Here is a 278,039-nt window from a genome sequence, read left to right as displayed (position 1 = left end):
GAAAATCCAGATAAGCAAAAAGAAAAATAATTACCCCCAGTATCATCAGACAGAATTGCTATTACAAATTTAGTTTCCATTTCTCAAGCTGTTGCCTGTGCCTGTATTAACAGAAGTGGGAGAGGATACTTTTACCATGTGAAGAAGGGTTTTAACCTCCCCGCTCCTTTCCTCTCTCTCCCTTGCCCCAGATTTATCATCTAAGAAGTAGCAGTATACTATACTTGTCCACACAGAACCAAGTGGATAGAATTACAGAACATGCCCCCATCCTTGAGAAATTCATGCGCTCACAGAGGCTGATAGGTAGCAGTTATCATTTATTTTTGGAAACCAGTTTCCTTAGATGTTTATGTCCACACAGATCAAGTTGACATCTTAAAATATTGGATTGGCCACCTCCCAGCTCTTCAAGGGAGGGATCAAGTGTGCGGAGCCTGCTGCAGTGCTATGTTTTAGGTGTCTAATCCCTTCCCCTCTGGAAGCGTCTCTCAGTCCCCCAGTCAGAAGAGGAGGACTCTGCATTCTTGTAACCCTGTCTGTGTCACTTAAGTGGCCTCGTTTTGTTATTTTTGATATCCACCTTCCCAACTACACATGGGCCCTTCAAGGTCACACTTAGAATCATAGAATCATATATTGTTTAAAGGGGCCTTGGGTGGGGAGTAGGGGAGGATGAACTGGGAGATTGGGATTGGCATATATACTCTTCTATATATAAAACAGATAACTGATGAGAACCTACTGGATAGCATGGGCAACTCTTCTCAATGTTCTGTGGCCACCTCAATGGGAAGGAAATCTAAAAAATGGATGTGTGTGTGTGTATAACTGAATCACTTTGTTGTAGAGCAGAAACTAACACAATATTGTAAAGCAACTATACTCCAATAAAAATGTTTTAAAAGGGGGGTGGGGCCTGGGTAGGTTCAGCTCACACACAAGGAGACTAAGGCTCAGAGAGGTTGGATAACCCACCCAAGTCCACATAGCTTTTTAGTGAACTAGAACCTAGTTCTCTTAAAAGTACTTTTAGGGACTTCCCTGGGAGTCCATTGGTTAAGTCTTCATCTTCTGATGCAGTGGGTGCAGGTTTTATCCCTGGCCTGGAGCTAAGATTCCATGGGCCTCCTAAAAAACATAAAATGAAGCAATTTTGTAACAAGTTCAACAAAGACCTAAAAGATGTTCCACATCAAATAAGTACTTTTTTAAGTCCAATGGTGTTAGACATGTTGCCAGAAGCCTGCAAGCTGTGAAAATCATTCAGTTTTGTGGATTTTTTAATGGTCAAAAAAATTCAACCTCAGTACATTTTTGATCGTCCGGGTCTATTCATTATACTTGAGGAGCCTCTCAATTCCATTGTTCTGTGTTTGCTGATCATGTTCTGTGTTCTGTATTTTTAGTTAAAAAAATAAATATTCTGTCTTGGCCTCTCATTTTTGATTTGCTGTTTTGTGCTGAAAGGAACCATGCACAGAGTTTTGGCATTTCTTGGTTACATTCTGGGAGTCGGGCTGCTTTTGGCCCCAAGGGTGCTGGAGGTGGGGTTGGTGCGATCTAATCACTAAGAACTGGAAGCAGGAATTGGGTCTCACCCAATTGGGTCCAGGAATTGGGTGGGCCTCATGTGCTTCTGAGCGCCCACAATTTGAACTCTCTCGGTAAAGCCTGTAGGGAGATGGGACCGCAAATTCATGCTCCCTGCAACAGCGACATCTGGCGGCCATGGGGTAATTTGAGAGGCTGATCTGTGGGTTCTGACCGGATGCCCTGATTGTATTTATTAATAGTAAAGCAATTGCTTGTCACTGTGGAAGCCACTGCCCTTTCCCGGGGAACCCCGTTTCCTCCCATGACACGCCCACCTCTAACCACCCCCACACCCAGGAAGCAGCAGCTTCCTGCCTCCTGGGGGCCCTCTCCCCCCAGCCCCACTGGCTGCCTGGGTGCGAAGCAGTGGACTTGGGCCATCTGGCAAGGGTCAGCCACCAGCGGCCAAGGTAGGCCAGGCCTGGCCTGCATTCTGGTGCTTGAAGGCCAGTGATTCACTGCCCGCTTGGGCATTAGGTGGCTGCGGTATTTTTAGTGTCCCACTCTGGAAAGCGTCAGTAGTTCTCTAGCCCGAAGTTCTGTGTAGAAAGGGTTCCGTGATCATGATCAAAAGCTGTATACTCTAATCCTGCATGCCTTGCTTTTGTTGTTGTTCAGTCGCTCAGTCGTGTCCGACTCTTTGCGACCCCATGAACTGCAGCACTCCAGGCTTCCCTGTCCTTCACCATCTCCCGGAGCTTGCTCAAGCTCATGTCCATTGAGTCGGTGATGCCATCCAACCATCTCATCCTCTGTCTTCCCCTTCTCCTCCTGCCCTCAATCTTTCCCAGCACCAGGGTCTTTTCTAATGAGTCAGCTCTTCACGTCAGATGGCCAAAGTATTGGAGCTTCGGCATCAGTCCTTCCAGTGAATATTCAGGACTGATCTCCTTTAGGATGGACTGGTTTGATCTCCGTGCAGTCCAAGGGACTCTCAAGAGTCTTCTCCAACACCACAGTTCTTGCTTTAGAGCCTGGCTATTCCCATATTATCATATTAAGGGCTTTGAGATGTCCTGCAATGGAGAAACCTGTGTAATTCCATTAAACCTAGCACCTCCCAAGCTTGTTGGACCACGGAACCCTCTTTTCAGGCCAACAGCCCTTCACAACCTTCATAACCGGTGGTTCACAGATCCCAGCTTGGGGAGCGCTGGCCCACATGCCACAGCCACGTCGTGAGAGCTGTCAGCTGCCTTGACTCGTGGCTGCATCCGCACCCCAGATGGCATCTTCTTGGATGCCAGTTGCTCCCGAAAGTGAACCTGAGCTCATCGTGAGTCAGCCCCGCCTGGACCATTGCCCCAGTCCTAATCCCGCTCCGCCCTGGCTCTCCACCACCTCCCAGCTCTCCTGGTAGCTGAACCACTGGGAGGCAGCAGGGGGGAGAGGAGCCCCCCATGCCTCCACATCTGTTGCAATCCTCTTCCTCATGCCCCCCTCCCTGCCCTCACCCCAGATCAGCACCCAGAGGGTGCTGCTTGCTTTGAGGCCAGGAGCCCCTTAGACAGCAATCTTCTTGCTTTTTCTTGCTTTCTGCCTTTCGAGTCCTCATCCTGTGTTCCCCAGCATCTGCTCGGAATGCCCTGGGCCTGCGAAAGAAAGTGAAAGTGTTAGTCACTCAGTCACATCTGACTCTTTGTGACCCCACGGACTGTAGCCCCCCAGGCTCCTCTGTCCATGGGGATTTTCCAAGCAAGAATACTGGAGTCTGTAGCCATTCCCTTCAGGGGATCTTCCCCACCCAGGGATCAAACCTGGGTCTCCCGCATTGCGGGCAGATTCTTTACTATTTGAGACAACAGGGAAGCCCCTGGGCCTGGGAGGAGCCTTTTATTAAGTGAATCAGTCTCACAATTCTGACTTGGAAGACTTCAGCCCTGGCTACCCTGGCTGGCATTCTGAGAATGTATTGCCCTTTTTTTTTTTTTTCCATTAAATCCAAGCAAGATGTAAACCACAGCCTTTGAATCTGTGAACTGTTTCTTCATCCCTGGTTTCCCTCCTCTTCATATCCCCAGACCCCCACGTTTTTGGTTGAGTCCCTCCCACTTGGCAGCCCCATTCCAAGCAGAGCTGGTTCTGCAGGAAGAGCGAAGGTGGTTTTGTTACAAGACTGGGTGCGATTAAATCCCAGGGGTCCTGCCAGCTGAGGTGCATTCCCCCTCTGTTGCATGCTGTCTTCCTCCTCTCTGCTTTGATCAAGATTGTATAGGAATCTCTGTTTTAAGTCCGTTCCAGGATCTCTGGCTTCCAGAACCCATTGCCTGCTCTCCATTCTTAACTAAAGCCTGCTCTCAGCATAACATCTAATCCATATATTCACATTAAGTTAGAATCAACTGAACACCCACAAGATGGAAGAGAGTTTTATGGCCAGGGACTCCTCCTGGGAGCACGTGAAATCAGAAAACCAAGGAATCTTAAGAATTCCAAAAAGCAGTTTCACACAAAACTGAGAAGTAGCCATTATCACTGCATCTTCCCCCTCAACATCCAGATGCCCCTGGCGTGACCACGTTTATGTCAGACTGTCCTCTGTAAAAATATCAAAGCACACGCCAAGTTTGTAGGACATTTGTCATCCACCACCCCTGTCTGAGGTTAGTTCTTTTCTTAGCTCGTAAATGATTCAAGACTCAAGCTGTTTTTATGATTTGACCTTGGGATACCACCCTTGAGCATTATTTTATAAACCAGTGAAATCACAGTATAAAACTATAGATACGTGGTTTCCAACATTTAGTGCCTGTATTAGGGGGAAAAACACACAATAATCTTCTTAGTGGCATGCAGTGGTAAGCATTTGTCTTCGGAGCCCTGTGGGTGACCCAGAACTGGCTGATCCCAGCTGGCCTCAGCTGGCCATCTCTGCTTGGGCGGCAGTGGTTTCAGGTCTCTGGACTGCTTAGTAGCTTTTTGTTTGTTTTAAAATTATTTTATCTTTGCCTGTGCTGGGTCTTTGTTGCCATGCTCAGGCTTTTTTCCAATTGCAGTGAGCAGGGGGTACTCTCTAGCTGTGGAGCGAGGGTTTCTCATCGCGGTGGCGTCTCCTGATGCAGAGCATAGGCTCTAGGGTACAGGCTTAGGAGTTGTGGTTCATGGGCTTAGTTGCCCCTTGTCACGTGGGATCTTCCCACAGCGGGGATCAAATCCACGTCCCCTGCATTGGCAGGCGAACTCTTAACCACCAGGGAAGTCCTTGGCGGTTTTGCTATCCATGCCGCTCATCCTCTCCTCCTCAGACAGCAGGCTAACTGAAGCTTGTTCTTCCGATGGCAGAGTCAGCAGAGGGAAGCCCCCGCATGCAAACACTGTTCAAACCCTGCTTGTGTCTATCTGCTGACAGCCCATTAGCCAAAGAAAGTCACATGGCCAACCCCAGTGTTGACAGAAGGACACTCCATCCACGATGAAGCCATAGCAAATGTGTGAATGGAGAAAGGAGTGAAGAATCGGGGCCAATAATACCACCATGCTCACCTGTGGCACACAAGAAAACAATAAAGTGTTTCTTCAGCCAGTTGCTGCTAGCAGCATTGCAAAGGTGCTTCAAGGAGCCCAGCCAGTCCTGGGAAACTTCTGAAGGTTAAACAGCTCACAGGCTCCCTGTGGCCAGAGAACCAGGTGACCACCCTGCTCAATCCAAGTCAGCTTCTGGTGGGAGAGGGCAGCCTGGGAGGCCAGGTGAGAAGGGAGAAGTCAGCGGAGGTGTAGAGAACAGAGCAGTCAACCAAAGAACTCTTCCACAGCTCAAGATGCAAACCTCTATGCTCTGAGGCATTGATGCCAAGGAAAGCAGAGGGCAGAGCCTCTGGGCCAGCCAGGTGAAGGCCAGCGCTAGCCAAAATCTGGACAGGAAGGAATACCAAGTAGGCAAGGTTGAGACTCTGACTCAAGCCCTTCAGTTATTTGGGTTTAGATGCTTAAATTAAGTGGCTGACTTTATTTTTTTGGGCTCCAAAATCACTGCAGATGGTGATTGCAGCCATGAAATTAAAAGATGCTTACTCCTTGGAAGGAACATTATGACCAACCTAGACAGCATATTAAACAGCAGAGACATTACTTTGTCAATAAAGGTCTGTCTAGTCAAGGCTATGGTTTTTCCAGTAGTCATGTATGGATGTGAGAGTTGGACTATAAGGAAAGCTGAGTGCCGAAGAAGTGAAGCTTTTGAACTGTGGTGTTGGAGAAGACTCTTGAGAGTCCCTTGGACTGCAAAGAGATCCAACCAGTCCATCCTAAAGATCAGTCCTGGGTGTTCATTGGAAGGACTGATGTTGAAGCTGAAACTCCAATACTTTGGCCACCTGATGTGAAGAGCTGCCTCATTTGAAAAGACCCTGATGCTGGGAAAGATTGAGGACAGGAGGAGAAGGGGACGACAGAGGATGAGATGGTTGGATGGCATCACTGACTCTATGTACATGAGTTTGGGTAAACTCTGGGAGTTGATGGACAGGGAGCCCTGGCGTGATGCGGTTCATGGGGTCGCAAAGACTCGGACACGACTGAGCGACTGAACTGAACTGAACTGAAGCAAAGTTATCTGTGATATTCTGGTTGCTCTTGCCTTATTTATTATTAATCTATTGCTGATTCATGTCAATGTATGACAAAACCCACTGAAAAAATAAATAAATAAATTAATTAATTAAAAAATGTAATTTTTATTTTTATAAAAATCATACAGGTGTCTAGTGTAAGAAGTGAAATAAAACCCAGAGGCCTATAATGGAAAACAGCAGTCTCCTGCTTGGGGCTTCCCTAGTGGCTCAGACGGTAAAGAATCTGCCTGCAGTGCAGGAGACCGGGGTTTGATCCCTGGGTTGGGAAGATCCCCTGGAGGAGGGCATGGCAACCCACTCCAGTGTTCTTGCCTGGGGAATCCCATGGACAGAGGAGCCTGGCGGGCTGCAGTCCATGGGGTTGCAGAGAGTCGCACATGGCTGAGCCACTAACACACACACAGTCTCCACCCCCACCATGTCGTAATTACCTCTCCCCAGAAGCGACTGTCTTAGCTGTGTCTTGTCATATTTTCTCTATGTTTTTCCCCAAATTTATGTTGCTGTTCCTTGATTTTTCAACCTTACACAGCATCTGTTTTCCTACCTTGGAAGAGAAGAATTTAACCCTCTCACACTCTCCCCCAGGCTCCACGCACACACATATTTCCCTTCCTCCATCCTCCCAGCAGAGATGTTTTGGTTAAATGAATATTTTACTACTTATATTATTATGACTTAAGTAAAAACTTTTCACAACTGAGCCATTTAGTATACTATGATTATATTTCCTTTTGGTGCAGCTTTTGTTTCCTCAAGAGGTTTTTTTTTTTTTTTTTTTTTTTTTGGTCTGTTTGCTTGGTTTTCTCTTGATAAATGCTTGTCAATAATACAGCCCTAGACTGTCAGAACTGCGGATTTCACTGATGCAATCGAATAGATAACAGTAAACCACTGGGTTTTTTGGTAGGTTTATCTGCAACATCCTTCTGGGAACCACGCGTTCTCTTGTTTGCTTCTATACGAATTGCTCTGGAGGCCGTCACGGAGCTGTTCTCCAAACTCCTCTGCTGCCCTCTGGTGGTGAATCTCACCAGGCCTGCATCCCTGATCATTTCAGATTATTCTCTTGAAGGAGCGTGACGACCAGTAGCCTTTTTAATAAAAGATGCACGTGTTCCGTTTATCTGAAAATGACATTCTGTCCTCATAAATGATTGATAGCTTGATTGTATGTAAAATTATAGGCGAAAATAATTTTCCCTCAGCATGTTTTCTTTTAACTTTCCATTTTGAAATAATTTTTGACTTACAGAAAGTTGCATAAACATTACAGAATTATATTTAATGCCTTTACCCAGCCCTAATGCTAACGTCTTACATAGCCGGGATACACGGAGAAGTGTACATCAAAAAAAAAAAAAAAGAAGCAACTAAGCAATTAACTTCAGTACGCTATGTTAACACAGTGGCAGACTTTGGATCTCGCCAGTTTTTCCAATCATGTTTTATTTTCCAGGATCCAATCTAGGACCTCACATTATACTGAGTTGCTGAATCTTCTTAGGCTCCTCCATCTGAACCGGTCCTCAGTCTGTCTTTCATGGTCTTAACAATTTTGAAGAATACTGGTCGATTATTTTGTAGAATGTCCCTCGATTTGGATTTTTCTGATGTTTTTCATGATTCGGTTGAGCTTATGGACTTTGGGGTGAGAATACCACTGAGCCGATGTGCCCCTCTGCCCGCCTCGTATCAGGGCTCCGTGTTGATGCCATACTCACGACTCAGGATGTCCATCTGCATCACTTGGCTGGGTAGTTCATGCTAGGCTTCTCACTCTCATTACTATTTTTCCTTTTATAACTAGTAAAAATACTGGTAGACATACTCTAAGATAATGAAGATTTTGTTTATCCTCAGACTTTCACTTATCAAATTTTAGCATCCATTGGTGAATCTTGCCTATAAATAGTTATTAATAGAATGTACTTAATAGTAATTTTCTATTTGCCTCATTTCTTTTACAGTCATTAGTGAAATTCTTTTGTAAGATGAAGTTGTTCCTTCTCCTCCATGTATTTAGTCATTCATTTAGTTATTTGTATCAGCACGCACTCATCGATATTTCTTTTATCCTAGGGGTTATCGTACAATTTCATTGTTCAAATTGCCCTCTGAATATTGAAGGCTTTGTTCCATTATCCTTTAGATTTCAGTATTGCTATTAAGTTTAATGCTATTCTGGTTCTTGACCTTTAATATGTGACCTGTCTTTTTTAGGATGTTCTGAAATTGAAGGGTATTGTGCTCATGTTTATAACATGCATTTGTATTGGGCAACTCCATAGACTTTTTCAAGCTGGAAACTCATGTGTTCTGAAAAATGTTCTTGTTTTATTTTTTTATCTAATACTTCACCCCCTCTAATTTTTCATTCTTTCTGATTTTTCTGGGATACCATTATCCTGATGCTAAACTTTAGACTAATCTTCTAGTTTTCTTATGTTTTAATTCCCAATTTTTCCTCCTTTATCTTTTTGTTCTGCCTTTTAGGAGATTTTGCTTCTATTCTGTCTTCCAACTTTGTGCTGGATTTCAGTGTAGATTTCCAAGAGCGCTTTCTTGGTTTCTAAATTTTTTTTTTTTTATAGCCATGTTGCTTCATGGATGTGAGATCTTCTCTTATTTCTAAGGAGATTTATCATTTGAGGGAAGTTTTCTTTTGCTTCCTGCAATGACCTCTTTCTCCTCTTTCCTCTGAGTTGTTTTTTCCTTTTTGTCTCTCATATTGGAGACTTTTTCTCTCTCATATTGGAGACTTTTTCTCAGATGTCCTGTCGTCCTTTATTACCTGTTCCTATTTGAGTAAGGCATCATCATTTCTTCACACTGGAGCGATCCATCACTCACTGCCTTCAGCAAGAGATGGAGCTTTGCTTCCCTACTAGTGAGATAATCAAACGTTGTCACCTGATGGCATGCAACATGAAGTAGAGAATGTCACCTCCCTGTCTCACCAAAAACATCTGATCTGAATCTAATTGCACCTTTAGACCTGATTTCCACTTGACAGCATTTACAAGTGATACGGGGACCAGTTAAATGACACACGACCCAGTCAGACACATCAGCTCTTAGATACTTCTTCAATGAATGGCCTGGTCCCTTCAAAATATCAACATCGTGGGGCAAACAAAAGGAAGGAGGACTGTTCTAGGAAGGACAATAAAGAGACATAATAACCAGATGCAATGACATTCTAGGGACAGTGTGGGAAATTTGAATATGGATTGAATATTGGAATGTATTTGGGAACTATTTGAAATTTCCTCAGGTGTGATAATGCATGTGGCTTAGAGCTGATGAGATCCTTATTCTTTGAATATAGAGATACTGAAATTGTAGAGGTGAAATATAATGTCTGCAGTCAAATGGTTCAGAAAAATACTATATGTACACACCTATACCTAAAGATAAAGCAAATATGCTAAGGTGTAGCAATTGTAGCGCTTAAGAGGTAGACATGTAGGTGTTCATTATAGTGGGTTTCTTTTCAGCTTTTCTGTATGTTTACATTTTCCATAATAAAAAATGTAGGTGGAGGAAAGAGGAAGATACCAGAAAGCTTCTAGAAGCTCGTGTGAGTCCTGGCTCATGGGCAGGCAGGGCTCATCCCCTGGTGAGCCAGCTGGTTCATCCGGGGACCTTCAGATGTCATGGTTGTGTCTTCTCTCCAGCCAGCCAGTTCCTAGAGAGGGGCTCCCAGTTCCCACCTCCCTGTGTAAACCTCGCTGCCAGCCCCTGGGAGCTGGAAGCGGGAGGGTCCAGGCAGCCTCACATCAGTTCACATACTTTCAAGGAATTTTTTTAATAGATATCTCATCTTCAACTGGGTAACACCTCCAGAGAATAAACTGAAAGCATCCAGTTGTCCAGACTGAATAAAATAGCAAAGGAATCTGAGGATATGTCTCTTCATACTGACTTTCCACAAATTATTGTTGCTCCATGAGAGCCCAAGTCCTGAGATGTCCTGGGGTTTGTGTCAGAAGGACTTGCTTGTGTGAGGCTGTGTAGACCAAGATTTCTGGCCACACTTCTGCAGAGATTCAAATTCTGCTGTGTGACCTGGGACAAGTTGTTTAACCTCTCTGTGCCTCATCCTCTAGATCAGGTTAGAAACTCACACTGTTGGGGGATTATGTAGGTTAATACACTTTCAACACTTAGACCAGTGCCCAGCACAGACAGAGTCCTTTGACTGAACATACACACACACACATACATACATACATCCCAACCCCCAGCAACTTATATTTCCACTTTCTTTGGTCTGTGAGTCACATTCTATCTTCTGTAATAGTGCTGTCTCAAGCCTGCCAGATTCCCTCCTGCTTTCTTTGTCCCTGTGGGCTTTGGTGGTGTTTTTTTTTTAATCCCTTTATTGTCCCTCCTGTCAGGTATGGGGAGACGGTAGAGTCACGTGTCTATGTGCATTTCACAACGTGGAACCACAAGTCTCAACTGCTTGCTTGCTTTCTCTGTCTCTCCTGAAGCAGCCCCCCCAGGTAGTACATTCGTCATAATCTGGCCTGAGCTCACAGAGTGTAGCAGGCAGAGCCGGGGGAGCAAATGCCAGGCTTCTTACTCAGGTGTGGATCCAGCTCCTAAAGTTCTAAAGAAAACGCTGAGAAATGCCTCGGGATGAACCTGCTGATTGCATGTCCCATGAGCTCCTTTCTGAAATCCCCTGAGTCACCAACACTTTCTGAGGGGAAGGAAGGGTGTGTGATGGGTCCACCCCAAAGCTTGTGTAAAAACCTCGTGACCCGTGGCTGTGACAGAACCTAACAGCCAGCCGGCTTCTCCGCCCCACTGCCCAGAGCTCTTGATTCCTGGGGATCACCTGATCGACCCGGAGAACTCAATCTTGTCTTCAAAGTGGTAGAAGGGGGCACCTCTGCCCATGACTTCCTTGAAGAGTTTGGAATGCTGGTTTAATAGAATTTCTCCCCAGGCAGAATAGTTGTTGTTAAGTCACTAAGTCGTATCCAACTCTTTGCAACCCCATGGACTGCAGCACGCCAGGCTTCCCTGTCCTTCACGTCTCCCGGAGTTTGCTCAGACTCATGTCCATTGAGTTGGTGATGTTATCTAACCATCTCATCCTCTGTCGCCCCCTTCTGCCTTCAATCTTTCCCAGACTCAGGGACTTTTCAAATGAGTTGGCTTTTCTCATCAGGTGGCCAAAGGATTAGGCCCACAGAATTTTGATCTTTTTCTGCTTGGATCATGACATTGTCCTTTTACACACAGAAGCCCCGCTCAAAGTGTACGATGTGCTAAGTTGCTTCAGTGTCTGACTGTTTGTGGCCCTCTAGACTGTAGCCCACCAGGCTCCTCTGTCCTTGGGATTCTCCCGGCAAGAACACTGGAGTGGGTTGCCATGCCCTCCTCTGGGGGATCTTCCTCCCGCTCACTCAGAGACTCTCCCATCTTGGCTCAGCCTCTGCAGCAAGAGGCGTGGCCTAAACAGGCTCATCATTCCTGCTGTCTGACTTGCATCTGTCTGTCTGCAGGGCGGGGGCTTCTGTGTGGGGCCCCACTGGTCTTGAGTTGCATCAGGTGGACTCTGAAGGAAGATGGGTCTTTATCGAGGCAACTGCACTACATGAGGAGAAGGCAATGGCAACCCACTCCAGGGTTCTTGCCTGGAGAATCCCAGGGACGGGGGAGCCTGGTGGGCTGCCGTCTATGCGGTCGCGCAGAGTCGGACACGAATGAAGCGACTTAGCAGCAGCAGCAGCAGCACTGCATGACCTGAGGTTGCAGCTGGGACGCTGTGGGTGGTGGAGGATGAGAAGGAAGGCAAGGTCCCGGCTCACCCATGTGCTTGGGAGGGGGGCCTGGCCCACTTCAGAGGACACAGCTGTCCCCAGCCCCAGAGGGAGGAGGCAAGTGAGGAGATCCGTGAGGATGGACAGACGCAACCTGAAACTCAGCAGAACCAAACCAAAACCCAACTCCCGTGGTTTGTAACTTTCACTGAAGGATCGCTTCTGTCCAAGAGGGGAGGGAGAAACATCAGAATCTGAGTCGGAGGGGCTCCCCTGACGCCTCACTGGTAAAGAATCCGCCTGCCAGTGCAGGAGACACGGGCTCAATCCCTAGTCTGGGACGATCCCACCTGTCTTGGAGCAACGAAGCCACAACCGTTGAGCCTGTGCTCTAGAGCCCATGTTCCATAACTAGAGAAGCCCGTGCACCGCAACTAGAGGGTGACCCCCACTCACACAACTGGAGAGAAGCCTGCGCAGCAAGGAAGTCCCAGCACAGCCATAAATAAATAAATAAAATAAAAATCAGTGAGTCAGAGAGGGAGAAACTCAACCCATATTCAAGGGGGTAATCAGCTCTCCAACATGAAATAAACCTCACTGTATACAGTGTTTGCCAAAAGAAAAAATTCATTTATATATAAGAAGGCAATAGACATGTGCTTTTCAGCCACATCAGCTCCTGCACCTCCTTACTCCTGCTCATGGGTTAATGGAAGGCAGATGGATCTGAAAGGTGTGGGTGATTTGAAACACACAAAATACCTCTCCCATAATGAGAAGACCTTTTAAACAACAAAATAAAACAGAAGGCACAATTTGTTTTTTCCTAAGGTCCCCTGTGTTGTAGCTCTGTGATGTAAGTACATGTATATGTCCATATGTGTATCTGAGCAGAGGAGCAGGAGGGAAGCCCCTCTGTCTGCCCCCTCCATGTCCCTGGTGGGCTCTGGCGTGACTCAGGAGGGAAGGCAGGGGCTGAGGCCATCCTACTGGCCACAGACTGCCCCACCTTCCAGTTGCCAGCGGCCAGGAGAGTAGAATCCCCAGTCCTACCAGCCAGCGTTGACCTGTTGCCACTCTTGCTTCCAGTGGGCAAGGCCAGCTACCCTGTGGTCTTCAGGGAAGGTTCTAAAAGAAGATGGGGTTCCACCCTCCCTCCAGAGCCGCTGTGGTTGGAATGGAAGCAGGGGGAAAGATGGGAGACCTGGAGAGGGCAAAGCCAGCCACCACCTGTGTGCCCTAGGCCATCCTGGTCTCCTCTCAGCCTTTCCTGGGACCCTGGCGACACGGCAGATGGACCCTTTTCCACTATGGAGTCATAGTTCAGTTCAGTCGCTCAGTTGTGTCTGACTCTTTGTGACCCCATGAACTGCAGCACGCCAGGCCTCCCTGTCCATCACCAACTCCCAGAGTTTACTCAGACTCATGTCCACTGAGTCAGTGATACCATCCAACCATTCTCATCCTCTGTTGTCCCCTTTTCCTCCTGCCTTCAATCTTTCCCAGCATCATGGTCTTTTCAAATGAGTCAATTCTTCACATTAGGTGGCCAAAGTATTAGAGTTTCAGCTTCAGCATCAGTCCTTCCAATGAATATTCAAGACTGATCTCCTTTAGGATGGACTGGTTGGATCTCCTTGCAGTCCAAGGGACTCTCAAGAGTCTTCTGCAACACTGCAGTTCAAAAGCATCAATTCTTTGGGGCTCAGCTTTCTTTATAGTCCAACTCTCACATCCATACGTGACTACTGGAAAAACCATAGCTTGGACTAGACGGACCTTTGTTGACAAAGTAACATCTCTGCTTTTTAATATGCTGTCTAGGTTGGTCATAACTTTTCTCCCAAGGAGCAAGGGTCTTTTAATTTCACGGTTGTAGTCACCATCTGCAGTGATTTTTGGAGCCCCTAAAAATAAAGTCTGTCACTATTTCCAATACTTACGGAGTCATAAGTATTCGGGTAACTTATATTCAGAAATAATGTTTTAATATAGACTATCATTGAACATTAAAAAAAAAAAGGGAAATCCAAGTGGCAGAAATGAAGGGGGAAACCTATAGCCAAAGCAGTTTAGTGAAGCCTGGAGTCCAGGAGCATCTTAGAGAAGCCAAACCTAGATTCTAGGGACCAGTCTGTGGTCATAGCATCTGCATGGGGATGGGAGATGTGGCCTCACTCTTGTTTGGAGGGGAGAAAATTTTGCTCTGAGCTCAACAGAAGAGCAAGAGCATTAAAGTGGCACCCCTCTCTTAAAAGGGGATTGGAAAAGTCTGCTCACCAGCTCAGCCAGGCGTGTGGAAGCAAATGGTCTATCTTGGGATATGAATGCAAAGAAAAACAGTCGCCTGTCAGAAACTGCATCTCCAGGGAGGGCCTGGGCTGTGAATGAGTGGAGAGTTCAGATTGCTACTGCCTGGGCGGTCTGTGAGCCCCAAGGAGAGAAACTAACATAATATCTGGTCTCAAACAATCGAAAGCCCCAGCATCTAGTAGACAGCTAATGGGAAACCCCTCTGTGTAGAAATCCTGTCACAACCCAGAGCACAAGGCAGTCACACAGGAAAAGCACACCCTGCTGAAGATGAGCTCACAATAAAAACAGGACAAATCACGTGCGGAGATGAGCTTCCATGAACAGAAACCAGCAGATACCTCCAGGGGGTCCCAGGTGCCCGAGGGTCTGCAGATAATGACAAAGTGTGAACAGAGCTATAAACACATTCAGACCCAGCAGAGCCCAGCGGTTCTGACCCCTTCACAACCTGCTCCTCCCGTGTCCACCTTCTCAGTTCATTACAATCCCACCTGCTACATAGGCTCAAAACCTTGAGTGTCTTCAAGTTCTTCTGCTCTCAGCCTTTTCTCTTAGAAATGGCTCTCAGTGTTCTTGTCTTCTTCTCCCCTCCTCTGTGACTACGATGGGCATCCACTGGGGTTCCCTGCCTCTCTATTCCCACTGTTCCCGCTTCTCTTTATTTCACCCCTACACTGCCACTAAATTAGCCTCTTAAATGGAAGCCAGACAGTTTCACTTCTCTGAGACCAACTCCTGATTATGAAAGTCTAAGCCTTCTCATGTGTGCGTGTTAGTCACTCAGTCATGTCTGACTCTTGGTGACTCCCTGGACTGTAGCCCATCAGGTTCCTTTCTCCAGGCAAGAATGCTGGAGTGGGTTGCCATTTCCTTCTCCAGGGGATTTTCCCAACTCAGAGATGGAACCTGGCTCTCCCACATTGCAGGTAGATTCTTTACCATCTGAACCACCAGGGAAGGCTTCTCAACTTGGATCTAAAATTTCTCTCCATTTAAAAAAAAAATGTAGCATTTATTCATTTATTTGGCTATGCCAGGTCATAGTTTCAGCATGTGGGATCTAGTTCCCTGACCAGGGATTGAACCTGGGCCCACTGCATTGGAAGCATGGAGTCTTAGCCACCGGACCAGCAGGAAAGTCCCTCCTTTCGGTTTTGTTTCCTGTTATAATACATACCACCTCTCACCCCCAACCTCCTGTTTCAGTTTTTTTTCTTTTCGGGTTTTTTTTTTTTTTTTTTTTTGGCTTATTTGTCCTTCCTACACTGTCCCTCATGCCTCCAGACAATCTCTTTCCTCTGATGAGACTGCTCCCCCATCTCATCTGCCAATCAAATGTCAACCTTGGCTTAAACCTCCTAGAAGCACAATGTCATGGAAGAATGCAGGCATCATCAAGGGCTAGAACATTTGGTTCAAATTCCAGAAGTGTCACTTAAGAGCCATGCCTCAAGCAAGTCACAACCTCTCCGAGCCTCAGTGTCTAATTCTGTAAAATGGGAAGGATACCTACTTGGCAGAATTGGGAGACTTAGAGGTCATCTCTTGTAAGGGACTGAGCACAGAACCGGGCCCAGTACATGCACAGTAAACAGTAAGCTCCCATCCTCACCTTCATGGGAATCATGTCCTCTGCTTCCCCACCCAGAGCGCCCTGAGCCTGGAGGCCTTGTTCCCTTTGTCTTTGCATCTTTGTACTTTCCTGTGTCCAACACAGGAAGTCTTGAAACACATCAACTGGCAAGAGGCGGAGAAAACCAGGCACATCTAAGCTGATGTTAGAAGGGGAGACTTTGGGTAGCGGGGCCTCTCAGACATCAGAGGGGTGTCGAGGGCCAGTTGCTATGTGTCACCCCACAGAGGGCAGAGCCACCATCAGGAGCTCTTAGGAGGCTGACAGAAGCCCAAGAGGGAAAGAATATCCAACATTTAGAGCTGTTTAATACGAGAGCAGGTACCAAATGGAAGCAGCTTGCTATTAAAAAACTCAGATTATAGGAAGTATTCCTGGGTTGGATGAAGGATAAGACCAGATTGGTGCTTCTTACCTTAGGGAGTCACAGGTGCCTTTGAAAATCTAATGAAAGTTTCTCATCTTTTTGCAAATAATTTCAGGAGCTTCATGGCTCCTAGGTAAAAATCACCTGAAAACCCTCCTTGGATGCTATGTTCAACTTCCTCTTTCACTGTAAATAGTGAGAGGTACATTGCTGCTATACACATCTTCAGAATTCACGCCTCCCATCTGGAGGCCCCGCTTCGTATCTAAAACTCACTGCCCTTTGCCACAAATTCCATGCTCGACATATACAAGAGAAGAAAGAGAAGGAAAACAGAAAACAATGAAGGGTTCTGGAAAAAGACCAGCACAGGATAACAAAAAGTTGGAGAAGGGCTGTGCATTCGTGCATTCATGCTTAGTTGCATCAGTCATGTCTGACTCTTTGCGACCCTAGGGACTGTAGCCCATTGGGCTCCTCTGTCCATGGGATTCTCCAGGAAAGAATACTGGAGTGGGTTGTCACGCCCTCCTCCAGAGAATAACTAGTCAGGGTCAGAGAAGGTGATTGATTTTGGCAAGCTCCCAGCCTCTGTCCGGGGCTGAGTGCCCAGCCAACTTCTAACCCGAGATCCTTTGGAAGCAGACTTGACCCTGCTGGCCCTGATTGCTTGCTCTCAGAGGGTGGTGGCACTTGGGATGATTTAGGGGGCTACTAAGAACAATCATTCATAAGATCGTGAACATGTCCAAGTCTGATATTCTGATCTGATTTTGAAAGCTCTTTCCCTCTGTGAATTTAGGTGTTAATTATTCTGCAGCCACTTGTTCTGTTATTAGTTTCTCAGTTCACACGTGGTAATGATGAGTTACTAAACGAATTATGTTGAGGTTTTTTTTTTCTTTGTTGTTGTTTAGTTGGTAAGTCATGTCCGATTCTCTTGAGAGCCCATGGACTGTAGCCCACCAGGCTCCTCTGCCCACAGGATTCTCCAGGCAAGAATACTGGAGTGGGTTGCCACTCCCTTCTCCAAGGGATCTTCATGACCCAGGGATCGAACCCACGTCTCCTGCATTGCAGGCAGATTCTTTGCTGCTGAACCACCTGGAATACTTAGAGTATCATTATTCCAAGAGTAGCTGATTTGCAACATAAACACCAGTGACAATAAGTCCAAAGACTTAAATATTGTGTCTGAGCCTAGGAGGGTTCCTTGTTTGATAAACAGAACTTGTGGTTCCCTCCAGGATTAGCTGGTGTTCCAGTCTGTAAGAGCAGAGAAGACAGGCTGCTCTGCCCGGATCAAGGCTCTCAGGTCTCCCGACGGCCACCCCCTGCACCCACCTGGAGACTCGGGGGTCTGCGGTAGCTCAGGAGACGCCTCAGGGTCCCCAGGGCCTCAGGCAGCCCCTCGCCGGTGAGGGCACTGCAGGCCCGCAGCTCCCAGCAGAGCCCCGGAAACCTCCGCAGGCCCAGCCTGTCTCGGATCTTGGGCAGCGGCAGGGTGTGGGGTGCGTCCTGCTTGTTGGCCAGCACCAGGAGGGGGACGCCGTCCAGGTGGGGGTCCTCCAGGACCTCCGTGAGCTCAGCCACCGCCTCGGGCAAGCGGGCCTCGTCTGTGCCGTCCAGCACGAACACGAGGACGGCCGTGCCCTCCAGGTAGTCCTTCCAGCTGGCCCTGAGCGGGCTCTGCCCCCCGACATCCCAGAGGGTGAGGCGCACCTGCCCGGGGGCCTCGAGAGGCTCCACGTTGAAACCCACGGTGGGCAGGGTCTCCACCAGCTGGTGGCCCTTCAGTTTGTACAGGAGCGTGGTCTTGCCGGCTGAGTCCAGGCCCATCATCACCACCTGGGCTTCCGCCTTGTGACTTCGGGAGCTCACAGACCCCATGGCGGCCACCGGCAGACCCTAGGGGAGAAAGGGTCGGAAGGAACACAAATCCATGTGGGCCACGGGAGAAGGGCCTCTACACCCAAGGTGATGTCCACAGTGTCATCTTTCAAACCCAGGTCTGGGCTTTGAAAGGGCAGGGAAGCAGGGCTGTGTGAGTCAGCATCAGCTGACCTATCTCTGGGGGTCGGGGTGGGGGGTGCCTGGTGCAGAGAAGAGACCAGGGTCTCCCCCTGAAGACATGGAATGTCAGCTCCCATTCCTTGGTAGTTAAGGCAAGGAGGCAGAACCCACTTCCATTAGACAAACCTGGTTGAGTGGAAGTGACTGAAGGGTGTCTTCGATTCTTGCTGATCCGAGGCTCTGAGCCTCTGGTGTCCACCTGGAAGCCTAAACCCCAAGGGGAAGTTATCCCGGGGTCAGTGCCCTGGGAGAAGTGGGCAGGGGGCTGGTGGTGCCTTCTGCAGCCTTAGGAACCACCCCGCCCCCAGGACCAAGCTGCCGCCCTGTTAACCGTGCCTATTTATAAATCCTGCTGGCTGCAGACAAAGGAACCGCTCAGGGCAAAGTGGTTTCCTCCAGTGGCTTTCCGAGGTAAATCACCTCCAGAACACGACACACGTTTTTGAAGAGTCTCAAGTGTTAAGACCAAGACTTGTCCCCGCCTTAAGTCCCAGGAAACCTTGGCTGGAACAGGGGAAGGGGCGTCTCAGGCCCAGGAGCAGATTTCAGCTGCCCGGTGGAGGAAAATGAGACGCCCTCTGCTCAAGCCTCAGGCCAGGGGTAGAAGCGTAAAAATGACAATTACCTCAGAGTTACTAGGCTGCGGCCCAAAGCTGCCCCTCTGGGTGGTCCTCCCGGGCCAGCGACTTTCAGTCCAGAGACGCTAGTATAGTGCGAGAGGATGGGGCCGCTTCCCCTTTTTCTGCTTCCTTCCCCGGGGGGGGCCGGGGCGGGGCCGGCTCTGAGCCCCTCCCCTGGCGCCGGGGCTCCTGGAGCAGGGCCCCTGGCCCGGGCGGTGCCGCCAGGATGCCCGCCGCCCTTCAGCTCTGCACTCGGGCCCGCCCGACGCAGCTCCGGGTCTCTGCCGCTCAGGCTCCGTAGGCAGGAGGGCGGGCGCCCGGCTCGGACCCGGGTCGTGTTCAGCTGCTTCTCTCCTGCTCTTCCTCTCAGGATCTCAGATCCCTTCCATGCAGAAAGCTGAGAACTGGACCTTTTCTTTCAGCTCATGCCTCCCTGTGTTTCTGGTGCCTGGAGATTCTTTCGTTTGCTTGGAACCATATGTGCTAAAGAACTGCCTAAGTAGGATTAAAACAGTCTTAAAAAATAGGTCTAAAGTGTTGAAAGCAAACCTATATATATATAATATATATTTAAATATATAAAATTATATATAATTATTATAGACATATAATTTTATGGTTTATCTTATATGTGAAAGTGTTTAGTCACTTAGTTGTGTCTGACTCTTTCCAACCCCATGGACTGTAGCCCACCAGGCTCCTCTGTCCATGGAATTCTCCAGGCAAGAATCCTGGAGTGGGTTGCCATTCCCTTCACCAGGTTTAACCCAGGGGTTAAACCCGAGTCTCCAGCATTGGGGGCAGATTCTGTAACATCTGGGCCACCATAAATATATGCATATTTATAAAAATGAGTTTGAGCAAGCTCCAGGAGTTGGTGACGGACAGGGAAGCCTGGCATGCTGCAGTCTATAGGGTCGCAAAGAGTCAGACATGACTCAGTGACTGAACTACTTCTACTATATTAAAATTAGAAGTTTAAAATTTTATTAAAAAATTATAAAGCTGTGTTAATGTAGTTAAAATTAAGGACGATTAAGCAGCTTTCTTAATTTTTTTTTTTCCTGAACAGTGTCACTATGTTTTTCCCAGTAGAAATGATGCCCCCAGAAAATAGAATTTTCAAAACATTGGCCAGTCAGAAGCCCTTGCTTCTGTAGCAGATCCTGATTTGGATCTGGAGCGTCAGTGATTTGGCTCTCATAATGGGTGACAACTCTGCTTTCCGGCACATTCTTTCATTAAAATGTCAGGAACTGGGGGTTGTGATACTCTCTTTTTTTTTTTTTAATTCATTTATTTTTATTAGTTGAAGGCTAATTATTTCACAACATTGCAGTGGGTTTTGTCATACATTGACATGAATCAGCCATGGTCTCTCATCTTATCAATGAAGAAATAGGCTCAGACGGGATAAATAATTCGCTCATGATCTTGCTGAGGTTTATAATTCATCTCTTTCATCACATCGTGTTACTCACCAAGGAAGTGCTTTGTAAATGGTAAGCATCTTATTGTGATTACTGGTATCATCAGGCTGCTATATTTAATAGGAGGAAGCAACTGGGAAAAGTCAGAAACCTAGGCAGCACTGTGTTGTTGAGGGTACTGTTGTTTTGTTCTTTTGTGAGTCTGTGGTTGTGGCTACTGTGGTCCTGCATGGGCTGTGTGTGTGTGGTAAGAGGTACCACACCTTCCTTTTATCAGAAAGGAAATATTCCCCCAAAGCCTCCCAGTCAGTTCTCTCTAATATCTCGTTGTCCGAGAGAATGAAATGACTTGGTTTGGCCAGGCAGGGTTCACCTCTGAACATACTGCCTCCATTTCTCAGTAGCTGAATAAAGTTGCACTATTCTAAGCAAGAAGGAAGTGAGAACCGTGTTCGGTGGGCAGCAGCGTCTACGGTATTTCCCAGCATTCCCTGGTAGAAGGTTGTCTCCTTATAGCACATGCTTTCTTCCAAGATTGTCTTTAACGAGAATTAACAGTGTGTGTGTGTGTATGTGTGCGCGCACACGCACACACACACAATGCTGTGGGCATGCCCCCCCAAGTGCTCATTCTTGGTTGCTTAAGTAGCTCGGTAGTCAAGTCCAAAGATAAGAAATCAGAGGAAATGCTGCAGTAATTCTTGCTTGCTGTTTAGCAAATGCGAGAGAGCAGAAGAGTGAGCCTGGAATCATGAGGCACCTTCATAGAGTAGGAAGAAGGCAGGTTGACGAACTAGAGATCTGAATTCGAGCCCCAGATCTGCTGCTTCTTATCTGTGTTGCCTTGGGTCAGTTATTTAATCTTTCTGAACCTCAGTTTTCAAATCTGTAAAGCAAAAAGGTAGGACTAGGTCATTTCTGAATTTCATTCTGCTTCAATATTCTGTAAATATAATGCGATTTTTATAACTTTTTATTTTACATTGCTGTGTAGGTGGTTAACAATGTTGTGATATTTTCAGGTGGAGAGCAAAGGAACTCAGTCAGATATATGCATGTAACCATTCTCCCCCAGATTCCTCTGCCATCCCAGCTGCCACACAACAGGTTCAATGCAACACTTTATTGAGCAGCTGTGATCAGTGCTCTGTATAGTCTATCAGGTTTGTTTGGGTTTTTTTTTTTTTTTTTGGCTGCACTGCTCAGCATGTGGAATCTTGGTTTCTTGACCAGGGCTCGAATCTGGGCCCTTGGGAGTGAAAGCATCCTAACCACTGGACCATCAGAGAATTCCCCAATTAAAAAAATAAATCTTTCAAAATGCATCTGCATGCTTTATAAATGGGAGAGGTCAACATTACTCATGCTTATGGAGACTAGCATATCATATAATAGAATTAGATATAGAGTATAATACTGTAGACTCTTTAATGTCTGTATTTAGCATTACACATTGTACTTTAAGTTATCACTTTGGCTGACTTGTGTTTTACATTTAGAGTACAGCTCATCTTCCAGACCTTTTCCATGTTTCTAGTTTCCATTTTACTGAAAACACCATCTCTCCACCATGGTGGAGCTGGGGGAAATTTTTGTGCCTATGTCTCTTTGCTCTCTTTCTCTGGCTCTGAACAGAAATAGTATCTTGGCAATGGATCTTTGTCACTTAAAAAACACACAGGAAAAGGAAACAGCAGTGGGTGATCTGCTTTTTGAAACTGTGAGAAAGATCTGAAGAATGTTAGCTTCTCACTCAAACTCCTTCAGCTTCTGCTTTTACAATATTTGCAGGAAGTTTCCTGACACTACAGGGGGAAAAGACACAGTGGCCAGAGGCTGTCTTGGGAAAAACTCAGGAAGGCTAATGTGGAAGCCAAGAGAGGCGTGTGTGATGAGCTTGAGCCGTGGTCCAAACAGGAACTGATGACAGGGAGGTTTTGCTACTTTTCTTCCAAGGTTGTTTTAATATGCAAAGTAGGTCGTTGGCAGGAGCTGCTATTCAATCAGCCACATTTCCTGAACTGGAGAGTGTATTTTTAGTTGGCAGGAAAAAAATCACTTGATTAGGAAGGAGTGTGGAAGGTCACTTCTCAGAAACTCCAATCAGCACTTGAGACTTTTCTCCATTTCCCAGATGACTTCCTGTCACTCTGGGCAGCAAGCAGCAAAGTGTTTACTTTGATTTTCTTCTTTTTATTAAAAAGTATTATATAAGTGATGATGAATATATTTTTCTGTATGAGAGCCAAACAATATAAAAGTCTACGAGGTGAAGTTCCTAAGTTCAACCCCCAAATCACTACTCCCCTTCTCACAGATCATTAGAATCCACTGTTCAAGGTACATTTTTGCAGTTATCTTTCTATGATATGCTTATGTATTTTGGAGCACACGTCTATTTTATTATTTATTTTTCTTTGGTTTGGTCTTTTTTAAAATGTAATTGTGATGTCTGTAACTTATTTATTTCATCTAACAGTGTTTCTGTGATTTCTCCATGTTGGTACATGTATCTAATTATATACTAGTTAGTCCATATACCTAGTTGTCTACCTAATTTTCTTCTGTAATTATTTTAAATAAGAATTTATTAAATACTGTGAAGTTTGTAAGAAGTATAATACTAAAATGCAGGAGAAATTATGTGACTCTGAGATTTGCTTGTCAAAGGAGAAGAAGTAGCTTGGAATATAAATATAACAAGATTGGCCATAAATTGAAAATTGTTGAAGCTAGGTAGATCGGGGGTATACTGTATTAGTCTTTGCATTTTGCATACATTTGAACTTTTCCATAGTAAAATATAAAAAAGAATAGAAGAGGTATAAATTATATATAAAATGATGTAAGAGATATAAAACCTCTGATTCTGCCATAGCTCAGAAGCTTCTGGGACCTTGTCACGTCTCACAGTTTTTTCCTGCAAGAATTTGAAAGTTGCCCTCGCTGGAAGCCTTATTACCTGGACAGATGCAAATTGCCATTGCCTTACCCTCATTGTGCTTTGTATGTGCAACCCTGAACACACACAGCATAGTCACTCATATACGTACTCACACCTCAAAGGAAACATCTTCCTAAACTGAGGTTTTTTAAAACAGAGTTATCACTGATTAAGTCCCTCGCCTGTATCATACGTGATATCTATATTAGTTTATGAAACAAATGCAGACCTCACTAAGAAGGAACATAGATGAGGGCTCCCAGGGAAAGATGAGCTATGGCGTTTCTGAACCTGACTTGAGCTCCCTTGGGAGTTTTGTAAGAGCCCCTTCTGGAGCAACTAGTGGGCACAGCCCTTCTTAGGAAGCATACGGCTCACTGTGGTTGGGGTAGCTGGCAGGCCTTGCGTGTGGGCCAGTACTGGTTATCCGTGGTCACTCGGAATGGACGCTCTATAGTTTTCATTCTCAGGAGCTGGTGAATCAGAATGCCTCTTGGCATGTGTCCTCAGGGGGTGTCCTCAGCTGATCCTGGCTGCAGGGCAGGGAGAGAAGAGGGGAGAGACTTCATCAGCATGCATTCAAGGCCTAGCAGATCCAGATGCAAATCTGAGCCAGGGTGGCCTGGGAGCGTTTTCCTCCAGGTAAAGAGAGTGTGATGATTGCAGAGAGCTTGATGGGAGCAGCCCTCTCTGAGCCTCTTAAGTAACGCCACCTCGGTTGAAATGGGTCGCTCTCCACATGGTCCGCACATCCTCTGTGAGATCCCCTTGACCTCACTCCAGTGTTGATCTCTGCTTTGGATTCTAGGTTTTCCCCTTTATTGGGTCACTCTGTTGTCTTGATGGAGCACGTTTTCTTGGATGCATGGGGGGTACCATTTTATGAGAACTTGAATCTCTGGAACTGTCTTTATTTTACTCTAGCAACCCATTTGACTGTGTGTCAATAGGTATGAAAGTCTAGGATGGAGTTATTTCCTCTTAGGACTTTGTATTTTCGGGTTTTTTTTTTTTTGGCCACATTGTATGGCATGTGGAATCTTAGTTCCCTGATCAGGGATCAGACCTATGCCCCTTGCATTGGAAGCACAGAGTCTTAACCACTGGACCACCAGGACAGTCCCTTACACCTTTACCTTTTCACTCTACTTCCCGAAAGGTTCCTTCAACATTATCTTTTAACCCTTCTGTTACATTTTTTGGTTTCATCTATGATTTTTAAAAATATTTTCAAGGGCTCATTTTTTGTTCTCTGAATTTTTAAAAATAGCGCGCTTATTTTGCATCATCTCTCTGAGTTTCCATGGAACCAAGCAGAATGACAACAGGAGACCCTGAATCAGAACACAAATGTGGTAACAACCAGAGGGGTCATGTTCTTATTTTTTGAGTTGGGGTCTGATTCCTTCAAGGCAGCATGTAATCTGTTTCCTAGCAGGGACCCTGCTTCTCCCTGGATCCTTTTTGCCACTTTGGAGCAGAATGCGGTCTTGTCAGTGTGCACAATAATTACATGGGGACCAAGGGAAGGAGCACAGAACACTCACCCACGTAGCCCATATGGTGGGCTATTAGAAAAGTCTCAATAATTATAAAAGAATTGGGGGCTTCCCTGGTGGTCCAGTGGTTAGGACTCTGCACTTTCACTGCTGAGGGCCTGGGTTCAGTCCCCACTCTGGGAACTAAGATCCCACAAGTTGTGCCTTGCGGCTGAGAAAAAGATGATAAAAGAATTGAAATCACCCTGAGTATACTCCTTAGTGTGACCACAGGGGAATTAAGGTAGCATTCCAGGTGGTTAGTGGTAAAGAATCCACCAGCCATCGTTCAGTCCCTGGGTCGGGAAGATCCCCTGGAGAAGGAAATGGTAACCCACCCCGGCATTCTTGCCTGGGAAACCCTGTGGACAGAGGAGCCTGTCGGGGCTACAGTCCATGGGGTCACAGAAGAGTTGGACACAACACAGCGATTGAACAGCAATAAGAAAGTAATGGGCCGATAGTAGAAAAGCGCCTCCCTGCATTTTTGGAAATTAAATAACACACTTCTGGGACTTCCCTGGGAGTGCAGTGGATAGGAATCTGCCTGCCACTGCAGGAGACATGAGTCTGATCCCAGATCTAGAAAGTTCCCACCTGCCGAGGAGTAACTAAGCCCCAGCACCACAACTTCTGGGACTGTGCTTGTGAGCCTGCAAGCCGCAGCTACAGAAGGTCACGAGCCCCAGAGCTTGTGCTCAGCAACAAGAGAAGCCACCGCAATGAGAAGCCCATGCACCACAACGAAGAGTAGCCCCTGCTTGCTGCAACTAGAGAAAAGCCCGCGCAGCAATGAAGACCCAGCGCAGCCAAAAATAAATAAATGCATTTTTTAATGGAAAATAAATAAGTAACATACTTCTAAAAAAAACCATGGACCACCTCAGAAATTGTAAAAGAAATTAGAAAATATTTTGAGCCAAATGAAATACAATATATTAGGATTTGTGGGTTACAGCAAAAGCCTTAGAAAACTCTTACACTTAAATGCTTATATTAGAGAAGAAAGAAAGATGTACAAATCAGTGATCTGTGTGCAGATCTCGAGAGAAAAAAGAAAAGCAAGCTAAATACAAAATAAGTAGGAGGAATAATAAAATAAGAATGGAAATCAATTAAATGGAAAAAACAGAAAATTGAGAAAGTTGAAAAGATTAATAAAGTCAATAAAGTCAATTGCTGATAAGGCTGATGAAGAAAAAACAAAATTATGAGGAATGAAAAAAGAGACATCACTGTAGATTTCAGACATGAAGAGGACTGATGAAAATTTTTTTATTTATTTTTAATTGAAGGATAATTGCTTTACAATGTTGCATTGGTTTCTGCCATACATCAACATGAATCGGCCATAGGTATAGATATGCCCCTTCCCTCTTGAACCTCCCTCCCACCCCATCCCACCCCTCTAGGTTGTTACAGAGCCCTGGATTGAGTTCCCCGAGTCATAGAGCAAATTCCCACTGGCTATCTATTTACACGTGGTACTGTGCATGTTTCCATGCTTCTTTCTCCTCTCGTCTCACTCTCTCCTTCCCTGATGTGTGTCCACAAGTCTGGGTTGTCTATGTCTGCGTCTCCATTGCTGCCCTGCAAATGGGTTCATCTTTCTGGATTCCATATATCTGTGTTAATATATATTTGTCTTTCTCTTCTGACTTACTTCATCCTGTATGATAGGCTCTTGGTGCATCCACCTCATTAGAACTGACTCATATGCTTTGATGAGGAGAATATTATGGAAAACCTTATGCCAATAAAATCAACAACTTAGATGAGTTGAATAAATACTATTTAATGAATAAGCTATTTTTTTTTTTCCTGGCTAACTTAAATATCACCTCTATTGTATTCTAATTCATGTATTGACATGTAAGCGTGGATTTCAATATTTCTGCCTTCTGTATTCCATTCCATCATTTGATTTGTTCCAAGAGCCAGAGTTCCAGGGAACAAGTAGGCAGCTGCATCACCCTTTCTAACCCAGCCTGAGAAGTCACAGCAGGCCACTTATGCTTTTTATTGGTTACAAGCAGATCATAAGCCTATCCAATTTCCAAGTGAGGATTCACAAACTCCATCTGTCCATGGGAGAGGTACAGAAACATTTGTGGCTTTTTTTTTTTAATCCATGCTATCTTTAGTGGTAATACATCTAATGTGTTCCTTCAGTATAATATTTTCTGTCAGTTTTGCACAAATATCCTTTTAGTAAAAAATTGAGGACCTCTCAGATTAGATTATGGTCAGATATACACATGGAAATGGATATCATTTGTTTTTCTCATAGAGAAGTAAGCATAATTCACAGAGAATAGGTTTTGTAATAATCTTGTTTATTCATTTTTGGCTGTGCTGGGTCTTTCTCTAGTTGTGGCACGTGGGGGTTCCTCGCCAGCTCCAGTGCTCAGGCTCCTCATTTCAGTGGCTTCTGCTGCGGAGCACGTGCTCTAGGGACACAGGTTTCAGAAGTTGCAGCTCGTGGGCTCAGTAGTTGTCGCTCGCTGGCTCTAGGGCGTGCAGGCTTCAGTATATGTGATGCACGGGCTTAGTTGCTCCAAGGCATGTGGGATCTTCCCAGACCAGGGATCAATCCCTGCATTGGCAGCCCAATTCGTACCCACTATACCACCAAGAAAGTCCTAAACAACTTTGGATATAATTTTTTAGATATCTCTTTTATTTTGATAAATGCAGGGAGGGGGCAGGGAAATGTCTGCCTGGCGAGTTACAACATATAAAGCTCATATATTGCTAAAACTCTAGGAAATGGTGAACTCTGTCTAAATTCTGACACTCATTCTTCCTAGGGATAAAACATAAAATATTCAGAGAGTCTTTAGAAATCCCCATTGCCTGATCGGGAATTCTGTCTTCTAATCTGGCTCATCGATTCACTTCTGAGTTGTTGTTTTTGTTCCCTTGCTAAATTGTGTCTGACTCTTTGTGACCCCGTGGACTGTAGCACGCCTGGCTTCCCTGTCCTTCATCATCTCCCACAGTTTGCTCAAACCCAAGTCCATTGAGTTGGTGATGCCATCCAACCATCTCATCCTGTTGTCTCCTTCTCCTCCTGCCTTCAATCTTTCCCAGCATCAGGGTCTTTTCAAGTGAGTTGGCTTTTTGCCTCACGTGGAGCAGACTGAGATAAATCTTCCTAGTTGTTAAATTTGTTTGTTTGTGAACACCAAAGTAAGTAATCCTCTTGTGAGAATGCCTAGGCCACATTTTAAAACTTGGTCACCCCTGTAGCAGGATCAGAAATATTGCAGTGGTTTTTAGAATTGGATGAAGAAATTAAAAATTACTTAAACCTATAGCATGGACAGAGCTGAGTGTGCATTTCTTATCAAAAGCATCATCAAATCTAGGTTGGTTAAATAAACTAGAAGCAAACACAGTAAATGGGAATAAGCATTTAACAAATGTTGAGTTTTGGCACACACCACACGGTGGCAGGCTTACTCTGTGTTGTTTCCTGTTCATGAAGCAAATCTCAATGTTTGGATTTAACTCCAGGAAACCTCATCTTCTAGGAAGTTAACTTTTAGAAAGAATGGCATAAGTTACTGGTTTGTCAAGACTATGTTTTCTTATAAAATGTTCTTTACAACCTTCAACAGGACATTCTGCCTCGAGATCTCAGCTTCTTCATCACTAAAAGTATGGGTTTGGATTACTTACAGTTCTAAAGTCATCCTTTTATTTTTTTTAAGTCTTCATTGGATTTATTACACTATTGCTTCTGTTTAATGTTTTTTTTGGGGGGGGAGGGGTTTGGCCACTAGGCGTGTAGAATCTTAGTTCCCTGACCAGGGATCTGACCTGCACCCCCTTGGAAGGCTAAGTCTTAACTGCAGGACCACTAGGGAAGTTCTAATCAATTGCCTTTTAAACAAATTTAGATACCTTTTTTATTTTGATAAATGCAGGGAGAGGGCAGGGGAATGTCTGCCCTTTTATAACCTCTCTTAGAACTAAAAGAAAACCTAAACACTCTTAATTTCATCCATATTGCAGTTAACTTGATAAGGAATATGGCTTTTCAGTTAGATTGCCTAGATTTGAATTTGAGTTTGTCATTTATACCGTTCATGGGGTTCTCAAGGCAAGAATACTGAAATAGTTTGCCATTCTGGAAACAGTGACAGACTTTCTTTTCTTGGGCTCCAAAATCACTGCAGACAGTGACTATAGCAATGAAATTAAAAGATGCTTGCTCCTTGGAAGAAAAGCTATGACTATCCTAGACAGCATATTAAAAAGCAGAGACATTACTTTGCCAATGAAGGTCCATCTAGTCAAAGCTACGGTTGTTCCAGTAGTCATGTATGGATGTCAGAGTTGGACCATAAAGAAAGCTGAGCGCCAAAGAATTGATACTTTTGAACTGTGGTGTTGAGAAGACTCTTGAGAGTCCTTTGGACTGCAAGGAGATCAAACCTGTCAATCCTAAAGGAAATCAGCCCTGAATATTCATTGGAAGGACTGATGCTGAAGCTGAAACTTCAATACTTTGGCCACCTGATTGGAAGAACTGACTCATTGGTAAAGACCCTGATGCTGGGAAAGAATGAAGGTGGGAGGAGAAGGAAGAGGATGAGATGGTTGGATGGCATCACCGACTTGATGGATTAAATGGGGGGAAATGTATGGATGGCAGAGACTGGGCAAACTGTTCATTAAATCATTCTTCTTCTTCCTGGGTAACCAGCTAAGCCACATTTCACATCATCACCTGCAGTTAATTGTGGTCGTATGACCGCATTCTGGCTAGTGGCTAGTAGAATGTAAGAGGAAGAGGTTCCTGCTACTTCTAGGCTCAGCTCACAAAAACCTCCCATTGTGATCTTCACTATTCTTTCAACTTCTGCAATTTCCCTGGAAACTACTTCTTAAAGATGGCAGAGCCATCACCTCTAGGAAAGGGAAGGGAGCTTGGTCCTGAAACTCGGCATGGAGGAGCGCTTCATGCCTATTACCAACACTCATTATGGACTTTACGTGAGTGAGAAATAAACCTTGATTTTGTTAAGCCACTGATATTTATCTAATATGGCAGCTGTCATTAACTAAAATAGCACTTAAAGCACTATCACAATACCTGCTTAATTAACATTAGATATTATTAGTATCATGACTCTTAATAATATAGACCAAGTGGACTCAGGGGAGGAAGGGGAAGGTTCTTCTGGAAAATGTCTTTTCTTGACTCCAACACTTTGTGATATTTTAATGCTTTTGCTCATGCCTATTCCCAGTTTTCTCTAATGAAATGACATCTATCTTGAAGTCCAGATCAAATTTCACACATTCAGTCACAGACTTCCAAGACATCCTGGTTGGAAATGATCCTAGTTACACTGAACTGTAACATTTATACAATCCAAGCCTCTTCACCTTTGCTGTCTGCCAGCACATGAGATCTCACCCATGACAAGGTCATGAGGAGAAGGCCTGACAAGCAAGGCAGATCAGGACTTCAGGAATTTCAAAAAGCTGCCCCGGCACTCACCTTAAAGATGATCTCTGTCTTTCTGATGCTTGCTATATTAGACTACTCCCTAATTTCTGTGACACAGGTAGAAGGCCTTCCCCGATCTCTCTCCAAACAGAATCAACTTAGAACTTTAATCAGCATGTCTCCCGGATGGCGGTATCCTATAAGATTATCCAGGATGAAAGGAGTGTTTCAATTTAGACCCCTTTGCTGGCATTCTAGCCTGCTTGGCAAATGTGTACTAATGTACATGACTGCTCACAACACCTTAATCATGAACAGCATAAAGAACCTGATCTCACTAAAGGCCCTAATAGGCACAGAGCCCTTTAATAGGGTGAGGAAGCCCTAATTAGAGAACACAATAATATTATTTTAAAAGTGGTTAGAATTGTTCATTTTAACCAGGAATGCTAAACAGGGGCTGCCTCACCGGAGCTGCAGAGTCTTTGTGTTGTAAACCTTTTAGATAAATTCAGCTAATAACTTCTGCAAAAGGACTAACCTTTGTGTTCATTAAAGAATAGATTACAGGAAAACAGCTTTGCATTCACCTAGGTCATAAAATGTCAATAGGCCCCGAGGCCAGAAGATAATGTATAAGACACTCACAAAGAAGTTACTGGAAACACCCTGGTTTCCTGAGGGACAAGCTGATGTAATGTTAAACTTTCTTCCCCTTAAAAATGTACTAACTTAGAATATAAAAGCGACAGTAAGAAATAAAGATTTGTCAGACTCTACTACACCCCTCCCAGTCTGGTCTCTGTCTCTGTCTCTGTCTCTGTCTCTGTCTCTGTCTCTGTCTCTCTCTCTCTCTCTCTCTCTCTCTCTCTCGCTGACGCCGTTCATCCTGAGGGTACCCCTGGATCTTATTGAGGCTGGACCCCAGCAGCTGTCTTCTACAGTAGGATGGCATTACCGACTCAATGGACGTGAGTTTGAGTAAACTCTGGGAGTTGGCCATGGACAGGGAGGCCTGGCATACTGCAGTCCATGAGGTCGCAAAGAGTCAGAAACGACTGAGCAACTGAACTGGACTGAACAGTAGGTTTGGCATTCCTGGCGGCCCAGTCAGTAAAGAATCCACCTGCCAATGCTGGAAATATGGGTTTGATCCTTGGGTCAGGAAGATCCCTGGGGAAGGAAATGGCAACCCACTCCAGTGTTCTTGCCTGGGAAATCCCATGGACAGAGAAGCCTGGTGGGCTACAATCCACGGGATCACACAAAGTCAGACACGGTTTACTGACTGAACCTCCACCACCACAGTAGAGTTTATTTTCAGGTGGGTTTATATAGCTTGCTTCTCCCTAATTAGACTATAAACTACCTGGTAAGAGAGACTGTTTTTCTGCGGGGAGCGGCCTGAACCAAAAGGCTGGCTCTGGGAGCTGCCTTGATCCTCAAGGGTCTGTTCGCAGACATAGCTCTCTGTCCCGCCACCCCTCTCTGGAATTTATTATCCAAGTTAAATCTTAACAGAACATTAGCAAGCCTTGAATGCACACATGACGCAGATGGATAACCTTTCACGACCACCCTTAAGATAAACGGGATGCCTTTCTTATCCCTTGACGTTATCAGAGAGTTCTGGTGATTGTTATCTCAAAGTGATGTATATGGAAAAATATTTTAAATATTTTCTCTTCTGAAGATTCTCTTCTTGGTTTAGTATAAAAGTAACCCTGAGAAATAAAGAATCATCGCTGACTGCAGCGATCCTCTCGACCCCATCTGTTCTGTGTCTTTTTTTCTTAGCCTAAAGGAATGCGTCGTGTTGCTCGCTGAAATCTTCCGGCTGGCCCGGCATTTTTCCTCTTTTTTTTTTTTATTTTGTATTGCCACCAGAAAAGAGTATTGTGCAAATAGTTATTGATACTTGACTCTTTGGTTAAAAAAAAAAAAAAAAAGCCCCAAATAGTATATGAGATTCCCTCCAGCATTTTTTTTTTTCCTTTTGGCCACTGTGCAGCATGTGGGATCTTAGTTCCTGGACCAGGGATGGAACCTGTGCCCCCTGCATTGGGAGCACGGAGTCTTAACCACTGGACCACTAGGGAAGTACCCCTCCCCAACATTTTAGTATATATCTTTCATGGAGTTTTATAAGAATGGAGAACAACAACTGAGCACTCACTCATCGCTGGGGGACAGTAGTGGCAGATGTGGGTATTTTATGGTCAGTGGTTTTGGTTAGAGGAAATTTATAAAGAATACATTGGTGCCTGATTTTCCATTTTGAAACAAGGATGATTTTATATATACTACCAGTTAAACTTATTTTGTTTTTTTTGTGTGAGGGAGTTTGCTCATTTTTTCTTTTTTTCATATTTGCTTAAGATGTTTTCCTTAAAAATTTTAAAAGTTATAGATGAATTTAACATTGTATATGCATCATAAGGAACTTAGAATATTTAACTCTGAATTTGCCTTTCATCTTCAATTTGATTGCTATTTAATATCCTAGTTTCACCCTGTCTTATCCTCTAAAAATGAGTAATTTTTTACAAGTATTGTTTACTTAGATTTACCAATGTAATCTACTAATTTCTTTGCTCATTATTGATTCTTGTATTCAAATCCTTCCTCCTCAGTTTATTTTTTCTTCTTTTTGCAAGGGTCTGTGAGTGGAAAATTTGCTTAGTCTTAATTTGAAAATGTCTGTAGTTTTTTTATCTTTATTATCTCCCTCCTCACTGTCAATTATCCCCTCTGAATGTTTAGGTGACTTACCCAATGGAAGGACTCAGATTCTCAAAACTCATGAGTTCCAGTTACTGTTTATCACAGCCTTCTCAGGCTGTACCTACTGCTCTTGTCCATTTGTCATCAAAATTGCCCAGGACCGCACTAAGAGAAGTTCAAGTTGATTATCTGGGTGCCCCAACACAGGCTTCCCTGACTCCACTGGGCTTCCCTGGTGGCTCAGACGGTTAAGACTCCGCCTGCAACGTGGGACACCTGGGTTCGATCTCTGGGTTGGGAAGATCCTCTGGAGAAGGGAATGGCAACCCACTCCAGTATTCTTGCCTGGAGAATTCCATGGACAGGGAAGCCTGGCAGGCTACAGTCCATGAGTCATGAAGAGTCGGACACGACTGAGCGACTAAGAACTGCACAGAGTATTGTGTAACAGCAGAACACTAGCTTCATTTCTTCTTGGTGATAAGTCAGTTACCCTCGCCAGGACCTTACTGTTGCCTACTGGTCCCTGACACAGGGCCCAAAGCACCTGAGCGATGGTGTAGCTTAAAGACCAATGAAGGCTCTTGCTGTGTTCCCTGGTAGAAATGTTCCCCCTCTGGGAACCAAGACCTTCAAGCCTGTGGTTACAGTTGAAAGCAGAAATTCCCCACATGGGTCACCAGAATCGATGGTAAATAGGGACACTCCCACTTCCACACGTTGGATCTCATTTCCAGGTTTCCTACTGAGGATAACAGCACCATATAATGGTGATTGATTTAGAGCATTTTGCATCCTGGAGGGTGTACCACCCTGTCCTCATAGGGTATTGTCTCCAAAATGGCAATTCAGCCAAGCTTTTGACCGGGTGTTCTATTGTTTACCAGGCCAGTTGTTTCTGGGTGCTATACAATGGGATAGGTCCAATGGATTCCATACCCCCCACTGGTCCGCCTCCTTGGCTAAAAAGTGGTTCCTGGATTGGATTTCATATTTAAGAAGCTCTTTCATCTGACCAGGGACAAGGAAGCAATTCTAAACAGAGTGTGTTGGATCACTTGTACACGCAAAGGTGATCTTGAGTGGCAGTGGTGTTGACACCACGAGAGCAGCAGTCTCATGGCTGGTCCGGGAGCGAAGCAGGTTTTATCTTTTTATGCCACCTGTTCAGCAAAGCATCTGCTTCAGCGCAAGGGAAGATATGAATCAGCAGAGCCATCTCCTTCGGCCAGGGCTAAGGTGCTTGTTTGTTTATTTAACATGTTTGCATGAGGAGCACAGGAAATTCATCTGGTTCCTGTGGTGAGGGCGAAAGGGAATGAGAATTAAAATTCTTTTCCAGGTCTCCATTACCACTTCTCTCAAGCTTTTCTTCCCATTTTATGCCATGTTTTTTCATCCCAACTGTAAGAGCAGAAATTATCCCCAAGGTAGTTTGATCAATAAGGACTGAGGTTGTAGAGCTTGTTGTCACTGATCACATTCACCTGCTTGGTTAAGCTCATTGAAGAATCTCCCTCTAGATAAATTCTACATTTTATTACATTTGCATAATCCTAGAAATGATATCATCTCAAGTCTCAAAAACAATGATATTGTTTTTGAGAATGCCAGACAGATTTCCTGACTGTGTATTACATAAACAGGTAAGCAATCTTATTTAGTGACCTAAATGTTTCCTAGTTAACCATTATAAGAGTTGGTGGTTCTCTGGTTTATTTCTCTGAATCTTGACTAACCATGAGAAGAGAGAGGGGCAGAGAAGAAAAGGCGGAGATAATCTGAGTGCTCCCAGCTGTTTTCATTCTCTCAGGAGAAATAATATTCAAGTGTTTAAGAAAGTAAGTGAAATCCCTTTTAATTTTGCTTGCTGAATATCAAGAACTTCCCAGTGACCTGTGAAAGACATGCGTCCGCCTAGGGAACCTTTAGAAGGCTTCCTTGGCCAAGAAAATTGTGTAAGAGGTGCATTCAGTCAAGCATTAGACAGCCCAGCTGAAGGAAGTGGGGCTGGTTTGGCTGACCCATGCCTGACCCAAATGATACTCGGAGTAGAAGAGCACAGTGGAGGGGAAGGGAGTAAACAAAAGATGAGGTTCGGAGTTTCCATTTACTGAGAGATTAACTTCTGAAACAAAATTCTGAAGCCTCCGAGAGTGCTTAGAATGGCTCTCCTATGTCCCATCCCACCTTAAACCTTACATTAACTATATTTCATTAGTTTATTGACAGACACTTCTTATCAGCATAGTCCTATATTAGCATGAACACCAGGATGGGGTATTCCCCCTGCCCTCACCTCTGGAGATAAAAAGCCCAGTTTCTTCCTTAAAAAACTGCTAGTAAATGGAGTTCTTTTGCCCTGCAGGCAAATTTAGAGGGCCCTAAGATAATCTCCTTTGGAACAAGTAATTTTGCTGTTTTTAGGTAACAGTTACAGAGAGCTTTTGGAGCTGGAAAAAAGTGCAACAGTGCCCAGGCCGATTTTAGGTGAAAAGACTGTAATTTGTCTGATAGAAACTTACTCAATCCAATAAATAGTCCTAATAAATATCTGATTCTTTCAAGTACTTTAACGTTAACCTAATTAGGTGTCCTTTGTTCCAGGTGTAAACAAGGTCATCGAGTCAGCTATGCAGGGTGACTCACTTTTCCTAAATAAATAACACTTTCAGGCCTCTCTGTCTTTGAACACATTGCTCTCTCTTCTGGAAGGGCTTTCCTTCCCTTCTTCATCTAACTACTTCTTGTCCACCTGAATTTGGTCGAACTTTTTTCTTAACCCCCACTGTCTAATTCTTGGTGCCTCATTTGTGTTCATTTAGCATTCCGTATCACACTTTCATCTTGGGCTGGAATAATCAAACTACACCTTCCTTGAAATCCACAAGCGTGTCTTACTAAACTTTTCATTCTCCAAGATTCTGCAAGCACAGCAACTTGCCCATGATAAGTAGTGAGTGCTCAGGAAATATTGATGACTCAAACCCCAAACTCCCATTTTTTTCTCAAACACGTTTTACAGGAGAAACTGACTTCAGTGTCTTTGAGAAAAGTAGACCTCTTTTAGAACATTCACTGAGTGGCTGCTACCTTGGGGTCAAGCCACTTCATTCATTGTAGATTGAGGGTCTTTATATAAACCTTCACTCAGGAGTACTGAGGATCTACCACACTGATCATCACTCCGTGGATACTGAGGGCATCACAATAAGCCCAGAAGTCTTGTTTTAAAAGAGTTTATAATCTAGGAAACAAGACAGGGATAGATAATTTACTTCTTACCGGGAATTGAATGAACCCTTTTTGAGCAACGTGAGATTTATGTATCAGAATAGGTACACTGTCCTGGAAACTACAGCTGACACCGCTTCATGAACTTCAGTTGCTGTTTCATCAGGTGGGGAATGCAGGGTAGGAAGACAAGAGTAGGTTTTGACCTGGATTTTGAAAGATGAGTAGGAGACTGATATGTACTGATATGGGGTGTTAAAGATAACAAGAACTCCACAGTGGTTAAGGCAGTAAAAACAAGAGTTTATTCAGCAACTATTGCAATAGGGGAAAACTAACCTCACTATAGAACTGGACTCAGTTCCCTTGTGGCAATAGCTTGTGATCAAAATCTGTTTTTACTTCTTTAACTACTGTTGGGCTCTGGTTTTCTTTATGGGAGGCGAGGGCATTCAGGATATCTCAGACTGAGGCCAAAGAATGAACAAACATAAAGAGGAGTAAAGCAACTTGGGGAAAAAAGTAAGTAATCCAAAGAAACTTGAGCAGTCAAGGGAAGCAGGAATTCTCTGCAGCCAGAGCATGGAGTAGTGTTGAGTTAGCCCTGAAAGATGAGGAAAAGTAGGTGTCTTTTAGTAGATTAGCTGAGCTGTTTGGTGATGCTTAAAAAATGGCGTGTTTTCCTATTTAAACACGAAAAGTAAGTTTGAACAAAATTGCTTGGAAAGTTACGTTACACCAAGAAGCTGGGACTTTATATTGTGAAGCCAGAGAGTTTCCCGAGAGCTGCTCAGTACTTTATAAAGGTGACTGCAGTCTCCATGCTTTCCCAGGTGGCTCAGTGGTCAAGAATCCGCCTGCCAATGTAGGAGATGCGAGTTTCGGATACCTGGGTGGGGAAGATCCCCTGGAGAAGCAAATGGCAACCCACTCCAGTATTCTTGCCTGGAAAATCCCACGGAAGTGGCGGGGCTGGGGGTGGGGGCTACAGTCCATGGGGTCACAAAGAGTCGGACAGTCTGGACTATTGAGCATGCACGTGCACGCACACACCACACACGTGGTTGCGACGGATGACAGGCTGGATGGAGCAGCAGGTCGCATACCCACTCCCGGCCTGTTTATTATTATTATTTTTTCATTTATAACAAATAAATAAAGGGTCATTTGCCGTCTTAGGTCCCTTCCTATCCTGACAGCCTGCATCCGAGGTACCACTGCCTTCCTTCCATTACCGGGGCCCTGTACCTCCCTCCCTGCTTCCTTCTGATCTTGGTGCAGGGGCCACTTTCTCTATTCCTGGGCCTCAGGTGCTTGTCCACCGGTAGATTAAATGAGAGATGCTGGGGGGTTCGGGGGAGAGACATCTCTGGAGTACGAGTCCTTCCTGTAAGGCCTTTTGCCCCTGGCAGCAGCCCCTAAGTAATGCCCCCGTGGGCGGGCGCGCTTCGGGGCCGGGAGAAGGGTTTCCAGCCGAATGTGTCCTTCCTAGGCCCCATTCGGGTGGCTGGACGACCCCCTCCCCACGGCCAATCATCCAGAGCGAAGGCGGCGGGAGCAGAAAGGCAGGACAAAGCCGCTGCGAGTGCCGGCAGTCACCGAGCGCGACCGGGCCTCTCCGCAGAGCCTGGGGGCTGGCCTCGGACGGCCACTCGGCTTCTCGGGGAGCCCCGCGCCCGCTGGCCCGGGGCCGGGAGCCTCGGGGCTCCCAGCCCGCCCGGAGCGCGGATCTGCCCGGGGCCGACGGGCGGCGGGCCGCGGCGTCACGTGAGGCGGCCCGGGCCGCGTGACCCGGCGGCCCGGCCCCGGGCGCCCCTCCAGCTCCGCCCCTTCGCCCGCCACTCGCCGGAGGTTCTCGGGCCCCGACGCCTCCGAGGTCCCGGCGGCTCGGCCTGGTGGGACGGCGCGCGGCCGCGGCTGGCCTCCCAGGTACCCCGGCGGGGCGGGGAGGCTGGGCGCGGGCCGGAGCGCACGGAGGCCCCTTCCCCTCGCTCCGCCTTCCCCGTGGGCCCGGCCGGCGCGCCCCGTTCCTCCTGCGCGCTCCCCGGGCCCGGGTCCCCAGGCCCCCGGTCCACCGGCGCTGCAGCCAGGCGGGTGATGGGCGGCCGGCTCCGCACCGTTAGCGCCTCTGCTGGCGTTTCATCCGAGGAGGAGGAGGAGGAGGAGGAGGGACGGGGTGGGGGAGAAGCACTGGAAAGTTTTCCCGGCTCCCTGTCTTTTGGGAGCTGCGGAGACGAGGTTTTGCTCGGAGCTGAAGTCTGGCACTGCTCTGGGCGCTTGTCTGGGCGAGAGGAGACCTCCCCGCCGACTCTCCCGGTCCTCCCTCGGCCCTTGCCAAGATCTTCGCATCTGCTCCTAAGCCTCAGTAGGTCGCCATACTCTGCACCGTCTCCTTTTCCCCCGCAACACGGAGTCCAGCAAAGGGGTTGGTTTTATTTATAGGGACTTTGGTCCAGGAATGCGATGAACCGAGTGAAAAGACATTTCTCTAGTCCTGCCTCGGTTAAGCTGTCTGCTCTCTTTAAGATGACCGTCTAGGCACGCTCTATTCTGTTCTTCTAAGTGACTTTTTATGTTTATTTGCACGTGAGACACTCCGAAATCATCTGCTGCAGAACTCTGCATCTGGGGATTACAGTTTTATAAAGCAGTTTCATAACACTTAAGAAAACCCAGATTCATAGTCCTATTTGGTTTTGGCTTATTCTTTTTGGAGGGAGGATTATAGCTTTTGGGGGCAAAAATTGAGTTTCTGAAGCTGGTGTGTGTTGTGGGTTAGAACATGAAAGTATCGAGGTATATAATGCCGAAAGGAATGGGGAAAATGATTTGAACCTGACAACAGTGTGTGGTGTGCTTTAAATTTTAGCAAGTATCTATTTGTAGTGAGCACTCGTGAATTTCACCTCTTTGGACTGCCTTCGGGGTTGAATAGGTATATTTAGAGTCTATTAATATGGCAGTTAATCTGTGGAATGGATATCTTTTAATCCATTGTGCAAATACCAGTTCATTTATTAATACTTCTAGACTAGTCCTTTTTTCCTACCTTCCGGCGTTTCTGTTGAAGAGGAAGGGTATTCATCTTTAAAGAGATTTCTGCAGTGATTTTTATGTGATCCAAACGATCAAGTTCTGAGAACTTCAGAAAGCAGGTAGCTCTAAAAATCAGTGCTATCAAGTTTGCGGCTTAAAAAAAAATTCCTTAAAATTGTTTAAAGAGTTGCCTCTGTGTTCTATGTCCAACAAAAGCTTGACTTCATCTTAATAACCAACAGCTCAAGCTGGGAAGCCCAAGACCGTGTTCTCCTTTATCTGAAAGTCAGAGTGGGGGAAATGAAACAGAAGGGAACTGAAACACCTTTTTTATCATTATTACGCTGTTCCTTCTGTGTGTACTGCATTAAACAGTAAGACAGGCATGGAAAACAAGGTTTGGACCCTCAAGGAAATGTCGAGTGCAGGCAGACATTAAAGAAGAATGTACATCACCTGTAATTTGTATCATCTAAAGAGAACAAGTTAATATTTGGGGTGTAAGTCCTTTTAAAAAAAAAACAAACTTTTTTTGAAGTATAGTTGCTTTACAATGTGGTGTTAGTTTCTACCATACAGCAGTGCATCAGCTGTATGTCTACATATATCCCCTTATAAGTTCGTTTTACAAAACAGGTATACTGGATTGCTCTGTTCAGATAGTGAGATTTCATATTGTAAAAGGTACTGTGATACTCAAATTTAGTCCATTCCTGAGCCTAGAAGAGCCTTGAGTATCGAAGTACTTAGCCAAATCTATTTGATTCTTGAGTTTGGGTGGAAAGAGTTAAAATAGCTGGGGAGACCTCTCTTTATATATATATTTAGTATAGAAATGTTTTTAAGATCATACCAATGCATACATGATATATTGTAAGTTGTGAAATGACTTCAGAAAATGATGAATCCCATCTAGGGAAGATTATACTCAGACCATTTCTGAAGTCTGATGGTCTGTCTCCATCCCACAGTCCCAGAAGAGAAGATTCCATGGCTTTTGTGAGCTTAGCGTCACAAGGGGGGGAAAAAGAATATTTTTGCCCAAATATTTTTTTTGATGCTTGAGAAAAAGTTTGAGTTTTGGAAATAGACAAAGTCCATACCCTCTCTAGTGCTTCAATCCTGAACTCAAGTGGTATCTTTAAAACATTCAGTAATGCTGTCTACAGCTGTGGAAGAGTGTTCTAGAGGTGACTGCCAGCAATTTCTCCCATCCCTCCACTCCTCCCCTCTCCACATCCTGCCGCTCCTCCCCTCAAGAAATGGAGTCTGTTTTTGCTCCCTCTGAACCTAGGCTTTCCATGTCACTTGCTTTGACCAGTAAATGTGGTGGAAGTGCTGTGTGTCAGTTCTGGACATAGTCCTTAAGAGCCTGGCAGCTTGAGCATTTACTCTCTTGGGGGCCAACAGCTGGTATTGAGGCTTGAGCTAGACTAGGTGGAGAAAGACCACCGAGAGAGTTTATGTGATCAAGGCCTGGCCGGTTTCAACCCTGGTTAAGCGCCCAGTGCCTGCGATCCCAGCTGAGCCCACTTAAAACACAGAATTGAGTGAAATAACAAATTGCTGTTGTTTTAAGCCACCGAGTTTTGGGATGGCACGTTACTCAGCAACAGATAACTGAAACAGCATAGCACCTTGTACCATACCCTGGGTATGAATCTGGTTCACGTGTAAGGCCGTCCCAAGATGGGATCCATGAGCACAAGATTGTGGTCAACATAGGCAGTGACATGCTTTAAAGATAAGTCTCTCAATTAATTACATCTTTATTTCTTACTACATAGGGATGCACTAATTGAATTAAGTACAGTTTAATGAAGACTACGGCTATGTCTGGGCTTCCCTGGTTGCTCAGCTGGTAAAGAATCTGCCTGCAGTGCAGGAGACCCGGTTCAATTCCTGGGTTGGGAAGACCCCCTGGGGAAGGAATAGGCTACCCACTCCAAGATTCTTGCCTGGAGAATTCCTATGGACAGAGGAGCCCGGTGGTCTGCAGTCCATGGGGTCGAAAAGAGTCGGATACGACTGAGCCACTAAGCCCAGCATGGCTGCTATATCTTGTACTCTGCTAGATGATGGTTAAGTCAAAAGACAGTTTCTTTTACATAATTGGTTATTATTTGTATATGTGATTGTTGTTATCAGTCTTAAGTTAACACTTGGAGATGGCAGTGTCTGACATGTTTTAGAGGAATTGCCCATTGTTGAGATGTTGGATGTGTGGTGTTCCTTGAAGCTTGCCACTTGATGAAGGTAACGTCATCATGATTGTAGTCCTAAGTACAGGTGTAAGATCTGCCGCAGTGAACGCAGTCTGGGAAGTGCTTTGCTTTCAAGGGTCAAGGAGAGTGAATTGTATGCAAGCTGTCATTTCTAATGAATATGATATAGGACTTCAAAAAACCACTGATGGATTTTTCAGGGGCAGTTCTTACTGCCTTTAAAAAAGATTATTTATTTATTTGGCTCTGCAGTTCTTAGTCTTGGCATACAGGATCTTAGTTGTGGCACGTGGACTCTGTTAATAGTCCCCTGACCAGGGATGGAACCTCAGCCCTCTGCACTGGGATTGGGAAGTCTTAGACACTGGACCTCCAGGGAAGTCCCTTATTGTCTTTAAATGAAAAAAAAATCATCTGAGCAGCTTTTCATTCCAATTCTGGCTCAGTTAAAAACAAAAACACAAAAATCCAAAAAACCCCTCTTTTCTGGAGAAGAAAATCTCATTGGAGATCAGATGAGTGCTTTTAGAGACTTATAGTCTCCACCTCTGCCGGGCCAGCCGGAAGATTTCAGCGAGCAACACGACGCATTCCTTTAGGCTAAGAAAAAAAGACACAGAACAGATGGGGTCGAGAGGATCGCTGCAGTCAGCGATGATTCTTTATTTCTCAGGGTTACATTTATACTAAACCAAGAAGAGAATCTTCAGAAGAGAAAATATTTAAAATATTTTTCCATATACATCACTTTGAGATAACAATCACCAGAACTCTCTGACAACGTCAAGGGATAAGAAAGGCATCCCGTTTATCTGAAGGGTGGTCGTGAAAGGCTATCCATCTGCGTCATGTGTGCATTCAAGGCTTGCTAATGTTCTGTTAAGATTTAACTTGGATAATAAATTCCAGAGAGGGGTGGCGGGACAGAGAGCTATGTCTGCGAACAGACCCTTGAGGATCAAGGCAGCTCCCAGAGCCAGCCTTTTGGTTCAGGCTGCTCCCCGCACACCTCCTGCTGGACTCTTTTTAAGTTTCTTTTCTTTTTTTTTTTTAACATCTTTATAGGTTTCCCTGATCAGTGTTCTTTCCCATCCTCCGTGGTGGCTACTTCAGACTTTTCCACCCCCACCCTTTTTTTTTTTTTTAAGATTTTTTTATATATACCTTTTTTTTTTTTTTTAAGATTTTTTTTTATATAGACCTTTTTTTTTTTTTTTTTAAGTCTTTATTGAATTTGTTACAATATTGATTCTGTTTTATGCTTTGGTTTTTTGGCCATGAGGCATGTGGGATCTTAGGTCCCCAACCAGGGATCAAACCTGCATCCCCTGCATTGGAAGGTGAGGTCTTCAGCACTGGAGCTCCAGGGAAGTCCTACCCTTATTTTTTATTGGTTCGCTCCATCTTCTGTTGCTACCTCCCCTCTTAATCTCAACAGAAAGCCTTCCCTCTTCATTCATAGGGAGAATTGATGAAAGAAAATGCGCTCAGATGCAAATCAAACCCACAGTGAGATACCACCTCAGACCCACTAGGGTGATTATAATGACAAAGACAGACAATAAGATGGAGAAACTGAAACAGCATACATTGCTGGTGGAACTGAAAAAATGCAGACTCTCAGTAGGTGAGAGAGAACAATAAAGAAGGGAATTACCTCCAACCTTTTAAACTCCTTTTCGTGAGATCTGTCCTTCACCGTGAGATCTGTCCTTCACCGTTCACGTGCTCTCAAACCGTTGGAACCTGGCCTTAGCCACCCATGGCCTCCCTGAGGCTCCTTCTTACAGTTGCCAGTAATTTTTGGTAAATCCAACAGACCTTTCTCAGTCCTCACCTTGTCTGGCCTCAGCAGCACTCGCCCCAGACGCTGCCTCCCTTGTGTCCCTAGGCTCCTGCGACAGTCTCCTGGTTTTCGTCCTGCTCGGCCTCTTCCTCCCGCCTCTGTCGTGAACAGCTTGTCCCTTTGCTGTTGGAGTTCCTTTGAGTTCTGTCCAAGACCCTCTTCTCTTCTTAGTCCACACGCTTTTTCCTGAGTGATCTCGTGCCAGATTTCCAAGTCTCCAATCCAGATCTCTTTCTTTTAAAAATTATTATTATTATTTTTTAAGTAGAGTTGATTTGCAGTATTAGTTTCAGGCATACAGCAAAGTGATTTGATTATACATATGTGTACATATCTATACAGATCTCTTTCTTGATCTTCAGATTTATAAATCTGTCTGTTCTATATACCCACTTTGGTATCCCACAGGTAGCTGAAATGCCCAGAGTAGAATTCCTCATCTCCCCCTGAAACTTGCTGTGTTCTCTCCCATCGTGAGTGGTTGTTAAGGATCCCTCGTTGCCTGAGCCGAGCATCTAAGTGTGAGCCTTGGCTCTGCCTTTCCCTTATGTAGCTTCCTCCTCCCATTCAGTCAGTTACAGAATGCTTTTGAATCTGTCTCTGGGTGGTTTTCTCCACTTCTGTTTCCCTGGCATAGACTTCCATTCTTTCTTCCCTGGTTACTGCAGCCACCTTAGGCCCTGGGTGTATCTCCTCCATCATCCCCATCTAGTCTCTGCATTCTGTCAAAGTTTCCTTCACAAACACACATCTGATCATGCCACTTCTGTGCCTAAGTTCCTTTGGTGGTTACTTGTTGCTCTTTGGATAGACTAAGCTTTTTGTCCACGTGAAAAGACACTGATGCCTGGAAAGATTGAGAGCAGGAGGAGAAAGGGATGACAGAGGATGAGATGGTTGGATGGCATCACTGACTCGATGGGTATGAGTTCAAGCAAGCTCTGGGAGATGGTGAAGGACAGGGAAGCCTGGCCTGCTGCAGTCCATGGGGTCTCAAAGAGTCGGACACGCCTGAGTGACTGAATAGCAACAGGTTTTTTGCAGCAAGTGTGGCCACGCTGTGGTTAGCATCTATTTCTGTGCCTGGAAACCGACCCCTCCCCACCCCGATTCCATGAAGTTCTGCTGGGGGTGAGAGTGTTGGCTCTGTGTCTTGTTTACCTAGAAGACATCCAGTAAACACTTACAGAGTGAATATAGCATGCTTCTGCCCATCCATTGCTGGAATTGTAGTTTGGCTTTAGGCCATCACAGGGCACAGGGATACTCTTCATGCAGTGGAGGGTAGTAGGTGAAATCATTTTAGAGATGTCCCCAGAGGAGAGGTTCATGATACTAGAAATAGATTTGAACTTGAGCCCATCCATTTCTTTAACTATTCACTTGTCTATTTTTATGCGGCCTATTTTGCTAAATCTGCGTGCTTGATGCCACAAAGAACAGAAGCGTAGAAAAAAATTATTTGTAGTCATGGAGATTTCTTTTCTGGTTTCCTTTTGAAAATAAAAGAGACTTCCCTGGTGGCTCAGACGGTAAAAGCGTCTGCTTGCAATGCAGGAGACCCTGGGTTGGGAAGATCTCCTGGAGAAGGAAATGGCAACTCACTCCAGTACTCTCGCCTGGAAAATCCCATAGACAGAGGAGCCTGGTAGGCTACAGTCCATGGGGTTGCAAAGAGTTGGACACGACTGAGCGACTTCATGTTCACTTTCTCTTTGAAAATAAAAGTATGTCATAAAAGCAGGATAGCTTCACAACCCTGAACTTTATCCTCTTTTGTTGCTGATGCTGTGTCTACTTGGCTGGTTTGCTTTGCTAACCTGAGCATGTGGCTTCTGTAAAATGATTTCTTCACTTAACAATGAATGGGCTGTCAGATTCTCAGGTGTCCTAGAATTGCCTCAAGCTTCTGTGCAGTGACATGAATGCAGCCTCTTGGAGGATGAGGCTTAAGAATCACTTCCTGAGGCCGTTATTGCACATTGAACTTTAAGTCAGGTAACCTGTTGGTGGGTGAGAAGTAACAGTTGTCTTCTTCAATGAGTAATGGGCTTGAATGAAGCTGATGAGGCCAAAGGGAATGGCAGTAAGAAAGAGAGCAATCATGCGGCCTTCCAATGAAGGGAGGAGGACCTTGTCACCTGCACAGAGGCGTCTTGATGAGGGATGGCAGAAACTCCTTTGGAGAACACTTCATTCTTGGGGTCCCATAGTCTTTGTGGAATTTGTCAAATATTCGGGGCATTCTTTCTTACTCTTTCATTCTTGCGTGAGTGAGAGTCACTCAGTTGTGTCCGACTCTTTGAGACCCCATGGACTGTAACCCACCAGGCTCCTCTGTCCATGGGCTTTCCCAGCCAAGGATACTGGAGTAGGTTGCCATTTCTGTCTCCAATTTTCATTCTTGCCATCCAGTAATGCTGCAGAAAAGAGAAGTGAATGACAGTTGTTCAGCTGTCTGAGTATCAGTGTCTCAGCCAGTCTCTGAAACTTTGCTTCTTTGCAAGACTTATATCAGAGAATAGATGAAATAGTTTTCAAGTGTATTTTTTAAAGGGTGAAGTAGTAAAAAGAATACCAATTTATTATTTTATAATTGTTTTTAATTTCTTATTAATTTGACTTGAATTTTTTAGCCAGTGCCCTTTCTTTCCCAGGATCAAGGCGCCTGGGAAAGGTAATTATTAATGTTTCTTATGTGTTTTATCTTGTTGTATAAGGGTTCTGTGTGCAAGCAAATTTGTGAAAATCTGGGTTAAATGATTTTATGTAACTTTTTTTTCCCACAGTAGTAAAAGATATTTATCAGTTTTCATCAATTAATAGCCAGACAAAAAAATAAAAGGTAATTACAGTTGCAAGCCATGATGGAAACATGATTAACCTAACAGTATAAAATAATTACGTAACAAAAGTGTTTTTTTTATTTAAAAGATTTTTGGGCTCATTCTCTGGAGGCTTGTCTGGACCTGGGAAATACATTTGGTGTCAAGAGCAGTGTTGTAGCATCTGCTGTGTCTCAAAAAGCTCATCAGAATAAGTGTGGAAGAAAATAGGAAGAGTAACGTGTGGCTCTTCTCTAACTTCAGAGTTTTTTGAATTGCTTGTGTTGTAGCATAGATAGAAGACACAACAAGTTATAAAATTGTGCTTCAGAAAAGTTTATCCCAAGCCCTAGAATTCCTCTGTTTGAAAGTCTTCCTAGAATTGAAATATAATGTACTCAAAAATGGGGAAAGATAGCCACGCCCTAAGTCTTTTGTGTTCAAATGGGAACTTACACTAGTGACAAAAGGAGGCTATAAAAAAAACACTTGTTCCTGCAGGAAACCTGGATGAGCTTCACTGAGGAAATGCTTTCATTTTGTCAGATGCTGGAGAGAATTTGACTTCTGGAACTTCATATAACCCGTTTCTGGGATATAAAAAAACACAAGTTTTTTATATAGTTGTAACTGTTGCGCACATAATTTTTTTCCATTTACAGGTATCACCTGGCCTGTGTGTTGGCATGTTTGTCTCGTTGCTTACTTAGTTATTCCACTTGTATTTGCGTTTTAGTTTTCCACTTACTGGGATTGACTTTCCGTTAGTCCTAAAGTTTCTCAGAGGCAGGGGTCATGATTGTATTGCTTTATGATTTTCCCCAGCATTATTGGTATGTGGGGTCAGAAGAATGAATATATATTATCATTTTGTTGACATCATCAAATGGTAGTGCTTTCTTGTAAGACATCGTCAACTTTATCAATAGCTCATTAACTATAAATAAAACCCTATTTTAAGATGGCCTAGCAACTAAACCGATAATTAAAATCATCACCCATCCAGTTTATGAAAATAGAGAAACCTGTACTAGGGATCTTCAGTTTACATAAGTGCTCTAAAGTTTTTTCAATTAAAAAAATCATTTTTCACATTTGCCATGACTGTTTCTGGATGTCGTCTAAACCTGGCTATGGCTGGTATGCTGAGGAACACATAGGCCATTTTAAATGGATTGTTCCAACACTCAGAGTCCTTCCTGTTTCCTGTGAGGATATCAGCTTCCGTGATAAAGAGTGATACAATCTCACTTCATGCCCCGAGGATGACACTAGCCAGAGGAGTCAGTCTTGGAGCTAACCCGTTCTGCTGGGTGTCTCACTCTGTTATAATCTCTTTTCCTTAGCAAGCTTTCGGATGAGCAGAAGACGGGTTGGGGGCAGGCGGGTGGTGAAGTCCCATTGGCGACATCAGTCTCTTCTGGGTCGAATTCTGGGATTGAGGTCTTTGTGGACGCCAAGGGCTGGCTTACAAGGCAACCCTAGATTTCTGGTATCATTTAGTATTGAGACCATTATTTCATCAGAAACTTTCAGTATGAAAGTTTTCCTGTATTATTTTCCTCCATTTCCTGTTTTTTAAAAAAATTCTAAACATTTTCAAATATATTTTTGCTAGATCAGTAAAACAGTGCCTTCCCCACACCCTCCCTTATAACTCTGTTCTTAGGGGAAAGGAAAGCAGACATGCTCTTAGAGGGATCAGAAGATTGACTGCTGCGTACTCCTCAGTCTCCAGGTCTAATGCAGGTTTCTATAATTGGAAGGTATGTGTCTGTCCTCCTGATTGAATTTGCTTTCAGAGCATACAATGAAACCACCTTCTCTTGCCCATGCCACCAACTCTTGAGGGACAGTGCCGGTCGCTAGGAAAAGCCAGCCCAGGGAATGATACAGATCTGTGGTCCTAGTGCATACAGAGTCAGTCTGTGGCAACACAGGGTGTATATGCTCTTTTTAGGATGTATTTTCTAGTGGTGGAGATAATACAGAGATCTGAGTGGGTTGGCATATTATCCTTTGAAAGTGTGAAAGTGAAAGTCGCTCAGTTGTGTCCGATTCTTTGCAACCCCAGGGACTATATAGTCCTTGGAATTCTCCAGGCCAGAATACTGGAGTGGGCAGTCTTTCCCTTCTCCAGGGGATCTTCCCAACCCAGGGATCAAACCCAGGTCTTCCACATTGCAGGCAGATTCTTTACCAGCTGAACCATAAAGGAAGCACTTGAGAGGGTTAAACTCTTTCTAATCTCTGTTTCCATTTGTCTTTTATGTTCTTTGATGCTTATTTTATATCCATATAGCCAAAAAAATTGATTCACCTATTAATGTACAATGAATGATACTTCATTCTGAACATATCAGTGCTATTTATGAGAAAGTATTTCCTAAATAAAATAATTCCTAAAAATAATGTTGTAAAAAAAAATCTCTATCTTGTTGAACTTCACAAGTAACTGTTTAGCATAATGGGCATGCTAATTACAACTCATTTTTTATGATTATCAATCAAGTCCTGGAAGGATCTGTTCATCATAGCAATTAGTTTGGTCTAGTTTGAATTGCTGTATGTACTGGAAAGTTCTAAGAAGGTTGTATTTCTTTTATGAGTAGAAATATTCCATTCAGAATTTCCCTAATCTGAGCTTGCCTTCCCAAGACAGAATTATGACTATACTTTTCCTAAATTATTTTTTAGTTCTGAAACTCTTCTACATTTAACTTTTAAAAATACATGCTTGAGTTTATTAATACAGGCTTGATAGAAGCCCATGGGACCTTTCTTTGATTTTTAAAAATTGTGGTTAAAATATGCATAACATTAAGTTTACCATTTTAAAACCATTTCTGAGTACACAGTTTAATGACTTTAAGTCCATGCACATGGTTATGCCAGTGTCAGCACTCTCAATCCCCAGAATTTTCTCATCATCTCTACTGAAATTCTGTATCCTATTTACTAACGCCCCATACCTACCTCCCCCAGGCCCTGGCAACCTCTTTCTACTTTCTGTCTCTGTGAATTTGAGAACTCTAGGTATCTCATCTGAGTGGACACATACAGTATTTATTCTTTTGTGTCTAGCATATTTTACTTAGCATAATGTCTTAAGGGTTCATCCTTACTGTGTGTTAGTATTTCATTTCAAGGTTGCATAACATTCTATTGTATCCATGTTTATTCATTCCAGTGGATGCGTATTTTGTCTGTCAGTTCATCTGTTGATAGACATTTGAATGTTCCATCTTTGGACTGTTGTGAATAATGTTGCTTTGAACATTAGTGTACAGCTGCCTGAGACCCTGCTTTCAAATCTTTGGGGTATACACTAGAAGTGGGGTTGCTAGATCATATGATAATTCTGTGTTTGATATTTTGAGGAACTTCCATAATGTTTTCCATGTTGGCTGTTCAGTTCAGTCGCTCATTTGTGTCCGACTCTTTGCGACCCCATGGACAGCAGCACGCCAGGCCTCCCTGTCCATCACCAACTCCCGGAGCCTACTCAAACTCACGTTGGCTGTACCATTTCACATTCACACCTTTTACACTTAAGTTTATATTAAAAATTCATTTTACATATTTGCCAGAAACATTCTGTTCCCCTAGGTAGTGAACTGAAGGTATGAATACCTCTTAAAACTTGTAACAGATTAGGAGGATAAACATAGTTAAGATAACTAAACTTTTATTTTTGTTTAAAATACTTGTTTATTTTTCGGCTTCCCTGGTAGCTCAGGTGGTAAAATACTTGTTTATTTTTGATCACAAAATATGTATTACAGAAATTTGCAATATAGTTAAGCAAAAAAAAAAAAATCCCCTCTATCTTTCCAGATGAGTACATTATACATGATACTTAAAAAATTGTATTCTTTTTCTGTATACGTTATACTTAAAATTGTATTCACATAGTACATATTGTTTTATTACATACCTAAATCTTCCAGAGTCCTTTTGGTTTTTGTGGGTTTCTTGGTTTGTTTTTGTTTTTCTCTTGGAAGTAAGCACATAGTTTAGCTTTTTGTTAGCATCTTCCCTTGCTATGCACACTAACGTAGGATGGAAGAGCATTAGACTATCAGCCTTAAGGTACCTGGTTGTCATTGTTGTTGTTCAGTCGCTAAGTTGTGTCCAACTCTTTTGAGACCTCATGGACTGCAGCACGCCAGGCTCTTCCACTGCCCCAGAGTTTGCTCAGATTCATATCCATTGAGTCAGTGGTGCTATCTAACCATCTCATCCTGTCATCCCCTTCTCCTTTTGTCTTCAATCTTTTCCAGCATCCCGGTCTTTTCCAATGAGTCAGTTCTTCGTGCACCAGGTGGGCAAATTATTGGCACTTCAGCATCAGTCCTTCCAATGAATATTCAGGGTTGATTTCCTTTAGGATTGGCTGGTTTGCTCTCCTTGCAGTCCAAGGGACTCAAGAGTCTTCTCCAGCACCACAGTTAGAAAGCGTAAATTCTTCAGTGCTCAGCCTTCTTTATAGTCCAACTCTCACATCTGTACATGATTACTGGAAAAACGATAGCTTTGACTAGATGGACCTTTGTCAGCAAAGTAATATTTCTGCTTTTTAATATGCTGTCTAGGTTTGTCATAGACAAGGAGGAGGTAATGGCAACCCACTCCAATATTCTTGCCTGGAGAATCCCATGGACAGTATGAAAAGGCAAAAAAGACAGCCTGGTTAATCAATGCTGAAGGTACATACCTATCCAGGGTGGCTTAGGTTGAGTAGACCTAGTGAACCTAATAGGTGCGAAGATTCTTCCCTATTAGTTACACATCTTCAGTGCATTCATTGGTAGAATAACTTCACAAGTTGCTATTTGAAGCATTTAATTTGTTTTCGAAAACTCCAGAGTGATGATTTAAATGAAACATAGTTAAACTATGTTTATGTTCATCTACAGTGAAATCCATACAGTTAGATGAAAACCATTCATACCTCTACTTCACATTTAGGCACAGTTAGTAGGTGTCATGGGACATCAGCATTGTCCTAACTAATTCCACTCTTCCTGTGATGGGTCCTTGTATTTCCCAGTCATTGGAAGTCACAGGGTTCTTCAGTCTGATAAGTGCATGTGTGCTAAGTTGCTTTATTCGTGTCTGACTCTTTGTGACCCTATGGACTGTAGCCCATCAGGTTCCTCTGTCCATGGGATTCTCTAGGCAAGAATACTGGAGTGGTTTGCCTTGCCCTCCTTCAGGGGATCTTCTGACCCAGGGATCGAACCCGTGTCTCTTAGTCTCCCACATTGGCAGGCAGGTTCTTTACCACTGGCACCACTGGGTATGTCTGATACAAATCTCATAAAAGGTTAAGTGGTTAATTTTTTAGTGATTCTGCCTGCTTTGGCTTGGATTAGCACTTTATAATTTTGTGATAGAGGGTGGAATGTTAAGTCTTTGAAGTTGATAGAATTAGGATTCTTAGTATGATTTTCTTGATAACCAGCAAAGATACCACTGCCCCCAGGAAGAAGAGTAATTAAAAGCCTCACCGCAGTAACCTAAATAATGATGATGGTGGTCGTTAATCAGAACATCCTGGTGGTGTTTACATTTGCGTTGTGCTGCCTTAGTAGAGACACACCAGGAGCCGAAGCTCAGGACTGGTTTGTGTCATGGGCAGCACAGGACAATCCCAGGTTTTGACAGCTCCACGGAGCTCTTGGAGAGGCTTGTTTCGGTTCTGAAGATGCCCTGTTCATGTTATCAGTGGGCCAGCTTGAGTCCAGCCTAATGAAGACCCCTCCGGGCCTTCGTCCACAACCCAAGGGTATACTCTGTGTCACGTGCTCTTGTGAGCGCTCTGAGGATGAAGGGCACATGTAGTCTTCAGGGCCTGCCTTCTCAGTGGATTTTGGGAGAATGAAGTCACCAATGACATTCCCAAGGTTTAACCAGGTAAACCCAGACAGAGGTGTTTTGGGGAATTGGGGAACGGATTTTTTTTTTTCATTCTTGTGGAGGTAAATTTCTTTTATATTTGAGGCATTTTGAAAACATGCTGGTGTACATGTCTGAGACAGGGTAAAGTCAGAAGGAACTCCCGTGTTGGGAGCAGTTCAGCCTTTGAAGGACTGATGTTCTCTGTAAGAAGAATCTCAGGAGTGGGGGTTGAATCCTGACTGCCCCTGACTGCCCCGTGACCTTTGGAAGTCATTTCACCTTTGAACCTCTTTCATTACCTGGTAAGTGTGGATTATGGTCTCTTCCTTGTGAGGATATTGTGAAGATTAAATGAAATAATGTCTGTGAAGCTACCTAGCACAGAGCAGGTTCTCGATCCTTATTAGTTTCTGACTTCCTGTTCTTGTTGGTTTCATTACCAGGAGTAAATTGCTTGCTTGGCTAGTGTCACAGCCTTTGTTTTCTCGTGTGTTCAGAAATCCCTGGAGCTTCTTCTTTGCATCTTGAACTGTAGATTTTTGCAGAGCAGCTTTTTGGAAAACCCAGGCTCAGAAAGGTTATCAACATCCCATGGATTGATTACAAGTAATCCATCAACAAGTAAACCTGGGACTAAAACCCAGGCCTTAGGACTCCAGTCCTTTCCACCAGGCCAGGGTTATTGGTCGTGCTTTCTGCTTTTCTGAGGAGTGTGGGCATGGGAGATATATGCTTTGACTTTTTTATTGGTTCTCAAGTTACCAGCATTTGGAGCAGTATCTCATAAAGCTTCAAGTAATTTAGCATGCATAAACTCAGTTCGTATAATGAGCTATCATTATGCACGTTAGCTTGATTTTCTTTTTTTTTTTAAGCAGATTACCAAACCCTTAGGGCAGAGCTGCCTGTGAACTGATTAATGACTTCAGAATAATTGCACTGCTGTCAGGAAATTGTATGACTTTGAATGGTAATATCCTTTTGTGTTATAATTTTAAAGGTGGTGAATCATATTTTTGGCTGATATAATTATCCCCCCCCCCCATTTAAAATGTAATTACCATAAAGTATTAAATTTTGACGCAGTTTGATATAGGCTTTGATTTAGTTCATATTCTAGGAGAATGGTGTCTGGACTTTCTTGGAATTTATGTACCTGCTTGTCGATATCCACGCTGTTTCATTTCTTGTGTTTTTTTCTCCCCTTGTTTTGTAAGAGGCACAAGGCCGACCATTCGGGGGGCATCTTTTCTATTACTTCTAAAAGCCTCTAAGACTGTCTTCTTAGCATGCAAAGAACACTTCTAAATCAAGGACTAAGAAAAGAATGACAGTCCAGTAGAAAAAATAGTGACTTTATGTAATAGGATGACACCTGGTCTCTTAATCACATGAGTCCGAGAGTTGAAGGGTGCACACGCTGGCCCCAGGTGGCATGACTTCAGGTCCCGAATCTTCCACTTACTAGTTTGAGCGGACTCTTAAAATCCCTTTGTCTCCATTTCCTTGTCTGTCCAGTGAGGATTAAATGAATTAGTAAGTGTAAAATAACTTGGGACAGTATTTGGCACACAGTACTCAAGAAGTGTTAGCTGTTGCTATGATTGTGACTATTTAAAAAAAAACTATCCCAACCTCACTCATCCTAAAAGAAATTCAAGTTTAAACAAAGCTGAGACACGTGAAAATACTCCGTGAGAAGGGTGCAGGTGGAGGGCAGTGCCGCACGTGGGTGATTCTTTTATATTAAAATATTGGCACTGCTTTCAGTCAGCTCAGTTCGTCGCTCAGTCGTGTCCGACTCTTTGCGACCCATGAACTGCAGCACGCCAGGCCTCCCTGTCCATCACCAACTCCTGGAGTCCACCCAAGCCCATGTCCATCGAGTCGATGATGCCATCCAACCATATCATCCTCTATCATCCCTTTCTCCCCCTACCCTCAATCTTTCCCAGCATCAGGGTCTTTTCCAATGAGTGAGCTTTTCGCATGAGGTGGCCAAAATCCTGGAGTTTCAGCTTCAACCTCAGTCCTTCCAGTGAACACCCAGGACTGATCTCCTTTCGGATGGACTGGTTGGATCTCCTTGCAGTCCAAGGGACTCTCAAGAGTCTTCTCCAACACCATAGTTCAAAAGCATCAATTCTTTGGCACTCAGCTTTCTTTATGATCCAACTCTCACATCTATACATGACTATTGGAAAAACCATAGCCTTGACTAGACGGACCTTTGTTGGCAAAGTAATTGTCTTGGCTTTTTAATATGCTGTCTAGGTACTGCTTTAGCAGAGGAGAATTTAAAATAGCTGTTAAAGGTAAAAGAGCTATTAGATTTTGACCCTGCTGTTCCACTTTTAGGGATTCATCTTAGAAACATGTATTAAAAAGACATGTATGTTTGCGAGCAGTAGTTTCGGTGTTGTTCATGTTAGCAACAGACTGGTAGTGACTGATCTGTTCTGGCGGGAGACATTTAAATTGTTAAATGCGTATAATGAAATGTGCTGTGGAGCCACCAAAGAGAGATGATGTACATGTGTTAATGATTCCAAAGATGTACTATTACGGGGAAGTGGAAGCTTTCACACCCACACCCCCACACCCGCCAGGTAAGTCTGCACTGTCTCTGGAAGGAATTAGAATCAACTGTGGTAGCAGTTGCCTTTGAAGAGAGGGTCAGGGAGGGGTGGTAGGGAGACTGACTTTCCTGTATTCTTTTGTATCATCTGAAACAGAAAAATGTTAACACGCCTAAGTGTTAGTTTTTCCCCTCCCTGAAGTTCTTTATGTGCTCCCGCCAGCACACACACACACACAGATGTGTGTGTGCATGTACATATACCGTCACGCACACTTTTCAGAACAAATGTTAGTCCAGGTGTCCGACTGTGCGGTGACAAGAACCAGCCTGTGCTGGTGGTGGTTAATACTTACTGAATATGCACTGTGATCCTTGGGGCGTTGCAAGCATCTTACCCTTCTCATCCAAGCAGGTGCTGATGAGAAAAACCTCCCTGGGTGGTGGAAACTGAGGCCCTGGCTAAGTAAGCCCAAGACCAGGGCTCTCCTATAGTTGCTGGAAGAGGTGCTGGGGCCAAAAAGACCTTGACATGTGTGCCAGTTTTTAGAGATCTGAGAAGAGTGAGTTGAAAGGACCACCAAGAGTTCTGTGCCTTGTTAGGAAACCCTGGATGTGTCTATCAACTCTTTGATTCTATTTCAGTTTCCATAGGTGAGAGCCAGACTGGAAACTCACGTGGCTTGATAGATTTTTGTGCTTTATGCAACCCCCTGGAATTTCTAGAAATACTTTTGAACCCTCAGGGAATTGGAGCTATGACCAAGGTTCTTTGTGTGAAACTTCTTGAACAGATCAAATGTAGAGTTTTACGGAAATTGGTACATATCTCTGCCTTGTATAGGATGCTCTTTAAGCTGATTGCTACTTGCCTGAAGGCTGTAGTTATCAACTCTGACACCATGATGGGGGTGAATTGGCTTATCCTTGTGTGTGTAGCATTTCTCAGTGTGAAATGCAGTGTGGTCTGTATATATGTAGAAAAGATAGTCATATAAATTACGCATTGAATATGGTACTTTCTTTTATGGTTTCATCCAGTAAATCTTAGGCTACTGCTTCTTAATATTTTTGCCACTCCAGGCTGTTGAGGGATGTTCCATTTCTATCAGTAAACAGTGGCTCATTGGGGCAGTGATTTTTCTACAAGGGACCCAGGGGTCTTTTAGGGTATCCTGGGGGCAGTAGTGGAGAGTGGGAGGGTAGAGATAAATGATTCTGATTTTTATAACACACACACACACACACACACACACACACACACACGCACTCACACTCTCGTAGTAGATGAGAATTAACTCTCTTAGACAAAAGAATATTGTAACCTTTAACTTTATCTCATTACCCTGGAGGCAGAAATACCTGATGAAACCTTGATTTCACTAGCTGGCGTGTCTTCTCTCCATTTATGCGCTGTCAGATTGTACACAAAACATGTTCGTGACTGATGAGCCCTGACTTGTAAGCAGGCAAGACAGACAGCCAGTTCTAGCCGGTGGTTCTTCTCGTTACAGGAAAAGGCACAGCTTCGAAGGTGGAGGAAGGATTGGACACGGTGCTGGGGAACGTGGGCCATCCATTGAACCGAAAGTAGGTGGTTTATTCTGAAATCAGCTTCTGTTTCCTCTTTATCAACGTGGTCTTTTTCTGTTTCAGCGAGTGGCTGTTTAATCTCTTCTGGAACCCTCTGGTTTGTTACAGCAGAGATGTCGGCTCCTTTGTAGGAATTACTTGAAGCCAGAGTCATGGTGGACGTGGGCAAGTGGCCCATCTTCACCCTGCTGTCGCCTCAGGAGATCGCGTCCATCCGGAAAGCTTGTGTCTTCGGCACCTCAGCCAATGAAGCGCTCTACGTCACTGACAGCGATGAGGTGGGCCTCTCCCAAACCCCAGAGCTTCCTTCCAGGGCTTTCCGGGAGGTGGGGTCTGCCATGCGCAGACTGAGAAAAAAGGAGGGCAGAGAGAGAACCTGAAATCCAAAAAGACGGTGTGTCTTTGATGTAATTTGTCTTTTCCTTCAGTTTCTTGATTTAATACCCCTCATCCCTGCTGCCCTTCGAGTTTCATTGCTTGTTGTTGCTCAGGAGCTTGGTCGTGTCTGGGTGACCCCCTGGACTGCCGCACGCCAGGCTTCCCTGTCCTTCACCATCTCCCGGAGTTTGCTCACACTCATCTCTGTTGAGTTAGTGATGCCAACCAACCACCGAATTTCACGGTACAGCCAGATATTATAAAACTTAAGTAGGCAGCAGAGGTTGAATTTTAACAGCTGTATCAGCCCCTACCTATCTGCTGAGCAGTCAAGCTGAGCTGAAGCGCATCTTGTGTTCAGGGTGGAGAAGGGACCCTTTGTGTAGCTGTAGGCCAATTGACTCAGACAGAACTGTTTGTCTCCCAGGTCTTTGTATTTGGACTGAACTACAGTAACTGTTTAGGAACTGGAGATAACCAGAGTACACTTGTACCCAAAAAGCTGGAAGCCTTATGTGGAAAGAAGATTAAGAGTCTTAGTTATGGGAGTGGACCCCATGTTCTTCTCAGCACTGAAGGTAAAGTGGCAACAAGTTCAGCTTCTTCTGTTTGTGGGAAATCGAGTGATTAATTCTAAGCTAAAAGGAGGTAGAGCTGTGCCACATACTGAGTTTCAAATGATTTGTTTCTTATTTCTGAGTGGAAGTACATAAAGCTGGTGAAAGTTACTAAACACTTCAGGCTGTGCTTGGAACAGCTGTCAGATGACTTTCATTTTAATCAAACTTCTGAGGTTTTAGACGGCTTCTGTCAAGTTGTGGAAGATGAACCGCAGCAGACGAAGTGGCCCTTCAGCCCAGTTTTCAGTGAGCTTTGTTGTAGCATGGCAATGTCCAGGTTTTACTTGGTACATTTTTAAAAACACAGGTGATACTGGTTTTGCTTTGCCAGTGTCATTTCTGAATCTTGAATTCAAGAAGTCTCAGTTCATTTCCTGGCATTCATGTGGCCATCTTATAGAAAAACGGTGGGGTAGATTCTTCCTGCCTCCCCGAGACCCCCAGAGAGGCCTCTGCGTTCTTCCCAGGCTGCAGATCTGCACCGTGGGCCCCCGGAACTCCCCGAGTCTGTCATACACAACCCGGCTTCTTCCCTTCACGCTTTAGGCACATGAGTTCTTGCTCTCTAGCTTCTTGTTGGGTAAACTGTAGTGTGCGCGTGGGAGCGTTTGCGTCTCTGCCTTTCTGACTCTAGCCTGGGGAATCATGGCTTCCTTGGATGTAACCACCAGTCTTAGTATTGAGCTTTTTAGTTGCCTTTGACCCCAACTGGAATCCAGCTGGGTTCTCGGCATCTTCCTCAGGCTGTGAGGTCCAGATGTGAGCATGACTGTCTAGTGAGAGTGTAACCAGCATGGAGCATAATGAGGTGATTATTCCGCCTCTGAGTTGTGTGATCCTGCCTTCTGGCATCACATGGGCCCTTTCAAGCAGCTGCTTCTTTGCTGGCTGGCTCAGCTTGTCATCCATTGTGACCTAATGGTTTAATGTTTTCCTGATGCATTAATTTTTTAATGCAGCAATTGACTTCCTACCGTACAATTCTGAAGCGTTTTTTTTTTTTTCAAGAGCAAACATATTAAAACATGTACATGACCTTGGGAGACTATTAACTTTTGGAATTATTTTTGGAGTTCAGATCCTGCAGTTTTAAATATCTTGAATGTTATAATTAAGATATACCTAAGCAGAAAGCACAAAAATAAGTAACTGATTTTCTTGTGGGAGTAGTCTTCTTTTTGTGTTTAATTCAGTTTTGATTGTTCTAATACATTTTACATAACATATATATGATACGTGATATATAGCATGTTTAATGTATGTATAATATATACATTTGTGTGTATTTTGTATCTATTTCAAGTAGTCGTATAGTTCAAAAACAATTTAACACTTTAAACCATCAGTGTATGACTTTTAGTAAAATCCAGCACTAAGTTTCATCTATCCTTACTCTTAAAAACCACTCCTTTTTAACTCCTTCAGGTGTTTTTTTCTGACTTTTATTTATTTTTTTCCTGACTTTTAATCTCATGTTTTTAAATTAATATGCTTATGCTGTTGGTTTTGAATTTTAATTTTAGACCTTATCCATTCATTGACTTTATGTAACAGCAGATAGAATCAGCACTCTTTCTAATTAGCCTGATTGGCCTTCCTTCTCGGAGAAGGCAATGGCAACCCAGTCCAATACCCTTGACTGGAAAATCCCATGGATGGAGGATCCTAGTAGGCTGCAGTCCATGGGGTCGCAAAGAGTCAGACACGACTGAGTGACTTCACTTTAACTTTTCACTTTTTACTCTCATGCATTGGAGAAGGAAATGGCAGCCCACTCCAGTGTTCTTGCCTGGAGAAACCCAGCGATGGCGGACCCTGGAGGGCTGCCGTCTATAGGGTCGCACAGAGTCGGACACAACTGAAGCGACTTAGCAGCAGCAGCAGCCTTCCCTCTGCTTCTCCTGTCAGTATAGTGATGTCACCACGTCACCATGTTCAGTTTTCACATTCCTAGGACTCGAAAAGTGTTATTCATAGCTGAGCCATTCTCCTTTCTTACACAGCTGTTTGCTTTCCTGGTCTTACTTTTCTCCCCATCTGTCACTAACATGAGCCTGAACTCCGCTGGATCGCAGTGTTGCTTCTGGGCACCTCTGAGCCCATCAGGCCGCTCCAGATCACCCTGTCTCCCGGCTCTTGCCTGGACTGGTCACTCTAAGCTGTTGCACACCTGTTGTCCTAGATCTTCATTTCACCATCATCCTCCGAAGTCACTTCACCTTTGTCCTTTCTGAATCGCCTACGTTTTGTGTCCCGTGTCTTCCTCCTTGGATTATAGCCTCATGTGGGTGAGACACATTTTCTAGTAGCTTCCCAAGAAAGGGATATGAGAGAAGTCTTTGAGACACCATCTTAAAATGCCTTAATCTTCCCCAGGCAATTGATCCGTGACTTGTCTGCACAAAAAAGACAAAACAACAAAAAACAGCATTTCCGTTCCAATCCTTTAATAGTATTTTGAGCATTTGCCTCTACTACCTGGTAGGCAGAGCTCAGTCCAGAGTAAAGGGTCTCTTCCTGGTCGGACCCATTTATAGCCCCCGAGGCCACTGGCGTTGTTCCAGCGTAATCTAATCCCCTTGCCAGCTCTATTTGGGGGCATTTTCCCCATAGCCCTGCAGTCCTTCTTGTTGACAGAATGGTTCCTGTGCCTGCATTTTGTGCCTCTCAGGTGCAAGAGGAAGATGCCTAGATTCAGTGCATCTCTGCAGCCCCCCACACCCACTCATTTCATGGCCCCGGGAGGCCACCCCAAGAGAGTGCACCAGACGGTCACTTGGTGGTTCCCATCACCTTGTGATGGGCATCGACACGTCCTACTTTGATGCGCCTCTTTAATTCCCAGAGTGATCGCATAGGGCCGTGCCCATGTGGGTGTCCCGTTTCCAGTCCAGTTTCCATTGCCTGTCCACCTGACCACACAGCCAGGCCATTGGCTGTAGCCGGTGAGTTGGTAAAGACCTAACCACAGGGGCTTTTCCGATCGCTTAGTTCTTGCGTCACTGCTGGGAAGACAGCCTGCAGTTCAGCCACTGAGCTGATTGTTCTTGCCTCCTGCAGCCAGTCTTGCCATCCACTGGTTTTAATGTGGCCACTTTCCAAACGGGAGCGTGCCCATTTGCCATGGAACTGCGTCTGTAAGGCCAGCAGCTCTTGGTTGCTCGGTTAGAGCTTCACAGGGCACGTCCATAAGGCAGTGGGTTCTAGCAGCTTCTCAGCTAGCTCCAGAGTTGGTCCTCGATGAACAGAGGCTGCCTGCTTCATGATACAGCAGGCACCTCCCCACCTTACCCCAGCAGCATGCCCCCGGGTAAAACATTTCTGTTTTATTATGAAACCCTCTGGGCACTGCCTTCCTTACTAGAGTGCTTCTCCAACACCACCCAAGATGTTGTGGGTATCTCAGGTTTCATGATTATTTTATGTCTTTCAGTCATTGAGGGGATCTCAGTTACCGCCCAGGCTACTGATTTCCTCTCAAATGGTGAGCGCCAGGCAGCAGCATCTGGGAAATTTCTGGTCTGAAATCCCAGTGATCACTGCCGGGAGGTGCTGCAGGTTGGCTGTAAGCTCCTGGTGCAGAGTGCAGGTGGCGGATACTCTCACGGTCATGTCTGAGTCAGTGCCTTCCCACCCTTCAGCAGTGGGAGAGCTGCCACCCTCTGCTAACTCAGACATACCTGCTCTCATGCGAGACCCCACTCAGATCCAGCTGTCTTTCGGGTAATCTTACAGATGGGGCTTCCCTGGTGGCTTAGTGGTGAAGAATCCACCTGCCAAGCAGGAGATGCAGGCTCAGTCCCTGGGTCAGGAAGATCCCGTGGAGAAGGGAACGGCAACCCACTCCAATATTCTTGCCTTGGAAATCCCATGGACAGAGGAGCCTGAAGGGCTACAGTCCATGCGGTTGCAAAGCATCGTACACGACCGAAGTGATTTAAAAAAGCCTGCTGTTAGTCCCCAGAAACCATCTGCCTTTCCTGCAGGCCACTGGGCAAGCTTCAATCGTTCAGCGAGTTCATTGGTCCCAGCGCCCCAGCTTGAATTACAGTGATGAACTCTTCTTATCCACGGGATGTTCTCTCTTTAAACACCTGTTTGGGCTCAGGCATTCTAGGGGTTCCCATCCAGCGCCCAGTTAAAACTGGCCTGAGGGTGGATTTCCACGCCTCATGTTTTAGGTAGGGGAAGCAGTGCCCAGTCAGAACTAATATCCATCCAATAGTACCCCTTTGTCTTTCTCCATTTTCATAATTCCTTTCATGTTCTCGGTAAGATCCATATGACGAAGTTGAGATAGCATATTGGATAAGGCTTCTCAAACTATTTGATTTTGTATTCAGAGGTGAATACCCCAGGTATCATAAAGCCAGTCCCACATGGTTTGCATCTCAGCTGCTTCATCTGGGATGTTCCATTTGCCATTAATAGGGGGAGTTGGGAATTTGGTCTTCTCAGGATAAACACACTACCGTGGCTTTTATCCAGTCCACCAGCCTGGCAGTCTCCTTAGGAATAACCTTCTGGGTCATGCACAGCCATGTGTGATGGCTCAGTGGAGAGCGGTGGGTCCTGCCTCAATGCACACCTGCTCTTCCAGCCTGCAGCCTTGAAAACCACAGACACACCCCTCATGTCAGTTACGCGCACAGCCCGTGTCAGTAAAGGTTCCTCAGGAAGCCGGTGACATCAGCCCTCAGAATGAGCCAGTTCCTGCACACCATACCCTCTGCTTTTGGTTGTTTCTTGGTTTCCCCTTCCACGTTAACTATTTTCTCAGCAGACTCAGAGGTATTAGAGGTACTTTCCGTTGCTCCTGCATAATTTTCTCAGCAGCTTTGAGGCAAATGGCTGAAGTACAGATTGACGCAAATCTGAGCTTGAATCAACATCAAGGGCCCCACCCAGCACTTACTTTTATTTTCATTTCAAATGTTATATATGAAATAAGCAGGAAATTGTTCATTTAGCGTGCTTATTTTGCATTTCCTTATGTATCTGTTGAGCCAGTTCCTTAGGAGTTGGCTCTACTCCCATTTCTAAATTGCATTGGTAACTTTGACCTTTGGTATCTGATCACAGCGCGGCTGCAGTTTCGTACCAGGGTGACTAGGTAGCTATCCGGGAGTCAAAGTTTCCTCATTCTTTGTTCTTTAATCTCTTTGTCTTCAAAAAACAAATGTCTGTGAGCGATTTGCAGACTGTTTTGCAAATCCCATTCCTGACATCAACTAAATAGAGAGTTCTTGGTTGCAGTGTGTGTGTGTGTGTGTGTGTGTGAGAGAGAGAGAGAGAGAGAGAGAGAGACAGAAAGTGTTAGGTAATTCCTAGACCCAATCTGTGTGTGTGTGTGTGTGTGTGTGTGTGTGTAGGCACTCCCACACCAAGAAGTAATGCTTGGATATTATCAGAGTGTCCAGGAATTGCACACAATTCTGATGCTATCTACTCAGAGATAGAATCAGATCGCACAGGTAAGAGGCTCAGTCCCATGACACCACCCTCCACTGAAGATGCTGGTCTCCAGCCCAGGCTGTTACCTGTGCTTCTGATTAACCGGCTACAAATCCCAGGTTCTCTCCACCTCTCCTTGGGCTTTGTGGGTTTTTGTTTTTGTTTCTTTTCACCGTTCCATGTGGCATGTGGGATCTTAGTCCCCGACCCAGGGATCAAACTCAGACCCCCTGCAGTGGAATCCTAACCACTACAGATTCCTAACCACTGGACCACCAGGGAGCTTGTGCTTTGGATTGGATTAATTTGCTGGAATGACTCAAGGAACTCCAGAAAATTGATTTACTCATTAGATGACTGATTATTATAAAAGGATATGAATCAACAGTCTGAATAAAGGAGCCTTCATCCTTGTAAGGCTTGGTGCCCTACACAGTGGCATGTGTAAGTGTTCTTGTTCTCCGATATGAAAACACTCTGAAAAGGCCAGAAAACTGTCCCCTGAGGTTCTTATGGAGGCTTCCTTATGTAGTCATGACGGCTAAGCCATTGTCATTGGCAGTTGATTCAGCCTCCAGCCTTCTCCCCTCCAACCCACTTACCTTGTGGTTGGTTCTCCTGGCAATAGAGATGCCAGGAGATAATGTTCTTATTATCAAAAGATGCCCTCATCATTGTCAGCTGTAAGGAGATTCCTCCGGTTTTGGGAGCTGTGAGCCAGGGACTGTGGATGATGACCATATATACAAGAGCAATGTATTTTTGTAATCTGGATGACCAAATATATATTTCTTACAAATCACAACGTCACTAAAAGAAGTAAAGGTTGGAACACGAGTTGTACAGAGCCTGGGAGGAAAGTTCCGGGTCAGCTGTCTCTTCTCTGAGCTGATTGTGTGTGTATGGCCCCCCTTGTGTAGATGGAGTCGTGTATGCCTGGGGCCACAATGGCTACAGCCAGCTTGGGAATGGGACAACCAACCAAGGCCTGGCACCCATCCAGGTCTGCACCAACCTCTTGATCAAGCAAGTGGTTGAAGTAGCTTGTGGCTCGCATCATTCAATGGCTCTGGCAGCTGATGGAGAGGTAAGTGCCCTGCTCTTATGCTTTGTTTTTACTTTTATTTATCTATTTTTTATTTTTTGAGGGGGGCCATTCCTCAAGGTATGGAAGATCTTAGTTCCCTGACTGGGGATCAAACTCATGCTCCCTATAATGGAGGTGGGAAGTCTCAACCACTGGAGTGGAAGGGAAGTCCCTCGCTTATTTCCCTGTAGCTCAAACGTTAAAGAATCTGCCTGCAATGCAGGAGACCTGGGTTCAACCCCTGGATTGGGAAGATCCTCTGGAGAAGGAAATGGCAACCCATTCCAGTATCCTTGCCTGGAGAATCCATAGACAGAGGAGCCTGATGAGCTACAGTCCATGGGGCTGCAGAAAGTTGGACACGACTGAGCAACTAATACACACAAAAGACACATAAAAGTTACCATCTTAACCATTTTTAAGTGCTCAGTTCAGTGACATTAAGTACATTCACGTTGTTTTGCAACCATCACCACCATCCATCCACAGCACAGTTCATCTTGCAGAACTGACCTCTGTGCCCATTAAACATTAACTCTCTTCTTTCTTTTAGTCCCAGCCCCTGGCAACTCCCATTCTGCTTTCTAAGAATTTGACCCCTCTAGGTACTTCCTGTGAGTGAAATCACAGACTACTTGTCCACTGTGACCACCTTATTTCACTTAATGTCCTCAAGGTTCATCCATGTGGCAGCACGTGGCGGATTTTCATCCCTTTTTAAGACTGACAGTGTTTCATTGTTTATCTGTTTTGTTTATCCATTTGTCTGTTGATGAACATTTGGATCATTTCTACCTTTGGCCATGTGAAAGTGCCTTCCCTTTTTTTTTTTTTTAAAAAAAAAGACCATATTTGTACTTGACTTGAATATGGTGTGAACATAGCTGCCCTGGGTGCATAGCTAAAACCACTGTGAGAACAAGCTCCTTCTCTAACACAGCCTGCGTTGTGTGATCTGGAGCACTCTTTTGAAGAGAGTAGACTGAATTCTTAAGGCAGTTGAGTCTCTTGGTTTTGCTTGGATTACAAATTAGATGTGTATGACAGTGTTCTGTACGGTCGTTTTTTTAATGACCTCTACCCACCCCCACAGGTCTATTCTTGTTTTTCAGTAAATGTAGTGATGTCATAGCATCACTACCAACATTGCAGTAGGTTCTGTACAGCCTGACTTCCTGCCCTCCCCCACCAAGTTCCATGCATATCTTAAATGTTACTCATCCCGTTGGTTCTATCTTCTAGTCTTCTGTGCCATTTCGTCCCCTTCCATCACCTTAGGTCGGGCTTTGCCATCTTCTGGACCGTTGCCATGGTCTCTTCTGTTTCATAGCTTTTATCCTTTTTTTAAATATTTATTTAGTTATTTGGCTGTGCCGGATCTTGGTTGCAGCATGTGAGAACTTTAGCTGTGGGATGTGGGATCTGGTTCCCTGACCAGGGATCAAACTCAGGCCCCCTGCACTGGGAGCGCAGAGTCTTCGCCACTGGCCCACCAGCGCAGTCCCTATCCCATAGCTTTTACGTTGGTCTAAACTGTGCAGTATAACTTCTCTGCCCACTGTGTCTTCCGAAATAAAAGTCAGATCCTGTTGGTCCCTGTTTAGTCCTTCAGAGGCGTTAGAGTGATTTCACTCAGTGGGGCAGGTTACAGCTGAGGAAACCAGAGCAGCTGTGAGATAAAGGTTTCGTGGCTGGAATGTGCTGGAGCCAGGCCTCGCACAGAGCCCTGGTGCACGGAATCCACTGTTCCCAGTCTGTTTCTTGGTCCGTGGAACCCCAGTCCCCATTTTTTAAAAACAAAAGGCAACTGCATTGGAAGAGAACTTGGGCTATTTGAAAAGAAGTGCAGAAGAATGACAGTTGAAATTAGAACTTGCTAATTGTGCAGGCTGCATTCCTGGTTTATTGTAACCTTAAGCATATGCTACTCCGGGTAATTGGTAAATATAAATATTTACACTAGCTGTTCCTGTGAATCCACTTAACAAGAAGTAATTACTTTCAGGGTTATTTCTTTTTGTGCCTGTGAAATGAACCTATACCATATATACTTTTTTTTTTCCCCCATATATACTTTTTAAGACATCAGCCGTGAGTTTCAAGACAGTACATGGGCAGCCTCAGACATGTGATCTTAGGTAGAAAATGCTGACAGAGGAAAGAGAACAGAGACTCGTGGAAGCCAGAACTCAGGATGTGTGAGGACCACTTGCCACAGGCCAGTGAGAGGAGTGAGAGGGGTCCTCACAGATCTTCCTAGTGATGGAGGAAATTCTCTCTTCTGCTGTCAGCATCTGCCCTTGGCTGACTCTTCTCTCTGGCCACACTCTTGTTTGACAAGCTCAGTTAATAATTAACTTGAAGGTATTTTCATTTTGTTTTTCATCTTTAGCTTAGAGATCCATTTGTGTCTCTCTCCATTGGAAATATGGTTTTCAGGCTATGGCTGATCACAGGCCAGAAGTAAACAGGATGTAGCTGAGGAGGGGAGCTGCTTGGAGATGACAGCAAATGAGGACTCAGAAAACATTATCGAGAACAACTCAACATTCTAAAGCAGTAGTCCTACAGTTAAAAATAATAAAAAAAAAAAAAAAGAATTTCTTAACAACCCCATGTCATTCCTGTAGGGACAAGCATCTCCTTAATACTTATGAGCCTGACTGTGTTAGGAAGTGGAACTGTGATTAACAATTATATTGATGGTGGGCTTGTGTCATCAGGAAGGGTATATAGTATCTCCCACTGGTGATTAATGAGATAGAGGAAAGTAAGTATTGTTTTGAAGGACTTTCATGGGGAAAAAAAAAAGACGATACCCAAAGAGTTAGGCTGATTTTTTTCATATCACTGATGCTTACGTGGCACATCCTCATTTCCTTTGGATGCCAGATTTAAAAACCATAAGGAACTACTAACATTATAGTGGCTGTATAGCAGGGTGGAGAGCACCGCTAGACTGCCTGGGTTCATATTAGCAGTAAGTCAGATTTACTAGCTGTGGAATATCAAGCAAGTCCCTTAACCCCTCTGTGTTCCCATTTACATGTATAAAATGGGGATGATAATAGTATTAATACCTGCCCCAGGGTCACCCTACAGGCTGACTCTGAGGATTAGATGGGTTCCTGTGTGTGAAGCACTTAGGACCATTAGCACGCTGTAAGGACTCATTCAGTGGGTTTATTTTTGTTTAATGATGATTATTATGTGTGAGAATTTTGACCCTTACTCTTCTTTCTTTCTCTTTTTCTCTTTCGGTTGTGTAGGTATTTGCTTGGGGCTATAACAACTGTGGCCAGGTGGGGTCAGGGTCCACCGCAAATCAACCAACTCCTCGGAAAGTGACAAACTGTTTGCATATTAAGAGGGTAGTTGGCATCGCCTGTGGTCAGACCTCATCCATGGCTGTTCTGGACAATGGTGAGGTGAGTGGTCTCTGTACCGACCTTTCTCCTGTCCTTTTCTTTATGAGGTTTGGGCTTAGATCATGGAAGGAAGAGTGCTCTGATTTGATAGCTCCATGGATAGTTAACTGATAGAGGTGTAATCACAGGCTGTTTGCTCCTCATTATGAATTTTTTTTTTTTTTCTCATTATGAATTTTTAAGTTCTAGGGTTTATCTGCAAGTAGAAGTTCGAATGTGTTTTTGCCAGATCCACATAGCCCGATGCTTACAGGCATTTGTTTGTGATTTAATGTAGTAGATGAAAGAATTTAATGTTACCTCTTTCTTCTTATGAAAGAGGACTCTTTTTTTTTAAGTGAAAGCTGGTTTATTTAGAGAGATACACATTCTATAGACAGCATACAGCGTGTCTCAGAAGATGAGACCAGCCCTTAGAGAAACACTCCAAAGACAGAGTGTGGGCCATCTCAGAAGGTGAGAGGCCCTGTGTGCTCTTTAAAGTTAGCTGATGGTGTTTATAAGCACTGATGCTAATGGGCATGAAGGCTCTGTGTTTGCCTATATCTGCAATGCTTGCCCCCAGGAAGAAGCCACTTGCAAATGCAGAATTTTTCATCCCGATGGTTATTAGCTACTCTTAAAAAAAACCCACCTTTCAGTAATCCTCGACCATGGTCACCTTTGAGTTGATGGTTATTTCTGTACAATTATTCTGGTTGCAGCTTCTACTTAAATGGACCTGTTACCACTTGTACATGTCCCAGTGCACAAACATTACTTCAAGATACTTCTTTGAATGTGAATGCATGGCATCCTGCATCGGGGTGTCAAGGTGCTGTAGAGTTTACTGAATACTCAGCTCTATTAACTGACTTTCTGAATCAAGCCTGATACTATGCTGGATGACTTCTGAATTCCTTGGGATAGTCATCTAACATCCTTCATCCCAGTATTTTCCACATCTTTATCTTATTTTTTTTTTTTTTGTAACACTTTATTTTTAAAAGTAAATTTAATTTAAAAATTATTATTATGTGATTATTTCAACAAAGGAAAACAAATAAGACACGTGAAATAAAAAGTGAATACCTTTCCCTCAGTTTTTTAATGGTTTGATGTATATCCTTTTGGACCTTTCTGTATAAATAGTTATATACGGGTGAGTATAATTACCTACTGCTTTTCTCTGCCAGTCTGTACCTTTTCTGCTTAACAACATAGATGTTTTACCTGAATCTATTGGCAGACCATTTATAGTTGCTTCCAATATAACAGTTGCTTAATTTTCTTTATGGATGTGCGTTTTCCAAGACTCATATCCAGAACTCTTCTGATGGGCATTTCACCTTTTTTTTTTTTTCATATTTGGCTATTAAAAACACTGTTGCGCTGATTTTCTCTGTTACTGTTTGTTGTGTGTATATCTTTGTATACACATACAAGTATTTCTATAGAATAATTTTCCAGAAATAGGGTTTCTGGGTCAGGGAATATATCATTAAATTTTTTGATAGCTCTTGCCAAATTTCTCCCCAGAAGGTTCAAACCTGTTAGACTTCTGACACTGAAGTCTTTTAACCATCTCTTGCTAGCACCCTGAACTCCTTGTCCCCTTTACCCCTTGTCACACAGACGTGGAAGGCCCTCACCCACGCCCGTTTGCCCTGCGTTGCCCTTGGGTGTGTTGTCACCCACACCTGGTGTTTCTGATCTGAGCCAGGCCTTCTGTCTGTTCCTGGCCAGTACTTCACCCTGTCCCATGCTGGCTGTTCTCAGCCTTCAACACTCGCTGTCAGACCTGTGCCCAGCTCTGCTTCTTTGCGTGATGACCCATCTTGCTGCCGGTGTCTGAGGGGTCCCCACATTCTCCTGTGTCTCCCCCTCTCACCTCTTTCCTCTGTCCCCTCTCTTGTGGTCCTGCCGTCACTGCCTTCACTGGACCCCCATCAGAGCTCCCCTATCTGCCAATGGAGATGAGTTTTTATGTATTTGAGGTCTTCCTGCCTCTGGTCTTGCTCACCACAGTCATCCTTCATGTTGCTGCCTGCAAGATCGCTCCAGAATACAACTTTAATCATGTTAATCTCTGCTTTGGAATATTTCAGTGGCAGATCCATGGATGCATTTCACGTTCCTTGGTCTGTGTTTGGGCACTTCATCCCTTGGCCCTTACTTTTCCTTCTGGTCTTTTCCCTACCACCACCCAAGGTGGGTCCAGCCAGCCCACCTGCTTGTCTCCTGAACCTGCCTCTCCCTGGGATACCTTCATCCCCATCTACCCTTCAGCCAGATCTGAGCATCTACCGTGCTCAGATTTCTGCTCTCTGAAAATATCTTTCCTTAACTTTCTTCCTATGGCTAAGTCCTTTCTCCTCTCTGCCTGTAGTGCCTTGATTATATCTCTACCCCAGCACTTGCCGTCTGGCTGCAGAAAAATTGTGTATGTCCATCTCCCCTGTTCAACTGCTTCCAAAGACTTAATTCCTAGTACTTTTCAAAAAATCCTGAAATACAGTAGGTGATTAATAGTTGTTAATGAGCCTCAGGTTCCTCTTGTAGCAAGCAAGAATTAATGACTCACCCAAGGCTATCCAGCTAGTAAGCTCTGGAGTAGAAGCTGCGGATTCTGTCATCCCCAAGCCTGAAACATCTTCTGTTTGGAGATCAGTTGTGGGACCTCATTCAGTAGAATATGAGTGTTGGAAATGAAAGAAATCTCTCATTTGTTTAGACGGATTTCATTTTTATCTCTTTCCTCTTACCAGCAGTCTTAAAACTCTCGTCTCCCCCTTTCTCTAAGGTGTATGGTTGGGGCTACAACGGCAACGGTCAGCTCGGCTTGGGAAACAACGGCAATCAGCTGACCCCTGTGAGAGTGGCGGCTCTGCACAGCGTGTGTGTGAACCAGGTATGTGTGGTGGGCTCCTAGCCGCTGCTCCCCGGCTACCTTCCCTGCTCTGACTTGGAATATCTGTGGGAATTTAGTTCCCGGACCAGGGATTGAACTTGTTCCTCCTGAATAGAAGCACGGAGTCCTAATCATTGGACCAATAGGGAAGTCCCAGAGATTTACTCTTTAATAAGACTTTTTGAACAGTACCCCGTGCCTTCATCTGCCACATTTAATATTATATCCTCCCTAAATTCCCATGATGAGAAGCAAGACCATGGTCCTGGCACATTGGTCTTGATAATTCGAAAAGCTACTGGGAAAAATCCAGTAGTCTCAGGTACAGGCTTTTCTAATGCTTTTTTAATGTTCCAGAGAATGTCAGTCCACACCTGATGATGAATTGGCATTCTGCAGGAGCTGGCTGTAATCTTTAAGTAGATGTTTCCCCTGCCCTTCCTGTTCTCCTGTTGATGGTAACCATGTAAATTTACTTGCAGATTGTCTGCGGCTATGCACATACTCTAGCACTAACCGATGAGGGCTTGCTCTATGCCTGGGGAGCTAACACGTATGGGCAGCTGGGAACTGGCAATAAACATAACCTGCTAAGCCCAGCACTCGTCATGGTGGAGAAAGAGAGGTAACTTGGCGGTACTATGTCTCGGGATTGTGTGTGCATGGGGACTTGGGCCTGTGTGCGCTGGAGCACTGGTGTTTGGCTTTGTAGCTCTTTCATTCATTAACATTCTCATTGTGAACAAAAGTGCTGTTTTACCAGTCAGAGTGAACATGAAGTTGACATGATTCTCATGCAGCTTTCTCAGATGACCACCCGAAATAACCACTGATAGGCATTCATGCATTTTGGTGTATTGCTTGTGGACTTCCTAGTAGGGTCTGTCACCATGTTGAAATGTAAAGCATATTATTTTCCCTTTGAGCCAACTAAACTTTTAAATTAATAAAATCTGCCCTTGAAAGGCCATTATCTGTTTAAATATTGGTTAGATTTAATGTGTGTTACTAGAATAGATGCTTAATGTTTTGAGCCATATTGTGAGGTCTTGCGCACTAAGCTTTAGGATGTTGACTTCTAATTCTGGGATGCCACCTAGGAAGCATGCAGAGAAATGTAATAAGTTTGGCTTGATGTCCGTTTGCATTGGGATAGTCAGAGTCCATGACCCCTGGACCACTGCTTAATCAGCCTAATGAGCCTTCTGAGTCCCGACTGGGGGTAAGAGAGAAAGTCGTATTTGTAGGGAAATGGTTTATTGAATACAGTATTTTTTGCTACTGGTTAAGCCCCCAGAACTGCCAGGACATTTTTTTCAGTGGCTGCTTTACTCATTTACGTTGGTTGCTAGTCGGTTTTCCCAGGTTTTCCTCAACAGTATTTATTACCCGTCCTAACCCAGAATGAGCTTCGGGTGAGAAGGGGGCCACCCAGGGTGAGCGTAACCCGGAGCTGTTGTTCCAGTCTGTGGGTTTTGTCCATATGACCTGGATCTTGGGCTCTTTGAGGTGTTCGGAGCGCAGAGCTTTTATTTGCCGTGTGTGGTGCGCTTGGGCCTCTGTGAAGGAAACGTAACGTGCGTTTTTCTTAAAACTCTCCAGGGTGATAGAGATCGCGGCCTGCCACTCGGCGCACACGTCGGCCGCCAAGACGCAGGGCGGCCACGTGTACATGTGGGGCCAGTGCCGCGGGCAGTCGGTGACCCTGCCGCACCTCACGCACTTCGCCTCCACCGACGACGTGTTCGCCTGCTTCGCCACGCCCGCCGTCACGTGGCGCCTGCTGTCCGCGGGTGAGCGCGCCCGCGGCCCGGCAGCCGAGCCGCGGCCCCGGGCGGCCCAGCAAGCCTCGTCCTCCTCGGGCTCTAATACGCCTCCCCGAACTGGATCTGCGTGATACTGCTTATTAAAATGCTCTGGAATATTATATGAGTTTATTATTTCCTCCCCTTCGGTGTTTTCGGTGTGAGGTGAAATTCACATACAAAAATGAACCATTTTTAAAGTATACAATTCAGAGGCATTTACTGCCTTCACCATGTTGTGCAGCCAGCATTTACATCAAGCTCTAAAGCATTTCATCACCTTAGAAGAAAACCCTATACCCATTACACAGTCACTCCCCATTCTTTCTTTCCCCCAACCTCTGGCAACTACCCATTTGTTTTGTTTTGTTTCTATGGATTTACCGGTTCTAGATGTTTCCCTTAAGTGGAATCTTACCATGTACAGCCTTTTCTGTCTGACTTCTTTTACCCAGTGCTTTTGAGACCCATCCAGGTTGCAACATAATACATATCAGTACTTCTTTTTATGACTCTGAGTGGTGTTGTATTGTATATATAGACCACAGTTTGTTTGTCATCTATCTGTTGATGGACATTTGGATGGTTTCCACTTTTTGGCTATTGTGAATACTGTTGTTATGAACATTCATGTACAGATATTTGAGTGTGTACAAATATTGTTAAGTGCTTTTGTTATACTAAATTTATTATATAATTTACTATGAACCAAAAGTGAACTTAAAAAAATGAAGAACTTGTTAACTTTGTGGAGTTAATTCCCCTTTTTTTCCTCCTTTTTTCCTTTCAACCAATCTCACAATTTTTTTTTCCCTTGGAGGAGAGTTAAGGAGAGGTATTGTGAAGGATAGGGGGACTTCCCTGGTAGTTAAGACTCTGCTTCCACTGCAGGGGGCCCGGGTTCGATCCCTAGTCAGGGAACTAAGATCCCACCTGCCGCACAGTGTGGCCTAAAAAAGAATAAAAGGATAGTGGAATTCAGGGTGATCTTTGGTTACGTCATCTGTCCCTTTTCTGAATACTGCCTTCCTTCATGGGCCTGTTGATGAAAATGTGAAGCTGTCATCAAGCTGAGTAGCCATTAGCAAGATAATCTTAGTCTCTTTTATTTCTTGTTTGTACCTTTTAGCCAGTGTATTTCTTCTAAATTGTTCTTTTGTTTATAGTGCAGAGGGGATAAAGTGAGTCACGATACCCTGTGCTTGAAAATTAATACAGCTGTGACAGCATGGGGTTTGGGTTGCTCAGTAGTTGACGCTGAAGGTCTTGTAATCCACGGCCAGCTCAGGCTGGGGCTGTGCCATCAACAGGTGACCAGTCTCTGTGGTCATGGGGGCAAGAGTATGTTTAGGAAAAGTAAAGCTGCTGCTCAACTTAAAGAAAAGGAACCTTCCCAGGTTCTTTAACTGTAGTTCAGTGATTGTTTGCAGTGAATGTTATGATTAGAGAAAATTTAGTTCATAGGACGGGTCTCCTTGGCTGCACTCACACATATGTATAGACCTGTACACATCTTCAGAGTCATATACCTGCCTAACCTGAACCTGTTTGGCCCCTGAAAGGCTTCCCTCGGGTTCTTGCATCTTAAAATCCTCATCTTGAAAAGACATTCTTTTCAGACCAAATGTCCTACCATTTTCTACTATTAAGTTTGGAAAAAGTACAGTCACTAAGTATATCTCCCAGGTGACCTCTTTTCCTGTCCACCCTCTAAACGTCAGAAGTGTTTGTTGCCTCGCAGTTTCTGATCTCAGCAGAGTGCTGGGAAGAAAGTCAGAGGATGAATGGGTACCTCTGAAGAACAATTTCTTCTCTGGAGGGTGGTACTATACTTGTTGCCAGAAACCAAGGACGAGATGCAGGAGCTGAGGCACTGAGAAGAAGCTGTGTTTTGGGTGGGGAGGCTGGGTAACAATCTAGACTCTTGCACTCTTTCCCATCTTAGTTATTTCTCGTCTTTTCATTCACTGGGGATTCAGATTACAGGGTCAGGTTTTTGAGAGAATATCCACCTTTCCTCCACAGACAAGAGAGCTCTGCATTGTCAGGGTCGGAGGGGAGGCTGTAGGTTAGAGTAACAGGGCTTAGGCAAATGGTATTTCCTTAGGAGAGTCTGATAGTAAAGCTCACGGAAAGCTCGTTGTTAGGTTTCAGCCTAGCTTTTAGCAGTTGTCCCTCTGTAAGAGTTGCCCTGGTAACAGCAGCTGCTGCGAGTCTTGAGGGAAGTCCTCATGTTGGCGGACTTGGAAATGGGTCTCCTGCATCAATAGTACCTTCATTCAGTGCCAGTGAGGGTCTCTGGAATTTTTAAGTTTCCCCGTTAGCCACCGTCTTCCTCTTTTCCTTTATTCTCACATGTAAAGCACAAGAAAGTGTTGCATGAGTTTAAAAATTAATGCAGCACAAATAATAATCCTTACACACTATGCTTTTCCTTACACGCCTTTGCTTTTCTTCATGATAACACAGTTCTACTTATAGGTAAGAATTATATGTCCTTGCACCTTTTTATCAGGCAGTGTGACCACGGTTTTGTAAAGCTACTCCTGTTAAGTACACGTTCCTACTAAGTAAATTTGCTGTGTTTTAGATAGTGTGTAAGGATTATTATTTGTGCTGCATTCATTTTTAAGGTTAAGAAGGATGTTTAGATGCCAGATACGGAGGGGAAAGGGTCACCCTGGGAAAGAACACCACTCTAGCGTGACCACTCAAGTGAGGAGTGTGTTTCTTAGGACTCTTGAATTGAATTTACCAACTCCTTGAAACTACCCTAAAAGCAGAGCAAAGGTGTCCAAAGTGCTTCAGTAGAGGAAAACTGATCAATTCTCAGCCTTAGATGAACACTGCTCAAACTTTCGAGAGAAGAGTTTGTGTAAAATGACAATCTATAACTTTTTCTTTTCAAAAAGATTTTTTTTTATGTGGACCATGTTTTTAAAGTCTTGATTGAATTTGTTACAACAGTGTTTCAGTTTTATGTTTTGGTTTTTTTGGATTTTAGCTTCCCGCCTAGGGATCAGACCCACACCCTCTGAGCTAGAAGATGAAGTCCTAACTACACACCCTCTGAGCTAGAAGGTGAAGTCCTAACTACTGGACTACCAGGGAAGTTCCCAGAATACACATTTTTAATGTCTAGCTTAGCATGGAAGACTGGTTTTTGGCCTTTCCAAATATGCATTTTTTAAAATTAATTTATTTTTTATTGAAGGATAATTGCTTTACAGAATCCAAATACGCATTTTTTCCTTATAGTTTATACACTTGGCGACATTTAGGTATCACCCGCTTTTGAGAATCACCTTCTCATCTCGAGGAATCAAAAACCACCTCAAGTGTCTGTAGTACCTTCATTCAGTGATGACGAGGGTCCCTGGAGTTTTTTTGTCTCCCTGTTAGCCCGTGAAATTTAATTTAATTTCTGTGATGTTGATTTTAATACTGGAAAGTTGATTTGTCGAATAAGGTGTGAACTCTTCTAAAAAAAATCTAATGGAATTATCCGTCATGCTAGTCACTATCTTTCTGAAGTCTTTCAAAACTTGAGCACCTGTGTTAATGTGCTTGCTTCCTTCAGAGCATGAAGACTTTCTAACAGTCGCAGAGTCACTGAAGAAAGAATTTGACAGTCCAGAAACTGCTGATCTAAAGTTTCGAATTGATGGGAAATACATCCATGTCCATAAAGCTGTTTTGAAAATCAGGTATTTTCTCATGAGTTTAGAGTCATCAGTAACCTTACTCTTTGCAGTCTCCATTTCTTTGTTATTCCACACAATGGAGACTAATAAGGACTAATCTTGGGAGTAGAGTGAAACAGCACACTTGATAATTTTGCACGTAGTATCAGTCCACTCATTATTGAAAAGTGTATGTTTGTATGTGTGTATGTGTGTGCATGCGCACTCATGTGCCTTTTAGAAAAAACATAATGTGGAAGTATTTTTCTGTATTGTTTGTTAAATGAATTAGCTCGTACATAATTATTTCCATCAAAAAAATTGTATACAGGTTTAAGAAAATACAAAGGCCCATCAGTGAAAAGTGTATATGTCTTCTTTTAATTAAAACTTCCAGAGAAGGCAATGGCACCCCACTCCAGTACTCTTGCCTGGAAAATCCCATGGATGGAGGAGCCTGTGGGCTGCAGTCCATGGGGTCGCTAAGAGTCGGACACGACTGAGCGGCTTCACTTTCACTTTTCACTTTCATGCATTGGAGAAGGAAACGGCAACGCACTCCAGTGTTCTTGCCTGGAGAATCCCAGGGACGGGGGAGCCTGGTGGGCTGCCGTCTATGGGGTCGCACAGAGTCAGAGACGACTGAATCGACTTAGCAGCAGCAGCAGCAATTAAAACTTCATTTTCCACAAGCAGAAAACTTAGGAATACTGGACTTTCTGGTCCTGAGAGACATCTAATTCCCAGTTGAAGAAATGTTCTCTAAATATGATCTTTGTATAAATGTGAGGGAACTTTGTATTTATTCATAACTGGATGATTGCTCACTGAGCCTGCCATTCGAGAGAGAGGCACGTAAAATCTGACCATTAAGAGTTAAGCTGTCCATTTACAAGTCTTTTTTCAAAATTTAGTTTAACATTTATTTACAAAATAACATGTTTTTAGGGAATTAAAATGCTATGTCATTCATTACTTTAAGGGAGTAAGTGTCTACACCAAAATAGTCATTGAAAGGTGAATGGGAATTGTTTCTGTCTGAAGACCTGTGGTCAGCCCATCAGTCCCTTTCCTGCGTAGTGTTCTGACCGAGTTCATCTATTAACCCTTGCCTAGGCAACTGTAACTTTTTCCCTCTCAGATGAGGTAATTTCCTTTGTAAGTGGAGCCATTCTTTCAGTATTCTGAATGGATATTGAAAATATTTTTGTGTTTTTCTACTGTAACTCATTTTAAAAAGGATTTGAAAAGATGATTTTTAAAAAAAAATTATGAAGTATGTTATACTTTAAGAAAATCAAATATTCAGAAATCAGTTCCTCATTTAGTATATCTGTATGTGTAAATATAATACAAAAAGCTATTTAGTTTTTCTTCAAATATGTGACTATCCTAGTGAGTGTGCTTTACAAATAAATTGGTAACAGGCTTGGGAGGAGAAGAAGGGGAGCAGATGAAAGAAAAGGAACAAAGTTGGGATGGTGGCTGTTTTGAGGATGAGTCAGAAAAGAAGGAAAGTTGTCATGTACGGTAACGGAATAAAAATCCTTTTGAACATAATCCAGTTAACTTTTAAAACCATTTTAAGAATGTGCTGATTACAAAAATGTACTGATGACATAAAAAAATTGAATCATTTGAGTGATATTAATATATATCAAAAGTTTGAACAGTCGTTTTTGAGTTTCTTTTCAATTTCATTGTTTGAAATGCCCTTCTGTATAACATCTTTTAAACAAAACAGGTGAGCAAAAACCTTAATCTGAATGAGGTCTGTCAGATGCAAACAGTGGTACTTGTTGAAGTGCTGGTTACTTTGAGGCTATGTATAATTCTTATTGTTTAATAGACAATACCTTAAAAAATGAAAGGGAGTATACGTAAACGTGAATATAAAAACCCTTGCATGTGGAATATGTTTTGGTTCTTGTACGTGGGATGAATGTACTACTCAAATAGAGTAAACATACCTGTAATACTTGTTTATCCCTGCTTCCGTCAACTTAAGTAGGTAAGTTTTGCTGTTCTGTTTCAGGTGTGAGCACTTTCGATCCATGTTCCAGTCTTACTGGAATGAGGACATGAAGGAGGTGATAGAAATAGACCAGTTCTCCTACCCCGTGTACCGTGCCTTTCTCCAGTACCTCTACACAGACACAGTGGATCTGCCTCCTGAGGACGCTATAGGTACCAGCCATGTTGGGACTGGCCAAGACACAGGGTCAAAAATATTGAGCTCACATTGTGAGTCCGCTGGTAAAGAATCGGCCAGCAATGCGGGAGACCTGGGTTCGATCCCTGGGTTGGGAAGATCCTCTGGAGAAGGGAAAGGCTACCCTCTTGGGTATTCTGGCCTGGAGAATTTCATGGACTGTATAGTTCATGGGGTCGCAAAGAGTTGGACCCAACTGAGCGACTTTCCCATACTCTTATAGTTCAGTTCAGTTAGTTGCTCACTCATGTCCGACTCTTTGTGATCCCATGGACTGCAGCACACCAGGCCTCCCTGTCCATCACCAACTCCCAGAGTTTACTCAAACTCAGGTCCATTGAGTCGGTGATGCCATCCAACCATCTCATCCTCTGTCGTCCCCTTCTTCTCCCACCTTCAATCTTTCCCAGCATCAAGGTCTTTTCCATTGAGTCAGTTCTTCACGTTAGGTGGCCAAAGTATTGGAGCTTCAGATTAAGCATCAGTCCTTCCAGTGAATATTCAGGACTGATTTCCTTTAGGATGGACCGGTTGGAACTCCTTGCAGTCCAAGGACTCTCAAGAGTCTCCTCCAACACCACAGTTCAAAAGCATCAGTTCTTCGGCGCTCAGCTTTCTCTATAGTCCAACTCCCACATCCATACATGACCACTGGAAAAGCCATAGCTTTGACTAGACGGACCTTTGTTGACAAAGTAATGTCTCTGCTTTTTAATATGCTGTCTAAGTTGGTCATAACTTTTCTTCCAAGGAGCAAATGTCTTTTAATTTCATGGCTGCAGCCACCATCTGCAGTGATTTTGGAGCCCCCCAAAATAGTCAGTCACTGTTTCCATTGTTTCCCCATCTATTTGCCGTGAAGTGATGGGACCAGAGGTCCTGATGTTAGTTTTCTGATAGTATTGAAGGATAAAAGGTTTCAGGTTTATTGGTTTTTTACGTGGTTTTTAGGAACAGTTTAAATGCCTTTAGAAATAGTATTGTATTTGGGTGAGAGATAAACTTCCAATTTGGGGTTAGTAGATGCAAACTGTTACATACAGATTGGATAAGCAACAAGGTCCTACTGTATAGCACAGGGAACCATATTCGATGTCCTGGGATAAACCATAATGGAAAAGAATGTAAAAGAGAATATGTTGTTCAGTCGCCAAGTCGTGTCAGACTGTTCACAACCCCATGGACTGCAGCATGCCAGTCCTTCCCTGGCCCTCACAGAGAATATATATTTGTCTCATGATATGCTCCGGGAGATGGTAAAGGACAGGGAAGCCTGGCATGCTGCAGTCCATGAGGTCATGAAGAGTCAGACACAACTGAGCAACTGAACAACAACATGATAGAATATATAAGTGTATAACTCAGTCACTTTGCTATACAGCAAAAATTAACACAACACTGTAAATCAACTATACTTTAATTAAAAATTTTAGAAAAGTATTATATAGATATCAGGGTTAATAATTATGGACACAGTTTATGACTGTGATCTTATTTTACTCTTTTAATCCTGAAGTATAAGTTGCTGATGAATTGAGCATATCATTTTGGAAACACAGTTAGGGGAAAAATTGATTTTTTCATCTTCCTTTGTACTATAGAAGAAACCTTATAAAGGGGGTATAGGAAAGGTGTGCTTGGGAAGTGGGGAAAGGACAAACTAAAAAATAGAATTTATTTAATAAGATTCAGAGTACTGTTCCCTAAGAAGCTCCTGCTGACTTATCTCTACAACTGTCTTCACCAAAATGAAATATATATGTTTATAGATGATTGGAAACTATTTTCATATCCATTAAGCATCCCATACTTTACTTTTAGGTCTTTTGGACTTGGCGACATCTTACTGTGAAAACAGACTGAAGAAACTTTGTCAGCATATCATCAAGCGAGGAATCACCGTGGAGAATGCCTTCTCACTGTTCTCCGCTGCGGTCAGATACGACGCAGAGGTAATGTGAACCAGCATGCAGAAACACACACCGCCCATAACTCCCTGTGGGCACCTTTCTCCCTTTTTTTCTCATGGGACAAGGAGCATGATGAGTGACTTCTCTTCTGTTTAGGGAATCATTGAATGGACTGACCCCTAAAAAAAATTAAATCTGGCTTGCTTTAGTCTCTGTTCATGTTTTCAAAAATGGTTGTTTCTCCTGTTTCTGCCTAAGATAGGAAACTGGAGTCCCAGCAGCTTCACTGCAGGTTGGAATATAAAGAGCCACATCTATTGGGACTCGCAGACGGCATATGATACTTTCAAGTATTTCTCCAGGCGACTTAATATATTTTTTCTCAGGACCCACTGTGCTTTAGCTCCATCTTTGCCCTGTCGTAAGCCAGGGCTGCCCTGTGATTTATACCTGTGTTTGCTCTGAAGTTCTGTCATCATGTAATTGTCACGCACGGGTATTCATGGATGAAGAGCCTGCTCTGGACTCCTTTTTGTTCGGTTGTTTTTTATACTGGATTGATTATGGATCTCTAGAGAGTCCCTGAGTGAATGGGCTGTTGGGAGCCTGAAGTTCTGTGTTTATGTGCATTTTCTGGAAGTGAAGAGCCACGGTACCATCAGAATGTAAGCTCCCTCTGGGCAGGAACTGTGTGCCTGTGCCCAGCACATGGGTGACCAGAGTTTGTTGAAGTGAGTGAAGGTGGTACCATGGGAAGGATGCATTAAGGATAACTAGGGAACTAAAGGCTGGTATGGTTGGCCTTACGTCTTCATAGAGAATAAAAGTCAAAGAGCAATAGCTTTGACGTTTGAGGTGTCTAACTAAGGTTTGCACCCAAAATGACACGGTTAGTCTTTCATTTTATCATCATGTGACCAGGGAGATCACCTGGTGTCAGAGAATTTACCAGACGCCTGCAAAGATCTGCAGCCGCTGCCTTGGACATGTGTTGGAGGACAGACTGCATCTTTGCCACATTTGGGGATCAAAATGGACCATTATGTCTTGCATTTTCAAAATGCATCCTGTTTTTATTTCAGAGTATATTATGATTATAAATATTTGATAAGGTCAGATATAGCTGATTTTCTCTGCAGTCTTTTCAACAGATGGGATGATGATCAAAGTAAATCATTTCTAATAGGAAATGGATGTCTAGTTTTTTCCTACCCTTTCTTTGTCATTGTGAACATCTCTATTCGCAATGCTGTTTCTTCAGATTTTATTTCCTCCCAGTGATATAATTTTAAATTGGTCCATGACTTTTCATCTGGCGATTAACTTTGAACCTTCTGTGTCTCTCCATACTCCTCCTCAGTGCTGATGAGGTCTGTGTTCTTGGGATAAGGATCTTGCTGACCAAAACCAGTCAGGACCACCTGTGCGGTGCTGAGTCATTTCAGTCGTGTCTGACTGTGTGTGACCCCATGGACTGTAGCCCCAGGCTCCCCTCTCCATGGGATTCTCCAGGCAAGAATACTGGAGTGGGCTGCCGTGCCCTCCTCCAGGGGGTCTTCCCCACCCAAGGGTCAAACCCACGTATCTTTGGTCTGAGCTGCACTGGCAGGCAGCTCTTTACCACTAGCGCCACCTGGGAGCCGTGACCACTGGGGCAGCAGCTCGACTCTAGTTGCTGGAAAGTTTTCTCACCTTCAGCTAAACTCTACCCCAGAAGGTTTACGGAAGATGCCTTATTCCTACCCAGGCCAGGTCATTTCCTTCACTAGCTTTCACTTTTCTGATATCAAGTACATCAAAAGCTGTCCCTTGTTTGAGACCACAAATGTGCTTTACCAGAGTCTGTCCCAGTGCAGGCGTATAGTTGGCATTCAGAAATACATGCTGAGTTAAATGAACAAGTGAACGTATTTGAAACATGTCACCATAAAGTTCTACTTTTAAAAAAATTGTTAAACAGTAACTCATAATCCTGTAAATTTTATGTATTCAATGTAGAGAAATTAGAAAATAGAAGGCAAAAACCATTCTTTTTAGGTTGTATTATTTTTGATTCTGTTGGGAGTTATATAATTGACTAAATGTACCTTTATGTTTTATTTCCTTAATACTGTAGAATGTAGAAAGTAAATAAACTAAAGCTTTGGAATATAAAAATAAAGCCCACTTGATATATCTGTTAGTTGATGGGAAGCTGCTGCTAAGGCAGATTGGAAATCAGCTGCAAAATCTGTTATTTTCAGCCATTCACCTTAGGGACCCTGCATGACTTTTCTTTCATTCTGTGAAAATGCTAGGAGGGTGGAGACTCCCTGCCTCTCATATTTCTCTTTTTTCTATAAAAATTACTGTGGTTCCTCCATGCTTCCTTTTGATAAGAGAATTTTGAAGCAAATGTACATACATTAAAAGAACAAAAATGTATTGACTCAATAGTTGTGAAGATTTTTGAAAGTAAGCTAATTGTTGTGGAACCCTTATATTATAGATTCATTGTCAAACTTTCTGCACGTTTTTAAAAAGTAAAGAAGGACTTAGAGAAAGAACACTTAAATATTTCTGTAGTACAGACCTGAATAAGTGTTGATATCAGGGGATAAAATGTGAATAAAACATTGTCTCATGATAGTCTTGATCATGTTATAGGTATAAGCGTTTTGAAATGCTTCTATTTATAGTTTCTTTTCAGGAAATTTTTGTTTTCTGTGTCTGGTTGAACATTAGAAGAAACAGTTGGGGAGGGTTTTTTTTTGTTTAATCAGAGTAGAGAATTTTCCAGAAAATACTACTTTCTGAGCAGCTATGTCTTAAAATTTTGCTTTTGGTGGGTAGAAATAAATATGAGCCAAGAATCTAATTACAGAATTGATTTTGGGATATGAAATTTTGAAAACTTAGTGCTAATAACAGATGGTCAGCATTTACTTTTTTTCTTAGGGGGTTGATTAAACATTTTTTGTGATCAGTAGACTACAGAATATTTTTTGAGTGTATGTTCAGTCACTCAGTCATATCCTACTCTTTGTGACCTTATGGACTGCAGCTTGCCAGCCTTCCCTGTCCTTCACTATCTCTCAAGAGTTTGCTCAAACTTGTGTACATGAGTCGGTGATGCCATCCAACCCTCTCATCCTCTGTCACCCCCTTCTCCTCCTGCCTTCAGTCTTTCCCAGCATCAGGGTCTTCTCCAATGAGTTGGCTCTTCGCATCAGGTGCCCACAGTATTGGAGCTTCAACTTCAGCATCAGTCCTTCCAGTGAATATTCAGAGTTGATTTCCTTTAGGATTGACTGGTTTGATCTCCTTGCTGTCCAAGAGACTCTCAAGAGTCTTCTCCAACACCACAGTTCAAAAGCATCAATTCTTCGGCTATCAGCCTTCTTTATGGTCCAGCTCTCACATTCATACATGACTACTGGAAAACCATAGCTTTGACTCTACGGACCTTTGTCAGCAAAGTGATGTCTTTGCTTTTTAAAAAATTTTCCAATATGGTGAGACACTGAAATACTTTCTAAAAAAGAAAATCAAAGCCCACTTTGATATGGAATGTTTTTGTACTTGATGTACAGTTGATCCTTGAACAGTGCAGGGGTTAAAGGTGTATAATTTACAGTCAACCCTCCATATCTGTGGTTTGTCCAAATCCCTGGAGTCAGTCAGCCTCGGATCCTGTAGTACAGTTAGTATGTGCTGTTGAAAAATATCACCCTGGGAAAAAAAAAAAAAAAAAGAAAAATATCACCCTGGCTGAGTAGTCCTTCTGCAAAATGTCTTAGCACTCAAGTGTTTTAGCCTTGGGCTTTTAAGACTGGATAAGAACTCCGTTGAAAGCTGCAACATCATTTTAAAATTTGGGTTTTAAGACTGTCAATCTTTGTTTTTTTTTACTAAAGAAAACCTGTGGAAAGAAAAACCAAGTTATTTTCAAAGTGTGTACAGTGATTGGAATAATGAGATATTTAAAGATTGAGAATGAATTTATAAATGTAGAATAGCAATATTGTATTTTGATCTTCCTTCCTAATTACAACAAATCTGCTATTTGATCTGCTTCAGAATCACTTTATAATAATTCCACCACAGAATGTCATAAACATGGACTTTGCTTTCTGAAACACCAAGAATATCATATTATGAGATCCCTTGAATTTACACCCATGCCCACTTTCATATTTCATAGCCTTGAGAAGGCGCTTAGAAACTTTTTTTTACCTCCTGGCCAAATACTCCTCATCCTTCTTAGAATTTTTTTTTTTTTTAAGTCCAGCAGTCCTATTATAGTTGACTTATTAGCTGGGTTAAGAGTTGCACTTTTTTCCTAGGTAATTGAAGATCTGATCATTTGCATATTGAGCTGAACAAATCATGTGGGTTCTTATGCTATTTAAGAATACTCAGAAGGGCATTTTTCTAATTCACATACCAACATCAGCAGCACATGGGCTCAGGTTGCTGATTGAATCTGCTTGACTGTGCAGCTCTCTGGTTCATGGAAGTGAACGTGCAGATTTTAATTCCTCTCTTCAAGTGTGTTCAGTGCTTCCTTTTCCGAAGACCTGCCTTAACCACAGTTTAATTAGTTATTTAGACAACTCAGATTTAGATTACTTTCAGTATTCTTTAGTTGGCCTTTCAGTGTTTGAAACTATTAAACATCTGTTGAATACGGTTGACCCTTGATCAACATGGGTTTGAACTGCACGGGTCCACTTATCCATGGATATTTTTCAATGGTAAATACTACAGTACTGTTAGATCCATGGTTGGCTGAATCTGCAAATATGGAGGGCCAACTATAAATTATACTTGGGTTAATTATACTTGGGTTGATCCCCCATGTCGTTCAAGGATCAACTGTACTGAGAAATCTTACCAAACTAAATGGAGGGGAAGACAAAGCAATTTGATAAAACTATTTTCATAGAGTTGTGAACTGACAATTTAGAAGCCCCATTTGTATACCTGGGGCTTCCCTGGTGGCTCAGACGGTAAAGAATGCCTGCAATGTGGGAGACCCAGGTTTGATCCCTGGGTCGGGAAGATCCCCTGGAGAAGGGATTGGCTACCCACTCCAGTATTCTGGCCTGGAGAATTCCATGGACAGAGGAACCTGGTGGGCTACAGTCCATGGGGTTGCAAAGAGTTAGATATGACTGAGCAACTAACACTTTTCACTTTGTATACCTGTACTATATAAAAAAGTTCTTGAAAGTTTATACCCCAGGTAATCTATACAATTAATAAACTGAATAAACTCACTTTTTCATTATACTACAAAGATCTTTAATTCCAAATTAGCAGATACAGAAGTGGCAAGGTGTTTTTTTTTTTTTTTTTTTGCACTTTTATTTTGTATGGGATTATAGCAGAAGTGGGTGGCATAGGATGAGATGGTTAGATAGCATCACCGACTCAGTGGATGTGAATTTGAGCAAACTCCAGGAGACATGAAGAACAGAATAGCTAGCGTGCTGCAGTCCATGGGGTTGCAGAGAGTTGGACACAACTTAGTGACTGAACAGCAACAACAAATAGCTGATTAACAAGCAATGTTGTGATAGTCTCAGGGGAACAGTGCAGGGACTCAGCCATCATACATATGTATGTATCCATTCTCCCCCAAACTCCCCTCCCATCCAGGCTGAGAAGTGGTATGGTTTTGCAGTGTCAGAATTTAATTTCGCCTTTGAATTTGAAATTACATAATTAAAATTTAAATACCTAAAGATCTGTATCTGATACGTGACATGGTTTGAAGAACTTTTTATGTTTTGACTGGGTCCTTCTTCCTCAGTTATATGTAGATAAACTAGTTACATATTTTTGATGAATTAAAATGTGACTTTCATCTTTCTATGGACTATAATTTAGTCCCTAGAGCTGTTTATTAACCATTGAGTTATAATACCAGGAGTAGTGCTTTTTCCTGAATAACAATGTGAGAGAGAATGTTTTATGTTGTAGGGCATTCAGCTGTCCATTTAGCTCATCAGGAATCTCTTACTTTAAAACAAAACAAAACGAAACAAAGCCATGGCTCCAGAGACTGTGCTAACAATCTAAATGCATTTTCAATTATCTGGGAATAGAACTCTGGCAGCAGCTGGCTGAGAGACTTCAGATGTGGTTTCTCTCTTCCTGGTTGTATGACTGGAGGGGGTGCTTCTTTCAGCAAGGGACAGAGAGACTCCTAGAACAAGGAAGCATTTGTTTGCAGGGGTCTGAAAGGGGCATTTCTGTGTGCGAAGCGGCCCTTCCCCCGCTGCCTGATATTCTCATTTGGTGGGAGCTGGGATGCATGAAGCCAAGACCCTACAGTTTAACTGTTGTCGGGATCCTGGTCTGGTAGAACTCTGAATATTGACCTTTAGCATTGCCGGCCAGGTTATAGAAACCGAGCTGGTAGACTTCACCTTTGTGTACATTCCAGGTTACCTAACTGATTTAATAAATGTTTGTTCCAACATTTGAAGGAACAAAGGTCACAGTAGCATTTTGCTGGGGATGAAAGCATGTATCTTAGCACAGGCAAAAATAGGTTCTTAAACTGTTGGTTTGCCACTTGTGTATGAGACTTAGCCTGTGAATGTTGGTAGCTGGTGACTATTCTCCTCTGATTGACTATCTGAGAGATTAATGTGGTGGAAATTATACTGGATTACTCCTTGTGGTTTAAAAATGAAGACATTTTTATATAGGAGAGCATGAAAGTGATTTTAAGGTCTTTGGAATGTTTATTTAAAATTTTTAAAAATTGTTTTCTAGAATTTTTATTTTTAATGTGTCACTTTAGGTTGACCATTTCTCTTCATCACTTTTCTGTTTCTTAAAGTCTTTTCTTCCCTTGAATCAAATGACCCACATCTTAATGCTTTTTTCTGATGCCTGAATGTAGTAAAACATATGATATGGACTTAAGTTGCTTTTAGCTTTTTGAAACCATGTCTTTGAGTGACTGGATTATGTGATAATTGTGAAGAAACTGCCCCCCACCCCCCACCCCCCACATCCCACAGCTCTGTGTGAGTGTTTTGAAGAGTCAGACCTGAGTAAGGGAACCATTGCTTTTACTGTGTGATGAAAAAATAGTTTGTATTTTTTCTGCCTTGTACCTGTGGTCACGTGTTTGCCTAGTTTGAGGTTTCTGGCCTCAGATCTCTTCTAGGGGAGGGTGAGAGCTTTGGGGTGAGGGATCTGGAGAGAAGTAATTCAATCAAAGTTAATTAAAAAAAGGCCTCTTCTTTGTTTTTATTTTTGTTGTGTGTGTCCAGGATTTAGAAGAATTCTGCTTTAAGTTTTGCATCAATCATTTGACAGAAGTCACACAGACTGCAGCATTTTGGCAAATGGATGGCCCTCTGCTAAAGGAATTCATTGCTAAAGCCAGTAAATGTGGAGCCTTTAAGAACTGAAGCCCAAGACTGCTGGGTTTTGTGTGAGTGCTCTGGGGCTGGTGAAGGCGTGTCGTTTGTGCTCTATGGGGGATGTAATTCTGCAGGTAAAAAAAAAAACAAAAACCCATCACATATCTTGCTCACACGGGGACACAGTTCTCTGTGTAGGGATGTGTGAAGAGTGCACGGCTCTTCCTGAACCCATCTTAAACTATTTCCAGATGTGTGTATTTTAAATGTGACCGTAACATTTGGCTGGGACATTGTAAAGGGGTGAAAGTTTTGCTGGTTGGTTGATTTTTTGTTTTTGTTTGTTTTTGATTAGAGGAACTTCTAAAGTTGGAAAGCGGACATTTGTGGCAACTCTCCTGACTCAGTATCAGCAGCCCTTTTGATCCCAGGAGTTAGGATAGTGCACGAATTGTGACAGGTGTAGAGGGCCCCCCACACCCCCCAGAATGAAAGGTGCTGACTTGGGACTTGGCTGAAGAGCTGCGTTAGTTGCTAGGTCTGTAGCTTCACTTTGAAGGGATAGTTAAGATTGTTTGAGGTTTTGTTTGTGTTTTTGCATCATTGGATGACTTTTTTTAACTTCAAAATGATATTCAGTTTAATATAAACCTATTGAAATGATAATTACGCAAAGATGAATTTCTTGGTTAGTCAGGGTTTCTCTTAAGACTTAAGTACATTAAAGAGTAGTAATGTAGAACTATCTATGAAAAATTAATAATGGAAGAAACTTCACTTGGGTGAAGGTGAATTTTTTATAAATCAGAGTCTCCACTTCTATCTAACAGTGTTTTATTAGGGTTAAATTTGAGAAGCCAAATTTCAGTGCTCCCACCTTTTCCCCTATAAATGCTAATCATGTAAGAGGATAATAGTGATATGTTCAGCATTCTTTTGCTTCCTAAATCATGGTTGCTGAATCATCAGATTTGCTATGTCTGACTCAAATAAGTAGTTCTTAAACCCAAGTTTCTTACAGGACTTAACAGAGTTTGTTTTTATTGGTTTTTATCTGTGCCAAATACCATCATACGTTTTGCTTATTTGAAATTTCACCAGCTTTCACATTTGACTTTCCTTTTGGTTGTGTTAGGTATAATATTTAGCACAACTTAACTTTGAAGAAGGATCTAAATTATAGGGTGGGTGGTCTGGTTATGAAATGGGGCTTTGGGAGTAAGAGTGTTCAATGTGTGTCTTTTAAGCTTGCTTCATGTGTGTCTGTTGAGCTTGCTTTGAGAACAAGGCTTTGTTCTTCTCTCTGGCCAGCAGACTCATTTCTCTCTGTGGAAGCTCCCATGGTGAACTGTTTCCTGTTTGGAAGGTCTCCCATCTGAATTGAGACTAGATACATTTTCAGACTCAAAGGAACAAGAGGGTGGAGAGATGCTGAAGCTACTGTTTTTAGCAAAGTTTCTTTGTGTGTGTTGGCTGGGAAGGGCCCAAAGATGGAAATTCATTGATGGGGGCAATGAACACAAGCCCAGAAATCCCAGCCCCCTTTTCTTGACCGTGTTGCAAGCGATTGGAGCCCAGTGAGTTACTACATTAGGATTATTACTGCAGTATGATAGAATTTTCTTACTAGGTTGAGAAATGTACATTAATTTATTAGCTATGATGGGTAGTATTTGTAACAATCACTGTCATAGGCTTATGATCCGGGCAAAACAAGAACTTCAGTGTGTTTACTATTGCTCTTACTTGAAAAAAAAAAAAAACACTTTAACAAAAGCACAAATTAATGTAGTATATCCGTTTCTGTAGATAGTTCATTCATTCAACAAATATTTGCTGAGTTCCTAATAGGTGAAGAACCACTTCTCAGATTACTATTTGTATGAGTATGTATTCAGTGAAGAGAACAGGAAAAAGTCCTTCAGAAAGTACTTGTGTGTATGTGTTTTTTTTTTTTTTAAATATGCTCTCTTATTTTTCTACCTGGTTTTGTTAATCACAGCAGGAGACGAAAACTATTCTGAGTTGTTTTCTTCATCTGACATAATTATGAAAGCTGAAGTATTCGTATTTCTTAAAATAGCCCTAAAATGTACTCTTGAACTTCTTACTGGAACAACATTTGATACTCTAGTTATACAAGTTGTATTTATGCAGTGTTTAGAATGACATGTTAATAAATAAAGCAATCTGTTAAAATGGGCATCTAGAGTTATCTTTTCCCTCTCAAAAATCAGTAACATGCAGCCTTAAAAAGGAAAGAAATCCTGACACATGTTGCCACTTGGATGAACTTTGAGGGTGTTACGCTCAGTGAAATAAGCCAGTCACAAAATGACAAGCCCTGTATGATCCCACTTACATGAGATCCCTCGAGCAGTCAAGGTAGATGGTTGTTGCCAGGGGCTGGGGGAAAGGGTCCGAGGGGTTATTATGTAATAGGTTCAGAGTTTCCATTTTGTAAGATAAAAAACGTCCTGTGCACAGATGGTACCCAACAATGTGAATGGACTTAATGCTACTGAACTTAACCATGGTTAATATGGTAATGTGTATTTTGCAATAAAAAAAAAAAGCAGTACTCTGATTCTTGGATATTAGGCTAAAAGGTACCACCATGAACATTTCCCTGGTGGCTCAAAGGGTAAAGTGTCTGCCTGCAGTGCAGGAGACCCAGGTTCTATCTCTGGGTCAGAAGATCCCTTGGAGAAGGAAATGGCAACCCACTCCAGTATTCTTGTCTGGAAAATCCCCATGGACGGAGGAACCTGGTCGGGCTACAGTCCACGGGGTCGCAAAGAGTCAGACACAACTGAGCGACTTTCACATTCACTTCACCATGAGCTTGCTGTTTCTCAGCTATCCCCCAACCCCAGAAAATAGACTCTAGTTTTATTCCTGCTGAAAGACACTACAGTTGAGCCATCACAGCAGAAGAATATTAATATATCCGGATCCTTTGGGGGACTAATAAATGAGGGGTGAGACATAGTCCCTGTCCTCAAGGAATGTAAAAATTGTTAGGAGAGAGGAGTGAGGTTTAGGAGTAAACACCGTAACAACATTTGTAAACAGCTTTTCGTAAGTCATTGAGAAGAAACCCAATCGGGTTAGTATGAGAAGTAGCCGTTCTGAAGGCCCTGTTTCTGCAGCAGGGGGGACACAACAAAGTGTCCTTTTAGCTCATTTCCAAAACAGGTGAGTGGCCCAAGCAACGGCTTAGAGGTGGGGGCTAACACGCCTCCCATAACTTTACTGTAAGCAAGCTTGTTTGGTCAGAGTGGAGAAAATAACCCAGGGCTCCTCAGGCAGCAGTGTTGGCAAGGGGAGGGCGTGTGGACACGTGTGGTGTGTGTGTGTGTGTGATGTGGATGAAAACAGTTATTTCCCACGATGCCAGGCACTGTGCCCTGTGCTTCACAAATATTTTGTTTTTGTTTTCTGGCTGTGCCGAGTCTTCGTTGCTGCTCGTGGGCTTTCTCTAGTTGCGGCGAGTGGGAGCTGTTATTCTTGGTTGCAGTTGCATGGACTTCTCATCGCGGTGGCGTCTCGTTACAGAGCATGGGTTCCAGGCGTGCAGGCTCAGTAGTTGCAACACACTGGCTTAGTCCGGTTTGTGGAACCTTCCCTGGCCAGGGATCAAACCTGTGTCCCCTGAACTGGCAGGCAGGCAGATTCTTATCCGCTGTATTACCAGAGAAGGCCCCTGTGTTTTCTTTTTTAATGCCTACATTTTTGTACCATAAAGTAGGCAGAATTAGGCTCAGATTAAATAATTTTTTCAGCAGTAAGTGACTCTGCGAAAGTACAAACCCAGGTTCTGTTTTCACTTGTCCAACATTTGCCACCTGATGGCTGCCTAATTCTTGTGGCTCTGTTGTGCTGAGTTACCACTGTGAATGACCAGTGAAATCTGAAAGGAAGGTGGAGGCCAGAGGATTTTTTAGAAATAAACATCATGACTTGAGAACTGTTAACTCAGATAAGCTTTGCTATAGGATGTAACATCAGGGAGGCAAGCTGAAGTTACAGCATCATCTAGACTGGGGGAAATCTTTCTTCAGCAGGTCTAAGATGGAGTCTTGGCTTTTTTATTGAGGTACAGTTGATTTATAATATTAGTTTCAGGTATACAACATATTGATTCAACATTCTTATAGCTTATACTCCATTTATAGTTATTATAAAATCTTGGCTATATTGTGGTACAGTGTATCCTAATAGCTTATTCATTATAAATGTAATAGTTTGTAGCTCTTAATCCCCTAACCCTGTGTTGCCTCCAGCCCCTTCCCTCACCCCACTGGTCACCTCTAGTTTGTTCTCTGTACTTGTGAGTCTGTTTCTTTTCTGTTATATTCACTAGTTTGTTTTAATTTTTAGGTTCCACATGTAAGTGAAAACATACAGTATCTGTCTTTTTCTCTTATTTCACGTAGCATGATACCCTCCAAGTCCATCCATGTTGTTGCAAATGTGAGAATTTCATTCTTTTTGATGGCTGACTAGTTCACACACACACAACCCCCGCCCCCTGCCACACCCACATCTTCTTCATCCATTCATCTTTTGATGGACACTTAGGTTTCTTCCATATCGTGGCTATTGTAAATAATGCTGCTATGAATATTGGGGGATCAAACCCAGGCCATGGCAGTGAAAGCACCAAATCCTAACCACTGGATCACTAGGGAACTCCCCTATTTATGGTCTTTTTGAGGATAGCCATCCCGACAGGTGTGAGGTGATACCTCATGATACTTTTTGCATTTCCCGGAGGATTTAGCAGTGTTGAGCATCTTTCCGTGTGCCTGTTGGCCTATCTCTATGTCCTTTGTAAGGAAGTGTCCCTTTTGGTCTTCTATTTTTTAATCAAGTTGGGTTTTTTTTTTTTTTTTTTTGATGTTGAATTATATGAGCCATTTACATGTTTTGGATATTAACCCTTTATCACTCATATCATTTGCAAATATTTTCTCCCATTCAGTAGGTTGTCTTTTTGTTCTGTAGATGGTTAATGTGTCATTTAAGATCAGTGTTTCCTTACAGATTTTCTGTCTGGATAATCTGTCCATTGATGTAATTGGGCTGTTAAAGTTCTCCACTATTATTGCATTGCTGTCAATTTTTCCTTTTATGTCTGTTAATATTTGCTTTATAAATTTATGTGGTCCCATGTTGGATATCTATATATTTCAATTGTTATATCTTCTTTGACCCCTTGATTGTTATGTAATGTCCTTCTTTACCTCTTTAACAATCTTTGTTTTAACGTTTTTTTTATTTTTTTTTTTTTAAAGTTTTATTCATTTATTTGGCTGCACCAGGTCTTAGTTGCAGCATGTGGGATCTAGTTCCCTAACCAGGGATCGAACCTGGGCCCCCTGCATTGGGAGCTCAGAATCTTAACCACTGGGCCAGCAGGGAAGTCCCCAATCTTTGTTTTAAAATCTATTTTGTCTGGTACAGTATTGTTTTCTTTTGATTTCCACTTGCATGGAATGCCTCTCCTTTTAACTTTGTCTGCATGTGTCTTTAGATCTGAAGTGACTCTCTTGTAGGAAGCATGTTTTTGTATCCATTCAGCCAGTCTCTGTCTTTTGATGAGAGCATTTAATCCATTTACATTTGTAATTATTGATATGTCTGCAGTTATTGCCATTCTGCAGTTATTGCCATTCATTAATTGTTTCGTAGTTCTGTTTGTAGACTGTTTTTGTATTTCTTTTTGTTTTTTTTTTCCTTCTTTTGTTCTCTTTCCCTTGTGATTTGATGACTATTTTAGTTTATGTTTGCATTCCTTTCTCTGTTACAGTTTTTTTTTTGTTTTTGGTTACCATGAGGTTTTTGTATAGCAGTCTGTGTATATATATATGTGATTATTTTATAGTGTTGATCTCTTAATTTCAGATGCATTTTAGTAGCACTACAATCATACGCTCCTTCCCTCATGATGACTGTTTGTGACATATATTTTAAATCTGTTTGTCGTCTATCCCTTAACTTCTTTTTGTAGGCATAAATGATTTTACTCTTACTTCTGTCTTTTCTGGAGAAGGGAATGGCAACCCACTCCAGTATTCTTGCCTGGAGAATCCCACGGACAGAGGAGCCTGGCGGGCTACAGTCCGTGTGATCACAAAGAGTCAGACAGGACTGAGCAACTAAGCACTAACGCTTTCACTTTTTGTCTTTTATCCTTCCTACTAACTTTGTTCATGAATGATTTACTGTCTTTGCTGTATGTTTGCCTTTACCAGTGAGTTTTTCCCTTTTATAATTTTTATGTTTCTAGTTGTGTGGCCTTTTCTTTTCCAGTGAAAAGTTTCCTCTAACATTTGTCATAAAGTTGGTTTGGTGGCACTGAACATTTTTAGCTTTTGCTAGTCTGTGAAACTTTTGATTTTCATCAGATCTGAACGAGAGCCATGTCAGGTGGAGTAGTCTTGGTTGTAGCTTTTTCCCTCTCATCACTTTAAATACTGTCATGCTCCTCCCTTCTGGTCTGCAGAGTTTCTGCTGAAAAGTCAGCTGATATTCTTATGGGAGTTTCCTTCTAAGTAACTTGTTGCTTTTTTATATTCTCTGTTTATTTTGTTTTTGCCATTGTAATTACAATATGTCTTGGTGTGGTCCTCTTTGGGTTGATCCTATTTGGGACTCTGCTTCCTGGACTTGGGTGACTGTTTTCTTTCCCAGGTTAGGCAAGTCTTTAGCTTCTGTGTCTTCAGATGTATCCTCAGGCCCTCCCTCTCTCCTCCTTCTGGATTCTCTATAATATGAATGTTAGCGTGATTGTTACTGTCTCAGTGATCTCTTCAACCGCCCTCTTTCTCTTCTTTTCTGTTCAGTGTCAGTGATGCCTACCACTCTGTCTTCCAGCTCATGGACCTGTCCATCTGTATCATTTTAGTCTGTCCTTGATTCCTTCTAGTGTGTTTTTCATTTCAGTTATTGTATTCTTCACCTGTTTGGTGTTTCTTTATGTTTCCTAACTCTTTTTTAAGAACTTCTAATTTCTCACTCTGTTCATTCATTCTTATTCTCAGTTGTTTAGTCATCTTTATGACTTCCCTGGTGGCTCAGATGGTAAAGCGTCTGCCTCCAATGTGGGAGACCCAGGTTCGATCCCTGGGTCGGGAAGATCCTCTGGAGAAGGAAATGGCAACCCACTCCAGTACTCTCTCCTGGAAAATCCCATGGACGGAGTAGCACGGTAGGCTACAGTCTATGGGGTCGCAAACAGTCGGACCTGACTGAGCAACTTCAAGTGTAAGTCATCTTTATGATCATGACTTGGAACTCTGCCTTTGCTTAGCTCTAGGATTGTATCTTTCATCTGGGATGAAGTGTTTCTCTGTTGCCTCATTTTATTTAACTTGCTGTGTTTATTTCTTTGTATTGGGGAGGTTGGTAATGTTTCCTGACTTTGGAGAAGTGGCCTTTAGTAGGAGGTGTCTTCTGTGTCCCAGCAGTGCACCCCTCCCTCTTCACCAGAGCTGTATGCTCTAGGGGTGCCCATCTGTGTGGGCTGTGTGGGTCTTTCTGCTGTGGCAGGCTGACCGCTGTGGGCAGTTTGGAAGGTGTGGCTGGCCTCTTGGTCTGATGGGTTGCCAGGCCCTGCCTTGTACAGAGGCAGCTGACCACTGGTTGGCAAGTGGATCACTAGGCTGTGAAACCCTGCGAGGCTTGCCCTGGTGCTGGTGCATTGGAACCAGGAATTGGGTCCAGGAGATTCTGGAGCTGGTTCCTGCCCCCTGGTGGCTGAAGCCAGGTCCTGGGGTCTCGCTTCAGGGCCCTGGGGTCCCAGAACTGGTGTCATACCCCTGGTGGGTATGGTCAATTCCTCATACAGCTGGCTACAGGGTCTGGGGTATTTTTTTTTTTTTTTTAAGCTGTGCTGGATCTTAGTTGCGGCATGAAGGATCTTAGTTGTGGCATGCGAACTCTTAATTGCACCATGCAGACTCTACTTCTCTGACCAGGGATTGAATCCAGGCCCCCTGTATTGGGAGTGCGGAGTCTTAGCCACTGGACCATCTTGGAAGTCCTGGGTCAAGGGTGTCTTGAAATTGGGTTTATCCCCTGGTGGGCTGGGCTTGGGCCCAGCTGGTCCCAGGACTGGTACTGGCCTGCCTGGGGGCGGGCTGTGGTTGTCCTGAGGCGGGTGAGGCTGGTCCCCAGGCTGGAGCAGGCTCACTGGTGAGTGGACTGGGGCTCCAGAGAGTCTGGGGCTGATGTCTGCCCACTGGTGGACAGAGCCGGGTCCCAGGACAGTCAGGTCTACTGTCTCTGCACTGGGGCCTGGCCCTCTGGCGGGCAGGGCTGTGTCCAGGGGTGGCTCTGGGCTCGGGGGTCTTAAGGCGGCAGGTCTGCTGGTGCGTGGGGCTCTGTCCCCACCCGAGTTGTTCTGCCTGAGGTATACCAGCTGCTGCTGCTGTTTAGTCACTAAGTTGTGTCCAACTCTTGCAACTCCATGGACTTATAGCCTGCCAGGCTCTTCTGTCCATGGAATTCTCCAGGCAAGAATACTGCCATGCCCTCCTCCAGGGGATCCTCTCAACCCAGGGATTGAACCCACATCTCCTGCATTGGCAGGTGGATTCTTCACCACTACGACACCTGGGAAGCCCAAGGTCTCCCAGTACTGGTACCTATAGGCTAATGAGCAGGGACACAGTTCATCCTGAGGCTAAAGCTAGAGGGAGGATTCCAGAATAGTGTTTGCCACTGGTCTACCACCGGTGTCCACGTGGTAGAGTGAGCTCCCAGAAACGGGCGGTCTCTATGTTCCCAGGTGAGCTCCAGGTGCCTCCCAGCTCTCGGGGAGACGCTACATGATCAGCAGGTAGGTCTGTCCCAGGCTCTTTTCAAATTAATGCTTGCGCCCTGGAGCATGAGTTTCTGTGTGCACCCTTTAAGAGTGAAGTCTCTATTTCCTCCTGCCCTCTGGGACTCCCAAAGGTAAGCCCCACTGACCTTCAAAGCCAAATGTTCTGGAGGCCATTCTTCCTGGCACAAGACCCTTCGGTTTGGGGACACTGATGTGAGGCTCAGACCCATTGTTCCTTGGGGAGAAACCTCTCTGCAGTTTTAATTCTATCTGTGGGTCACTCACCCCCAAATATGGGTCTTGACTATATTGTGTTTTTGCACCACCACACGTCTGGTTATGCTTCTTTCTTTTTATCTTTAGTTGTAGAAAAGACTGTGAGGTACCTTTGGTCTCTTTGATCCCCAGTAGGGTTGTGTGTGTGTGTTCCCTCCGTCGGTCTCTTTGATCCACAGTAGGGTTGTGTGTGTGTGTGTGTGTGTTCCCTCCGTCGGTCTCTTTGATCCACAGTAGGGTTGTGTGTGTGTGTGTGCATGCATGTGTTCAGTCTCTTTGATCCACAGTAGGGTTGTGTGTGTGTGTGTTCGTGTGTTCATGTGTTCAGTCTCTTTGATCCATAGTACTTCTGTGTGTGTTGTGTGCATGGGCACACATGCTCAGTCATGTCCCATTCTTTGTGACCCCATGGACTGTACCCTCCAGGATCCCTCTGTCCATGGAATTTCCCAGGCAAGAATAGTGGAGTAGATTGCCATTTCCTTCTCCAGGGGTTCTTCCCAGTCCAGGGATCGAACCCACATCTCTTGTTTCTCCAGCACTGGCAGGCAGATTCTTTACCACTGTACCACCTGGGAAGCAAGTTGTAACTTTGGTATGCCTGTGAGATGAGGTGATTTTTTGGCTTCTGTAGTTTGTCCTCAGATGATTCTGATGTGTAGCCAAATTTGAAAACCAGAGATTTTGCCCCCAGTTATTAGTGACTTGGGCTGGGGTTGCCATTACAGCAGGGATGGACATGGTCTTCATTTACACCATATTCTTCAACAGATAATTTTTGAGTGTATTATGTGCCAGATACTGTGTTGGGGACTCAGATCAAACTCATGCTGAAATGTAGCACTACTGTGGATCAGATAGTGTGGTAAAAAGGTAGAAACATGAAAGTGAAGTTTTCAGAGGTCAGACATGAATAGGACCTAACATCTGAACTGTATATTGTTAGGTTGAGAAAAACCTCCAAAGGGGCCAGTTTTAAACGTTTATTTTGACGATACTGTACCCATGTGGTGACTGGATGAATAGAAATTTCAAAAGCAGAGAGGTTTGGTAATGTATAATACTAAAATTTATTATATCAAAGAGGCATTATGGGCTGGAACTAGTCTCAAAAGATAAAAACAGTTTATGCATTTAACGTTTACTGAGCATGCTAGCTGCTAGAAACGTGACAGGGAGAAAAACACAGGAGAGGGAGTTTCTGCCCACAGGCTGCTTATACTCCAGTGGTTTGATGTGCAACACAGTGGCTTACGCCGAGAAGAGACGTGAGGAAGGACGATCTCAGTGAAGACCACACAGCAGAACGTGCAAAGGCCCTGGGGCGGGAGCACCTGGCGTCCACTTAGCTCACTGGAGTGGGGGAGGGGAAGAGGCCACTAAAGGATTTTTAAGAGCCATGGGAAGCATGGTCTAATTTACTCAAGTAGACTCTGAGGAATACTTTACTAGTGGGAGAGAGGTAGAAGTGAAATGATGGGAAGGGAGGCAGTAACCAGGCATCAGATGCCCATCAGCAAGAACAGGTGAGAGCGGGCAAGGAGCAGAGCACCCCAGGGGCCTGGTGCTGAAGGTGTGTGGCTTTCGCAGGCCAGTCTCCAGCTTTCACCCTGCTTGCCACTGCTCGATTCCTGGCTCAGGAAATGGTCCTTCTTAGGAAGACAGAGAGGAATCTGAAGTGGAACTTGACTGAAGCCCAGAGCACAAGCTTTGTTTTAAGTCCTGAAGTAGCTCAATCTCTTCCTTCAGCTGCCGTCGCCTCTCTTCAGATTCATGAATTTGATTCTCTACTGCTGTTAGAAGGAAGTTATTTCAGGTTATTCAGTAGTTCTATACATAATGTACTATTTCTAGCTTTTTTAGAAAGTGCTTAGGACACAGCACTGTGCCCCAAATGAAAAGGATCCAGGGTCTTGTGAGCTTTCATGCCTTTGCTTCCTCTTCTAGTTCAGGATCGAATTCTAGTATCACACTTAAGGTGGGTCCATAAATCTTTAAAATTTTGTATACAGTTAGAAAAGGTAGCTTCTGTGTATCTTTGAGGACTTGAAAGCAGCGACTGTATAACCTTCATGCTGCACATTATCCATTTATTGGGAGAGGATGTGGTTACGCTACCAAGGGTAAGGCAAATCTTTCAGACAAATGCATCCTAGTTTTAATGTTACATAAAAGCTTCTGGCTTTATTTAGAAATAGGAGTGCTTTTATTGTGGCAACTTAGAAGCTACTTTAGTTAGGCTTTATGAATTTATAATATTACTCAACGGCAATGTCATTTTTAAAACACCTGAAAATGGGAGAATATTAAAATATATACATACATAATCTTAGAGTATCTGTATATCTGTAGTTAACTTTCTGGAACATTGGAAGGGCTGAATTAAGCACGAGAGTTATCACTTGGGAGTATCAGAAGTTAAATCTTCTAAGTTGGTTCTCATGCAATTCCAAATAGTGTCTCCTTCTAACAGTGTCTCTTCCTGGTGCTCACACCCCACAAACAATATACTGTAATGTATTCCCAACTGACTCACCTAGGTACTGACATGTTCCATACATGTCACTTTTATATGAAAGAAAAATACACACACATGAAAGTCAAAATACAAAATAAAGTGGGTGCTTTAAAAAAAAAAAGGTACTCCCATTAGAAGTATGCAGACACTCTCAAGAGACTGGTAAAAAAAAAAAAAACACAAACTATTGTTGGTAAATTAAAAACAACATTTTCCTGCCGATTATAAATGTAACACAAAATTCAAACAGAAATGTGTATTATGAAAACAAAAATGAGAAAGGCTTGTGCATACTGAGAGAAGAATATGAACTAATATTTTCTTTACAGGGAAAGTATTTTCTTAATACATTTGCCAGAAAGACAAATACATCTCCGGAAAAGAACAGAGTGTAGGCCACGGTTTGTTTTCAACTTCAGGGGGAGCCCTTTGCCCCAAACCCTGTGCCCTCCGCTCCTGCCTGGGATGTGCAGGGCACAGCCTGGCCAGCTGTGTGTGGCAGCCTTGGTGGAGAAGTCAGTAAGACCCATCAGTGTGGAAACTTAGCCTCTTTCAAAGGCATCTGAAACAGTGGTGAAAGGACCACTGCTTAATGTTTTATAGAAAAATTATGTCTCTGTTTCCAGCAGGTTTTCTTTTTCAAAAATTTCTTGGCAGTTCTTTTTTGATGATGAACTTTAGAATCAATGACAACTTTCCCTCTCCCCCATTAGATCTGAAGATTAATGTCGGCAGAATTGAAATTTATGCACATCACACCAAGTGAGAGGGAGACAGTGGCATCGTGATTTATCACAGCCTCACCCATTCCTGCTGATGTTCAAACATGGTGCCCAAATACTTCAATTTTGCAGTCAATTTTTTTGTTGTTTCTACTTTTTTAAATGAGTTTTTTTCTGATTAGAAAATTATTTGTCTGTATTAAATGTGGAAAATACAATGAGCACTAAGACAAAAGAAGTTACTATAATCCAGCTGCTTACAGATAACTGCTGTTTCCATCATGTGCAGTATTTCTGTGTGCACGTGTGTCTCTATGTATATATGTGTTCGTTCTTCTGGGTGTGAGGGCTCATGTTTGTAATGGGCTTTTTAATTGAATGAAACTGAATTGAACATTCTTCTAAAATAGGACTTTCACCACCTGACTAGTGTTTATCATTTCAATATGGAAGTATTTATGGACTTTGCTGCTTAGTTATAACTCACATACCTGCTTGAAAGTTTACAAGCGTGTCTTCAAACAATCTACAGTCAAAAAGTGAAGTCCCGATTTCTTCATAGTCTAGAGGGAGAAAAACATTTTCGGTTTTATATAGGCAGAAACACCTCACAAAGTAACCCCTAATAAGGAGCCGCACACAGCGGGCACCCCCTGTAGCCTGCAGTAGCAGCAGCCTCCCCAGGGAACTTGCTGGAAATGCAACTTCCTAGCATCTTTACTGGATCAAAAAGGTCCCTGGCCCCTCCCGCAAAGGGGCCACTGTGTTAACAAGCCCCTCAGGTGGTCCTGAGGGGCATGCTCAAGTTCACATGTGCTCGATCCAGAGACAAGAATAAACAAAAAAAAGAATGTAATGAGTGATCGTTGGCAAATGTTTGCTTAGAACTTCACTTTTTGGTTTTGTCCAATAGAAAAAAAATCCCTTTCAAATAATCATATATTTTACATTGTTTCATAAAATACAGACTGTCAGGCTTTTCCTTTTAAGACAGCTATGCTGCTGACCTCCTGTGCCATCAAAAATCCAGGCTAAACTTTATAGCCAGCCCCCCAAATATGCGGTTCCTCGATCTGTGGTTTTGCATCCACAGACTGGGTAGTATTTTATTGTGTAGTATTTACTGAAAAAATTCCAGGTATAAGTGGGCCTGTAAAGTACAAACCTGTTATTTAAGTTTCAGCTTTATTTATAATAAAGCTTTTAAACTCCTAACACAGCTTATAAGAAGGGTACGTGACTATATACCTGCGTATACAGATGGAACTTAAGCTGCCAAAAGAGCTGTTTCTGAAAGGCATCTTTTTAAACAACAATCAACAAAAATGTTAAAATCTCTTTCTTCTATGTTTTATAGTTAAAAAAAAAAAAGGCAACTAGCTTTTTAATGAACAGAATCTGAGTCAAATCAAAACTAAGTTAATGAATGCCATTCGCAGATCTTAGTAGTAAACATGCTCAGTTGGGGGGCGGGGGCAGGTGTGTGAGTGAATCTAGTTCTGAGCTCTTGCTGGTCACTCAATTATGAACCTCTGGGAAAAAAACATTAAAACTTCCAGGGCATCAGGCTATTTTTTTTTTCCTTTTACTACATTAATGAGTTTGTGAACTACTTACATCCTGTTGACATATAGAGAGAGATCTGGATCCATAAACTTTATTAAAGAATGAGACAAAGAAAGAAAAGAAAAACAGCATAGAAAGAAAATGTGTACTTTAGGGTGGTGTTTGTTTTGTTCACGATGTAGGTCTGTGAGACATCTCTACATGTAGAAATTTTGTTATTTCAGTACCTGATTCTGCAGTGGTCTCATCCATGAGTCTTTCCTGAATCAAATGAAGTTTGTCTAATATTTCTTCAAATAAAGCGTCAAGAAGCCCTGCTTCTTTACATTTCTTGAGAAAAGCAGCTTTCACAATTGCATCTAAGAATAAGAAAAGAATTTTAGAAGGACATGGTACGTCTCAGGGCAGCCATCCTACATACACTCACTTCTTCAGGCTTTCCCTAATGGTGGATGAGCATTATTAGATAATACACACACAGCACTTTTGGGCTTCCCTGGTAGCTCAACTGGTAAAGAATCCGCCTGCAATGTGAGAGACCTGGGTTCGATCCCTGGGTTGGGAAAATCCCCTGCAGAAGGGCATGGCAGCTCACTCCAGTATTCTCGCCTGGAGAATCCCATGGACAGAGGAGCCTGGAGGGCTACAGTCCATGGGGTTACAAAGAGAGACACGACTGAGTGCCTAAGCACAGCGCCTTTATCTTTTCTATTAATTTCACCATACCTCTTTTTTTTCCAAGCTGAAACAATGAAATGTTATAAAAAGGGAAAACAACTTCTCTGCTTAGAATAACGATGTAAATAGAATTTTCTAAAATTTAGCTTCAAATTTTTGAGATAACAGTCTCCCTCATTTTTTTTCTGTCACAATTGACTGTTTATCATTATGGAACATCTATTTCCTTAACTGGACACTGGAGTGGGCAGCCTTTCCCTTCTCCAGGAGATCAAGAACTGTATCCTTTCCTAATACTGAAGAGCAGTGGACCATCCCACCCTGTGACCTTGATCTGTTGAGATTTTGATGGAGTGGATAGTCATGACAGAAGATTTCTACTCTCACAGTTCACTACCACAAGTCCAGAAGAATAAAGTGGGATACCAACTCTACAATCCATGGTAATAAGTACGGTGAGTCATATTTGTTACTGACAAAACTTAGAGCGAACCTGTGTGTCTGCCGCCCTTTTCCTTCTTCAGTGCCATTCTCTGAGGTGGCTAGGAGAGAAGAATCAAGATTACCTTACACTGATTTTTTACTGTTGACATTTAATACAGTAAGTCCTCTACATATGAACAAGTTCCAGTCCGAGAGCGCGTTCCTAAGTCCAGTTTGTTTGTGATTCCAACAGTTAGCCCAGGTGCCCAACTAACACTATCAGCTATGCAGCACTGTAATGGGGGTATAGTGCTTTTCACAAAAATAATACATAACACACCAGAAAACACCTTTAGTGTTACAGTACAGGACCTTGGAAAGTACAGTGGTACAGTATAACAGCCGGCTCTGAGTGAAAGGCAGGAAGAGCTAGTGACGGGAGGAGGGAGAGGAGGTGGGAGATGGTCTAGAGCTGAAGGGTCGGCAGCAGCAGGAGACGGAGGGCAAGCTGCAGCTTCACTCACGCCTGAGGCTGATGGCACAGGTCCTGGTTCCTTGCCGGATTCAATTCTATCTACCCTCTTGAAGAAGCGATCCAGTGTTGTCTGGATAGGAGCTCTCTTTCTCTCATCACAGGTGACGGGGCAGCACGGGACTGCGTTCTGAACGGCTGCGGCAGCCTTCGTGAGCCGTTCTGAGTTCGGGTCCTGTGCTTGAAATAAAGATACTGCGCTACTGCAGTCTCCGCAGGGCTGTAAGGCGCACAACGAACCACCGCCTGTAGGGGGCGCACACAGGCGCCTGTGCGCCGGGCAAGCAAACCAACCTATGTGCCTGGACGTGCCAACACACGTTCGCATCTCTGAAAGGTTGCAACTTGAAGGTTCATATGTAGGGGACTTACTGTATTGCATAAAATGAAAAATTTTGTCAAATTCAGTGGTATGCCTATGTTGAAAGTCATGTCTGTAGGCATAAACATCAAATGTATTTTTGTGTCGTCTAACAAAACCTTAAGAGATGGAACAAGCCCCTCTTGTATAAAGGGTGAGAGGCGAAGGCTGCTGGCTCATATTAATTTAGCTTATATGAACTACTGCAAATCCCCAAAACATTTTCATATGCTTTACACATAACAGGAATCCAGAAAATTATGAGTCACGTATTAGGGCAAATATGGATCCTGTAGATGGGAAATACTTGGCTAGGTAAGGATGTTCCACTGTACCTGAGCCTGTTTTTGGACCATAAATACCACGTGGGCTCAGATCCTCTCACTGATTTGGTACCAGGGCATGTACAGGAGCCAGGGGATGGTCACCTCCTGGAGGTTATGTGCTTGGACACCCAAGACACATCCAACTTCTCTTTCATATTCATCTTATCGTCTATCATTGTGTCACCGAAAATTCAGAATGGTTTAAAAAAAAGACTGTATGGAGAAAATTAAAGCTGTAATAAAATGAAGTCAAATTACCTGTACATGATTGCCTGTTGAGAGACATTTCCTCTTTCCTCTTTTTCTTTTCACTCCTGAAAAGTGGGCTGAAAAATACAAATTATGTAGACACTGGAATTCGTAAAGGAAAAGACTAATGCTTGACTGCATAAAGTGCACAAAGTCAAACTTAGATGTGTCAGACTTAAGACTAAATGTTTCCGAAACAAATGACAAAAGGCCAAATTTTAAAATATAAAAAGACCGTATAAATCAATATGAAAAAGGCAGCTTAGGTAGAAAAATGGGCAAATGGGGAGCTCTGGAGAAGAGGGTTCATTAAACAGAAAAACAAATTGGGTCACAGGACAACAGATGTACCTGATCAAAAGATAGGGAAATACACTCAATTTCACCCAAAGTAAAGATATGCAGAGGAAAACAATTTTTCACTGGTCAGATTAAGATGAAGATTTGCAAGGATTTGGGTCATTGTGTACTGCTGGTGTGGCCTCTAGAAGATAACTAGCCAACAGTTAACCCAGAGTTTCACTGTCCATACGCTTTGACCCAGCTATCTACTTAGAGGAAGTCAAATAGTACTGTTACATACAGGCACAAGGCTGAGTGTAGAAGAATGTTAACTATAGTATTTAACGTGACAGAAAAAGCTGAAACAACTGGTTCGGCTACACAGCTGAGGAAGATACAGTGGAAGACTATGTAGGCTTTTTTAAAAAATGAGGTAAGATCTACTTACAGCCACTGACAGGGAAGAATCTCTAAGATACGCTAAGTGAAAAAAGCGAAGTACAGTAGATATGGTGGATACAGTAGATATGTTTGTATACACAGAACACTTTTGGAAGAATTAAAAAAAAAAATGGCTTCATCCAGGGAAAGGGTTCATTACAAACGGTTTTACAATTTGCTTTTTGAAACATATTATGGTCATCTTCTCCTGTCAATAAACATTGATTGACAGCAATATTTTTTATGGTAAATCTGATAAGTTGAAAGGCTGAAAATGGCTGAAGAATGAGGGTAACTCTTTGGTTTAAAAAGCACTGTTTAACACTGCACAATGCAGCTGGCAGGACAGGGAACTAAGCCTTTACCCGAGAGGGCTGACTCCCATGCACAGAGAGCATTCCAGATCAAGTGTTGGCAAGACGGCCATCCCAACAGTACACAAAGGCTACATAACTCTGGGCAGCCAGGACCCAACTGTCCTCAGAACAGAAATGCTAATCATGCATTCTTAGGAAAATTGCATTCAGGGAATATACAGCACTTTGTCAGTTTTATCTACTGAAAATTGATAACTCATTTTAGAAGAATAGTCGCAAAAGTCACAGCTTTTTACCAAGTCTTGGTTTGGTCTGCTCACTGTAGTGGGAATGGAAGACCCCAGACAAAGGCTTCACCGACGGCAGATCTAGTCACAAAGAGAAATCCGGTCCATTATGTCTGCGCACCGCACAGGGACCAACAACTTAATGTTAAAAGTATTTAACATTTTAACTCAAAAACTTGTATTTTAACTTACCGAGGCCAGTAAATCAGATTATTCCATGTCTTAACTAAATGTTTACCTTTTTTAAATCCACCAACACTGAATTTTAGATACTTACCATTTTGAGGGTCAGCATGTTGTTGGCAAAACACTCTGAAAACATGGAATTTTAGAGAGTCAGATATTTTGATTTACACTTTTCATGTATTATGCCTATTGCTTTGTAACTTAAAAGGGAACTAACCTGTTTTTCATGAGGGCTTAACCCTAAATATTTATTTTAAAAACAAAATTGCTGGGCTTCCCTGGTGACTCGGTGGTAAAGAATCTGCCTGCCAATCCAGGAGACACAGGTTCGGTTCCTGATCCGAGAAGATCCCACATGGCCTTGGAACAACTAAGCCTGTGTGCGCCACAACTATTAAGCCTGTGCCGTAGAGCCTGGGACCCGCAGTTCCTGAGCCCATGTGCCCCAACTGCGGAAGCCTGCTTGCTCTACAGCCTGTGCTCTGCAACAAGAGAAGCCAGCACAGTGAGGAGCCCCCGCTCGCCACAACTGGAGAAAAGCCCTTGCAGCAACGACGACGCACACGCCCAAAAATAAATAAATGAAATTATTAAAAACAAAACTGCTGGGATTTCCCTGGGTGTCGAGTGGTTAGGACTCTGTGCTCCCAATGCAGGAGGTGAGGGTTTGATCCCTCCCTGGTCAGGAAATTTAGATTCCGCATGCTACACAGCACGGCCAAGGAAAAAAACCCCAAAACAAACAAAAAATTGCTGCTCAAGCCTGTGTACGTATTGACGCACATCAAGTGCAGATGGAGCCCATACCAGCGTCCCCAGTGTCCTTGAACCACGTGGACGGTCAACGTGTTCTCTGTAGGGGTGAGTGCTGATGACATGTTTTAAACAATATGTTTATTACACAGGGGTCAGTGGGATTTTACTGTATAAAGATCCCTAGCAATCCAATGGCTAAGACACAAATTTTCGTCTGACTATACAAAGTTCTGCTGCTTTTCCACAATAAGCACAAAACTGGACTTCCCTGGTGGTCCAGTGTTTAAGAACCCACCTGCCATTGCAGGGGACACGGGTTTAATTCCTGGTCCTGGAAGATCCCACGTGCCGCAGGACATCTAAGCCAGCGCGTCACAACTACTGACCCTGTGCTCCCCCAGCCCACGGGCTCCAACTGCTGAGCCCACGCGCCCAGAGCCCACGCTCTGCAACAAGAGGAGTCACTGTGAGAAGCCCGTGCACCGCAATGAAGAGCGGCCCCTGCTCTCCACAAGCAGAGGAAAGCCTACGCAGCAGCAAAGACCAGGCATAGCCAAAAAGAAACAAGAAACTGCAACCGCAAATTGAATGCATTAATCTGCGGGGCGAGCAGTTTCCTGACCACTGGCATCGCCCCTAGATGTTCCATTTGAGCTGCACAAGCCTGGAACTGATCAGCCACAGAAGAGAAAGAAGAAGTGGTGTAGCTGCAGCAGAGGAGTGCTCTGAGTGAAGGAGCGGCTCTGGCCCCGTTTTTCTCTGCAGCCTCTGTTCCTCCTCAGGCCCCAGATCTTTGTCCTTGAGGTGCTGACCCCTGGATGCAGGGTCCCCCGTGCTTAGAATGTATGGATTCTTCCTGTCTTATACCAGTGCCTGCCCCCTCCATACAGTTCTCCCAGCAAACCACCCCTCATCCCCAATCAATATTAATCTCCTCATCCTTTGGATTCTGGTATCTCTGAGCACTTTTGTTTGCCAGGTATACTTAATTTTTTATGGAAAATTTCAAACAGAGAAGTGGAGGAGATGTGATGAACTCCCATGCCCCCACCCATTTTCAACAATTATCAACTGAAGGCCAAGCCAGCTTCATGTAAGTCCCCTCCTGCTCCCATCCTGCCACAGGCTGATAGTTCTGACCTTCTGGTCCTCCCATGAGGTGATGTGATATAAAGAAGAACAAGACATGGACTAAACCCAACACCTAACAAGGGGTCTTGTGTGTGACGGGCACTCTGAATGTTTCAATTCAATGAAAAAAAAATCAGTGAAAGTTCACCTGATACTTGATAATGTTAGTCGCTCAGTCATGTCCGACTCTTTGCGACCCCATGGACCATAGCCCGCCAGGCTCCTCTGTCCATGGAATTCTCCAGGCAAGAATACTGGAGCAGGTAGCCATTCCATTCTCCAGGGGATCTTCCCGACCCAGGGATCGAACCTGGGTCTCCTGCACTGCAGGTGATTCTTTACAGTCTGAGCCACCAGGGACGCCCAATACTTGATAAAAAACTATGACAAAAAATGATTATTTTATGGAGTCTCTCTTCAGTGGTTCTAATGTATGATCAGTATTTTTTCAGACTTTAAGGTATAGCAGGAACTTCTTTCTGTTTGACCTTGTAGCTCTGCTAATAATAGTCTTTCCCAGTGGGTGTTTCAGGTCTGTGGAGAAGTCATAATAAAACAAGCTCTTTGGGAAGGTAAGTAAAAAAAGTGAAATAGAATATTACAACCATGGGTTTCTCCGTAAATCAAATATAAAAAGAATATAAAATTAACATATTCATACATTTCCTGTCTAGTCTCAAGCAAGAAAATACCTATGGAACTTGTAAAATCAGATGTTAAGTTATTTTTTAAATTATTTTAAACTTCTTGGAATGTTAGTTTTGCCCACATTTTAGCATATGTGGCCCCTAAGCTTAAAGAGGATGTAGTGGCAAAGAGCAAAGACTCTGGAGCCCTTTAGTCCAGCTCTGCCACTTAACAAAAGTGTGGCCTGGGTACAAATTACTGTCCCTCAGGGCCTCAGTTTCCTCATAATAGTATGGGAGTAACAGTATCTACCTTACTGGGCTACTATATGAGCTTTAAATGAATTAACCTTTGCAAAGTACTTTGAAGTATTCCTGGCATAGAGTAAGTGGTTTTAATAAAGTAATAAAATAGTGTTGGAAGACTCTGATAAAATTGGGGGGGGGAAGTCTACCCTCCATAAGGAATTTTAAAATATCATTTAGGAATGTAACAGATTTTATAAAAATCGTATTAAAAGTAACCCTCTGGGAGGGATAAATTAGGAGTTTGGGATTAGCATACATATACTAGTATATATGAAACATAACCAGCAAGGACCTACTGTGTAGCACAGGGAACTCTGCTCAGTATCATGTAACAAACTGTAAGGGAAAAGAGTCTGAGAAAGTCTGAGCTGAACCACTTTGCTGTATACTTGAAACTAATACAACACTGTAAATCAACTATACTCCAGTTATAAAATAATAATCCTCTCAACACTAATCCTATTATTCAGATACTATGACTGAAAAAAATGTATATATTTCACTGAACTTTCAAATGTCCAGGACTTCCTTGGTGGTCCAGTGATAAAGAATTCACCTGCCAATGCAAGGGACACAGGCTCGATCCCTGGTCTGGGAAGAGTCCACATGCTGAGGGGCAACTAAACCTGTGCGCCACAACCACTGAGCCTGTGCTCCAGGGCCCGAGCTCTGCAACAAGAGGCCAGCACAAGGAGAAGCCCTCTCAGCAACTCGAGAGTGGCCCCCCATCGTCACAACGAGAGAAAGCCCGTGCACAGCGACGAAGACCCGGCATAGTGAAAAAACATAAATAAAATGTCCGGTTCGATCAGAATCTATTCACATGCCCCAAAGAAGTCGCAAGTGTCTGCCTGGCTTGTCCACGCTAGACCATCAGTCTCTGTTTTACTCCATCTCATAACATTAAAAAGGTCAAAACTGTTAAGACCATTGTATAACTTTCTTCACCTTTATATAACATATTCTAGACTGCATCTATGTATGAAAGAGTTCAAAAGTGACCTGAATCAATTAACACCTGTCTTACTGATTTCCTCTGACTAAATTGTATAATGACTTAACTGACATCTTTCATCAGAAGGAAGATCAAATTTCTCCGGGTAAAACAAATACACTTGTAGTAGACTTGAAATATGCCTCACTGTGTAAAAATTAACATGATAGAATTATTGAAAGACAAGGAGCAGGATTTCAAAGTCAAGACAAGTTTTTCTTCAAGGACCTGATGACTGATCACTGTACTTGCTGCCTAGTTTATAATTTTCAGAGGCTATTTATAGTGAAGAAGGTGGTGACATTTGTGGGAAAATGCATTCATTTGGAGACAAGATGGGTATAGCGGGGACCTGACTAAGAAGTCAGGCTCCTTTCCTGTTTGCAGAAAAAAGCGAGTGTGAACTGGTTCCCACCTGTTAGGTGACTAGCGCCCCTATGACAAGCAGCATTTTCTACCAGGAAAGAAACGACGCAGGGAGAGTAAAACTCCGGACAAAACCAACCCTGCTTCTTTTATTCCTATGACAATTGTTGCTGTTTAGTCGCTAAGTTGTGTCCAACTCTTTGTGATTTCATGGTCTGTAGCCCACCAGGCCCTCTTGTCCATGGGATTCTTTCTCCAGGCAAGAATACTGGAGTGGTCGCCATGCCCTCCTTCAGGGGATCTTTCTGACCCAGAGACTGAACCCACATTCATGCACTGGCAGGCAGGTTCTTTACCACTGAGCCACCTGGGAAACCAGGGATGGTCTTTTGAAGTCAGGTTCCTGACTGGGCATCTCCCAAACCACATTCCTACTTGGAAACAATTTGTATAAAACTAGCTTTAAAAAATCTTCTCTTAATCTAACCATTCCATATTCCAATCCACCCCTCCTGCAAATGTGGCTTTAAAACAGTTTCATTAAATACTTATAAATTCCTTTATGTCCATCAGCTTGCAGAACTGCGTGGTCATTCTTGGCACAGAAAAAGTGGTAATTCTTGGAACAGGATTTTAAGTCACATCCCACGGTGGCTCCTTTTTTCCCACAATACGTGCATTTCTACAGAAGAGGAGATTTACTGAGTAAGCACCCGCTTTTTCAGAGTTTTTGTTAAAAATTAAAAGGCAAGAGGTCATCAAGTGCTATTTTTAAGCTGGCTTCCCTCATGTCCTCAGTTACAAACACTGGGTCCTGACATCTGCTGCTCGTTTTGGAATTTCAGCACAATCTCAACTGACTGGAATGTTTTTTAATGATCTGATTAAAAGCAGAAAACTCTTGTTTCCAACTCCTGTCCCCTCTCTTTAAGAGATTTCTAAAAAGCAGGGCTGGCAACACTGCCTGGCTCTAGGCAGCGGTTCTGGGGGTGACACTGAGCGTGTGACCAAGGCCGGCTCCGGGGGCGCCCTGACAGCTGCGTGATCTCGAGCAGGCCCCTTCCCCTCTCCTAGACCTGCATTCTCCCCTGGGATAACAGCACATGTCTTACAGACGCTTGACTGAGGAGACGTGAAGAAAGGAACGGAAACCTCTTTGGCATCTATGCAGAAAGGCCAAAAATGTAAAAAAACAAATATAAAAAGGCTTCTGAAGAGTAAGTTTTTCCCTTACTTCAATTCATTTGATATCTTGCTTCTCTGTATTAGTCTATTGGCCTGATAGGAAGGTGGGGTAGAGATGGCTAGGAGGACAGAAACCTAACCGTTTGGGGGAATCCGAGCCATGACCAAGGCTGGTTTATATCACACTCCGGCTGCATGAAGTGCAGGCTCAAGGTAACCACCTAGCAAAACAGGAGAAAGCTCACACAGTATCGCAAGAGCAGCACAAACAACTCTCTAAATAAACAAAATGCAAATATGGGAGAGCAGTTAGACTGTGCGGAAGGCAGGATGTGAAGTCAGAGCACAAAGAATGACCAGTTAATGCTGGGGGGGGGCATCTAACTAGATGCATAGAAAAGAAGTAAGGGTAAGATCCCTACCTCACAATGTATTTCCCAATAAATTTCATGTGGAATAAGGCTTTATATAAAAAATAGGTTATCTTTAAAAGCCTACAGAAATCTGGAAAATATGAGAAAGAAGAAAAAAGTATAGTACTGAGGTGAGGAAGGCTGTCTAAGCAAGGCAGGAAACTCAGAAGCCACAAAGAAAAAGACTGTTCTGACTACATAAGAAAATGTAAGCTCCACCTTTAAGGTGATAAGATACCATAAAAAGAAAAAAGGAAGACTTGTTTGCTGCATAGTTGATAAAGGGTTAAGACTCTACTAACCCACAGAAAAACGGGAAGAGGCAAATCACACCAAAAATACAAACAGCTAATAAACATCAAATTAGAAGATGCTTGCTCCTTGGAAGGAAAGCTATGACAAACCTAGACAGCATATTAAAAAGTAGAGACATCACTTTGCCAACAAAGGTCCATATAGTCAAAACCATGGTTTTTCCAGTAGTCATGTATGGATGTGACAGTTGGACCATAAAGAAGGCTGAGTGCTGAAGAACTGATGATTCTGAACTGTGGTGTTGGAGAAGACTCTCGAGAGTCCCTTGGACTGCAAGGAGATCCAACAAGTCCATCCTAAAGGAAATCAACCCTGAATATTCATTGGAAGGACTGATGCTGAAGCTCCAATACTTTGGCCACCTGATGTGAAGAACTGACTCATTGGAAAAGACCCTGGTGCTGGGAAAGATTGGGGCAGGAGGAGAAGGGGGCGACAGAGGATGAGATGGTTGGATGGCATCACCAACTTAATGGACATGAATCTGAGCAAACTCCAGGAGACAGTGGAGGACAGAGGAGGCTGGTGTGCAATTCATGGGGTCACAGAGTCAGACATGTCTTAGCAACTGAACAACAGCAAACACTGACTCACTGAAGGACCTCAGAGTAGCTGCTGACCTGGCAGACTCTCTTCTAGGACGGGGGAACCCGCACTGGACAAGGTACCTGCCATTATGAGGTAAACTCTGTGGTGGAGACGGACAATGATCAAATAAAGCCAACTTTAAAAACAATGACATATGCTTTGCAGAGAATTAAGGCCAAGTGACAGAGTGTCTCTGGTTCCCTACTTCAGATTGGGTAGTCAGTGATATACAAGGCCTCCCTAAGGGGGTGACAGAGGAGCTTAGATTTTAATAAGGGTGCCCAGTCTACATCAAAGCAGAGGTAAGGACATCGTCAGCAGAAGGCCTTGTGTTCTTGAGACAGGAATGAGCTTCTGTACTGGCCAGCTTACAAGAAGGACAAGAGGGACAGGTAGTTTTGCTGGAAGAGAGGGGAGGTAAGGGGGAGAGTCTGAGCTAAGATCCAGGGGGCTTGGACATATGGGCCTTATGAACCACAGTGATGAGCTGGGGTTTTATCTTCGTGCAAGGGGAGCATAAACTGACACGTAAGGACACTGTTCTGGCAGCTGTGTGGAGAATGGGCTGCGAAGGGTGGGCGGAAGAGAAAAGCGGGACAGGTATCCAGTGTTCAGCAACCGTCCAAGAGAGTGGGGCCAGACCTCACCCTGGTGGATGGGTAGTGGTGAGAGAGAAGAAGAGGGTGCAAGATCTATAGCGTGACGCTGATGGGCTTGATGCTGGGCTGGGGCTGTGGAGCAGATGATGGCGGACAGGTGATGTGCTGTTTGCAGAGGAGAAGCGGACAGGTGTGGATGGACCTTGTGCAGGTATGTGCAGGGGATGGAACTATTTTTTTCTGGGCCAGTTTTTTTTTTTTTTTTTTTTTCTGGGCCAGTTTTAACAGGAGATGCGATCAGAAATCCAGGTAAGTATGTCAGGCTGGTCTTCAGGGCTGGAGATAAAAGAGTCCAGGGATAAGAGTGATCCTGAAGCCACAGGAACTGGATGAGGTCATGGGGGAAGGATGTTCAGATTGATGAAGGAGCCCAGGACAGGGCCTCAGGCATTCCCAACCACAGAGGGTGAGCAGAGGAGGAGAAACAGCCCAGGCCCTTGGGAAGAAGCAGCCTGAAAGGTAAGAGACATCCCAGCAGAGTGTGTCTGGGACGTGAGAAGGAAGTGCTGCAAGATGCAGGGCAGGGACCACTGTGTGAGGGTCCTGCCGGAAGGTCACCTAAGTCAGACAAGTGACCCGCAACTGACCAGCTCTTGGTGTATGAGGGAGGATATTTTTTTAAAAGATGACATGATCAGTTGATCATGTTTATATGCTGATGGGAATTATCAAGTAGAAAGAGGGGATACTGATATGAAGGGGCAGGGGAGGAAAATGCAAGAGCCTGGTCCTTGGGGAGGGGGCGGGGAGCAGCGGCTCCAAAGCCCAGGTGCAAGGTTAGCTGTGACAGGCTGGAGGTCTAGGGACAGGCGGGTGGAGTATTCAGGAGGAGTTCCTGTCTAATCGCTTCCACCTTCTTGGTAAGAATCAGGCAAAGCAACGTACACCACCAGGAGGGAACCCTAACTTCAGAGATGGCCTCTGGGTGTTTCTGACGTGTCAGTGTTGTTCATCAGTCGTAACAAATGTCCCCTCTCAAGGGGGGCGGTGTTGATAAAGGGTGGGGGGGATATGGGAACCCTCTGTACTGTCCCCTCAGGTTTTTTTGTGAACCTAAAACTGCTCTAAAAAACAAAGTCTCATCAAAAAGAAAAACAGAACCGGGACTTCCCTGGTGGTCTGGTGGCTAAAGCTCCAAGCTCCCAGTGCGGGGGGCCCTAGTTTGATCTCTGGCCGGGAAACTAGATCCCACATGCTCTAACAGTTCGCATGGTGCAACTAAGACCCGGTGCAGCCAAATAAATAAATAAGTAATAAATATTAAAAAAACACACACACACCAAAACCAACAGCCAGAGTCATCATCTTGGGAATGAGAAGTTGGGGTGGGGCAAGACTTCAAAGACAGATGAGAGGACATGAACCAGTTCGTGCGGAGGGTGAAGTGCTGACGGTCTGTTTGAGATTTACGGCTGTGCATCTGAGATCAGCGAGAACGTCTGTGGGTTTTCTCGGGTTAACGGCTCAGCTGCCAGCGCTACCGAGCTCCTGCAGACACCATACAGACGTGCTTGCCCAGGGAGGGGGTCTGCTCTGTGAGCACAGAGGGTGTCCAGGGGCGGGGAGGGCTGCAGGGGGGTGACGGCTGCGCTGGACCACGGCCAGAGACCACTGAAGAGCCGCTGCAGCTGGGCGCGCCGGGAGGCCAGGACGGTGACTAGGGAGGGGAGGTGGTCAGCCTCTCCAGGGGTCAGGGAAACGCAGTGGAGAACTTGGTGAGACTGGCAAAAATCAACAAGGTCTGTGATTCTCATTTGTGTCTAGGGCTGGGAGAAGCGTGCTTTCATCCACTGAGAACAGACGTATAAAGTGGTGCAAGTCTTCCTGGGGGTCATTTTGTCAGCACGTTTCAAAGATTTTAAAGGAATTTCTAGGACTGTGCCATACAGTACCCCGCACACCAGCACGTAAGGGTAATGCACAAAGACGTTTACTGCGGCTTTGCTGTTCCAGTGAAAACCAGAGTCAACTCATTATCTAAGGGCAAGGGAATGGCCTCACACCTTCTATTACATCCTATATAATTCCGTGAGGTCAGTAAAGAGAATGCCAGGGAGTCCTATGCTTGTGGTTCTATGGACACACCGCATCTTCTTTCCGGCCTTCCATAAGCTTTCGCACACCCTGTCCCCTCTCTCTGGAGCTCCCCGTCTTCATTTTCGCCCCCACCCCCAGCGCCGAAGGCTTCCTGAGCCCCAGCTGGGCTGAGCTGCCTGCTCACTGAGCGCCCAGAGCAGGCACATCTCAGAGTGCAGCGGGTGCTGCGGACACTGCCCCGTCTATGCGGACACTGCACAAGGACTAAAACAGTGTTTGCTCTGGATCACTAACCCGACTGTGGGCGGTGGTGGTGCTGAGCGTGTCAGCGCTGATGCTGCTGTCCTGCTGACTAAGCTGTGGAGGGTGCTGTCAGGGGGAGTCTCCTGTAGCAGCCCTGGAGGGTAACTACCCAGGGTGCTTCCTTCCCAGGGAGCTGGCCCAGCTCCAAGGGTAGCTCCTGATTATGTACGGTCGCCTCTAGGAATTGGTGCAGAAAGAGAAGTGTGGCCTAACTCAGCTTTCAGGAGGAAGAACTTTTTATAGACAGGAAGACAAAAGCCTGATGCTTCAGCAGCTGCCTGTGGCCACCCTAGGATCACAAAGGAACCAGCTGATGCTGTGGACAGCAGGGTGGAAAGGATGATGGGCCCTTGATGACATCATTGAGCCCCTGAATCAACCAACTCTGAAGCCAGTTTTTCCTCTGGCTAAGTGAGAAAATGAGCATTCTTTTTTTTTTTTTAAAGCCAGTCTCAACTGGAGTTCCTTCTACTTTTAGCCAAAGCATTCTGATTCGTTATCAATTGATACTTTAATGATGAAACACATCGTACCTTATTTAAAAATATTAATATATTCAATTGAATCTAAGTTTCCAGTACAGGTCCTACTTCTTTCAGCTCTCCAAGATACATCTCTATTCCTGGTTTATTAATCAAATAGACTTTCTTTTGAAGGCATCCCCAAGGGTCTGTTCAACTTTCTAAGAAAATCCTTCATACTTACCAACTTCCTTCCTCTCTTGATTTCTTTCTTTACTGATTCCACATCAAAATTTCTATCATTATTACATGAATCATGGTCCTCACATTCCACAAGTGCGGAGGAATACAGCTGCAGATTGGGAAAAGAAAAACAATCCAGATTATATACAAAGAAATGTTGAGAGCTACAAGTCAGAAAATGGTACCAAAAAAGTATTCATCAGGAATGGAAGATGACAACCTTTTGGGGTGTGTGAGCAGACCTCAAGCCACCCAGCTTTTCTTCGGGAACAGTCCTGATCCCCGGGCATGTTTCACACTGCCTAACCCTGACCCTCAGTGGCTTGGTCAAGGACCAGATCCCAAGCTGGGCCAATCAAAGTTCCTATTCTAGGAAAGTTAAATAGGCTCTGAGGCACACGGTCAGAGAAGAGAAAGTCAGTCTACAGAGAGAGGGAAAACAAAAAATGAGGGCTACACAGGACATCCCAGGTTCCTAAGGGCTTCTCAGCTCCTGTTCCTTGGCCCCGCCTCTGGACCTGCCTTCAGGAGCCACAGAATGGCCCTGCAACTCATTACAAAGCCTCTTGTGTATTCAGGTTGGCTTGAGTTTCTAAGAGCTTCTTGAGACCAAAAGAATCCAAACTACTTCCTAATTAAAGACCAACATTACAGTATACTTAAATTATAAAGGGCATGAAAAACATAAGAGAAAAAAATTCTGACCCTGACATAGGCAAAGATTTCTAATAAAAGCAAAAACTATAAAAAAGTTCTCAAGTTGGTTGGGACTTCCCTGGTGGTCCAGTGGTTAAGAATCTGCTTTCCAATGCAGAGGACATGAGTTCAATCCATGGTCAGGGAACTAAGATACCACATGCCATGGAGCAACTAAGCCCATGCGCTGCAAAAAAAAGACTCCACATGTTGTAACCAAGACTCAACACAGCCAAATAAATAGATAAATATTTTAAAAAGTTATCAAGTTGGAATTCATCAAAATTAAAAGTTTTTGTTCTTTGAAAGACATCGCTAAGAAAACAGAAAGGCAAGCCAGAAATTGGGAGAAAATATTTGTAATTCATATACCTGACAAAAAACTTATATCGAGAATAGAGGAAAAACTGTTGCCACTCAATAAGACAATACAATTAAAAATGGGCAAAAAATCTGGATAGACACTTCAGAGAAGAGTTACAAATGGAAAGATGCTCAAAATCGGTAACCCACAGACACAGCCACAATGAGATACCAATACACACTCACCAGATTGGCTAGAATTAAAAAGACTGAAAAATAACCAAGTGTCAATGCAGGTACGGAGCAAAGGAAATGCTTACACATTGTTGGTAGAAGTGTAAAATAATGCAGTCACCTTTAAAGTTAAACATACACTTACTTTATGACCCAGCATTCCTCTTCTAGGTATTCACCCAAGAAATAAAAGCATAAGTCCACATTTAAAGAAGGCAAGAATATACAATGGAGAAAAGATAGTCTCTTCAATAAGGAGTGATGGGAAAATTGGACAGCAACATGTTAAAAAATGAAATTTGAACATCTCATCATACACAAAAATAAATTCAAAATGGATTAAAGACCTAAGTGTAAGATGGGGCACGATAAACTCCTAGAAGAAAACACAGGCAGGACACTCTTTGACAAAAAGCAATATTCTTTTCTATCTCCAAATGCAAGGAAAATATAAGGAAAAATAAACAAACGGGACCTAATTAAACCTAAAAGCTTTTGCATCAACAAACCATCAATAAGACAGAAAGACAACCTATTAACCTATTGAGTGGGAGAAAATATTTGCATACGATATGACCAGTAAGGGGTTAATATACAAAGAGCTCATAAAACTGAAGATCAAAAAACAACCTGATTAAAAGATGGGCAGAAGATCTGAATGGACCTTTTTCCAAAGAAGACATGCAGATGGCCAAAGGCACATGAAAAGATGCTCAGTATCACTGATCATCAGAGAAGGGCAAATGAAAAACTGGAAGAGATATCACCTCACACCTGTCAGAATGGCTGTCATCAAGAAGACTGCACACAAATGTTGGTGAGGATGTTGAGAAAAGGGAACCCTATACACGGACAGTGGGAATGTAAGTTGGTGCAGCTGCTATGGAAAACAATATGGAGGTTCCTCAAAAAAAAAAAAACAAAAAAAAACTAAAAATAGAACTATCATATGATCCAGCAATTCCACTCCTGGGTATGCATCCAAAGAATATGAAAACACTAATTCAAAAAGATACATGTACCATAATGTTCATAGCAATATTATTTACAATAGCCAAAGTATGGAAGCAGACTAAGTGCCCATCAACAGATGAATGGATAATAAAGATGTGTGGTGTGTGATTCTTTGTGACCCCACGGACTGTAGCCCACCAGGCTTCTCTGTCCGTGGAATTCTCCAAGCAAGAATACTGGAGTGGGTAGCCACTTCAGAAGATCCCTTCTCCAGGGGATCTTCTAGATCTATGGATCAAACTCGAGTCTCTCACACTGCAGGCAGATTCTTTACCATCTGAGCCACCAGGGAAGCTCATATCTATATCTATATCTACACACACACACACACACACACACACACACACACACACATATATTATTGTGTATACACACACACACACAAAAACACACAATGGAATACTAATCAGTCATAAAAAAGAATGAAATTTTGCCATTTGCAACAACATGGATGGATGTGGAGGGTATTATGCTTAGTGAAATAAGTCAAAGACAGACAGTACATGTCATCACTTATATGTGGAATCTAAAAAAAAAATAAACTAGTGATATAATACATAAAAAGCATGTCTACATATTCAGATGCTCACAGCAGAGTTATCTTACAATTCCCAGGTGGCGCTGGTGGTAAAGGACCCAGCTGCTAACGAAGGAGTCACAAGAGAAGCAGGTACGGTCCCTGGGTCAGGAAGATCCCCTGAGGAGGGCATGGCAACTGACTCCAGGATTCTTGCCTGGAGAATCCCATGGACAGAGGAGCCTGGTGTCTACTGTCCATAGGGTAACAGGGAGTCAGATGGTAAAGAATCTGCTTCTAATGCAGGAGCGATCTGGGTTGGGAAGATCCCCCGAGGAGGGCATGGCAACCCACTCCAGGATTCTTGCCTGGAGAATCCCATGGACAGAGGAGCCTGGCGGGCTACAGTCCATAGGGTAACAGGGAGTCAGATGGTAAAGAATCTGCTTCTAATGCAGGAGCGATCTGGGTTGGGAAGATCCCCCGAGGAGGGCATGGCAACCCACTCCAGGATTCTTGCCTGGAGAACCTGATGGACAGAGGAGCCTGGCGGGCTACAGTCCATAGGGTCGCAAAGAGTCGGACACTACTGAGTGACTTAGCGGAGCATGCAGCACAGCCCCACAATGAAAATAATGCATGTGTCTATCAACAGAGAAATGAATAAACAAATTATGATAGAGCCATACAATGGAATACTATGCAGAAATAAAAAGGAACAAAATACAGATATGAGAAACACCATGGAAGAATCTCCAAAGACTGTTAATGAGCAAAAGATGCCAGACACAAAGCATACATATTGCTTCCCTTCATAGGAGATGAGAAAGACAGGCTCAACCTAGAGGCGCTGGGGTTGGGGGGGAAGTGGTTACAAGGAGGCATGAGAGAACCTTCTGTGGTAACAGTAATGTTCTACGTCTTGATGGTGGCAGCGGTTACATTGGCAAATACGTGAATTAATACTCTGAACCGTACACTTAAAATGAGTGCTTTTTAATGTAAATTATACCAACAAAGTTAACTAAAAATAGAAAATTAACATCAAGAGTATATTAGAATAAACATCACAATCAAATAGTATTATTCTCAGAATGGGTTAACAGCAGAAAATAAACAAGCACATATCTTATAGTAACAAGTTAAAAGGAGAAAACTTGAGACATGAAAACCAAACATATCAGAATCTTCTGCTATAAAGAAGGACACTTGAACCTGAAACCTGAATGGTCTGAGGATCAGGTGATAGTAATATATTAATGCTAAATCCCTGATTTTGATGGTTACATTGTGATTATGTAAATATCCTTGTTTTTAGAAAAGACGCACTAAGTGTCCAGGAAGATAGTACATTGTGCCTCAATTTAATTTCCAATGGTTCTGTCAATGAAAATAATCAATAAACAATCTATAATAAGAATGGATTTGAGCCAAATGAAGGCCTAGCCCAGAAGTCCACTTCCCAGATTACTCTAAGAAACTGCTCTGCAGAAGCACTGTTTCTAGTACAGTTTTATCCCTTGTCAGAACAAAGAACATTAAACAAGTCAGCGTTACATTTCTTCAAAATCATTTTTAAAAAAAAGAAGAAGAAAAAGAACAGACCAGCATGTACACAGTGAGTCAGTATGACCTCGGTACTGGGAATGGAGGTTTATCACCAAAGGAGGACCAGCATTGGCATGCCAGGAAGAGAGGCATGTAATCTTTGTTTTTAACATGGACATTCTTTACTTCTGGTCAGTGTGCCCTTTTCTCTAACAAATAAAGCAGATGTACAATGTATATTTGATAGGCCACAGAAAGACTATTTTAGTTAGCATAAAATTCAATTTAACTCATGTATAAGCCAGAATGACCTTCCTGTATCTCAATATGTGAATATTTCTTTGATCAGTTCGAACAAAAAAGATTCTTTGTACTGTATGTGCAACTTTTCTATAAGTTCGAGATTTAAGAAAGTCAAAGTGTGTATATAAAAAAAGAAAACATCTAGCATTGTGCATGGCCAGAGAAAGAGAGGGAAAGAACCCAGAAGATCATTACAATAGATGCAGACAAAAGCACTGCATAATATTCAATACTTTAACTTGTAGAAAACTAGAAATAAAAGGGAGCTAATTTTCATAAATTGAAAGTATTAAAAACCTAAATACAAATTTAATGATAAAATCCAGAAGCATCCCAGTAATATAAGAACAATCAAAGCTCACTAAAATGCTTCTAATCACCAGTATAACACAAGGTTCTAGAAAAATGTGGTAAAATAAGAAAAAGAAATTAAGAGGCCAAAAAATTTAAAGGAAAAAAAAGTCTTCATTTATAGATGAGGACTGTCCAAATAAAATATCCAAGTAAATCTGACTTTTAGATGCAAGAATTTGGCAAGATTTTTAGATGAGTTAAAAAAAAAATCAATAGTGTTTGTGTATATCAATTATGTTGTTGTCTAGTTGCTAAGTCACATCCGACGCTTTTGTAACCCTGTGGACTATAGCCTCCTCTGTTCATGGGATTCTTCAAGCAAGAATATACTGGAGTGGGCTGTCATTTCCTCTTCAGGAGATCTTTCTGATCCCCAGATTGAACCTTCGTCTCCTGTATTGGCATGTGGGTTCTTTACCACTGAGCCACCTGGGAAGCCTGTATACCAATAATAGTCCATTTTAAAAATGTATTAACAAAAACAAAAACCAACACAGGAATAGACCAAACCCAAAGATCTAGACTTGCTATAGACAAAAATTGTTGGACATTTTTGAAATTCATAAAAGACCTGGCTAATTGGAGAGACACCCCTGTTAATGGAAAGACATATTGTAAGGGTGTCTATTTTTTCCCAAATTTATCTATAAATTTCGTGGAATTCCAGTTAAAATTCCAATAGAAATTTCTGTGAAACCTGATAAGCTGATCTCAAAATTCAAAGTGCAAAAAAACAGCCAAGGCTTATCGTAAAATCACAGTAGTTAAGAGCACTGTACCAACCCAGGGATACACAAGTGACCAATGGAACAGAATGGACAGTCAGAAAGATATCTGTGCCCATATGACAATACTGTTAAGAGCAACAGGTAAGGATGAAGGTTTAAGAACTAGACATCTAGGTGAGAGTCCTGGCTCAGTCACTTACAGCCCTGTGACCTTGGGCAAGTCACTTAATTTCTCTGTGCCTCAGTTGCTCCACCTTTGAAAGTGAAGTTGCTCAGTCATGTCCAACTCTTTGTGACCCCATGGACTGTAGCCTACCACACTCCTCTGTCCATGGGATTTTCCAGGCAAGAGTACTGGAGCGGGCTGCCATTTCCTTAGTTTGGGCCTAATTACAAAACCTCCGTCTTAGGGTACTTGTGAGGATGAATAAAGTTAAATACAGGTTAAGCTCCCAGAGTATTACCTTACACACAGTGGACACCAAATAATAACAACAATAGTTACCATTATTATCACTACAAATCAGTAAGGAAAGGATAGTTTGTTTTTTTAAAAACAGTGCAGGAAAGTGAAAGTGTTAGTTGCCCAAATGTGTCTGACTCTTTGCAATCCCATGGACTGTAGCCTGCCAGGCTCCTCTGTCCATGGAATTCTCCAGGCCAGAATACCGGAATGGGTAGCCGTTACCTTCTCCAGGGGATCTTCCCAACCCAGGGATCAAACCTAGGTCTCCTGCACTGCAGGCAAGATAGAGCTGGGGGAAGTAGTTAATCACATTAAAAAAAAAAAAAAAAAAGTGAGAGAGTCAATTCCTAGGTAGGTTGATAAGAAGTCCGGGGTACTCTAGGAGGAGACAGGGGTCTGGAGTTCTCAAAGAGGAGAAAAGGACAGACGTTTTTTTCTACACTGCTTTGTCTTAGTCAATATAACAATGAATCTTGCTCAAAGATACGTTTCTCCTTAACAAGAACCTTCTGAGTAACCTTGTTATCTTAAGATGTATGTTGTGAGAGTGGGCCTGGCAGTGAGTGGGGTACTCTCCACCCCGCTTCTGATGTCTGTGTCAGCTTTCTCTGTTCCTTTTTCTCTTTAATAAAACTCTGTTACACAGAAGTTCTTGAGTGATCAAGCCTGGCTCCTGGTCCCAAAGCTAAATCATCATCTTTAGATATCACGAATCCGACATCATTCACCATAAGCTGTCAAAAGTAGATCCCTGCTTTATATGGTAATCCAGATAAATTCAGTTGCATCAAAAATATCACTTCCCTTAATTATTTCAATCTTTCCTTTAGCTTTCTAATATGTTGTTGTTTAGTAGCTAAGTTATATCCAACTCATTTGTGACCCCATAGACTGTAGCCCAACAGGCTCCTCAGTTCAGGGTTGCCATTTCCTTCTCCAGGGGATCCTCTCAACTAGGGATCAAATCCACATCTCCTGCATTGTCAGATGGATTCTTAACCACTGAGCCACCTGGGAAGCCCATAGCTTTCTAATTCACCTCAGTCCTAAATGAGCTGTTCCTAAATCCAAAGGCATTCTTATTATCAACAATAAATTGATTAGCATAATTTTAAAAAGAAGCTAAATGAAAACAACACAATTTTTAAACTTTTTGGGAAACAGAACCTTAATATGGAAAAGAAATTCTTAGGGTGAAAATCCTACAAACTATAAAGAAAAATGATGAATATTAATTACATTACAAGCTTCCATGCAACAGGCAGCACCATAAATAAACTCAAAAGCCAAATATACGATAAAGCATTGAATGTATTTTTATGTAAATAAACATATATAAGTGAAATTAAGATCTCAAAAAAAAAAAAAAAATCTCAAAAATAAAATGTAGTCTCTGAACAGAAGTCATAGAATCGACAAACAGAACTGCAAAAAGAAAGCAAAACAGAACCACACAGAAGCACAGCAAGGGAGGTGCAAACCCACTAAGTCATCCAGGAACTGCAAATACAAACAAGAGACTATCCCACACTATCTGAAAGGAAAACATTAAATTTCATAGTATCATGACAGACAAACCATAGACCCAAGGAGGAACTGTGAAGAGAAAGAAAAGAAAAGCTACAGGTTGGGAGAAAATACATAAAATATATCTGTCAAAGGACTTCTATCCAAGATATAAAGAGCTCTTAAAACTTAACAACAATAACGAGCTAATGAAAAACTGGACAAAAGATCTGAACAGACAACACCAAAGAAGATATACAGATGGCAAATAAATACATGAAAAGATGTTCAAAATCTCATGTCATCAGGCCATTACTGATTAAAATACAAACAACATGAACTCTCACTCATTTCGGGTGGGAATATAAAATGGTACAGCCACCGTGGAGGACAGTTTGGCAATTTTCTACATAGTTACGCACACTTTTACCAGACCAAAATAAATAAATAAATCACACAGAATTAAGTGTTGACAAAGAAGTAAGGGAAGTCAGACTTGGCGCAATCCCTTTGGAGAGCAGTTTGGCACATTTCGTAAGGTGCAGAATCCTCCCTTCCCGTGCCCAGCAGTTCTGCTTTTTGCTAAGTGCCCCAGATCAGAGGAAAGCTCCTATGAATTAGGAGACCTATCCAAGGATATTCACAGCAGCTGGTCAGTCACACAAAAAACTGGAAAACCTCAAATGATCATTCACTTTAACAGTGATTATAGGGACTTCCCTGGGGGTCCAGTGACTAAGAATCTGCCTGCCAATGCAGGGGACTCGGGCTCGATCCCTGATCCGGGAAGATCCCACATGTCTTGCAACTAAGCCCGTGCACAACTGCTGAGCCTTGCGCCCTCCGGAGCCTCTGCTTCGCAACAAGAGAAGCCCCAGGACTGAGAAGCCCACGAACCACCAACTAGACAGTAGCCCCTGCTTGCTGCAAGTAGAGAAAGCCCAGGTGCAGCAACGAGGAATCAGCACAGTCAAAAGATAAATAAATACTAAAGAGAGAAAAACAAAATCATTTTAAAAAGATAGTAATTATAGTCATAAAATGGAATACTGTAACATTTAAAATTAAAGAGTAGAGCTACTATCAACAAGGATAAGTCTCAATAATCCACAGAATTTGATAGAAATTCTGTAAAGTCCAAGAACATGTAAAACAACACATATTACTGTTTAGAAATACTTAAATATGTGGTGGAAGCATAAAATTAAAAACACAAGATAATAATAAGTACCAAATTTGTGTTGGTGAAGGAATGCCGCAAATGGGACAGAGAAGGGAGAGTCCTTAACTATCTATGCTGTTTTCCCTTAAAAAAAAAAAAAAAAAAAGCTGAAGTGAGTATCATACATCATTTTATAAATCTGGGGTAGACATTTTATAAATGTCTATGGGTATCTGTTATATTTGAAATATTTAATTAAAATATCTTTAAAGAAGCTTCTTCACCATAATTTCTTGTTTGATCAGTTATAAATAAAACCAAAAGTAATCAAAAAGTATTACTACCTGAAACTTTAGAAAGAGAAAAATACGCTCCCCAAATCCCCACTTAAAAGTCCAAACCATGGGCAGTCAATGTGTTGTTCTGTGTTGTATTCGAAGTACATTTATCTATTTTGGGATGTCCTTCCCTGAAAGGACTCATGTGTGTTCAAACTTACCAAACAGTTTTCATGAGCAGCTATATTCTCTGACTGTGCAAAGTACAGGACACTACACTCGAGGTCTTTGGGGCAGAGCGCGCATATCCTTTTTTGCAACCTTTCTGCAACCTGGAAGACACCTACAAAGTAACATCCCTCATGAGAAATGGAAAAGTGGAATTTCTTGGTCTGTAACTCCTCCACCCATCTTAAAGGAGAGGGCTGGGCATTTGTTTTTAGAAGAGAGTCTCAGCTCCCAGGGAGAAAAAATTCAGGACCCAAGTAGAAATGCACCTTTGCAATTTTTGAAATTTTACATTTGCATTAAATGTCTTAATGAAAAAAAAAAAGAAAATATTTTATTTAAAATGTCCAGGGACTTTCTAAAAAAAAAAATAAGGTAAATAAATAAATAAAATTAAACATGAGGAACAATGGGCTTCCCAGATGGCACTAGTGGTAAAGAACCCGCCTGCCAATGCAGGAGACGTAAGAGACACGGTTTGACCCCTGGATTGGAAAGATTCCCATGGAGGAGGGAATGACAACCCACTTCAGTCTTCCTGCCTGCAAAATCCCGTAGACAGAGGAGCCTGGTGAGCTAACAGTCCACAGGGTCACAAACAGTCAGACATGACTGAAGAGATTGAGCACACACAGACATGAGGAAAACCTTTGCCTAACAAACCTAAGTAGGAATTTAAATACAAGGTTCTCACAACACTGCCCTGCCCACAGTAAGCTCTCAGTTACAGTCACTGACATTATAAATCAACTGTATTCCACAAATAATGCTCTGATTAACTATCTATAAAAAAGAATTTAGATCCTTATACTATACTATATTCAAAAATAAATTGAATTAAAGAAGTAAATGAAAAAAAAAAGAAGTAAATGAACAATGTACTTAAATGTGATGTAATCTAGCATTATAATAAATTAGGAGAGAAAGACACATGACAGTAGGAAGCAGATTTTTTTTTTTTTAAAGAGAAGAATGAAGAAAGGAAAGAACAGAGAAGGACAGCCAGGAAGAACAGGGAAGAGTCAGAGACAGAAAAAAGCCAGCTGTTCCCAACATCCCACTTGGATGCACCAGTGGGAGACAACCTTTACTCTCTAATCTATTAGTTTGCTGTTAATTTGGCCACAAGCATCAATGTAATATTTCCTTGCCCTTTCCAATGCTCATCCTCTTTATTCATCTGGTTTTCCATAGCAGAAAGCATTTTCAATTTTACCTTCAAATTTTAGTTCTGAAACAAAACTTCATTTAACGGTGAAAGGGTTTGATTTAGATGAGGTTAAACTGCTTAATGGAGAAGGAAATGGCAACCCACTCCAGTATTCTTGACTGGAAAATCCCATGGATGGAGGAGCCTGGTGGGCTCCATGGGGTCACAAAGACTCGGACACGACTGAGTGGCTTCACTTTCACAAACTGCTTAAGCTCTTCTTAAAAGTCTTTTTGGTTACTCCCAAGTGTAAGATCTCTTAGCACCTCTCTTAAATTAGATTTTGCATCTCACACTGTCCAAAAACCTCACTTTGGAGCTAGTATTTGTTTCACGTTCAGATGAGTTTCTTCTTTAATTATCTTCTGTTTCCTGGATTGGAGTCCTGCTTAGTGGGGCTACAAATGAGTGATCCTCCTGCTCCTACCAACCAAGAAAACGGGAGTGGGGGAGACTGAAAAAATGCCTCATATGAAATGGAATGGGCGAACTGCTGCCTTTCATTCCTCTCAAACTAGCACCAAATTGGGAGTGCCTCTTTATACAAGAGTCACTGTGTTGAGGGCTCTAGACCAGCGCTGTCTGTAGAAACACCATGTGAGCCACAGGTGCAGATGAAGAATTTCTAGAAGCCTCATTTAAAAAAAGCAAAGGAGGGACTTCCCTGGTGGTCCAGTGGTTAACACTCTGTGCTCTCCATGCCGGGCGCATGGGTTTGATCCCATCCGGGATCTAAGATTCCACATGCTGCACGGCAGGCCCCCTCAAAAGGAAGTTGGTGAAATTAATTTTAATAGGCTTTATTCCATCAAATATATCCAAAATACTACCCTTTCAACAATTTAATCAATAAAACAATTAATTCATCCTTTGTACTGAGTTTTGAAGTCCAGTGTGTTTAGGGCTTATTGCACAGCTCAACTGGACAATCCATATTTTCGGTGCTCAAGAGGCATAGGTAGACGGTGGCTACCATATGGAAGATATGGTACAGATGGAAGAAGGTACAACAGAGGATATGAAAGAAACATGAGGCAGAACTGTTCCCTGCAAGAAGTTTACAAGGTAAACAAGGAGACGAAGTAGCAACTAGGAAAGTAAAATAACAGAATACATGGCAGAGTAATGTAACTGCTGAGTAGGAAATAAAATACTTGCTATGGTCAGACAAGGAAGTGCTCCTTGTGGGATGGGGTACTGTCAAGGACACGGATTTGAGCTGGTACAACCTGGAGATGGACAGGGGAGTCAAGGCGGGAGGGACGTTGCAGACAGAAGCACAGATGGAGGAAGAGGCCAAGAGATCTGACTGGGAGACAGCCGATCAGCGGGACTGAAGAGGAGAGTTCGTGCAAAGGAAGCTGGAAAAGAATCTGAGGAACAGATGGTGAAAGGCTGCCAGGAAGGATTTTTGAGGAGGGGAATAACATGATCAAAGAGTTGTTTTAGGTTCCATTTCAGTACGAGAGAAATACGGTGCACCTGGACAGAAGGCTGGATGTCATAATGCTGTCTGTTCTATCTCAAATGAGGGCAGACAAAAACATGCTGCCTGCCATCAAGCCGTCAGCCACTGCAGCAACCCCCACCCCCCAATAACGGTGTGCCCTCAGGGGAATTCAGGATGGTGAAAACAGAATACTTGCTCTAAATACTTACGATGCATTTCTAAGGAATAATTTCCATGAGCCCAGATTCTTGCATCTTCCCATACTTAGAAAAGCTCTAAAATCATTAACTTGAGATTTTGTTATTAGCAGTAGTCTTCTGATGTTCAACCACATGTTTTTTTTCAGCAAAAACTATATATCCTGACTCCTCCCTCACCTCTTCAAAGCAGTTCCTCAGAGTTTGGCTCCAAGGCTACAGTCCTGAGTAAGGTCCCAACATGAAACAAAACTTGCAATTTTTAGGTTGTGTTTTTCTTTGGTTGGCATAAGTTTTAGATTTAATGCCATTTCAAATTAAATCTCAAGAAGGTTATTTTAAAGAAGTTGAAAAATATATTATTTGGAAGAATAAATGATTATGGGTAGTGAACAAAACTTAGGAAAAAATGAGAGTGTCTGATCTTAAAACATTTTATAAAGGTACAGCTGGGACAGAAAGTTAGATGACTGAGTCAAAAAGGAATACAAAGTGCAAAGGAAATGAATCATCATCTCTAATTATGAATATAGGGTATCACAAGGTGGCATTTGCATTTCTTCTCTGGCACTGACATCCTTAGCCCATTTTTCTACTGGGTTAATTCACTATTTCCTTCCGATTTCCTGATTTATCCAGGCTCACCATCGCACACAGGAATGACCCCCAGTAGACATGTCTGTACTATGTGACTCTTTCCCTACGCACAGCTGACAGTCCTAAAGGACCTACCTGCCCGTCCCAGATATACAGAATTCAGAATAGAAGATTTTAGTTCAGACTGGGCTGGTTTCTTGAAGAAGGAGATGTAAAAACCTGAGAAGCTGTGAGGGTGGCCATCTTCTATCCCATTAGCAGGAAAACTGGACCAAAGAAAGAGAAGAACAAAGCAGACATGCTGAGTGTGGTCAAGCTTTACGAAGACTTTTCAGGCCCTGGTTCCTGGCTCTTTCTGGAAAACGCAACAGCATCCATGCTCCTGGGATGAGTCTGGTCTCCCTGCTTTCCACTTAATAAGCATCCCCTTTGCTTAAATGCTATCAGGCTGATTTTGCACTCTTGGTAGCCAACAGGTCCTAATTAACAGGTCCTAATGGAACTGATGCTGGGAGGGATTAGGGGCAGGAGGAGAAGGGGACGACAGAGGATGAGATGGCTGGATGGCATCACCGACTCGATGGACATGAGTTTGAGTAAACCGGGAGTTGGTGATGGACAGGGAGGCCTGGCATGTTGCAGTTCACGGGGTCGCAAAGAGTCAGACACGACTGAGCGACTGAACTGAACTGAATGGTACTACCATGACCTGATCTCTGTGTGTAGGCACATGTGCATCGGAGAGTGAGTTCTGGCAGCGGTGTGGAAAAGTGGACTGCCTTGCCCTCACTGTCTTTTATCTTGTCCATTCTGATAATCTCATCTCCCTCCTCCTGCTTTCCCTTGTCACGCCTCCACTTCCTTCTTCACATTGCTGCCAGAGTGAGCTATCTAAAATGTCCACTGTCCGTGTCTCTCTCCTGCTAAAAACCCTTCTCTATCACCTGAAGAATAGAAGCCAAGCTCTTTACATGCAGACTGACTGGTTTCTTCAATACGTGATGAGTATCTATTATGTATCCTTTTAGGCACTAGAAATAAAGCAGGGAATAAGATGTGAATTTCAACACTCATGAAACTTACATCCTAGTAGTAGAGACAGACCCTCAAACATATATTATTTTCAGGTAGTAGTAAGTGCTATGAAGAAAAACCGAGCAAGGGAAGGAGGGTGAGTTTGATGAGGGTCGGGGGAGGGCTCTTCCAAACAGGGTGGGCAGGCAAGGCTGTCTGTGGAGGTTACCTCTGAGCAGAGATTTGAATATGGTAGGGGTTTAGAGGACTCACAAGGCAGTGAGGGGTGGCAGTCATCAAGATGGGTAGGGACTGGATCAGGTCAGGACATGGGGTACACAGTAGCCACAGTAAGATTATTCTGAAAGCAATGAGACTACTAGAGGGCTTTGAGTAGGAGAATCACATTTGCTTTTTGTTTTATAAGGCCCTTTTGGCTACTGTACAGTCTTGTCTGTATGAGAGGCTAGAGTGGAAGTCAGGAAACTCACAGTCTAGGCCTGAGATGATAGTGGCTTGGATGGTAGTGATAGAAGTGGCAAGAAGAGGTCAGGCTCGAGATAAATTTTGGAGACAGGACTGACTGGTCTGACTAACACGTGAGATGGGAGGTAAGGAGGAAAGAGCGGCACCGAGTATGACACTAGGGTTTTGGTCTGAGCACCTGGGTGAATGGAATGGGGAAGGCTGCTAGTGGTTAAGCAGCTTTGGAGAATGTGGGTGTGTGCAGGCAAACAGGAGTTTGAGATGGTTCCAGGCATTGATTAAATTGGTTATAGGAGTCTGGAGTTTGGGGAAAGGGTCGGGAAGCAACCTCATCTCCAGTAACTTACCTTGCATTCTGTATGATCACTAGTGCTCATGTTAAGTCGCTCGGCTGTGTCCAACTCTTTGCGACCTCATGGACTGTATGTAGCCCACCAAGCTCCTCTGTCTATGGGATTCTCCAGGCAAGAATACTGGAGTGGGTAGCCATTCCCTTTTCCAGGGGATCTTCCCAACCACGGATCAAACACAAGTCTCCTGCATTGCTGAAAGAGTCTTTACCATTTGAGCCACAAGGGAAGCCCCCTAGCTAAATGTTCGCGGGCTAAAGTGAGACAGTCAGCATGTTGCTTCCCTTGTGGCTGCCATTTGATGTTTTGTGGCCAGCGCCTTTATTCGAGTCTTCATCTCTGGACTGCCCTTTCAACCTGGGTGACTGAATCTTGCCTTTTAAAACGAAGACAGGGTGTCCCTGAACACCAGGCTGAGCTGAAGGAGCCCTTCATTTGCGCCTCTGTGGTTCTCAGCAGCTCACACACGAGTTGCCTATTTGATTCTCTAGGGCAGGGTCTGCCCAGCTCATCTCTGCATTCTGGCACCTGGTCATGAGCCTGCACCGGGAAGAAGGCCTACACGGGTTAGAAGATCCACACCTGCTGAACGGCAAGAAAGGTGCCCCCTCAAGAGGCTGCTGTCTCGCTTAAAGACAGGGCCACAGACTTGAACTACCAAATGGAAAGGAGGGCTTGGTTCCAAAACGTTTCATTCTCTGTGGAAAGTTTCCAAACTGCTTCCTTAAACCCAGCCAGCCCGCCCCCACCCCCCTCCCCGCCCGGCTTCTCCAGTGGCTCAGCGGTTAAAGAAAAAACAAATCCGCCTGCCAGTGCAGGAGACCGGGGTTCGATCCCTGGGTCCAGAAGCTCCCCTGGAGGAGGGCATGGCTATCCACTCCAGTATTCCTGCTGGGGAATCCCTTAGACAGAGGAGCCTGGCGGGCTACAATCCATGGGGTCACAAAGAGTCGAACGCGATTTAGCGACTAAACAACTGATCCTGAGACCCAACTGACCAGTTCTCTTCAAAAGGGGTCCACCTCCAGCCTAGCTCCCCTCTCCCCGGGGCACTTCTCCGACCGCATTGTTTTAGAAGCGGGTGGAGCCGCGCTGGGAAAGGAAACCCACAGGCGTTTCTTTCGCTTTCCCCAGCTGGCTGCAATCCTAGCGCTTTAGGACCGCAGCAATGGGCTGTCCCATCTGCAGTGGGGGAGGCAAGGCACACGGTAAACTGGGGCAAACTCGCCCCTCCGAGAGGCCCCGGGTAGTGGTCTGGGCGCGGGGCCGCTGGCGCTGGACGCCCCGGGGCCGCGGAGCAAAGACTTCAGCGCAGTATCGGAGGCGGGGCCGGCGACCCCCGTGAGGCGGCGACCGGAGAGCGGCCCTGGGCCCCCACCGAGCCCCACCCGACCGCCCCCGGCGCGGTACTCACCGGTCGGGAGCGGGACTGTGTCCCGCCCGGCCTGGGCCTCGTACCAGCTGGCGCCGCGAGTCGACTCGGGCGCGGAAGGCCCCGCCGGGTCCATGTCTGCGCGCTGCGTCCCCGCCGCCGGAAGTCCGCTTTGGCGAAATCTAGATGATGGATTTCCCCTGCCGGGAAGCCTACGGAAGCTTTGCAGACGGCTTCTCAAACGGGAGCTCGGGGCTTCTGAATTCGAACCGCTTTAAAAAAAAAATGAATCACGCCAGGCGCTCCCCACCCTGTGCCCACTTATCCAGGGTCGGAGGAAAGGTGGCCGAAGCCCCCCTGGACTCAGCTAGATAAGTAATGGGTCTCCCTGAGGGATTACCCGTTATTTTCAAAAGCCTGAAAAGCCGATATCACGTGGGCTTCCCTGCTGGCCCAGTGATTGAGACTCCACACTTCCATTGCAGGGGGCCCGGATTCAGTCCTGGTTGTGTTGTAGCCACGCGCTCCAGGAAACAAACTCACTCAGAAGGACAATGCAGATAGTGGAGTGCAGTTTATTATACCGGTGGGCCCAAGGCAGAGTCTCCTCTTGGCCAAGGATCCCAACCAGTTTTTGTGAAAACCTTATATACCCTAAGCGTACGTGTCCAAACTTCAATTTCCCCAAAATCCCCTGAAACTAGTCTGAACAAAGATAAAAAAATACAATCACAGTTAACCATAGGCGATGGCGAGCCCTGGGGCTCTTCCTTCTGGGGGCCCGGTTTTCCAGTTGGTATGTCGTTTCCATAGATGGTGGGCACATACCTCAAAGTCCACAGTCCGGCCCAGGATGGAGTCCTGCTTTCAAGATAGAGCCTGTTCTGTTTCCTCCTTGACTCCCTGCTCTTGATGCTCTTAACTCATAGTATGAGCATCATTCATATTGCACCCTGGCTCTCTGACCGCCAGTTTGGCAGAACGACACCAACCTTTGGGTTACATAGCTTATAATACATTGTAAAATGCAAGGTCTCAGAACAGAACTATCAAGGCAACTGTAACAATGGTAAATTAATTTTTCCACCAATCACCCTTCACCCAAGATAGTACCGAAGTCTAGCATTTGACATTGTTTTTACCTGTTTTTTTAATGACATCTAAAGCAGCTGATACATTGTCAGATAAATCAGGAATATATACACAACATTTAACCTTAATTATAGCATAGGTCCCTCTTTGAACAGCTGTGAGCATGTCCAAAACCATTTTAATTAGAATTACCACTTTTGTTACTTTTATGAAACTGGTGTTTACATAATATGTAACCCCATGACCTGAGTCTATTGACTGTAGGTCTGGCTTACACCAAGAGAGCAGGGAGAGATTATGATTGTGTCCCAGAAAAGAGCAGAGTGGTTTAAAATCTTGGCAGAGTGGTGACAGCTACCAGGGAAGTCCATCCATCACAGACAGAGGCATAGCCCCACACACCCAACAGTTGGAGGTATTATGAAATTGGCATAGGACTGTGTACGTTGATAAGACCAAGCAGCAGGAGTTGATTATGCGGCTTCATCTTCAAGGGGCTCGTCCAGGATCTTATTTTTTTTCTTTTTAAGGATGGTCTTAGTCTCTCGAGGGTCAGCAGGGTCCCTCTGTGCAGTCTACTCAGCGTTTTCTGGGTCTGCGTGGTATGTTATCTTCACCCTCGTATGATGGATCCAAGGGGCAATACCTGCAACTTTTAACTGCAGTAGGGGTAGTTAGAATAACAGTATAAGGGCCCTTCTACCGAGGGGCTAGTAAATCATGTTTCTAATCTTTGACCCATACTTGGTCACCAAGCATAAACTCATGAATCTGTTTCCCAAGGGGGAACGGCACCCTTTCTTGTACAAACTTAGTCATCCGATTTATTACCTTACCCAGTTCCATCTGCTGCGAAATCCTATCCCCCTTTACCTGAGGTAAATTTGTTGACACCTGTTTTATTATGGGAAGGGGCCTCCCATACACAAGTTCGTATGGAGAATAGCGTTGGGACTGTGGGGTCATCCTGAGTCTGAGCAGAGCCGTTGGAAGCAAGTCCACACAGGAGCAGTCAGTCTCTATGATCTACTCGGAGAGTCTCTTTAAGTGTCGGGTTGGTTCATTCTACCATTTCTGAACTCTGGGTATATGCAGTGTGTAGTTTACTAAATCAGCTACAAAAGCTGTGCCATTGTCTCATCTAACGCTGGTAGGAAATACAAATCTGGAAACTATTTTTCTAAGTAGGCACCAGGCTATTTTTGATGTTCTTTCAGCCCAGGTAGGAAAAGCTTCTACCCATCCCGAGAACGTACATACCATGACCAGCAGGTAACGGTAGTGTCACTGAGGTTTCATTTCAGTGAAATCCACTCCTAGGTGTTCAAAGGGCAGCGTGCCTTTTAGCTGAATACCCGAAGGTTTTAGTCTGTGCCGAGAGGCAGCATTAACCTGTGAGCAGGCAGCATGGCCTAGGTGGGTCGCTTGGTGTGTTTGGCTTACCAGAGTGTGTGCCAGCTCCTCCAGTACCAACAATTTGCCACTTGGCAATTTTTACCATTTTTGTTTTTTTTAGTCTTAATGGCCCCTTCCGCTTTGGCTAACCTGACAGCCGTTGTCCTTGTTTTATCAGGCTAGTGCCATCAGTATATAGGACCCAATTAGGGTCTGGAACCTTGTGTCCTTCTTAAAACAAACCCCAGATACCTTACCTCCTCTTTGTAGATCTGTGTCTTCTTCTTCAACACCCGGTAACCTGCTTCCATCAGCAGCTGCAGCAGTGCTTTTGTCTCTTTCCAGCATTTTTGCTTGGTCTCTGCAGCCAGCAGCAGGTCATCCCCATATTGTAGGAGCCAACATCCATACTCTTCTGGAGGGAATGAGTCCAGGTCAGAAGTCAAGGCTTCCCCACAGATGGCTGGGGAGTTCTTCTTTTTTTTTTTTTTTTTTAATTTTTTTGGCTGGGGAGTTCTTAAACCCTTGTGGGGGGTTCGGGTGAGCTGTTGTTTGGTGCCCCCGACTGGGTCTTCCCATTCAAAGGCAAAGATGGACTGTGACGCTGGGGCAAGGCGTATGCAGAAGGCGGCATCCTTGAGATCTAGGCAAGTATCAAGTTTAGTCCTCGGTGGGAGGAGGCTAAGTAAGGTATAGGGGTTTGGAATAGTGGGGTGTAAAGTCACAGTAGCCTGGTTGACTAGCCTGAGATCTTGTACAGGCCTATAGTACTGTCCTTCCTTTTTGACTGGCAGGATTGGCGTATTCCAAGCTGACTGGCACTCTACCAGAATGTCCGCTTATTTTAATCTATTGATGTAGGGTAGTATGCGGCCCAGGGCCTCTATCGGTAGCGGGTACTAGCGGGTACTGGCGCTTTCGAACCGGGATGGTGCCTGGTTTGAGTTCTATTATCACTGGGGCTTGATGTTTAGTCAGCCTGGAGGGAGGGGGGTTGTCTTCCGCCTAGACCTCAGGGAATGAGTTAGCTCTCTCTCATGCTCTTCCGGCCCACCCAGTTCTTCTTTTGGAGGCTCATGCAACTTCCACTCATCTTGGGGGTGGTATTGAGAGAGAGAGCAAATAAATCATAGTGCCCATCCAGAAGGTTGGCCTCTCCTCAGGGGAGAAAGTCACTTGTGCTCCTAGTTTGGAGAGCAAGTCTCTTCCCAACAGGGGTACTGGGCACTCAGGAATGTAGAGGAATTCACGAATCACTTGGTGCCCCCCGCCCCCCCTCCATCTGACATTTTCTGGGCTGGCAAAACGATTTAATCATCTCTTCTCCTGATACAGCGGTAGTCTTTTTGGACAGTAGTGCCACAGGTTTTGTTACTACCGACATTTCTGCTCCTCTATCCACCATGAAGTCAATGTTTTGGTCCCCCACTTTTAAGGTTACCATGGGCTCTCGGGGACCTGATATCTCTGAGCCCCGGCAGCCCTATTTAATTTCCAAGTCAGCAAGCCCCACAACTGCGGGAGCTTCCTCTTCCTTCCTTGCCTTAGGGCATTCATTCTTCCAGTGGCCAAAAGCTCGGCACCGGGCACACTGGTTTGGCTGTAACGGGGCCCGGGGCCTCCGTTGGGACCGCTTGAAGGACTGTCCTGTCCCCGGGGCAGAGGAGGTTTTCCAGAGGGCCCAAGATAGACTTTCCCAGAGCAGCAGCTTGCACTGTAAGTCTCTTGCCTGCTCTCTTTCGTTCCCTCCAGCTCTCTGGCAGAGCGCAGTCTCTGTTTAATTCCAACGTCTCCCTCCCACTCTTGTCAGTACTCACCGGGAGAGGCGGGTATAGCTTGGGCGGTTTGGCTGGAGCCAGATCCTGGAAGTGTTGGCCAGAGGCTTCTGCCACCGGGATCGGAGCCCGCCGAGGTGGCGGCTCTACGACCTCCGGGAGAGCTGGTGGAGGAGCAGCAGCTGCTGCAGGAACTTCATCTGGCCCTGAATCGGGCATCACGGCGGCCTCAGGTCCTGGTGGAGCACTGGGCCGGCAGGCGTATCGTCATCCAGTATGGGGGAGGGGCAGGTCATCCTCGTCCAAATCCTGCCTCACCCCAGAGGGAGAAGGGGGATTGGCGTGTCTTCACCTGCCGGTCGGCACGGCACAGCCGAACCAGAACACCACGTGGTCCAAGACTGTTTTTTCCTTAAAGTCCATTCTGTCTTGGTGGGCTTGATCAGGTGCGGATGAAAACACAGATGGGTTAAATATCCCAGGTCGCAGGCCGTCTCTGGAAAAGCCAATTCATACTCACTTATATATATCCCCCTCCTTCTAGCATAACAATTTCAAGGGGGTCAAGAATTTCACAGCAGACGGGACACCTCCTGGGGGAGGGCATAATACGAACATACAAGGACGTTTTCTATCCTAAAAATCCCCTGGCAACCGCTGGTAATAATTTTCCCTGAGATGGCGTGGACACACCTCCTAAACGACCTTCACAAATTTCCTTCCTAAGTGCTAGCACGCTCGTCGGCCTGTGTACCAAGCAATCGCCGCCGGCCTATTCCAGGCTCCTGTGGGTCCCCGCTCCTTCTAGTCCCTCCCAGGGGGGTGATCAGGCCCCCTCTTCCACCCTGCCAGGTGGGTTCCTCCTCACCTGAGCGCTCAGTTCCCCTGCTGCTGTCCACTACCTGCAGACGTGAAAGGTCTGGGCGTTGAGAAGCAGAATCCTTCCAGAAGGCGAGGTGCCTTCCCCCCTCTAGAAGATTCAAGTCACAAGGCCTCGGAGTAGTCCCAAGTGGGACTTTGTCTCCTCAAAGTGAGGAGTTTCCCGGCCAATGCACCAAATGTTGTAGCCACGCCTTTTGGGAAACAAACTCACTCAGGACAATGCAGATAGTGGAGTGTAGTTTATTACACTGGCGGGCCCAAGGCACAGTCTCCTCTTAGTCAAGGACCTCGACCAGTTTTTGTGAAAACCTTATATACCCTAGGCGTACGTGTCCTAACCCATTTCCTGAAAATCCTGTGAAACTAGTCTGAACAAAGGAAAAAGAAAGATACAATCAAAGTTAACCCCTGATTCATAAGCCTTAAGCCTAGGTAGCTAACAGTGGACAATTATCAATTGGCTTGTGGTCATACCCCAATAAGCATAATAGAATGTATGATTCTATTCGGTTACACAGATAATAGGGTATTCTTTTAGGAATGGAGAGCCCTGGGGCGCTTCCATCCAGGGGGCCTGGTTTTCCAGTTGGTACGTCGTTTCCATAGATACTGTGCATATAGCTCAAAGTCCACAGTCCAGCCCAAGATGGAGTCCTGTATTCAAGATAGATTCTGTTCTGTTTCCTCCTTCACTTGGGGAACTGAAACCCCACATGCCATGCGGCACAATCAAAATTAATAACACTCCACGCCCCCCCCCCCCCCCCAAGTATTAACTGAGTGCAATGCCAGTTTCCAGTGGTAAGCCTTTATTTAGCACCCATAGGGTACACAGCACCATACAAGATGAGGTTTCTGGCACAGGGAACAAATACACAAAGGAACACAGACGCGGGTAATTAAGTCGCAGTTACAAAATAAGTTGTTCTGTAAAAAACAAACATGTAATAGCTGGTGGTTTGCTGAGGCAATCAAAGGAAAAAACTTCTGGAAGTCTTGCTTTTTGAGCAGGTTTTGAAGAGAGGAAAGGAGGCAAATTGGGGATAGAAGAGAAACAGGGCTAAAAAGGGTAACTTAGTCTTGACCAACACACATGAATTACAGAAGCAGGTGTGTGGAGCAGCAAGACGAGAGAAAAGGGCAGGCTCTGGCAGCAGATTTTTGCCTTCAAGCAGTAAGACTGACTCCTTGCCAGGCCAAAAGGAAAGGCCTAAAGAGACCAAACAAAAGATTGAACAGTTCAGCTGGGCCAAGTGAAGCAGGTGAAGGGCCCCTTATCCCGCTGTCAGGTCATAATCTCAGCTTTTCAGTGTTTCACTCTCAAGGAGGAGCAGACTGCCAAGGCCGCTAACTGAGGAAAGCCTAAGTCCTGAAAGACAAAGACCAAAGGAAACATACAAAGAAAACAGAAACCTTGTAGGTCACAGAATATTCAGGAAGAAAATACAGACACAAATGCCTGTGTGTGATGTACTATATAAATAGTATTTTCCAACCATGAACCATGAAGATACTGCAACCATGAACCAAAAATAGGATACTATTGAAGAAAAACAAAATGTTCAAAGAGAGCTCTAGAAATAAAAAAAAATGAGACCCCCCCCCAAAAAAAATAAAGAAACCAAAAAACCCACCACAACAGACAAATTGGAAGATTAAACTGAGGAAATCTCCCAGAAAGTAGAGCAAGAAGACAAAGCTGGAAATTAACACAGAAGATAAGAAAATCAGAGAACCAATCCTGGAGGTCTTATGTCTGGGTAACAGGAATTCTAGAAAGAGAGAACAGATAAGGTATCATTAAAGAAACACTTCAAGAACAGTTCCCTGAACTGAAGAACAAAGTTTTCAGACTGAAAGATCCCACCAAGCACCTAGTATGAGGTATAATAATAGACCTTTACTGGGAATAGAACACTGGGTCAAAGAGATCGCTATAAGGTTCAAGAGAGAGAAAGACTGGTCATGAATATAAAAGATAAAGATTGGCCTCTGACTTCCAATAGTCACTCTGAAGGCCAGAGGTGAGAACATTTTCAGATTTCAAAGCAGCAACACTGGAATGTAGCAGGTATATTCAAAATTGGGTATGAAAACTACTCACGAACTCTCTGCCCTGCCAAAACAGCAATCAAGTGTAAGGGCAAAAGAACATGTTCAAACATATAGTCTCATTTACCTCTCATTTTTTCCCTTTCAAAAGGTACTGGAGGATGGTGCTTCACCCATAAAGCGAAAGTCACTCAGTTGTGTCCAACTCTTTGTGACCCCATGCCCATATGTGGCAGTAAATCAATGAAAGGAGAAATAAGGGGATTTAACTAGAAATAAACCTGACATTGGAAAGACAAAGGGAATCTCTAAGATGCTGATGGGAAATGACAACTGGGAACCAGTACAGATGAAGAAGATCAAGATGTCAGATCTCTGTACAAATTTCCCACATTTTTCAAGTGTCTTCATTTTATTTCAGTGCGTTGCCTAAAATTCCTGCATGTTTACTGTGAATAAATGAACTTCTCGGCTTTCCCCATTTGTCTATGGCTGTCGGGTTACAATTTCTTGCTCCCTTTCCTAGCTCTTTGGTTTCCCACTCTCTAAACCACCTTCAAGTTAAATTTTTATTTAGTTCAATATTTTTAAGAAATTAAATCCAGTACAAATTTAGATTCTTGTTTGAAAGGTGCTGCTGCTGCTGCTAAGTCACATCAGTCGTGTCTGACTCTGTGCGACCCCACAAATGGCAGCCCACCCAGGCTCCTGTGTCCCTGGGATTCTCCAGGCAAGAACACTGGAGTGGGTTGCCATTTCCTTCTCCAATGCATGCATGCATGCTAAGTTGCTTCAGTCGCGTCCGACTCTGTGAGACCCCATGGACAGCAGCCCACCAGGCTCCCCTGTCCACAGGATTCTCCAGGCAAGAATACTGGAGTGGGTTGCCATTTCCTTCTCCATTGTCTGAAAGGTAACCAAAGGTAATTAAACCCAGAAGCAAGCTGAGAAAAAAGAAAAAAACAAACCCTAAAAAAAACAGAACTACTTCAATTACTCCTTTTTGAGCTAGTATTCCCATGCTGGCTCCAAGGGCGGGGAGAATTTCCTGACAGCCAAATGTACATCTTAGTTACAGATAAAGTTAGTTTTAACTCTGGGAGACTTTCACCCCCTTTCCACTAGATGATCATGGTCAGGAAACCTACAGCAGAGTAAATCTTTCCCTTTTTCTCTAGGAAAATAATTTGCACATCATGCCCAGGGAAGTCCAACGGTCTGTTTCAGACTTTTTTTTTTTGTTTCAGACTTTTTCAACAGAATTGTTGTAAGTGAAATTCTTACCCAACACCATCTCTTCTGGCAATAAATAAGCCATGTCTGACTATTCTCTTAAGTTTCCTTTTCTTACGGTTCTACTCTGTCTAGAACAAAAATATTTCAGCTCCTCCAAGTTTCTACTCCCTCTTTTCCTGTGTTTGTATAGAAGGAGTGAAGAGAATCTGTGGAAAAGAAGTTTCATTTCAAAAAATGTGCCAAAACTTTCCCCTGGGAGAGTTTCTCTTCTTTCTCATTCAAGTGGACTTACAGGACACTATTTCATAGAGCTTCTCCAATTAACTTAAAATACTTGGAAGTAATATGCACAATATTAATATTCTTCAGGCTCTGACACAATGGTAAATTATTTGCCAGGAATTAAACATAAATAAATTTTGTAGGTAAAGAGGTGAAATTTGGCCCTGTGGGCCCTGAAAGTCAAAGATAATAATTACAAAAACAGTAAGAAGTGCTGAAATCAATTGTGACACTTGTTCTTCTGAATATATAATTTACAAATAAGTTACAAATTATATAGTGGTATTTCATATAAAATATACACATTCATTCTACTCATGTATAGTTGAACAGCAGTAAGAATAAAGAGATAGACTATGCATATGAAAATGTCCTTATTTTGTTCCAAGCATTTCTAAGTAATGCAAATAAACACTCCCAATAAGGGTAAACTGAGAGGAATTCTCTTGACAGATCGTAATGTAAATTAATTCCACTGACCAGTGGGGTTTCTTTTGCATGGCCCTAGTTTCAGCTTGATCAGCTGATTTCATGAGCAGGCATTAACTAGATTTATAATATTTTTTTTCTACACTTATTAACCCCACATTGGCAGAGGATTTCTTTCTCAGGCATAGTCCCAGCTTCATAACCATAATCCCATGTTAGTTCTGTTCTTGCTTTCACATACCTAGAAAGTAGAAATTTTAAAAATAATCATAAATTATCCTGAATGAACCAAATTTTACTATAATCAATTTTCATATTAACATCATTAACCCTCCTCAACAATATGGTTTTCTCTCTCCAACATCCACTACTTAGGAATGCTCTTTTATTAAGGATAATCATTTGAGTTTTATTTCACATCTATTAAAATCCCAAATAAGAAGAAACTTGTCAATATCCACAAGGTTCGAGGAAGTGTGTTTTTAAAAAGAGTGGGCCCCAGCAATGCGCTGAGGCCTGGGGAGGTAATCGAGGGTAGTTTTGACTTAAAAGATGTAGCATTCTGCATCATTTATTCTCTGAACTGAACTGGCTGAGACCTGCAATTCTTAGCCTTTTTGGACATTAATTCTAAGAGGAAATAAGAATTAAAATTTCAACTATTTAAAATTTTATCACCTCTAAACATTTTGGGATGACTGAGTACCCTAGGGTACCAGAGAGTTGGGGCTATAGCATATATCTTTTTTTAATATTTTTGTACTGTTATTTTTAAAGTCACAATTTCAAAATTAATCATATTAAAAAATTTTTCAAACCTGTTGGTGAAGAACGCCACCAAGGGAAAATTTCTGTCATGTGTTTCTACAAAAACATTCTGTACCAAAAGATTTGGGCAACAACTATGCTGTTAACAAAAATAGACAAACACGTAAGTTAGACATAGCATAAAGTCTGATACATTGTTCTTTGAAGCATTAGAATACCATTCTGTTTCCAACACATCTTACTTATTTTTATTTCTTTTTTTTTCCTGACTAGTATGTAAAATATCACAGCTCATTACAATTTTGTTGATGGTAGGAATTCATTCAGAAAGCCCTGTTTTGACATTCTTACATCTTGCCAGTAGAAATGAAAAATAGTAAAAACTCCTATTTATCATTATTATAAATGCATTTATCTTTTGATTCACCAATCCAGTATCTGGGAGTGTATTCGACAGATATATGTGCATATGTATCCACGTAAGATTATTTACTGAACATTGTTTTCAACAGTAGAGGACTGGAAGCAGTCCAAATGTCTATCTAAAGAGGATTATTTAAACTTCGGGACAGCCACACATTGAAACCATATGCACCTATAAACAAAAAAAAAAAATGAGGAGCTCTGTGTACTCATACAGAAAGATCTCCAGAGTATATTGTTAACTTAAAACACAAGGTGTAGGGCACTGAATGTAACATGCTATCTTTTAGGTAAGGGGTAGGAATAAGAACACATCCTTACACTTACTTGTATTTGCATAAAGAAACACTATAAGAATATATCAAAAAAGTAATAAAAAATGATTTTACTATAGAGGGTGGATTGGGGGCAGGGTGAACAGGGGCAGCATACATTATTTTTAAAACAAAACAAAAAGTTTAATATGAAGAATATGTTATGACCTAAATTTTACATCATAGTCAAACATATCCTTTGGAAAGGGTATCTATGTAGGTAATTGATTTCTCTGCTGAACACACCATTATTTATTGTTTTTCCAAGGCTTCTAACATGGTGATAACTATTTCCTATCACCACCAATCCAGTGTTATTTTGCTGCACATGAGCTGTTATTGCTACACAGTCATCTATCACCAGATTCATAAAGGGATTGAATCCCAGCAATATTCCTCAGACACATTTACCACTGTTAGATTTCAATGATAACTTCCTATCATCCATACATTTTTTTTCAGTTTGAGCCTGGTGAGCTTTACTCAGGGTACCTACTTGGCAGGGTCAGAGCTGCCGTGAAACAATTGTTTGTAGGTATTCTCTAAGGTGTTCTATTTTATTTAAGTTTTTAAATCATGAGACTGGATTATCTATGTAGAAAATTAAATTTAAAAAGACAGAAAAGCCTTGTTTTTCTCCTCCTACAAACAAGGGGGGATCCAGATAGTGAGACCAACCATAACATTCCAGTGCAGCCACTATTCAACGTAACTGACTGGAAAGAAAGCCACGACAGTCCTTTGCTAGGGATCATTCTTTACTGATCTCCTGGCTCTCCTGGCATGTTTAGTAGCTTCCAGCATGTTTGGCAATCGTGTAGAAGTAGTGAAAGTGCAGGAGACCCAGATTCGATCCCTGGGTCAGGAAGATCCCATGGAGACGGGAACAGCAACCCACTCCAGTATTCAGAGAGGATTCTCTTGTTAACCAAGTATCCTTCTAACTAGGAGAGAGAAAAAGAAAAAGGCCAAACAGATTTCTCTAGAAAGAAAAAAAAGCTCTTTGGTTTCAAAGATTTTCTGACTTGAGAGTACTTTTTCCTCTGATGGCACATGAATTACATGTAAAATGATCAGTAAACATCAATTTCAAACCATTCAAATGTCACATTTTGAAGAGGTGTTGAGGGAATTCCCTGGTGGCTCAGTTCTTAGGACTCTACTTTCACTGCAGAGGGCACAGGTTTGATCCTTGGTCAGTGAACTAAGATCCTGTGAGCCAAGTAGTACAGCCACAAATAAATAAATAAATAGGTCTTCAGTTTAGCAAAGGAAATACATAAAAGAATCTTGGGCTATGCATGCTTCCCATTATTTTAAGGGAAAAGTCAAAGCTGCCCATCCCACTAACTGAACCCCCCAGAGAGGAAGAAGAGCTCTGATACAGAGCAAAGAGGAAAATTAAGGCCATATCCAGAGATCAGTGAACCTGAATGGACCTTTCCAAAGGATGTGTGGAGGCTATCATAAAGTTCCCGTCCTGCTTCCACGACTCCTCATCACCCTCCTGGGTAGGATAAGTCAGAACAAAGTAGAGCCCAGAGAGTAGGAGGAATGCAGGTGGCTTCTGCATGGTCCGGCTGGCCAAAGACAGGACAGTCTATATACACTGGGACTAGTGGTAAAGGTATTTTTCTTTTTTCCCCTGTAAAATTTCTGGGACTATACATTCTTTGAAAAGCATGTATGATGGTAGGAGGCAGGAGAGACGAGACTGGCAGTCTGATGGGAAAAGCTAGCTCCAATTCCACCCTACACAGTAGTTATGGCCAATAATACACAGTATCCCGCTCATCATGAAGATGCCAGGAGTCTTAAGTGTCAATGAACCTTGTGAAGTGAAAGTCGCTCAGTCTTGTCTGACTCTTTGTGACCCCAGGGACTACACAGTCCATGAAATTCTCCAGGCCAGAATACTGGAGTGGGCAGCCTTTCCCTTCTCCAGGGGATCTTCCTCACCCAGGGATCGAACCCAGGTCTCCGGCATTGCAGGTGGATTCTTTACCAGCTGAGCCACAAGGGAAGCCCAAGAATGCTGAAGTGGGTAGCCTATCCCTTCTCCAGCGGATCTTCTTGACCCAGGAATAGAACCGGGGTTTCCTGCACTGCAGGCAGATTCTTTTCCAACTGAGCTATCAGGGAAGCCCAATGAACCTTAAATCAGAGAAATCATAAATATTCCTCTATATAAATGAAAATAAGTCTCATTACATATATCCCAAACATACACAGAAACAGCAAATGACTAGGGCTTAGGAATAAAAAAAGAGTAAGATAGTAAAATGCAATATTCTGATAAACGCACTGGTTTTCTGTACTAACCCACTGCCGCTGCTGCTGCTAAGTCGCTTCAGTCGTGTCCGACTCTGTGCGACCCCATAGACGGCAGCCCTCCAGGCTCCCCCACCCCTGGGATTCTCCAGGCAAGAACACTGGAGTGGGTTGCCATTTCCTTCTCCAATGCATGAAAGTGAAAAGTGGAAGTGAAGTCGCTCAGTTGTGTCCAACTCTTAGCGACCCCATGGACTGCAGCCTACCAGGCTCCTCCATCCATGGGATTTTCCAGGCAAGAGTACCAGAGTGGGTTGCCATTGCCTTCTCCAGTACTAAGCCACTAAATCACTAAAAATTTAGTGAGAGTAAGTAAAACGTAAGCGCTCCCAACTAATTTTTTTAATAGAGGTATTTCTGAATAAGACCTTCTATTATATGCGACACAAAAGAAAAACTTATTCTATGTGCCCCATTGTTTTTTCAAAGGAATGCATCTTAAAAGCCTTTCAGTAAATATATATGATTTTCTTATCATTTCTTATAGTTTCTTTAAGCAAATGTTTACTGTGTGCTAGATACCGTTTAAGCATTTTATATATAATACATTTAATCTTCACAGCATTCTAGACAGTTATTAACTCCGTATTATTGAAGTGGGAAATACAGCATGGAGGGGTCAAGTGAGATGTCCAAGGTCATATAAGTAGAGGACTGGCATTCTAATCCAGGTAGTGTGGCTTTGGAATCTGTCAGTCATATTTTCCTCATGATTTTGTGAAGAAGCCTAGGAAAAAAATGTGTTTAGATATAGGAATCTCAGTCCATATACTCACATTAAGGAAGCGGCCCACATTTCCTTCTTTTGTGGCATCCAATAAAAACACATTCCCTTTATTGAACTTCTCTAGAGAATCAGATGAAGCATCCTTGGTTTCATTTGGTAACTCTTTACCACAAAACACCTGCTGGTTTTGACATGCTGGAGATTTTTCCTCCTGGGGCTTTTGTATTTGAACCTCATTCTGGTGACATGTGCCCCCTGGCGGAGTTTCTTCTCTACACTTGGTTATATCTATCACATCGTTGTCTTCAGAATCTTCAACTTGGTTTGAGCTTGAGTCCTCTAATAAACATTTTGGAAGGAATTGTCAGGGAATATAATTGGCTGAGCAACACTGCTGAGAGTAACAAAACTAATTAATTGCAAGTTAATTATTGCTAATCCGTACAATGTATTAAGGTACACAGTACTTCAGTTTTACAAATGAAAACTCTGAGCTTCTGAAGGCTTACTCAACTAACTAGCAATAATAATGAAAAGTGGGGTAAGAAACACAGAAATATCTGATTCTGAAGTCTACCTTCTTTCTATTACCTAACAATGCCTTTTTATGAATCTGTATACATGTTGCTGTAACTATACTTAAGCTCTACTTATAAATTGACTTCTCTTCAACTTTGGACTCTACATTTAAATATATTCTAAACAGCTGTAACAGAGAGGGTTTAGGGAGCATTTTAGGCCTTTATGATACCAATGAAAGGCTGGGGAGACCCTGATAAGAGTCACCTACTCTAAGGCCCAGTAGCAATAACTACCGCTATGGATTTTGTATATGTTTTTGCTAGATGATCATTCAGTTATTACACTTTTACAAACAACACTACTTTAGAAGATGAACTGCTTATTTTTCTTATCCAATAATGAAAATAATTTTCCAAAATATTCAAAAGTATGAATGCAAATCAAATGGAATACCTAAAATTATTGTTAAAAAGTCATTTGTGCCACCTAATTCAGTGGCAGAAAGAAATTATACTTTTCTAAAATTAATGTTTTTGATGTAATCATCACTGTTTCTGGCTGCTTCTTCCTATCATGGGTTACTTGCAGTAATATTAATAGTACATATTAATAATATTAATTAATTACTTAATATTATTATTAATAATAATATTAACCAATAATATTAACAGTACATTTTGTAGTGCCTGCTATATGTACTGTAGTGGTCAATGAAAACAACAAAAGAACCAAGAGCAATAGTATTCAGATGACTTCCATGCATTAAATGGTGATATATCAGAATGTTGTCCTCAAATACACATCTTTGACATAAGAACTATTTTGAGCTAAGGGCAATTTGAGCTAAGCAGTAATACAGGAAAATCTCTCAGTCCTCTCCCCTCTCTGTCTAAAAACAGGATATAAATTTACAAAGGTGTCCTTCTTTCTATTAATACTAGGAATGTGGGGAGTTGCGGGTGCATATGCCAAGGAAGCCCAAAGAGAGAAAAGGCCACGGTCAGTCAGTTCTTCACAAAGGGTCATGTCTCAGCAACATCTCTTCACTGAGGGATATACTGAAATGCAAATAAACTAAAGTCCAGTTTTGTTAGGTTTTAATATTAAATTGGGCTTCCCTTGTGGCTCAGCTGGTAAAGAATCCGCCTGCAGTGCGGGAGACCTGAGTTCGATCCCTGGGTTGGGAAGATCCCTGGAGAAGGGAAAGGCTACCCACTCCAGTATTCTTGCCTGAAGAATTCCATGGACTGTATAGTCTATACCATGGCAAGACTGGTAACACTGAAAGATGAGCACTCAGGGTAGCAATATTTTCACTTTTTACTAAGCATCCTCTGGGGCAGCACTGGCTGGAATACTGCAGGAGAATGTCATGTCTTAATTTTTAAAGGAGCCTAAACAAAGAGTTAGGAGATGGCTGTGCTGGGCAGGGCTTCCAAAGCCAGAGATGGACTGTGAGTGGTCCACACTATTCTCCTGCCCAGCATCAGGTCACGGTTGGCATCTAGACCAGGGGTCAGCAAACTTCTTCTGTATGGGGCCAAACAGTAAACACTGTGGGCTACACCATATCTCTGTTGTGAGTATTCAGCTCTGCTACTATAGTGTGAAAGTAGAGACAATATGTAAATGAAAGAGTGTGGCTATCTTCCAATACAATTTATTTAGCAACACTGAAATTACAATTTCCTATAAGTTTTGAGTGTCACAAAGTATTACTTATCTTCTCATCTCTTCTTAGTTATTTTAAAAGGTAAAAATTATCTTAGCTTACAGGGCATACATAAACCGGTGGTGGGCTGGATGTGGCCCACAGATCACGGTTTATCGACCTCTGATCTAGACATATAGAAAGCCTTGTGGTTAATGCAGCATTTTTGTAACAGTGTCTGAAAAAATGAGCTACAAGTATTGAGCAAGAGAGACAAAAAGGCAGAAGAGGCAGGCAACCACAGAATGAAACAAAGCCTACTTCTCGTTTCCTTGGCTTTAGAGTTCAGATGTACTTGAGCTGGATTAAGTCTCCCATTATCTTCTGAGGCGACAGACTCTGAGGAAGTAAATCCCTTAAAAGAAAACAAGGAAGATGTCTTTACTTTCCAGGTTAGGAAAAAGAATTTAAGTTAGCAGTAAGGCCTCTTTCATCAAGTATCAATCTCCATAGACTGCAGCAATTAGATTAGTTTTCAAAGACTCAAAGCTGATAGCCCGAGCAATCTCTGACACGATGGAGCCCTTTTAGCTGTGTTCTACTCCCAGGCACTTTAGTGGGGCACAGCTATGAAAATTATAAGGACTGTCTAGACATCCTTGAGGCATTATAAATTCAAAATAAAATACAAATACCGACAGATATGTCGGTATCCCTCAATTCTGATACCAGATGATAAATTTGGCTACCACTATAAGATGTGCAAAGATTAAAAACATTCTTTGGCTAGTTACTTGAAAGAAAAGGTTAAAGAAGCTGCCTAATCTCCATGAGTTGAGGACACTGCAATCACTTTACATGGTAATGATAACTTTCAAAAAGGGGTATTAGGTTTAGCACAATCCTTGGCACGCAACACATCTGACCATTACTATTCTTACCCATGTACTTCAATGGTCAACATGTGTTGAGCACTCAGCTGGGTGTCAAGCATTGTGCTACATTAAGTTTCTAACGTTATCTCATTTAACCCTTTTAATTCTGAGACAGATACTATTATTCTAATTTTACAGAAAAAGAAATGCAGACAGAAGATGTTAACCAGCTAGTTAAGGTGCAGTGTTGGAGGGCAAACCAGCTCTATGTGATCTGGCCAATCTTCGCATAATAATGTGGAATTAAGGAGTTATCTTCTGTATGTTACTAGGCAGAGGGCAAATATTTGTGTACCACCTACATTAGAATTTTTATTTTTCACCAACAAGCCATGAACTACCATTTTGTCTGCCTGTTCTATTTCTTGCATCATTCTCTTAAGTTACAGCCTCTGACTAGTTATTCTTCTCAGGACAGACTGAAAAGTGTATCTTCAGAGGCTTTCATGTAAAGTGCTGCTTTCTGGATGATTCTCTCATTAGACTGCTTCTGTTCTTTCTCCTACATCTCACAACCATATCTCCTCAACCTAAATTACTCCATCCTTCTTTCTTACGTAATACTATCACTTTAGCTTCTTCCATGAATTCTTACACTCTATAGCTCTCAGTCTCAGTAGATACACTGTCAGATCATGATCAACATTCTCCTTCTATATCTAAGTTGGGAACATGCCAACTGTTACTTAGGATACAAAGTCAGTAAAAATCATAGTCCTAACACTTCAACAGCACCACATTACAAAATAATAAAAGAAATCGTACACATTATTAGGTAACACAAACAATCTGAATTAAGTAGTAGTTAACGTTCTCAGAAGGGCACCATATATGTTTTGCACTTTTTACCATATTTTTCCCATTGTGTTGAATAATGACCGTCTTGGTTTTAGGACTTCTAATGACTGAATGATACCGAATTCTTGAAATGCTGTTATATTTCATCCCTCTGAAAAGGAAAACAAAGTTATTCTGTAAATCACTAAAAATGCTCTCTACTGTGCCCTGATATATAGACAGCATTACTGTTATGTAAATATTCATTAGAAATTAATCTAAGTTATAAGACCTATGCCTACTCTTCACTAGAATAATCATATTTTAAAGTTAATCATTCTGGAAGTATATTTAAAAAATGAAGAAAATCTAAGAAAACCTTTGCAAATAAAATGGTGATAGAAAATAAAAAGAACTGCCAAAGTCATGACATCCATAAACAATCTGATTAAAGTCAAAGTTTTTAAAGATGAAGTTTCACAGATGGAAACTGAGGAAATACAGTATGTTGGTTAGATTTTTAAATTTAAATGCCCTAGATTTCCCAGTGTTAAACTTACAACTATGAAGCAAATTGATATATAGGAGATACAGAAGTTGGAGTAGAAAGTAAGAAAGAAGAAAAAGAAAGAACTACTCTTAATTGGTAGTAAACAGTATAGCTCAATCTTGACTGGGTTCCTACGATCTCACTCACATAACAGGCTCTTTGGTATTACTATGGAGCTTAGGTGGATACTCCTGAGTCTCCATACTTCCAGGACGCGCTTCCAGTTCTATTGGGATAACTTCAATCTCACAATCTGCAACTTCTATTTTCCTCTTTTTGGAAAACATATTTTTCATAATATTCTCTTCTTTTCCATTTTCATCAATAGCATCAGGTTTCTCAGTGTTAGATCTGCTTAGTAATCTTCCTAAAAGAAAAAAGTAAAAGAGCTAAATATGACAAAAAGTAATATAATTACTAAGCAACAAAAGGGCATCTCTTTTGCTCTATTAGAACTGTGTATGGTGTACCTCATTTCTATAATGAAGATAAACATTAATTCATCCCAGAATACTATTGTGAGAAATAATAAAAATAAAAGACCAAGAAGAGGTTTCATATCTTCCAGTATATGAAAAAACATAGGAACAAGTATTTGTCTGTTGTGAAATAACACAGAAGACAAGAGATTGAGCTACAATAATATAAAACAAAAATACAGATCAGAAAGCACTCCAGGAAATTAGAGAGGTGAACTCTAGTCTTACAATTATAGCCTTTGTATCTAGTTATGAATGCTTTATCATTTAAAAACTTTATTTATAAAGTGATGTATTTAAATCTGTGGTGATATGTGCTTGTTCTCACCTTAAGCCTTAATGTAATCAAAAGGTTAGTCTGAAGTTTATGCATTTTCTTTCAAGGAACTTAAAATTACAGTTAACAAGTCAAAATTAACAGCTAGATTAGAGAGATACACTTAGGTGCATTTTCTAGCAATGTAGGTAAAGTCAGTAATACTTCCTGGACACCATCTGGCATTTTATGGTAAGCTAACTTTTATCAAAGAGTTACTCTGAGAAATATGAGAGACAAATGTCCAGGCAAGTTGTGCAATATTTGTGTCTGTAAGTGGGATGTGCCAGGGATCCAGCTGTGACTGTTCTGAACTCAGGATTCTTGCCCTCACTGAAGTGAACCTGGAATTCCAGATGAGGAGGACTGCTCTGGTCCCTGCTGCCTGGGGTCCCACATTTCCTTCAGCCTGCCTTGAGAGCCACATTTCACCAACCTTTCTCACTTCATGGTACACACAGAAAGTGAGGACTTTTGCCTGACACTCTGGGGTAAAAGGAAGAGACTACTAGAGATGGACGTGTCTGGCCTGTGGGCTATGACCTGAAAGAATCAGTAATTGCATGACCGTAACACACTGGGGGGAGGCTTTGCTCAGAACATGGGCAACTCTCTATAGAATCCCTGAAACGGAGTGAACTGCCTTGACTGAATCATCACCTAAAGGTATTCATTATAACATTAACTTGTTAAGTTCTAATAGCTCAAGATGTTGATGAAGACAGTCTTTGACCAATAATCTTTATCTTAGTAAATCAGTCATTTTTCTATTTAAAAGTTTTCTTACTTTATCCTGAAGCATCTGCAGCCACAGAGACCAAAAAACAAATCTCACTCAGTAACCCAAGTTTTATCCTTTACCCTTTCTTTTCTGGAACACCTGGTACCTCCTAACGCATGTCATCCCTTCAGTGCTCAATTTCCCAGTCACTTGTCATCCTCTGATACCCCTCCTATATTGTCGCTCTTGCCCTTGCTATAAGATCTCAGTGGCCCTGACTAGTAAAATGAAGATTCAGAAATATAGATATTACCACAGCGTAATGTGAAAGTAAACCTTTGCTTTACCTGAATAAATGCAAACAAACGTCCCTCTGTCAATGTCATCTAGACAGCGCACTCCCCATCCCTTCTTCTCAGTTTTGAACACTTGTAGCCTTACTTGAGGTCCATGCTGGACAACTCGGTTTTGACATATTCGTCGATCACACTTGCATAATAGGCTGCATTCATAAATGCTTGTCAATAAAATATACAAGAGAAAAGTCAATTAGACATCTTAAATTAAAAGCAAAAGCACTTTCTATTGCTACCTCACTAATAATTACTGAGGGAAAGAGACTAAGTGTGAAGGCTCCCAGGGCTAGACTGCCTAGTTCCCATCACAGCTCCAGCGCTCACTAGCTGCGTGACCATGGATTTAATCTCTTTGTGCTTCAATTTTCCATTTTTAAAATGGGGATTATATGGTACCACCATATAATATGGATTATATGGCATAGGGTGGTTTTGTGAAGATTAAATGAATTGGGTAAGTCAGACAGAGAAAGACAAATATCATATGATATTGTTTATATGTGGAATCTAAGAAAATGGTATTAATGAACTTGTTTACAAAGCAGAAATAGAATCAGAGATGCAGAAAACAAACTTCGGGTTACCAAAGGGGAAAGTTGTGGGGGGGATAACTCGGGAGATGGGGGTTGACATATACTCACTACTGTACATAAAACAGACAACTAATAAGGACTTACTGTACAGCACGGGAACTCTACTCAATACTCTATAATGACCTATATGGGAATAGTCTAAAAACAAGTGGATAGATGTATAACTGAATCACACTGCTGCATAGCCACAACTAACACAACATGGAAATCAACTACGTTTCAATAAAATTTAATTTTAAATAAAGATTAAATAAGTCAGTATTTACAAGGTGCTTGAGACAATGCCTGGCACAGAATAAGGGTTCAGTTCAGTTCCGTTCAGTCGCTCAGTCGTGTCCAACTCTTTGCGACCCCATGAACGGCAACATGCCAGGCCTCCCTTGTCCATCACCAACCCCTGGAGTCTACCCAAACCCATGTCCACTGAGTCGGTGATGCCATCCAACCATCTCACCCCTCTGTCGTCCCCTTCTCCTCCTGCCCTCAATCTTTCCCAGCATCAGGGTCTTTTCAAATGAGTCAGCTCTTCACATCAGGTGGCCAAAGTATTGGAGTTTCAGCTTCAGCATGAGTCCTTCCAATGAACACCAGGACTGATCTTTAGGATGGACTGGTTGGATCTCCTTGCAGTCCATGGGACTCTCAAGAGTCTTCTTCAACACCACAGTTCAAAAGCACCAATTCTTCGGCACTCAGCTTTCTTTACAGTCCAACTCTCACATCCATACATGACCACTGGAAAAATCATAGCCTCGACTAGATGGACCTTTGTTGGCAAAGTTATGTCTCTGCTTTTTAACATGCTGTCTAGGTTGGTCATAACTTTCCTTCCAAGGAGTAAGCATCTTTTAATTTCCTGGCTAAAATCACCATCTGCAGTGATTTTGGAGCCCAGAAAAATAGTCAGCCACTGTTTCCCCATCTATTTGCCATGAAGTGATGGGACCAGATGCCATGATCTTAGTTTTCTGAATGTTGAGTTTTAAGCCAACTTTTTCACTGTTCTCTTTCACTTTCATCAAGAGGCTCTTCAGTTCCTCTTCACTTTCTGCCATAATGTGGGGTCATCTGCATATCTGAGGTTATTGATATTTCTCCCGGCAATCTTGATTCCAGCTTGTGCTTCCCCCAGCCCAGCGTTTCTCATGATGTACTCTGCATATAAGTTAAATAAGCAGGGTGACAATATACACCCTTGACATACTCTTTTTCCTATTTGGAACCAGTTTGTTGTTCCATGTCCAGTTCGAACTGTTGCTTCCTGACCTGCATACAGATTTCTCAAGAGGCAGGTCAGGTGGTCTGGTATTCCCATCTCTTGAAGAATTTTCCACAGTTTCTTGTGATCCACACAGTCAAAGGCTTTGGCATAGTCAATAAAGCAGAAATAGATGTTTTTCTGGAACTCTCTTGCTTTTTTGATGATCCAACAGATGTTGGCAATTTGATCTCTGGTTCCTCTGCCTTTTCTAAAACCAGCTTGAACATCTGTAAGTTCATGGTTCATGTATTGCTGAAGCCTGGCTTGGAGAATTTTGAGCATTACTTTACTAGCATGTGAGATGAGTGCAATTGTGTGGTAGTTTGAGCATTCTTTGGCATTGCCTTTAAGCATTAACAACACTTATAAGACTAAATAGGCCACAATGATAAAGTACCCTCCTTCAAAGGTATAAACACCCTGCAACAAATCCACAGTGTATCTTACCCAGTAGGTATCTGTCTCTCTAGTCTTTTATATTTATATCCAGTGGTTATTTTATTACTTGACAAGGGGCAAGTCTTGGAATTCCTTGCTGTCAGTTGAAGACATGCACATTTTGTTCTAAAAGGAAGACAATGGATGGAGAAGTCAGAATAAAAAAGCATCAAGAGATTCTCTTGACAAAAGTATAAAGAACATAATTGTTTTTAAAACAGTTGTTTGGCTCATGGACTGTTAAGACTTCTTCCCTAAATAAAATAGGCCTCTTTGAAAGACAACATTTACCAAAAGTTTATAAATAATTATAAATTGCCCTGTACCTCACTTGCTCATGAAATAGTTAACTATATGAGTTTTAACATTTCAAAATGAACTTCTTTCATTTCCGATTCAGCAGAAGCTCCATTGTGAGAATTCTCCCAGGTTTGCTCTCCTACAGTGGATAAACTTAAACGTGTCTACCTCAAAAGAACTTACATAATTTTGTGTATGTTTTATATTATCTCTCTCTCCAATGACATAAAAATAGATTGAGGAGACTGATGCCATGTATCTGGCTACTACAATCTGTTTTTCATAGCACTGCTAAGCAGTAAACATGAAAAGCTAAAAACAAATTTCCTCTCTAACTACTGAGATGACTATCTAACATGACAGGGACTTAACACTCGATAGGAGTAAGGAACCTGGGTATCTCAGGTATAAACCAGATATGTGACTACTGGTTAAAAATCTCTTGAATCTCATCTCCTGTGTTAAATGGCAAGTGACTTTAAGATCGTTTCCTCTATGATTCACTTCAGTATTTTTCTGTACATATATAATACAAGTCAGAGTGGTAACTACAGTTTGCAACAGAAAAAATAAGCAATAAATCGATTGATTTGGATTCTATTTACAAATGTAGAAATCTATTGTTGCTTTTTCAATATGAGTTTGTTTGCAAAGTTTACAAAGTACAGGCAACACAAACAATAACACACACTCATTTTGACCACACAGAATCAGCTGTCATCGTTTTGTCTAGTCCTTTCTCTTGACCCTTGATCAGCATGGATGTGAACTACGCAGGTCCACTTTTATGTGGATATTTTTCAATAGTAAATAACACAGTACTACATAATCTACAGTTGGATGAAAACTTGGATGTGGAATTATGGATGCGGAACCGCTTATGTGGAGGGCCAATTATGTTACATGCTATATTTTTGAGGGCTGGCACCTCTAACCCCTGCATTGTTCACAGTTCAACTATAATTTACCACATATATACTGTATATATGATCTTCCTTAAAAAAAAAAAAGATAAAACTAAGCTCTCAAGAGGTTTGGTGAGGCATCCTTTATACTTTTACATATATATTTACCTACAAACAATACAATGTATTGTTTTTAAAAATTCCCACAGTTATTATCCTACAACTTGTCTTTTCATTCAATATAATGCTTTTCAGATCCATCTTTTTAACTTTTCCACAGCATTTAGAATCACAATTAAACTGCTTCTAGTTTTCAATACAACAGTGCTGCAACATCCTTATTCTTATGTCCTTGTCTAAGCATCTCTTGGGTAGCAGCTTTCATATTTTGACTACGACTCACAGCAAGAAATGTCTTACATTTCTAAGAAAAGATCCTACAGAGGCATGCATATTTATATGCGTGTGTATATGTAAAGTAAGAAATAGCAGTGGCACATAAGTACCTTATCATTGTACTTTCGGTACACATGGTACTTTCTGTACAATTTAAAAGATTCTAGTTACAACCCGTTAAGTGATTTTACATCCTACTAAACTCAGAGCTTGGAAAACAACGCTCTAGGTATAAAAATACTATTGCTGAAAAGCTGGAATGCATATCTTCAACTGCTGTGTAACTGTTTGAACACCCTCTTAAGACCCCCACCCCCCACCAAATAACTGTCTGGCTTGGTACAGAATTCCAGTTTTATATTTATTTTCCTTCAGCATTTTAAGCTAATATGCCTTTTTGTCGTCTCTAATTTTTGATGAAAACTGCCTTGTCAATATATTTTTTCTCTTTTCCATCTGCTAGCATATTTATTCTTTGCCCTAGATACTTGTGAAGTTGCATCATGATATATTTAGATGTAGTTATCTTATTTTCCCTTTCTAATACACAGTAGGCTTTTTCACTCTGAGGACTCCTGTCTTTCTTCAGTTCTGGAAAATTCTCAGCTATTATCTCTTTGAATGATGCTCTCTTCTCAGAGGTATGTTAGAATTTCTCATTGACCTTTCATATTTTTCAACCTGTAAATTTTTTTTCCTCGTATCTTTATCTCTTTGCATTCTGGGAGAACCCTTTAGTTTTGCTTTGCTATTCACTGATTGTTTCTCCAGCTATACCAATGCTACCATTTAGTCCATCTATTTAGTTTTTTTTTTTTTTAACGCATTTATTTATTTATTTGTCTGCGCTGAGTCTTAGTTGCAGCACTTAGGATCTTTAGTTGTGGTCTTTAGTTGCATGCACGTGAACTCTTAGTTGAGGCATGTGGGATCTAGTTCCCTGACCAGGGACTGAACCTAGGCCCCCCTGCATTGGGAGTGTGGAGTCCTAACCACTGGACCACCAGGGAAGTCCCTCTATTTAGTTTTTTATTTCCATAACCATGTGCTTTATTTCCCATATTTCCAAATGGCTCTTTTACTTATATAGTATAGTTAAAAATAATCTCCTCATTTCATGGATATTAATATTTTATCTCTTTGGACATTTTAAACATACCTATTTTAAAGCCTCCTTCAGTCATATTCTACATTTATCTCTGATTCCTCGGGTGTGAATTCTGCCATTTGTTGGAACTTACGCTGCCTTCATGGTCCTAAATGCCTTTGTGTGCTCTGAGTGTGCAAGATTATACTTCTGTAGAGGTGACTCCTGGGTGCTCCTCTACACTGGCTGTTCTGGCTCCGACCTGCGGGTTTCACAGCTCTAAGCCTGGTTGTTATCAATCCAATTATACAATTGCAGGCCCTGTGAGTTATTAGCCAACCTCCTAGCCTTGGGTAGGTCCCTGTCTCTGCCCCCCTTCCCTGAGAGCTCGGTGCCCACTCTCCACCACGCATGGGACATGTTTAATTCCCATTCCCGTCAGGATTAGAATCCCTGGCCATAGTGCTCGTGTCCAATTCCAGATCCCCGTGAGCCTCAGCTTTTGCTTATCTTGTGACTTCTCTTGTAATCTGTGACCAAGAAACGAACACATGTATGCTGGTGGTGCACGTTACATGGGGATTTGTTTCTATGGTCTAAGGCAAAAATCACACACCATCAAAATTAGTTTTTAAAGAAACCTTGTTAAACTAACCATAAAGTACAGTAAACACTGTCTAACCCAACAGTTAGTTTTTTCCTCTAGCACTGAAGGAGATTGAGCTTGGCCAGATGTAGACAGGTTAGAGGCAATGCTTAAAAACAACAATTTATATTTAAACAGAATAAAACCTGGCACAGTGAAAGGTTTCCTCTATGACAAAACCTAAAGGAACTGGGCCAAATTAGATTTATGTATCTCATCTCACACTCCTAACTGACAGGATGGTTAAAAACTACTATCTATACATTTTAAATTAATTCTCTTTATCTCTCTCATGCATTTTCTTTTTCCTAGTATAGGCAGCTAAGTTTGCATTAAGTTAAATGTACATATAATGCAACTCTGCTCTAACGATGCAAACCTACAAATACCAGTAAATTATACACCTTTAAAACAAAATGGTTTTCAAAGTCTTAATATATTAGAACATGTTTTCATATTTTTATGGAATGTCAATTTTGGGATCAGGAGAGGCACCATTAACTTTCGAAAAAAGGAGCAAGGAAAAGATATGTGAAAGTAAAACATGACATATAACAGTCGAGAGCACAGGAGAAGGAAGTGGCAACCCACTCCAGCATTCTTGCCTGGAGAATCCCAGGGATGGAGGAGCCTGGTGGGCTGCCGTTTATGGAGTCGCACAGAATCAGCCACGACTGAAGCGACTTAGCAGCAGCATAGGTTCAAATCCTGGTGCTTAAATTTGTTGACCTTACACCTGGTTTCTCAACTTCCTCATTTGTAACATGGAAATAATATTAACTACCCCATAAGATTTTGTGAGAACTAGAAAAGAAAATAGACGGAAAGCACTTGTCACAATGTTCGGCACAGTTACATGGCATTAGCTCTAACTGTTGCTATGAAGAGTTACAGTAACAGATTAAGGGGAAAACTTATCATTGCAAGAAATAATTCCCAAATTAATAAAATAACTGGTGAAGAGTTTCCTTCCTATTGCTAAAGAGAGAGTGCATCTTTCTATTTTCAATTCCTGATGAACTGGTTTTAGATAAGACAGACAGACAAACTGATACACAGCAGGATTTCTTGACAAGTACCCCTACATTCAGAAGATTTTTTTGAAATGCCATGTTCTTCTACTCACATGTCTATGCAGCCCTCAGAACAGTCACATGAATCAGTAAACATGTTGGAAAAGCTGTTTAGATAATATGCTCGTGGCCACATAGTCTTTCTGTACTTAAACTGTGGAAGTTTTCTATTGTCAATTTCATTACAGAAAGAAATGGGCACCGATTCCACTCCATTGCTAATATCCACATCAGAAACAATTTCTTCTTTCTTTGGATAATTCCGAGTCAACTGAACATAGGTATTGAAAGAAAAGTTATCTGTAAATAGAAAGTTACACTCTGTCTCAAGCAGGTAACGAAAAACTTCCTCCATGTTTCGTAGACTCCTTCCACAAGGGGTTTTATAACTCACGTGGAGTGCTGAAGAATGAGAGTTTGTCTTTGCGTGTCGTCTTTGGAAATGGCATTTGATTGGTAGCTGCAGAGGGTTTTCCCCCTTGAAGGTAAGTGGCATTTTCATCAGACAGGCGCCAGAGCACTCATGCTTTTGGTAAGATAAATTTAAAGAAGATTCTTTTTCTCTAAAGTCTGCAACTTTATTTTCCATAGGGGGAACTTCCTGGTTTTCTGTAGATCTGTTTAAAATTAATTATTTATTAGAACCTCAAATTTATAGCACAATTCCCCATATTAAAAAAAAAAAAACCACTAAGATGATATTTAATTCCTGTATTAGTTTCTTCTCAGACAACATGAAAATAAGCCAGACTCTGAAATAAAACATCTATGTTCTGTGGTTATATAAAGTTGTGTAAGTGTTTTTTTTAATCTCGTTCTGAGCACCAAATATGTGGTGTTTTTTTCCAGCATGACTTCTTCAATGAGTGTCCAATAATTCAGTTCAATTCTGGCATTATCTACCTGGAGTCAGCATCAGATTCCACAAATTAGTTCAGTCCCATAAAACTGCCCCCAATCCAGACGTGAAATGCAATTTTCAGGTCACCCACACTTCTGACCAATCCATGAGTTCCCACAACCTCCTCCTCTTTGTTAATGGGCTGGAAAGACTCACAGAATTCAGGAAAGCACTTTAACTACTATTACCAGTTTATAATAAAAGATGCACTCAGGAACAGCCAAATGGGAGAGAGGCATGGGGCAAGGTAGCTAAGAAGGGGCATGGAGTTTCCATATGCTCTCTCCAAATGCACCCCCCTCCCAGCACCTCAACGTGTCTGCCAACCAGGAAGCTCCAGGAGCCCTGTTGCTTTTTATAGTGGTTTAACTGCTTAAGCATGAAAGATTAAATCACTGGCGACTGGTGATTATCTCCACCTGCAGCCTTTCTCCCCTCCCTGGAGGCTTGGAGGTAGGGCTGCAAGGGCATCAAAGATTTCTTGAATGCCTGCTATGTGCCAGGTGCTATGAAAACAAAGATGAGAGCTCAGTAATCTCAAGGAACTTACATTCGAGGCAGAGAATTAAGTATTTATAATAAAGTATAAATGATATTATGAATAATGCCATGTTATATAATGTTATGGAAAGACATCTAATCTTTTTTCTGACTTTAAGGGTTCTAATTTTATAATTAATCTTTCTAGGTTCGACAGTTCAATTTCATCTGGAGTTTATATTGATGTAACATGAATATCTAACTTAAAATCTCCAAATGATATCCAATTGTTCTGCAGTCTTTTACTGAATACTGTAGACAGTCCTTTCACCTGACTTTGACTTACTAGCTTAATATCTCAAGTTCTTATAAATACACAAAAATGTTTTCTTATTTTCTAGACTCATTCTGCCTTTAGATTGAAATCTTTTTTTTTTCTTTTGGCCATGCTGTATGGCATGTAGGATCTCAGTTCCCTGATCAGGGAAAGAACCCAAGTCCCCTGCACTGGTAGCATGGAGTCTTAATCACTGGACGATCAGGGAATTCCCTAAATAGCAAATTTTTGAATGAGAAACATGTATTTTCATTTTCTAGTTGCTGGAACCATTCTGAAGCCTAGTTTAGATATTGTGATTTCCTGCACTGGAGCTATGAACAGCAGCACAGTGGCCCTAACTCTATCATCTTAGCTTGAAACTCTTAACGTTTCCTAAAAAAACATAACATATGGATAATCCAGAAAATATTTCTGTAGTGTTAATTAAAATCATTAGTTTTCTGGTAATGGTTTCTTTTTTAAGAACACTATTCATCATTCTCTTCTTTTTCTCATCCATTTGCCCTTTTATTCTACATTTTGGGTAATCTTATAGATTCCAGACTATACCTTTGAGTTCCTTTAACAGGCAACTTTCACAATGAATACTTCCTTAAAAGAAAGTTTGGGGTAAAACTTATTACTGTACTACTATTTACATTAGCTAATATTTGGAACTATCTATCCATCCTTAAAGGGATGGGTAAATAAAATGTATTTTCATATTATGGAAATCCAAACAACAGTTAAAGGGAATGAAACAGATCTATAACACAGCAAGCGGCATGATTAGATCTCAAAACTAATGCTGAGTAAAGTAAGAAGGTACATATATGAATATTTATCTAAAATTTAAAAACTATAAATAATAGCACTATATATTATTTAAGGCTATGTAAATATTAAAAAAATGAACTAGAGAAATAACTGATGACAGTGACTGCTCTTCGAAAGGCAGAGAGGAGAACAGAACGTTGTCAGGGTGAGAAGTTAGGTATGGCTCAAAGAGACTACAGTGTTTTGTTTTCTTTTAAAAAAAAGACATTGGAAGCACATACAATGAAATGTTAATAGCTATTAGTTCTGGCTGGTGGTAGTATAGTTTTTGCTATATTCTTTTATATGTTTTCAATCTTTAAAATTCTCAAAAAGATAGTAAAAAATATTGAATGAGAATGCAGCTAAAAGGCCCACTCTCACCACTACTATTCAACATAGTTTTGGAAGTGTTGGCCACAGCAATCAGAGCAGAAAAAGAAATAAAAGGAATCCAGATAGGAAAAGAAGTAAAACTCTGTTTGCAGACGACATGATCCTCTACATAGAAAACCCTAAAGACTCTACCAGAAAATTACTAGAGCTAATCAATGAATACAGTAATGTTGCAGGATATAAAATTAACACAAAGAAATCCCTTGCATTCCTATACACTAACAATGAGAAAACAGAAAGAGAAATTAAGGAAACAATACCATTCACCATTGCAACAAAAAGAGAATGCAGCTAAAAGATCAATGCAAATCTATCACATCCACGGACTACAATGCAATAGCACCTAATACATTCAAAATGAGGGCAGAAACAAAAAAAAAAAAGAGGTAAGGTTATGTTTTCCCTTATATAACTTCAATCTATTTTAGTAGTTTTTGAATAATACTGGGGGTACATTCCATAGTAAAAATATAGTCTATAATGCATTTTTGGCTGTGTTCTTCCATTTTGCTTTGTTTTTCCATTTAACTTTAATCTTCTTAGCCTAGTCCACTTTAATAAGTTATTTATTTATTTAGGTATTCAGTATTTCCTTCTTTTTTTTAAAGACTGTGCCTGGAATTGCTCTTTCCTTATTATTAAGTGCCAAGTGCCTTTCTACCACTTTTTCTTATAAAGCATTATAGTATATTCTGAGCTATGAGCACTACTATTTGTCTACCTGGGATATATATACCTTTGGCTTCATTCAGTACTTACTGAAATAAATTCTGTTAAGCTCTCATAGCTTTGTTCTTTGTTCTGTTCTAGACTAATTTACTCTTGAGTGATTTACATAGCTACAGTGTGGCTCAGAGGGTAAAGCGTCTGTCTGCAATGCAGGAGACCTCGGTTCGATTCCTGGGTCAGGAAGATCCCCTAGAGAAGGAAATGGCAACTCACTCCAGTACTCTTGCCTGGAAAATTCCATGGATGGAGGAGCCTGGTAGGCTACAGTCCATGAGGTTGCAAAGAGTGGGACACAACTGAGCGATTCCACTAGTGTTGTATAACCAGTAAATGGAATGTTTCATTTCCCTTTTCAACTTGATTTTGAACTTTAAAACAAATAAATTATATTCCAAGCTGGGTTCTGTAGCATTCTTTTCTACAAAATGTCATCAATTTATTTCCCCTATTTTTGGGGAAGGGGAATATGAAATATTGATGATTCAAGAAGTTCTTTGCTATGAAGGGATTAATTCAGCATATATTCAAGAGAAAAAATTGTATCTGGGGCATCCTTAGTTCTAAAGTTTATTAAAAGATTTTATCATTTACAGATTTAACTAATAACCTATATAGAGAATTATGAACCTACATAAAATACACAACTTTTAAAACTTTTCAGAAAGGGTAGGGGAAACGGATAGTTAGTTTGGGATGGACATGTATACACTGCTATATTTAAAATGGATAACCATGGAGAAGGCAATGGCAACCCACTCCAGTACTCTTGCCTGGAAAACCCCATGGATGGAGGAGCTTGGTAGGCTGCAATCCACAGGGTTGCTAAAAGTCGGACACGACTGAGCGACTTCCCTTCCACTTTTCACTTTCATGCATTGGAGAAGGAAATGGCAACCCACTCCAGTGCTCTTGCCTGGAGAATCCCAGGGACAGAGGAGCCTGGTGGGCTGCCATCTATGGGGTCGCACAGAGTCGGACATAACTGAAGCGACTTAGCAGCAGCAGCAGCAGCATTAAAATTTGTGGGAGGACTCTTGGCCTAAAAATTAATTATCTTAAACATAAGGTGAAGTTTCTCCACATCTGACCGGTGCAGGCAGTTATTTCACTCATGAATTCATCAATAACTTGAGTATCTGAAAATACTTTACTAGTTAGAATTAATTCCCTTTTAGAGAGAAATCAAATTCATTTTAAAGAATCACTATTCCAAGGGACAAGCAATAGAGAGACATTAGTTATATTGTCTTATATTAGGAAGCCTAATTTCAAAGTAAAATAATGTCTGATAACATAAATTCCTATAAATGTATAAATTCCTAGTGTTCTGATTCTTTACACTCCAGTAACAAATAGCATGAGGTAGAAAATATTTAAATCTTTGTATAGTACCATATTTAAATCTTACTAGTAGAATCTGTATCTTTTTCACTTGTGTCTCTCGTCACTTATTCTTAACTTTTAAAATTCTTGGTCAAAATGGAACATAATGTCTTATTTGTCTGATTTCATCTTAGTGGGAATAAAGAATTATGTTACTTGACCTATTTATTTGATAAAAAATAAAATAAAATAAAATGGATAACCAACAAGGACCTATTGTAGAGCACAGGGAACTCTGCTCAATGTTATGTGGAAGTCTGGATGGGAGGGAGTTTGGGGAGACTGGATACATGTGTATGTATGGCTGAGAGCCTTTGCCGTCCACCTGAAACTATCACAGCATTGTTAATCGGCTATACTCCAATACAAAATAAAGAAGATTTAAAAAAAAAAGTTTTCATGGGAAAGAATCCTTTTTTTATATATTTTATCTACTCTTATGTCAAATGATTAGCAACAGTAAATCGCTTTCTGGGAGCAAAAGCACTAACAACATAAATAAATTTAACTTCTATACATACTGAGAAGTGCAGTCTTTTGGAAAGAAGTCTTCATATGACGTTGAGGGCAATGAACTTGATTTGTTTTCTTCTGCATTCTGGGTCACAGATGTATGATCTACATGAAAAAATTACAAACAAGTTAAAAATGAGTCACTGTAATATCGAAATAATAACTTTATTGACTAAAGATATAAGGAGCCCTTAAATCTGAAAACATTAAGGTTTCAAAATTGAGGCAAAAATTAGGTATCAACATTTTCAAGGATATTAAGAAAATAAGACAGGATAAAATAAGACATAGAAGAAATTTCTACTGCAGAAATTCTAATTTGGCCCAAACTTCATCTGTATTTTAATCATCCTTTAAAGCAAACATCAAGTATCCCTATTTCTGCTTGTATTTTACAGAAAAAATAGTGTAACTCTCAGAGACTCTATTAAGGTTGTAAAATGGGAAGCCTTTACGTTTCTTATTCTATTACTTTCTATTTTTGCAGAGGAGGGAAAAGTATTTGGGTTGCTCTTTTTGTCTTTTCATTTGTTCATTCATAATTCTCTTAGTTTCCCCTGTATCTTTCTGCACTTAACTTCATCTTGAGCCAGGATGTCCCTGGTTCATTCTTGTCTCTGTATTTTTCAACTTCACCTATTCTTACTCTCTAACATGACTTCACTATACAAATAAACTATGCAGTTAATGAAAAAAAAGTTATATATTTCCTGCTCTTATTTTGAAAAAAAAAAGTGAATATGCAGAATAATCTGTTTGTTTTTTAAAAAATTGGTTTTTTTTAATCATGCTTTTTCCTATGCAGTAGTGGACCTTAATAAAAAAGTGATTCTCTTCCTGCCTTATTATTAACTTGCATTGGTCCTTTAGTGTACACCAGTTTTATTAAACAGAAAAAAAAAAAGTTTAAGAAAATAAAAGAGGAGTTTAAGTTATAATCCAGGGTCATGTGTGTGGATGCATGCGTCGCTTCAGTCATGTCCAGCTTTTTGTGACCTTAGGCCACCAGGCTCCTCTGTCCATGGGATTCTCCAGGCAAGAATACTGGAGATGAATACAAGAATACTTGCCATGCCCTACTCCAGGGGACCTTCCTGACCCAGGGATCGAACCTGCGTCTCATGTTTCCTGCATTGGGAAGCAGGTTCTTTACCACTAGTGCCACATGGGAAGCCCTGACCCAACGTCATCCTTGGCTAATTGGAAAGTAAATATCCCTCTTTAGTTATTGAGGTAAAGAAAGAAGATTTAAAATCTGATAGATGAAGAGAGCTACAATAACTGATTAACAAATAAGTATCGGTCAGTGGTTAAGACTCTGTGCTCTCAATGCAGTAGGGGGCAAAAATTCAATCCCTGGTAGGGGAAGTAATAACCCAACGCCACATGGCACAGCCTTTAAAAAAAGAGTAAGTAAGTTTTTCAAATTAAGAATTTCTGATTTTTCCCAGCAAATTTCTTTGAATGAGCCATATAACGCCATACTAAGAAATACAAATGTAACCAAGGTATGTAAGCATAGTTAGAAACAAGATTTACTAAAAAAATGGAGATTTTTATTAACCATTAGATAAGAGAAGAAAGGAGAAATAATAGTTTCTTTCAAGAAAACAGTATCCAATTCTTTGTATGGGGATACTGCAAATATTTACAGAACTATACCCAAGAAAAGAAAAATCAAACGTAAATTAGTGGTTTGGGGAATTCAGGCTGGATCTGGGATGGCTTGTTTAGACCCCAACACCAAGTCCTTTTGTTTCTCCCAGTCTCAGTATTCCTTTTAAAATAAATACTAATATGAAACTTTATTACTATGAAGTGTTTAATCCCTACACTTGCTAGCAATGTCACTACATAATTCCCTGATACTTTAAAAACATTTGCTAGCTCTACCACTAGCAAACATATACTTCTATTTTGATAAATTTATTACATTTCAGATGACCTATATAAAAATATGAGACTAGAATACTCTGCATTTCTACCAATGAAATCACTTTAAAAGAACCAAGACAAAAACCCAACTTAGTTTCTTTTACTGGGAAAGATTATTTAGAAAGAAAAAAGCTGTTTAGAATTATTTCTTCTTACCACCTCTTGCACTTACAGGCTTCTCTCTTAGGAAACTAATGTAACCCCTTAAGGGTATGTTGATTCTAAGTGCTACTGTAGGCTACTGGGAGAAAGACTGTTTTCTTGCAAGAATGTACTCTCTTCTAAAACTTTACATTAGCGATTGAAAGTGAAAACATTTCTGAATAACAAAACCTTTCTTTAAAATAAACTGATGATGTTAAACCATATTTTCAGAGATTTAAAACTCTAAGGCTCCAAATCATGACAGTTAAAATGATTACAATCTGTTGAAAATATTTAGCAGTATTAATTAAAATTTAGAAAATATACTTCCTCAACACTTTAGCAAATTGGTGATAGTCTAAGATTTATAGGATAGTGATTCTGATAACTTTTTAATTAAAAAAAGTTTTTTAACTGAAGGATAATTGATCAACAGTGTTGTGTTTGTTATATAGAAATGTGATTCAGTTATATATATATATACACACACACACACACATATATGTTCTTCTTCATATTCTTTTCCATTACAGACTATTATAGCAAATTGAATATAGCTCCCTGTACTATACAGTAGGACCTTGTTGTTTACCTAAAACAACTTTTCAATTTTTCTTTTTCTAATCCTAGTACATTATCTTTGTTCAATTCCTTTAAAGTTGATACATTGATGTTCTAATAATAATCTAGAAATGAGAAAAGTTTCCATCAATTTATCTATACCAAAATATATCTTTCTAGCATTGTTCTTTACACAAAGCAGGTTTAGAGTGGTTTGGAGTCTTGGAATTCTGTTTGGGCTTCTTATAAGAGAAGCTGTTTTGAAGAAGAGATACATTTGTTCTTCCTGAGAGGTTTAATAGGGTGTGCATGTCCTATCTATGGATGGGCAGGACTTTTCATTGACTAGGAACACTGATTTCCATAACTTACCTATATGGATCTTGCAGTTTTATTTTAAACTGTCTTTGGTTAAGGCAACATAATTAAGGCTGGCTTGCTTCAAAGCAAGAAAACAGCAGAGAATATTCTAGATTAGGATTAGAAATGTACATACCCTTTATCAACGTTGAATTGTGGTTTATAGTTGCATCTTTTACTAGAATCATTGCTTGGATGTATTCTGTTAAGGAAGGGAAAAAAGAATGAAAACAATCAGCAGCAGCAGCACCTTTATTCAAGATGTCAGCTACTGTGCTATGCAATTCACTGATACATACTTTATCTCATTCAATCTTCGTAACTCCTCTGAGAGGTTTTTATGAGTATCTACTTTAAAGACAAAGAAATTGAAGCTTAGAGGTTAAGCTGTTCACTTCAGGTCAATCAGATAGAAGAGGTAGAACTGAATTCAAACCTAGATATATCAGAGTCATGAAGGAAGGAGAATATTAAAATGAAAGACAGTATTAATTTTGTAGACAAACACACAACTGATTAATGTCATAGAATATCCAAAAAGAATTAAGAATATCCTGGGGAAAACAAAGAATAGGAGGGGGGAAATTTTGCTTGAAAATCATATATTCTGATGGAATGAAGGAAGTTTCCATATAAAAGTCTATATTCTACAGCTACCTGGGCTGAAGACAAATAAACAGAAAAAATAAAAACCTGGATGACTGAACTGCCTGCCGATGTAAAACCCAAGGTTTGCCTTCTGAAGACTACTAAGGCAAATCCTGTTTAAAGCAGGCAAAACATATCCATTATGTCTAAGCTGTCTCTGAAAGATTGGGTGATGGATAATCTGCTATATTTTTCTGTATGTACCAAATGTTCTACAAGGAGCACATACTAGTTTTGCAATACACCCCCTCCACCCCTGCATAAAGATAAAATGAGGGAGAGAAAAGTAGCCTGAGATAAAGAGAGATTTATTTATTTATTATTTATTATTCAAAATAATCATCTTCATCCACTTTTACAAATGTTCATAGTATGAGAAAAATGAGTTTTTATAGAAGCAGAGCATATACACAAAAAAAGCAAACAACTGATGTCAAGTTCTTAGAAAACAAAAGAAAATATTTTGACTTTTAAAACAAATAGCAATACTGGAAATAGAACTAAACTGTATTGCCAGTGGGTAATATTTAGCATTAAATGTGTTGAAAGTTCTTACTGCTTCATACCTTTATTTGTGGCAGACCCATCTTTGATCTTTTGTTTCAGTGACTGCAGCACATTTTGCACTTGTTCAAATATGAAATCCACTTTCCCATCATCTTCCAGCTCCATCCAGAAAGTTTCTGCATCACCTAAAGAAAAAATAAGTGAATAGCCTAAGAGCTCAACAGACATAGACTGTAACTTTCCTAAAACACATGCTATTAAAAATCCACTTGGTTTCTAAATAAAATCAAGATTTAATTGGGTTATTACTTTCTTTCAGGAAAAACATTTTCGTCACCGTTTCTTCTTTTCTCTTTTGGCCACATGATCTTAGTTCCCTGACCAGGGACTGAACCTGGGTCCTTGGCAGTGGAAGTGTGGAGGCCTAACCACTGGAGTACTTGGTCACTGTCTCTTTAGAAAGAATGAAAACCAAAGATAACCTAGCCATCTCCCTTATTTCTGCTAATTAAAAAAAAAAAAGTGTTGAAAACTAGTGAAACCATTTCTTGACTGGAAAACAGAAGGAATGATTTCATTCTGGGGTGGAAGCAGGTGTACTTATAGACAACTATACCTTTAAAATTTTTCAAGGACATACCCTCCAATGAGTATGCAAGTGGATGGTTTCAGAATGAAACATCCCAACGACTGTTGAAATACCGAAACGTCTGACACTAATGCTTTTAAAAATATCTTTGCTATCAACTTTTTAATAGTTGACTGAAGAAAAGCAAACAATCTAAAAGCTGCGAATTATGTTTTATTTGGGACCTACTGAGGACTGCAGTCTGGGAGAGAGCCTCTGAGATAGCTCTGAGAAACACCTCCCAAGAGGTAAGGGAGGAGTCAGGATAAACAGTTTTTGCTGAGAGGAAAAAATAAAACATGTACTTAAAGATCGAATGATTACTGCCGATCACAAAGAACAGACGTCTCAATTTAATGATGTTAGTGCTTTTTTATGCCTAGGGAAATACAACAGTCTGGGCTCATTGAAATTATTCTTCAGATATGCATCTTAACTATCTACCGTCAGTATCTAGTTTTTCTACCTTCTGAATTCTCCTCAGGGAGTGCCACTTGGGGCAGAAGTAGATGTTGGCTTGATGGCAGGCAGCACTCACTATTTTCTGAAATGGCAGGCAACATTTTTTTTGTTCACAGTGATGTGAGGCAAAATAATGTTTAAAGCTTTTATAAAGTTATATAGATAAACCAACATTTCAGATGCTCAGCAAACTAACACTGTAATCAAAAATTTCCATCCTTTCACAGTTGAAAACAGAAATATGAGAAATGCCATGAAAATAAACTGACAAAAGTAAAATCTCACACCATGTTTAAAAGTAACAAAAATACCTAAAATGTTAAACACAGATTATTTCTAAAATAGATAACATTAATGTATAAAATGCTTAAAATGAATAGGGCCTTAAGCAAAGGAGGCACATAATAATAACTGCACTGCAGACAGGTCACTTGAGAAGCCACTGGGAGGATTAATGAGCAGACAGCACAGGAAGTTCACCCAAAAATACATTTTCTTTCATAAAAATTAAACCCAGAACCTCCAAGAGAGTAACGGTGGGGAATTCTTCAAAGGAGGCTTAGACTTCAAAGTCCCAGCTCTCCCTGGGAGCCATCTCACCCAAAGGGGACCTCTGGCTAATGAGGGCCGCCGCTCCCCAGCAGCCTCAGGAGGAGCACTGCTTCCCTGTGGACTCTCTGGCCTGTTGTGTACTACTCAAGACTAAGCCCACTTTTAACTCCCCACAGCACAGTTCAGACAAAGGTTTCAACACCTGAACAAAAAAACCAAAACCACCACAATGTGAAAAGGCAAAAGGGATGAGAAATGATGTCTTAGAGAAAGCTAGGGACTGTGACATGGAGGGCCTTGCGTGCCATGCTAAGCAATCTTATTTTTATATGGAAGGCAATGGGGAGCCACTTAAGAGGTTTAAGCATCTTATCATCATGTCTTATCATTATGTTTGTTTTTAAGAATATCACTCACGGGGCAGTGGGAAAAGGGAGTCAAGACTGATTTCTATGTTTCTGATTTGGTCAACCATATGTGTAATACTGGTATTATTTGCAATAGGGAATAAAGTAGAGCAACAAGTGAGAAATTCAAGCAGCGATAGGTAAAGAGGATACGTAGGTTCCAGAGTAAGATCTGGTCCAGATATACAAGTTAATTTTGGAGTCAATAATACAAAAATTCTTGATTGAAGCCACAGAGGAGATGTGATTAGAGAGAATGTGTAGAACGAGAAGGGTTTTCTGTAAAACATCAACATTTAAGTGATGAGAATAAGAAAAAGGAAACATGGAGACTGAGAAGGAATATAGCAGCAGATACTTGAGCTGAAACTCAAATCAGTAAACTAATACTACTGCTACTTGCCTCTAGAAATGAAGATCATCTTACAGCTCCACTGTCTGTCCAAGTTTGCTCCATTATTCAGCTAGATACTAAGATTTATTGCAAGAACATAATCATGAAGCAAGAGGTACGGCATCTTTGCAAAGAAGGAAGACAAGTAAACTACACAGTTATACTATATGTCTTCCAATCTCACATGAGACAGAAAGTCTTTGTAAACAGGCAATGCTCATGAATCACGTTGACCTGAGGTCATTTAGTAGATGAATATACATTGATAATGACCTGGGTACATGTATATGTATGTATTTATATTTCTCCATCCATTCCTTGAAGAGCTTCAGGGCAGTGGTCCAGAGAATCCCTAGACACCTGTGAGCCTGTTATCAGTAAAGTACAGCCCACGAATTCTCGGCGGGTGGGGCTTCTCTGGTGGCTCAGACGGTAAAGAATCCACCTGCAATACAGGACACCTGGGTTTGATCCCTGGGTGGGGACGATACCCTGGAGAAGGGAATGGCAACCCACTCCGGTATTCTTGCCTAGAGAATCCCCATGGATAGAGGAGCCTGGGGGGCTATAGTCCATGGGTCGCAAAGAGTCGGACACGGCTGAGCAACTAAGCACAGCATGGCACAAACCCTTTCAGACAATACACTAGGTCAAACTATTTTAACAGTAATACAAGATATTATTTGCCTTCTTCTTCCCTATATTGACATTAGCTGATAGTTCAAAAGCTCTGGTGAATAAAAGTGCTGGAGCCTTAGTGTGAATCAAGGCAGCTGCACCAAACTACCACCGTATTGTACTGTTTCTCACCAGTTTCACTTAAGGTCCTTGATAAAGCAACATAAATAATTACCACAGTACAATGGCTCTTTCAATGAAAAACACTAGTGAGATCATTTTGAGTTGTAAGATAAACTAGCTTTCTTATTCTCCCATGGAAAACCATTTTTCCTTAAAAGAAACACTAATAAAAATAATGGTTAAAAAAAAAAAAAAATAATGGTTTTCTGACTGGGTGTTTGGTACACATTTTCTTAAACTTGAAGGACAAAACTAATGGCAGTCATGGCTAATGATAAAATTCAAGCTACCAAATTAAAATTGAAAATTTAGAAAACTTGCATCTGCCATGGTAAATTTGAAAGGTTCTCACTAATTCATCATTTTCTGATGATTGATAGCAATTATTAACAAATGTAATTTTAAAATATTGTGATTAAATGTGTCAACATTTGGAAAAATCTGCATAATTCATTGCATCAATGTTTTCCAAGTGGCCAATGCATGTTATAAAATCATACCTGTGTAAGAGACCCATTCAACTGCTACTGCTAAGTCACTTCAGTTGTGTGCGACTCTGTGCGACCCCATCCCTGGGATTCTCCAGGCAAGAACACTGGAGTGGGTTGCCATTTCCTTCTCCAATGCATGAAAGTGAAAAGTGAAAGTGAAGTTGCTCAGTCATGTCTGACTCTTTGCGACCCCACGGACTGCAGCCTACCAGGCTCCTCCGTCCATGGGATTTTCCAGGCAAGAAGAGTACTGGAGTGGGGTGCCATTGCCTTCTCCGAGACCCATTCAAAGTGCAAGACAAATCAATGGATTTTAATGTAACACTGAAGAAAGCTCACTGATATGAATTCAGATTCCACACTATAACTAACCTTGAAGGAATGATTACTTGTTGAGTTTTGTAGTTGTATCAAAGAAAAACTTCCATGATTATCTGAGAGGCTATTAAAATATTCTTCCTTTTTCCAACTTCTTGTCTGTGTGAAGCTTCATTTTCTTTATACATTTACACCAAAGCCTCATATCACAACAGACTGAAGGCAGAAGCAGATATGAGAATCTCTCTTCTATTAAGCCAACTATCAGAGATTTGTAAAAATAAAAAGCAGTGGTTTTTCTCACTAATTTTTTTGTTTCAGAAAATAGTTCTCTCTCACGTAATTTATATTAACATGTTGGGTTTATTATTTTAAAAATATAGGTCAATTACCATTTTTGAAGCTTCTCAATTTCTTAATATAGTAAATATGAACAGATATGAACCACATAAACAAAAGCTATTGAGGGTTTTAAATACTTTTAAGAGTATAAAGTAGTCCTGAAATCAAAAGAAGGCTTGAAACCACTGGCCTAGATAACTGTCCAGTGAAATAGGTACTATAATCTGTATAACAATTCACCTACTACACATATGTTAAAGGGTGGTGAAACTGTTCTGTATGATACTGTAATGGTGTATACATGACATTATGCATTCATCAAAACCCACAGTACTTGACAGCACAAAGAGGGAAGCTTAATGTACACAATATCATTTAAGAGATCAGGGATCCCACGAAAGCATGTATACTCAACTTTGCTGAAGGGCTGGGTGGAAAAGATGCTGATTGAAACAACTTTGGAAATAAGTGGACTCTGTAAAACTACAGGCAAAAGGAACTTGCACAAGCACTGAGGCTTCTCACTTCGGAATGAGTTTATACTTCTGATACTGCTGTACATATATATTGGAATTAAGCAAATAAATAAGTGCATAACAGATAATGGGAATTTACAGATAAGCAAGGAGACTAGCTTAGCATACCCATATGGTAATGGATTAGAGCCAGAAACATCAGTATAAACTCATGTTTAACTTAATATAGTTAGAGATGGTTACATACACAAATATTTATAGATATGTGTAAATACAATTTATATATACCTTGCTCTGTCAGTTGAGAGAGCCTATAATCAAGACACCCCAAGAGCAACAAACACACCTATTGCCCAGATCTTGGTTTGTAATATGAATTCTCCAAATAAAGGAACCAGGTAGGCTATTCAAGAAACAGCTCATTCTAGGAGGATGGCAGGAAATACATGAGATGAACTTGGAGCATCTTTTAGTACCAGAAAATAAGATAGTGCTAAAAACCAAAAACGAAGAACAAAACAAAAACCACCTGCACTGATGGGGTATGTCAAAGGGGGAGGAGACTCACTGAAAGAGCTCCAAATGCCCAATCCTGGGATAATTTGAGTAACAAAATTAAGAAGTACTGGATTATAAACCAAAATATAAAATATGTATCCATGAATCTATACTGATATAAATACATGACTGAGTAAATACATATATTGGGGAGAGGAGACCAATCTCCCTTGCAGAAGTATTTTGAATAATAGTGTGAGTATCCTGCTCTCAAAGAGGAGTATGACTTTCCACTCCGAAAGTATAGGCTGCACATAGTGATCTCCTGTCAAAGAGTAAGTAGGGAAATGGAGGGGAAAAGAGAGCATTAATTTACAGTGGAGAAATCACTGAACACGATGTCAGCCAGGTGATCAAGCTCAATATCAACAGGCGAGAAATCATGTTGATACCATGTACCCTTGACATCATTTGGTAAAAAATGACACTTTATCTCTATGGTCTTCCTCCCCCCAAAAAACAACCCCAGGTCTAATCATAAGAAAAAAAAATACCACTCAATAATTCTGATAGAGGGGCATCTTATAAGACACTTGGATACAAAATCTTACAAAAACAAGAAATGTCTGAGAAACTGTTATATCCATGAGGACCCTAAGGAGACATGACAAGTAAATGTAATGTGGTATCCTGAATGGGACCCTGGAATAGAAAAAGACATCATGTAAGGAAATAAGAATAAACTATGGACTTTAGTTAACAATAATGTGTCAGTAACAATAACTGTAACAAATGTATCAGCCAAATGTTAGATTTTAAACACAGGCAGAACTGGGTGCAGGGAACTCTGTACCAGCCTTTCAATTTTTCTGTAAAGCTGAAAGTTTTCTAAAAAAATAAAGTATATTTTTTAAAAGTACATTAAAGTACTGACTAAGCATTACAGATACACAATTAATTATAAAGAGTCAAAACTGTTGTTCCATGAGAATAAATCCTTAATTGTAATTCAGGAAAGTCACGTGCAATGAAAACACTTGAAAATTCGACAATTCAACTTCAAGTAGTCTATATACTTTTAAACATAAAGTTTAACAATGGTTTTTCAACCTACCATTTTTTTCTCCCATTTTTTGGTGCTGTTTACAAACATAAAATTCTTCGAAATTAACTTTATCAAAGAATTGAATCACTTTGATTGTAGAATATAACTGGAATCCAACTGTGGTCTCTGAAATTTGCAGTACTCAGAGAAAATATATCATTATACTGTTTTAAGCCGAATATTCGTTGACACTTGAATTTTAAACTGTGCTTGAAGAAACTTTCAGAAATGATTACTAGTCCAACTTAATGATCACTCCATGAATCTTTATCAAGCGAAGACGTACAGTTGTATCAGATCATCAACAATATCTTTTTAAAAACAAAAATCATCTTCATCTTTTGGTCCATGAATACATGAAACATTCTGTAAGGAAAACAATAAGGAATGGTAAATGGCATATTTGAAAATAATAAAATATATCAGAAAAAAAGGGTTGTTGTAACAATAGCTCTATCTTTTAAAATAGCATGAACTATTATGAAAAAAAGAATACATATTAACTGGAAAAACATGTAAAATATCAATATTACGAATATTATAGAAAAATTCAAAATTACCTATTTAAAATATATGTTAATTAATATAAACTATCTCCATTTCATAAACCTTTAAAAACTTTTAAATGGGGCTAATCATGTTAACTACTTCAAAAGACTGTTGTGAGGCTGACTTAATCCCTTAGAATAATACCCAGCATATTACAAAGGACTCAATAAATGCTAACAGTCATTATTATTCTTTCAGTATATATACTTTAAAAACAAAATTTGAATTTTAGTATATATAAATTTTTATAATCTTTCATTGATAATATATCTTGTACTTTCTCTCATCATTAATGTTTTCCTATAATATGACCTTTTAAGTGATTGTACAATGTACTTTGGTCAATAATCCATAAGTTAAATTATACTAAAGAATTTTAACAATTAAAATGTACTAAGTTATTAAGTAAACCTCTATATCAGACATTTAGATTATTTCTGTTTTTCCAATACAATAAATAACGATGGAATATACTTTATGCCTATCTCTGATTATATCTTTAAGATATACACCTAGAGGTGGAACTCAGGGTCAAAAAGAGGTCAGCAATTTTAGTCTCAGGATGTTAGTCAACATATGATAAATTCTTCTCCTACTCCCACACCAAATTCACAGAAATCTTAATTTTTTTAATTAAAAATATAGAATCATGCTGAAAATAAAGAGGAAATTATCTACAGACTGAGTCTGTGGGACCTCTCTGTGGAAAGGCAACAGATGGGAAGTTGCAAAGATAATGCCAACCACAAATGCATCATGGCAAAATAAAGAGAAGATCCTCTCAGAGGAGATGAGTATATACAACCAAGAGTCATCAAACATCTGAAAAAAGTTACACCATGGAAGACACTCAACAAGCCCACCAAACTGATGAACTGAATTGAATTCAAGAGGATTAACAGAGCGTCCTGAAAATAGTTTTAAAACAAAGAGTATTGTATTTAATATCAAAGAGCTAATGAAGGAAGCCTCATCTATGAAATAACATACAATTCCGAAAAATAATTAACTGGATATCTTGGATATAAAAGTAGTTGTTAAATAAACTCAATAATTAACAGTCATAGTAACATAGATTCAGATGAAGAGCCAGTTAGTAAACTAGGAGACGAAGTTGAGTAATTCACTCAGAATATAGAGCAAAGAACTGACAAAAAGAGGGGTAAGTAGACAGAAGACAAGGCAATAATGACCAAAAAATTCTTATAACTGGAAAACACATAGGCCACTAAGGGTCCACTGAGTTACAAAATAAACTTACTAATACACACCACTAGACAAACCATGGGTAAACTTCAGAATATCAAGAATAAAGACAAAGTCTCAGAAACTCAGAAAATCTAGATGATCTAAAATGAACATTTATCAAACTGGTAATCAGACTTCTCATCAGAAATGTCGATGCAAAATGTTAAGGGAAAATAAGTCTGAATCCAGAATACTATTTCAGCCACCTTATGTTTCAACAGTAAGAGTTTAAAAAAAAAAAAAAAGACAAAAACTCTTACAGACACTCAAAGAGCCATTCAGAGACTCTGAAAGAAATGAAGGAGTACTTCATTAATAAAAACTAACCTAAAAAAAAAAAAAAAAACAACTAACCTAGAAGGAAGTACTGAGGTAAAAGAAGCAAAAGTGAGCAAATATATAAATAAAACACATTAATGCTACATAAAAACAGATTAAAAGTGGGTTTTAATGACAAATGAAATAATGCTAGAAGATAAAACCACAGGAAATTAACGTTCTTTTTGGAGGAGGGACGGAAGGGGATTGTTCTAAGATTAGAGAAAGTAAAGTAAATCATACTAAGTTCTTTGTAGAGAGGATATCAATACGAATTAAATGTATGAATTGCATTAAAAATATAAAGGTAACACTTTGGAAAGCAACTATCCTCCAATAAAAATTAATTTTAAAAAATGTAAAAAGAACAGTATGAAAAAGAAAACAGAACAAAGAAAACTTGGGGCTAAACTCAAAGAAAAATGGAAAAATACAAGATACAAAAGATACAAACAGAAACACGGTAAATAAAGACAAGAAAGAGGCCAAATATGTTAGTAATCACAAAAAAGGTTTTCTTCAGTAAATTTGCAGAATATTGTAAAGCACAGAGAAGAAAATTTAAATCATTCATAATCTCATCATCCAGAGACTACCAATTTAACTTTAGATTGTAACAGTACTTAAAAATTTGTTCATATTTTCCCCCCGTCTCACTTTTTCATTTTGGCAGAAAAATACTGATTCGCTTCGATTTATGGTTCGTTTTCACCAATAGGCTTTTGTGAAACTGTGACTCTTTCTTCCCTTATGTTTTAACAGGGATGACAGTAATGAATATTTATTGAGTATAAACCATGTGTCAGGCAGGCTTCTAAACACTTCCCTTGTTCTTATTAACCTGCATAACAATCACGAGGGACAAACTGTAGCATGCCTGGTTTTTCTCACAAAGAAGCTAAAGCATATTACACTGTACATAGCAAAGACAAACTAAGGAACCAAGCAGCCTGGTTTCTGAGCCCGTTTTTTGATCCTTCTAATCTACCGCCTCATTCTTAACACACACAGAACTCACTGCAGGATTCCACTTGCTGATGAGCACAATTACATATTGTTTCTTATTTTACTTCCTACCTATTGGGGATAACTACTTATGGGGTTGTGGTTAATTAGAGTCAGGAGCTCTGAGCATCTGCTCTCAACTCCGTGATCTTGGGGAAATGATTTTACTTATTCAGGGTTTCTGTAGTCTTACCTGTGAAATGGGTCAGTGGTTAAATCGTCAAGTTCTGCTTCTGGATTTTGGACTGCAGCTCATTTTCCGCAGCCCCTTTTACAGCTTCAGGTTCCCAGCTGCTTTAGGAATCACCTCTCAAGAACGTGTGCAACCGGATGACAGGAGACTGAAATGCGGGGGGTGAGAACTCAGGGCGCCCGCGATTTCCCCCCCTTCAGCCCGGGACTGTACGCGGGTGAGAGGGCCAAGGGAGGACGCAAAGGCTGGGATCCAGGCGGCAAAAGTTCCGCCGCGTTCCCTGGTCCTGGAGCGAGGCTTCGGGAGGACCACCCAGGGCCGTTACACTAGCTCAGCTAACGCTTTCCACGCAGCCCGCGACAGCCGAGAGCTGCGCTCCGCCCGCACCGCTGGCGAGGCTGAGTTCCCCGCGGGTCGGACTCCTCTCCCACTCAATGCCGCCGAGAAGCCGCGGCCTCAGGTGCCCCCTGGCCGGGAAGTACTTCCCATTTACTAGACCTCACCTTAGCCAACAGTCCCTCCTCGCCTCACCTGGGTAAGGAGGACCGCCCATATTTCCAACCCGAAATGGGAGGAGTAGGACACCTACCGCTCCCACTACCCAGCCCCTAGCGCATTGACTGCACACCCCGACCGGGTTCACGCCTCAGAGGTTCCGAGCGCGTACAGCCTGCAACGCGGCGGCGCTTGAGCGCGCCGTCTTCCGATTGGCTGTCAGAGCTCTCGGGTTGTCTCGCGCTCTCCGACTGGACCAATGCGGCTATCCACGGTTGAGAGGCCGGCGTCGCTGGAGGGGTGGTTCGTCTCTTTCCTCTGGTAGGTGCTTGGCTGCCATCTTGTGTGTGGCTGGGACTGGGCCGCTGGGCCTTTGGAACCTTCCTTAGCGACTCAAGCTATAGAGATGTCCTGAAGAAGCAGTGGAGGAAAGAAGGGGCCTGAGGAAACAGACCTGGAAGCTTCTTACCTCCCTGAAGGGGAAAAGTTTTCCTGGTCTGAGTCTCAGCCCTGGCTGGAAAGAGAGATAAATGATGGAGGTGATTAGGATCACACACAGGCTTTGGTTTGTTATTGTCAGGGCTTGGCGTGGACTCTGATGCTTTAACGGTGATCCCTTGGGTTCCAGGGAACTAGTCTAGTAATCGTTGTCTGCGAAAGATTCTGACCATCAACCCTCTATACTGACAAGGAGGGTTGTCTGATGGAGAAAGGAACAAGATTGGTAATGGAAGAGGAGAGAGGGAAATACGACTATCTTTACGAGTCGAAAGAGACGTCTTCGTTTTCTGTCGTTTGCGAGGGAGTGACTACTCATGTGTTTTGCTTAACCTCTAAAACCATCCTTTGGAAGCCGTGAGCTCCAGGTTCTGCGTTAGGGCAGTTTCATTCATTAGTGTAGAGCCGGTACTCCTGCAGTGGGTTTTGTTTGTTTGTTTGTTTAAAAGCTAGAACGTGGATGGCCTTTGCAGAAACAGTGGAAGCGAAGGAAGAATTTTGTCAAATCTTGGTTTTCCTGATTACGATCTGCTGAAGATTTGGGAATCTCAGGGTTTGCCTTGGCATGCTTGGTGGCTTTGTCCTGGGTAGGCAGAGGTTTGTGTAAAAGAAAACATTTTTAACTCCCAAGCTCTTTGAGATGGGAGGACGGAGGCAGGAATTATCTCCTTCTCCCCTTTATTATTTTTAAAAACCAAAGTAGAAAGCTTGATTGGTTATTCATTTGAGGGGGAAATTATCTCAGATCCGAAAACCTAGCTAAAAGGCTAATACTTCATGATTAACGTTAGCCGTTTTGATACTCATGAGAAGGAGCGAAGATACTGCCTTGAGTTTAGAAATCACTTTTCAAGGTAAACTGGTAACCCAATCAAGTCAACAGTGCTTTTTATTTTGTGGCAGGAGTATCAAGGAAAACAGCAGTAAAATAAACAATTGAAAATTAATTTTCTTTAAAAAATTTTACTTTTTTATCCATGAATCTTAAAAACTTAAGTTATAAGAGTTCAAATATCAGTAATTTATTATGGAGTTGATGGCTTAGGTACTAGGTGCCTAAGGAATTTTGGTGTCTATGGGGAGTTTTGGAACCAGTCCTTGGCTCTGGAGAACTGTATAGGCTATCAAAGGGTTTGGTGGTTAACAAACACCAATATCACAAAGTAGCTGCTCAGTAAATGTTTGTGAAAGCCTTTGGGTAAGGATAACATGGTAATAGTTCTTGGCATATATTCAAAAATGTAATTGTTGAATGAATAAATTTAAAAAATACAGCAATTGGGAGGTATGGATACTTTTTTTTTTTTTCAGTTGAGTTCAGCCGCTCAGTCGTGTCTGACTCTGCGACCCCAAGGATTGCAGCACACCAGATCTCCCTGTCCATCATCAACTCCCAGAGTTTACTCAAACTCATGTCCACTGAGTTTACTCAAACTGGTGTCCATTTTTTTTTTCTTTAGCCTAACTGGAAAATAATTTTTTAATCTGCTTTCCAGAAAACTTGAACTTAAGTTTTTCTTTTCCAGTTTATACATTAGAGTAATACTAAGGACAGGTTCATAATCCTTTTTTTCTGAGGTCTGTTTATGAGATCCTACAGTAGAGGTAATGAAAATGAACCATTAAGTAGTAATGCTCTATTTGCCATTTTTTTTCTTGAAAGTATCCAGTCTCAGTAAATGATGCCAAACTTATTGCTTTCAGTCTCTTCTGCTGAAGAAAATTTATTACTCTTTTATTTTCTTTTTAACACAACTTAAAGTCAAAATACTGTGTTTACATTTACGATATTGTGTAAATATGTTCTATATATAAGTAATTTTAACATAACAAATTAGGTGAGTATCCACAGACTTTTGTTTGAAGAATATAATTCTCTAGATTTCATAATATATAATCTGAAGATCCATAGAAATGTTTGTTGTAACACTTTTACGTGAACAATGTTAAGTGATGTTAAGTAAAAGTGTTTTAACTTTGATGTTAGAGATTATTTTTTAATGCAATCTCATATATACAAATTTAGATTTTTTCCCATTATCAAGTGATACATAGTTTATAAAAGAAAAAATTTGATGACACCTTTTAAATATTTTTGTGACTGAATATAGATTAGAATCTATCTAACAGCATTTTATTTTTAAATTATTTTTTATTTTTTTCATTTATTTTTATTAGTGGGAGGCTAATTACTTTACAATATTGTAGTGGTTTTTGCCATACATTGACATGAATCAGCCATGGATATACATGCTAACACAGCATTTTAAAAAGTCAATAAAAATTGTTCCCATAACCTGTTTGGAATTCTTGCATTTGGTACTTTAAAATGCCAAAAGGTTTTATGAGTGAAGGTTTTAGAGTGATGGATGATAAGCATTTCTTTTATATTATTATTAAAATAGAGTTGACTTAAATATTATATAGTTTCAGGTGTTCATTGCAATTCAATATCTTTATATATAATACTTCATACAAAGTTAATATAAATTATTGACTATATTTTTTACTGAACCAAACGTGAGTCTGCTCACTTGCCATACAGCAAAGCCAATTTATTGACATTGCCTATGGTAAAGGAAAATACAGCGATTATTGCAGGCCCTAATAAGAAGTATGGGCAGCTCATGTTAAAAAGAGCCAAACTCCTGGGTGGTTTTCAGGGGATTGGTTTTAAAGACAACATTTCAGGGTGAGGGCTGCAGAATTCATGACTTTCTTCTGATTGGTTGGTAGTGAGGTAACAGTGATGCTTCAGAAGTCTCAATCGTCTGGCCCGAGCTCATCTGGGGTCTAGTGCTTGAGGATGTAGTCACCATCCTCCACCTGGGTGGAGAGTTGGGTGGGGGGCTTAGTTCCTGATAAAGATATCTGTCAGATTGTTATGTCTATCCCTTGAGGAGGAACTAAGACTCTTGCTTTATCACTGAATTACTGTCATTACTTTTCTTGTTTAACTGCTTTTCCTTTGTTTCTGCATTCCCTCATTTCCATAATTAGTAACTGCCTGTGCCTGCTCTTTGGAACTCAGGGAAAGCCTGGAAGACTAAAGCCTTTTTCTACAAACAAAGAAATGGGGAATACAGAGGGGGCTTTTGTGCCAAGGTGGGCCCCCAGGAACATGTTTTGTTTCAGTACCTCCTTTTTCTTTGATACTGCTTAATCTTGAGGGGAACAGGTGGGGACAAGAAAGGGAATAAAGCTTTGGTTGGAGAGGTTAATCATAAACTCAGAAGAGGAGCTCAGTTTTAGGGGGACTCAGTTTCATAGTCCCTGTGCTGTACATTACATTCTTGTAACTTTTTAGTTTTATGCCTAGCAGTTTGTACCTCTTAATCCCCTTCACCTGTTTTGCCTTGTACCCATACCTCTCCTTTTTGGTAACCACTAGTTTTTTCCTTTGTATAGTATCTGTGAGTCTGTTTCTGCCTTGTTACATTTGTTTTATTTTTTAGATTCCATATATAAGTGAAAATACAAGCACTTCTTTATTAAAAACATTAAAATGTGATAGGTTTTCCTCTCTGTAACTAAATTGCATATAATCATCCTTTTAAAATTTATTTTGAAGTACCAGAAATACTTTGCTGGGCTTTGTAATTAGTTATGACTATGTAGATATCACTTTAGGGGGAATATTTTGAGATTTTCAGAAATATTTCTATAGTCTTCATTAATTTGATGTGTTTTACCATTATTTTTCTGATATTCAATAAGGTCCATTATGGGAATAAAACAATGTGACTAAAAATAAAAAATTATTTAAAACTTATAAAGATCATTCTATTTTATAGCTCAGAGAGCTATATTCAATATCCTGATGTAAATTGTTTTGGAAAAGAAAATAAAAAATGTATTCATGTATAGCTGAATCAATTTTCTGTGTGACAGAAAAAGACACATCATTGTAAATTAACTATTTCAATTAAAAAAAAATAAAAACTATAAAAATCAAAATTACTGCTGCAGTTTGTGCTTTTCAGCTAATCAATGGAATTGATTGGATGTTTGAATTATGAGAATGTCCATTAACTACTGAAAATGCTTCTGAGGTAAACATATGGTACACTTAATATTTCACTTAAGCAAGGAAATGTTTAAATTATTATATATTTAGGTTTTTTGAAAAGCATAGGGGAATTGAAACACTACTTCTTCCTTTGAAATCTCACTTGTTCCTGCTGTTCATTTTTGTGTAAATGAGCCCTAATTCTAAAGTTCTGCTCTCTTAAGCACTTAACACATGTCTCACAGCCTTTTGATAATTAGATCTACTCAATTTATGTACTACTTACCCTCTTTCATGTTTCCTATCTTGATTAATGGCTTTTCAGTGGCTCAGATGTAGAACAAAATTCCTATGTCTCCCTTTTGCCCAGTTTTATAATCTGTAACTTCAGCCTCCAAATGGCTTTCTTCATTTTCTACTATCACTGCCACTGTCCTGAATTATTTTAGGTCTTCCTTTTCTTTTTCTTAACATTTCATATGCCATGGTAGTATTGACAAAGCTCATTCTCCTTGACTTTAAATTTGTATTAGTTAAGACACAAGTTTGACTTCCATGACTGCACCCATGGAGAAAAGACCAAGTAAACTTGGAAAGAAAATCAGATAGGATTAGACTTTTTTAGCAGTGACATTTTATGCCAGATGTTAACAAAGCATGCTGGTAGCTCAGTGGTAAAGAATCCTCCTGCCAATGCAGGAGATGTAGGTTCTATCCCTGGGTTGGGAAGATCTCATGGAAAAGAAAATGTCAACCCACTCCAGTTTTCTTGCCTGGGAAGTCCCATTGACAAAGGAGCCTGGCGGGCTGCAGTTCATGGGGTTGCAAAAGAGTTGGACACAACTTAGCTACTAAACAACAATAGCCCAACATGTTTTAAAAATTCAAGGAAATAAATATTCCATTTCTCACCAAATGATTAAGAACTCAGGACATCAACAAGCGTTTATAAACATGAAACAACTCAAGGAATGTTGTTCCTAGGAACCCTTCTTGAAGAATATACTGGAGAATTTCAGACATAATAGTGATAGGAATGATAATATAGTGATAGAATGGTATGTAAATGTTATATAATCTGATGTTGAAATAATACAACCTACCGAAAAAGGGAGGAGGGGGTGAGGAGAAGTGCAAAGTAGAATAGTGGTCACTTGCTTCAGAGGAATTAGCTATAAGGAAAAGGATAATGCTTGAAACTGACTGATGGACAGAAACATATTATAAATAAGTATACATACTTAGATATAAAGCACTCATTAAAGTGTTACAATACCAGGTGGGGGAGAAGAGGAAGTTAGTAATTTTATTACTGTTAATAGCAGGGAACTAACTGTATCTTAAAAAGGGCAGGGGAAAATGAGGAGTATTTTATAAAGCTATTATTATAGAGTTAACCCCTGATAACAAAATATACAACACTCCCCTAAATGTTAAAAGAAATATCTACCCTAAAAAGGGCAAAGAGAGCAGACCATATAATGATGTGAACACATATTCTGTATATTTTTATCTGTACACACACAAAATGAATAGAAGGTGAAGCATTATCTCATTGCAAAATATATCAGATGTATTAATACATGTGTATGGCTCAACTTAATGATTGTTGTATATGAAAGATACAGTTGTAAAAAGTATAAAGGGAGTTAATAGATGAATAAAAATAGTAAGAGTGTAAGACATATCAAATAAATGCAAAGTTTTTAGAAAGCAGGATTCATCATCTTAGTTTTAGACAAGGCAGAATTTAATTGAAAAGAATTAATTGAAAAATTAAGATGAAGGATATTATAAAATAACCCTTATAAAGCTAAGGGCTATATTTACAGTAAAGATTTTAAAACATATCTATTTATCAAATGACACATCAATAGACATCATAAAGTAGAAACTGCTAGAGAGGTAAGAAGGAACAGAAACCTCTAATTATAGAAGACTTTAACACATGTCTCGGCATAAGTCAGGTTAAGTGGACCAAAAAAATCACCAAAAAGCTCTTACAGATTTCTATCAAAGTCTGAATCCATTAATAGAGAATATATGTTCTCAAGTGCACATAGGACAGTTATAAAAATCTATTTTATATTAGACCACAAAGAATATCTTGGTTCCGGAATACAAAAAGTAAAAATTTTGATCACACATAGTAAGTCAAGAAAATAATTCAAAAATTAAAAAACAAAACAAAACCAAACCTGGCTCAAGGTTTCTGTAGGATGATGGTACCTGTCTAAATCCAAATCTCTCCATATATCCTTTTTGAAAACCACACAGATCTATAAGGAGAGCAAAGTTAACTACCACCACCCTTGCCTAACATAATTTCAAATTATGGTTATGTAGGCAAGTTAACACTGAAATAAAACAGCGTCAGCTCTAGAACCTGTGCTCAGATGACAAGTGAATTTGAGACTTCAGAACAAAGGAAAGGGAAGCAGGACCTGGGGTCAGTAGAATGCAAGTAGAAGAGAAAAGCCTACCCTAAAGAGGAAAATCCTTGATGGCTCAGTTGGTAAAGAATTCACCTGGGCTTCCCAAGTGGCACTAGTGATTAAGAATCCACCTGCCAAAAAAAAAAAAAAGAATCCACCTGCCAATGCAAGAGATGTGAGAGACATGAGTTCAACCCTTAGGTCGGGAAGACCCCCTGGAAAAGGAAATGGCAACCCATTCCAGTATTCTTGCCTGGAAAATTCGGTGGACAGAGGAGCCTGGTCGGCTATATGGAGTCGCAAAGACACACAACTGAGCATACATGCATATTGCAAAAACAGCCAAAAACAATTCATGTTGACATATGGCAGCACCAACACAATATTGTAAAGCAATTTCTGTTCAATTAAAAAAATAAAACAGCCACAAATGATTAATTATCTTAAAAAAGCCCTTCTCACCCAAATCCAAAGTTATATAATATAGTCTATGGACTGTGGGAGACCAGCACTTTGATGCCTTTCTGCTAAGAATACAAAAGTGCAAAGCCCAGGAGGGAATTTGACAGTATCTCATAGAATCGCATATGCATGTATCTTTTGACCCAGACATCTCACTTTTAGGAATCTGTTCTAAGGACACATTGGCATAAAATATAAACTGGCATTTGTATAAATTTAGTCAAACAATTACTTGTATTACCAAAAGATTGGCAACAATGAAATAATCTCCAGGTTGATGGTGTCCCTTCCAAGCCACTCTTTTCCTCAGAATGCATAAAGAGACTATAGAAAGTCTCCATGCACCAGTATAGGGTGATCTGCAGAGTATATTTTGAAATGGAAAAAACAAAAGCGCAGAAGAGTCTATAGATTAATCTATAAGTAGAAGGGATGGTGCCAATGATGGAGAGATTTCTCTGTAACTTGTTTATATAGTTTTGATCTTAGAATCATGTATGTTTACATATTCAAAAATAAAGAGGTAGAAAGAGAAATCTAAAAGGAAATGAATTTATGTAACTATAAAGAATTTTGATGACATATCCACTCAAGAAAAGGAACAATTTTGGTAACTTTATCTTTTTAATTTATTTATGGCTGCATTGGGTCTTCATTGCTACTCAAAGTCTTTCTCTAGTTGTGGTGCTCAAGCTTCTCATTGCGGTGGCTTCTCTTGTTGCAGAGATGGGATCTAGGGTGTGCAAGCTGAATAGTTGCAGCTCATGGGCTTAGTTGTCCCACAACATGTGGGATCTTCCCAGACCAGGGATCGAACCGATATCCCCTGCATTAGCAGGCAGATGCTTAACCACTGGACCACCAGGGAAGCCCTAATTTTAGTGACTTTAGAACATAAATTCTGGGCTGTACCTTGGCCCTCTGCATCTGCAGTGTCAACCAACCACAGATTGAGCATGTTCCGGGAAAAAGAAATTCAAGAAAGTTCCAAAAAGCAAAAGTTAATTTGCCCCCAATTTATAGAGCATGTACATTGTTAAATAATATAGAGATGATTTAAAGTATATGTGTAATGTGCATATGATATATGCAAACACTATACCATTTTATATAAGAGATTTAAGCATCCATGGATTTTGTTGTCCATGAGGGGGTTGGGCTGGAACCAGTACCTTAGTGGGATATATTCAGTAGTATAATTGTTGTTGCATTGCTATTTTTAAAGTATTTTAAGTCTGTTGTTGGGTAAAATAAGTGTTGCAAAGTGTTAATTCTTGAACAGAGCCACAGTAGTTTATCAGGGCTATGACTTAGAAAATTTAGCTTGGAAAGTCCTTTGCTAGATTGAGCAAAGTGGAAATGAAGTACAAAATTACACAGAAAGACAGCTAACATATCAGAGCACAGGTCACATGGCAGGCTTTGTGCTAGACACTATATATATATATATATATATATATACACACACACATACATAATTTGACTCTTAACAGGTATCCTTTGAGATTTGTGATACTATTTTCATAAGAGGGTCAGAGATGTTGAGATTTAAACCCAGATCTATGTGATTCCAAAGCCTGTGTTTTTTCTACTACATTATTGCAGGATATATACATCAAGTATTGCGAAGAAAGAATATCAAGAGCTAAATGTTCTATTTAAACCACTAGTTGCTGCTCAGAAAATAAAGATGCAGACCCAGAGTCAGTGGTTTATACATTCTTCATGCAAGAGCATTATACTAAAGGAGAGAGTGTAAGTTTTCTCTTATTTCTAATGGGAAAATGTAAACATACACACATGTACACATGTACACCATCATATGGATATTGAGAGAGAAAAATTTTATAAAAGTTTCCATTGATGACTGAAATTAGTGAAAGATATGAACTAAAGCTATGGCAAAGCAGAAAAGAAAAAAGAATCTAGTAGTCATGGGTTTTCATGGTGCTTTTATCAGCAAAAAACCTTTCAAAGCTTCCCTTTGTGATATTTCAGAGCTCTTCTAAGCTTTGCACAACCTTTTTGTACATATTGAAGATGTGTGGTTTAGAAAATACTAGTTTAGATAAGGTGGTTTCCTCCTGTGTAAGGTGAGGGTTGATAGGGATTTCAGCCGTGTTGTTAGAGTTCCTCTTATCCATACCACCCTTTCACATTTCTACTTATTTCCCCCAATGTTGAAATATTTTTATTTGGTTCAATACTACTTTTTAAAATGTCTACCAGTTAAAGTAATCAGGATAAGCTATTTTAATTTGATTTATTTGTATTGATATATGGTGATGATGAAAATTCAATTTATAATTCTATGTACCTGATAACAATAAGAAAAAAAATATTAAAATTTCTATAAAGATTTTTTAAATTAAGTTTTTAGCTTTTCTTTTTGTCAGGAGCTGGGTTGATCAGTGACTGTGGTGAAGGCTGAGAAAGTTGAAGCAAATTTGCAGGTGATACAAACTTCTAAGGTAAGCTAACATACTGGATTGGCCAGAAAGTTCATTTGGGTTTCTCCATATCATCTAACAGAAAAACCTGAATGAACTCTTTGGCCAACCCAATAATAACTCAGTCAAGATTATAGGTGCCCTTGACAGACTTGTAGACTACCCTAACACACTAAAACAAGATTTATCAGGATTAATTATAATATCCCAATTTAAATTGTACAAAGCAATTGCAGAAGTATTAAATAGATTTCCATTTCTGAGAATATGATAGAGAAAAGAAAGTGAAGTTGCTTAGTCGTGTCCGACTCTTTGTGACCCCATGGACTATATGTAGCCTGCCAGGCTCCTCTGCCCGTGAGATTTTCCAGGCAAGAATACTGGACTGGGTTGCCATTTCCTTCTCCAGGGGAATCTTTCTGACCCAGGAATCGAACCCAGGTCTCCTGAATTGCAGGCAGACTCTTTACTGTCTGAGCCAACAGAGAAGATCGTGATAGAGAAGATGTCCATAAAATATGTAAAATAGTAGATTCCATATTAAAACATCCTTTAAAATAAATGGATGAACCTATAAGAAAACAAAGGAAACTTTCTGGGGCTAGAAACCAAGCAAATCTATTCGGTGAGGTAAACAAGTGCTGAAATCACTGAATACTTTGGCAGCATCCATCAGTTTCTGTTGGCATAGAAACTTGTACGTGGGGAAAAATGGAGACTTGGGGAAAATCCCTTGCACTCTGCAAAGTGTAGGGGGGCCTGTCAGAGACCATTCTGGAGAGGCATACAACTCTAGGTGGAGTTAAAATCTCCCTGAGCAATTCCTGGTTACCAGCTCACATTTGCTTGGATTTGAGGCCTTATTTTATGCTATTTTCATGGTCTCAAAACTCTACAAGGAGAGTTTTAATTTATAATAGACTTGGGTCTGAAACAGTTTTCAGAAACCATCACAAATCCTCCATAGAGAGGATTATCAACCTAGTTATCAAACAGTCATAGTTAAAATTCTAAAAACTAAGCTCATACACATTTTTTTAAAATCACAAAACACAAGGGAGAAAAAAAAAATACGTTGAGCTAGAGTCAGCAGAAACCAGAACTAAAACTTATCTACAGATATTTCAGCTATTGGAAGTATCCAATATATAAGATAAATATATTTAATAAATAAAAGAGGGATTCTAAAATATAAAAAGTAACAGACTATAAAAATGGCCAGGCACACTAAAATAAGAACAAATTAGGATATAAGAAATGATAAACCCCATAATAAAACTAAGAAGTAAAGATGTTAAACCCAGCATATAAGGCACAGTTAAAAAGAGAAAAACCATAGTTGACCTTGTGAATTTTTTTCAAAAAGTACCTACTACAGTACTACATGATCTGTGGTTGGCTGAACCCACAAATGTGGTTACTACAATTACGGAAAGATAATTGTAAAGTTAAACATAGATTTTTGACTGCATGGTGGTTAGTACCCCTAAACCTCCATTTGTTCCAGGGTCAACTGTGCATAGAAGGCCATACACAAAGAAAAAAGATACAGAAAAAATAAAAGAAATTGTGAGATGAGTTCATCAGAATAGCAGGATACAATTTGTGCAAGAAAGTTAATATTAAAGTAGAAGAGATGAACTTCTCTAGAGAAAAAACATCATCCCCCCTGTAAGGGCAGGAAGAAAAAAAAAAAGCAGAACTAATTTTATTCAGTGAGTTCCCCAACTCATCACATAAAAGTCAGCACTTCCTCCTTGTCTTACTTTTTGATTCAAGACAAAGAACATTGTATAACAGGAAAGTAATTCATAATTTTAAAAAATCAGTTGTAGATTTATTCACAAATATTTGCTGAGAATAAAGCAGGATAAAGCAGTGAACAAAACACACAAATTCCCTCCCTTCACATTAGCTTATGTTCTAGTGTCCTTAAAGTTGTCAGTTAGGAAGTAAACATCAAGACAACAGCATGCTTTTCCCTTTCCTTTTCATTCATAGCTTTCCTCAGCATGGAGTTATAATGGAAATCCATGAGTCTGCAGACTTGATCATATTCAGTGTAGAGTGTGTACATTATATGTATCAGCACCTACATTTTTTTTTAAATGCCTGTTTAAAGAGAAACATAGCTGCTACTTTTTTAAAAATGAAACTTTCTACTTACAAATGCTATGGTAGAAAGCTCAGTGTTGTTTCTTTTTCTTTTTTTAGTGTGTTTCTTTTTAAACTGGAACATTTATTGAGCAACTAATTATCGAAACCCTTAATATCAGCCGGATGCTGCCACAGCTGCTCTTTTCGGATTAGGTGATGTTATTCAGGAATTCAAGCCTGAACCTGCTGTATACAACTTTTAGGTGCCTTACTCCACTAGCGCCAGTGGCACTTCTTTCCTTGGCGCTCCAGTTATATTTTCTCTTGCACTCGGCAGGGTAGTCACATTTGCCACAGGTCGATTTATGTCAGTGATAGAACTTAGAGCTACAACAGCGGCACAACATACGTCTTATTGTGACATTTTCCAAACAATGATATTCCCTTCCTCATCTCACTTCTGATTATTTCAGAAAAGAACAGAGGGAAAAAAACTAATTCTAAAAACAAAATTACTTAAAAAATTTCACGGTATTTCCTTCTAATGTTATCTGCATAAAAATTATATGTGTTTATGGACATGCAAATGGCTGTGTGTATTGAGGTTGTTACTGTTCAGTCACTAAATTGTGTCCAGTTCTTTGCGACCCCATGGACTGCAGCCCACCAGGCTCCTCTGTCCGTGGAGTTCTCCAAGCAAGACTATTGCAGTCAGTCGCCATTTCCTTCTCCAGGTTGTATGTATATATGTAATTAAAAGTGAATTTGATACATGTATATGCACTTCCCTGGTAGCTCAATCGGTAAAGAAACTGCCTGCAGTGCAGGAGTCCCAGGTTCAATTCCTGCGTGGGGAAGATCCCCTGGAGAAGGAAATGGCAACCCAGTCCAGTATTCTTGCCTGGAGAACCCCATGCACAGAGGAGCCTGGTGGACTCTAGCCCATGCAAGAGTTGGACACGACTAAGTGACTGAACCACTAGCACCACCATACACATATAACAGCTGATTCACTTCACCGTCCAGCAGAACCACTGCCGTATTGTGAAACAGTTGTATTCCAATAAAAAATGAATTTGAAATACTCATGTATTTTATTTTTTAATTTTTATTTAGCATATTTTTCTTATATGAATCTATGACCCTTTCAAATGTTATTTTGACATTCTATTAAATTCTATAATAAAGTGATAGCATAGCATAATTTATTCAACCATTTCTTTTTTGTAGATATTCCGGGCTTTCCTATTATAAATAACATTGTATAGCATCATTGAATATCTGGTCATATTTCTGATTACTTTCTCAGACTAGCTTTCTGTTAGTAGAAATGGTGCATTGAAGAGCATAAACGTTCGAAAAATTGCTTCCTAGAAATATTCTTAGTGATTTTATTCTGCACAGCAGCATATGAGATTTTGTCTTATCACATGGTGGTAGTTTATGTTTTAAAAAATCTTTCTTTTTCTTAGGAAGATTCTGTTTCTTATAACAGTTACGCTTCTTTTACTAAGGTGAAAACTTTCATCTACATTTTGGATTCTGTATTGAAATGGAGAAATTTTCCATCTTTTAGTAGTTGGCACAAGAATTAGTTCACATTTTCTTTGTAAAACAAGATACCATTGTGTGTTTATATTTATTACAGATTTTTTTTCCTGTGGTCAGTAGTGATTAATAGATTGTAATTATTTTTCCTATTCTAGATCATGTTTTATAAGTCTTTAGAGTTATGGTAAAATGTGTTTTATAAAGAAAATGGAATCCAACTATAGTTACTGAACTAATTCCATAGAGATTTTTCCATTCAGTGTATATGTTTTATTATAAGTCCTATGTATTTGTTTGCTGTCAATGGATTTGTTGGAATCTGAAAATTAAATATCTTGTTTAAAAGGACTTTCCATTATTAACAAGCTTCAAAACATTGAAAGGGAAACTTTGAGACAAGTTTCCCTTGACATTTTAAACTGAGTAATTTATAACTCAAGGTTTTCTCTCTCTTCACTCAGCCTTATCTTTGTTTGTCCTTTCTGTGTTCTTTTTAAATCCTGTTTTCTCCTTGGCTCTAGGGCACCAGCTTACAAATTGTACTTTTAAAGATTTATAATAGAAATAATATGATTTTCCAACATAAAATTTTTCATGTAGCTCTGATTTCAATAATTTGTAGCAAAGTGAAAGTTTGTAAAAACTTGGAAAATTAGAAGATGACATACTTTATAAAAAGAGAGCAAACATGGGATGAGAGTTGTTTAAAAGCTATGTTGTGTTTGTAAATGATTCAAGAAAGAACTTTTCATAGAAGTATCGACTGTGGAAAAAGCAGAAAACAGCTCCAGCAAAGAAGGGCAGAGAAATATGAGACTCATCACCATCTGACTCTGAGCCCATCTTTGTTGGTTATAATGCTATTGTGTATTATACCTGAGGATTCCATGACTTCTTTCTTATGTCATTCTTTGTTAGTCCTTAAATTGGGAAGTTGGAGGAATACCATAGCATGTGTCTCGCCTAGTTAGTTTTTGTGGCGCAATTTTAAGTGAAATTGTAACCATTGGACGTTGAATTTGATGAACATGAATTATAGCCTTTAGCTTTTCTTCTTAATACATTTGTGTGTTTTTGTAACCTCACTTTTCACTCTGCTCCAGTGCGCATTCTGTTAGTTCACTCTTACTCTCTTGAGATGATTTTGAGTCCTTCTCTTCTGAGAAAATGGGAGCAATCATGTACTTTGTAACTTCATTCCTCTTTACCTGGACAGTTTCTTTACTCACTCTTTCTCTTCCTTTTTCATTTTAGAAAAATATATATAATTCTTCGTGGGGGTTAAACTTTCCACTATGGTCTTGATTCCATCTTCTGTTGTGGGCATAAGACTCTTGCATCATTAACTGTCCTCTTCTTATCTTGCATCTTCTTCCTATCTGTTCCACCCACTCAGTCTACTGAGAGTTCAAAGTTAACAAAAAAGCAACAAAAATCCTTCAAGCTCTCCTTCTCTTCCTTATCAAATGCTTGGAAACAGTGTTATATGCTAGTGCCTTCATCACCTCATCCTTAACCTCTTACAATCTTACTTTTGCCCGGGACTTCTTGTTGTGTGTCAGGTACTGCGAAGGCTCTGACCTTTCATACAGTGTTCTAGGTGAGGCAGCTGAGCCATGCTACCTAGATCTGAACCAATATTACCAGTTTCCCAGAAGGACTGCCGCCTTGGGGTCCTCTTCCTGCTTTATGCTTTGCTATAGTGCCCATATGGGGCTTCTCAGGGGACGCTACTGGTAAAGAACCTGCCTGCCAATGCAGGAGACCTAAGAGATGCAGGTTCAAGCACTAGGTGGGAAGGATCCCCTGGAGGAGGACATGGCAACCCACTCCAGTATTCTTGCCTGGAGAATCCAATGGACTGAGGAGCATGGTGGACTACTGTCCATGGACTCTCAAAGAGTTGGACACAACTGAAGTGACTTAGCACGCATGCACGCATCATGCCATGTGATCTGATGATCGCAACCTGGCTTTGACCTCTCTATCAAGAAAAAGAAACACAAAAAGGCAAAATGGTTGTCTGAGGAGGCCTTAAAAATAGCTGAGAAAAGAAGAGAAGCTAAAGGCAAAGTAGAAAAGAAAGATATACCCATTTGAATGCAGAGTTCCAAAGAATAGCAAGGAGAGATAAGAAAGCCTTCCTCAGTGATCAGTGCAAAGAAATAGAGGAAAACAATAGAATGGGAAAGACTAGAGATTTCTTCAAGAAAATTAGAGATACCAAGGGAACATTTTATGCAAAGATGGGCATAAATAAAGACAGAAATGGTATGGACCTAGCAGAAGATATTAAGAAAAGGTGGCAAGAATACACAGAAGAACTATTCAAAAAAGATCTTCATGACCCAGATAACCATGATGGTGTGATCACTCACCTAGAGCCAGACATCCTGGAATGTGAAGTCAAGTGGGTCTTAGGAAGCATCACTATGAACAAAGCTAGTGGACATGATGGAATTCCAGTTGAGTTATTTCAAATCCGGAAAGATGATGCTATTAAAGTGCTGCACTCAATTTGCCCACAAATTTGGAAAACTCAGCAGTGGTGACAGGACTGGAAAAGGTCAGTTTTCATTCCAATCCCTAAGAAAGGCAATGCCAAAGAATGCTCAAACTACCACACAATTGCACTCATCTCACATGCTCGTAAAGTAATGCTTGAAATTCTCCAAGCGAGGTTTCAACAGTACGTGAACCATGAACTTCCAGGTGTTCAGGCTGGATTTAGAAAAGGCAGAGGAACCAGAGATCAAATTGCCAACACCTGTTGGATCATCGAAAAAGCAAGGGAATTCCAGAAAAACATCTATTTCTGCTTTATTGACTATGCCAAAGCCTTTGACTGTGTGGATCACAATAAACTGTGGAAGATTCTTAAACAGATGGGAATACCAGACCACCTGACCTGCCTCCTGAGAAATCTGTATGCAGGTCAGGAAGCGACAGTTAGAATTGGACATGGAACAACAGGCTAGTTCCAAATAGGAAAAGGAGTACGTCAAGGCTGTATATTGTCACCCTAGTTATTTAACTTATATGCAGAGTACATCATGCAAAATACTGGGCTGGATGAAGCACAAGTTGGAATCAAGATTGCCAGGAGAAATATCAATAACCTCAGATACACAGATGACACCACCCTTATGGCAGAAAGCAAAGAAGAACTAAAGAGCCTCTTGATGAAAGTGAAAGAGGAGAGTGAAAAAGTTGGCTTAAAACTCAACATTCAGAAAACTAAGATCATGGCATCTGGTCCCATCACTTCATGGCAAATAAATGGGGAAACAATGGAAACAGTGAGAGACTTTATTGTTTTGGGCTCCAAAATCACTGCAGATGGTGGCTGCAGCCATGAAATTAAAAGACACTTCCTCCTTGGAAGAAAAGTTATGACCAACCTAGACAGCATATTAAAAAGCTAAGACATTACTTTGTCAACAAAGGTCTGTCTAGTCAAAGCTATGGTTTTTCCAGTAGTCATGTATGGATGTGAGAGTTGGACTATAAAGAAAGCTGAGGGCCGAAGAATTGATGCTTTTGAACTGTGATATTGGAGAAGACTCTTGAGAGTCCCTAGGACTGGTTGGAGATCCAACCAGTCAATCATAAAAGAAATCAGTCCTGAATATTCATTGGACGGACTGATGCTAAAGCTGAAACTCCAATACTTTGGCCACCTGATGGGAAGTACTGACTCATTTGAAAAGACCCTGATGCTCAGAAAGACTGAAAGCAGGAGGAGAAGGGGACAACAGAGGATGAGATGGTTGGATGGCATCACTGACTCAGTGGACATGAGTTTGAGCAAGCTCTGGGAGTTGGTGATGGACAGGGAGGCCTAGCGTGCTGCAGTCCATGGGATCACAAAGAGTCAGACACGACTGAGCGACTGAACTGAACTGAACTGATCAGCCTATATTTCAGGATTTTAGGGGAATATGAATACTTAAAGGTCCCCTTCCTTGTCCTACTTCTTTGGATATCACTATTTCCCGTAATGCTTTTGGTTTGTAAGAATCGAAAGTGAGCCTTGGAAATTAGATTACAGGTTTACGCAGCGTGCTCATCACCGCTCTACAGTGTTCAGTACTGTTATTGCACACTTCATGTTCCTGATGCTCTGATTTTTGGTCATAGTGATAGTATACTCTTCTGGTTCTCCTTTCCTTCTACGATTTCTTTAGTCACTGTTTTTTTCTACCACCACCTGTAGGTATTCTTTAAAGGTTTGTTCTTGTCTTTCTTGTTAGTCTCTCCTATTGCATTGACTTCCCAGGTGGCACAGTGGTAAAGAATCCACCTGCCAATGGAGGAGACATAGGAGATGTGGGTTCGATCCCTGGGTCAGAAAGATTCCTTGGAGTAGGAAATGGCAACCCATTCCAGTATTCTTTCCTGGAAAATTCCATGGACAGAGGACCCTGGCGGCCAGCAGTCCCTGATGTCACGAAGAATTGGACAAGAGTGAGCAGCTGACCGAGCACATATTGCATAGGCAGAATGAGTGACCCCGGATGTGTGTCTCTGACTCTGTTTTCTCTCCTGGTTCTGTGTGTTCAAATGCCTCTGTAAGCATCTATATCCAGAAGTCTTGCTGGCATCTCAAACTTGTTACATAAAAGCAACTTGTTATTGTGTAAAAATTGTTTTTTCTTCTTTGGCCCTTATTTACTTTGAAGATATTCCCCATCTACTCTCACATAGGCATGGAAACTCGTCATCTTGTTTGTTCTCTCCATTCCCACCAACATTTGTTCAGTTGCCAAATTTATTGTCTCTGACACTCATGTAGTCCTCTCCTTCCCACTGCGTAGTTAGTTTCATTGTCATTCTAGACTAGTGCAGTTGCCTTTCATTTCATCTCCTCCTATTTCTATACCTTTTTTATTCCTTTTACTCTGCTAAATTCATATTCATGAGAGTTTGATTATCTCATGGCTCCCCTTTGCCCACAAATTAACAGTTAAACTCACTAGCCTAGTATGACAAACTCTTCATAATCTGATCCCAATCTGTTTTTCATTTTACTGTCATTCATATAGCATTTGCTTCAGATAAACTAAATTATTGTTTGTTATTTACATCTTGCTCTTCCTAAATCCTCTGTTCCTGTCTCCATGTGACCGAATGCTACCCATCACTCCTAACTGGGTTCAGTGCACCTTTTCTCTGAAACCTTCTGTGATTCCTCAAGATATAAGTACGGTTTGGCTCTCCTGAATTTTTTGGCATTTCATTAGTCTTTTCATTTGTGATTTGTAACTTTTTGCCTTACACTGTAGTGATTTTTGGTACATGTATTATACCCCCTAAGAGAATATGAATTCCTTATTTCACTCTGTATCCCCAAAGAGCATATTTTCCTCAGATGGCTGGATGAATGAATCCTATATATGGACATGATAAGAAAGTTGTAACAGGGCCTTGCCATTGTGTTCAGGGCCATTGCATATTAGTTGTATGGTTTGTCCACTGCTCAAAACTCCTGGCTAGGGAATTGAGTAGGGCCTGAAATCCAGCTCACAGTTACCCCTTCCATCCAATCAAACTACGTGCCAGGCTGGTGCAGGGTTGCCTCTGCCTGAAGAAAAGAATACTTGTTCTTTGCCTGACGATGCTATGTGCCGGTTGATCTGTGCACCTGCTTGACTGCACCTGTCCCTTTTTCTGACTCTTACCAAAGTAAGCTAGTAGCAACCCTGAAAGTACCGAAAGGATTGATTGAAGTTCATTATGGAAACTACTGTGGGGACTTCCCTGGTGGTCCAGTGGCTAAGACTCCCCGCGCCCAATGCTGGGGGCCCAGGTTCAATCCCTGGTTCAGGAACTAGATCCCACATGTGGAAACAAAGATGAAAGACCCCACGTGCGGCAACTAAGACCTGGCACAGCCAAATAAATAAATAAATATTTAAAAAACCCTACTTTGTGTCACATAGAAAGTACCCCAGATTTGTTTGTTGAAAGATGTGGATTAATCAAGTGTAAAATAAAGCATTGTTATAGACAGTGTCCTTGATAATTAGCAATTAATCTCAAATTCATAAATATTCTGGAACCCCTATGATACTTCTAGAACCTTTGAGATTTCTTGTAATATTTTACTTAGATCAAATGGCTAATAGTCCCATTTCCCTTTCCCCCACCTCAACTCCATCTTTTGGTTAGAGTAAATTAGACTAGACTCCAGAGTTTCTATACTCCTGTGCTTTTTTAAAATGCTGCATCCAGGGAATTCCTTGGCGGTCCAGTGATTAGGAATCCATGGTTTTACTTCCAAGGGCAGGTTCAGTTCCTCATGGGGGAACTAAGATCCCACAGGCCATGTGGTGTGGCAAAAAACAAAACAAAACAAAAAAAACTGCATGCGGAATTCTTTTTTTAAAAAATTTATTTATTTTAATTGGAGGCTAATTACTTTACAATATTGTAGTTGTTGTTGCCATATATTGACATGAATCAGCCATGGGTGTCCATGTGTTCCCCATCTTGAACCCCCCTCCCCCCTCCCTCCCAATGCCATCCCTCAGGGTCATCCTAGTGCACCAGCCCTGAGCACCGTGTCTCATGCATTGAACCTGGACTGGCGATCTATTTCAGAATTGTTTTAATTGCATTATTTTGGCCTTATTGGTGTATAATCCTTTTTTTTTTTTTTTCTTTTTTGGACTGTGCTATGGCAAACTCAATGGACATGAGTCTGAGAAAACTTCGGGAGATAGTGAAACACAGGGAAGCCTTGGGTGCTGCAGTTCATCAGGTTGCAAAGAGTCGGACCCACCTGAGTGACTGAATAACAGAAGTGTCATACAGGATCTTAGAACCGCAACCCAGGGTCAAACCCACCCTTCCTGCGGTGGAAGCACAGAGTCTTAACCACTGGACCACCAGGGAGGTCTGAAGACAAATGTAAAAGTCCTTAAACACAGAGTTAATGACTGGTTGGTGTGTGGGTTATGTGCACCTCCGGGTCTCTTCATGTAACACTTCGCATCTACTAAGTGTTTCATGAATGAGGTTGACTACGAACTGCCTGTGACCCCCCTCCAACAGATCTGCCTCATTTGAGAGTAGTCACAGAGAAACTTCAAGTCGGATGATGTACTTTTAGAATATAAGAGTTATTTTTTTTTTTTTTAATTTTGTGAGTGGATCAGTGTCTAACATTTAACAGTTAACTAGATGCCAGGCATGTATGTATATTATATTTCACTTGATCCTCATAACTAGCACTGGAGTGTATATGGTTGTATCCAATTGAAAGATAATATTGCTTACATACAATCTGTTTTCATTCAAGTCTGGGTCAGCCTAATTCCAAAGATTCTATGGCCTATGAAACTAGCCACTTGATATGAGAAGAATGTTCAGAATAGTTTATCACATAAAGGCCTTCAGAGGTGATATATATATATTCATTTACTAGTGAATAGATGTACGTAGAGATAGATTTTATCTTGGCATTAGGGAAACAAGGTGGTCATTCCTTAGACTGGCATGGTAGAGCTCACTGCTGAGACCTAAGTATTATAGCTGCCACTGCAGCGCAGTACCAGCAGGGGGCCAGAGTAGTGCTCCAAATTGAGAAAAGGTCTGATGTTCTCAACTTTGAAAGATTGCTCCAGTATTTTGGAAATACAGCCAATGGGCAGGATTGTCACCTAAATTCTGTAATCCAAGCTTCCTCCTTCCTAAAAAAAGCAGGAACAGATGGAAGCAGAGTTAGCATGAGAACGAAAGCAGACTAATGAAGCTTTGTTATTTTGCTGAAGATCTTGTAAAGCTTTCCAAATTTAGCCAAGGATTAGCAATTAATGGATAATTGGAAATGTGTTTTCATTCTATCAGTTAACCCCCATTTCACTGCAGCTTGGACACCTGTAAAGCATTTCTCATCTAGCGTTTCTTCTATATTCTGCTTTTATGAAAACAATTTGAATATCTTTAAGCAAGTTCCAGGGTAACAGTTCTGCCTGAAACAGGAATTATGAAAAGAACTTGAGGTATCTGTGGTATGTGGATAGGATGGCAAACTCTTAAGGTAGTAAATAGATTCTTTGCTTTGGGGCTTTCTTTTTGGCTTAAGACTGTTGAAGAATAAGTCAAATGTTATTCCTAGGCTACCTGAATGTGTAGCTGTGGTATTAATATTTTGTATCTACACTGTAGTCTTTAAGGAGAGAGAAAAATAGAGAAACAAAAGCATGAATGAGAAGTGAGGGGGGAAAAACAAAGAGAGACGTAAATACCACTTTAAAAAATGTTTAGTTGCCCAAATTAGCAAAATAATAGCAATAAGTTCATAATACTTGTTAGCATATTCAAATATATATATATATATATATATTTTATGGTGGTGAAAGTAACAGTCATTTCTGCTTTAACACATTTTGAAAACACACATTTGATCCAATATGATTGATGCATTAGGAAACATTTGAACATAACACAGATTCCTCATTTGCTTTTGTACAGTTTCATGAATGCAGAAAGCCACCCAGCTGAGCCAAGGCATGGAAAAATACACAAAACATAGACATGCACACATCTCAAACACATACCAGCCGTCTCTTGTATACCTCATGTTATGTGAGTCACATTCATCCACTTTTGATGTTACAACTTTTCAGCTGATAACAGACAATCCTCCCATCCAGGTACTAACCAGGCCCAACCCTGCTTAGCTTCCAAGATGAGATGAGATCAAGTGCATTCAGGGTGGTATGGCTATCAACAAGATAAATTCTATTTCCACTTTTGAAATAATTCACAAGCTGTAAATCTTCTAACATCCACCTCCACAAGCAAATATCAGGTCTTTTTCAAGGAAAAATGCCATATTTATTGTGGTATTTATTTTATGTATTTGTTTATGCCATATTTATTTTATGTATTTCTTAAACCACTTGCTGTAAAAAAAAAAAGTGTTATTTTTATTAGGTTCCTACTTTAAGAGAAAAAAGTATGTTTCTGATGACATTTTTGAGTATTGAGCTCCAACCCAGTTTCCCCCACAATTCCTGTGGTTCTTACTACATGATACAGAGCTGTGTGACATGGTGATTTTTAGGAACACTTACCTTGTTTTGTAGTGAAACTGATTGTACGTGTTAATTATAGAATATTTGGAAAACACTGGAATATATGAATGTAATCACCAGTGTTCCGGGACTTCCCTGGTGGTCCAGTGATTAAGACTCCACACTCCAAACGCAGGGGGCCCAAGTTCCATCCCTGGTCAGGGAACTAGATTCCACCTGCTGCAACTAAAAAACAAAATTCCCACATGCCTCCACTAAAGATCACACATGTGGCAGCTAAGACCTGGCACAGCCAAGTTAAAAAACAAATAAGTAAATAAAAAGAAATATTAAAAAAATTTTTAAATATTTTTTAAAAAAATTACCAGTGTTCCAACTCACGTTAACACTTGGTATTGTTTCCATATCCATATAAAAAGAAATGTTTATGGAAAAAATAGAACAAAAATTGGGAGCTCATATTCTTTATTAAGCTTAGGATCTTGGATTTTTTAACTTGATATTATGCAATAAATATGTCCCTATTTCTTTAAATATTCTTAAGCAGTTTGACTATGATATTCTGTATGAATGAATGCACCCCACTCAGTATTCAGCAGGTATGCTGAGTGGCCTGCGACTATGCCAGTTGTTTGTACACTTGCTTCGGTTGGTCAATGCCCATGCTACATGGAATCCAATGATTAAATATAGTCAATCATGTAGTTTTGGACTTTCTGGGGAGGGGTGTTTGCTATACATAGTAGTAGTGGCTCAGTGGTAAAGAATCCACCTGCAATGCAGGTTTGAGCCCTGGGTCAGGAAGATCCCCTGGAGGAGGGGGTGGCACCCCAGTCCAGTATTCCTGCCTGAGAAATCCAGTTTACAGAAGAGTCTGGCAGGCTGTGTGTCCATGGGGTCACAAAGAGTTGGACACGACTGAAGTGACTGAGCACACACAGTATAATAAATATCTCTGCACACGCTTCCTTGCATATTTGTTATTCTTAGAATGAATCTGTAGACACTGAAATACTAAATGAAAAGGAATATGAATATTTTAAGCCTTTTGCAACTTATTGTTAATATCCCTACAGGGAAAAGTTATGTTAATTACACTCTGTGTTAAAGTACTAGAGTTCTTGTTTTATTTTACCATCACCAACCTTAGAAGTATAATTAAAGCAAACACAAAATAAACTTTCTTATCTGTTTAGGTAACTACAGTGTTATTGATCAAGAGGGAAGACTGTGAGGAAAATAGAGGCTGACCCCTCTCTATAGAGAGTTAAATACAGAAAGATATGGACCATGGGAAATGGAGTGATGTACAGAACTAATAAATAGGAATTTAGTTAAGTAATAAGAGGTCTTTTAGAAAAATGCATGCAAGATAAGGTGAAAGGAGGCTGTAAAATTTCTGCCTTCTTGCAGTAAAACTTGTTGACTGACCCAATGATATAAATAAAGTAGAAAAAAGAGAAAAAAAGTCTTATTTAGGACCTTCCAGATATCATTTCCAATTGCCAGTTTTTAAGCCACCCTCCTCATGATACTGTAAATAAGCAAAGTTGTGGGTAAATGAAATGATCATAATCACTGAACTGGAGTAATATGTCATGTCACAGAGTTCTACCTGCGTAAAATTTGAGTCAAAGGATTTTGAGTAAAAGATAATGAACTCATATGGGAAATTTGAGCAATTTTTTTATGTGTGTGTGTGTGTGTGTGTGTGTGTGTGTGTGTTTAAATTTTTGGCCACAAGGAGTGACATACAGGTTTTTAGTTCCCTGACCAGGGATCGAAACTGTGCCCTGTGCAGTAGAAGTGAGGAGTCTTAATCACTGGACTTCTAAAGAAGTCCCTGAACAATTGTTTTAGATTTGTCTTATCTATTGTTACAGGGCTTCCCACGTGGCTCAGTGGTAAAAAATATCTGCCTGCCAAGGCAGGAAACATGGTCCCTGGATTGGGAAGATCCCCTGGAGAAGGAAATGTCAACCCTCTCCAGTATTCTTGCCTGGGAAATCCCCCAGACAGAAGAGCCTGGCAGGCTACAGTCCATAGGGTCACAAGAGAGTCTGACACAACTGAGCAACTAAGCAACAACGTATACCATTGCAGATCCTCTGGGACTTGCTTGTCTCATTTCAGCTCTGTGCAAACCCTCATGCAGGCACAATCTCTTAACTTCATCCCTCGTCATTCTGCAAGCCCTTTGCTACCTGCCCCAAGGCTTCCCTGTGGCCACTGCTACGAGGTCTACTCAATGTCCAGACCCACACTTGTGCAACCCAGAAGAACAGAGGAGTTAAACTCAAGGGTAGGGGACTTAATGCCCTTTGGGGAAAGCCTTTGATCAAGAAAAGATGAGAGCCATAGGTAAATTCTTCCCCTTCCTTTTCCACCCTCCCATCCCCAAGCCCTAGGGGTGATCCTGAAATGCACTTTATATGGCTTCTGAGAGGCTCAGTCTGATAGATTTAACAGGTGGCCAGCTTGATGTGGCATTGTCATATTGGCTGTCCTCCTTTGCTTTATTTCCATATTCCCTCATTCCTGCTCACTGTGGTTGGATTTCTTATTAAAATAATATTACATGAGCTTTTTGCTTCAGACCATGCTTTTGGTAGGGGCAAAAACACAGGCTACAAGGACAGCAGCAAAAAGAATAGTGCCTGTAATTGACTGAAGCATATTAAGTATATGAAAATTTGTGAACCTAATAGTGATAGTCAAAAGAAGAGGAAGAATTCCCCTACCAAAAAAACCCAGTCTCTCATTTGCCACCATTGAAAGTGAATATTATGAGCCTCCTTCTCTCAAAATTGATAATTAGGACTTTCCTGGTGGTCCAGTGTTTAAGACTCCATGCTTCCATTCCAGGGAGCGTGGGTTTGATCCATGGTCAAGGAACTAGGATCCCACATGCCACACAACATAGCCCCCAAAAAAAAAAGACAGTTTGCTCTATAATTATACATGTATAATAATGAAAAAATGTTTTTTGTAGCCTTTAGCTTTTAAAATTCTCACTGAAGGAGTGTTACATATCCTGACCAATAGTGCTTATGCGTGATGAGGTGGGGAGGGATGGGGAGACAGTCTACACCAAATAATTACATTTGGCTTGCACATAAATGGTATAAACCATTTTGTATTTGGTGTTGTTTCTCTATGTTCTATGTAATTTCCTTTGCATAACTAATATTGATGCTAAATTTCAAAATATGCCATGTTTTAAATAATTTTTTTCACAATATTACATTGAAATTATGAATACTCATTGTAACACCTCCCTTGCTTTTTTAAGAATCTTCTGATCTATAGTCAGATGCATTATCCATTGCATCACTGACCCCCCATCTCCTTTGCTTTTTAAATCTCCAGATTAAATTACTAATATTGGGGTATTTACTTCCTATACTTTCTTATTATGATTGAAAATAGCATCTGCCCAGAGGAACTAGCATATTGGCAGATAAATCTGTTATCACTATCAACATGCCTTTGTTATTTACATTTTGAAACAAGATGGTCAGGGCAATTTAATCTGTTGACAAAACCCCATGCAAGTATAGGACTTAGAGGGAAAAAAATGTGATGAGAAAAAAATTTTGTTTATCCCTAGACTTGTTTTTTTTTTTGGCCAAGAATTAAATTTGCCTCAACTTAATTGCTTTACACACATTCTTGTGACATTGCATGATTTTGAGGGAGGGAGAGAAAGACGAGCTGTGACTGTGTGGTATGTGTCTAAAAGCGTGCATTAGAGCAGAGCAGAAAGCACCAGCAAGCTGGTTTGACCAGAAACAGAACTGCCTGTGACAGATTAAGAGACAAGCAAGGCTGGGAATCTGAGAGCAAGTAAAGAGAGTGGAAATTTACAGCTGCCCTGTGTGAGTGTTCAGTGAGCATTTTCTGCTAACGTTTTCCGGTGGTAATTGTTACTCTTCAAAGACAGAAAGTCAAGACAGATCGTGGAAAGTCTTTTCTCTGCCATGCTTTGGTAATAGGAGGCACCCTCTGTTAAATGGAAGATAAAGGCTACTTCATCTAAAGTGCTTGGAGCCCCAGAGAGAGCTGTCTTCAGCACCTCACCATGGGTCTACTTTTTGCTGCTTAGACAAGCCTGGACTTTTCTATAACATTGGGTGAGTATCAACCAGGTTACCTATCCTGGTTCACAGAAATAGAATTAATATGATAAACTTTCATTTAGTTGAGCTTTTACAGTTACTGCTTATAAATTTGTTTTATAAACCAAGCTGCTACCTCGTTTCTTTGTGCATGATGAACTGCTGTTACTAGGAGAGGTTTAAAAAAACAACAACTACAAAACAATACTTCTCTGTTGCCTAAGGCACTTGAATCATTACCAACTATTCTGTGTCCATGGAATATCTTATTTTGAAAATGGGTTTTTATTTACAGAGTGTTTCCAAAAATAAAACAGTGGCAGGATACCATTTTTCATGTTTCTCTTTCAACTGAATGAAAATTCCAAAGTTACCTCTTTCTGTTTATGTCAGTAAATTTAATATGATCATTGTGATGTTTGATGGTGTCAATTATTATAAATTGCAGCATTCCCTCATAATTCAATTAGGAATGTTAATGATGCCATTAATTAAAGGGATATGAAATTTGAATGTTGAATGCTTCAGTTAGACTCAAAGTTCTATAGTGAAAATAAAAATTATATAATTTACATCTCAAACTTACATTTGATACAAAATGAATGCACCTTTCAAATTAAGGAATAAGGAATAAGAACAGTTATTTTGTTCTCTAGATGGTACCAAACTCTCTTATAATATTGTTGTTCTGGTGAAGAACTATTTTAACCAGTTGCATTTATGTATGTAAGCAGTAGAGCATAATAAAAAAGAGTAAACTCTTGAAATATGTATTCACATTCCAATAAACTTCATTTTACAATCTTAGCAGGGGAAATTGTATGCTAATTTTACATGTCTTTTTAAAGGCATTGATGGAAGGCATGTAATCGTTCTTCTGTGGGAAGAAGGAAGTATATATTGTTAGCTGCTAAAGTGAGTCATTGCTTAAAGATGCATCTTTCTAAGCAAAGTTTCTAATCTATTCTGCCAGCCTCAGAAAAGATGTCCTTAGTTATTGATTCAAGTGAGTCCTTTAAGGCAGAAAAACTTAGCAGAAGTGAAAACTTAAGTAGAGTGTTAGTGAACAATTAAAAGGCTTTGTACTCTAGGTATAATATAAACTGGCTGTACTTTCTCTAATATTTCCTGTATGTGTTCAGAAGCCTGTAGAACAGGTTTTGTTTCATGGGTTTGTGTGTGTGTGTGTTTTGTTATTTTTTAAACCTGTTGACCTGTGTATAAGAAGAAACCTAGCTGGTCTGTGGAGACCTTTTCTGAACTAATATCTTGTTCTTGAAGTCAAAAGTAAATCCAAAGCAATTATATTTACATCACAAACCAAGTTTTACTTCTTTACAGAATTCCCCACACTCAGTGCTTAGACTGATGGAAGAATTGCACATAGCTTCACAATCTTCAGAGTAAGCTTTTATTTTAAACTAGTATCTCATTGATATTATCTTAGTAGTGGCACCATTTCTTAAGCCTATAGGATTGTAAATATATAGAAATAGGGAATAAGTCATCCTCATATTCCAAGTGTTTTGTACCTTAGAAATTTATTTGTGAGTGGGTTGTTGGGAATTTAGGCACCATCTTCCCTGGGAAACGATTTAACAAATGATTGCTTGATTTTATTATGTCTAAGATTATATTTTATTCACACTATAGAAAAACCATTGCCACCCTGAAAAATATTAGAAAATCAGTTATTGCAAAGATTCGGACTTGACTTAGCAACTGAACAACAACAACAAAAAGTGATGAAACTAAATCTAAAAACATTTCAGGGTTGAATAAGACATTTTTATTTGTCCTAAATATTGATACTTGAAGAAAAGCAATATGTTTATAAGTAGCATTTCTATGTACTTTAAAGAGCAACTGCACTGTTTATGAGACCTAATCTTACAGTAAAATCAGTGATTTTTCTTTTCCTTGTTAAGAAATATTTCTAGCCATTGCTTTTATACCTATCAGCCATTTCTAAGATCTAGCCCAGTATCTGACACATAAGTAGGTAGCTAATAAATATTTACCACATGGGGACTGAACTCTTTCTTTGGTTTACAAAAATGGAACTGAGTAGTTTTTCCAATGTACCCCAAAAGGGAAAGGGGTTTAGGGGCACACAGTTTTCATTATGAGAAAGAGATGGCCTGTCAAGAATTGAATTTTAAGGAGCAAACAAAGCAATAGTAGTACAGGATAGGCCTAACTGTTAAAAGAAGAAGAAAAGACCATGGTGTAACTTAGTGACAACCCTGAATGAGTAGGGATGGTGATGAGGGGGGTAATTCACAAGCTTGGTATCTTGAGTACATGGGACATTCTGAAGTAAGGTATCAACTTCAGACATATTATTACATAAATATTACATATCACTCTTACTTCAATTTGACAAATAATGGCATAACAATAATGATATGCTTTGTAATTTATTATATCTGGGAAGGCAATTTTAAGTTATGATTTTGCAGTGCAGAGAGGCCTATTTGGGATATAACAAATACAGTAGAACTTTTATGTGTGCTTTTTATTTTAAAATTTACATTTATTCAAATGTACCCATTTTAAGAGAATGTTTCACTGAATGTTGAGAAATAGATACACCCCTGTAATCTCCATCCCATTGACTTTTAAAAAAAATATTTATTTATTTATGTGTTTATTTATTTTTGGCTGCATCCGGGTCTTGCTACGCATGGGATGTTCTCTATGGCAAGCGGGATCTTTCAATTCAGTGTGCAGGTTTAGTTGCCCCGAGACATGTGAGATCTTAGTTTCCTGACCAAGGATCAAACCCATGTCCACTGCCTTTGAAGGCATATTCTAAACCACTGAACTGCCAGGAAAGTACCCATCCCATTGATTTTTAAAAATGAAACTTATTGGCCCAATTATTTTCTTCCATAGATGTATTGTTTCATTGCATTATTTCTATCTGTGAGTCGTATTTGGAATAAAAGATGAAAGAATGGGGATTTCTGAACTTTCCTGAAATTTTCTTTAATGTGGTTGTTTAATTCTTTTTTAGTTGAGAGAAGGTAACTGTGACTTAAGTTTAAACTAGCAAGCTCTATGGAAGACTTTTGGAAATGTTTCCCTCTTAACATCGCTGATTATAAAAGAAACCTATATGAAGGAAAAAAAGACTCATTAAAAAAAATTATTTTAATTGGAGGATCATTGTATACATATGTATATCCGCTCCCTCTTGAGCTTCCCTCCCACACACCCCCATCCCACCCCTGGAGGTCATCACAGAGCACCAGGCTGAACTCCTGGGCTGTACATCCGCCTCCCCCTAGCCATCTAGTTCACACATGGTAGTGTATATACATCAGTGCTGCTCTTTCTCCCACCCTCTCCCTCCCCTGCTGTGTCCACAGTCCATTCTCTATGTCTGTGTCTCTGTTCCTGCCCTGCAAACAGGTTCATCAGTACCGTTTTTCTTGAGTCCATATATAGGCATTGATATGTGATATTCATTTTTCTGACTTATTTCACTCTGTATGACAGACTCTGGGTTCATCCACCTCACTACAACTGAATCAGGTTCGTTCCTTTTTATGTCTGAGTAGTATTCCATTGTATATAGTTACCACAGCTTCTTTTTTCATTCATCAGTTGATGGACAGAAGATATGGTTTTACCCATGGAAATCCTGAGACTTTTCTTGTCTTCAGAGATAAATTTCCCACTCCCTTATGATTTCGTGGGAAACCTTTGAAGTTAGAACTGTTATTGAACAGCACAGTTGGAGGTTAGACATAAAGGCCTAGAAATACTCATCAGCTATTTCAGTTCAGTTCAGTTCAGTCGTGTCTGACTCTTTACAACCCCATGGACTGTTAGCACACCAGGCTTCCCTGTCCATCACCAACTCTCGAAGCTTGCTCAAACTCATGTCCATTGAGTCAGTAATGCCATCCAACCATCTCATCCTCTGCTGGCCCCTTCTCTTCCTGCCTTCAATCTTTCCCGGCATCAGGGTCTTTTCCAGTGAATCAGTTCCTCGCATCAGGTGGCCAAAGTATTGGAGCTTCAGTTTCATCATCAGACCTTCCAATGAATATTCAGGACTGATTTCCTTTAGGATTAACTGGTTTGATCTCCTTGCAGTCCAAAGGACTCTCAAGAGCCTTCTCCAACACCACAGTTCAAAAGCATTAACTCTTCAGCACTCAACTTTCTTTATGGTCCAACTCTCACATCCATACCTGACTACTGGAAAAACTATAGCTTTGACTAGACAGACATTAGCCACTTATTCCCCTTTAAAATACTTTAAAAGATACCATGAGGGCATTTAAGGCCCCAAGTGACCTCTTCTCCTAGCTTCTCCTTCCCCCTTCAAATGCACTCCTCTCCACTTACGTCATAAACATGTTTAGATGAGTCATTGGAGTGACTGACATTGGGTCATCTGTAGAGGCGTACACACGTAAATTAGGAATATGAAATGTTTCACTGTGTCTTAGGAAAAGGAATGCTGCCAAAATCTACTAAAAGTCTACAGGGCCTGAGTTGCCTGGGAGCAGAGCTGAATAATTTTTTTTGGCTTTCTCTCCAGGATCTAAGCCAAGTACAACACTTTAGTGAAATTTCATAGCCAGAGTAACAGAAATCATTTGTTTGACTAATGCTTTGAAAAGACATGATGATCAGATATTCCACAGTTTGAACTTTAAAAAGCAGTTATTTAGTCATTAAAACTTTCATTTATGAGAAGGTGTTTCCATTGTAAAAGCATTTGCATGATCTATTAAAGTTTGAAGAAAAAAAGAGAACATTTGAAGGAAGAAGAAAATTAAGTATTCATAATCCAGCTACCCAGAGGCAATCACTGTTAACTTTTTAAAATTGCTTCTTTCTGCGTAAGTTTTGTGTATTTGTGGTTTTGCTTGCTTTTATGTAGTTGTCGTTATACTCTATATTATGGGATGGTGCTTTTAGCAGCCTGTACATTTTATTTCACATTCTTTGTAAACATTTTCATAGCCATATACTGTATTCCATCAAATCTAAGAAGTCATTGGTTGTAATGCATACACTTTATGTACCACTAAGAAAGAAAGCAAATAAATGAACAAAAAACCCCTGCCAGTTAGTATAAGATTCCATCAATTATTAAGACACATGCACATTTTAGAGATGTTGAAATGTGAAAAAAAAAAAAAGTTGTAAAGATAACCATTATTAGTTTATTTTCTTAGGACAAACTGATAGAATTACTGAGTCAGAGGTTATGATATTTACAGGCTCTAGATCCATGTTGCCCAATCCCACCAATAAGAAAAGAGAGAGCCTGTTGTATCCCACCATCAATAGATAGAATTTTCTCAAAACAATGAAGAAACTATGTTACATCATGAGCGAAATAGTCCTTCATTTTTAACTTTGCGTGTTCCCATTCTAGAAAATAAACATTTACTATGTGTTTAACTATATTTCCTCCTTTGTAGTTTTCTAATATGTATACATTATTTCTTCATGATTTTCTTATTTGTTTTAGATCTCCTTTTATAATGATTTTAACCCTCTGTCTTTCATATTCATGTCACAGAATTCTCTTATTTGTTGTTTGCCTGTAATGTTGTTGTTATTTTATCCATAAAAATTCAAAAGGTTTTAATTAAATTTGTAGCATATTTATATTAACTGATTTGTCAGTCTTTTTTTTTTTTTTTTTGAGACTTACTTCATCACTTGTAAAATTAGAGAAATTATTTTATATCCAGAAGTTTGAAAGTTACTGACAGTCACTTCTGTATCTGGCCTGTTTTGTTCCATTGGTCTGCTTTTCTTGTCTTACTGTTTTACTTGTAGCACTTTATAACACTTTTAATTTCACTCCCCCATAAGAAATCTTCCATTTTAAAATTTGTTATCCTTGTTCTTTTATATTCTTGACTGAATTTATTTACTAAAAACTTTCTTGGATTTGTGACTGGAATTGTATCAAATTATGGACTTTAGGAGTAATTGACATTTTAATGATATTTAAATATTTAATATTTGATTTTTCTATTCAAAAACAAAATGGGTTTTTCTATTCAGTTCCTTGCTTAGTTATATGGATTTTTTTCCCCTCACAAATCTGTTTATTGTTTCAGGAAAAAAGAAATATGCTCATTATAGGTAATACAGAAAAACATCAAGATGACAAATCTTATTCGGATAATATGAATTAACATTAATTGAGCCACATTCTGGAAATGATTCTGTGGTTGTGTACAGTGAAAAAGGTGGCTTGCTGAAGGACTGAATAGATAAATAGACACATCTTATACATCTTTAAGTACATCTTTCATTTGTTAGTTTTCTGCCTCAGGAGCAGTAACTATCCTTATGTTGGATTATTGCTGTCAATTTTCCATAGTGATAGATTCTTTATTTTTAACTTTTTATTTTGAGATAACTATAGATAAGAAACAATACCAAGAGATCCTGTATACCTTTCCTCTAGTTTCACCCATAATGAAATCTTGCATACTAATTAGCAGTTAGTGAAAGTGAAGTAAAAGTTGCTCAGTCATGTCCTACTCTTTGCCACTGCATGGACTGTAGCCCACCAGGCTCCTCTGTCCATGGACTTCTCCAGGCCAGAATACTGGAGTGGGTTGCCGTCCCCTTCTCCAGGGGATCTTCCCAACCCAGGGATCAAACCCAGGTCTCCCACATCGCAGGCGGATTCTTTACTGCCTGAGCCACCAGGGAAGCCCAACTAGCAGGTAGTGAATTAATTTAATGGATAATGATCAGGACTCTTTTTTTAATGATGTAGGATAGAACAGATAGAATGGAATCTATCCAGAGTTCAGGTATTGTTTCATGAGACAATTATACAATCATTTATACACTCCTTTGCTCTGGGTCACAATATAAAGTGCATTTCTTACTATATGTCACTATTTTAAAAGGTGAGGGAGTTTCCTGGTGGTCCAGTGGCCAAGATTCCTTGCTCCCAAGACAGGGGCCCAGGTTCAATCCCTGGTCGGTAAACTAGATTCCACATGCTGCAACTAAACATCCCCCAGGCCGCATCAAAGACCTGGAGCAGTCAAGTAAATAAATAAATATTTTTTAAAAATAAACAATTGAAAAACAATTAGAATTCAGAGAGTGAGTGAAATTCACTCAGTTGTGTCCAACTCTTTGCGACCACACAGTCCAGGGAATTCTCTAGGCCAGAATACTGGAGTGGGTAGCTGTTCCCTTCTCCAGGGCATCTTCCCAACCAAGGGATGGACCCAGGTCTCCCACATTGCAGACAGATTCTTTACCAACTGAGTCACCAGGGAAGCCCAAATTGTGGTATAGTCATAAGTGCATGCTAACGCGCTTCAGTTGTGTCCAGCTCTTTGTGACCCTATGGACTGCCAGGCTCCTCTGTCCATGGGATTCTCCAAGCAAGAATACTAGAGTGGGTTGCATGCCCTTCTCTACGGGATCTTCCTGACCCAGGAATCAAACCTGCATCTCTTGTATCTCCTGCATTGGGAGACAGGTGGATTTTTTTTTTTTTAAACCACTAGCCCCACCTGGGAAGCCAATGGAATGCTCTATAGCAAGTAAGATAAATATGAGATTTGTGTATTGACACAAATTTGTGTATTGACACAAATCTCATAAACATAATGTTGGCGGGGCGGGGAGAAACTGACTTGTAGTACCATTTCTGTAATGCTTCAAAGCACACACAACAATATCACATATTATCTGTAATATTAGTGAAAGTATGTATAGCGAGGGTACATGATAAATAGGTACAGTATGAGCCAGAGGTGAACGGGATCAGAGAACTGAAGCTACCAAGGTGCTAGCTTGGGTTGCTTTAATTTTTGAGCTGGGTGGTAAATACACAGGAACTTGTTACATTGTTCTCTATTTCTTCCTCTAGATGCCCCAAATATTTTATTTAAACTAAATTAAAACACCTAGGGGGAAAAGCCGAGTTGAAGCATATTTTGATTAGCTAGGTGGTGTCACAATCCATCTGTGAGCCAATTGCTAGAGCCAGGGCAGTGGAAGAAATACCGGGCCCTGCCTAGGTCATGTTCTCACCCTCTTGCTACAGTAGGGGGTGTGGGTGTGTGTGAGGTGGGGTGGGAAGGAGAGCAGAAAGGTCTATCACCAGAAAAAAACAGGCACCCAAAGTACCAGAGATTTTCTTTTCCTTTTCTGATTCTATTATTTCTAATTTTATTGTTATTTCCATTCTTCTTTTTCTTTGAGATTTTTGAGGCAATTTCCTTTTTGACTTATTTAGTTCAATCCTCTCTTCTTTTTATGCCCACGTGAACGAATTGTAGATTCTCACCCTCCCACATCAAGGCTCCCTTTCAAGAACTATTTCTGGTTTTGTTGAGCTTTTGTGGGTTTGACTCCATCTCAACTTTTGGTAAAAACTTTACAAAGTGTACACTGTCTCTTTGCACATAAATATGTTGGCCAGAGATTTAATTATGAGGTTATAGACTTTCCTTTCAGAACTCTAGATTCTCTCCGTGGCTTCATGACATGTAGTTTTATGGAAGTCCAAAGAAAACTTAATTTTGATGCTTTTTGTTGGTACAGTCATTTTTGTAGGAATGAGCTTTAAGAGAAAAACGCTGGTTTCTTCTGAAAGCCACTCTGAGTTTTGTTGTTCAGCCGCTCAGTCAGGTCTGACTCTTTGCAACCCCATGGTCTGCAGCACCCGGCAGCACACTTGAGTTTGGGCCTCGTTATTAATCTCAGCTAGAAAAGTCCTTTAAATGATCACATTTAGATCTCTTTTCTACTTAAGCTGTTTTATGTTTGTTGCTTCTACTCCATGCTTTAGTTCCTTTTGCACCTGTTGGCTTCCTCCACCTCTTTTCCTTGTTGTAATACGTGTTTTTATAGGATATAACACTGTATCTTCTCCATATTTCTATAATACTGGGTTGGCCAAAACGTTCATTCAGGTTTTTCCAGTGCAGGATATACTACACACACACACACACACACACACACACACACAGAGTATCTTATCTCCATCATTTTACTTTATTTTATTTATTTTTTTCTCCATCATTTTAGCTTGTGCTTTTCTGGTGTTCTGGCAAAACCCTTCTGTGTGGCTGTGTCTCCCACTACATCGAGAACTCTCTGAGGCTTATTAACTTTTGCATTTAGTAGTGCAAGGCCTCGAACCTTATAGGAACTCAGTAAATATTTTTTGACTGAATAAATATGGACTAATTTTGTACCTTTTAGTTGTCCTCGGTCAATGTTCTATGGGGTCACTTCTGCCCTGCGCAGATCTGGATTGCCATGCTACGTCTGGGGGTGTTTCTATATGTGTGTGTGTATATTATGTGTTGATCTTTTATCTTGACCAGTTCTCTCTTTTTGTCTAAGTCCTTTCCTTTCCTACCTCCCCACCCCCAGTTATCTCTGTTCTGTCTCCTACAGAGAATTAATTCTGGAAGTAACCTTTCCTGTTGAAGTCCGTGGGACACTTATCCCCTTTTCTTGTACTGCTTTAAAAAAAAAAAAAAAAAGAACCTGTGTTATTTGTTGTTCATTCTGTTTACTTACTTTGTAAATGGGAAAAGTACAACAGGGCCCTTGTCGGTCACCTGATATTTGTGTTGCTGCGTGGCCCACTGTCACCACTAACCTGGAGGCCAAGTTGATTTTCAGTGCCCCGGGGGCATTTGTCCGGGCAGTGTCGGTCTATTGGACCTAACACGGCATCTTCTCTTGTTCCCGCTTCTTGTGTTGCTGAAATATAATGCATGTTCTAAAAACTCTGGGGTAGAATTTATGGAAAAATTACTAGTACCACATTATCCCAAGGAGGCACCATTTTCAGAACTCCCCCTTACACCCTTTATCTTTGGCCTTGATAGATACTAAGAATTAGACTCAGAATGGGTGTGGGCCAGTGATGAATAAGCGAGAGCTCACTGTATTTGGCTTATCTAATTTGAAAATATGATGCTCTATCTTTCTTTATGGATCAACCTTATAATATAAAGGTGCCTCAAAAAATTAAAAATAGAATGACCATATGGTATAGCAATTCAACTTCTGGGTACTTATCTGAAGAAAATGAAAACACCAATTCATAAAGAACTATGCACCCCCATCTTTACTGCAACATTATTTACAATAGCCAAGATAATGGAAACAACCCAAGTGTCCATCTATGGATGAATGGATAAAGAAACATTCTGTGTGTGTGAGGGGTGTGTGTGTTATAAAACAACATTATTCAGCCATAAGAGAAAGAAATCTTGCCATTCGTGACAACAAGGATGGAACTTTGAGGGGATTATGCTAAGTGAAGTAAATCAGAAAAAGACAAGTACCATATGATCTCACTTATATGTGGAATCTAAAAAACTAAGAAACAGAAGCCAAGCTTATAGATACATAGAATGGATTGGTGGTTGCCAGACGCAGAGGGTGGGGTGTGGATGAAATGGGTGAAGGGGGTCAAAAGGTACAAACTTTCAGTCATAAACTAAGTAAGTCATGGGGATGTATTAAAAAATAAAATAAGGTAACTTACTTGGTACTAACAGAATGTATGTGGGCTTTCTCAGAGCCTTTGGCAACATTTGTCCTGATATCTTCGTGAGTGAGATAGAAAAAAATATGAGTTAAATGTTATGACAAGGTGGTACATATACACTATGGAATGTTACTCAGCCATTAAAAAGAATTCATTTGAATCAGTTCTAATGAGATGGATGAAACTGGAGCCCATTATACAGAGTGAAGTAAGCCAGAAAGATAAAGACCAATACAGTATACTAACACATATATATGGAATTTAAAAAGATGGTAACGATAACCCTATATGCAAAACAGAAAAAGAGACACAGATGTACAGAACAGACTTTTAGACTCTGTGGGAGAAGGCGAGGGTGGGATGTTCTGAGAGAACAGTATTGAAACAAGTATACTATCAAGGGTGAAACAGATCACCAGCCCAGGTTGGATGCATGAGACAAGTGCTCAAGGCTGGTGCACTGGGATGATCCAGAGGGATGGGATGGAGAGGGAGGCGGGAGGGGGGATCGGGATGGGGAACACATGTAAATCCATGGCTGATTCATGTCAATGTATGGCAAAAACCACTACAATATTGTAAAGTAATTAGCCTCCAACTAATAAAAATAAATGGAAACAAAATGTTATGACAAGATGAATTCACAGTTAGTTTAAAAAAACACTTATTAAAAACTTAAATGACATGTAGACAAGCATGATAAGTTCTGAATCATAGTGGATCAGTTACCGAGTCAGAACTAGATTAGAATTTAAATACCTCATGTTTGTTTAGCAGATACGTTGAATGCCAGCGTTATAATTCTTGATCACAAACAACAAATACTGAAGAAAATTTTTGGAAGGATATCAGGTAGCTCAGAGATTTGACAGAAATCCTAGGGAAGCAGATTTAGGAAGTAGGAATGTAGGGGATGTAGTGTTTAGAACCATAACCAAGATTATGCTGGATGCATAACTGGTTAGAGTATTGCTATCAGTTGCTGTTATACATTTGTGTGTAATATTCTTCACTGATTAATTGCATTATTGTTAATAAGAAAAATATGAGGAAAAATGGAGTTAACCCAGAAGTCTTTCTGTAGAGGTATTGGTAGAATAAAATTGAATAAGAAATTACTAAATACTCCTAGTAATTATATGTCTGTGTAATAGATGTTGCTGTTGTTGTTCAGTCGCTCAGTTGTGTCCGACTCTTTGTGACCCGTGGACTGCAGCACGCCAGGCTTTCCTGTCCTTCACTATCTCTTGAGTTTACTCAAATTCATATCCTCTGAGTTGGTGATGCCATGCAACCATCTCATCCTCTGTCATCCCCTTCTCCTTCTTCCGTCAATCTTGCCCAGCATCAGGGTCTTTTCCAGTGAGTTGGCTGTTCGCATCAGGGGGCCAAAGTATTGGAGCTTCAGTTTCAGCATCTGTCTTTCCAATGAAAATTCAAGGCTGATTTCCTTTAGGATTGACTGGTTTGATTTCCTTGCAGTCCAAGAGACTCTCAAGAGTCTTCTCCAACACCAGAGTTCAAAAACATCAATTCTTCGGTGCTCAGCCTTCTTTATGGTCCAGCTCTCACATCCATACATGACTACTGGAAAAACCACAGCTTTGACTAGACAGACCTTTGTCAGCAACATGATATCTCTGCTTTTTAATATACTGTCTAGATTTGTCATAGCTTTTCCTCCAAGGAGTAAGCATCTTTTAATTTTATGGCTGCAGTCACCACCTGCAGTGATTTTGGAGCCCAAGAAAATAATGTCTGTCACTGTTTCCATTGCTTCCCCATCTATTTGCCATGAGGTGATAGGCCCAGGTGCCATGATTTTAGTTTTTTGAATGTTGAGTTCTAAGCCAATGTTTTCACTCTCCTCTTTCACCAAGAGGTTCTTTAGTTTCTCTTTGCTTTCTTCCATAGGGAAAGCCTAAAAAAATACTACAGCCCTAAAAATACTGTTTTTAGTATTACTATATTTTGGTTTTAAAAATATATTTTTATACATAGAGAGAAAAATTAAGGAGGAATATGTGTAAAAGCTGACAACAGTTGTTACCTCTGGGTCACTGGTTAATGGGAGCTTTTGATTAATTACATTATATTTCTGTAATGTTTGACATATTTTTGCTAATAAATGTAAAGCAAATGAATATGTTTCTCCTAACTGGAGCCTTTAATTAAGATCTTTTTCCCTAGCACATTTTTAGTATAAATAGGGTGATAATAGCTATATTTGGCTTTTTCTGCTCTATGCAAATAGATGTTCTCAAAAAGAACTGATTTTTCTTTCTCCCTCCTCCTCACCTCCCCACTCCCACCCATCACAGTAATCCTCATTTCCTCAGTGAGTATGGTCAGCTGAATATTTGGAAAGTAAAAAAAAAAAAAAAAACAGATTCTAAATAATTTTACATTGTAATTTTGTGATTGCTATGGAGTGGAATGTTTTAAAATATTGCTTTACCAGATCTTGTGGATCCTAGTCTGACTTTTGTTTTACACGTTCTATTTTATTTATCATCATTAATATCACCATCTTCCTCACTCTCTTTAGTCAAAATATCTAGTTTTAAGTATCAGCTTATTCTCTAAGAATACTCCTTTTCCTATTCTTGCATAAATCTTTAATTTCTCTTATAAGAAAGATATTAAACTCTGAGTAAAAACTTTTAGGTAAACCTTTAAAAATATCTTTCTTGAAATATTTTACATTAACTTAAATTTGGCATGAAACTTAAAACTTGTTTTAGTTTGATTGATTTTAATGTTCTATATTACTGAATTGGTTGTTGAAAACATGACATTTTGGTGTAACAATTTAATCATGTTAAGAATTAGAATCATAATTTTTATTTGTTTACTTGTTTTTAGCATTCTATATTACATGAAGAGATTTCTGTAGATGAAAAAATGCCTCTGTTTAGTAAATCACACAAAAATCCAGCAGAAATTGTGAAAATTCTGAGAGACAACTTGGCCATTTTGGAAAAGCAAGACAAAAAGACAGATAAGGTATGAACTAAAACAATAATGTTATTATTAAAATACATGAATAGACCAAAAGCCAATGTAAAAGCTTAAAGAAGAATCCTAAACATGTTCTGTGATGCACTCTCAGGGTCTTTGTGAACACATTTAAATTGGTTTTAGGTCTTATGCCATTGATAATTATTGAATCTGTTGTCTTGAACTCTTCATTCATTTTCTAGAGCCTCAGACCAACCTTGGATCCTCTAGACTTAAGGAGTAACAGAATATTACTCAGTCATAAAAAGGAAAGGACATCTTGCCATTTGCAACAACTTGGATAGACCTAGAGGTTCACTATGCTAAGTGAAATAAGCCAGAGAAAGACAAACACTGTGCAATTTCACTTATATGTGGAATCTAAAAAACAAAACAATATTAAGGAGAAACAGTTATTGTCCGAGGGAAGGTGGGGTTGGGGTTGGGGTTGGGGGAAGGAGTTGGTGAGGGAGATTAAGAAGTACAGACTTCCAGTTGCATGGGTATGAAAGAGACAGTGTGGAGAATATAGTTAATAACTAAGTAGTGTCTTTGTATGGCCACAGATCGTAACTAGACTTACACATTTTAGAAATGTATAGAAATGTAGAATCACTATGTTGTGTAACAGAAACTGACATAGTGTTATAGCTCAATTATACTTCAAAAACATGTGAACAAACAAACTCAGAAAGAGAGATCAGATTTGTGGTTACCAGAGGCAGGGGTATTGGGAAGAAGGAATTGGATGTGGGCAATCTTCCGGTTGAAAGGTAAGAAAGTACTAGGAATATAAGGTGCAGCATGATAAATGTGATTAACACAGCTGTATGCTACATATGGAAGTTGTGAAGAGAATCCTGAGTTCTCATCACAAGGAAAAAATTTTTTTCTCCTCTGTTTCTTTAATTTTGTATCTGTATGCAGTGATGGATAAACTTATGGTGATAATCATTTCATGATGTATGTAAGTCAAATCATGCTGTACATCTGAAACTTATACAGGACTATAAGTCAATTATATTTCAATAAAACTAGAAGGAAAAATTTCCGAATGAAAAAAAACATCTAAGGGGTTTGACAGTTAAACGTCTGATGGGTTATACTGTTAATACTTATACTGTGTATAATGTTATACATGAAGGGTAAAAAGTTTGTGTTTAAAGACCATCTGACAGTTTCTACACGATGCTGCCTTTTTTCTCTTGTTGGCCACACCACAGCACCATGTGGGATCTTAGCTCCCCAACCAGGGATTGAACCTTGCACTGGAAGCATGGAGTGGCAACCACTGGACCGCCAGGGATACCCAGGGCAGCCTCCTTTTTTTTAACATTGTTTTAAAGTCCTACTGAGCAGCACTTCGTCAGAGGAAGGCCTTTTTAGTATCTTAGTTATTCCCTCAAAGGGACATTGAATCCTATATATTCAGTTTGTCTCTAAAGTGACTGGGGCTTCCCTGGGGTCTCATCGGTAAAGAATCCGCCTGCAATGCAGGAGGCACAGGAGATGCGGTTTGATCTCTGGGTGGGGAAACTTCTAGACTGAAAAGAGGGCATTCAGGTGGCTTCTGGGATGCTAAAAATGTTCTCTTTTTTGACCTCTGTTTTGGCCACACAAGTGTTTGCTTTATAATTGTTCTAAACTCTATATATGTTTAGAGTAATCTTCTATAGGTATATATGACAATTTAAGAAAACTTCTTACATTTAATAAATTAAGGATTTCTTCAGTCATATCATGAAATGTATCTGGAAATTAATTTTTTAAATAACAACTACTATGAGTTAGTTTTTTATTATTTTGCCTTATTCTATTTCCTTCTTTAATTATGATTAGATCACAATACTTGAAAGTATTAAAACTATACCTACTTTAAAATATTCAGCAAAGTGTTAACTAATTTGCCTATTCATTTTCCTGACCTGTTTTAAAAAAATTTTTGCTATAATTTTTTAGTATAATTAAGATACTATACAATCTACCATTTTAAAGTGTGCAATTCAGTGGTTATTAGTTCAGAAGGTTGTGTACCCATCACCACTATCTAATTTCAGAATATTTTCAGCACCTTATTCTCCCTCCCCAGGCCCTACTCACTGATACACTTTCTTCCTCTATTGGTTCTCCTATTATTCTTTTAATTAATTAGTTTGGCTGCACTGCATCTTAGTTGCAGCACATGGAGTTTTTAGTTGTAGCATGTGAACTTTTAGTTTCAGCATGTGGGATCTAATTCCCTGACCAGGGATGGAACCTGGGCCCCCAGCACTGGGAGGGTGGAGTACTAGGCACTGGACCACCAGGGAAGTCCCTCTCCTACTTTTCTTTAGAATGTAGTGAGAATTTTTGCTTTTTTTTAAAGTTTCATAGATAACAAAAAGATAGTGGTTATGTGTGAGGGATCAGTGGATTGACAAAAGTTATGGGTTTTGACAACATGTGATTTTGTACCTATTCCATTTAAAAAATCAGAATCATAGGGATTTGTTGAAAATCATTAACAAATGCTTTAAATAAGATTATTTGCTACTGATAAGTCTTCGACATGGATTGAATTTAATTTCCAAGAGTTAAATTTATAATTAATTGCTAGCAAAGTTCACTATGAATATGATTTAAAGAAAGATCATTTCAATTATATTAACCAAGTAGAAATACTAAAGATCTCTCTTTTATAAATTAATTTCAGTAATATTTTCAAAAAAAACAAAAACAGTGCCTACTACACGGCTTTTGTTTGTTTTTAACTGTATTGAGTTCTTTAATCATAAATAAGCAGAAAATAGGTAACTAGTGGGAAGCTGCTGTATAGCACAGGGGGCCCAGCTGAGTGCTCTGTGGTGACCCGGAGGGTGGTGGGGGTATGGGGTCGGTGGGGTGTTGGCGGGTGGAAGGGAGGTTCCGGAGGGAGGGGATATATAGCTGATTCATGGTTTTGTACAGAAGAAGCTCACGCAACACTGTAAAACAGTTATCATTCAATTAATAAAAAATAATAATTACACAGAATTTTAAAAGTAAATAAATAAGCTGGGCTCAAGAAGTGGTTTTTGTTTGTAGCTTGAAATTTTTTTTCACTCTTAACTAATAGCATATATTTTGGTCCCTAGGCTTCAGAAGAAGTGTCGAAATCACTGCAAGCGATGAAAGAAATTCTGTGTGGGACAAGTGACAAGGAGCCCCCAGTGGAAGCTGTGGCCCAGCTCTCACAGGAGCTCTACAACACCGGGCTGCTGGTGACACTCATAGCCGACCTACAGCTGATAGACTTTGAGGTACACCATCTGCCAAACGGTGACAGTTGTGCTTTTCAATTTTTATACACATGACTACCAATATTTGACTGTCATTTTGTGTTACTGTTGTTGTTGTTCAGTCAGTAAGCTGTGTCCGACTCTTTACAACCCCATGGACTGCAGCACGCCAGGCCTCCCTGGCCCCCACTTTCTGCTCGAGTTTGCCCAAGTTCGTGTCCATGGAGCTGCTGATGCTATCCAACCATCCCATCCTGCTGCCCTCTTCTCCTTTTGCCTTCAGTCTTTCCCAGCATCAGGGTCTTTTCCAATGAGTCAGCTGTTTGCATCACATGGCCAAATTATTACTATTTATATATCATTTAAAATCCCATTTTCCCCACTAAAACTTCTAAAATCACCTTAATCTTTTTTTTTTTTTCTTTAAAGCAAAAGGTATACCATAGTTAAGTTTTATGCAGCTAAGTAGTTAATGGTCAATAATAATCAAAGATAACTTGTTGAGTGCTTACTGAACGTTGTACAGTTTTTAAGCACTCTTCTTGTTTAATTCTTTTCTTTTTAAGTTTTTAAAAAATATTTATTTATTTGGCTTGCCAGGTTTAATTGGACATGTGGGATCTAGTTCCCTGACCAAGGATCAAACCCTGACCAGAGATTTAACCCAGACCCCCTGCATTGGGAACATGGAGTCTTAGCACTGACCACCAGGGAAGTCCATCATTTTATTCTTAAAGCAACCTGTATATGATCAGTACTATATTATTAGCCTTGATTTGTAGACGAAGACCCTAAAGTTTAAAGATATTAAGTAATTTCCCCAAAGTCACTCAGTCACTAAGAGCCTAAGCTGAGATTCAAATGTAGTACCTCCCAGGCCTGTTTCTTTAATTAAAACATTTATACCAATGATTTAAGAATTTTGTTAAATGCTGCTAATACAGGATATTTCTCTCATTTTTGAAAGCAGTTATACCTAATTACCTAAATAATATGTAAAACAATAATCTAGAAACATAAGGGGTGAATATGTGTAAGCATTTTATTATCTATGGTATACCTAACTTAGAACAGTGGTTTCGCAATGAAATGTGTGGTTGTAAGACACATTTCACGATGGAAATCTTGGTTTTGATTTGATTGTTGTTTTGTTACTACTATCAGGCTTTAGATACTGTCAGTTAAGTGCTTGGATCTCCTTTAATTCTCAGAGATAGAAGAGAATGGAGATTTCTGAAGTAAATTGCTTTAGTTTTGTCACCGAGGAAGTAAAAGGAAACTCATTACAGTGATAGACCAAGATAAGGTCGGGGCTCTGGGGATGTGTGGAAATACTAGCTCACAGTTCTCTGGATGGCATATATGGAAGAAGATTTTGGCCAACTAGAGCTGAGGAGGAGGAACGCAGGGCAAGGCTGCTCTGTGTGTATGACTAGAAGCAACATGACTGAGGGCCCCACAGGGCCCAGATTTCAACTCAGCCTTCCTTTTAGAAACCCCCGTCTTGTCTACGGCCATACCACTCTGAATGCACCCAATCTTGCCTGATCTCTGAAGCCAGGCAGGATTGGGCCTGGCTAATACTTGGATGGGAGAAACATGTGTCTTTTCCTTCCCTCCCTTATCTGTCTCTCTAACTTTGACATTTTCTGCTCAATTATCTCCTTTCTTACTTTTTCCTCTTGCTTGGCTTGTCATTCTCCCTCCCCATCTTCCTATTTCCCTTTTTAAAAATATTTATATTTAGTTATTTATTTTGGCTGCACCGGGTCTTAGTTGCAGCATGTGGGATCTAGTTCCCTGACCAGGGATCAAACAAGGGCCCTGTGCATTGGGAGTGTGGAGTTTTAGCCACTAGACCGCCTAGGAAGCCCCTCCCCATTTCCTTTTTTGAACCAGACTTAGTGGAAGGGCTTCCCTGGTGACTCAGAGGATAAAGCCTCTGCCTGCAATGCAGGAGACCGGGGTTCGATCCCTGGGTTGGGAAGATCCCCTGGAGAAGGAAGTGGCAATCCACTTCAGTATTCTTGCCTGGAAAATCCCACGGACAGAGTAGCCTGGTGGGCTACAGTCCATGGGGTCACAAAGAGTTGGACACGACTGAGCGACTTCACTTTCTTTCTTAGTGGAATTAAAGTGTAGTTTTATCATTGTGTTTATATACTTTCATGTTTCCTTAATTTAGTTCAGAGTGAGGTATTATGGACGTTTGTAGGAGCTGTGCATAGTGGAAAAACCCTTGGCTTAGATTTAGAATTGTTTATGGAGTCCCTGCTCTCCCATTTGGTAGTTAGCAACATAACCTCTTTGAGACTAATCTTAACCATCTATAAAATAGGAATAATATGAACTTACAGCATTGTTTTTAAATATTAAACTAAGTAAAATATATATACACATATGTGTTATGGAAGAACACTAAATACATGTGCAAATACATAGATGCCAAATAGTATATTTTCATCTTCTCTCCTTCTCAAACTTAAGTTAAATATAATTTGGTTTATTTTTGTTATAACCCTTGATGTTTGTTTCTTTATTATTTTAGTTTTAAATTTGGTTGGTGAGTGACTGTAAATGGGAAGCTCCCCTGCTTTTAGAATATGGTGTTAGATTTCTATAAATCTCCTATTGTTTTGAGTGTTTCCCTGAAAGCAGCAGTGTATTAAGCTATTATCATCATTAATTTAGCTTGAGTTAATTTATGAGATTAGCCTTATTTGCAGTGGGATGCTGGAAGGACTATGACCAAGGTTGGTTATGTTTTGAAGACTGAGTCAGGGTGAAATATTGTCGGGTCCGGTGACCTTGTGAAGCCTTGAGCAACCACAGACTAGCATAGGTTCAAAGAGCTCGCCAAGAATTGAGGAGATGGGAGTAGACCAAAGAAAAACTTTGTATGTTTCACATCTTTGTGCTGCATTGACTTAGGTAACAAAAGAGGAATAGTAAGAAAGTTTACTTTAAAATTATTTGGGAATTAAGTCATTAAATTGCCTAAAAATGGACTTCTACATTATCAAGTAGGGTAAAACTTTACTCTCTAAAATCCTTGGGGAAAAATATTTATCTTTCTAAATATTTGAATTTTTCATGTAGCTGAAGATTAAGTTAACTCTTCAAATGGAGAGAGATAAGTAGATAAGTAGTACTTTTGTGGCTTACTTTACATTTTCTTTATAAAATGCATTGTCGATTATAATTAGCCTCCAACTAATAAAAATAAAAGGAAAAAAAATAAAATAAAAATAAAAAAATAAAAAAGCAAAATAATAATAATAATAATCACACACACACACACAAAATGCATTGTAGACATGCCTGTCATCCAAAATGGTGCACTAGATGTAATAATTTTCCCTGGTGACTCAGTACTATCATTACAAAGGCCTACTATTATGATAATTGCAGGCAGTTTTTTTTTTCCAGTTTTATTGAGGTGTAGTTGACCAGACAGCTCTTGACTTTGTTCATTCAATTGTCACCTAGAACATAGTTATAAATGAATGTGATATTCAGTAGGTGAAGCTGTCCTCCTCAATGAAACCCACAGAAAATAAATACTTATAAGTACTTTTGGTTGAATGAATGAATGAAAAGCAATTATAGTTGAAAACAGTTTAGTTTTAAACATTCCACCAATTACATACGGTATTTTCAGAAAGAACGCACCATTATGAGCATTATTAGACTACTTGCAGAAATGTACTATCCATTTCTATGGACTGGAAGTGTTAAAGATCAGCCCACAGGCAGCAACTTTTCTTCTCACACTTAAAGTATCCGCATTAAAAAGTGCGTTTTGCATGTTAAGTCACTTCAATCAAGTCCGACTCTGTGCGACCCCATGGACTATTGCCCTCCAGGCTCCTCCGTCCATGGGATTCTCCAGGCAAGAATACTGGGGTAGGTTGCCATGCCCTTCTCTGGGGAATCTTCCCACCCAGGAATCGAACCCGCATCGCTTTGATTGTAAAATCTTTGGTGTATTTTTATAACAGGAAAGGAAAAATATTTCTTCAGGGATGGGCTGCAGCTTTTGCCAGATGGCCAAAAAAGATGAAGTGTTGCTTACAGAGAAAAACAGACCTTTTGTTTAGAAGACACCTACATGGGCTTTTTTTATTCACTGTGAAAAGTAAGGTCTGCAGGCAGTGTTTGGAAGGAAAAGACTGAAAGAAAAGAGCTTTCTTTCAAAGATTCCTTTTGCAGAGCAAAATAACAGAAGTTTGAAAAATGTCCTCTCATTGGGTAACTTTGATAGTAGAAGGAAATAGGAGACAGGAAAAAGGTATGGAGTAAGGGAGACTGAAGGCTCCAGAACCATGACAGAGGAGGGGGCTTAAGGAAAAAGATGATCAGAAATGCTGAGGAATCTTTAATTATAGTGATGTGTAGGATTCAATTGGAAGTTGTTTCTGCAGTGTGCTGTACTTGCCCTTTGTTACCCTTAAACCCTTGATAAAAGAACTATGTACTAATAATATGTTGAATGAAGGAGAAGAGGCAGTTTTCTATACTTGAGATAAACCGTATATAAAATAGCTAGTTGAGGAAATAACTGGTTGTAGAAGGCAAGACAATGAACAGGGGTTGAGAGGAGCTAGGAGCAGGGATTTGAAATCCAGAGCTGACAACAGTGATGGTGACCCAAGGTGTTGGTTTAGATTGATTAGCAGAGACTACCTCAGCAATCTGTGTGACAAGCCCACTGCCTTCTTCAGAAATCAGGAGGAAAGTAGTCCAATGGGGTGAGGAAAGTACTGGAAGACCCTGCTGTGATGTGAATAGGGGTTCATTAAAAGACAGACCTTTGGGTTAAAATTGTTTAAAAAGAAAATCTCATTACTTTATAACCATAAATTTTGTCTAATCCTTTAAGCCTTAAAGATGCTGACAGAAAAAAAAATTACTTCAGCATATTCTTATGACTTCCGAAAAAAAAAAAGAGTTATGGCTGAGATTGCAAGCTTTCTGCCTTATGGGCTCAGGATCAAACTCAGAGCTATGGTTTTTGAGGTTTGGCCAGTATACAAGACACAGTCTTAGACTCTTTGATGTTTTGAAACAGAGTGTGATAAGAGATCAAAGGATGAAAACGTATTGTATGTAAGAGTCCATGCATTCATTTTAAAGGCAGGTGTGCCTTGCAAAAATAGGGTGGATACAGTCAATTGTTCAGGTTGAATTAAAAGGCAGCTCCAAAATGCAGAAAACTTCCTACTGTGATAATTTAATCACTGATGATTATTTCTTGCTACATTAAAAAAATAAAAGCAAAACAAGCACTGTAGAATCAGCTTCTCAATAAGCCAGTTTATGGTCCTAAGTTTTTGAAACTTTCTATCCCCTTAAGAACTTTTTCTGTTCCCCAATCCTAATTAAAAAGTGGTCCTTAACCTTGGGTTTTATTACTGTAAAAATAAGAGATCATAAAGCCTTTAGACACAAGCTTTGACTGTACTTCATGCATTTAATGATTTGAAATGCTTACTATGTGTGTAGGGCATTGATTTTATTTGGCCTTGACTCTAGTTGTTTGTTTATTTTTGTACCCATCTTTAGACAAATGAAGTCAAAGAATGCACAGGTGGGAAAATATCATATTAAATGGACTGAGTATGTGTGTGTTTGTATATAAACAGCTTTTGAAATAATATACATGCCATACAATTCACCCATTTAAGATATACAACTTAATGGTTGTTTGTTTCTTTAACAGGGAAAAAAGGATGTGACCCAGATATTTAACAACATCCTGAGAAGACAGATAGGCACTCGGATTCCTACCGTGGAGTACATTAGTGCTCATCCTCACATCCTGTTTATGCTCCTCAAAGGGTAGGTGCATGCTTCCCTTTAAAGTAGGTTTGAGTTTGGAAAAGTTGTCAAAAGTAGACAGCGTTAGCATCATTTGAGATATGATCAGTTCCCTTTTGGATTAGTATTTGCTGTGCTTGAAGTCAGTCCTCCAAAACTATGTCTCTGTGATTGTTCAGGCTGCAACAAAATGCTTTCTAAGTAAAATTCCTCCCACCGACTGCCCCTCTTTCCTCCACCTTCCTGTCTTCTCTACCTACTACATTATAGCTTACACTTCCCAATCTGCCCTCTTTCTGGATGCCCACTTACCCTCTTTGCTTCACTAGTGGCTCAGATGGTAAAGAATCTTCCTACGAGAGACCCAGCTTCAGTCTCCAGGTTGGGACGATCCCCTGGAGAAGGGAATGGCTACCCACTGCAGTATTCTTGTCTGGAGAATTCCATGGACGGAAAAGCCTGGTGGGATACAGTCCCCGGGGTTGCTAAGAGTCAAACACGATTGAGCAACTAACACTTTCACATTCACACTTTACCCTCTTTACACAAGACTGAATTCCCTCATCACACAGATATACACAGACACGGACGCACACATACAGCATCCTTTCAATGGTTAGCTTCTACTCAGGAGACATGCTTTCCTGTGGGGATAGAATAAATACCACTGTACGTATATGGGACCACAGGGCAGTTAAAAACCTAAAGTCGAGTCAGATAATATAATCCCTGATTATGACTTTTTTATGTTTGCTCATTTACAAAGGTTTCTTGGGCATTGTGAGGCTACTCTAACTCCTACAGTCAGAAATATGGATGTAGCAAGGCTTGGGGACAGCAGCCTTCCGTCTTTTGTCTCCCCTTCTCTGTCTTTCTACTTTACCATTTTGAACTTCACATGCTATTCCATACCTAGTCCATCTCATCTGTTTTCAATTCCCAAGTCCTTGTGCATTTTAAAATATTTAATTGTATCAAAATAATACGTGCCACATAGTTTAAAAACCCGCTATAGGACTTCCTTGGTGATCCGGTGGCTAAGACTCCGCCTTCCCAATGCAGGGGGCCCATATTCAATCCCTGGTCAGGGAACTAGATCCCACATGCCGCAGCCAAGACCCCGTGCAGCCAAATGAATAAGCCAGACATAACAACAAACAGCAGCTCTTTGCTTCTTCCTTCTCCATTCCTCAGTCCCTTTGACCAAAGACACCCACTTTGAGCTTTTTTATTTGTTCATCTGCTATTTACCTCTATGTTATGAATTAGGAGCTTTTACTAAGTTTTGATTTGCCCATTTTAAAACATATCTGTTAAACTTCTCATGGACTAGGTGACAATTCAGTTTTTCCACTACCTCTACTACTCCATTTTCCTTCCCCTCACCCTCCCAATATCCTTTATCACAATTTTTTACTTTATTAAAAAGTCACATTTATATTATTATAGCTATGTAGTGTACTATTACTTTGTTTTTCCGTAGAAAATATTGTTTTTACTGGAGAATTAAGTCTTTAAATTCTGGGAAGGGCAATATACTTGTATCATGTATTAGAGTAGTTTAAAATTATAAGAAACCTTAGGCTTTATAACAAATAGACCCCACAATGTACTGGCCCCACTACAAGATAAATGTATTTCTCACGTAATAGAGAAGAACAGATGTTCTAGGTCAGCAGGGGTTCCTTCAAAGTGTGCTTCCTAAGATCACTTTGTTGATTGCCAGTTCAGCCCACAGGAAGGCAAAAGTACTTGGGAGAATTTATGAGCCAGGCCTGGAAATGGCTTGTGTTACTCCCACTCACATTCCATTTGAGAGCACTTAGTCACTTGGCCTCTTAATTCTTAAGGGAACCTGAGAAATGTAGTTAGCACCCAGGAAGAAGAGGAGAAAGGATTTCTGCAGACAGCTAACATTCTCTGCCTTAGTGTTTCTTTGAAAATTTATTCCCCTCCATGTTCTCTGTCCTTACTTTCTAGACCTCCTGTAAGTCAAAGAAAAATCTCTGAGATTGATTTATTAACTCTTCTGTTTGTCTTTTTGTCTCACTAGTCAGAAGATGTTCTTAATTGTATCTTCCATTGAAGATAAACTCAACTGAATTTTCCTTTCAACTACCCTATTTTTAATTTATAAGAACTCTTTTTTGTTCTCTGATTATTCCTTTTTCTGGTCTCTTGCACTTATCTCTGTGACCTTGGGCAAGCCTCTGCAGCTTTCCATCAAGTCTCAGTTTCCTTATCTGTAAAGTAAGAGTAAAATTTGTAATATTACCTTTGTACGAAATAATGTTACATTATATGCATTGTCAGACAGATTTGCGTGTCCAGTCAGTCAGGGTTCTGCTATTTACTTGCTAACACTTTGGGCAAGTTACCTAACTTCCTTAAGTCTTGATTTCCTCATTGCAATCTGAAGACAATAATAACACCTACTTCACTAGATCATTATGAGTCTTTAGTGAGGTAGTTTCTGCAGAATTTAGCACTGAGCACAGGGTACTCTACTTGGTAACGTCTAGTCTAAAAAATTATTATTACTATCCCTCTTAAGAGCCGCAGTTCACACTGAGTAAAATTTTGAACAAATATAATTAAGACCATACATAAGTGTCAGAATAATACTGTAAAGGGAAGTGTTCATTTCCACTTCAGGTAGATCTGCAAGATTTAATGGGATATGATCCGCACACCCGGTCATTGGTGGGAAAGGCCGAAATGATCAATTTGTACCCCCATCTGGAGATTCTAAAATGTTCAGCTAAAGCATTTGACATTATCCTGTAGGAAATGGGAAGCCATTGGATTGTTTTGGGAGAAACAGATCAGATTTGTGTTTCAGCAAGTGAGGACAAATTAGTAGTCATTTGAAGTTGGCTTGCAGGACGTCCCTGGTGGTCCAGTGGTTAATTAATTAAATCCAGAGATTAAATTAACTGCCAGTGCAGGGATCCCTCTCCATGTTCGATCCCTGGTTCGTAAAGATTCCACAGCCGTGAAGCAACTAAGTCCGTGCGGCACAGCTGCTGAGCCTGCCCGCCCTGGAGCCCGTGCTCCACAGCCAGAGAAGCCACTGCAGTGAGAAGCCTGAGCACTGCCAACAGAGAGTAGCCCGTGCCTGCCGCAACTAGAGAACGCCCAGGCACAGCAATGAAGACCCAGTGCAGCCAAAAATAAATAAATTATTTTAAGTTCATCTCCTTTAAAAAAAATAAAATGGGGTTAGCTTGTAAATAAGTGATGCCTTGACAATGCTGAAATGTGTTGTCCTCCTAAAAATGTGTTGGAGAGCACGTCAGCTGATGTGGAAGAGAAGTGGTGTGGATGGTTTAAAACGGTATCTTCCAAAAAAAAAAAAACAAAACGGTATCTTCCGCAGTGAGGTCATTATGTGAAAGGAGACACGCAACTCCACGAACTGCATTCTCGGAGTGGGAATTATTTGTTTGGAAGAGCTCCTTTGTGTAGTTGCTGTCACTGAGTAGCAGTCAGATGATGGCGACTGCCTTGTATTTATTTTGTGAAAGAGCTGCACCAGACACAAGTGGCTCTGCTAAAGACATGGGTTTAGTGTCTTCTTACCAAGGAAGTTATAAACACATGAAAGTTATTATTGTTAAGCTTTAAGAATTCAGATTAATGAAGAAGAGGGGACTTCGTGGACTTGGTGGTCTAGTGGCAAAGTCTCCACACTCCCGATGCACCAGGTTTGATGCCCGGGTTTGATCCCTGGTCAGGGAATTAGATCCCACATGTTGCAACTAAGGAGTCCATGCGTGCATGTGCATGCCAAGTCCTTCAGTGGTGTCCTGACTCTTTGCGACCCCATGGACTGTATGCCCTCCAGGCTCCTCTGTCCATGGGAATTCTCCTGATCCTGCATGTTGCAACAGAGAACAAGGATCCCACGTGCCACAACTAAGACCCAGCACAGCCAAATAACTAAAAAATTTATTATTTTTAAAACTTCAAACATTTTAGAAATCTATAACATAGAAAGGGAGTGTATACCCTATTCCCTCCCAAAGAAATGATTATCAACAATTTGGTGATGAATTCTCAAGTTTTTGTCTCTATTATAATGATTCTTCCTTTATTTTGTAACCCAAACTTTAAACTCATTCCTTCACATCCTGCTTTATAGATACCATTTATAGAGTGTTTGCTATGTGCCAGGTATTACATTCAGTGTCTTTACTTATGCTGTTTCATTTAATCCTTCTATCAATACTCTGAGGACTAGGTATTATCCTCACCATTTTACAGATGAGGAAATTGAAACTTAGAGTAAGGCAATTGCTCAAGGTTATATATGCAGCTGAGTGACAGCCAATTTTTCAGTCCAGATCTGATTCTAAATTCCGTCTTAACCATTAATACATCCTTAAAAAGACTTGAAGCCCTTCAGATAGGAAGGGAGAGGTAATTATAGAAGACCCTGGGGACACAGTAGACAAAAAGAAGCCTTAAATGGAACCACCGTGTCTGAATCAACTTTCCCCATTACCATTTTCTAGGTTAGCTTGAAATGCCGGAAGTTTAGCTAGCCATTTGGTAAAGGTCAGCATTTTTACTGAATTATCTCTTGTAAAGTTGCTCGAAAACTTAGAACATAACTTGACTGGTGCACTCATAAAACAAACAATGATGTTATATAGGGATATGGTAGTAACATGCTATATTGGACCTAAGTTTAACCATAAAGAATGTAAGACAGAAAGAAGTTGATTCTTGTCTATCAAAGAGAATCATTTGGATATAGGATACAAAACTTGGCAAAAGGATTTGGAGCCCAAAGTTTATGAAAAGATTATTTAAAAGGACTTTCTCACTTTAGACGAACTTTTCTCCTGGCCCATGTAAATGACATTCCAGGATACTGAGAGAATTTGAGAATGAGGTTGCTAAACTGCTCTCAGTGATCCATAAAGAACCACTGCCAGTGGAAGATCTTCCAAGTCCAATATTAAAATAATAACTTTCTCCTAATAGTCTTATTTTTAAAAATTTTATTGCAAAACTTTTTTCAACCATATACAAAAGACAGAACAAAGAAATCCCATGTCCCAACCTTCATAACCATTGATATTTTGCTGTGTTTATTTTATCTTCCCAACACCCCTCCCTTTTTTTTTTTTGTAGTATCGTTATGATCTACTGGACTTAGTGTGTTTTCATACATCTTATGTAATTGTAGTTTTAATCAAGCATCAACTTTTTAAAGTACATATATATAAGATGTATAGAAAAACACTAGGAAAAGTTTTATAAATTATCTTTCAGCAAGCACTTGGCCTCCTCAATATAATCAAGAAGTTTTGCTTCTAATCTAGAAACGTGCTTACTTTAAAAATAGCGAGCTAACACTGTCCATTGAAAAGGCCTAGAAGCAGTAATGACCCAATGTTAATGAGTATCCCTAGCATTCAGATTGTAGTTTCTAATAACTGTTTCTAACTAAAAGGAGCCAGAGTCCTTTGTAGAAATGGCTTATTCCAGGTCTGTGTTAGGAAATGTACCGGATGGCCAGAAAGCAAGGAAATGTTCACAAACTAATGGGAGTGATATCAAAAGGACATGGGTCATCTTGAAAAGGCTACTTTTGTTTTTGATGCTTTTCCTAGTGCTGGCCGCCCTTGTTTCTTCTATCAGGAGCAACAAAAGTCATTTTTCTCCTTACATAATATAATCTGCATTCTTAAACTGAGATATTCTTGCACAGGATCTTTCTTCAAATCATTTTATGTGTAATATTTATTGTAGCTCACCACCAGATGAGATAAGCGCTCTTATTCTTTGGCTTTTATTAAATTTGAAACAGATCTTCTGTGCTATTATTTGAATAAGCATGCATATAAAATAGTGTGCCTTCTCCACACTGACACAGTTAACTATACAGTCCAGACTTCCCATGTAGTTTCCCAGATAGCTCAGTGGTAAAGAACCTGCCTGCCAATGCAGGAGATGCAGGAGACTCGAGTTCAATCCCTGGGGTCAGGAAGATCCCCTGGAGTAGGAAATGGCACCCCATTCCAGTATTCTTGCCTGGAAAATTCCATGGAGAGAGGAGCCTCGTGGGCTACCATCCATGGGGTTGCAAAGAATCAGATATGTCTGAGCGACTGAGCGTGCATGTGTGCATATGATCTAAACAGCAAATCAGAAGGAAGATATGGTTCAATTCTATAAAATAATGATTTACATTCATTGGAATATCTTTTATCAGCAACTTGCCACTAAGTTAGTTGTTGTGGAGAACATAGTGGTTTGTCATGGTCCTTGTCCTTGAGACCCTTATCCACAAGTAGAATAAAATAGATGAGGTAAATATTGATTCTTTACCAAACCTAAGGATATTAATGTTCTTGGGATTTGAAACTTAAGGTATTTAACTCATGGAGCACTTCTTTATATAGCAAGCAATAAACTATCAAAAGTCAGTATCCTGGAGGATAGTTAGGTTGAAGCATGTGAATTACAAGTTCCTTAAAGGGTACTGAGGAAAATTAGGAATTTCTTTATATATCCCAATATACTCCTAACTTTAAGAAGTTGTCAGCTCAGAGCAATGACCGTTCCACTCTTGGGCACAAACTACTAGAATGGAATGACCAATGTTCTGACCCAGAGCAGCATTTTTAAAAATACTCTCTTGGTTTTCAAGAATAAATAGTCTGTGCATCACAGATGGTTCCAATAAACTTCACCTAATGAAACAAAAAAAAAGGAACTATACACAAAAGTTGTGAGTAGAAACTTTTTTTTTATAGTTTCTGTTTGACGAATTAAGAAATGAGAATGGCTAGAGATCATACAGTTTTTTTTTATAAGCCAAAGTTTGTGTCTCATTAGAGAACCCTAGTATTTAAAAAGTTTAATCAGAGTTTGAAGTTTACTAAATTCTTTATACGCCTTATGAAAGACATTATACTAAGCACTCTTTGGAGACTAGGCTAAGGATAGAGGCAGGTACCAGTAAATAAGACACAGATACCACATGGAGATTCACATAGAGGAGGAGGGAAAGTAATAGGATGAGCAAAGCGTATCCTTAGCAATTAAGCTGTTTGTGAGGAGGTAAAGAAAACAAATGAATAACAATTTATTGCAATGGGCCACACTGAAGAATGAGAAATGTGTTAAAGTGGAATTACAGACAAGCTATTGGAGGAGTCTGAAGGAGGGGAGGGCGACTCTGAATGGTAGGTGATTGGAAACACTTCAAGGAGGAGGTGGCATTTGAACTAAGTTTTGAAAAATGAGAGAGAATCTTAGAGGTGAAAACTTATGGAGCAGGGCATTCTAGGTTGAGAGAAGGCCTTACCGCAAAGAATTAAAGAAGGTGATGGGAGATGAAATTGAAAGGTTAAGTTTAAAAAAAAAAAAGGTTAAGTTTAAAGCAAAGTTATGAACATCCATAAATATCTTACTAATAAGTCTGGGTTTTAATTGTGTGCCCCTTAATGTTTTTTCTCTAGGTCAACAGTCTTCTTCTTCTTTTTTTTTTTTTTTTATCATTTCTTCAGTGCTCTATTAGTAAATGACTGTTCTTCTCCTTCACATTTCAGAAAATGTACCCCTCTTTATGACATCTTTAATAAAACCTAACTTATAACTCTTCCATGCATGCCAATAGGCTGATTTTCAAATTCTTCTGATAAGAGAAATTGCTAACACTATAAACTGGCATTTTTAAATATTCTACAAAGAATTGTACCTATCTGAATATATTAGCATTTAATGTTAACATGAGTTTTCCAGGGAATATTCAGATGATATTTGTGAATATTATTCCACATAAAAATGGAACAAAATGAATAAATACCACCCTGGTTTAATGACTTCTCTCAGATACCTTTCTTTGCTGTTTTCCCTACTATAATTATAAATGTGAAGTTGCCAAGTAGCCTGTTTCCTAAATTGTGGGAAAGAGATTTTATTCTCGAATCTGAAGTTCATGTAAATATTCTTTTGTTATTCTTGAATCCTCAGTTTCCCTCAGCCCAAATTTATTCCTCAACCTACCCCAACCTCTAAAGCTCTGTTGACTCTTCCTCTGAACAACATCCAAGACCTGCCCACCGTCCTCTGTTCTGCCACCATCGCCCAACCCACGCCGCCATCGTCTCTAGCTGGGCTGCTGCCCCTCCTCACTAGCTAGCCTCCCTGATTGCCCTTCTTTCCTGTTTTACAGAAGTCTCCACAGGGAGCCAGAGTGATCATTTTTAAAGTTTCTGATCAGCCGTGTTAATTGCTTACATTAAACTCTCCAAAGGCTTCCTACCACACTTACTTTGGCTTTCAAAGCTGCTGGTTCTTTCCTTGGACCCTTTGCACTTTTCCTTCCTTTTCCTGGAATGCTTTTCTCCTTCCAGGACCACTTAGTCTAAAGTAAAACAAATTAAGGAGTCACACCCTCTAGCGTACCTATTTTATTATCTTCAGTTTCATAGCCCTGAAGTATATGAAATTATCTGGTCATTGTTTATAGTCCACTTCCTCTCCCACCAGACGCATTTTCACTAAATTGTGAACGCTAGGAAGCAGTGACCTTGTCTGCTGACTGTTGTATCCCCAACAAAAGATACTGTTGTATCTTTTCTAATCCTTTCCAAGATTTCTTTTTTTCCCCCCAAGATTTAAGTGTGTTGAAATGTCAACATTTGATATCGCTTCAGATGCCTTTGCTATTTTTAAGGTATCCCCAGCTATTTTAAGGTATCCCCAGCATCTGAAATCCCACTCCAGTACTCTTGCCTGGAAAATCCCATGGATGGAGGAGCCTGGTAGGCTGCAGTCCATGGGGTCGCCAAGAGTCGGACATGACTGAGCGACTTCACTTTCACTTTTCACTTTCATGCACTGGAGGAGGAAATGGCAGCCCACTCCAGTGTTCTTGCCTGGAGAATCCCAGGGACGGGGGAGCCTGGTGGGCTGCCGTCTATGGGGTCACACAGAGTCGGACACGACTGAAGTGACTTAGCAGCAGCAGCAGCATCTGCAATAGTGCCAGGCCCATTGTAGGTATTTAGTGGGTATTCAGTGAGTGGTGTTTGAATGAACTGAGACAAATGGTACCTATGCTTCCATTAACAGCAGTATTGAAATGGTTCTTTTGATACATAGTTCTCTCTTTCTCTGTTATTTGTGCTTTAGCTATGAAGTCCCACAGATCGCCTTACGTTGCGGTATTATGCTGAGAGAATGTATTCGACATGAACCACTTGCCAAAATCATCCTCTTTTCTAATCAATTCCAAGATTTCTTTAAGTATGTCGAACTGTCAACATTTGATATCGCTTCAGATGCCTTTGCTACCTTTAAGGTAATTCCTTGCCCCTCCCCCACCCCACTGCACCCCCGGCCAGAATCAGCAGGGTTATTTAGTTTCAGTACTTAAGTCACTTGGCTCTAAGAGGCAGTTTAATTTTACAAAGCAGAAAACTGTATTTCTTAGACCTGAGCATAGCCAACCATGTATGATGTGGATCATAAGAGAATTCAGTAAACAGAACGCAATCTACTAGACCCGTCTGTCACATTGTAGAAAGGGCAACTCAACATGCTTGTCATGGGGCTTCCCTGGTGGGCTGGTGATTAACAACCCACTTTGCAATGCTGGGGACTGGTTCAACCTCTGGTTGGGGACGATCCCACATGACATGAGGCAACTGGGCACATAAAAAGTCTCACCTGGCCAAACAACAGTTGTACAGTGGCTACAGGTGAAGCCCCCAAGAGTGTATCCTAGAACACATGGTAGGAGGGGCCTTGGTGCATCAAATATGAAGAAGGACCTTTAACACAAAGGACCATTCCATTTCTTTCTAGCAAATATCTGTGCCGAAACAATTAAGAAGGTGTTCTCTATTAGTAAATACTGTAGTGCCATTTTTTACCCCCTTTTCTATTTGATGACCCTTCGCCATCATGGAAACAAGTTAGTTCCTTTTTCGAAAAACCATAGATAAGACTTCATAAATAGCTGTACACCTATAGCAGCTCTAATGAAGGGGGAAAGAGCAAATTCAATTCAGCATTTATTTCTGAAAATTTCCCCAAAGATTTTTCAACATTTAATAGAATAAACAAAATATGATGATAATGTCTTGACATCATGCGATCAACCCAATTTAATTTTCAGCACAATATTGAAGCACAAATATAAATTAGGACAGTTTGTAGTTGAGCATATTTTTTGTTGAACTTAAGTCCCCGAGACTCTAAATAACCTTAAAAAAACTTTCCTAGTATGCTACTGATATTAAAAATGCCAATTTTCTACATTTTTACCGAAGTTCTGTGGTCAATAGAATGTGATGAATGCAAGTCGCTTTTTAAAAATCAATTTATTTATTTTTGGCTGTGCTGTATCTTCATTGCTGTTTGTGCAGGCTTTCTGTAGTTGCAGCTGGCGGGGGCTACTCTTCCTTGTGGTGTGAGGGCTTCTCATTGGAGTGGCTTCTCTTGTTGAGGAGCACAGTTTCTAGAGCACAGGCTCAGTAGTTGTGGCACACAGGCTTAGTTACTCCGAGACATGTGGGATCTTCCTAGACCAGGGATCGAACGCTTGTCCCCTGCATTGGCAGGCAGATTCTTATCCACTAGGCCACTAGGGAAGTCCCGCTTTTTTTTTTTAAGTAACTGCTTTCAAAGGGACTTGATTGGTTGGCTGGTTTAGGCTTTTGTTTTTAACTTCTTAGGTTTAGCCTTTTTTTTTTTTGACCTGTAGGATGACTGTTGTTCAGTTTAATTATTGATGTTTTAACATTATTGGATTATATTTTTTCATGGTATTGTCTGCAAATTTTCCATTCCCCAAGAAGATTCCTTACAACCACAGTCTCTTCCATGCCCCACCCCGCCAAGAATTGACATGCTGAAAAGTGGTTTGAGTTCCTTCTCTGTCTGCACCTGATTTGCTGTACATCCTTGAGCAAGTTAGGTAACCCTTGGGCCTCATTTTCTTCATCTGTGAGATGAGGAACATAATCCCCGTCTTTGCAAAGTTGTGCAGATTAGAAATAACCTATGTAAAGTGTGAAGCACACTCTCTAGCACATAGTAAACCCTCTGTCAGTGCAGCTGCTGCTAGCTGCTGTGGTCTTGGGTCCCTCCATGGAATGTGTGTCTCTGTCATTTCACCCCAAATTCTTCCAGGCTGTGCAGAATTCACTAAAATACCGATATCAATAATTTTTAGCACAAGACTTAGACCGTGCAGAAGCTAGTCCTGTCAAAACAGAATTGTTAGGAGGTGGGATGAAAGAGTACACTATTTTGAATACTTTTTAAATTTTTAAAAATTTGAATTTTAGTTTTCTTGGCAATTTCCTTGCTTTTTCCTTTTTTGGGGGATCCTAGCTATTTTTTTTCCCACTCAGTTCTTTGGTCTTTAATACTGCAACAACTGTATTTGTCTATTGTATATACATACACAACTATATATGTATATATGTGTATATATGTGTATATATATACAACATGTGTATATATATATACAACATGTGTATATATATACACAGACACGCATATATAAGATATTATAGAAAAACCCAAGTGAACATTTTAGCCACCCTATATATGTATATGGGGGCTTCCCAGGTGGTGCTAGTGGTAAAGTACCCACCTGCCAATGCAGGAGAGGTAAGAGACACAGGTTTGATCCCGGGGTTGGGAAGATACCCTGGAGGAGGGCATGGCAACCCACTCCAGTATTCTTGCCTGGAGAATCCCATGGACAGAGGAGCCAGGCAGGCTGCAGGTCCCAGTCCATGGGGTCACACGGAGTTGGACACGACCGAAGCAACTTAGCACGCATATATGTATATGGGGCTTCCCTGGTGACTCAGACGGTAAAGAATCTGCCTGCTATGCAGGAGACCCGGGTTCAATCCCTGGGGTGGGAAGATCCCCTGGATATGGTACAGTCCCTCCAGTTTTGTGCTTGCATTATTATGTGTATAAATTTGAGGGTATATCTATGTATATATAATGTGTACACACTCACTTATTGTCTCTATCCACACACATATGTGCTGGAGGAATTTTTCCCTACCCTATTATATATTCTATTGTTGGATTTTAAAGTTACATTTTCCCCTTAGAATCTGAAGGAGCTGCTGCTTACAGAACCCCTCCTTATTCCTCTCTCTTTGGTGTAACACCGATGTAGGGTGAAGGGAAGACCTTCGCAGGCAGCACTTATCTGCCAGGTACCTTTCCGGTGTCACCATCGTTGCAGGTATAGGGCCTGAGGCCATGGCAGATTGTGATCCTTGTACTCAAGGCTGATGCCTGGCATCATAGATGCAGAGCTCCATGGGTGCAGCCATCCAGAGTGCCTGCTGCAGCCCATGCAGAGACCTTTCTAACCTGAGTCAGCTCAGAAAACCACTAGTAATGCTCAGGAGATTGGGGATGTGAAGAAAACTGGGCATTCCAAATATCCACTTAGAAAAAGACCAGGGATCCCAAAAGAATGCTATAGAACGAGGGTGCCCCTGATGTAGCAACTAGTTTGCATTTTGACTTGAATGAATTCCTTAGAGGGTTTTCCCATTTTAAAATCCCAGTTCCAGAACTGTACTGTTACGTTCTCCTGGGGAAATAAGTACCTGTCTCCATTGATAGGTCCATTGGTCAAACAGGTTGTGATGATAAGTAATAGAAAATGAAGTTAATAGCCAGTTTCATTATTTGGGGGCTTGAAAATTGTAGTGCAAACTGATGAGGACCTACCGTATATCACAGGGAACTCTACTCAATACTCTGTAATGACCTATGTGGGAAAAGAATCAGAGAGTGGATATATGTGTACATGTATAACTGATTCACTTTGCTATAGAGCAGAAACACAACATTGTAAATATGCCAATAAAAATTTTAAAAAAGAAAACAGAAAACTGTAGTGCCAAGTACTTTAAATATTTAACCTTTTATTGAAATAAAAATGAGTGAGTTTTACAACCCAGAACTCAGTGGCAGCCTGGAGGGGTGGGATGGGATGGGAAAACAGGAGGGAGGTTCAGGAGAGAGGGGACATATGTATACCTGTGACTGATTCATAATGATGTATGGCAGAAACCAGCACAATATTGTAAAGCCATTATCCTCCAATTAAAAAAATTCTTTAAAAAAAAAAAGTGAGTTTTACCATTGTGGCTGCCTTCTTTTTCTCTGTGAGGTTATGTTGTGTATCTTGTATATACTTTTAATTAAATTAGAAGTTTTAATTAAATATGTATTAAAGCATAAGAATTTATTTTGGAAAACTTGAAAATTCATGTTGTTTTTAATTAAATTCTGCATAGTACTAGGCAAGGCATTTAGCCTTTAAGCGTATTAAGAGGATTAGCTGGGGCTTGTTTTCTTTTGACATCAAGGTGACTTAAGGTTATAATTTAGGTGTGAATTTTTAATCAAACGTTCTTTTATGCTTTTGTTCAGTTTCCTGGGAGTTATGTCTATAATTAGATCAGGCTACTTGTCCTCAACTTTGAAAGGGTGCATTGTGCAACTTAGTAACTGCACGACACTTCACAGCCCACTAAGCCAAGGCAGGGCCAGGACGATGCTGAGATAAATGTCATTCTTGTGGGACTTCCCTGGCGGTCCAGTGGCTGAGCCTCCACGCTCCCAGTGCAGGGGCCCAGATTCCATCCCCGGTCAGGGAGACAGATCCCACATGCCATAACTAAGAGTTTGAATGCTGCAACTAGAGATCCCACATGCCGCAACTAAGACCCAGTGCAGCCAAATAAATAAGTAAAGTAAATATAGTTTTTTAAATGTCATTCTTGTGCTTCTGAGAATCCTAGGCACCTCCATTTCAAAAGTGATTAAGCAGAAAACTAAAGGTCAGTCATTGAAAATCTGTTACCTTGTGAGATATGGTTTTAGTCCGTTCAGAGTTTTTTGTTTTTAATAGTTATTTAATGACATTTTTAAAAGATCATCATAAGCTTTATTTGAATATTTATTGTATCATATTTACAATGTAGAGCTTTGGGCTTGAAGAAATATAATGTAAGCTTGTCTCTTTGGTGACATTTGTTTCACTAGTTAAATTATTTCTATAATCTAACAATGACATGCATTTAAAGCACTCTGTTGTTTTTAGTGTGAAACAAATTGTATTTCACATCTTAAATGAAGAAATGGAAATAATTCTGGGATGTAAATGAAAATATTCTGAAATTGTTATTCTTCAAATTAATTGACTTAGAAAGTCTTAGAAGAAAAGAATAGATTTGTAAAATTTATTACCTATAATAATTTTGTTTCATTGACTGTTCTTTTTCTAGGATTTACTAACCAGACATAAAGTGTTGGTAGCAGACTTCTTAGAACAAAATTATGACACTGTAAGTAGAAGTCATTGTTAAGTCTTTATCTCATTCTTCCTTTCTCTCCCTCCTTCTTAGATCTCTTAGCACTTACTTATATTTATGAGAGAAGTTGAAACCAACCATCCACCTGCTTGGTTTATTACCCAGAAGTCAGATCATTAAGAAACTATGAAAAATAGAGGATAGCAGGAGATCAGGGTGTCCTTGTTTTTCTTATCTCTTCCTGTTGTGCTCTGTAGCTCCAGGAAATAACTAGCACCAGCTCACCTCGACATTGACTTAAGAGCATCCATGTTGCCCCTAAGAGGCAGTGTATATGTACGTTGTGTCTGACTCTGTGCGACCCCATGGACTGTAGCCCACCAGGCTCCTCTCTCCATGGGAGTCTCCAGGCAGTAATACTGGAGTGGGTTGCCATTTCCTTCTCCAGGGGATCTTCCCACCCAGGGATTGAACCCATGTCTCTCACGTCTCCTGCATTGGCAGGCGGGTTCTTTATCACTTGTGCCACTTGGGAAAACACAGAATACTGGAGTGGGTTGCCATTCACTTCTCCAGAGGAATCTTCCTGACCCAAGGATCGAACCCAGGTCTCCTGCATTGAACCAGTGCTTTACCATCTAAGCCATATAGGGCACCCCACCCTTAAGAAAATGAATCATTTTACATGGTTGATAACTAGTTTCACTGGCTAGTAGAAATACCAAAATATACATCTGTCTTCCAGCTCCCTTCTCTAAGGGTGAATCCATCTCATCCTTTTGATAATCAGCTATCATTGTGACTGAACCAAACTTACCCAGCATGCAGCAAAGCCAGTCTGCTGACACCGGGTTGTGGTGACAGGAAGTCCAGCATTTACTGCAAGGCAATAAATGCCCCACACTCCTTGGAGTGTGGGGCATCTAATGCTCAAATCCTGAATAGTTTTCCAGGAACCAGTGAGGGTTGTGAGTGGACTGTCTTCTGACTGGTTGGTAGTAAGGTGACAAGGTGGTATATCAGGGGTTAACATCATCAACCCCTTCGTTTCAACCAGTATGAGGTCTCCGTACTTGTGTAGCATACAGTTAACTTCTTCCACCTGGTGGGAATTTCAGTCTCTCTTAAACAACTCAAGGATATGGCTCAGGATATTATCTATAGACTTTGTGGAGGAACTAAAGATCCCTGACTTCGTTTTTGGCTAAACCATTACTGTTTTGTCTTGCTTGACTGTTGTCCTTTGTTTCTGCATTTTCTCACTTCTCTGATTAAATTTGCTCTTTGGAACCCAGGCCTTGGAGGGTAAACCTTTTCTAGAAGTAAGAAGTGGGATACTCGGGAGGGTACATCCCTGGGAATGCCCTCAGGGTCCTGCTTGGTTCCATCCTGTGACTCTTCTAGGAAACTTTTCCTAACACATACCCTAACCCCTTCACCCCCAAACACACACACACACACACACACACACACACACTCTCTCTCTCTCTCTCTCCCCCTCCCATTCTCCTTCTTTCTCACACGTTTTCCACATTGTATAATATTATTATGGTGTGTCTTTATATCTTTCTGTCTGGTTCATAAGCTCCCCGGGAGGCAGGAACCTTATCTGTCAAACACAGGGGTTCAGAATGCAGTACAGATTTATGTCCAGTTGCTTTGCTTTAGAATCCTGCTGTATCTCTTACGAATTACATGATTCTGAACAAGTTACTGTGCCTACCAAAAATTGAGGATATTAATAATAGCTACTTCATAGGGTTGTTGTAGGAATTTGACAAGATTTAAGGTTTTCGGGATAGCACCATGGATTAATTTTTATCATGGTTACTGACATCCCTAATACCTAACCCAGTACCATATACTTGGTGGTGTTAAATGAACACTGAGTAACAGACCCAACCAAGAGCGGCTGTGCTTTTGCTAAGTGTATCAGCAGTAGAAACAGCGTTCGGTTCAGTTCAGTTCAGTTCAGTCTCTCAGTCGTGTCCGACTCTTTGCGACCCCATGAACCGCAGTACACCAGGCCTCCCTGTCCATCACCAACTGCCGGAGTCCACCCAGACCCATGTCCGTTGAGTTGGTGATGCCATCCAACCATCTCACCCCTCTGTCGTCCCCTTCTCCTCCTGCCCTCAATCTTTCTCAGCATCAGGGTCTTTTCAAATGAGTCATCTCTTCACATCAGGTGGCCAAAGTATTGGAGTTTCGGCTTCAACATCAGTCCTTCCAATGAACACCTAGCACTGATTTCCTTTAGGATGGACTGGTTGGATCTCCTTGCAGTTCAAGGGACTCTCAAGAGTCTTCTCCAACACCACAGTTCAAAATCATTGATTCTTCAGTACTCAGATTTCTTTATAGTCCAACTCTGACATCCATACATGACTCCTGGAAAAACCATAGCCTTGGCTAGATGGACCTTTGTTGACAAAGTAATGTCTCTGCTTTTTAATATGCTCTCTGGGTTGGTCATAACTTTCCTTCCAAGGAGTAAGCGTCTTTTAATTTCATGGCTGCAGTCACCATCTGCAGTGATTTTGGAGTCCAAAAAAATAAAGTCAGCCACTGTTTCCACTGTTTCCCCATCTATTTGCCATGAATTAAAGTAAAACATAGCACAACCTTAGAGACAAAACCTTCCATGGTTTGCTGCAGTGTTAGTTTAGCTACTCTAGACCATTACTGTCCAGTTGAAATATAATGCAAGCCACTGTGTAATTTAAAATTTTGTAGTTAGCCACACAAAAAGATAAAAGGAAACAGATGACTCTGGGAAGCTATGGAATACCCTACCCATATCCTGTGTTTTCACACATCCAAATCATAGAAATTAAACTATGGCTTTATTTTTCATAAATTGTTTGCTGCTTTTCCTTTGAGATTAAGCATTATCAATGTAATCATGAAATCAAATGTGATTTTCATATCCTAAAATTATCCAGAGAAAATCCATGGAATCAATTGGAGAACTTTGATCAAAGTGTAAAATATGAAGGGAGAAAAAGATTACTGCCAGATGTATCCAAAAGCTTCAAGGCTAAAAAAGACTCATATATGTTTGAATTTAGGGAACAAGCTGTTATTATAGTTTGTTCAGTAACTGTACATGCTGGATGGAATGTTAAAGACTCATTGTTGTTCAGTCACTAAGTAATGTCCAACTCATTGTGACCTCATAGACTCCAGCACTGGAGAGGGCAATGGCACCCCACTCCAGTACTCTTGCCTGGGGAATCCCGTGGATGGAGGAGCCTGGTGGGCTACAGTCTGTGGGGTCCCGAGGAGTCGAACACGACTGAGCAACTTTACTTTCATTTTTCACTCTCATGAATTGGAGAAGGAAATGGCAACCCACTCCAGTGTCCTTGCCTGGAGAATCCCAGGGACGGGGGAGCCTGGTGGGCTGCCATCTATGGGGCCGCAGAGTCGGACACGACTGATGCGACTTAGCAGCGGTAGCAGCAGCAGCACAGCAGGCTTCCTTGTCTTTCACTATGGAGATAGTGCATGGTTTTCTCAAATTCATTAGATGTAATATTTATAATAAATGAAAATAAGAGGACAAAGATAGCTTATGACAAAACCTGTGTATCAACTCCTCATCTTTTCTATAGAATGAGTGAAATAATGTATTGTGCAATTTGCACTCAAGGATAATAAGCAACAATTTGAGAGACCATAAGCTCATTCTCTTTGACCTTTACTTACCTAAATTTGTCTTTATAGTCACATCTTGTGTAATTTAGTAGTCTCACAGATACTGAGCCTATTGCACTGACCTGAACATTGGCTTCAAGAACTTATGCTCCTTAAACATTTCATACTTGTTGAGTTTCTTATTTCTTTAGTAGTAAACCTGAAGCTGGAGAACATGATATATGACCTAAAATAATGAAACTGGTAGCCTAGGGGGTCAATAATACCTTATATGCATGTATTTACATTTTTTGGTTACAAGTAAAATTTACCATGATGTTTGTCTGATACATTTAGTGACCCACAAAATCCTTCTTGTGTTCCGTGACAATCAAAATAAATAATAAGTCCTTCAAGTAAAAGAAAAAAAAATTAATGTGACTTTAATATGAGCTCCATGATTTTGTTTTCTCAGTTTCTGAATTCTCTCTTGGGCATTCTCATCAGTGTGCACAGCTTGTCCTCATCACTCATACCTGGCATTTGGTCTTCCAAGGACCCTTTGCTTCCCTCCCCAGCTCCTAAACTCTCTTGCTTTCAGTTCTCTGCCAGGCTTGCCCCCCCAACCTAAGTGGCCTCTGAGTGTGCCTATGTGTGACCAGAGGTTGACACTGAACTTTCCCAGCTGCCGGCACTCTGTTCAACTGAGGGGCCTAGACTGTGTTTGATGACCAATCACACTAGGAAACAGGCCCCCATCACCAGCATCTCCCAGCTTCTGGGGAGCATGGAAGTGCTCCAGAGAGGACAGTTGGGATTCACATGGCCAGCATGTGGCAGAAGTGGCCCTATTCCTCTACCTGTTCATGCTGTGAATTTGCCAGTTTGATTCTTTATGAGTTGCTAAGTGTCTTCAATCTCTTCTCAAATTCAGTTCAGTTCAATCGCTCAGTTGTGTCCAACTCTTTGCAATCCCATGAACCGCAGCACGCCAGGCCTCATTGTGCATCACCAACTCCCAGAGTCCACCCAAACCCATGTCCATTGAGTTGGTGATGCCATCCAACCATCTCAACCTCTGTCGTCCCCTTCTCCTCCTGCCCTCAATCTTTCCCAGCATCAGGGTCTTTTCCCGTGAGTCAGCTCTTTGCATCCGTATTGGATGCGAAGTATTGGCCAAAGTATTGGAGTTTCAGCTTCAGCATCAGTCCTTCCAATGAACACCCAGGACTGATCTCCTTTAGGATGGACTGGTGGGATCTCCTTGCAGTTCAAGGGACTCTCAAGAATCTTCTCCAACACCACAGTTCAAAAGCATCAATTCTTCGGCGCTCAGCTTTCTTTATAGTCCAACTCTTACATCCATACATGACCACTGGAAAAAACCATAGCCTTGACCAGACGGACCTTTGTTGACAAAGGTCCGTAATGTCTCTGCTTTTCGATATACTGTCCAGGTTGGTCATAACACTCCTTCCAAGGAGTAAGCTTCTTTTAATTTCATGGCTGCAATCACCATCTGCAGTGATTTTGGAGCCCCAAAAAATAAAGTCTGCCACTGTTTCCACTGTTTCCCCATCTATTTGCCATGAATTGATGAGACTGGATGCCATGATCTTAGTTTTCTGAGTGTTGAGCTTTAAGTCAACTTTTTTCACTCTCCTCTTTCACTTTCATCAAGAGGCTCTTTAGTTCTTCTTCACTTTCTCAAATTATCCAAAGACTAATAGCTACCAGCAAGCCTGCATAAACGCATTTCTTTAAAATGGCATAAAATGAGTTATCCTGCAGCTCATTAGATGAGTTAATAGATGCTTTCTTTGGGACTTGCCTGGTGGTCTAGAGTTAAGAATCCGCCTGCCCATGCAGGCAGTGTGGGTTCCATCCCTGGTCCGGGAAGATCCCACATGCTGAGGGGCAGTCAAGCCCGTGCGCGAACACTACTGAGCCCATGCACAGCAACAGAGACCCAGCACAGCCAAAATAAGATGAAATAGGTGTTTCAGTCAAAGTGATTTATTGGGAGGACTCAATTACTCCATTTTTCTACTCGATTTCCAATTTGCAGAACTAAAATAAAAGAGGGAAGCATGTCTGCGGTATTACCCCCCTCCTCATCCCCCAGTTATCTCTGTGAGTAAGTGAGGATGGAGAAGCGGGGAAGCCTCCCCATGGACAAAGGCAGTCCGCCCAGAGATACACAGCACAACCGCTGGGCTGGGCTGAAGGACTGGGGATTTACTTCTGAAGCAAACAGACTTAATCACTTAATTAACAGAGAAATCACTGCTGGGTTTACATTCTTAATATTTCTTTTCTTTTCTTTTCATTAGATTTTTGAAGACTATGAGAAACTGCTTCAGTCTGAGAATTATGTGACTAAGAGACAATCTTTGAAGGTAATGTCAAATTTCTTTAAGTTAGAGTCTCCAGAAGTTGACATTCTTGCTCGTAAATGACTGGTTTAATAGTGGACAAGTAGGAACTTCTCTGGTGGTCCAGTGGTTAGGACTCTGAGCTTCCACTGCAGGAGTCCTGTGTTTGATCTCTGGTCAGGGAACTAAGATCCCTCAATCCATTCAGCACCACCAAAAAACAAACCAAAAAGTAGTGGGCAAGTAAATACAGAACAATTATTCTCCTTTTTTGTAACTTGAGAAGTATTTTCTATGTTATGACCGTGTGTGTTAGTCACTCAGTCATGTCCGACTCTTTGTGACCCCATGTAGCCCGCCAGGCTCCTCTGTCCATGGAATTCTCCAGGCAAGAATACTGGAGTGGGTTGCCATTTCTTTCTCCATGGGATCTTCACGCAGAGATGGAACCTGGATCTCCTGTATTGCAGGTGGATTCTTTACCATCTGAGCCACCAGGGAAGCACATGTTATGACAGTACTTTGTAGCAAAACAAACTAAGTGCCCTGCTTCAAATACTTTTGGGAAGTAACAGTAAAAGTATTAAGTACACGGTAAGCATAGGATGAGGAGTCTGTGCTTGTGTGTGACCAAACAGCACTTGTGATATGAGATTCTGTCTCCGATGAAATGCCTGTAGAAATGCCTGTCCCTCATCAGACAGGGACCCGGCAGAGTAGAGTCACATGAGGGACCTCCCCTTCCTCAGTGAAGAGGTGCCTGGAGGCAGCCATTTTGCCCACATGAGGAGGGACAGCTCCTGAGGGAGTGGGCATTGGCTGGAGCTGCATCTCTGCCCTTCAGATCCTACTCAGAGCTTCAAAAGAACGTTTTTGGCAGATAATAATTTGATGTGTTTTGTCAAGCCATTTATATGATGCTTGAGCTTACTAAATATTATCTTATGTTATTATATATTATTACTTTATTTATTATTTCTAAAATATATTATTTTTACCTGTTGACATTATAGAACAGTGCACTTGTTTCTAAATATAGGATGCAGTTTTAAGCTAAAGCAATAAATTAAATCTGTCTTGTACCACATATTTGTCAGTTCGCTCTGCCCGTGACTGTGTCAGCCTTGACCGCGCTCCCCTATACCTATACCCTTGCTGCTCCAGCTTTGCCCATTGAGGGGGAGGTCAGTGGACTATTTCCAGCCAGTCATTCAGTTTCTCCTTGTGGAGAAACCCATACAGCGTGATCCACGTTGAAAAAAAATACCACGGGTACGCTGCTCTCTGTCCTGGAGGTAAAGTAATGAGACGAAACTCCAGGTAAAGGCCATCTATGCTGTGTTCTCCCATGTTCAGAAGGCTTGTTAAAGGCAGTTGAAGGGGCTTCCCTGGCAGGTCCAGTGGTTAAGAATCCAGCTCCCAGTTCAGGGGACGTGGGTTTGATCCCTGGTCAGGGAACTAAGATCCCACATGCCGTGGAGCAACTGAGCCCACACACCCCAAGTACGGGGCCCACACGCCATACCTAGACTCACTGTGCCACAGCGAAAGATCTGGCGTGACATAACTAAGACCCTATGCAGCAAATACATTAATTAATTAAAAATAGTTTTAAAAAAGAAGCAGTCAAAGATGAGGGTACATCCTGTTGGGACAGCCATGTACTCAAAGAACACTCTGTGTTACAGAGGTAGAGGACTTTGGAAAACAGTAAACAGAGGTGACAATGCTCTAAAGGGCCAATGTATAGCTAATCGCTCATGAATTTTCCAAGTCCTTCCTCTTTTCAGTGGGAATCTGTCAGATACTGGACCAAAGTAGAGAGGCTGATGTGAACTAAGATGATTGAACAAATTTGGATCAAGAAAGCTGGGGTCATGGGCTTAGAGTTGATCCTCATACCGTTTCCCACAGTGATGAGAACTTGCGGCAGATTTTTCTGAGATTGACAGTCTCTAGGGCCTTACGCAAAATTACAAAGCTGACATTTTTTTTACCCAGATATCTGCCTTCTTGGACTGCTTCCTGCTTTTCTTTCCCACTGTCTTGTCATTCTGTCCTACGCATGTGCCCTCATTCTCTTCTCAGGATGTTTTCAACCCCACCTGGTCCTGTTCCCTTGTTAAGATTTGTAAAACGATTAGAGCAGAACCCATCACATGGTAAGGACTGGATATATTTGCTAAAGAAAATTGAAGTAAATTTCATTAATAAATATTCTTCATCATTGTCCCCAGAGTTCAGTATCTGGAAGGCACTGATCTATTCTAAATAAATAATTGGGACTAGGGTATGAGTTAGAGGGCTTCCCAGGTGGCTCAGTGGTAAAGACTCTGCCTGCCACAGTAGGATATGCATGAACAAAGCTAATGGAGGTGATGGAATTTCAGTTGAGCTGTTTCAAACTCCTAAAAGATGATGCTGTGAAAGTGCTGCACTCAGTTCAGTTCAGTCACTCAGTCCTGTCCAACTCTTTGTGACCCCGTGAACCGCAGCACGCCAGACCTCCCTGTCCATCACCAACTCCTCGAGTCCACCCAAACCCATGTCCATTGAGTCGGTGATGCCATCCAACCATCTCAACCTCTGTCGTCCCCTTCTCCTCCTGCCCTCAATCTTTCCCAGCATCAGGGTCTTTTCAAATGAGTCAGCTCTTCACATCAGGTGGCCAAAGTATTGGAGTTTCAGCTTCAGCATGAGTCCTTCCAATGAATATTCAGGACTGATCTGCTTTAGGGATGGACTGGTTGGATCTCCTTGCAGTCCAAGGGACTCTCAAGAGTCTTCTCCAACACCACAGTTCAAAAGCATCAATTCTTCGGTGCTCAGCTTTCTTTATAGTCCAACCATATCCATACATGACCATATGCCAGCAAATTTGGAAAACTCAGCATTGGCCACAGGACTGGAAAAGGTCAGTTTTCATTCCAATTGCAAAGAAGGGCAATGCCAAAGAATGTTCAAACTACCGCACAATTGCACTCGTCTCACAAGCTAGTAAAGTAATGCTCAAAATTCTCCAAGCCAGGCTTCAACAGTATGTGAACCATGAACTTCCAGGTGTTCAAGCCAGATTTAGAAAAGGCAGAGGAACCAGAGACCAAATTGCCAATATCCGTTAGATCATTGAAAAAGCAAGAGAGTTCTAGAAAAACATCTACTTCTGCTTTATTGACTATGCCAAAGCCTTTGACTGTGTGGATTACAACAAACTGTGGAAAATTCTTAAAGAGATGGGAATACCAGACCACTTACCTCCCTCCTGAGAAATCTGTATGCAGGTCAAGAAGCAACAGTTAGAACTGGAAATGTCACAACAGACTGGTTCCAAATAGGGAAAGGAGTGTGTCAAGGCTATATACTGTCACCCTGCTTATGAAGAGTACATCATGCAAAATGCCGGGCTGGATGAAGCACAAGTTGGAATCAAGATTGCCAGGAGAAATATCAATAACCTCAGATGTACAGATGACACCACTCTTATGGCAGAAAGCAAAGAACTAAAGAGCCTCTTGATGAAAGTGAAAGAGGAGAGTGAAAAAGTAGGCTTAAAACTCAGCATTCAGAAAACTAAGATCATGGCATCCAGTCCCATCACTTCATGGCAAATAGATGGGGAAACAATGGAAACAGTGAGAGACTTTATTTTTGGAGGGGCTCCAAAATCATTGCAGATGAAATTGAAAGAAGCATACTCCTTGGGAGAAAAGCTATGACCAACCTAGACAACATATTAAAAAGCAGAGACATTACTTTGCCAACAAAGGTCCATCTAGTCAAAGCTATGGTTTTTCCAGTAGTCGTGTATGGATGTGAGAGTTGGACTGTGAAGAAAGCTGAGCGCCAAAGAATTGATGCTTTTGAACTGTGGTGTTGAAGAAGACTCTTGAGAGCCCTTTGGACTGCAAGGAGATCCAACCAGTCCATCCTAAAGGAAATCAGTCCTGAATATTCACGGGAAGGACTGATGCTGAAGCTGAAACTCCCATACTTTGGCCACCTGATGCGAAGAACTGACTCCTTGGAAAAGACCCTGATGCTGGAAAAGATTAAAGGCAGGAGGAGAAGGGGATGATGGAGGATGAGATAGTTGGGTAGGGTCACCGACTCAACGGACGTAAGTTTGGGCTAGCTTCGGGAGTTGGTGAGGGACAGGGAGGCCTGGCGTGCTGCAGTCCATGAGGATGCAGAGCTGGACGTGACTGAGTGACTGAACTGAACTGGGTTTGATCCCTGGGTCAGTAAGACCCCCTGGAGAAGGAAATGGCACCCCACTCCAGTGTTCTTGCCTGGGAAATCCCATGGACAGAGGAGCCTGGTGGGCTATACTCCGTGGGGCCGCAAAGAGCTGGACACGACTGAGTGACTGATCATACACACCTGCGTGTGTGAGTTAGACTTTTTCCTACCAGGATGCATTGCTTTTAAAAATCCAAGCCTGTTCACCCAGTAGATGTATGATTAGTACAACCCGTAATACACATTTGGTGGGTAGCAAAGATGAGAAAGACACATTTCTTACCACCCAGCTCTCCACCATCCAGCTTCTCTTCCTCTTTATACATGGTTCTGCAGCTGGAGATGTAACACTGTTCCCAGTGACCCTGGCAAAGAGAACCTGACTTTGTACAGTGTCTGGTATGGAAAGTCTCCTTTAAACTCTCCCCTTTTCGGGACTTCCCTTGCTGTCCAGTGGTTAAGACTTTGCCTTGCAATGCAGGTGGTGCAGGTTCGATCCCTGGGTCAGAGAACTAGTTCCCACATGCTGCAACTAAATATCCTGCATGCTGCATGAAAAGACCTGGCACAACAAACAAATGCATTAAAAAAAAAAAAAGCTCTTCCCTTTCAAACTGACTGTTAACCTACTTATTTACAGTTGCCCTGGCCCACTCATAAGGCCTCTTTCTTGTTCATTATTAGTCTACCCACACATACTACATGAGCCACTGTTCCTGCCTAAAATCATTTACAGTTGACTTTCTCACAAATATTTGACTTACAACGTGGTAGAACCGAGCACTGGTTAGACATTAAAAAGCACTAGTAAAATGCATATAAGGCATATCAAGAATGCAAAAATTGTTCAAACCATTATTGAAGATGTCCTTTTTGAATGCTAGATACTAGGCAGAGGTATTGCTTAGATGGTCTTGTATCACTCCATTCATGGAATGAGCTCCTTAAATATTGTTTGCTCTTTTCTTCAACCAAAGAGCATGTTTCTGGGGAATTCCCCCATGCGCTGGTGGGTTTTCCTTTGGGAAATTAGATCTGTGGTAGCAGGTGTCCTGTTTTGATGTAACAATGTTTATATCTCTGGATTCTGTATTATTTTACACATAGATGTTTTATAATTTTAGAAAACAAGAGAGGTTAGATTATTGTAAGAGTGTATTTATTCACAGTACTCTGTAATTAATAGACTGAAAACTAGGCTATTTTCTGATTCCAAAGTATTTGCTACCTGCTGCTTATTGTTAATCATATTCTAAATTTTTTGAACTATCTTGTGGTGTTTAGATTCCTGGTGTCAATAAGAAGTAATTAACAGAGAAATTCCTTTCACTCATGTGACACAACTTAGGAATTTATTTCTTCTTCAGAAGCCTGGTATTTAATTACTAGCAGGAAAGATTATAATTCAAAAGAAGCTTGGTGGAATTTTGGATTTGGGGATGGTTCTGGTCAATTTCATTAAAATATAAAGTTATTTTTTTTTAAAGCTTTCATTATTTCTGCATATGGTACTTGGTTTCACTGTGTGCTATTAAGCCTGTAACATGAAATTTAAAGAAGCAGAAATATGAATTTTTTGTCACTTACTTAATACAGTATTTCTTTATAATGCTTTCTATTATTATGAAAGGCAACACTTTTTTATTGTCAGTATAAATGAATAGACTAATATCTAATGACTAAAAGAGTCAGTGTTTTTGGCCAAGTGGTTTAACACAATTGCTTGCTTCTGAAAAGTAGTGAAATTATATAAGGAGGATAGATTGATAGAATTTATATGTAGGCATCCCCATGTAATAAAAATTCAAGTGACTTTATCTGAACTTCACTCATAAATGTCACTGCAATAAGTATTTATTGAATGTGTGTGTGCACAAATTTTAAATTTTTTAAATGAAATTTCTCTGTGGTCAAAAGACCTTTTGCTATGTGTAGGAGTATATGATATATGTGTATATATTATACATATTATATTTAAGTAAATATGTATCTACATAGAATCTATAGTTACATAGAAGCTATATATACATGTATGTGTATGTGTGTGAGTGTGTGTGTTCTCAATGGCTTCAGTTGTGTCTGACTCTCTGTGACCCCATAGACTGTGGCCCGCCAGGCTCCTCTGTCCATGGAATTCTCCAGCAAGAATACTAGAGTGGGTTGCCATTCCCTCTCCAGAGGATCTTCCCAACCCAGGGATGGAACCTGTATCTCCTGCACTGCAGGCAGATTCTTCACCACTGAGACACCAGGGAAGCCCACATGTGTGGGTATATGTGCAGATAAATATATATGTATGTATATCTGTATATATATCTTTAGAAGCTTCTTGTCAGTTTAACAACCTAGAATAATTTTTTGAGAGTCTTGGAGCCGTCCCCCTGGAATGTGAACATCTAGGAAGATAGCACTCCTGCCTCTCCATCACAGGAGAATTTAACCTTGGGCCTGCTCTCCAAGCTGTAACCATTTGCTTGTCAGAGCGATAAGAAAAGATTTATGATCCTCTTCATTAGTTGGATAAAAGCAGCTAGGTAAAACAAATGGCTGCTTCCATGGCCGGGTGAATTCAGAGTGGGCTATGAAAGTGTGCTGTCAAGTCCTCTTATAGGGGAAAGAAAAGAAAGTGAAGTCACTCAGTCGTGTCTGACTCTTTGTGACCCCATGGACGTTATGTAGCCTGCCAGGCTCCTCTGTCCATGGGATTTTCCAGGCAAGAATACTGGAGTGGGTTGCCATTTCCTTCTCCAGGGGAATCTTCCCAACCCAGGGATTGAACTCAGGTCTCCTGAATTGCAGGCAGACTCTTTACTGTCTGAGCTACCAGGGGAGGTCTCTTATAGGGGAGTGACCAGTTATCTTTCACCTTGAGACTATAAGTATGTGCTGGATTATAACTGTTTGCCTGTATAAATGAGGCAGGATTGTATGCCTTTGTAATATCTTCTGTGTAGAGTACCTATAGTGTCATGCTCTGGATACACGTATTCAGTAATAAAACTGCTGCCTTTCTTTTCTACACTCTGTGGAGAGGATTCTGTGTTGTTTGGACTTTATTTCCCCCACAGTATCCACACACCTCACACAGGTTGTCAATGCTACTGACGTGAGCAGGATTTGACACATGGCCTTGTGAAGCTTGTATTCTAAAAAAGTTTACCAGTAACTCTGTTCTGCAAAGCAGAATAAGTACAACTAGGAAAAAGGAAAGAGCCCAAAGGCAGGAGAGGAGACTCAGCTGAGGAGAAAAGTTGAGGTTGAGCTATAGAAACAGAAGGTAGAATGTTGGTTATAGGGTGAGGGGCAGGGGGATGGGAGTTGTGGGTCAGAGCTTCTGGTTATAAGATGAATGAATTCTGAAGATCTAATGTACAGCATGATGGCTATAGTTATTAATGCTGTATTGTAGGACTTTCCTGATGGTCCAGTGGTCAGGACCCCAAGTTTTCAATGCAAGGGGTGCAGGTTCCATCCCTGGCAAGGAACTGTGATCTCACATGCTACACTCTGCAGCCAAAAAACAAAAAATTCATAGTAATGTTGTAGTGTATGCTCGAAAGTTGCCGAGAGTAGATCTTAACTAGTCTCACCACAAAAAGAGGAAAAGGTAACTACACAAGGTGATGGATGTGTTAATTAAATTGATTGTGGTAAATATTTCACAGTATGTACTCGTATCAAGTCTTCATGATGTACACTTTAAATGTATACAGTTTTGTCAGTTACACCTCGCTAAAGCTGGGGGGAGATTGGAGCAAGGGGAGTGAAGCCACAGAAGCAGAAGAATAAGAAAAAATAAGTGAGGTAGTGGAGGGAGGCATGGAGTAGCAATGAGTCCAGTCACAGTGGGTTTTGTTTTGGGTTTTAAAAAAAATATTTTTATTTGTTTATTTGGCTGCACTGAGTCTTGGTTTTGCTGCCACTATGGTGAAAATAAAAGTTCAGCTTTTTCCTGCCAGAGGGTCTTCAACTATTCTCGCTTTTGGCATTTTTATTTTGCTTTGAAGTGTCTTAGTCTGTTTGGGCTGCTGTAACAAAAATACCGTAGACTGGGTGGCTTAAAGGACACACATTTATTTCTCACAGTGTGGATGCTAGGAGGTCTGAGATCAAGGGGCCAGCAGCAGGAAACCTCCCTGGGGCCTCTTGTGGAGGAGCACCAAACCCATACGTGGGGGCTCCACCCTCACGTCCTGTTGACCTGCCAAGGCCCCACCTCTAATACCACTGCACTGGGGATTATGATGTCAACATATAGATTTACAGGGACAAAAACCTGCAGTTCACAACATGGAGCAATGCTGCACTTTAGGATTTATTGTCCCCAGAAAATGTTCTGTTTTACTTTTTGATAAAAACTTGCTGTACATATTAAATTTCATATGGACTCAGGGCCAATGAATTTTTTTTTTTCTGGCTCTGTATCAGATTTTGTCATAAAATTTAGGGAGAAGATAAGAGTCACTTAATATAGTCTGTTTTTCCAGTAAACTACCAAAGTGTATTTATTCAGATAAGGGAAGTATCATTGTTGGGTCAGTTTTATTATTCTTATCCTATCTCAGTGCCTAAGGAGCAATAAATACATTCGTGAGAATCACATTAAAGCAAGGGACAAAAATTATAAATTAATTTCTGGCTAACTCTCGATGAGAGCTGCAGAGAGAGCTTTGTTTTGTCTGCACTGGGTCTTTGTTGCTGCGTGAGCTTTCTCTAGTTGTGGTGAGTGGGGGCTGCTCTCTAGTTGCGGTAGGCGGCCTTCTCAATGCGGTGGCTTCTCTTGTTGCAGAGCACAGGCTCTAAGCTGTGAGGACATAGTTACCCCTGCACACGTGGGATCTTCCCGCACCAAGGATGGACCCCGTGTCCCCTGCTTTGCAAGGTGGATCCTTAACCACTGGACCACCAGGGAAGCCTGAAAGAGCTTTTCTTAAAGCTGCAACAATGACTGGCATTAAAAAAAAACAACAAAAGACTCAAATGCATTAAGCACTGACTTTAGCAAGACTGTATGAAAAGTTTAAAAATAACAAGGATAACTACAGCTTCCATGTCTGTGCTTTAAGATGCACTTAAGGACTCTGATTTTTTTTTTTTTTTCATGTCAATATTCCTAACTTACATTTTGTTTTCTGGTGAGAAAGGAGTGGGATATATTTTGAATAAGAGGACTCTCAGATTCTACTTTGATTTTGTGTTTTTCTGTAGCTGCTAGGTGAACTGATCCTGGACCGGCACAACTTTGCCATCATGACCAAGTACATCAGCAAGCCAGAGAACCTCAAACTGACGATGAACCTCCTCCGGGATAAAAGCCCCAACATCCAGTTTGAAGCCTTTCACGTCTTTAAGGTAAACAGCACTCTGCAGAAATAATGTGGGCATTCCCTTTCCAGTTTCAAATGGCGAAATCCCTATTTTGGACCTTCCATTTGACTCGAGAGAACATGAACTAGGCAGTCTCTCGGTTTTGCATGACTTAGTTGAAATTCTAGAGTTATTTGAATGGATGCCCATTTATTTCAAAAAGATTTGCTGATGAATCTATATCTCGAAATATTTGCATCTTTTTCAGTAAGAAAATAGGTGGATACTGTTTCCCAGAAGTTACTAAGATAATCAGTGATTGAGCTAAAACCCAAACCCTGAGTGTCAGAATTTGAAAGTTTCACTTCTGCCTTAAATGTTCCTTTGAACTTTAAATGAAACTGAAAGAAATACAGTGTACTAACTCTTATTCCTTGCTTAGAAATATTTTAATGCATTTTGAAAGAAAACTAAAAAAAAAAACAAAAAAAACTAGTCTATATAATACCTGCTTTTTCGAATATTTTTTCTGTGATGTAAGAGTAATAAAATCATCTCCTAGAAACTTGAAGCAGTAGATTTGTTTAAAAGTAGAGTAGGGGCTTCCCTGGTGGTCCAGTGGGTCAGAATCCACCTGCCAATGCAGGGGACGTGGGTTTGACCCCAGGTCGGGAAGATCTCACATGCCGTGGAGCAGCTAAGCCTGTGCACCAGAACTGCTGAAGCCAGGACGGCCTAGAGCTCGTGCTCCACAAAAGGAGAAGCCACTGCAATGTGTTTGAGAAGTCCGAGTACCGCAATAGAGAGTAGCCCCAGCTCGCTGCAACTTGCAAAAGCCTGTGCACCGCAATGAAGACACAGCACACCCCAAAATAAATAAATAAATAAATTTTAAAAGAGTGAAAAGAAAGTGATGTCCCTCAGTCGTGTCCAACTCTTTGTGACCCCATGGACTGTAGCCTACCAAGCTCCTCCATCCATGGGATTTTCCAGGTGAGAGTACTGCAGTGGATTGCCATTTCCTTCTCCAGAGGATCTTCCCAACCCAGGGATCGAACCTGGCTCTCCTGCATTGGAGGCAGACGCTTTACTGTCTGAGCCACCAGGGAAGTCAAATCTTTTTTTTTTTTTTTTTTAAAGTAGGGTAGGTGAGAGAAATCTAATCTATAATCCACTAACCCTGACTTAACTCTTGTAAAGATTTTAGTAAATTTTATTTTCCTGTGCACATATGTAAAGGTTTTTTTCTGCAGCTGAATTCACATTGTACACAGTATTGATACACTAATTTTATCACTTAATGCTATACCATATGTGAACACTAATTCATTGTTGTTATATATAGCTTTTTAAAAGAGTCAATAGTTTTATTGGTATCATAGTTTTTCACTGAGTATATTTACTCTAGTTTACTTAAATATCCCCATGTTGTTTATAGTTAGGCTGTTTTCAATTTGTAGCTACCATGAGCATTTTATGTATCAAGCTAATTTGTTTCCATTCTTAGGATTATTTTCTTAGGATCAGTACCTAGAATAGAATTAAGGGTTGAGAGAGTTCCAACCTCTTTTTTTTTTTTTAATCTTTGTAAGGTATATTCTGTGATTGACACAGCAGTTTTTAATGTATGTAATTGTTGCTTTGAAAGGTAAAAAAAAAATTTAGTCCATCTTTCAGGCCACCAGATCTTTATTGTGCAAAAAACCACTAGAGCCATTCAAATCCCATATTAATTTATAAATTCTACTTAATTGCATTCAGAATCCTAGCAGTGCCTTTTCTGGAACTTGACTAGCTGATTCTAAAATTTGTATGATAGAGCAATGGCCTGGGATTATCTGTGACAATTTTCAAAGAAAACAAGGTAGAGAAATCCACCCTACTATATATTAAAATTTCCTCTGGATTTATCATAAATGGAAATAATACTGTATTGGCATGGAGATAGATAAAGAGAGCAACAAAACAGAGTAAGGCCCAGAAGTGAGCCTGTGCAAATGTGAAAATTTGATGTTTGGTAGTGGAGAAATTATAAATCAGTAAAGGAAGGGTTACTGTTAATAAATGTTTCTCAGTTCAGTTCTGTCCCTCAGTCATGTCGGACTCTTGCGACCCCATGGGCTGCAGCATGCCAGGCTTCCCTGTCCATCACCAACTCCTAGAACTTACTCAAACTCATGTCCATTGAGTTGGTGATGCCATCCAACCATCTCATCCTCTGTCATCCCCTTTTCCTGCCTTCAATCTTTCCCAGCATCAGGGTTTTTTCAAATGAATCAGTTCTTCGCATCCGGTGGCCAAAGTGTTGGAGTTGCAGCTTCAGCATCAGTCCTTCCAATGAATATTCAGGACTGATTTCCTTTATGATTGACTGGGTTGATCTTTTTTCAGTCCAAGGGACTCTCAAGAGTCTTCTCCAACACCACAGTTCAAAAGCATCAATTCTTCCGTGCTTAGCTTTCTTTATGGTCCAACTCTCACATCCATACATGACTACTGGAAAAGCCATAGCTTTGACTAGATGGACCTTTGTTGGCAAAGTAATGTCTCTGCTTTTTAGTATGCTGTCTAGGTTGGTCATAGCTTTTCTTCCAAGGAAAAAGTGTTTTTTAATTTCATGGCTGCAGCCGCCATCTGCAGTGATTTTGGAGCCCCCCAAAATAAAGTCTGTCACTGTTTCCATTGTTTCCCCATCTATTTGCCATGAAGTGATGGGACCAGATGCCATGATCTTAGTTTTCTGAATGTTGAGTTTTAAGCCAACTTTTTCACTCTGCTCTTTCACTTTCATCAAGAGACTCTTTAGTTCTTCTTTGCTTTCTGCCATAAGGGTGGTGTCATCTGCAACTTGTGCTTCATCCAGCCCAGCATTTCTCATGATGTACTCTTCCTATAAGTTAAATAGGCAGGGTGACAATATACAGCCTTGATGTACTCCTTTTCCTATTTGGAACCAGTCTGTTGTTCCATGTCCAGTTCTAACTGTTGCTTCCTGACCTGCATACAGATTTCTTAGGAGGCAGGTCAGGTGGTCTGGTATTCCCATCTGTTTAAGAATCTTCCACAGTTTGTTGTGATCCACACAGTCAAAGTCTTTGGTGTAGTCAATAAAGCAGAAGTAGATGTTTTTCTGGAACTCTCTTGCTTTTTTGATGATCCAACAGATGTTGGCAATTTGGTCTCTGGTTCCTCTGCCTTTTCTAAATCTGACTTGAACATCTGGAAGTTCATGGTTCACATACTGTTGAAGCCTGGCTTGGAGAATTGAGCATTACTTCACTAGAGTGTGAGATGAGTGCAGTTGTGCGGTAGTTTGAGCATTCTTTGGCATTGCCTTTCTTTGGGATTGGAATGAAAACTGACCTTTTCCAGTCCTGTGGCCAATGCTGAGTTTTCCAAATTTGCTGGCATATTGAGTGCAGCACTTTAACAGCATCATCTTTTAGGATTTGAAACAACTCAACTGGAATTCCATCATGTCCACTAGCTTTGTTCATAGTGATGCTTCCTAAGGCCCACTTGGCTTCACATTCCAGGATGTCTGGCTCTTAGGCAACTGATCACACTATTGTGGTTATCTGGGTCATGAAGATCTTTTTTGTGTAGTTCTTCTGTGTATGGTTTTAGGATAAGGGATTATTAATATAGAAAACTCCCATCCACTATTTTCAGAAATAAATTACCAGTAGAGATCTACACTTGAAAACCGTAACATCTTTTAACTTTTAAAAGAGAAAATAAACTTTTTATGATGCTGGGGAAGGAAGAATTTTTAAAAAGAGTTTGATATCACAAAGCATAAAAGGAAATAATGTTTGACATGTAAATTTGACACCTATTTGAAAAGACATCATAAACAAAGTGAGAGAACAGGACAGAATGTGACACATAGAGTTGACAAATAGTTTAGAAAAAGGCAAAAATTAAATAGAAAAATGGGCAAAGGATACAAGTTGGTGACTTACAATTGAGGAAACCTGTTTTTGTTGTTGTTTGTTGTTTAGTCACTCAGTTGTGTTCGACACTGTGACCCCACGGGCTGCAGCCCGCCAGGCTCCTGTGTTCGTGGGATTTCCCAGGCAAGAATACTGGAGTAGGTTGCCCTTTCCTTCTCCAGGGGAAACCTGATTGGCCAACAAATAAGTAAAGATGCTCATCGCAGTGGCAATCATGGAAATGGCCATTAAAATATCAATGAGATGTCACATAACATTTTTAATATTGCCAAAAATGTTTAGGTCTGACAATATCAAATTGTGGTAAGGTTAGGGTGCAGTTGGTTTTTACACTGTCAATTAGTACTAATACAAGCACTTGGGAGAGCAGTTTAGCAAAATAAAGTACTGAAAGTGTCCGTACTCTTCATCCCTCAATCTCATTTCCTGGGACATCTTGCTCACTGGCATAAGGAATTATGTACCAAAATGTTTATTGCACATTTTTAGCATGTTGCAAAATGAAAAAAATAAAAGGGTATCTGCAGAAATCTAGGACAATGAATAATGATATATTCATAGAATAGCATATAGTAATGGGTTAAAATTAATAGAGTTATATGGGATCAATATAGGCAAATCTCAGAAACATTGAGTGGGATTAAGCAAATATTAAAAGGATTTTCTTTATTTAAAGTTTAAAAACATGAAAAACTATACTATGTATAGATTCATTTGTATGTAGTTGGGGTCTAAAAACCTGCATGGAAATGATAAATACCAAATTCAGGATAGCAGTCACCTCACAGGAGGAAGAATGACATCAGGAAAGAGAATAACATCAACAAGTGTCTAATGGTCTTTAATTTTATCTGTAATGTATTTTATTCAGATTCTGAAGGCACATGTGGCAAAAATGATAGAGTGATGGTGGGAACTTGAAATCTGCAGTGTTACTACTGTGCTCGTCTCTGTTTATATTATTTCATAAGGAAGAAGCACAAAGTGGGTGGAATAAAAATAGGCTCTTGTAGGACAGGAAAGTGCCTGCACGGTATAAAATGACAGACCCTCTTAAGATCCTTCCTTTTTGACTGAGGAAATTACAGAAGGCTTGCCATTGTTTTGTCATTCCAGCTCCCACAGAGTTTTACTATGCCATCCTAGATGAAAACATGCTTCATATAATTTTGTTCCAAAATGTAGTATTACAGAAGTATTCAGTGGGTGGCAAAATAGAAATAACCTACTTCCATCCTCTGAGGTCAGAATTTGGATCGTCTCAGTATTGGACAGAGTAGGTACATTTCAAAATAGCTGGCCCCTTGTTTACTTGCTTGTGTATAAACTGGATGTACCCTGGGCCCTGACTTTGTTCCTTCCACTGAAGTGCCCACTGAATTGTTTACTTGCCAAAAATAATATTTTGTTATTTAGAAAAATAAAGTTATTTTTCACAGTTTTTTTTTTTCAGTTTTTTCACAGTTCTTCATTAATAGCCTCGTTCCCCAAATACCTTCCATAAGATACAGCAAATGTGGTCTAAAAATGTCTTCACCAGATTATAAATGGCCAGTCTTCATTAGCTTGCTTGAATCGTTCAAGGACCTGAATGAGATGCCTCTGCTATTGACAGACAAGATTGTGTGATGGGAAAGGACTGGCCGGAACTCAGGAGACCTGGGTGTTTGTTGTGGCTCAGTTGCCATCAGTGACTTTGGGCAAATCCATTTGGATCTGTTTCTTCACTTGCAAAATGTTAAATTAAAAAAGTTAAAGTTAGGGACTTGCCTGGTGGTCCAGTGACTGAGACTGCATGCTCCCAGTGCCCTGGGCCCGGGTTCGATCCCTGGTCGGGGAACTAGATCCCATATGCTTCAACTAAGAGTTCACATGCCACAACTAAAGAACTAAAGGTCCCGCATGCCACAGCAAAAGTCAAAGATACCACAAAGACCCAGCACAGCCAATTAATGAAAAAAAATTATGTTTCAAGTTACAGTTAGATTAAAATGAAAAAAATCTGGACAAGGTGGAAGGGAGGCTCAAGAGGGTGTGGATGGATGGGTGTATTTATACACAGAGCTGATTCATCATACTGTGCAGTAGAAATAACAAAACATTGTAAAGCAATTATACTCCAAGAAAAAATAAATAAATAAACATGCAGTATTTTTTTTTTAAGTGTAATTCCAGGATACTAGGTTCAGGAGACCTTTGTCTCTATGAGCCTCCCTCTTCCAGAGATGCGCCCAATGTGAATTTAGGAATCCACCATGAGCTGGTATCTCTTTCCTTTCCCTGTTAGCCTCCTTGATGGCAGAGGACCAGACTGCCACTTTCTACTAAGCCATGTAGAGGATGGGGGTGGTCAGTGCCTTTCAGCTCACCACTCTGAGAGCTGCTGGAACTTGAGCATATGTGGTGTGTGAGTGAGAAGTCGCTTCAGCCGTGTCCGACTCTTTGCGACGCTATGGACTGTAGTCCCAGGCTCCTCTGTCCATGGGATTCTCTGGGCAAGAATACAGGTGTGAGTTGCCATGCCCTCCTCCAGGGGATCTTGTGGACCCAGGGATTGAACCCCTGTCTCCTGCTTTCCTGCCTTGGCAGGTGGGTTCCTTACCGCTAGCACCACCCGGGAAGCCCAGTTTTGTCTCAGTTATTACATTTAGCCATATGTACAGAAAAAAATGGGCTTCCCGGGTGGCTCTGCAGTAGAGAATCTGCCTGTCAGTACAGGGGACATGGGTTCGATCCCTGGGTTGGGGACATACTCTGGAGGAATAAGTGGCAACCCACTCCAGTATTCTTGCTTGGAGAATCCCATGGACAGAAGAGCCTGGTGGGCTACAGTCCATGGAGTCGCAGAGTTGGACATGACTGAGCAACTGAGCATGCAGCAAGCACTAGTCTGGTTGCAGTCTTCATTTGTGTTTCCTAGTGACCTAATGATGTCGAACTTTTTTTCACATGCATATTGATAATTTATATATTATCTTCGGGGAAATGTCCACTCAAGTCCTTTGCCCCTTTTTAAAAAGGGTTGTGTGTATTTTTGTTGTTGCATTGGAAGAATTCTTTATATCGTCTGGATAATAGACACTGGTCATATATGCGATTTGTACATATTTTCTAACATTCTTTGTGTTGTCTTTTCACTCTCTTGATAGTATCCTTTGATGCACAAATGTTTTAAATTTTGATGAAGTTCACTTTACCCATTTTTTTCTTTTCTTGCTCATGCTTTTGATGTAGCTATGAAACCACTGTTAAATCCAAGGTCATGAAGATGTACCCCTATATTATCCTCTAAAAGTTTTATTAGCTCTTATATTTAGGTCTTTGATCAATTTTGAGTTAATTTCTGTTTATGGTGTGAAATAAGGGTCCAACTTAATTTTTTTTTGGTTTAATTTTTTTTTTTTTTTTTGCATGTGGATTTTCAGCTGTTGAGTGTTTGCTTTTTTAAAATTATTATGAAAAGGTATTGGAGTTTGTCAAATACTTTTTCTGCATGAGTTAAAATGATCTTATGGTTTTCTTTCAATGTACTCATGTGTCATATTGACTTCCTAGAGCTGCTTTAACGAAGTACCATAGGCTAAGTGTTCTAAAACAACAGAAAGTCATTGTCTCTGCATTCTGTCAACTGAAAGTCCAAAATCAAGGTGTCAGCAAGCTTGTTTCCTTTTGGAGCTTTCAGGGAAAATCTGTGCCTCTCTCCTAGCTTCTGGTGGTTGCCAACAGTCCTTGGCACTCCTTGCCTTATAGATGCATAACCCCAGTCTCTGTCTCCGTCTTTTTTGCTTTTCTTTTTAATTGAAGTTTATTCATTGTGTCTGAAGTAAAACTGATTTTGCAGCATTCCTGTCTGTCTCCATCTTCACATGGCATTTTCCTCTGCATATGTCTGTGTGTTTCTGTGTCCAAAATTTCCTCTTCCTCTAAGGATACTGGTATTAATAGTGGGATTCAGGCCCAGCCTAGCCCAGTATGAACTCTCTTAATTTGATCACATCTCTGCTTCCAAATAAGGTCATATTCACGGGTACCGAGGGTTAGGGCTTGAACATTCATCTTTTAAGAGTATGCAGTTCAGTCCAGTACATGTGGTGTACGACATTGATTGATTTCATTATGTTGAGCCATGCTTGTATTTCTGGGGTAAATCCCACTTGGTCATAGTGTGTAATCCTTTTAATATTATTCTGGACTTCATTTGCTTGTCTTTTGTTGAGGATTTTTGTATCTTCATTCATAAAGGATATTGGTCTGTAGTTTTCTTGTGATAGTCTTGTCTGGCTTTGGTAACAGGGTAATGCTAACCTCATATAACGAGTTAGGAATTATTCCCTTTTCTTTTATTTTCTGGAAGAATTTGAAGTAGATTGCTGTTGAGTTTTCTTTCAAAATGTGTAGAATTTACTGTGAAATCATCTGGTTCTGTCTGGACTTTTGTTGAGAGGTTTTTGGTTCCTGATTCAACCTCCTTATAGAAATAAAAGATCATAAGAGAATACTACAAATAATTGTACATCAATAAATTAGGTAACCTAGATGAAATGGACAAATTCCAAGGAACATACAATCCACTAAAGAAGAAAGAGAAAATGTGATTCATGGACTCTCATGTCACTCACACCATGATTTTCTTCCAAAAGGGAGTAAAATCTCGGGCTTTCTGTGTTTAATAACTCAAGTAACAGATGAGACCCAGGCGGGACCCATGTTTTCCAGGTGTGCATTCCTTGTCCTAGGCGTTTGTTTCTCGTGTTTCAGGTGTTTGTGGCCAGTCCTCACAAAACACAGCCTATTGTGGAGATTCTCCTGAAAAACCAACCCAAACTCATCGAGTTTCTGAGCAACTTCCAAAAAGAAAGAACCGACGATGAGCAGTTCACCGATGAGAAGAACTACCTGATTAAACAGATTCGTGACTTGAAGAAAGTGGCCCCTTGAAGTCCCACCGAGTTTCCTGCCACCGTCACCATCTCATTTATTCAGTTTGTATGAGAAGTGTCATTTCAAAAAGTAGCCATTCCTGGGAAGGCTGTGGACGTGCCTGTTTTTTCTCAATCTGTCATTCAGGGTAGATGGAATATAATCTTTTGAATGAAAAAAAATTAATTTAGAATAATATATTCATTCTAACCTGTGATTATTTATATGAAATCAGAGCCATTGTATTGGAAAATTGATAAAAGCAACTTTAACCCTTTCTTAATGAAAGGCAGCAAGGCTGTGGGCTTACAGATGAGCCCTCAGTCACCACGAGCCACCAAGTAGTGGGAACTCGAAGGATGGATGTCACCCAGTCCTCAAAGAGGGTTAAATTCTCAGAGGAGATTTGGGAGTTGGGGCAAGATGCACAAAACTGTTTTTCCCATCTGCAGTTGGACCCACAAATTTCTTAAGGCACTAAGAAAATAAGATCCATATTTTCAGCCATTACATATTCTATTCCCTGCCCACATCTTTTAACCGTAATCATTCATTCTTAACTTCCTAGGAAACCGATACCCTCCTTTCTGCTTATGACCCCACATTCTATCTCGATGAATCTCCTCTGTACACCTGACTCATGGTACAAATGCACGCGTGCACGCGTGCACACACACACACACACACACACATACACACACACCCTACTCTGACCAGGTTAGCATGGAACCAACTAGGTGTAAACAGGATGGTCTAACAAGGATCACAGGCATGGAGGACCCACCGGGGTAGGACCAGCTCACTTGAAAACTTGTACCAGATGGTTAAGAACACAGCTCTAGCAGAAGTAATTGCTGTTTCACAGACTTCTATAGGGTTAGTGAATATTTGGAATATTTCATTCATACTTCTTAATTTGGGAAAGAAGTTTTGTGGTGAAAGTGTTTTTCAGAGTAAGAATTATTGCATCGAGATGCCTAGTGTGTGCAAAACCACAGGTCCAGAGGGTCACACAGGGCTTTAGACTACTTATACATAAGGGAACACTGCAGTTGGAAGGACAAATGATTACATGCATGAAACATCCTCAAAGGACTGAAAAAATTTTCACTCTAATTTCTAATCTGTCATTGTAATTTCACATCAGATTCTTCACTGAAAAAGTTTCTGTAAAAATGTTGTTCTCAAATACTCTCTTGCATACTAGGATGATTTAGGAATTAATTTGTGTTTTTTTTTAAATAAAGGTCACGGTTTGTTTTCAGACATAAGTGTACAAAATAGAATTTTAAAGCTATATTTACAAGACATTAAAGGTACAATTGTTAGTTCTCTATTTTTTTTTTAATGATTCTGTTTCCAGATCATGAATTGGTACCTTCCAGAGGAATCTTCACTTTTTATAATGTAGGGTACTGTGTTTTTGAACCAGATATTTCTCCAACCGGAGAGGAGAAGATCCCTCTCCAGGATCCATGCTCTTGTAGATTTAGCATCTGAAGCATCGCCTGGCGTGGCTTCATCCTTCTTGGCTACGTTTACCCCTGCCCCCAGGCCCAGCGATGAATTCTGAGGCAGATGCGGGAGCTTCTTGTAGCGGCACTGACCAGTGCTGGACCGTCTGATGGCCTTCAGTCTTGCATCACTGAGGTCAGATTATTTTTATAACATTCCCTGACAGTCCAGAGTCTCTTCGAATCTGACTTTTCTGGTTTTGTTTGTTTAAAAGAGATGAGTGAAAATAAAATAAAATAAAATAAAAGAGATGAGTGTAAATATTTTAAAGAAAGAAAGAAGGCACAGCAATGACTATTGGAAATTTATTTCGTTGCTTAAATACTGTCCCACACATCATGGGACACGTGCTTTCAAGTGGAAAGCAAAACCTTGTTAGAATTCTTTTTTTGATAAGTAAAACATTTTATTTCCTCTGAGCTTGAATTAGCTCTTTCCTAGCAAACCCCTGTAATAAATGAAGTAGCTGGGGTTTTGCTGTGATACAAATTTGTAAACTATTAGCGTGAGAAAGAGGGAGCCAAAAGCTCACAGCTAAAGCACGTTTGCATAAAAGTCACTGTACATATTGTGAGATTTGAGTTTCAAAAAGGTCATATTTAGTAAGTCATTTTAAAAGCACACATTTAGATAAAGACTGACTAAATGAAAAGGTGCCACACACTCCCTGGTCGATTTCATTTCTCTCCACGTGTCCCGCCCCTGTGTTCTCGTCACCGCTCCAAACAGGGGAAGCGCCGGGCTGCCCGGAGGCCCCACGTCCCGAGCTGGCTGCTCCCCGCTCCCCCGACCCCGTGAGGCTCACTGCCCTTGACCAAGGGCTGCCTCTCAGGCAGTAGACATTTCATGGGTGCTTCCCTACAGCCAGAGTCATTCCGCTTTTATATTTGAGGAGACCAGGGCGCTAAGGAGTTTATCCCAGACAGCGTGGACCAGGGCTGGGGAACAAAGCCACGGTGGCCAGAGGCCTAACTCCTGCCCTTACTCTCCTGTTCATCCCCAGGGCTGTGAACGAGGGGGCGGTCCCCGGGGTCTGGACTCATGCTGTTCCCTCCCTCACTGCTGCCTGGCAGGCTCCCAGGCGTGAAGGTTCTAGAAGGAAGCCAGGATGGATTGAGATCATATTGTTTTTGGACGGGGCTCTGGCTCAAGCCAGGCGTTTGCCCAAATGTTAGGATTACTATCGTGGGAGGAAGGGCCAAGAGGCACGCGGTCCTTGAGCAGCCTTTCCGACTGCCAGCCTCTGTGGCTGTCTTTGGAGGGCTCTGGGGAGCAGTACCCACCGGAGGGGGGTGGGCAGCGAGCTTCCCAGTGCCTCTGTCGGCAGCCGCGCTTGCTAGTCCGCATGATACGCAGCTGCTCTGAGCCACGGCGCGATCTGGAAACGACATGCCACCTGAAAGCGACTGGAATCACGTGAAGGAAAATGAAATTCAAAACTCACGAGGAATTTTTGAACATGAAATGATAGTTGTTTTAAAATAGCTTGACGGGTCTGTCTAGTCTTAAGAGGCACTTAAGATTTACATCTTTTACTCGTTTTTTTTTTTTTTTTTTCTGTCTTATCCAAAAGAATATTGTACGTATGGATGAATCCTGACCATCTTTTCCTGCCTGTTCTTTCGGGAAGGTTTTGGATATTCTCATGAGGGCCCATAGTTAGATAAAGCCCGAAACAAAAAGAGACCTGGAAAATAGGCTAGACTTAGTCTTCCTGAGAAGACTGAAAAGACAGACGATGGCTGTGAACATGGATGTGATTTTGTATTTGGGTGTTGTTTTTTTTTTTACATAATTTTATTTATTTATTTTTGTCTGTGCTGGGTCTTCATCGCTGCAAGCAGGCTTTCTCTAGCTGCAGTGCACGGGCTTCTCACTGCGGTGGCCTCTCCTGTGGACCACAGGCTGAATAGTTGGGGCGTTCGGGCTTAATTGCCCTGTGGCATGTGGGATCTTCCCAGACCAGGGATCAACCGCATTGGCAGGCTGATTCTTTACCACCCTGAGCCGCCAGGGAAGCTCATGATTTTATTTTTGACGTACAGAAAGTGCTGTTGTGGGACTTCCTTGGTGGTCTAGTGGTTAAGACTGTGTGTGCTTCCAGTGCAGGGGGCGTGGGTTTGACCCCTGGTTGGGGAACTAAGATCCCATATACCATGTGGGGTGGCCAAAAAATTAAAAAAATAAAAATACAAAAAAATTAAAAAATAATACAAAAAAAAAAAAAAGATTTTAAAAAGAAAGTGCTCCAAGGCTGATTCATGTCAATGTATGACAAAACCCACTGAAATGTTGTGAAGTAATTAGCCTCCAACTAATAAAAAAAAAAATTTAAAAAAAATTTAAAAAATAAATAAATAAATAAAAAGAAAGTGCTGTTACACAACCACCTAATGAAAGCAAAGTAGAGCAAAATGAGCAGCCTAGCCGGCGCTGAGCCTCTTCAGACACCCCTTTGTATCAGTCCCTGAGCTGACCGAGGAAAGCACTGATTCACAGAAAGGGTGAGTAACTTCACCCGATCAAACAGCTGGCAGCAGAGCCAGGACTGAGGCCAGGGCTGACCCCAGAGTCCAGGCTGCACGCCTGGGCTGCCTCCCTCCAAGCCGGCTCTTCAGCTCCACCCCCCCCAGGACAGACACATCCTTCATCAGGGCCCCCAGGCAAAAGAGGAAAATCCTGCTGAAGGAGAACTCAGCAGGAAGATTTCAAAAGCTAGCTTCACTTCAGAAATAGCTTTGCTCCATGTGGCTGTCTGATGTTGGAAGAAGACATTAGACCTGTTTAGACCTACGTGTGGGACAAGAAATTCCATCTTGAATTTCTGGATCCTTTTGAACAATCTCTTTACTCTGAAAAAAGAAAGTGAAAGTGTCAGTTGCTCAGTTGTGTCCAACTCTTTGCGACGCCATGGACTGTAGCCCGCCAGGCTCCTCTGTCCATGGGATTCTCCAGGCAAGAATACTGGAGTGGGTTGCCATGCCCTCCTCCAGGGGATCTTCCGACCCAGGGATCAAATCCGCGTCTCCTGGGTCTCCTGCATTGGGAGGTGGGTTCTTTACCACTAGCGCCACCTGGGAAGCCTGTGGTTGACTGCAGGATGGCACAATTGACTGTAGAGCTCTCCGGGCTGAGCCCAGATTTGGAGCAGCTGAAGGAGAGGGTGCAGGGGGGCTGGGCCCCGACGACAGGCCCAGCCAGGAGGCCTGAGCTGTCATGGATCCACCTGCCCAGTGAAGGTGTGGCTGCCACCTCACTTCCATTTGCAACGCTGCCAACGTTCTTTTGAGCCCAACCAGGCAGGAGAGGAGACCCTGGAAGCCTGCTGCAGCTCAGCTAAATGGACATGTTCCAAACTCACCGTGTGGGTGCTGTATCGGGGGCTGTGTTCTCACATCCTCTTAGCATCTTACCCCCTTGAAGACCTCTGGCTGGTTTTCCCTCTTAAACGACACAAAAGGGTTGTATGGAGTTGATGGAACTACACAGGCAGTAGGGACAACCATACCTGGACTTCATCCCAGCAGCACGACAAGGGTTTGATCTTGAGAATCACTCATCTTCATTTTCCTACCCGTAACACGACGGGGAAAGAGAAGCTGCTTCACAGAGAATCAACAAGATACAATCTGCGATGTGCCAACCCAGGGTCACTCCTATGTTGACTCCCCCAGCTGCCCCTTGGGGTTCACAGCCAGTGGGAGAGGGAATCCCACTCCAGTGTGGAGTCTGGGTGGAAGGGGCCAGAGATGACAGGCGTGTGCCCTGAGTACTGAGCGTGTGGACACGGGGAGGGATCTCGGAGGGGAACCTTCAGTGGCACCTCAAGGGTTTAGGGCCATCGTGGAGGCAACTGGCTTTTCAGCAGGAAGTGACCTGCATCCTGCCTGTCACAGTGATGTCAGTCTGAAGGGCAGTGGCCTGGCCTGGGGAGTGCTGAGCGAGGGGGTGCAAGACAAGAAGGAGCCCCTAAGAGCAACTATGGCCGATCTGAGCCTTCTCTGGGTTGACCTGATTCCAGGTGCTTCACAGATACTAAACTCAAACCTTAGAACCTCCTGTGAGGCAAGTGCTCTTATGATCCTGACTTTACAAACGTGGGAACCGAGGCTCAGAGAGCGTGGGTCACTGGCCGGGGCTTGTCTGGGAAGCACGTGGTGGGGCAAGGTTCAAAGCCAGGGGCCAGAGGCAGGAGCCTTGGAACCTGTGAGATAACTTAGGACTTGACATTGACTGGGCTTAGTTCCAAATCCCTTCTCAAAGATCAGGGCGTTAAGAGCACGCGAAACTTGGCTAAAAGGATTCCTGGGAGATGGCCCCTCAGGGGACAAATAAGAGACTGCTGTTTCAGGTGACAGTGAAGAGGAGATTCAACTTGCTAGTGCTACTCCTTGGACTGTCAACCTTCCTCCAGGTGCTTCTTTCCAGAAAAATATCTCCTCTAAAAAGTCAGTCACCTGGTACAATGCGCCCTGTGCATAGAGATGCCGTGCGAAGGGCCCCACGATGCCCAGGTCAGCTGACAGAGATGCTCGGTGGCAAACTGCAGCTTTTATGGAAGATGACAAATGACCATCTAGCATCATACGTCTTTAGGTTGGTTGGTTTGGGCTTTGGGACGTGCCCGCATGACACAGAACACTTGGATAAACATATAAAAAAAAAATCTCCCTGTGAGCCAGAAACGCAGGTGTTCAATGTCAAGAAGACTACACGGTCAGATGACTGGCAGCTTCTCTTTCTTCCTGCTTCTCATCAAGTCAGTTCAGTTCAGTCTCTCAGTTGTGTCCAACTCTGCGACCCCATGGGCTGCAGCACACCAGGCCTCCCTGTCCATCACCCACTCCCGGAGCTTGCTCAAGCTCATGTCCTTCGAGTCCGTGATGCCATCCAACTATCTCATCTGCTTCTCATCCAAGGACCTGCTGTATCTAAACCAAACTTACCTTGCTGCAGTGCCCCCACCTCCCAGTTCACTGGTTTCTGTAAAAATAAAAGGAGATCTGGACTCATTGATCATCTGCTGAGAATCACATCAAGTTACATCAGCTCTGATTTCATGACTTGACTCAGTAAAACTTAACAAAGGCCATAAAGCATTCAGAGTCAGCAAGTGCCTCTGTCTGAACAATGGCGGACCATTTCATACCAAAGGAATGTATCTACCAGGCCTTCTCAGGCCCATTAGACTATAAATGATGGGAAAGGGGAGAATTCCACTCATTAGCCCACCATTAAACACGGTTCTGCTGCTAACATTACAGAAAAGCTGCCAGCACTTGAGTTCAATTATCCATTTGCTTCTGTTACTCTTTCCCTGATAGCTCAGTTTCCCTGATAGCTCAGCTGTAAAGAACCTGCCTCCTGATGCAGGAGACCCCGGTTTGATTCTTGGGTCGAAGATCCCCTGGAGAAGGGATAGGATACCGACTCCAGTATTCTGGCCTGGAGAATTCCAAGTCCATGGGGTCGCAAAGAGTCGGACACAACTGAGTGACTTTTCACTTTCTTTCACTCTGTTACTGGAATGGGGCAGCAGGAGGGATCCCTCGGCCCTTCCTTGGGTTTACCTGGGGGTGGTGTTTGCCCCCAGGAAACTTGAAAGCAAAGCACAGTCACAAACTTTCAGGAACTATATCGTTTTAAAAGATTTTTTTGATGTGGGGCATTTATTGAGTTTATTACAAAATTGCTTCTGTTCTGTGTTTTGATTTTTGAGCTTCCGGGCATGTGGGATATTAGCTCGGCGACCGGGGTCAAATCTACACCTCCTGCATTGGAAGGCAAATTCTTAACCACTGAATCGCCAGGGAAGCCCCATGAACTGTAACTTTTAAATGCTCTCAGCTGGGATAAAGACCCTTTGGTGACTAATAAAGCCACCACATCTTAGTTTGTCCTGCTTACCTGTTGCTTTTCCTTATCATAAACACACACACATGCACACACATGTAAAAAAGGGGATTCCAGAGCAGGTCAGGCTTATCTTTAGAAAGCCGTCATCACTAGAAATACAGGCCAAGGCTGAAAAGAGACCCTTATATATTTTTTTAAAAAATAGAAGTTTCTTCATTTTTGATGACTGCAGAAGTCATTAAAACAGGTCAGGGCTCAGAATCTAAGAAGGATGTTACTATTTGCAGCCTGGTTTAGTGCAGTGGTCCTCATTTCTAATACAGTAAACATTTTTATTTCTAATACAGTAAACGTTGATAGGTGACTCAGATAGTAAAAGAATCCACCTTCAATGCAGGAGACCTGGGTTCAATTCCTGGGTTGGGAAGATTCCTTGGAGGAGGGCATGAAAACCCACTCCAGTATTCCTGCCTGGAAAATCCCATGGACAGAGGAGCCTGTTGGGCTACAGTCCATGGGGTCACAAAGAGTCGGACATGACTGAACAACTAAGCAGCAAACATTAATAGATTTAACCCAAATAAATGAATCATTTGGGTCTTTAATAATTTTTAAAATGGTTGTTTTTATTTATTGGCTGCATTCTGGGTCTTCGTTCCTGCATGGGCTGTTTAATTTCACAGAGTGGGGGCTATTCTCTAGTTGCAGTGCTCAGGCTTCTCATCGCAGAGGCTTCCATTGTTGCAGAGCATGGGCTCAATAGTTGAGGCGCATGGACTTAGTTGCTCTGTGGCACGTGGGATCTTCCTGGATCGGGGATTGAACCTATGTCTCCTTCACTGGCAGGCAGATTCTTTACCATTGAGTCACCATGGAAGCCCAGGTCTTTAATAATTTTTGAGAGTGTAAAGAGGTCTTGAGACCAAAAATTTGAGAACCTCTGGTCTGGCGGAAAAATGGTACATTTTGGAGTAAAACGATTTTTAAGTTTGTGTTATCTCCCACTGGCTAGGTAACCTTAGTCGAGTTGTGGCCTTCCACTTTCTATGGGTCAGACTAAGTGCCCTTGTAATTCTCCCCTCAAGCATGTTTCCCTGATTATGTCTGTAGGGTTGGTTCCATAACCCCAGAACCTAGCACAGCACATTGCATGATACAGGACAGGGCCTCAATAAATAACTATGAATGGATCGGTTGATCGGTGGGGCAGATATGAGGATTAAATGGGGCAATATGTGCACAGTGCTGCTGAGGTACCCGCATGCAGGCACGCTAAGTCGTGTCTGACTCTCTGTGACCCCGTGGACCATAGTCCATCAGGTTCCTCTGTCCATGGGATTCTCCAGGCAAGATTACTGGAGTGGGTTGCCATTTCCTCCTCCAGGGGATCTTCTCCAGCCAGGGATCGAACCCAGGTCTCCTGCATTGCAGGCAGATTCTTTACCGTCTGAGCCACCAGGGAAGCCCCAAGGTATCTGGCACAAAGCAAGTGTCATAGGCACTCAGTAAAGGTCAGATCTCTTTCCTCACCACAAAGCTGTCCTCCATAACGCACAGTTCGCCTAAATAAAGTGAAATATAAAGCATTGGGTCTCAAAGTGTGGTTGCTAAACCAGCAACATCAGATATCACCTGAGAAATTGTCAGAGATACAAATTACTTGACTCTTAACACTAGACTCACCAAGTCAGAAACCCTGGAGGTGGGGCCCATGGATCTACATTAAATATTATTGGAAAGTACTGTAAGGGAGAAAGGTGGTTAGGCGGCTGAGAGGTGGAGTTCCCCTGCAGCAGGCCCCGGGACCCCACAGAGCCTCGCCTCTCCCATCTCCTAAGACGTGGGGGTCAAAGTTCTCTAAATTAAGATGCTGCCAGCAGCTCTTCCTAAAGAGAAAGGCGAGGCAGTTGGGGCGGGAGAGTCAGAAGTGAAGTGAAGTGAAGTGAAAGTCGCTCAGTCGTGTCCGACTCTTTGCGACCCCATGGACTTACACAGCCCATGGAATTCTCCAGGCCAGAAGTGTCTGGTAACCAACTCCAGCGCTTTGGGAAGAGTTTCCACCAACCCCATCCCTGAACCTAGAGGTCTGAAACCGCCGGTGCTCTGGCGCCCTCTAGCGACCCATCGCTGTGAGGTCAACTCTCCGCCCTTCCTTCTGCCTCGGCCCTCAGCCCCGGGCCCGCGAGGGGCCTTGAGCACCTGCCATCCTGATACCGTTCCTCCTCTCCCTCTAAGTGCAAACAAGTGTCCTGCGGAGGTTTAGGCTCTCTTGGAGAAGGAAGCTCTTTTAGTCAATACGCTTTAACCCTGAGAAGGTGGGTTTCTAGAATGAACCTGAAATACTGTATTTTCCTCCCGGTGTTTCCAAGGAGAAACAGCCCAGAGTGCACTGTGCTTGCTGGCCCCTCGCTGAGAGCCGCCTCTGGACATCAGGGGCCCAGGAAAGGCCCCGTCCCCCGTCTCACGGCAGCGCCCTGGCTTGTTCGGCAGGGAGGCTCCCAGCCACTAGGCCTGGGCCTCTTCGAGGGACCCTGACGTGTGGGATCACCATGGCGCCTGGGAAGGTGGAGAGAGTGAGGGCTGGGCAGCCGGCCTGCATCAGATGTGTGTCCTGGAGTCATTTCCTGACCACTCGGTGCCTGGCTTTCCAACCAGGACACAGAGGAGGCCCTGAACCAGAGGGAAGAGTCAGTCTCCCCAAAAAGAACCTCTTCTCCCGCGCGCCCCAAGCCACGCACAGGTGCCACGGTCACGAGCTGATGTGCGACAAGCCGGCACGCAATCCAGCACCCCGCCCCCGGCCCTCCCCGAGGGACCCCGCTTTCCCTCTTCGGTGACAGCGACTCAGAGCCAGTCCCAGCGTCCCGGGATGTCTGAACTGCGCTGGTGTGACCTGCTCCACACAATCCGGTTTCCAGGTCATTCCCACAGGGAACAAGAGCACCTGCCCGGTGTTTTAGCTGCAAGGTCCCCGCTTTACAAATTGCCCCATGGCTTTTGGGGTTGGGAGATGTGAACATTAAAGCATGAGACCAGCATTCTTGTGCATTGATGATGCGAGGAGAAACTGGGGTCACCTCTTTGAGGGTACTTGATAATATTCAAATTTCCTCAATATTCAATTTCCTCAATTTAACTTCTGGATATTATTCCACAGATATACCTATGAAATTATTTCCACGCACAAGATGTTTGTGCAGATGGCGAAAGTACAGGACTGGAAATGACTCACATTTCCATCAACAGAGACTGATTCAGTAAATTATGACAGGTCCATAAATTCAAATACACAGCTTTTAAAAAAAGAAAAAGGATGAGTGAACTATTTACAGATATAGAAATAATTCCAAGACATACCCTGTGGGTATTAACCACTTCTGTGTACCAAGACAAGGGGAAATCATCAGAGCATATTCACACTTGTTTACATGCCTGTAAAGCAACTGCTAGACTGCATGAGAAAATACTGCCACAGTTACCTGTGGGTCATGTGAAACTTTCCACTGGGTTCCTTTACATATATATGTAATGTATTTTATTACATATGTGTATGTATATATTACATATGTATATGTGTAAAATATGAACACATATGTATATATTTTAGTTTTGCACCATGTGAATGTACTACAGATTCTAGATATTAGTTTTCAAAGTACAAAGTACACATCTACCCTTTTAGAATGAAAATTCTAAAACTGAGGAAAAAGAATAAATTATCTGCAAGTCTTAAATAGTAGGATATGTGCACAGAACTCAAAAACTCTGTGTGTGTCTGTGTACATGTGAACTTGCCTAAATAGAACTGTGCTGTTGGGAACACTTCTTGGTACTTTCCTGTGAAATGAAAACTGTTATCTTGCTGATTGAGCTAATGGGGGTCATGGGATTTAAGATGGCTGATTTAATCAAAAGCGTCACTTTGATTTAAGGGGGCTGATTGATCCAACGAATTTTGTGAAGAAAAATTCCTCATGCAGTTTTAGCTTTCTCTTTCAAATGTCACAGCTGAATAAACGAAGTCCACAAAGAAATTTCATGTATTTACATTTCAAAGGATCTACAGGGGAATCTTTTATTCTATCTTCAATGAAAGGTCCATTCAAAAAGAACAAACTTTCTAAAGTGTTAATTTTACAGTCCTGGCTCAGAAAATAAAAAATACATTATAACTTTGTATTTTTAACTACGTATTTATTTGGCTCTATTGGGTTGCAGCACGGGGCCTCTTCACTGGGTAATGTGGGAATCTCTCATAACTGCCCGGAACTCTCTAGTTGTGGCATGCACGCTCAGTAGTCCAGTGGCATGAAGGATCTTAAATTCCCGACCAGAGAGCAAACCTTCATCTCTTGCATTGCAAAGCGGATTCTTAACCACTGGACCACCAGGGACGTCCCTAACTTTG

The 278,039-nt window shown here is 41.3% G+C and overlaps 4 protein-coding genes, 1 non-coding gene and 1 pseudogene across 26 annotated transcripts; 3 read left to right on the top strand and 3 right to left on the bottom strand.

Annotated features, from left to right (window-relative positions):
- Positions 1-12,302: 12,302 nt before the first annotated feature.
- ARL11 (ADP ribosylation factor like GTPase 11) lies at positions 12,303-19,076 on the bottom strand. 2 transcript variants are annotated; one of them, XM_061133077.1, is made up of 4 exons: positions 18,965-19,069; positions 18,466-18,546; positions 17,611-18,174; positions 12,303-14,632 (listed from the first exon to the last, which is right to left on the bottom strand). In XM_061133077.1, the coding sequence occupies exons 3-4, from the start codon at positions 18,154-18,156 to the stop codon at positions 14,561-14,563; spliced, it is 618 nt and encodes a 205-aa protein (XP_060989060.1). In that variant the 5' UTR covers positions 18,157-18,174; positions 18,466-18,546; positions 18,965-19,069; the 3' UTR covers positions 12,303-14,560. The 2 variants fall into 2 exon arrangements, with proteins under 2 accessions (XP_060989060.1, XP_060989059.1); XM_061133076.1 differs by lacking the exon at positions 18,466-18,546 and having other exon boundaries at positions 18,965-19,076.
- Positions 19,077-24,942: 5,866 nt separating this feature from the next.
- On the top strand, positions 24,943-25,015 carry TRNAE-UUC (transfer RNA glutamic acid (anticodon UUC)). Its single transcript has one exon. It is a non-coding gene; the product is annotated as a tRNA-Glu (tRNA).
- Positions 25,016-38,099: 13,084 nt separating this feature from the next.
- On the top strand, positions 38,100-89,339 carry RCBTB1 (RCC1 and BTB domain containing protein 1). Of its 7 annotated transcripts, none has more exons than XM_061133602.1 (14): positions 38,139-38,222; positions 47,895-47,991; positions 56,222-56,297; positions 56,412-56,578; positions 57,106-57,256; positions 63,673-63,839; positions 67,109-67,267; positions 70,050-70,157; positions 70,640-70,782; positions 71,760-71,950; positions 75,543-75,669; positions 77,681-77,889; positions 79,679-79,809; positions 87,042-89,339. In XM_061133602.1, exons 4-14 carry the CDS (start codon positions 56,453-56,455, stop codon positions 87,180-87,182), a joined length of 1,653 nt encoding a protein of 550 aa, XP_060989585.1. In that variant the 5' UTR covers positions 38,139-38,222; positions 47,895-47,991; positions 56,222-56,297; positions 56,412-56,452; the 3' UTR covers positions 87,183-89,339. The 7 variants fall into 7 exon arrangements, with proteins under 7 accessions (XP_060989584.1, XP_060989587.1, XP_060989581.1 ...); XM_061133599.1 differs by having other exon boundaries at positions 56,409-56,578; XM_061133601.1 differs by lacking the exon at positions 47,895-47,991 and having other exon boundaries at positions 38,100-38,222.
- Positions 89,340-97,073: 7,734 nt separating this feature from the next.
- On the bottom strand, positions 97,074-178,372 carry SETDB2 (SET domain bifurcated histone lysine methyltransferase 2). 10 transcript variants are annotated; one of them, XM_061133782.1, is made up of 21 exons: positions 177,722-178,340; positions 174,418-174,774; positions 167,994-168,119; positions 166,916-166,981; positions 163,788-163,884; positions 158,296-158,859; positions 153,845-153,961; positions 151,535-151,704; positions 149,819-150,038; positions 149,194-149,293; positions 147,731-147,824; positions 124,848-124,969; positions 115,519-115,626; positions 109,862-109,995; positions 105,223-105,257; positions 103,628-103,695; positions 102,675-102,902; positions 102,221-102,269; positions 101,277-101,408; positions 99,975-100,046; positions 97,074-98,036 (listed from the first exon to the last, which is right to left on the bottom strand). In XM_061133782.1, exons 2-21 carry the CDS (start codon positions 174,431-174,433, stop codon positions 97,897-97,899), a joined length of 2,658 nt encoding a protein of 885 aa, XP_060989765.1. In that variant the 5' UTR covers positions 174,434-174,774; positions 177,722-178,340; the 3' UTR covers positions 97,074-97,896. The 10 variants fall into 10 exon arrangements, 9 of the variants coding, with proteins under 9 accessions (XP_060989765.1, XP_060989762.1, XP_060989763.1 ...); XM_061133776.1 differs by lacking the exons at positions 97,074-98,036; positions 99,975-100,046; positions 101,277-101,408; ... (5 more) ...; positions 115,519-115,626; positions 124,848-124,969 and adding exons at positions 137,467-140,914; positions 141,492-141,580; positions 145,286-145,575 and having other exon boundaries at positions 177,722-177,869; positions 178,311-178,372; XM_061133777.1 differs by lacking the exons at positions 97,074-98,036; positions 99,975-100,046; positions 101,277-101,408; ... (5 more) ...; positions 115,519-115,626; positions 124,848-124,969 and adding exons at positions 137,467-140,914; positions 141,492-141,580; positions 145,286-145,575; positions 170,651-170,822 and having other exon boundaries at positions 177,722-178,341.
- A 66-nt stretch (positions 178,373-178,438) lies between these two features.
- Positions 178,439-268,024, top strand: CAB39L (calcium binding protein 39 like). 6 transcript variants are annotated; one of them, XM_061133785.1, is made up of 12 exons: positions 178,483-178,537; positions 187,226-187,375; positions 188,017-188,091; positions 204,758-204,895; positions 218,280-218,420; positions 221,528-221,692; positions 227,394-227,512; positions 236,648-236,816; positions 241,798-241,857; positions 247,797-247,862; positions 257,286-257,429; positions 266,099-268,024. In XM_061133785.1, the coding sequence occupies exons 5-12, from the start codon at positions 218,319-218,321 to the stop codon at positions 266,276-266,278; spliced, it is 1,005 nt and encodes a 334-aa protein (XP_060989768.1). In that variant the 5' UTR covers positions 178,483-178,537; positions 187,226-187,375; positions 188,017-188,091; positions 204,758-204,895; positions 218,280-218,318; the 3' UTR covers positions 266,279-268,024. The 6 variants fall into 6 exon arrangements, with proteins under 6 accessions (XP_060989771.1, XP_060989768.1, XP_060989767.1 ...); XM_061133784.1 differs by having other exon boundaries at positions 204,706-204,895; XM_061133783.1 differs by having other exon boundaries at positions 204,702-204,895.
- Positions 190,290-190,697, bottom strand: LOC133049641 (large ribosomal subunit protein eL37-like; annotated as a pseudogene).
- Positions 268,025-278,039: the final 10,015 nt, after the last annotated feature.

Source organism: Dama dama, chromosome 30 (assembly GCF_033118175.1).
Source record: "Dama dama isolate Ldn47 chromosome 30, ASM3311817v1, whole genome shotgun sequence".
Lineage (NCBI taxonomy): Eukaryota > Metazoa > Chordata > Mammalia > Artiodactyla > Cervidae > Dama > Dama dama.
The sequence above is the reverse complement of the archived record's forward strand: the minus strand, read 5'-3'. Positions and strand labels throughout refer to the sequence as shown.

Bases quoted from the DNA above. Each gene is read 5' to 3' on its own strand.
- SETDB2 (XM_061133782.1), bottom strand. The intron at 163,885-166,915 runs GTATGTACATTT...TTTTTCATGTAG, and splicing joins CAATTCAACGTTGATAAAGG to ATCATACATCTGTGACCCAG. The intron at 109,996-115,518 runs GTAAGTATGAAG...CCTCTTCTGTAG, and splicing joins TCAAGAGAGGAAGGAAGTTG to AAATGCACGTATTGTGGGAA.
- RCBTB1 (XM_061133601.1), top strand. From the start codon at position 56,453: ATGGTGGACGTGGGCAAGTGGCCCATCTTCACCCTGCTGTCGCCTCAG. The intron at 71,951-75,542 runs GTGAGCGCGCCC...TGCTTCCTTCAG, and splicing joins GTGGCGCCTGCTGTCCGCGG to AGCATGAAGACTTTCTAACA. The intron at 79,810-87,041 runs GTAATGTGAACC...GTGTGTGTCCAG, and splicing joins CGGTCAGATACGACGCAGAG to GATTTAGAAGAATTCTGCTT.
- ARL11 (XM_061133076.1), bottom strand. From the start codon at position 18,156: ATGGGGTCTGTGAGCTCCCGAAGTCACAAGGCGGAAGCCCAGGTGGTG. The intron at 14,633-17,610 runs GTGGGTGCAGGG...CATTATCTGCAG, and splicing joins GCAGACCCCCGAGTCTCCAG to ACCCTCGGGCACCTGGGACC.
- CAB39L (XM_061133788.1), top strand. From the start codon at position 218,319: ATGCCTCTGTTTAGTAAATCACACAAAAATCCAGCAGAAATTGTGAAA. The intron at 227,513-236,647 runs GTAGGTGCATGC...TTTGTGCTTTAG, and splicing joins CTGTTTATGCTCCTCAAAGG to CTATGAAGTCCCACAGATCG. The intron at 247,863-257,285 runs GTAATGTCAAAT...GTTTTTCTGTAG, and splicing joins CTAAGAGACAATCTTTGAAG to CTGCTAGGTGAACTGATCCT.